The 288,358-nt window shown below is 44.2% G+C and overlaps 6 protein-coding genes across 19 annotated transcripts; 4 read left to right on the top strand and 2 right to left on the bottom strand.

Moving 5' to 3' along the window:
* The first annotated feature begins 3,162 nt into the window (after positions 1-3,162).
* On the top strand, positions 3,163-9,133 carry LOC139059196 (uncharacterized). The gene is made up of 2 exons (XM_070537269.1): positions 3,163-4,421; positions 8,559-9,133. Exon 1 carries the CDS (start codon positions 3,176-3,178, stop codon positions 4,385-4,387), a length of 1,212 nt encoding a protein of 403 aa, XP_070393370.1. The 5' UTR covers positions 3,163-3,175; the 3' UTR covers positions 4,388-4,421; positions 8,559-9,133.
* A 147-nt stretch (positions 9,134-9,280) lies between these two features.
* Positions 9,281-15,852, bottom strand: LOC135919968 (uncharacterized). The gene is made up of 3 exons (XM_065453989.1): positions 15,709-15,852; positions 12,899-13,072; positions 9,281-9,632 (listed from the first exon to the last, which is right to left on the bottom strand). Exons 2-3 carry the CDS (start codon positions 13,038-13,040, stop codon positions 9,439-9,441), a joined length of 336 nt encoding a protein of 111 aa, XP_065310061.1. The 5' UTR covers positions 13,041-13,072; positions 15,709-15,852; the 3' UTR covers positions 9,281-9,438.
* Positions 15,853-33,626: 17,774 nt separating this feature from the next.
* On the bottom strand, positions 33,627-39,982 carry LOC135920007 (uncharacterized). 3 transcript variants are annotated; one of them, XM_065454071.1, is made up of 3 exons: positions 39,825-39,982; positions 36,385-36,548; positions 33,627-34,520 (listed from the first exon to the last, which is right to left on the bottom strand). In XM_065454071.1, exons 2-3 carry the CDS (start codon positions 36,536-36,538, stop codon positions 34,333-34,335), a joined length of 342 nt encoding a protein of 113 aa, XP_065310143.1. In that variant the 5' UTR covers positions 36,539-36,548; positions 39,825-39,982; the 3' UTR covers positions 33,627-34,332. The 3 variants fall into 3 exon arrangements, with proteins under 3 accessions (XP_065310143.1, XP_065310144.1, XP_065310146.1); XM_065454072.1 differs by having other exon boundaries at positions 36,385-36,583; positions 39,825-39,980; XM_065454074.1 differs by having other exon boundaries at positions 36,385-36,580; positions 39,825-39,932.
* A 15,987-nt stretch (positions 39,983-55,969) lies between these two features.
* row (relative of woc) lies at positions 55,970-137,318 on the top strand. Of its 6 annotated transcripts, none has more exons than XM_065454035.1 (20): positions 55,970-56,089; positions 58,820-59,222; positions 62,178-62,369; positions 63,403-63,603; positions 68,493-68,567; positions 69,628-69,724; positions 74,946-75,058; positions 89,158-89,311; positions 89,425-89,593; positions 103,209-103,524; positions 107,512-107,857; positions 111,321-111,515; positions 114,317-114,459; positions 120,625-120,795; positions 123,099-123,275; positions 124,832-125,063; positions 127,814-128,033; positions 129,560-129,747; positions 135,128-135,382; positions 136,767-137,318. In XM_065454035.1, exons 2-20 carry the CDS (start codon positions 58,881-58,883, stop codon positions 137,246-137,248), a joined length of 4,068 nt encoding a protein of 1,355 aa, XP_065310107.1. In that variant the 5' UTR covers positions 55,970-56,089; positions 58,820-58,880; the 3' UTR covers positions 137,249-137,318. The 6 variants fall into 6 exon arrangements, with proteins under 6 accessions (XP_065310107.1, XP_065310112.1, XP_065310106.1 ...); XM_065454040.1 differs by lacking the exon at positions 55,970-56,089 and adding an exon at positions 57,648-57,806 and having other exon boundaries at positions 107,512-107,845; XM_065454034.1 differs by lacking the exon at positions 55,970-56,089 and adding an exon at positions 57,648-57,806.
* Positions 137,319-143,554: 6,236 nt separating this feature from the next.
* Sin3A (SIN3 transcription regulator family member A) lies at positions 143,555-203,629 on the top strand. 5 transcript variants are annotated; one of them, XM_065454064.1, is made up of 20 exons: positions 143,555-143,709; positions 151,785-152,112; positions 161,799-161,895; positions 163,695-163,849; positions 164,511-164,811; positions 166,474-166,677; positions 167,286-167,372; positions 167,508-167,648; positions 169,638-169,826; positions 171,714-171,800; positions 171,930-172,048; positions 174,757-174,887; positions 177,855-177,952; positions 178,041-178,157; positions 178,829-179,119; positions 180,571-181,311; positions 189,764-190,111; positions 192,345-192,520; positions 200,625-200,949; positions 202,981-203,629. In XM_065454064.1, the coding sequence occupies exons 2-20, from the start codon at positions 151,811-151,813 to the stop codon at positions 203,200-203,202; spliced, it is 4,131 nt and encodes a 1,376-aa protein (XP_065310136.1). In that variant the 5' UTR covers positions 143,555-143,709; positions 151,785-151,810; the 3' UTR covers positions 203,203-203,629. The 5 variants fall into 5 exon arrangements, with proteins under 5 accessions (XP_065310136.1, XP_065310137.1, XP_065310138.1 ...); XM_065454065.1 differs by lacking the exon at positions 143,555-143,709 and adding an exon at positions 144,625-145,040; XM_065454066.1 differs by lacking the exons at positions 143,555-143,709; positions 202,981-203,629 and adding exons at positions 145,377-145,601; positions 192,828-192,847 and having other exon boundaries at positions 200,625-200,797.
* Positions 203,630-204,025: 396 nt separating this feature from the next.
* Positions 204,026-278,970, top strand: LOC135920005 (PC4 and SFRS1-interacting protein-like). Of its 3 annotated transcripts, XM_065454068.1 has the most exons (19): positions 204,032-204,444; positions 205,904-205,980; positions 210,074-210,212; positions 213,939-214,058; positions 215,227-215,277; positions 217,065-217,115; positions 217,355-217,619; positions 223,485-223,706; positions 235,460-235,547; positions 249,909-249,969; positions 251,966-252,040; positions 252,952-253,143; positions 256,377-256,426; positions 273,315-273,397; positions 273,475-273,545; positions 274,763-274,864; positions 275,835-275,936; positions 276,390-276,453; positions 278,593-278,970. In XM_065454068.1, the coding sequence occupies exons 1-19, from the start codon at positions 204,367-204,369 to the stop codon at positions 278,718-278,720; spliced, it is 2,019 nt and encodes a 672-aa protein (XP_065310140.1). In that variant the 5' UTR covers positions 204,032-204,366; the 3' UTR covers positions 278,721-278,970. The 3 variants fall into 3 exon arrangements, with proteins under 3 accessions (XP_065310141.1, XP_065310140.1, XP_065310142.1); XM_065454069.1 differs by lacking the exon at positions 213,939-214,058 and having other exon boundaries at positions 204,026-204,444; XM_065454070.1 differs by lacking the exons at positions 273,315-273,397; positions 273,475-273,545; positions 274,763-274,864; ... (1 more) ...; positions 276,390-276,453; positions 278,593-278,970 and adding exons at positions 265,826-265,881; positions 271,543-272,901 and having other exon boundaries at positions 204,040-204,444.
* Positions 278,971-288,358: the final 9,388 nt, after the last annotated feature.

Below are 288,358 nucleotides of genomic sequence, written 5' to 3'. Positions count from 1 at the left end.
CGCACTTGCAAACGTGTTTCTGCTCCGCCTTAGCATATTCAACCTTTTAACCGAAGGCTTTGTTGACCTTTTTACGTGACAGTGATCTATTATAAAGGCTATAATGACCCGATTCCGTCCCTTTTCATAATTTTTTCTCGCGCTTTTATTTTTGTCACGCTCTTCTTTCCGTCTTTACTTCCCCGTTCCCTTCCCCTAGTGCAGGGTAGCAAACCGGAGGTTTTAACTCTGGTTAACCTCCCTGCCTTTCTCTCATTTGCGTCTCTCTCTCTCTCTCTCTCTCTCTCTCTCTCTCTCTCTCTCTTCAACGCTTTCCACGCCAAGGAACGGCGGCCGCCATTTTAATGCTGGAATCGAGGTGTTTTTGACGTTCGCACACCTCAAGTAAGCAAGCAGACCTGGAAAACTCCTAAGTGTTTGTCGCTTCCACTTCGTACTAACGATTGCAAGGAAGATTTAGGGCCTCTGGAGACCTATATCGTGTAGGTGCTGGCTCGACAAGAACGCTTTGCCGCTGGCGCTTCTGTGATTTCCATTATACAACGCGCCAACAATAACTCGTCGCATGCAGGCTACCAAAAGCATGCTTCACTTTTTTTCCAACAAATATTGCGCTTCACTTAGTCTGTTCATCTGCCTTTGCTTATCGGCAACTCAGCATGACAAATGAATTGAGAGTATTATACATGACAAATTAACAAATGAACTGCTGATATTGCAATAACGAAAGCTGTTGACAATGCATAAGTGAGTAAAACTTGAAAAATTTTGGCGCATATTTTAAAAAAAAGTGTTGGGTCGGAAAGGGTTAAACCAATATTTGGCACCACATGAAGGACGCCTGAAGGACACCCTCACGTAGAAGCGGCACCTTTGCTAGGTGATGCAAAAATCGAAGTCATAAGCGCTAGTTGAGTCTATTACTTTTTGTACACGAGGGTATATCGTATATTAGCTGGCCAACTCTGTTAGGCATCGCTAGAAGGCCCAGCCTTGCACAAAGAGCCACGCGGTCTGTCCTAAATTGCTGCGCAAGTACAATGCAGTACAAGTTGATACAAGGCTCAACTAATCTCGTGCCCAGCAGTCACCTTCCCGGATACTCTTGGGAGTGCGTTGACGTAAGTCACGACTCTTGTGTTGACCATTTTGCGCTGCCCGAAAGGCTAATGACGCAGCTCCACCACGTTAAGACAACCACGACTCTGCATGGACGAGGCGTTGACATGGGGAATTGTGCAGTTCCCACTGCCAGGCATGGTATAAGCCGCCTTTGATGTGATGAACTTTGTTGGTACGACAAGAACAATCCTGTCACAGAATTCTTCTGGGTGCTTAAAAGGTTACCTCTGTGGTTCGATTGTAACCACGGCAGCCCATGATTGATGTTCAGCAAGTATCGCTGCAAAGTTAATTTCCATCCAGGCTTCGTTCAATTTGTTTGTACGGAATCAGTATTGCGGCGCTCAGTTCTTTCTATTGCTTTTAAATATTCTTGTTGCCACATTGTGATGGCTGTAAGCGACGTATCTTTCCCCGCGTCGTCGAACAACTGATGAATAAATAGAAGATGCGCCGCAGTAAAGAGCAGCCCTCGCAAATTTGTGTGTGCTTAGCGGCTAACTCGTCCTCAAACGGTTGAGTTTAAAACGTCGGATACACATATGCTCGTGCCATCTTGTTTTCATTGGCGATCGTTACGAAAAAGCTCGTGCCATAACGATGCTAAAGCACCCTTTTCGTTCTGGCAAAACGAACCGCTCGTGGCTTGCCCTCAAATAATTAACGGGTGAAGGGCGAACTCGTTCAGAACTTTGGGATCATCAGCAGCGAATGATTAATTGCTCGCGTGAGCCCACCGTCGGCATGCACGCTCAGCCGTTGTGGGGGGCGGGGGGGGGGGGGGGGCGGGGGGGTGAGGACTCACGCCCGTCGGTGAAAATGAACAGCTCTTCATGAAGCTCGTTCGAGGCCATCCCAAGCTTTAGAAATGTTGTTGCGATGTATGTCGGGGGTTGATGCTGCGCTTCAAATATGCTATACACTCTCCATAATGCTGTGACGGAAACGAGAGGCGTTTTTATGCTCCGACTTCGCAGAAATGTTTACTAGCATCAAAGAAGCCGCGTTTTCCTTGACGAGTACCAGAAAGCTTCACTCTGCCAGCTTGCTTTCTGGTTAGCCCAGTAACCTTGTGATCGTAATGATACGCCAGCGCAATTAACTCAACGCAAGACTTCACCCACATATCTGCGACTGATAAGTACGCGACTAACATTTCGTGGAACTGCCGTCGTCTACACTATCCCGTCGCCTCGTTGACGTGTTGATTTCTTCAATCTCGTACTCTCTCTCACCGCTGTTGAAAGGGGATATTTTCCTTGTTGACCCCTTTCTAGCTTTTAAAATGAAACCGATCCCTTAAGTGCTTCGTGATAAATGCCACCTGGTGATTCTGGCTAGCATTCATTAGAAACTCGTTTTCATGCTTGCAGATCGGGATCTACATACGTGCCGGGACTGTCTAACGATTTCGGAAATTGGGCGGCGACAAACAAATGCTAATTTGGAGAGAACTCAATGTCTTGTTTTATTCATTAAGCACCGCCTCATTTCGAAATGCGCTAAACATGCCGGCCGGCTAAGAACCTACCACATCGCTAACCATGCACCGTGCCTCGTACAGAAGGCGAAAGTCTCGAGATTTGCATTCCGAGTAAAACGGCGCCTAAAAAAAATGGCTGTGGCTTAGCTAAGGTTAAGCCCAGGATGCGAAGCATACTAGCCTTTATTTTAGTTGTTGAACCACTGTTTAGCCTGGTGAACTGCTGTTGCTTGGCTATATTTGGTTCGGCTAGACGAAGAAACAACTCATGCGTTACTCTGCTTCGCCTTCAAGAGTGGAACGCGACAGCGTTCCCATCGACCCGCCAAGGGGTGTACGACAATGGGCTACGGCGCAGCGACTACGCGCCCCGCATTGGACGCGGTGAGCGTCGAGCAACGCAGCGTTCGGCGCGGCAACGAAATGTGCGCCTGAGCAAGAGACGCACACCTGAGAAACAGCTCGTTTCTAAGGCAACACCGCATTCACTAGAGGTGCTTTTGTACCGCTTTGAAGCATCGTACTCGTGGCTCGACTCCGCGTTCGGCATTCGAGGAGGAAGGACGCGTGATGGCTCGCTCCATGCGAGGTTCTTTGGCGGCCGCCGTTGGCCGCGGTGACAGGTTTTCTTCGGCACCCTCGGATTATAGGATGTTGCTGCCTACATTGCCTTCAGGCGAGAGCATGCAGCAGTGCGTTTTTTTGCACGGGGACCTGGCAAGAAGGCCATATCGGCTGGAAGATTTTCGCGAGCCATTGGAGGAAGCTGGTATCATCAAGAACATCACGGGTATTGGAGCCTACCAGATGAATCACGTCTGGCTAGTCAAGTTGCGCAGCAAGGTGGACAAGGATGTTCTCGTGAAAAAGGGTGGACTTCAAGTCAAGGGCGGCTTCTGCGCTGTCATTGACCCCGTCCAACAAGACGTCACCGTGAAAGTGCACTGGGTCGACTTTGCTGTCCAAAGTGAGAGCTTTCGGCAAGCGTTGAGTAGCTTTGGTGACGTGCTAGACGTGTCGAATGACAACTGGTCCGTCACCGGTTTTGAACATGCGACGTCCACGACGAGAGTCGTGCGAATGAGACTTAAGGAAGGTGTTGAGCTTGATGACCTGCCTCATCTGTTCAAGTTAGGAAGTGGCACTGTACTTCTTGTGGCGCCGGGCCGGTCCCCGCTATGTTTGAGGTGCCGCAGGCAAGGACACATTCGACGGGACTGCCAGACGCCACGTTGTGGTGTGTGCCGGGCGTTCGGACACGAAGCCAATGATTGTGCAAGGAGCTACGCTAGAGTAACCAAAACGGTTCTCCCTACAGAACAAGACCAAGAGAATGTAATGGACGCGGAGGAGACCGAAGAGTCTGCCCCGAACAGCAACACCAAGGAACGCGAAGACAAGGCCCGGGAGACGGACGCCGAGAAAGCCGAAGGGACGACACCTGAGAGCCGCGATTTGAGGAACGCAACTGAGGAACGTGCCGAAATAGGCGACACGCAAGAGCCACTGCCCTTAAGTCAAGCAAGTGAAGAGGAAGACATGAGCGACAGCACCGAGATCACTACGGCCGAAGACCAAGCAGACGCTACGGGGGCGACCGCGGCACGCGGGAAGCGTCCCAGAACAGGAATCCCGAAGTTGACGGAGGACAGCACCGAACGCAAGGTTAAACGCCTGGAGCGTCAGTGGCATCGCGTTGCTGGCGCCAAGGGTAAAAAATATGTCCCCGAAGTCCGGTCGGCGTCTTCGTCGCCGGTTCGGGGTCAGGAACGCGAGAAGTAATACCCCGGTATTCCCACTGCAGGGTAGAACCACGGTAAGCGTTGTACTGGTGGTTCGCGCTTACAATCACCATGATTAGTATACCTGCACCATTACGCATCGGTACGCTCAATGTACGGGGTCTAGGGGCCAGTCGCAAGCAATATCAGGTCAAACGCATAATGCAAGAAAGAGACCTGGATTTGCTTGCGGTCCAGGAGACTAAGGTTAGCACAGAGGAAGCGACCGAACGCTTGGTAGCAAAATTTTCTTTTAGGTACAATGTATGCGTGAGCCATGCGGTGGGAACATCAGCCGGGTGTGTATTGTTTGTTAAAAATTCAATTGGCATTGTCGTTGAAACGGTTACAAGTTGCTTGCAAGGACGTTTTGTTTTGTGCGATCTTTCTTACGGGGAAGCGAAATTTAGATTTATTTGTGTCTATGCACCTACAAAGCCGCATGAGAGATGTCTGTTCTTTCGCGAATTGAGTATGTATTTTGATTGTGAGAGGTGCTTAATCGTGTTGGGTGACTACAATTGTGTCCTTAATCAGGAAGACCGTTCAACCACTGCTCGTGTAAATGATGAAAGTGCTGTGTATCTTAAAGAATGCGTGAGCAAATTCTCTTTAAATGATGTGGCACAGTTTGCAAGAGGTGGAAGTCGCCAGCACTTTACACACTTTCAAGGCACCAGCCATGCACGACTAGATCGAGTGTATGTGTGTTCGGAGATTTCACCTTTTTGTCAGAACTACGAGGTTGATACCGTTTCTTTCAGTGACCATTGTTTAGTGACCTTCGAGATCGGCCAAAAGCAAAAAAGGAAACTTGAATGGGAAAGGTGGAAATTGAACGCCAAGCTTATCAAGGATGACGTGTTCATAGATAAAACAAAAAAAGAAATAGAGCAGTTTTTTAATGACACACTACGCAGTGCCGCAGAGAAATGGGAGTTATTTAAACAAAGGGTAAAATTGAACGCTATAGAAAGAGGTGGGCATATAAAATATCAAGCTCAAAAACAGGAACAAGGTCTGCGGCAGGAGCTAGAGGACTTAGTGCGAATCAAAACAGCTAATCCGGGTTTGCTGACGCAAGAACTGCAAGACATTAAAAGAAAACTAGAAAGCTTAGAGGAGGATAAATACAGAGGTGCAGTTATACGTGCACGTGCTGAAAAATATCTCGCGGGGGAAGTACCAACAAAGCGAGCTTTATCAGATGAAAAGGCGTACGCTCGAGGAAATGAAATATTGGAAATAGAATATAATGATAATATATCCAAAGAACAGAAAGTTATCATGATGGCATTTGAAAGTTACTATAGAGAATTGTTCGCTTGTCATGAGCCAAAGGTGCCGGGCTACGAGGATGACTTCTTGGCAGAAATGCCGAAGCTAGGCAAAGAGGAAACGAATTTATTAGAAATGAATATTAGTATAGAAGAGATTGAGAGGGCTATTGAGGAACTAGGCTCGGGCAAATCTCCCGATCCGGATGGGATTAGTGCGACATTTTACAAGGCGTTCAAGACGGATATGGCAATAGCATTGCATGAAGTATTTTCAGAGGCACTCGAGCGGGGGTCTTTACCTCCATCGTTCAATCGTGCGCACACGGTACTAATCCCAAAAGGCAAAGATAGAAATACGTTACTGAAAATAACAGGATACAGGCCAATCACGTTGACAAATGTAGACTACAAGGTTTTCATGAAAGTTCTTGCAGCAAGGCTGCAGGGAGTTATACGGAAGTTAGTTGGACCGCATCAGACATGCGGCATCAGGGGCAGGAAAATATTTACAAATATTCATACAGCCAGAAGCATTTTAGAATATTGCGATAGCGCTCTCCTCAAGGTAGCGATACTGCAAATAGATCTAGCTAAGGCTTTTGACATGGTACCGCATAGTGTTCTCTTTTTATTAATTAATCATGTAGGACTTGGTTCCGTCATATGTAAAGGCATCAAAATGGCATATCAAAGTTCATGTACCAATTTAATTGTTAATGGTGAACTCTCACAACGCATACAAGTACTCTCTTCCGTTCGACAGGGTTGTCCGTTAAGTCCTTTACTTTTTGCTTTATTTTTGGAGCCGCTCTGTAGAAAAATAGTTAATAGTACAGAAATCAGGGGTTTTAAGATACAGTCCTGTGAAGTACGTGTTCTTGCTTATGCGGATGACGTTGCCCTATTTGCTGTAGATAGGGAGAGTGTTAGCGCATTATTAAGAATTACTGAAAGGTTTTGCGAGAAAAGCGGTAGTGAAATCAATAAGCAAAAGTGCATTGGTCTCTGGCATGGACACTGGAGTGCCACGCCCGGTGTTTTTGAAAATATCCGGTGGCTCGCGACACCTAGCTCTTACCTGGGGGTGCCTTTGGATGGGTATCGTGAAAGCGAGTCACTCTGGCTCGAAAAAACGGATGAAATGCGTGCGATGGCCGATGCATGGGGTGGCCGCGAATTGTCGATTTTTGCACGTGCCACTATTTGTAATGTTTTTCTCGCTGCGAAAATTATGTATCTTCTGCAGGCACTGTATTGTACACGTAAGCACATTCAAAAATTTCACCGAATCTTTGCCACGTTTATCTGGTGTTCTACGTGGGAGCGAACATCAAGGACAAATTTGTTTCGTCGAGTAAAGAAAGGTGGTCTGTCGGTGTGCCACTTGTTTCTTCAGCAAGTTGTATCACGTTTCATATTGATAAGGGACGAAAGAGACCCGTTTTTGTGCAGTTTTTTTTCAAACTATGTTAGCAGTTTCTATGCCTGATTTTTTTGTTTCTTCAGCCATTGGCCCTCATTACACAATTTCAAGGTTCTTGCGTGAAGTTGTAACGTCCTATCGTTTCCTTAGGGCGCGATTCTCTCTTGAGTACCTCTCTAATGTAAAAAGAAAGCGTCTTATGAAGGATCTCTCTGAAAGTGTGTTCCCTGTTCCAATGTATCGGCTAATGTTTCAAGAAGGGCCTGGGCAAGACGTACTTAAAAGGGTTAAAAATATGTGGATACCGGCAAACGTTAAAACATTCTTCTTCAAGCTTCACACGGGAACCTTGCCTGTTAAAACGTGGTTGGAGGAAAGAGGAATTTATGTGCCATGGGGAAGCAGATGCTTTCTGTGCAACAAAGCTGAAACGATCGAACATGTTTTCATTGATTGTAATAATGCCATATTCTTTTGGGATATATTACATAGAACGTTAAAGATAGACCTACCCCTCAATCCACATGGCATTCGTTTTTTACCACCTGAACACGATTTTGATCAGATGGATGTCATCTTTTTACTTGGAATGCACGCAGTCTGGCGTAGTCTGTTGGCATATAGACATTGTGATGTTAAAGGCCGATCTGTGTATGAATATTTTGTGGAAATGGTTGTGAAGGTACGTGACGTGTACAAGACGAAGGACTGTGATGAAGCTGTGGTGTCAATGCTTGACACTTTGACACATATAAAACGAGTGTGATCTAGGATCACAATCTCTTTTGAAGCTTGTAGCCAAGCTGGAAATAAAGAAAAAAAAAGTACTCGTGGCTCAGTGGTAGCGTCTCCGTCCCACACTCCGGAGACCCTGGTTCGATTCCCACCCAGCCCGTCTTGCAAGAGTTGAGCCAAAGCCACTTCTCCTCTGTCGTGACGTCACGGTGTCACGTGGTATTGAAGGCGACACCGCCGCGCCTGAGGAGCTGGGTTGAGCTCTCGTAATATGCTTCGCATAAAAGGGCTTTTTGCCTCTTCACCACGATCCTATAGAGTGCATGCATGTAGTCTTACACTGGACGTCATTATTTCTTGTTATGTTCAAAATGAGAGAATTCTCTCGTAGAACAGATTCGTTCAATAGTTCTTTTTTTTTTCCTAGGTTTATAGAAGAATGGAATACACTGCCTAAAGAAGTCACATATATTACGTTGAACAAGCTATTTGCGTAAATACTGTGTTGTTCTCGTGTTTTGCGAGTGTTTACTGCTTGTCACAACTGCTTCGATGTTTTCGTAGTGCTTGTGTTAATGAATCATGTCTTCCCTCCCGCTGATGTGTCACTTTATGACGCTGTGGGTAGAATAATTAATTAATTTTGACAGCCGCTTTACAGCGTATCACTCTGAGCAATGCCTGTTGAAAGATGTTGCCGCTCTCAAAATGTAACGGAGCTGTTCCTTGCCCAGTTTATACGAGAGAGAGAGAGCAAGAACAAGAAAGGCAGCGAGCTCAACCAGACCAGCATCCGGTTTGCTACCCTACACTGGGGGTGTCTGCTATAGGACTTTTTCGGATAGGAACGGACTCATAACACTGCGGCAGCATGGCTTGGTGCTCCCTGCTACTGTGATGTCTCGGCAGGACAAATGTCGGGGAACTGCGGTCAGGCCGTAGCCTTCAAGCCACGATTACAACCACCGTCACATCTATTAGGTCGCCATGCAGAAAAGAAAACCACATGGAGCTTGGAAAGTTCGTTGGTGTCTGCTCACGAAGTCACGATTGTACACTGTGTTTCTTTCTTTTAATATCATTCTAAGGTCATAATGATTCCCACTCGTGAATAACATTATAAGGGCTTTGATGTCTACTGTGTGAGAGTGGGTGGAGGCTAGTATAATCATGCTACTCGTGAGTTATGCGCAGATGCAGTATATGAGCTTTTTCAGTTTCTGTGTTTGTAATACTTTGTTTTTTCTTGTTGCACAGTTATTCTGTTAGCAACACTTTTTTTAGCAGTGTACCGTGTCTGGCTATTTGTTCTCTCCATCAGCCTCCTCTTATCTAGAAGCTTGAACCTTTAGTTGTTACGTCAAAATGGCAGGCTTTTTCCTATCGAAATTTTTTTCATTTTGTCGTATCTCATAAGTAACCACAACCGCCGCAGCTCGCACGAAGTAAACTGAACGTCGTTTAACGGTGGTTTAATTATTTGTTCTGTGGAATTGTCGTAGTCACCGGGCACCCGTAAAGACGGGGCCTCGAAATCGAGCGTGCGTATTTTCGGCGCGCGTCGGTCTCTCGTGAACGGTTCGGAAGATGATGTACGGAGCTCCCGCCGCGCATCTAGGAGGAGGTGGACGAAGGCGGCTGGACGTCCTCCTTACGCAAGGGCTTGAACAGCTGCCTCGTGAACTGGAAGGAGTCGCTGGCCGACTTGCCCACGGTGCTGCCAGCGCCTTCGGCCCACGTCTGCAGGCGGGACGCCGCGTTGTTGAAGCTCAGCGGGAACCCGTCGGCCACGCGCTGGAACTGGCTACCTGCAACGGACAGTGTTCTCCTTGAGCAAATAACTGAAGCAGCGTCTCGACACAACTTCTCGTAGAGCTTTATCACATCACATGGGAGTGCAATACGAATGAAGAATTCCGCAAAATAGAAAAATCCGAGTGCGGAGCAGTGGGAGAGCGTGCTCTCCAGCGACGACCCTATAGCCTCCAACGGAAGCTGGTGGATCATGCCCGACGAGCAGCCACGCTCAGTGGTGCCCTGGAATAGGGGCGCCAACCATGCAGGCCGCAGATCGTCATCAACCAATAGAAGATCAAGACATCCGGCCCGACCGCTGAATTAATCTTTCTAGAGTAATAAAGTTTACTTCCTCCTCCTCCTCCTCCTCTCGTAGAGCGGTTTGCCTTTTCGCAGACACCTATACTTCGGACCGCATGTAAAATTCATACGGTGTATAAACAAAAGTCAACAAGTATGTTTGGTCTATCGTGTCCCATAAACTTGCAATGGGGATTTGTTTGCAGAGAGTCTGTAAAAAAGATCGGTCGACAAGAAATTCGAGGCCGTAATTCCGCTCTTACCTATAGACAATCGGTAAGAGATGCGCACGGTCGTAACCGAGGCTGCCATATTGTTGTACAGCCAGCATGGTGAAAAAGCATACGAGTTGGGAAACAATATGGCGCGTGCGGGCATCTCTCGAATAGTCGTTAAAGTTTTCTCAGGAAGTGGCCTGTAATTCCTGTTATATATTGTTTAGATTAATATTTGTGAGGCCAGTGACAATTCGGTTACAATTAGGAATCGGATGGGCTTATACGGCTATGAATTGCTGCGGCGCTAACATATACAAAGAAAAAATGAGCCTCCATTACTTTCTATGCTCAAAAGCGTGCTTACAAAATTTTGTACTCTAACTAGTGTTGAATAAAACGGTTATATTCAATCCAGCTCCTGCAACGTCTCTACGTGGACGCATACTCACGTGTTACATTGCCGCTGTCAACGTTTACGCGATCGTGAAATCAGACGAGCCTGGTTCTTCTGCTAGCGCGTCTGTCTATCAATTATTCCACGTTGAGGCAATACCAGCGTACTGAGACATTCAATTTTAATACATCGTACCCATAGCTCATGGGCTGTAAGCGGAATGTTGAGTGAGAGGGAGGTGACAGTACTTTTCGAAGGGTGCAGTTCATTGTCATGGAATTGTTAGCACTGTAGTACAAACAATAAGAACCATGATAGCAAGCAAGTACAAATATGCAAAAAACGCACACAAATCTATACTAATATACACAATAAGCAACATACAACACTATACAATATGTTATAAATTACTTCTCCTTATGGCACTTGAGTGACGCCTATCGTTCTTGTTGCTGTTAAGCCGCTAGGTTGTCAGTGTGCAGCTTGTGGATATATATATATATATATATATATATATATATATATATATATATATATATATATATATATATATATATATATATATATATATATATATATATATATATATATATATATATATATATATATATATATGTGTGCTTTTAATGCAACTAGACACACAGTGTGTCTTTGATACCGATACTGAAATCAACAATGCTCAGGAGTGAGCGTGCTTAGGCGACACGAAAAGGTTGTGCTACTCTTGCTAGACACTCGAAAAATTAGCTGTGCATGGGTGACGGTCACTGCAGCTATAGTGAAAATAAGTGTGAGGAGGCTTGTGGACGCGGATGAGCCGCAAGCCCGTTCATAGCCGTGGCCAGTGCTGCGGGCGAAGGCCTTAAGACCAGCCCTGTAGTGCCCGAAAAGCAATGTGGTGCACCCGACACTCAGAAAAAAAAAAGAAAAAGAAGCGAGAAGTGGTAGCACTCCCTAGTGATATCCTCACACGAGCCGCTTGAAAGGTAAGGCTCGGCACTGTGTACGTTATTTAATCGAGAGTGACCCGCCGTGGTTGCTCAGTGGCTATGGTGTTGGGCTGCTGAGCACGAGGTCGCGGGATCGAATCCCGGCCACGGCGGCCGCATTTCGATGGGGGCGAAATGCGAAAACACCCGTGTGCTTAGATTTAGGTGCACGTTAAAGAACCCCAGGTGGTCAAAATTTCCGGAGTCCTCCACTACGGCGTGCCTCATAATCAGAAAGTGGTTTTGGCACGTAAAACCCCAAATATTATTAATATTAATCGAGAGTGGAAATACGCGCGGATACCAAGGTAGGGAGATTTGATAAGTCCATTTCGATCGCAAGGAATAAATTGACTTCTGTGAGGCAGAGCCAGTCTGAGGTAAATGCGATGTGCCTTTGCAAGCTAATGGAAAATATCTCCGTCGATGATAACGAAGGCGCAGGAATGGGTGCTAAATTAGCAGTCTCGTTCGTATAAGACCAACAAACAAAGGAATACAATGCACGAAAGAGGATACACAGGAGCATATACAGGGTTTTTCTTTTTTTCTTAGGTGATAAAATTTTTTGTAAAGAAAGCTATATGCGCAGAGACTGCGCCGTTCTTGCAGAGGAGTTCCTAAGCGAGGCATACATACCTTGCCGCTATAGCGTGAGTTTCAGAACACTATCAAAATTGAATTACTTTTTTTTGTGCGTTGGGAGCAATTGTTTAAATGTTAAATTTGAAGGCACTCACGTTTTAATGCACCCTATTTGTTTTTTCTGTTGAAAAACGCCCAATTCGACATAATCATCATTGAATTTTAGCTGTAAATACAGGAAATATTAATGGGAGCCGTGCTCGTCGGGAGCGCAGGAAAGGCAGCCCCGCTATATCATATCAGACGGAAACGTCCCGTGATGAAAAGCTAGTTTGAGTTTGAAACAGGACGTCTCGGCCAGTCGTAGCAGGTGCTGATACGCACGCTCTGTCTGGTAAGTATATGTGCGGCTGTGCGCCATGTCTGCATTTTTCGCGACCTGCCGTCATTCAAACTTCGTCACACACTTCTTCACGAGGTGTTCCCGTCTGACGTAGCGGCGGGAGTCGCTGGGGCCAACGTTTCGATCACCGTTGATCACTTCAAGTTGGCGCCTACACGTGAACCTCCGTCTTGTCCAGCATCATATTCTCAGAGTGATATGCCAATACGGTAGTGATAAGCCAATACGGTAGTGATACGCCAATCAGAGTGATACGCCAATACAGACTCGGCTTGCCTTCGCAGGCCGAGTCCCACGATCGACCGTCGAGACGCCGACTGTGGTTTCAATGTTGTTTCAATGCGTTCAATGTTTCAGTGCGCTTCAATACGATGAGCCGACAGCTTACCGACTGATCTGAAGGCATCCAGGAGTCCGCCGGTAGGAGCTGAAGAAGGGTCGACCTCTGGCTCTGGTTCCTTGGCAGGCGCCGCCGAGACAGCTGCTACCAGCAGAGTCATGCCAACCAGCGCGAGAGCGTAGCGACTCATGGTGTAGATGTTCAGAAGAACGCTAGAAGGTTCTGCGGATAATTGCAAGAATAGTCATTCCTTCATAAGATCCTACTTCTTTCGATGTGCTGCGATGCGCTTGCTATGCAATGACGCATGCGGTTCTAAACAGACAGACGCATCTAATAAGAAGACTGTGTGTGTGTGTGTGTGTGTGTGTGTGTGTGTGTGTGTGTGTGTGTGTGTGTGTGTGTGTGTGTGTGTGTGTGTGTGTGTGTGTGTGTGTGTGTGTGTGTGTGTGTGTGTGTGTGTGTGTGTGCGTGTGCGCACGTGTGTGTGTGTGTGTGTGTGTGTGTGTGTGTGTGTGTGTGTTTGTGTGTGTGTTTAGAGAGAGAGATACGGTCCTTTAGGTGCAAGATGGCGCGTATGGTTAAGTTACGTTGCAAAGCAGATAAAAAAACTTGTAGTCGTTAACCTTAATTACCTCACTGAGCAGCTGCCCAGAAGGTAAAGGTAATCAGAGTAGTGAAGGCCACATAACAACACTGTCCTAGTGCATCTACTTCCAATAATGACGTCAGGACCAGCTCCGCTGCAACCTTGGCCCGAATGGTCGCGAATTTGCAGTGTCTTGCGTCACGTCTATGGGCGGAACTTCTAGATGCTTATCATCAAGCTTGCATACGAGAACCGATATTCATCAGCTCCGGTTCGCTGCCTCCATCGGCAGGACAATTAGACCTTCATATCTTTATTCATTTCATATCGGTAACCTTCAATTTTCTAGTGACCAACAAGTGTTTCGTCAACCGTTTCATCAAGCCTTAAGCGACATCATTGACACGCACAGCTTCATCACGACAGCATAAATAGAGCATGAAGCTGCGCCTATGTCAAAGTGGTATAGATGGGTGGGAGCCTCACAACATAAATGCATAAGAAGACCAGATAAATTTATATGCGTTGTTTCAATCTCGAGTCACACACCTCAATGACAGGCTATAGGTTTACGAGATGGAAAATGAGGGACATTTACTAGTACTATTAATATGAATGAGCCTAGTGTGCCTATTAGTCCAGTTAATGAAAATTACAGCAAGAAATTCTCGAAAGAATAGAATAAACTCTCTACATTCCTCGACAAAACAATAGCAATGAGGTTACAAAAGTATACCGATGTATGTGTCCTGAAATGCGATAAGATCATCTAATACATTACACATTATACTGCCCAGCCACGCCGCGACAGCGTATCACCCCGACAACTGGAAGAAAACAAGGCGCTAATTAGCACCCGGTACACGACGCTCTCCCGATTTGACTCTACGGTGACCTTGCTCTTCACAACGTGACTCTTTTCAGCACGTGTCTCTCATCAAGCCTTCTGGGTGGCCGGGGAACGAGTGCGCAAATTTCCAAGCAATCACGTGGGCTTTCTGAAGCTGTAAGCATAGCAAACCAGTTTTTCGTTTTTTTGTTTTTTTATTTTTTTTATTGCTACAGTCGTAGTACAACAAGGAAAGAAGATGGATACAACGCGCCAGCTGTGGTGTCTGTTTCCTTCTTGTCATCAGCGTCACCAGCCATATGACAAGCTTTCGTGTTGTTGCGTTTGAGGAAGCAGCACGCGATGAAGCACTCATAAGCCTCGGGAAACAGTTAACCGCCCAGCAACGTTAGCGTTCCTCCTATGTGCAGTGGCGGCGTTGATGAACGTGAGGTCAACTTCATTGCAAGGACTCTGAAACCTTTTCTCGTTTCCTTAAGGTCTCCTGGACTAGCCGCCATTACTTCTTTCCTTCTTGGCCCATGCTCCTGGACACAAATTAAGCATGAGGAGTCTGGAGTTTGCCCGTGCGTCCCTCTGGGCGTTACCTGTTCTGTTACTATAGTTCAACGCATTTACCTTACGTAGTTCGCGTATTATCTGTTCACTTATTACAGCACACAACCTTTAGCTGACGAAAACGCACCAAACAACACAACAAGTGTTGGACACCCGGTAAACTATGTGCATGCAGGCGACAATCAGCGTTAAAATAATGCTACTCTGCGGTTTTCACTTTCGATCGAGTTTATCTTGTGGTAGAATCTCCGCGGCCATACGTCTGAAATTATGCTTCCTTCGAGTCTTCATCGCAGTTACTCGTCTAGGAGTTGAACATAGAAGAGTAAAAAAAAAATATTTGTCTGTGTTTTACGTTGCACCTTTCAGACCTGTAAATACCGCTATACCCTCTAACCTTCACTATTGGGACTCGTGGTGGGAGGCCTCCAAATAAGTACATCGCTAAAGTGCAAGCCCTGAGCTAGTTGGCGATTAATTATCCGCAAAAGGGCGGCGCACGCGAAAAACACAACACGAAAGATAGCATTGAGGCGGTATACGATGTGCTTTGATCTGGCGCTCATTGCTCTTTGTCTATCATAAAATAAGTTGACTATACAACTTTTAACTCTCGATAAAACCCTGTAGCTTCACTCCGCGCTCCGTTAGCAAATTAACTCTCGCGCATAGCGGTGCATCCTCTCACATCAAATATCTAAGCAAACAAACACCCAAACAAAATAACGTTATGCTTCTTTCTGGAACCATTATTAGCCCTCTAACCACAGCGAAGACTGTTACAACGCATTCTTGCGGGGGAAGAAAAAATCAAAACTTCGCGACGCGACCGCTACAATGCTTAGAAAAGAGAGGACTCACTTGAAGCCGAGATAGAGCGGTGTCACCGATGCCTGCCTGCTACAAAGTGCGCGTCTTGTCTTCGGACCGCCGCTGCCGTCTCTACCATTCTCACTTTTTTTTTATTCGTTGCATTTATTTTTTTCTCCAAGGCCTCTCGAGAGTGAGGAAAGCGGTGGAGCAGCTAACCTGCTCCGCCACTCTTCCCCCTTCGCTCCTCTTCCCATTTGTGACGTCAGCCGGAGCCCCGCCGGAGAAGCCGTACAAGCGGCGTGACGCGTAACGACACCTATTCCCGGAAAGGCGTCAGCGCGTTCGACTCATCTGTACGCCCTATCTCGTGCTCACGTATACGATTTCGATTGGTCATGCAGCCTGGTACCCCGTTTGTTTTTCGCGGGTCTATTAACATGAGAAGAAGTCTCAAGGGCAAATTACGTAAGCGCGGGCTCCGTTGACAACTCCCTCGAGGAAAACCGCGCCCGAATGAGTGTTACGTATAGCCGCTGCGGGAGCATGCTCAGCTAAGATTAGCCGAGCGACCCACGTGGCTTCGCGCGGACTTAGCACAAACTTTATCATGCAGACCACGAGAACCGTCGAGTACTGAGTTATTTTCCACCTTCGAAGGCGAGTTCTTGAAGAAGCGAAAAAAAACTTGCGCTGGCCGAGTACTCCGTGAGTCGTGCATTTAGCCAGGCGCGCCGTTTTCGTTAGATGGGCCTTGATTGGGTATTTGTATGTACGCGTCGATATGATGCGGTGCTTGACAGCTTTGCAACACCTGTCATCGTTCCTTGCTCTCTTTTTTTGCTGTATTTCTTTTATGAACATACTCGCATTGCTTTGCTCCATGACAGGCTTTACCCTTCAGCCTCGTTGAAGTAAGGGCTAGTGTGAAATTGACGTCCGTTGAACGTACTGAAGCTGACTCAATCCTCGTACTTTTATTACGTCATCAGGATTAGCTGTCCATGTGTTGACACGATTTTACTATATATCCTAAAGCATTACGTTTCAGCCCCTTTTGCTGGACTTCGACAGCCGAACAGGGTAGAAGTTTGTGAAGATGGCAATACAGTCTCATAGCGTAAAGACAAGGCTAACTGGTTACTTGCTCGAATGTATGTTGGCAATTCGGAGCTTCTGCCTACTCCGCTTCAATCGTGCTTGCAGACGGAAACTCGACACATAGCTGCATTGCGAACAAGGTATAGAACTGATTAGCGACAATGCTGTAAATCTAAAATAATTGAAAAGGGAAAATAGGAAAAATACAAGAATGAAAAAGATCAAATATGAAATCACGTTCAGGACACTAGGCTAACAGCAACGAAAAAGAAACATAATAACCCGGATCAACAACTTCTAAGCTCGGACGTCATGTCAGTTTCGATCGCTTGTCAGGTGCGACTGCCATTGCTTCGTGCACTTCATCTGTTTGTCTCTGTCTTTCCATTGGGGGCGGAAAATGAGTTTCAGCAAACTGCTCAACCTGCCTTTTGTCTTTCAAGTCAGCTTTCTTTGAAGCCGTGGACAGCCCCGTGCCATGGACAATAAAAATGGTATCCCACTGCATTTAAGAACGCGTTCACGCTGGCGCGCTTCGACAGAGAGTTTCAGGTTTTTTTTACAAGAAATGAATTTGGCCGCGCTTCGAGAATAGTTTCAAAATAAAAAAAAAACATCCTGCGATCTCTATGTAATTCAAGCACGCGTCAAATGGATAACGCTACAAAATGTGAGACATATCCTGGCACGCTAGCTGTTTCACCACGAGCTCGTGAAAATTTCTCGCATCCAGCTTGCTCAAAAGGCATCTTGAAAACACATCTTCCCAGCTGAATTTGGTGACTAGGTGATTTCACGAATGATAATTTCGGACACAGTCTGAATCACGGACGTCCTCAATGCTCAATATAAATACTCAAAGTTGAACTCGAACCGCGGCTTTGAGGATTGATATTGCCCCTACTAACTTGAAGCATATAGGTAATGACGTGTGCGTAGAAATCTCTCACAATAACTATACCATACTTAAGGAATGAAAAGTTGTCATCGTAAGAAAGTGGGAGAGGAAAACATTACATTTCTTTTGATATATGGTTCCGTATCACCGTTTGGTGACCACGATGACACCGATGGTGAGGTGCGTTGCTTGCACCCTTCAGTGCAGAGGACGTGGGTGAGGGGTGATATGAATGATTCGGTTGTGGGTGAGTGTTGTCGGCGTGTCCTGTGGATTTATGACGCAGCTCTCCCAATTAGCGGGTGGAAGGAGCAGTAGAAAGGGAAAGAACGCACGTCGAGGGCATGTCAAGTTGTTGAGTAAAGCAACCGAGTGGCACTGTTCAAGTGGTCGCTGGTCGCCATCGCTTTAAACATCGCTTTGAATGGTGTCGTGGCCGTCCGTCCTGCTATGTGCGTGGGCACAACCCCGATGCCCTTCACGAGTGACTTGCCCTTGATCACGCACCTCTGTTGCGAACTAATTTTCCTGTTCATTCTTTTTTTACACAGACAGCCATTCTTCCAACCTTAACCGACTGCTCCAGCCGCTCGGTACAGAGGAAAAAACGCAGTCGGTCTTGAAAGCGGCAAACAGCCCTGAAAGCAAAGCAACCCTTCGCGACAAACTCCTTTCCGTGCCGCGGAGCAGATCTTTATATCCAAGCACTGTTGTACGCCCAACGAAGGCCGGACGGCTTACGACCTTCGGGTCAGCGTATATCTCGCGCCTGCTTTGCACGGACTCACATCATCATCTATTTTTAGTTTTGGTTTTGTTTTTGTTTTTCTGTCTTGGTCGTCGTGTGTACTCGTACTGGTGTGAACGTCGTCGCAAAGTGAGAGAAAATGGTGCGGTAGAGAAACATATTGTTACGGTGAAGTGAAGGAAGACGTTGAATTGGACTAGAGAAAGACGAAGTCTGGCGGTTGCCTGAACGCCATATCCATCATTTGTAAATATAAGCTATTTTACACTCGTGGGCCTGCTTTCTTCCCGCAACATTTTGGTGGAGGTGCGGGGTACCACCACGGAACTTCGCAGCGGACGTCATCTACCTGCTGCCACAATGGCAAATCAACCGACACAAGCGACAACGCCTCGGCAGCCCGTGCCCACGGTCATCCTCACTCACCCACGGGACCCGGGAACATTTTGTGGCACGGACAACGTCGACGTCGAGGACTGGCTTACGATGTACGAGCGAGTGTGCGACAACAACAGGTGGGATCCTACAATGATGCTTGCAAACGTAATATTTTATCTGAAGGGAACTGCGAAGCAATGGTATGACACACATGAAGCTGACCTAACGAGCTGGGATGTTTGCAAAGAAAAAATGCGAGACCTGTTCGGCAGACCTGTCGGTCGTCAGCTGGCAGCTAAAAAAGAACTTGCGTGCCGCGCTCAGACGTCCACAGAATCCTATGTCGTGTACATACAGGATGTGCTGGCCCTCTGTCGCAAGGCTGATGACAACATGACCGAGGCAGACAAGATTGGCCATATATTGAAAGGTATTGCAGACGATGCCTTCAATCTCTTGATGTGTAAGGATTGTGCCACTGTGGATGCAATTATTAAGGAGTGCCGGCGCTTCGAACAAGCGAAGGGCCGCCGCGTCACTCAAACTTTCGACCGGTTGCCCAATACCGCCGCGACATCTTCTTGCGAAGACCCGCCGCGGTTCGTTCAGCCCGCAGGACCGGAAGAAATAACGCGCATCGTTCGCCGTGAGCTTGAGGCCATGGCCCCGGCTCCCGTTCGTTCAGACTGTCGGGAAAGCGTACCCGCTATCTCCCTTATACAAGCGGTCGTTCGGGAGGAAATAGCAAGTTTGGGCATTCCATCTCTCTGCTCAGTCCGCCATACCAACACCTACCAAATTTCTCCGACCGCTCGCTCCCGGACGCAAAGCTTTCCACCACTCCGTCGCAACCCAGCTGAATGGCGCACAGCGGATGATAAACCCATCTGTTTTAATTGTTCCGGTATTGGACACATCGCCCGTCATTGCCGCAACCACTGGTCGTCGCCTCCTCGGTGGTCGTCTCCGAGTCACTACAGCCAAGTACCCGACAATCGCACTTTCTCGCCCTATACGCCGACTAGGAACATCAACGCCGACAGTGCTCCACCAAGATCCAGCCGATCCCCGTCTCCGCAAGGTCGTAGGTCCCGTTCGCCTCTCGTTCACCGCTCTTCGTCCCCTTCTGCAACCGGTCGCTTCGCTTCGGGAAACTAGGCGGTGCAGCTCCCGGAGGTGAAGCTGCAACTCCGACCCGGCCCACAAATCCTCTATTGACCCTGCCTACATGTGGAAACCTGCTGGACATTGAAGTCGATGGCGTTCCTGTTAGATCTCTCGTTGATACAGGAGCGCAGCTTTCAGTTATGAGCGCTGCTCTCCGCCGCCGGCTCAAAAAGGTTCTGACCCCCGCCGTACCGTGCACCGTGCGAGTCGCCGATGGGAGTACGTCACCTGTCCTTGGAATGTGCACAGCACGTGTGACCATTGGGGGCCATTATACCGTTGTTCTATTTATCGTCCTTGAACACTGCCCACACGACCTAATTCTCGGCCTCGACTTCCTTTCGAAACACTCTGCCCAAATTGACTGCTCCGCAGGTGTTGTACAGTTGGACCTGCCGCTTCCTGCCGACGCAACCACTTGTGCTCCACACCGCTTATGTGCTGCTGAATTTGCAAGGCTGTCTCCACAGGCTGCTACAAATGTCCTGCTGACGCCCTGTCCTCCCGTACCTGATGGCGAGTACGTCCTGTCGCCGCTTACTGACGTGGTTTTGTCGCGTAATATTGCCCTACCGAGCACCTTAATTCGGATCCGCGAAAACTGCGCTCGCGTGCCTATCCTCAACTTTGGGTTCTCGTCACATGTTTTGCCACACGGTATCGCCATAGCGCATATCACTCCTTTGGAAGAATTTCAGATTTCTTTTTTGACCTCTGAATCCTTCCTCAGTACGAACGGACCTTTGTCATCCACTCCTTCGTACTCGACGCCTACGGACGATGTTTCTAAGATGATCGCCCCCGACCTTCCTTCCGAGCAAACAATAGCTCTTCGTCATCTCCTGTCATCTTATCGGGACATCTTTGATTTGGACGACCGTCCACTTGGCCAGACATCTGTTGTCACGCATCGCATCAACACCGGTGACGCCAGCCCCATTCATAGGCGGCCATATCGTGTCTCGGCAACAGAAAGGGCCATCATACAGAAAGAAGTAGACAGGATGATGGACAAGGACATCATTGAACCCTCCAGTAGCCCGTGGGCATCACCGGTTGTCTTAGTAAAGAAAAAAGATAACTCGTGGCGCTTCTGCGTTGACTACCGTCACCTCAACCGGATAACAAAGAAGGATGTTTATCCCTTGCCTCGCATTGATGACGCTCTTGACTGCCTTCACGGATCCCAATACTTTTCATCAATTGACCTCCGCTCCGGCTATTGGCAGATTAGCGTCGATGAGATGGACCGCGAGAAAACCGCCTTTGTCACACCGGACGGTCTGTACCAATTTAAAGTCATGCCCTTTGGATTATGCAATGCGCCAGCTACATTCGAGCGCATGATGGACTCTCTCTTGCGCGGCTTGAAGTGGTCTACATGCCTGTGTTACCTCGACGATGTGATTGTGTTTTCGCCGAACTTTGAGAGCCACCTGCGGCGCCTCACAACCATACTCTCCGTGTTTCGCAGGGCTGGCCTTCAACTAAACTCCTCCAAGTGCCATTTCGGTCGCCGTGAAATTAACATGCTTGGTCATCTCGTCAACGCCGCCGGAATCCAACCTGATCCACAGAAAGTTCACGCCGTGCGAAATTTTCCTGTACCTTGTTCAACGAACGATGTCCGTAGTTTTCTGGGCTTATGCTCTTATTTTCGGAGATTTGTGAAAAATTTTGCGGACATCGCTCACCCTCTCACTGACCTTCTTAAGAAAGACGCCTCTTTCTCTTGGGGACCGCTACAGGAGAAAGCCTTCTCTACCCTGATTGAGCGGCTTACCACTTCCCCGATTCTCTCCCACTTTGACCCTTCTGCGCCCACTGAAGTACGAACTGACGCGAGTGGTCATGGCATCGGCGCTGTCCTCGCTCAGCGTCAACAGGGCCAAGACCGTGTCATCGCTTACGCTAGCCGCCGCCTTTCCACGCCCGAGCGAAATTACTCCATTACTGAGAGAGAATGTCTCGCGCTCGTATGGGCGGTCGCGAAATTTCGCCCGTACCTTTTCGGTCGGAGCTTCTGCGTTGTCACCGACCATCACGCCCTCTGCTGGCTCTCCTCTTTGAAGGACCCAACTGGACGACTTGCACGTTGGGCATTGCGCCTACAAGAATATACATTTTCTATTATATATAAGTCAGGACGCCTGCATAAAGACGCTGACTGCCTGTCCCGCAATCCCGTGGATCAACCGGACGATACCGATGCAGACTCGGACATCAGTATTCTGTCCCTCTCCGGCTTCCTCCACATTGGCGACGAGCAGCGCAAGGATCCTGTTCTTCGAACACTTATGGAACGCCTCAGCTCCTCGCCCAATGACCCGTCCCTTCGGATGTTCACCTTGCGCGATGGAACTTTATACCGTCGTAGCGTTCGTCCTGACGGCCCGGAGCTCCTCCTAGTCGTCCCCAAGCACCTTCGACTCACCGTGCTCCAGCAACTTCATGACGCTCCTACTGCTGGACATCTGGGCGTCACTCGTACTTACGACCACCTGCGGCGCCGCTTCTTCTGGCCTGGCATTTATCGCTCTGTGCGCCGTTATGTCGCTTCTTGCGACCTGTGTCAGCGCCGGAAGACGCCTGCTATGCCTCCCGCTGGTTTGCTTCAACCCATTGATATACCTTCAGAGCCCTTCTTCCGTGTGGGCCTCGACCTCCTTGGTCCGTTTCCAATTTCCATCAAAGGAAACAAATGGATTGCTGTAGCAACCAATTATGCCACTAGATATGCCATCGCACGAGCCCTGCCAACCAGCTGCGCTACAGATGTCGCCGACTTCTTACTAAAAGACGTCATCCTGCACCACGGCGCCCCTCGCCAGTTGCTGACGGATCGCGGCCGCTACTTTCTATCGAAGGTCGTTGATGATCTGCTCCGCTCCTGTTCTACAGAACATCGGATTGCTACCGCGTACCACCCTCAAACGAACGGCCTCACCGAGCGACTCAACCGCACACTCACTGAAATGCTCGCCATGTACGTTTCCAACGATCACCGCGACTGGGACGTCGCTTTACCATACGTCACTTTCGCATACAACTCGTCCCGTCACGACACGGCCGGATTTTCACCATTTTTCCTTTTGTACGGCCGCGACCCCACCTTGCCTTTTGACACGTTGCTACCTTCCGCAGTACAGTCACCCAGCACTGCTTACGCTCGCGATGCTATTGACTTAGCCGCCCAGGCCCGAGATGTCGCCCGTCATCGCCTCACAGTCTCGCAAGCTTCTCAAAAGCGACGCTACGACCTTCGGCACCGAGACCACCATTTTTCACCTGGTTCCCTTGTCCTTCTCTGGACGCCTTCACGTCGTGTCGGCTTGTCGGAAAAATTACTGTCCCGTTTTTCTGGTCCGTACCAGATCTTACGCCAACTGTCCGACGTGACCTACGAGATCGCCCCACTCGGTCAGCCTTCCGTGCCTCCCAACTTAACCAGTGATGTTGTTCACGTCACCAGGCTCAAGCCCTATGTCCCCCCAATAAGTGAGGCTGTTTAACTTGCACCGGGACGGAGCTCCCCCACCGGGAGGGTGATGTTACGGTGAAGTGAAGGAAGACGTTGAATTGGACTAGAGAAAGACGAAGTCTGGCGGTTGCCTGAACGCCATATCCATCATTTGTAACATCCCGCAACAATATAATCAAGCTTTCTGGAGATCGTTCTTGGTGAGAGAAAGAGAGGTAGAGAGATTGTTATTTACTTACTTATGGCTGTGTCTTTAATGAATTTACTGATTTTACTGAAAGAACATCTACTATAGAACGAGAAATCGTCATTTACTGACTTATGGTAGTGACGGCAGGCATGCTGCTTGCGTCTAAAAGGCACGCGCACGAAGTTTGTAGTGCACAGCACAAGTCGAGACAAGTAGAAAGAACATGGCACACCCACACGTGCGCAGAGGAAGTGCGTGCGTGCGTGCGTGCGAGAGAGAGAGAGAAAAAAAGAGGACATAATCCAAATAACAACAAAAAAATACCAAATCAGCAGCATGAAATCCTCACTGTCGGAATCTGCGCGCAGGGAACGAAGCTTTCATTAACGATGCGGGCGCGCTGTATAGTTGATGCTGATGTCTTATTCGAAACTGGAACACAGGTGATCAGTAGCATAGATAGATATAAAGGGGATCTTATCCAAACCTCGTTCATTTTTTACGTTTAGTGTATTGCTCGGCTTTGGGATAAAGTGACCCGGCAAGCGTCTGTTGACAAAGCTAGAGAACATCTCATTCCGCCTTCGCTCATCGAGGCTGTAAATTTCAGCCCTTATTGGTTATCTAGAAACTGGAACTTTAAGCAATATGCCAATTTTTTTTCTTTACGCGCTTATCAGGCCTATTTATCATATAAGCACGAGCTATAGGTCTAGAAACATTTTAGTGGCACCTTTATCGTGCCTATAAATTCCTATATGAATGCTGGTGCCTATATTGAATTTTCGTACCTAAAAACGCGTTTTCTATGTTTTTCTCTAGCCTCATCTTGTTTATAATGATATCACGCCCGCTAGCAAACTTGGCTGAAGGCAGCGCATTATTAAACAAACACTTTACCGCGGAGTAAGGTCTGCTAATAACGGCTTTACAGCACACGATAGTGTCGCATTCGAGAAGGGCTCAGACTGCTCTACGCAACGATACACTTGAAGGTGATCTAGCGTGCATACTAGTGCGCTAACTTCACGTTTTTAGCCTACGTCACCGGGAAAGTTGAATGCGCAACTCTGATCTGTAATGTCGGGCTCATTTGGCACGCTCAGGAAAGGTTCGCCGCAGTCCGAATTGTACCTGTTGCTGAGAGTTGGTTCGAAAGTCTCAAACCGTGTCGGACAAAAATCAGGGGCTTTGGCTACTGAAAGAAGTGTCATGGGTTCTGGCTGGCAGAGCGCATTGGGACATTGAAGGTTCGGCAGTACGACTGTGTGCCGCTAACTTAGGTGGATGTTGACCGTGTACGTTTTCTTCACGCAAACTGATATACTAATTGAAAAGAAAGGCATAACATCAAGCCGGATTTTTTTTTTTACATGATGGTTCTTTGTCACTGCTTTCGTGTCCTTTCTCGTGGTGTCTAGTCGCACAAGATTTCAAATAAATCTTGTAATTACCTACGAAGCGAGCCTCATTTCGTTTTATTTAGAAAATAAAATTACTGTCACATAACCGATTAGCAAAACGTGAACAAGGTGAATGCAGGAGCCAACGTTTCGACAAGTGGACTTGTCTTCTTCAGGGCCTTGTCTTCAAGTCCACTTGTCGAAACATTGGCTCCTGCATTCACCTTGTTCACGTTTTGCTCATCGTCTTGAATTTCCATCTCCCGCATTCCCCGTCTTTTCCCTGGATATCACATAACCGGAGTTTCGTGGGCTGTGTTTAGAAAATCATAGTTTATCCTCAGATTTATCCTCAGTTTATCCTCAGCGGAAGTTCTTACTAATTCACCCTATACATGGGGCCTAAAAGACAGTTTTCGGCCTCTATATATACCTTAAATGACAGTTTTAGTGCCTGTTATAGGCGCCTAAACCAAATTTTTCATTTCCTAAACATCCTGTCTTTATGAGCTTATTGGCGCTGATCTGAACATGGTCCTCTTATTATACATGGTCCTTTTATTATACGAAGGCGCTCCTGCTCTTGCTCAGGCACCTTGATGGGTCACGGAAATTAACTTCTGTTTTGTATGCTTGCGTATGATGCACGTAAGCGTGTTATCTACAATTCTATCCATGCGCCGTTTAATTCATAATGAGTATATCAGTTGGAGTAGTCATGCCAGGCGTACGGCGAGGCAAGCCTTTCAATGTGTGGTAAAGAATCGCTTTCTCTCACTTCTCTCTCTCCTTCCGTGTCATATTTATTTTCCGGTATTCGCAGCTTTTGTTTTTGAGTAGAACAAAGGAGAAAGAGAGGGGAGTAAAAGTGTGGGACGAGTGCTTTAATGGCTCACCTTCGTGTTCCGTAGTTGTTTTATTTTTATTTATTTGTTTGTTTTTATTCTTAATTTAGGTCAAATTTTCCTTCCTATATTCGAGGCGGTAGGTATCAGTGAACTATTGCTGCAAGGCTACATATGTTTACGGAGAAGGCCCATCACTGTACCGAAGACGACGGTGAGAACAGTGTATTGTTGTGCCATTACCACAAGCCCGGATCCCGAATCTGCAAGATGCAGAATCTATCCTGCGAGCGCCATAATTCTCCCTTCACAAGTCAAGATGCTGCGCCTTCGTGCGGGAGAAGCCTCGGCGGAGCAGCGTGTTTTGACGTGTCCGCGTGTGCCCGACGGCCCGGCGCCGCACCTCCCTTGCCTGGAGGTCACCGCGCGCGCGAACTTTGAACCGGGTGGCCAGCGCGGTCGCTGGTTGGACCCTTCGGACGACCGTCGTGTGCTGACTTTGTATTGGGCCGTTTGAGTGACAATGGGCCTCGGGGATTATAAAAGCAGCGACACGCCGCTCGAAAACAGGATCCGCCGACCCCACCTGGAGAGAGGGTCGCTCCCGACTGGGGTGAGATGTGTCACGCGTTTTCGCTGGACGCCGTCGTGCGAGAACAGTCGCGTTTGTGTGAGCTCTCGGCCCCACTGCCGATCCGTTTATGTCCTGTATGATAACCTGTATATAATGTATAAAGTACCTTTTGTTATTCTCATCGACGCCAGGCTCGGAGTCTTCGCTACCAACGCTCTGTCACGAAACGGGTGAAGAGCGCTACGGGACCACAAAGCCGTAATCGTGGTGCAGCGGTGCAAGTTCATAACACTGGTGGCACCGGTTGGGATTCCATAACACTGGATAGCAGCTACGGGATTGACCGGCATCAGCTACCTCGGCGCGGTGAGTGCCTGAAGTTTACCTCAAACACCAGACTTTCTCTGACACAGGTTATAGTAGCTCAGGGATTGACTTGGTGTTGCATTGTGTTTAACCTTGTGTGTTTCAAGCCTAGTAAGAGTGTTTTGAAAACCAGGGGATGCTGAGAGGGTAAACAGGGCAGTGTGTGAAATACTTGCATATGTCTTACTAGTAGTGTTATAGTAGCGTACGGCAGGTATATTCAAAAAGGGTAAACAGCAGGAGGACAGTGTGAACGATGGAGAAGTACAAGGTGAAGGAACTTCTCGAAATTTGTGAGGAGTTGGGCATTGAGTTGGGCTCAACCAAAAGAAAGAATGCGATCCTTGAGGTCATGAGGACTGGGGACGTAACGGCTGAGGAAGCCGCTGAGGCCTTGGCGGGTATCAATGAACGTCGGGAAAGGGAGGAGAAGGAACGTTGCGAGCAGGAAAGGAGAGAACAGCAACGTCGCGAGGAGGAAAAGGAGGAAAGGAGAGAACAGCAACGTCGCGAGGAGGAAAAGGAGGAAAGGAGAGAGATTCGTGAGCACGAGCTTAAAATGAAAGAGTTGGAGACCCGAAATAGCTCGCCAGCGCCTAGTCTCACTTCTAACGTTCCAAGAATACGCGATCAACTTCCACCCTTTGTCGTCGGAGAGGATATGGCCAAATACCTCGTGAAATTTGAGCACGTGTGCGAACGGAATAGCATTGAGCGATCCCTCTGGGCACAGAATCTGTTAGCGTTGCTTCCTGGGGAGGCATCAGACGTAATAACTTGCTTATCGAAAGAGGCGTTTGAGAGCTACAGTGATGTGAAGGAAGCGCTACTGCGGAAGTACAAATTGTCGCCCGAAGCTTTCCGGCAGAGGTTCCGGTATGCAAAAAAGGGTAAGGAGTCGAATGTTGACTTCGCGTTTCGTCTAAAAGCCGACTTGGTGGAATGGCTGAAGGGCGAAGAGGTTTTCGACGACCGCGACAAAATTGTCGAATGCATCGCGTTGGAGCAGTTCTACCGTTGCATTGATGAGGATGTCCGGCTCTGGCTGCAAGATAGGCTAAAGGAGGTTAAGCTAAACAAGGCAGCAGAGTTAGCGGAAGAGTATTACACCCGCCGCAGCTTGCACAGCAAGGCAGTGCGCATAGAAAAAGCAGATAGAAGAGATGGGTTTTACGGGAAGCCCGACGAACGGAAGGAAATCACGCGTCGCGAGTTTCGGGACGACGAGTCCCTTCCCAAAGAAACTGTAAGGGATGGACAGAATGCATCTCAGAATGATGACGATGGTCCGAAACAGCGAAACGAAATGACGCGTTCTTTTGAAAAACGGAGACCGTTAACCTGCTACAATTGCAAAAAGCAAGGGCACATCGCTGCAAGCTGCCCAGAGAGAATTGCTTTTGCAACGATACAGGAAACTCACAAAAACATACGTCTATTGGAGCCCTATGTGCAGGAAATTAAGGTAAACGGCAAGAAGTGCCGAGCACTGCGGGACTCTGCAGCAACTATGGACGTTGTTCACCCGTCTTTCGTCTCCTCGAGTGATTTTACGGGAGAGTGCGTTAGGATACGGAAAGTGGCCGAGAAGGAGAGTGTCTGTTTACCGATCGCAACGGTTATCATTGAAGGAGAGTTTGGAAAACTTAACACCGAAGCCGCTGTGTCAGCCGCCCTCCCGGAGCAATTTTCCTACCTCTTCTCAAATAGCTCGGAGCAGCTGCTGAGGGATCAGAGCAAATCATTCTTTGCCGACGTGGCGTACATGGCCCCCACGCGATCCAAAGCGCGCCCGCTGTCGAGGGAACTTGACTTAGCGTCGGTGAGCGAAAGGCGGTGCGGCACACGGACCGATCACGGTAACTTGAGTGGCGAGCAGTCACGGGAGAGGCAGAGCTCGGAGGCTGGCCTAGACGAGCGGGTCCTGGAAGTGAGTGGGAGTGACGCGTGCAGTGCTAGCCGCGATATAGACTCGACGCCGCAATTAGGCGACGCGGGCTCCACACTCGCTCCGGTTTCCGCCAGCCGGCAGGAGCAGGCTGCAGTTGAAAGAAAAAGTCTGATTCGCGAGCAACAGGAAGGCGGTTCATTAGCCGATCTGAGGAAGAGCGTCAAACGGGGAGTGGAAAAAAAGGGGGTTTCATTTGGCAAGGAACCTGGCTTATTGTACCGCCGCTACACGGATAAGCAGGGTCGCAAATATAAGCAGCTTCAGATTCCGCGAAAATATCGCCGGGAAAAATGAATGACCTCATTTGCTTCCTCAGTAGTATGTTTTCGGTCCAAAGCGATTTCAAGAGGACCATTCTATTTGTCATTATTATTGCTGATTATTAATTGTTTCTATTTTGTTATGTTGATGATTTGAAAACTGATTGTTTAAGCCTTGTGTGCTAGATCGTACACCTGCCTCTTGTTGCAGCGGGAGAAAAAAGGGGAAAACAATTTAGTTAGGTTGATTTGAATTATGGCCTTGTCTGGTGTTTGACGGGAGACAGAGGGCACTTGTTCGTGTTGGGTGTTGCCTTTTGCCGGTCGGTTTTGCAAGCTGCAGAACGACCAAGCGGGACCAGTGGCGAGAAGCAAGGTCTTAGGAACGACCCGAGCGGAGCTGGTCAAGGTGCCTTGGCGACGACGTGGTGAGCAGAGCTCCTGTCCTGGCGAGTCGGACCTGGGCACGTGAGGTTACCTGGCGTCCCGACACTGGACGTGAACTTGGACGAGCCTGACGAACGTGCGCGCCTGGCATCCGAGCCACGTGGAGGCAGCTCGTCTTCCCGGCGCCTTATCTGAGGGCGGGGATGCTGTTGTGCCATTACCACAAGCCCGGATCCCGAATCTGCAAGATGCAGAATCTATCCTGCGAGCGCCATAATTCTCCCTTCACAAGTCAAGATGCTGCGCCTTCGTGCGGGAGAAGCCTCGGCGGAGCAGCGTGTTTTGACGTGTCCGCGTGTGCCCGACGGCCCGGCGCCGCACCTCCCTTGCCTGGAGGTCACCGCGCGCGCGAACTTTGAACCGGGTGGCCAGCGCGGTCGCTGGTTGGACCCTTCGGACGACCGTCGTGTGCTGACTTTGTATTGGGCCGTTTGAGTGACAATGGGCCTCGGGGATTATAAAAGCAGCGACACGCCGCTCGAAAACAGGATCCGCCGACCCCACCTGGAGAGAGGGTCGCTCCCGACTGGGGTGAGATGTGTCACGCGTTTTCGCTGGACGCCGTCGTGCGAGAACAGTCGCGTTTGTGTGAGCTCTCGGCCCCACTGCCGATCCGTTTATGTCCTGTATGATAACCTGTATATAATGTATAAAGTCCCTTTTGTTATTCTCATCGACGCCAGGCTCGGAGTCTTCGCTACCAACGCTCTGTCACGAAACGGGTGAAGAGCGCTACGGGACCACAAAGCCGTAATCGTGGTGCAGCGGTGCAAGTTCGTAACAGTATTCCAACGCGCGAGTAGTCCGCCATTTTGTTCAGCCGCTCCTACCCCCGGCGCGACCTCAGCGATGAACTCCGGAACCTGTCGCGCTGCGTGACACCGGACAATTAACGGCGAAGGTTAGACTTAGAACAGCTCCGCTGTTAAGAGCCGGGCCCGTATTCACAAAAATTTTCTATCATAAGTTCTTTTTACAATTGGTCGTCCGCCTTTGCTAATGGTATGCTCAGCAACAGGATTGGCTAGAATTTTCTCTTCAAAACAATTCTAGCGTAAGAAGTATTTTGAAATATGGGTCCAGGTTTCCTGGCGCCCACTCGTCTTTTGCGCACCGTAAACTTCTGTAGAAGAAAAAGAAGACATTCATAAGGTAGGAACATGTTTGTAGAGCAATTTGGCGCGCGCCGAATTCGGTGTGTTGGCTAAAACTCGGAGATTTGAATTTACACTTGAAGGCGGTTGCTCCCGTAAATAACCGGGCAGCCGAATCATTGCTGCTGTAGCCTTGTGATTTTGTACGTATGTTTACGGCTTTCGAGTGCTGCGCTTGACTGTTTGGCGCTGACGCGCATCCGCACAAGCAGGATGCTGACAGCGGAAAATAAGATAAAGAAAAGGGCACAGTGAATGCTTCAAAGGTATCATTTATTCCTCGTTGTGATACTTGCGTGCGAGCTGCTGCCTTCTTTCGTTAGCATTTTTTCTCTCTCTAGTATAAGTACGATACTAGGGATACAGAAACCGAAGCACACAGCAGAAAGAATGTAAATCAACCGCCACAATTCAAAATCAGGCATTTTAAAGAGCGGTATTACAAAATTGTATACGCAAGGCCATATATTACTGATGAAGCAACTTCACGTTACGATCGCAGCCCTAAAACACCTTGCTCAATGTTAAACGTGATATCGCAATGCCCTCTCGTTGCGTAGATGCATATCACCCGCGCTGTTGCATCAATAAGAGCACAGCTGCGACCTTCTCATCGTTCGTGTCCCTCGAGCAGCATGAAAGAGGGTGCCTCGAAGGCAACTAGATATTGTAACCGCAGATCGACTTGATACGTCTCGAAGAAGTTAACCACAAAGATGGCCAAGAGATATAAAACGCACAGCGTTCTGGCAAGAGGTATGCTTATTCCTGTTCGTTGTCAGACAGTTCCCTCTCTGCCCCTGAAACTGTGTGAAGGTCAAGAAAAAGAGGCTGATTTATCTGGCATCGAAATGTATATACGTGCTTCGTTTCTGCATTTCGCCTTGTGTTTTTTTTTTTTTCAGAGCAACTGTACAGTGATCTACGCTATCAACGCTTATGTTAAGCAGTCCAAACTCGATATCTTTGTAGTCTTCAATAGTTGAACAGTCTTCAAGATGTGGGTATTTATATTTGTGAACCGTCATCATAACCGAGTGAGGAATGAAAGTATAACAATAATTTTGCCGCGAGCGCCAATTTTCTGAAGGAGGTCCTCAGGCTCCAATACCGCGATCAGCCTTCGTTATGTGTAACTGAAGCGCAATTAGAGCTTGTTTTGGTCGTAATCTGGCTACTTGGATTTAGAGGTGGCCAATAAGCTACCCGCAATAAGCGTTGTGAGTATTATTGCTTCATTAGTTATTTCAGAACGCCAAAAGAAGGAACATATTTCATTTGAAGGTTGCGGAATCGTTACCGGAATTTCGAAAAGCCCTCGGTTGAGGCGGAGAGAGGTAAGAAGAAGGGCGGGGGGGGGGGGTCAAATAACTGTGTAGAGGCTTATGTGCAGCTCAAGAAAATCATTCCCGAAGAGAAAAAGCAAACCGAAAATATTAGAGTAGAAAAGTCAAGGTCATCACAGAGATCCGAACCTTGTAGGAAAGTTTCACATTGCTACCGGGCATCGTTATTCAATTACTCCCAAGACTGTTTTTTAGCATGTGTGACAGTTGTTGCATATAGCTTGCTTGCAAGGTCTCGTTGCAAGTGCGCAGATGTCAGCTTTAAACTCAGCCTGCTAACTTTTTCGCTACTGTATTGCTCACCGGTGCAATGATACCCCAATGATCGTTTGCATAAAGTGCACAATGCGCTTTGATCTTATACTTTTAAACGCTTCTATCCCAAAAATAGCGTGTTCTTGCATAAGTCCTAAGTTAGTAACGCATACTTAAACCATGCAACTACACCCAGCCTTCATGCCTTTAGCTTGTCAGATTTGGCTAACATAAATGAGGTTCTGATACGTGAATAGGGCAGATAGGGCAGAATAGGGCTACAACAATTGGAGATTCATTCGGCCCCGCTAAGCTCCGGTCTGGCATTCTAAAGCACCCGAAAGCGGTTTGTTCTGTACGCCTCTTACTTTCCTTCCTCCGTCACTTAGTCTTAACGGGTCGACCCGTAAAGACTCGTCTCAGCAGCATGTCATGCTCGCCCAGAGGAAAGAATGATTGTTTTGCTAAGGCAAGCCTTGTGAACTGGGCCGTTCTGACCATTTCCCGCGTTGACAGATGAGCGGCTCACCAGGTTTCTATCAAAATTCGTAAGTTCGCGAATCGGTTGAATGCAAGTCAGCAGGCATAAGACAACTCGCGTCACTGTCACTAAGCCCCTCAGAGAACGCTACCTGTTTGACGTGCAGTTGAGGAAGACATCTCCTCGGAGGGCAGTCAAGTGGGGAGGGTCGAATTTCTTCACACTGCACTGTTACAACTAACGCACAGACAGACAACGCCAAAGTCAGAGAACGTTGCACTGCGGTTTCCGTTGCTTGTCATTGTGTGCTTTTGCTTTATTCGCAACAACAAAGCTGAGGCAGAGTGTTTTGCAGTGCCAGACTGTAAGCACAGTATTCAATATCGGTGACCTCATCGCGCGAGGGGCAAAACGGATAAGCAGGGCATCTCTTCTTAAATACCCAAAATACCTTGACCACACAAGGCTTACGTGGAAGCATGCAGAGCAATTAAAAAAGTATATAAGTCACATTGTTGATGTTGTAACCTGCAAGTATCGTTACACGTTAGGCGCAGCATGTACACATCAGACATCGGCGTCCTTGAGCCAATCGATACGATGTTACTTTCTTCTACTGATACAAATAATATCTTCTGATGCTAAATATCGGCCCTTTCACTTTTACGCTGCATCGCACAACCAAACGAGCCATGAGGTGCTTTCCAGTGAGCACTATATTGATATCAGTCTCGTTCCCTATTTTCAAAAGTAAGGCAACTGTTTCTGCTTAAGCTTGGAACGTGCTCTACGGCACACCAACCGTGTGTTGGAAAGTACACAACAAAATGCCTGCACGTACTACTGCTTTCGTACCTACCTGTGCTTACCTGGAGATAGGCATAAAGTGACAGTGCCCAATAACTGAGAGACGAAGGCTGCAGCTGAGCTCGAAAGCATTGTTTTATTTATATCTTCGAACATGCATGGTACAAATACAAAAGGGCTGGTACATCAAACTAACACAGGCTTAAAATTAAACAATGGAATGACGGCTGTTCTGTAAATCGTACATCGCACAAAATGCCCTGACAAAGACGCTTAGTGTCTTGGCTGTATCTCAACGGAAACAGTGTTGTTATATAATCTGCAAAAGGATCAGTCTTCCCCCGTTTGTGTACACGAATAACCCTCTGAACTTGTCCAAATGTCTTCTGAAGCCAACACCGAATTATAGACGGTAAATTGCGAACGAGTGGTTCCGTGCCACGGGTACTGTATCCACCTTCACGTGAGCCAAGCTTTACATGAAGTAGTGTCGATATCAGTGCTAGAGCAATCCTCACCCACCAGGTTTCAATCCTCGCCCACCAGTCACCACGGGCGTTTCACGTCTCTGCAGTCTTGTTCAAGCGAAGGCAAGACGCGGCAAGTTGCTGTACACAGACACGCTACTCGCACTCGCGTAGTAATGGTCGTTTTATTGCAGCGTGCACTACAGGGCATGCGAGTATACGACTCAACTCCCGCGCTTTTGAGCGATATTTTCCTGCGGGGCCGCAAGGCCTGCATCGGTTTCCCTGCCTCTTCCTGAATATTCGCGTCCGAAAGGTGAGCGATGGTGACTGGGGAAGGCGTGGTCTGCCGGCCTTCAAGCCTTAGGGCTATTCTTTGCTATCTCGGCCTCGAGGGGCTTGAAGATGGTGCGCGCGAAGTTGAAGGCGTCGACGGCCGATTTGGAGATGCTGTCTTTGTTTTCCTGGGCCCAGCTCTGGAACCGCGTGGCAGCCATGTTGTAGCTCACGGGAAACCTGTCCGACGCGTACTGGACTTGTCCGCCTGGGGTTGGAAAAGAAGCGAGAATATGCATTTCGTTGACATGACGTAACTTCAGCTCCCCTCAATCTTTCCTGAGACGGAGGAAAGTAACGGCCTCCGTATACTATTCGTAGCTGTTTGCGTGGTGCGCTTTCTACCACACGTCGTATGCGTTTGTACACGCATGTTTACGAGTTGTTAGCGTGCCAGCAATGGTGAGTCAACTGTCTCTTCCATTCGTCAAGCCAGTTGATTCGTTACATGATTTCCTGTGATTGGTGAGATCATTGGCACGATATGGAAGAGGACGCTGGCAGAAAGTTACAAATCAAAGCGCATGACTAGTTGGTACAGCATACTAGCATTTCGAAACTATCACCATTTACAGAACAGGGACAAAGGAAGAGGGAAAATTTGTAGTGTTGCTAAAATCTAGAGATTTTATGAATATATCTGCATAATTCTTGTGAAATACACAAATCTACAAAGGGCTCTGAGAAATCTTTAGATTTCCGCGTTTCAAAGCGCAACTCGTGATTATCTTTTATTTGTGAGTAGTGATAGCCTAAGACCAACAGTGTACATCAGGTGCTAACAAAACATGGTGCCCTTCTCGAGCTTCTTCGAACGTTTGAAACAGGAGTAGTTTATCTGCATGCAAAGATCTCGTGGCAGCGATCCTATATACGTTAAAGCAATTATTTGTTAGCGTGATTTCAACCTGTCGCTTTCTCTGAAAGCGCTCAATCTTCTTATTCGTCGTGATAATCACGCGCTCTTAAATTCACGCGCTCTTAGAAGAACGGGCATGCACTTGCCTTCAGACTGATGCTTCCTTTCTAAGACGCCACATGAAAAGGGGAAGAAATAGCACCTTTCTTTTACCCATGTGCGAAATACAGTTCCAGTGCTCGAGCACCGCACACGCAGACTTTGCACGTTCCAGTGCCTCCATCGCATGTGAAGCTTGTATGGCCATGACAATCTTTGCTGATCGATTTGCAAGCAAAAATTACAGGCGCACTCGTCTTCTAGAAGCCATGCTAAGGTGTTTCTAATGGATCCTATGTTTTGAAAGTGTCTGCGTTGAAATCTGACACCGTGATCGAGCTTCTTGTGTGCTGCAGGTGTTCTTTCTTTTTATTTTTCTTTAAGGAGTTGCTCCCTTAGGGACGCGACGCATATAATGCTGAATTATCATCATTATCACATCTTCAGCCGAATCATGTTCACTGCAAGACGTTGCTTCTGCCGAAACGTTTCTCTGCGGTTTTGCCATTTTCTGTGTCAAGTGAACCGACACTAAGCCCTCCAACCTCCAAGTAAAATCACTCAGTTTAATCTACTGCCACCTTTGACTGTGGTCCCTTTGCTTGGCACCTGCCAGTTATTCAAAGACACCGCAGATGATGCCTTCCCGCTTCGTGTAATCTATATAACACCGCTCCTTCATCTTTATCACAACTACATACATTTAATGGCGACCTACCAATTCAGTACAAGCTCTGCCCACAAAATAGGAGGGCATGTGCGCTCTGTGCCTCCGCACTACAAAAACATAGTTTTCGAAAGAAGTTCGAATCCATCGAGACATCATGGAAATGAGCGAACATTATTGGCTGTCAAATCGACAGAAAGGTTCGCTGAGCTGGACAGCGGTGCATGTGCTACTGCATTCTCAGGTTGTCGCTGACTCTAGAACGTCATCTACCCGTGTTCGATTTCAGATAGAACGAATGTCGTCCACCTATCTGGTAACGATACGTCTATCTTTTTTTTTTCATATTGCTCGTCGCGCGATCCTTGGCTTCTTTTCAATTGCGTTGCCGAAAATGCATGCCAATGCCGAAAATATCGATACAGCGCTTCCTGTGTTTTCACTCACTGGCGCTCTTGAGGGCGTCGAAGAGGCCGGTCGACTCCTGCTGCGGCAGGGAAGACCTGGACGAGCCCCCCTTGGCCGGGGGCGCCGCACTCACCACCGCGCACGCGACCAACAGCACCACGAGCAGGGCAGCCAGGCTCCACGAACGAACCATCGCTTCCGCACTGAGAAGAGTTGCGACGCCAAGTGGAATGCGCTGCTGAAATTTCAAAACACGCGACTGTTCTGTTAACTTCTGTTCTGCTACGTACGGGTTGCTATGGGCAGATTTAGGCTGGGAATAACTCGGCTACTCAGCTCCTATACGGTTACAGCACAAAAAAGTATAGAATATATGACAATGAAATGTATACAGAAATGAAAAAAATGACAATTAAACAAATAAAGATAACACCGCGACGGCGAATTCACTTGACGTCTGTCCGTGCGCGGCTACCCGAATGTCGTCACACTTTGTAGTTCTCACCTGTTGGTGCAAGAGTCCTTCACGTATCAATGGATGGTGGGTCGAAACGCACCACTCAGTTAAAGTTGCGTTCAAAACACAGATCGTAAGTGAGTCACCTCGTACATAACTGCAAGGGACTACTTATCACAAACGTTGATCTACCTCTGCGTCCACTAAAGAGTGTTTCAAGGCCGTGGTCAGCAAGTCATCAGCAGCAAAAGGCTAACATATATACTTAACACACGCCGCTGTCGCAGCGGTTGCCCACAAACGAAGCAGTAAAATATAGTGATGAGGATGAGTGTCTTGATTTATTTTAAAATTTACGCAGTTTCTGCTCCCACTTTTGACTAGAGCCATCCAAGAGCGGGAGGTCTAGGTGTCGCGTTTAGGTGGATACGGATGCACGCATTATATGATATCCTGAAGTCCTATAAGCTGCCTGGTCGCTGCAGTCCGGCATGGTGACCTTCACTTTGTCCGGCGGTCGCTCATGGTGGCACCACTCGTCGATGTTGTGAAGTCCGCAAAGACGTTGGTGACAACATAAGAATACAGCGACAAACGCATTGCTCTCCAGTTCAAGGATAGTGTCTGCAGGTTTGCCAGCCAATGATGTTCCCTCATTTCCGTGGCGTCACAGCGGAGGCGAGGTTCTTTCAAGTGAAACAACGTGTGAGACCGGGCTAGTAGCTCTTGTCCTTGTCGCATTACTAGTGTCCCGTGTCCACTCTTGCGATGGTTATATCAGTTCTTTCAACATTGACATCTCTTGGGGATTATGGGCCGCATACAAACAAAGCTTTTTTGTTTGCAAATAATCTATGACATTGATTGGTCGTCTTTGCTAATGATATGTGCAGCATCAGGATTGGCTGAATTTGCCCTTGCGAACACTTATAGCGTAAGAGCGTTCCGTGAATACAAGCTTATATGTTTTGTAGTGCTGAGGCGCTGGGGGCAAGTGCAGTGCGGTTTTTTGAGCGGAGTTTATACTGAACTCTTAGACTCGCCGAGCACAGATCGCCGAGGCAATGTTTCTTTGATCATATGCCTGAAACGTGACTGTCGCGTGCTGGAGTACACCTTTTGTGCCGATAATTACTCGCTGAAATGTCTAGCATCTACCGGAAACACGGCTTTGATGCCAGTGAGCGGAAGCTGTCTCTGTCGCATCAAAGCTGTTTTTTTTTTTTTGTTAGTTGGGACAGTGCAGAAAATGCGCCCGCTTCAAGCGTCCCTAAAGAGGAACAGTAGATCAGTTTAGTGTAATAAATTATTCTTTTAAAACTCTACCTTCGTTAATCTCGCGGCAATCAGTTGACCATTAGAAGAAAAACATCAAGGTAGACGTTTCTTTATCTGCGTTTCGCTCCGAATTCCCAGCTCCCGTACGACAATGCTACGTGACGGTATTCATTTTTCTTTTCGTATTTGTCCACTGTGGTTTTGTAACAGATGGTGAAACTTTATAACTTCCGTCCTTGAGTGTTCTTAAATAGAATGCAATGCTTTGAAATACTGCAGCTTTTCCGATTACATTTATGTAGGCGTGCGCAGGCGCAGTCAAAATACGTGACGTCACGACAACCTGATGCGAGTACATCGAAGTCGCGTTGCCGCCCATCTTTCCTCTTTTCGCCTTTTCTGATTTACCATGCTTTCTCTCAAAGTAAGAGTGGCTTTGTTTAGTAGAGTAGTAAGGTAGTTTACTGACGCTGCTGAAATACTTTTTTTCCTCTTTAGTGTCTTTTTGTAGCCATCTATCCCAAAGCCATACGTGAAAAAAAGAACGAAGCTGTGAGCCAGGAGAGAAACAGAAAGTGGAAATCAAAAACAAAAGGGGGTGCACTTTGCGCTGGCTATTGAAATACAACATCCAACAAAACAAACTACTAAGATAATAAAAAAACAAAGAATAGTGTTATAGGACAAAAACGTACGCTTCACACACGGTTCTTAAGAGACTTTTGCGCGCACGAAGACAGGACGTCGAACGAATAAGGGACACACAAAATGCGCATACATATTGCAATATGCGCATATTGCGTGTCCCTTCTTAATTCGTTCGACGTGCTGTCTTTGTGCGCGCAAAAGTCTCTTAAGAACTATGTACAACCCACTTGCTCAAAACGTAACGCTTTTGAGCTTCCCACACGTGTACGTGTGATTTGACGGTGAACAATGTATGCACGCGGTAAGCGAACGAAAGCACTCTCCACTAATGTGCATAACGCAAACCTGGCACACGAAATCGCGAGACACAGTCAACGCAGAGAAGTCAGGGTGGCCTTGCAAATAACTAGGCAGTCGGCCTAAAGGTGCAATCTATTCGTGGAGTTGCGATGGCCTCGATAAAAAATATTGCGATGCCGCGCGACGTCGATGCGGACATCGAATACCGATCGCTTCAGCGGTCAATAACGCGCGCAGTAAAACGCAAATCCATTCGCGTAATTAAATAGGCGCGTAAGCGACGTACCAAGTGCCTAGAACTCTCGTGTGGCTCGAACCTTCTCTCGGACTGGTTTCTCGAAGTTAACCGATTGATAAATATTTTCGTGCCCAAGTTCCGAAGAAAACGCTCCTAAACCAAGACACCAATCTCTGCCAGCACCTAACCACCTAAATTTGGCCCTTCTGCCAACTGCATTTTGGCGCAAGTGCTTTGCGAAGTGCATGGTTAAAGGGCTGATGCAACACCAGTTACAGATACTCTTACCAAATAGTGCATCTCTCGTGCACCTCTCGAGTAAGTAGCACGCAAATAAGACAGTCGACGACTTTTATGGCGAAGGAACCAAACAGAAGCAGTACAAATAACTGCTGATAGCCAGTCTGGCCGAGCATCACGTAGTTGATTCAGCACTCACAAGAACATAAGATTTAAATGAAAAAAAAGAGAGGAACGAAAATTTTTCATTGCAAGTGCGAACCGCCTGGGACTCAGCCACGAGAGTTCGAAGAACAAACAGTGGGCACGCGAACGTACCTTTTGGGCGCGACTGTCCAAAACGAAAGACGCTTCGTTCAACGCTGGATGTGCGTGGCACCACAACAGACTCCTCTTAGCTGCCTCCACGGTTACATACTGCGAGGCGTGGGTTTTGTGCCGTCACCGCTCTCTCCTGCGTCCCTGTGACGTAACAGTCGCAAGAGCGTCGAGCGCCCTCTCCAGACGCCTGCATATGGGCCAGTTCACCCTGAACCACGTGAATCCGTTTCGTGCTTTCGTAAATACCGAAAAGTCTCGCAATAAAAAAAATTTAATGCGAGAGGCATTTCTAACGGAACACTAGAGAAGTCCCTAAATATCTCGTGTCCTCGGTTTTTTACGTTTTAGACCAAAGGTATGACGTGCCAAAAGGGTATGGAAAGGGCAACGTCCTCTATAGATAGGATAATGTGTATACTGTTGGCAGCTTGTAGCAAACTTGATCGCAATTTTCTTATTTATTTTCTTTTTCTTTGTTTGCACCTTCGTCACCACATTGTGCAACTCGACAACCTTATTGATATGGCAGTTTAGGTCACATCATGGTACTTAGTCTTCAAATATATTGAGCTCTTGTCTACCAAAGACTAAAATAAAAACTATAACATGCTTCCCGTATCGTAGTGGCGAGGTGTAATGTCAGTTATTTCTTCAGGAGTGCGTTATGGCAGCGGATTATCTTTCCTCCTCTATATGTGTTGTTCATCATCACGTCATTTATTGATTTTGCTCCCTCTTTACTACCGTTTTCCTTTTCTTGCTTTTTTTAGAAGAAGGAGTGCAACAGCCGAGAAAAACGTGTACTAGAACAATTGCCTTACTGTTTATTGGAGCAGGGTGAATTGAATTGAATTCTGGCGTTTTACGTGCCAAAACCACGATTTGATTATGAGGCACGCCGTAGTGGGGGAATCCGGATTAATTTTCACCACGAGGAGATCTTCAACGTGCCCCTTATGCACGAGACACGGGCGTTCTTCTTATATTTCGCCCCCATTGAGATGCTGGCGCCGCCACCGGTATTTCATCCCGCGACCTCGTGCTTAGCAGCAACACCGTAGCCGCTAAGCCACCATGGCAGATACGGAGCAGAGTGTTGAAACTGAAGTTCTGGACCTCTTTTTCTTTTGCTTTTTTTTTCTTTATATCAAGGGGAAATCGCTACGCATAAACAATGATACGGATCGACGTGAACACGTGGTGCTTGTTAGGACTGGCTCTCTGTATAAATTGGGTATAGGCTGCGCCCTTGTGACTTACTTGGTGTGCGTGCATCAGCACTGATTTGCATGCACGTGCAAGCTATTCCCAACTCATTTCGCGTTACTTTTGTGCGTGAATTGTCCACATGCTTTGCTATCTTCGCGGACCGTGGACAGCAAGAGCCTCGCACATGACGACACAAGCGCCATTCTGGGTCCCCCTTTCCAGCTTCCACAGCTAAAGCTAATCCGTAGATAAACCGATCAGCTAAAGGAGCGGCTATTGACCATGCTAGTGGTCTTCCATCAGCGTAACGCTACTACATCACTGCAATGCACCCGTCCTTTACAATAGGAATAAGCTTGAAAAGCCGCGATGTTCCTGAACATGTAAACACGTCGTTTTTTTACAATACCTGCCCAGTCCTCACAGGCTAAACTATGGTAAGCCAAGCGCTGTCACTACGAAAATGCTGCATAAACAACGCAAACATTATTAAGCGTGGCTTGCAGATCGTCCGCGGCACCTCGCCTGTGCGCTAACGTCCTCTTCTCTGTGGCTGTTTATCACTAGGCCAATATAATATAGCAGCAGTCGATATGATAATCTAAAGAACACTTTCACGAGGCGCGGGCATCATCATTATGGAACGCTTTGTCTTAAGAACAGCATCCGGCGCGTCTGCAACTGCAAATGTGTCTGCATAATCTGGAAACAGCGCGTTCTTCTACTGGGCACGGAATTAAATAGGAACGAAAAAAAGAAAAAGGGAAGCCTTAGCACCTCTTACGCGTGATTACTTGTAAGTGCCCTGCGAGATCGTTGCGTAACTGGCACCCAAGCAAGCACCATCCCCCCAAGCTGGACGTCCGTGAATGTATCACACCGTGCAGCGTCATACGCCGTGGTAAGCGTGAAAATGGAAATCGACGCGGTATTTTTTTTTTTCTGTGGCTTGTTCCCGTTTGTCGCGTTTGCGCAGCGATATCACGCAGCATTACGAGGAAACGTTCACATTAACAGCTGGGCAATTCGAAGTTATACAGCGCCCGTCAAATTCAATCAGAATAGCCTGACGCGTTCATCTTCCCCTACAGCGGCGGCTCACGAGGGCCAACGGCGCGTGGTATATAGACCTAGCATCGGGGCCTTCTCCTTGTCCTGCAAGGCAAACTCCTTCGGACTCATCGAGTCGAGGCCGTCCACGGGGAAGGACGCAGATAGTGCATCAGCGTTATATCGTAGGAGCGCGCACAAGATCGAAAGATCGCAATCGGGCCTGGTCAAGTACGTTGCTGCGATCGGTTCAAAAGACAACGCGACGTTCGGTTATTTTATGATGAGCATAGTATTTCGCGTCGTTGTTTTGTTTTCTTACTTTTCTTTGCTACTGTAACTGCCATTAACGCTGCAGTACTGCTTTTCTCCGGTTTCTTCTTCTTCTTCTTCTTTCTTTATCTTTTCTTTCTTTTTTTCGGTAGGAAAATAACATGGTCTAGCGGCGCCACGCATACACAGTACTAACTTTGAGCGCTCTTCAGTTCCTGCATTACTTAAGGTCAAATAATCAGCGCTGAAATCAAGCTTGAAATGTTACAATCGGTAAGTTCTGATGCTCCTATCTGAGGAACATCTACAGTAGTTCAGGGTTCGCTCTATGTATCTCTTAACGTTTTCTTACCTCCGTACCACCTTCTCTCTCTCTCTAGTTATCCTCCACCTCAGGAAAGCCCGTGATATTTCCGTGTACTGCGCTATGCAGGAAGAACCGGATTCACTATTGTCACGCTTAAACATCTGCGTCTTATGTTGTAGTGTTACTGTGAAAACGCTGCGTGACAAGTCCTGGTGCTTATGTGAAAGGTTATTCGATATGTAATCTTGAACCCTGTATGTTGTAAGATAGAACCATTCAAGAGCTACAAGAGCTAAAGAGTAGCCGGCGCCCATACATATAAATATATATATATATATATATATATCTGCGTGCTCGTAGTAGTATATTGGCAAGCGTTTTGATCACTGGAATTTATTTCCCTTTTATAAAGCCGCCATAGAATGTCCCGAAATTCTATCGTAAACCTGACGTCTCGTAGCCACGACAAGTTTTCCGTCGTCACGACAAACAAACTGTACCTCTGATTTTCCGGATTTGTGCATAGTCTACTATAGGTAGCTACTTACGAGATCCTGCACCACGGCATGAATCGTGTATCACGTGAGCAAGCTTCTGTGACAGATTCCGGATTCTTGCGACATTCGCAAATCGAAAAAGCGTGACATAAAGCCGTATGTCGAAATTCGGCTAATCGAATTTACACAGCGCACTGGGCATACACCTGCGAAGTGTGCTTAGGCTTGGGCGAGGCAAACTTGCTGCACATCTTAAAACAGCGAACCAGTTTGGTCGACTTCATCATCTCTTCGTCTCAACGCTATTCATCAAGTTAACGCTCCATGTCGACATCGAAATAGTTGAGCGCGAACGAAAGTGAAATTTATTTCATGCAAACAAATGAAGTAATAGGCATGCAGTGGAAGACCAAAGGTTGAAAAGGGGATAAGCAGAGAGAGAGAGAGAGAGGAAGTAACTAAAGAAGAGTGCTGGAATCCTAATCGAGTTGAGTGCGCGTGTTGCGTAACACTCTGATCTGCTTTCAACCCGACCGAGAAAGACAGAGCGCGTCGGAAAGTCATCAAACTATTCTCTGACTCAGCGTCCATAAAAAAATCAATAAAACTACTCTTCGACTGCTCGACACAGCTTCCGTCGAAAATATCGCTTCAGGTAGTTCCGGGGAGTCGAGGATAAATTGAAGAGATCTAAGACCGGGAATCGCTGGCGCGACAAGATCGACTATGTTGTGACGACAGCATGTCATCCTCGAAAAGTTTATGTAACTGAGACATAACTATTTTATACGACAGCTCCGCGTCTAAACATGTGGCCAAATTTTCCGTCATTGTTGTAAACGAGACTGACGGCAGATGAACGGACTTTTTACTTGAGCTATAGTGAAGCTTGTAGCTCAGGCTACATCTTGTTCCAGGACAAAAAACGCCCGTCCTAAAACAGGTCTTAAAATTTACTCTCCTTCGTAGACTCCCCGCCATGCCCCCCTATATGTATACATGTTGGACAAGATAGTTCACTTTGACATAAGTAAAGCCGAGCGAAAATTGAGACAAATACGAAGCAATTTCCATTAATTTATTGGTTTCTTTTATGTTCATTTATTAAGCACAAGTAATTTCCCCTATGTTGTCCTTGGTGTCAGTGTTTGTTGACTTCTTATGATATGATTAAAAGGATTGAGGCAGACAGGTAGTTTCTCTGAAAACTTTCAGTAATCTTTAAAAATTTCTGTGGCAGATAGTGCAATTATAATCTTTGCGCCGAATTGCTCAAGCACACAGAGATTACTGGGCGAGAAATCGAAATGCCTAATTAAGTAGTTCCGAAACTTTTACTAATTATGTTTTAACTAATTAATTTGCTGCACACATTGCAATTTATAAATTGTAGCCTTGGAGTTCGCTAGGTAGATCCAATCGGAACGAATTCTCGGGATGACGCCAGTTTCAAGATATTAATTTTCGAACTTTGCGAAAAAATACATTGGAATTCCAGTGACCTTTCTGCTTCAATGTATAAAATGACGCTTTGTTAAAAAAAAGTAAGTGGAACGACAGTGCATTTTACAGCAAGTTTAGTAAATTATAAATGGCTTTGTTTCCCGTATAACGAATTCGATGGTGGAGTTCTGGGTAAAAAGTTGCGTGCTGGCAACTTGACCAGCCCAAAAAGCCGTGAAAGGCCACAGGAGGCCATGGGCGCTCACAAGTGATCACACAGGTAGGTAGGCGTCAACTTACAAAGATGTATATGTACGATCGGGAAGTAATACATTTTAAGAATTACGAAAACAGGTAGTGTGTGTGCGCAAGGAAAATATTAAATTTAAAAATGACCATGACAGATTAGTTTAAAGCAATTTTTAGGGAAAGAAAGAAAAGAAAAAAACTGAACATAGCACAATGTTCAGTACAGTGCATATATATATTCAGAAAAAGGAAAGCGATAGGTCATATACTCCATAGCGTATGCACAAACGCTATAAACAATAACAAAAATTAGTCTGACTGAAAGTAGCTTTGCAAGCTCCATAAGGACAGAACGTCTATATATATATATATATATATATATATATATATATATATATATATATATATATATATATATATATATATATATATATATATATATATATATATAAATTCGGCCACCGTGGCCGGGATTCGATCGCGCAACCTCGTGCTTAGCAGCCCAACACCATAGCCACTAAGGGACCGCTGTGGGTCATCTATTTTTCGTAAGGCGAGGTTGCTTAGTAAAGTCGGGAGTGTATGTCGAAGCATTTGCTGACCATAATTAGTTCTTGAATGCAGAATGTTCCATTGTTCAGGTGCCCTCGTGTCATAGGCTGCAACTTGTTAATGTAGACGTTTATGCAGCCCACTCCTCCTCTAAGCCTTTAATTAAAGTGGATCCTGTCTCACTGAAAACCACCATAACTTTTCACTTCCCTGTTTACTTCCACAACTTCGAAATCTTTCTCTCGGCTCACTCTCGATATAGCTTTATTAGCGGCCGCAACCGCTCTTTGTACGTTGCTGTCACATAACGGTACCTCCGGCACCATGCACACCCCAATCTGCGCCCGATGAGACATTTCGCCTAAGTAGTCTAGCCCATTCGCCAAACGCTGGGCTAGCCCTGCCCCTTTTCTGTTTAGCAAATCATTTAGCCCACCCACTCACAAGGTTGTGACTCTGTGCATTATCCGCGAGCCTTTCTCTAGCTCGCTCCATAACAAAGCCCAATGTCGGCCCTGAAAATTTCGTCCCTACCGCCACTCTTTTGTAGCCTTTCACCCCCTCCACAATCGCCTCTGAGCACCTCTTCAGATTTGAGTTTGAAGTTTATTATTACAATTTTGACAATACAAGATTGTCATGGCGCCGGAGCAAAAGGCGAGACTATACACGCCTGACTAGGCCCCTGGCGCCACGAGCACAGCAGACAACAGTGCAAAAAAAATATATACATATATACACATAATACACACATAATACACACATATACATACTTATGTATACGAATGTTACAATTATACATACAAGAAATCATTGCAACACAATAAGTATAAATAATGAAAATGAAGAAATAAAGTGCGTACAGAAAGATACAGGAAGGCAAAAAGGCCACATGGGAACAAAAAGTCTTGCAACGCATGAAACTGCATATCAGTCGAAAAAACAGGAAATAAATTACAAAAAACAGGTGTCATTTGTTGGAAAAATACAGTTTTGATTTCTTTCTGAATATTGAAATGGTTGAGGAATCTTGCATGATATCAAATAAAGCATTCTCATCATTAAATAAATTAGGAATCTGCCACTGTAAAAGCTGATTGCCGTAGTTTGTTCTAGTTTTTACCTTAGTAAAGTTCCTAGCTCTTAAGGTGTAGTTAGTTGTGGTATTAGTATATATAGAAAAAAAGTTCTCACGATTGCCTATGAATTCTAAAAAAGCTTTTTCGGATAACTTTTGTTTATACAGACTAGCGACACTCAAAATACTGTCCTGGTGAAAGTACTCAGAGGTATGTTCGTACATCGATAGGTTATTAATAATACGAACACACTTCTTCTGCATTCGGAATAGAGTTTCCAAGTTAGCCTTAGAAGTGACGCCCCAGATAAGTAGACAATAGTGGAGTCTAGAATGGATAGTAGAAAAGTATAACTGACGTTTAAGTTTTAAAGGTAACAGCGTGCGATGCTTATTGAGCATACCAATTAATTGTGCTATGCTACGTTTAATATAACTTACGTGATGCGTCCACCGTAGATTTTCATGGAAGAGTACACCCAAGAACTTGTACTGGGAAACCCTTTCAAGTGGTTGCGATTGAAATATTAAAGAAGATGCGAACTTAACTGGTTTGTTAATAGGAGTAAAAACAATATACTTTGTTTTTTTAACATTTAGGCTCAACTGATTAGCCGATAGCCACACTGAAAGGGAATTTAACCAGTTGTTAATAAGAGGAATTAGAGTAGAGATGTTATCAGAGGAGAAAAAAAACGTTTGTATCGTCGGCATATAATACAATATCGGGTGTTCCTGGTATTGCCACGATATCATTGATATAAAGAAGGAAAAGCGTAGGACCTATAATAGAACCCTGCGGGACGCCGTACCTAATGTCTGCTAAATCTGATTTGATGCTGTTGATTTCCACAAATTGGGAGCGGTGCGATAGATAGCTACGCAGTAAGTCTAAAGCAATGCCTCTAATTCCATAAAAGGGTAATTTAGAAAAAAGTATGTCATGTTTAATTGAATCAAATGCTTTATTGAAGTCTAAAAATAAGCCTATCGTGTATTGTTGGTTTTCTATATTGGTAACAATTTTATCACGTATTTCAAGTAACGCAGATTCAGTGGATTTACCCCTTTGAAAGCCATACTGATTCGGGGATATAAGGTTATGCTTCTGCATGTGTCCAGTTATTCTAGAATTTAAGGCTTTTTCAATAATTTTTGAAAAAACTGGAAGTATTGATATCGGCCGGTAATTACTGATGCAATCAGTTGCGCCACCTTTATGCAAGACGACGATCCTAGCAATTTTCATGTTATCCGGAAATGTGCCTGTAGAAAACACAATATTTGTTATGTCACAAAGAACACTGCATAATAAATCCGCGACTGCTTTAATTGGTGCTATTTTAATACCGTCATAACCACAAGAAGAGCTGTTCTTTAAATTGCTAATAATGTGTGCTATTTCTGTAGGTGTAACAGGACGAAGATACATAGTATTTAGCAAACTGGTGTTAATATAGTCCTTAAAGTTGTTGCTAACTTCTGAGTCAAAGGAGCCAAAGCACAAGAACTGCTGATTGAATACTTCCGCGAGGGATTTACCACTTAGCACTCTATCGCCGTACGTAAGTTCCTGGGGAATGCTATTTTTTGTGTGCCGTAATAGGTCCTTTAGAGTTCGCCAAGTTTTCTTAGGATCATAAAGAATGTCCGTAAATTTGTTAGCGTAGTAATCAACACGTGACTTTTTTATGTCGGCATTAAGCCTGTTCCTGACCTTCTTATATTGCTTAAAAATTTTTGCGTCCTTATATTTCAGAAAGTTGCTGAAGAGCTTATCTCGTGCTTTCATTCTCTTGACTAAGTCGTAGGTAACCCAGGGTTTCCTTGCTTTCTTAAACTTTCTAACAGTTACCAAAGGAAAAGAATGTTCGTAAATTTCAATAATTTTCTCGAGAAAACTGTTGTATAAATGGTTTGAATCAGATTTATTTTTATCTAGAATTTCATTCCAGTTTACAGATGCAATATTTTGACGGAAGTTATCTATCGCGCGATTAGTTATCATCCGCGTAGTTTTTGTCGAGTTTTCTATGGTAACCTGTGGAAAGGTGCGCTTAGGAATGAAGCAGAACAAAGGTAAATGATCACTGATTGCACTTACAAGCACTCCCGCTTTCACGTCACTTTCATCATGATTAGTCAGACACAAATCAATCAAGGTTTCACTGGATGCAGAGATGCGAGTAGGCAGAGCAATATTGTTTGAAAAGCCATACATTGACAACAGGTCGACAAAATCTGTCACTGATGTGTTAGCAGGTTGTAACAAATCAATGTTAAAGTCACCCAAAATTACAACAGGCATTTTCAGTGACGACAGAGAATCAAGCAATGTTTCAAACCGACGGAAAAATTCAACCAGAGACCCAGCGGGAGGCCTATAAACAACCCCAATTATGAAAGTTCTACATCTGACAAAAAGAAGTTCGTAGTTGGACAACATAGCACAGTGTTCAGCCATTACTTCGTAATGAATAGCGTTTTTTTATGTATAAAGCAACCCCACCCCCTTTTTTACTACACCTGCTCAAGCATTCAGGTTTGTAGCCATTGATTTCGATTGCATCTTCAGCGGTATTGTACCAAGTTTCCGTAAAGGCCAAAATATCGAACTCAAAGCCTAAGGACATTAGGAATGTGTTTAATTGGTCCTCTTTGTTCCGTAAACTCTGCGCGTTTAAATGATAAAAGGAAAAGAACTTCGAATGCTTACTCTCCTCAGAAGCAAAATCGCGAAAAGAAACGAGATCGAGATAAGACTTAGAACATGAAACCGCCATGGGAAAGAATAAAGTTTATCAAACATTGCCGGAAGCGTTAACATTAAACCATGTTCGCGAGGTCACTTTCTTGGCAAATTCGAATGACACTGTCTCCGCTATTCTTTCGTGCAAAAACATGACCATTCTTTTGCCACACGAAGCAGTACTTCATTTCTTTTCCCTTCATTTGCGCTAGCCACAAAAGCCTTTTGTTCATCGCAGTTAGATTATCAAAAATTCGCAAATCTGGTGCTTTCTCCCGAAGACGTGAGCGACTTTGCATCCACCGTTCCTTCAACATGACAGATCGGAAGCGAGCTATCACTACAGGTTTTTTACCAGCACGTGGATGCAGCCGATGAAGGGAATCAAGGTCAGAGTCTGATAGCTCGGGAAGCTCGAGCGTACGTGCCAGACAGTTCATCTTATCAAGAAGGTTTTCATTCTCTTCTTTTTGCATACCGTGAATCTCGATGTTTTGTCGGCGACTGTACTGCTCCAATTCATTTAACTGAGCTTTCACTTCGAGGGCATTTGGAGAAGTTTCAGACTCCAAATGTTCAACACGCTTCCTCAAGGCCGCAATTTCAGTACCCTGACTGTCAGTCTTCTTAGGTATTTCGTCATACTTGTCAGAAAGCATTTGGATAGATGCCTCAATGCCACTGATGCCTTTGACAGCCTCGGACAAGGCGTCCACTTTGGCGACAAGTGGAAGAAGCGATAATACATTTGCATTGAGTTGGTTAAGCTTACATTCAAGTCGTTGACTTTCAGACATATTGGATGAGGCACCGCCCCTTTTTTCATTTGTTTGACATGTTGCGCACTTCCAAGAATTTTTCAAGGAATCGCCTTTACTGCGAAAAGCAGACCCAGTAATCCCAGAACATTTACCAACATGGTATGAATATTTACAAACTGTACACACAAGGGGTATTTCATCGGGCCGAATGTCTCCATTACACGCCAAACATTCAGTCATAATAACAGTGGACAATGATTAACTATAGGCAATGATTAACTATAGGCACAGCAGCAGCAGGGAACGTCAGGAGGTTAAGAGCGAGTTCGAAGCAAAATAACACCAACCTGCAACAGTGGCAAAGCAAGTACGTGAGAAGCGATGCTGCGTGCCGTCCACTGCCACTGCTGTGCCCGAAAAGCGAAGAATCCAGGATCCGCCTGTCCTTTTTATGTCCGCCGTCCTCAGGTCCGTCACGTGGCAGCAGCTGAAATCGGGGCGGTGGTCCAAATTATCGCCACGATGACGTAACAGCTGGATTGACGGCCGCACGTTGTATTTCTGCAACAGTGGCAAAGCAAGTACGTGAGAAGCGATGCTGCGTGCCGTCCACTGCCACTGTTGTGCCCGAAAAGCGAAGAATCCAGGATCCGCCTGTCCTTTTTAAGTCCGCCGTCCTCAGGTCCGTCACGTGGCAGCAGCTGAAATCGGGGCGGTGGTCCAAATTATCGCCACGATGACGTAACAGCTGGATTGACGGCCGCACGTTGTATTTCTGCAACAGTGGCAAAGCAAGTACGTGAGAAGCGATGCTGCGTGCCGTCCACTGCCACTGCTGTGCCCGAAAAGTCAGCGGCGATTGTCACCTTTTCACTCTCTCCTACTGCCGAGACCACTTCCTGCCTCCCTTTGCCATCCTTTTCCACGTGAGTCATATTTGACACGGGGCATTGATGCCATTTTTCCTCCTTTCCCTTCGTGGTCGCTTCAAGGTAGGTAAGCCTCTTTTCCGGGTGGATGGATGGATGGATGGATGCTGTCATCGTCCCCTTTGAAATGGGGCGTTCGTTTGCGCCACAAAGCTCTTGTTATTATATTGCCTAATGCCCTGCCTATATTTTAAAAAATAATAAATAAAAGGAAAAAAAGCCAACGATGAATTCCCATAACCAACGTTTCTGAACCCCAATTGGGAATTTTGTTTTTGTTCACCTCCGTTGTTTGTCGTTTCCCTACTTTTCTTCCACCAATTTTTCAATCGCCTCTTACTAATCTCTATTGCGGACATGTTTACTTTTCCCCCGCTGTCGCTGGACCCAAGGGCTTGAAGGAGGCCAGTGGTGCTTAAATGGACCGCTGGGCAGATGTCTTCACATTCTCATAAAACATGCTCCATCGTCTCCCTAGCTTTACCGCAGCAAGCACATGCTTCTTCGTTCTTATATCTCGCTTTATAGATGCGTGTTCTAAGCCATCCTGATCTCGCTTTGAAATGTAATGAGCTTCCCTTTGAGTTATCATAAGTTGTTTCTTTCCTGATTTCGTTTTTTCTCTTAAGTAGTTACTCATGGCCGGTTTCTTTTCCATTGCCGCCACCCATGACTTATTTTGTTGTAGCGCAAGCTGAACAAGGACAACAAAAAGGCACATCTGACACACACAGCGCTGTGTGTGTCAGATGTGCCTTGTTCAGGTTGCGCTTCAACAAAAAAGATATGCCGTACCAACAAGCTCCTATAGCTATCCTCAGCCACCCATGAGATTATTTCAGCTTCTCTGGCTTCCCGCTCGACGTTCTTTGTTGCTGTGTTTCCCACCCTACAGGCCGCATACTTGCTGGTAAGCTTCCTAGTTCTTTTCCTCCGCTGTGAATTAATGTTTTTCCTGTACAGATACCTCAACACTCTCCCAGTCCATTTACTTTCTTCCATATTCCTCAGTCGTTCTTCATAATTAATTTTTCTGCGAGCTTCCCTCACTTCAAAACTAGTCCAGCCCATATCACCCTGCACAGCTTCATTCGTCGTCTTCCCGTGAGCGCCCAATGCGAGGCGTCCCACTGACCTTTGGTTCACATCGAGTGCTGATTGTACCCATGATGTTACAATCGGCAAGTTCAGATGCGCCTATCTGAGGAACATCTTATCAACAACCGCCTTCGGTTGCGCCCTCGGTTGCGCGCTCCGCGGTGCGGAGAAGCCGGCCACGCCCATCACTGAACTTAACGCTCTCTCCGTGCGAATGGGGCGGCCGGAGCAAAACATGCCGGCGCGCGCAACCTCGGAGACCAGCATGGCCATTCGTGATTGTGTTTTCTGGCCGCAGCCAGATGACGGCACCCTTCCATGCGCGTTTGGTTTTTTGCTCAACTGATGAAGCTGCACGCTGCCACCATGCGTGAGTGCATTTCGTATCGGAATACTGCAGCTCGTGCTTACGACTGTCATTCATTGTCGTGACGCATCTTATTTTTCGATATATTGCAGCGAACCACCAGAACAGAGCTTCCGATCACATCGTAAGGTATCCAGTTCCTACCTTTCAAAAATATCATCACTAATACACCATATGATTTGTTCATGTTGCTGCGCCTTTATTCATTGTTCATGATCGACAGACCCGCTGAGTCCCCTCGCTGGACAAGATGTGTATTTTAAGAAAAAAACCGCTCAAGTGTGTAGAGTGGTCGAAACCGTTGATTCCGTTCCTGAATGGGTTTTGATTCGGGATGCTTGGTGTTAGATTACTTGATTTTTGTTATCATATTCGATAGCGAATATGATAAGGCAGGTTTAATCAGCTAGCACAAGATAGAGGTAAATGGAGATCGCAGCGAAAGGCTTCCTGCAGTGGACATTAAGGGATGATGATGATGATGATGATGATGATGATGATGATGATGAAGAAGAAATGTAAGTAAAGTTTGCTCTACGTTACGGGCATTATTTTCACTCAGTAAAGAGAACGATTGCGATTGTCGCCAAAGGGGCAGAGCATCGAGCTGCTATAGGTTAAGATATCCACGTTCCAATACCACCGCTGACTCATGAGTGGCTGCATTTGCTGCCTGTTTCGCTTCCCGTATTCGTCTGCTTCACACATCGCCATGAAATTTGTTATGCCGTACACATATGCTCCTAGTACTTAAAATTTGCTCCCGGGATTTAGCAACTGTTCAGCTTCTGTGGGACCTACTGTGCTCTCCATTTCTGCGATGGCAAGCTGGGCGAAATATGGCTTGCTATTGCGCGGAGAAACACCGCATTTTCTCTTACAGCGTATAATACCTTAAAAAGCAAAACAAAAAATTCACTCAGAAACTCCTCTGCTAGTGGTCTAGGTAAGCATAAGCATAGTGCCTCTTGCTCATCTCCACGCAGCCTGGTGTAATTATCAGTGTTATGGAACTTGATCCGACCAGTATAAGCCCTTGCAAGCCCTCCTCGGTCGTTATCACCCTTATCGAACATTCGCTTATCATCTTCGATAGCGAACATGATAAGGCAGCTTTAATCAAGACAGAGTTCATTATGGCACTCGAACCCACGACCATAGGTGATAATTAAGGTGAGGCTAATAATTAGTCATAGCTAATTAGGATATATTTAATTAAGGCACTCGAACTCTCGACCTTTGGCGGGAGTCGAACCTATACCCTTTGGTGTTAATTAAGGTGAATTAACGTTAATTAAGCGAAGCTGTTGCAAAACCACCACTACACTTGCTGAAAGGGCGTACGGAATGATTTATTGATGGTCCGGATGTTTGTTTTGAGCTTGTTATTTGTTCAAACCTATGCTCTTCTGTGTGTTGTAAAGGTGATATCAATGAATGTATGCACTGTTCACTTTGCTGAGCTCTTGTAGCCTGTGCCTTACGTGGGTATTAGCCATTGCAGTTTCAGCTTGCTTACGGGGGTATGAGCCATTCATTGTCTTACGTGACGGACAAATTTCTCGTTGGGTAGGCCACCGGATTAGGATACATGCCGTCTGCTAGGCGGAGGGAGGCTGCGTCCGCCCCCGTGATTGCTGGCATCAATAAATGTTGACTCTCTCCAGCTCTCTCTCACTCACTCTCTTTCTCGTTCGGTAGGCATAGAACTGCTTACGCGCAAACAAATCCCTTACAATATTAACGGATTCTAAGGAAGCATGCCGTAACTACATCAATGGCAGAATTGGCCAAAAGGCGCTCCAAATCTTCCTCCGCGCTGGCCAACACGAAAGACGAGTTAGACACAACATTTTCTGGATAGCGGGACACACTGAAATTGAGGGCAACCAGAGGGCCGATAGGACCGCTCGCTCGATCAACAAGAGGCAGTTTGCTGGCGGCAGCTGCAAACAGGAACCTTCCCAAATCTACACATACTAAGCAAAATGTTCGCAAACCAATATACGGACATATATGCCCATGGTGTGGCGGAAAACCCACCCTTTATCATATCACGTGGGAATGCAGCAAAAACAAAACATTCCACAATATAGAAAATCCGAATGCGGAGCAGTGGGAGAGTGCTCTCCAGCGGCAACCCGTGCCTCCAAAGGGGACTAGTACACCATGCCCGACGAGCAGCCACGCTCAGTGGTGCCCTGGAATAGGGGCGCCAATCCTGCAAGACGGGAGTCACCATCGACAAGAAGATGGAAGCACTCGGTCTGACCGCTGAATGACTCTGTAAATTACAGCAATAAAGTGTATCCTATCCTTACGCATTTCTATGCCTACCGCACTTACGTAAAACTCCTACATGAATTCCGTGGCAGTGCGACGAAAAAAGAAGCACGCGCTGACGCTGAAGCAGACGCTTTGGCAAGTGATCCAACTTTACAAATCATCCGGGTGCTGACAGCACGCCCGTTTCCGTTTTGTGAACGGCGCAACAACGAGAAAGATACACCACATTTCCCTGACGCGCGTGCGCATGCGAGAGTTGCGATAGAAAAATGTGGGGTCTGCGGCGCTGAGGTATGCTATGATGGTATGTCCTCGCTATCCTCGCTATGGCGGTGGGCAAAGTTCCGTTTTATGGTTAAGAGAAGCTGAGCTGGTGGAAAGACAGCCGTGCGTTAGAACCCTTCCATGACATTTGCCGCAGGCGAATCCTAATCTATAAACGTTGGGCGAATCGCCCTTGTCGCCGGCGATTGAAGGCATCGTGGAAGTCCGAAAGGTGAGTCGTCTTTGGGATCGATCAAGAGCGGAAGGCGTTGTAGAGTGTGAGGGCAATAAAGCATGGAGGAACAATGGGTTAAAGTATCTTGATCGACGTCAAGGGACTTTATCCTGACCTAGCCTGTTGTCGCGACACCTTTGCGCCAGCTGCAACGGAACCCGCTTCCTCTCTCAGTATGTTCCGCCACGTCGACGTTAATGGCTCGCGCTCGTGGCGCCCCTACGCGGCCTTCCTCCACCACGGCTTCGCGAGCGCCGGTCGTGAAACCAGCACTTCCTCTCTACAAACGCTCTCTCTCTCTCTCTCTCATTTCGGAAGCCCCAGCTGCTCATCAGAGATCGCTCTCAGCGGACCGTCCTGGTGATAGCTCAGGGCGTACCGCAAACTGGCTATCGTCAGTAATATGCGAAGGCTGGACGACTTCGTTTTCGTCGAAATCCTCAGCTAGGAGTGAGAAGGAGAACTGATCGTATGCTGGCCTCTGGTTCAGTTTGCGCCACCCCTCGTTCGATTAAAGGGACACTAAAGGCAAATACGAAGTCGACGTGGACTGTTAGAACACTATTCTATAAACGTCGCAGCGCTTGTTTCAGCCAAGAAAAAATTACTTAGTTTTTGAGAAAAATGCGTCTAAAACGTCCGCATAGCTTCAGCGCCATTGAAATCGTCCGCCCTCGAACGGGGAGTGGTGACGTTGCATACGCCATCACCGCCCTTTACCGCCATGGGTGAGTAAAACGGCGCCCGACAGGCGGCGCTATGGTTTTCTGCGCAAAACGCGAACGCCCGGCCATGGAGAAACCGAGCCAAGACAGAGCGTTGGATTTGCCGCTACAGCATGGACAAGTGGCGTGGACCGTCCGGGAAATCCACGACATCACATGGAATTGGCATTCTCCGCTACTCGCAGTTTGTGTAAGTTTCACGAGCCAGCAGAACCAGCGCAGCACTACAGGATAACGAAACTACTGAAACCGAAAGAGCGGGCGGCGCAGAGTGGAGAAAACGAAACCTTTCGACTGCCCGCGTCGTTGTCAAGTGAAGCGTCAGTCAGTTCTTTTTTCTAAAAAAAAAAATCAAATAGAACTTGATAAGTACCATTTTCTTTCGCCTTATAATATAATACAATGTTCTTTTTACTAAGAGTGGTTGAGTACTAATGACAGAATTATAATGAAGAGTGCCTATCGTCATCTGGCTAGTACTTGAATACTTGAATGCCCTGGGGGAGTCTCTAATCTTGACCTGAATTTACGTCAATTTCTCGATTACTAAAGCTCGGTTCGCGATAATACTGACTCCTTAGACATTTCGAGCACTAAACAATATTTGCCTTTATTGTCCCTTTAACCGGCCTCCAAGAGGAATCGCGAAGTTTGGTTCATATTTTTTTATCTAATCAGAATGACCTGAACGGAACAATGCTGGCGATTACAGGGAGCTCACGTTGTGCGAACACGACTTCACGTGCACAATGGCGCGTTTGAAGCATCAACGGAAGCTGTGCAAGCTAGCAAATAACACATATGTACCGTACAAGAGGCATGTAGTTATCTCAATGGGAATTTCATGCGTTCTGAGCAAGGAGGATACATAAAATTTTTATGTATCCTCCTTGGTTCTGAGTAAACACTCGAGAAGCTGGGGGCATTACTTTGTGAAACGTTTCATTGTGAGCTCACGGAGGCACACCATAGATAGCACAAATTATGCTTAGTTGGAGCTGCTACATCATGCTTCGCTCCCAGATGGGCCAATTACTTAGGCTGCCTGAGTGATATTGGCTGAGGCATGTACAGGAGGTACTTACAAAATAACCTCTATGCGAAGTGAAGCTGAACGCAGAGCGGTGATTCATTCGCTCATTCCAGATTCATTAACGAATCATGCCCGTCGCTGCAGAATTGGGCGGAGAACATTGATCCATGCAATCGAATTTCAACACGGAACTTGGGCCTATAATCACCTTCCTCAAGCACGTTTCAGCTTCTTAGTGCTTGTCACCTTAATTCGTACTCTTTTCGCGGGAAAAAGGCGGCTGACGAATGACACCATGATCCATAGTAAGCATTTTCCATAAAATATATTTCGCGCTGCGTTTGTGACCTCGTGTTTTCACGCGTTCTCTCCTTACAAAATCTAAAAGCGCGGTATGGCGTAAGTCTCTCGTCCCTCACAAACATTAAAAAAGTTGACTAACAGGTTCTGCGCACGTACGAAGGTGCAAAGGGTAATATATATATATACATACATATATATATATAGAAAGCGAGTTGAGTTGTAGCAAAGATGACAAGACGACATACATGAGACGCGCAAACACACTCAGTAAGGAAAAGTTAGGCTACGAAGAAAACAACGCGGGAAACACCTTCAAGTGGAATTTTTCGGTACCACGCTATCTGATAAGTGACTATCGCAGTGTTAAGGTGAATGCGCTGGGGTGCTATCATTTGGGTGCTATGGCAACCCGAAAAGACCACAGTTGGCAACTATGTGATCGCGAGTGGACGCTTTCTTCGGTATCTGTGACCGATGGCTTCGAGAGAAGTGTTCGGGTTGTTCAGTGGTTGACCACATTTCCCTTAATCTGACTGTCTTGACCGAAGCTAGCTTTGTGATATTTGGTGAGGTATGGCACGCCTCTGACTATTGTTTAGACGGCATTTCCCCTTTTCAGCATTTGCGGAAACGCAGAGGTGTAACGACGCCATTTTTTTACGGAGGATCTCGTTGAGCTACTGTACACCCCGTGACCGACCCTCGTGACTGACTGTACCAACTGAAATCAAGAAAACAAGCAAACCCTTAATTGAGGTTACTGGCATGTATTACTGCTCCGCAGTCAGTTTATCGCTGCGGAGCGCCAAGCTGAAATATCGTCGAACATGTGTTACAACACGGAAAGTGATTGCCCCACATTGTACGTGAAGAATATGACGAAATCTGAGGGGGCTTTGTTGTTTGAAGTCTCTTATCACGCGCAGTAGCAACTACCGAAAGCAAGTGAGGTGGCGCAGTTCGAATGACTACCGTCTACGAGTATTGAGTGCGCTGAACACCCACTTGTAGCGTGCATGCATTAGAGTTGTTTATTTTAGTAGTTAAAAAAAAATAATTGCTACGTTAAACACAGTTGGCTTGTGCCCCGTTTCGTTGTCCTGGATTATCAAAGCTAAGGGCGAGCAAACATGCCCTACTATGCTTGGCTGATATTTGTAAAGGCAAGCGTTTTCCTTTTGTTATTTTTACGCTGTCGCCTGCTCCCCAGCAAAAGAAGTCGGCCCCGCTGTGACTGCTTCGTGCCGTAATCTTGTCTCCTGTGTTGAAACATAGAACTCGTGAAGCTTTGATAACCAGGCTTCAGCTTTCGCTCGAATATACAGTTTGTAACTCCTGCACATAATAAATTTCGTGCTCTTGATGTGTTGCCTGCTGCTGATCATACCGCATGACCTGCCGATAATAGAAAAATTCATGCAGACCTTTGTTAATGAACTACGGCGCTCTCCTTTTATATAAAAAAATGGACCTTGAAATTAAGCAGTTGAAAAGGCGTGAGCAATCTGTTTTGTTGCCTGCAGCCATTGCTACCACAGGTAATGCAGCATTTTTCTCATACTGCTGTGCATTGCTACTTTGCAGGAATGCCACATGTTTGTGCTGTGGAGTGGCCTAGCGCCACAGTGAAGTGTTCCTCCTGATAATGCCGACCTGTTCCGTGCCCGGATGTGATGGCAGCACTGCCAGCTCGTACCACCCGTTTCCTGAGAAAGGGGAGGACGAGCTGCGTGCCAGGTGGTTCACAGCCATTGGCCTAGCAGAAGACGACGTTGGGGATGACGACGAATTGCATGTCTGCTCTCGCCACTTCAGGCCATTTGACTTCATTGAGAGGGGCGTCGTGCGCAAAGGTGCAGTGCCTTCCATGCGCCTTACACTGAAGGTGTCCTCAAGTCCCAGTCAAACAAGTCCAGCCAAGCGGAGGAAGAAAAGTACCAGCAGAGAGTTGGACCACTTGGAGGCATCCAACGTCATCCTTGATGAGGTAGGCTGCGGCACCAAGCTTGATAACTTCTCACCAATGTTTTCCCTTATATGCAGACTTCTGTAGGGTTTCCTGCAGTCTGCTTTTTTTCCAGCTATTGTAATTGTGTACTGCTGCCTATTGTCTCCATTGAAGCTTGCCTTGTCACAGTGTTGATGACTGGGTTCTTTAGTATGAGCTGCATCATATTCAAGCACCTAACAGCTAGCTGATGCCCACGTCTTTCCATTTGTAGCAGTAAAGATACCTTACAGCTGAATACGCACTGTGCAGAGCTCAGTTACAATATCAATCTACGTATTAAGGCCACATGTCACGAAAGTAGTGATTAGTGATAAAATGCACACAATGCCAAGGGTGCGTGTTGACATTGGCATTAAACTCTTTCAATTTGCCTGGCTGTAAAAGGTATTCTTTCTTCCCTGTAAAATTTCGCTGTGTTGATGAATGGTAGAAGCGCAACAATACCCACTGTACTTTCATACTACTACCCTGTGAAGACTGCATTGTTTTACTTTGTTGTGTGTTTCTGTAAAAATTGTTAACCACTGATAAACTGATCACGTGTTTCGTAATTTGTGTTCAACCTACATTTGCACATTCCTTCTTATCTGACACTTTTCAATGTGTGTTTTCCGACAGAGGTTCTAAGTAAGTCCTGAAAGTTAACAGCTGGCAAAGGTGCGTTGGTTCTATATACAAAATATCACAGATCAAGTTTGTTTTTGTTTGCTAGCATTAGCCAGTGAGGAAATCGATTCTTTCTTTTTTCCTTTTCGCTTTCTTTCTCGTTTTCTGAGAAAATAAATTATTACCTATGCACTGCACTGCAGATTCTGCTGCACTGAGCAACACTGGATCACTTGAGAAACAAAGTGCTTGCTCTTGAAGTTGCCAGACTTCGAAAAACAATGTGAAAACACATTTCGAGCACATTTGTGCAGAATGACCGCAATTTATGAAATCAGGAGCAATGGGCCTGTTTTCTAACTGAAATTGGGCATTTGAGAGAGGCAAGAGTATATGCAGTGCTGAAATCAAGACACATTGCTAGACTTCTTCCTCCTCTATATGTTTGACTTAGCTGTCTGGCTTGTGATACCTAATGTGTTCTTCTTTGTGCAATGAACCTTCATTCATAAATTTTATGTGCTATATATTTACTTCTGAAGTTTCACTTTATAAGCCGACTTGTAAAAAACGTGGTGCAGGACATTAAAATATAAATGGGTACAAGTTATGAAACATTTGTTTTTCTTTTTGTTATTATGCCTCCAGAATAGCCATATATATATATATATATATATATATATAAGCTTGCACCTGTAATTGATCTGATCGTGTTGCCCAATACTCATAACACCTGTAATTTTTGCTGGAGCAGATGTTTCACAAGAATAATATCATCATCATCAGCCTATCTTTATGTCCACTGCAGGACAAAGGCATTTATAGGATTTCCCTACGATCTCCTATTACCCCTGTCTGCCGCTAGCTGATTCCAACTCGCGCATGCAATTTTTCTAATTTCATCACCCTAGCTAGTTTTCTTACATCCTCAATTGCATTTCCCTCCTCTTGACACCCATTATGTAACTCCAATAGTTGACCGGTTATCCACCATATGCATTACATGGCCTGCCCAGCTCCATTTCTTTATCTTAATGTCAAGTAGAATATCAGCTATCCACATTTACTCTCTTATTCACACCACTGTCTTCCTGTCTCAACAATTTTCGTTCACTAGCTCTTTGCATAATCGTTAACTTGTTCTCGAACTTCTTTGTTAGCCAAGTTTCTTCCCCGTATGTTAGTACCAGTAGAATGCAAGGATTGTACACTTTTATTTTCAATGACAGTGGTAAGCTCCCAGTCAGGATTTGATAATGCCTGCCGCACTCCAGCCCATTTTTATTCTTCTGTAATTGTCATTCTCATGATCAGGGCCCCCTGTGAGCAATTGACCTAGATAAACACACCCCTGTACAGACTGTGGAGGCTGAGTGGTAATCCTGAATTCTTGTTCCCTTGCCAGGCTTATTGAACATTATTTTTGTCTTTTGCATATTTATCTTTAACCTTACTTTCTTGGTTAAGGTCCTCAACCATTTGTTGTAATTTGTCCTCAATGTTGCTGAACAGGACAATGTCATCTGCAAACCTGATTGCCGAGATATTCACCGTTGATCCTCACTCCTAAGCCTTCCCTGTCTAATAGCTTGTATACTTCTTCCAAGCATGCAGTGAATAGCATTGGAGAGATTGTATCTCCTTGCCTGACAGCTTCCTTGATACGTAAACTTATGATAGGTAGGAATAATATACATAATCTCAAACAAATGACTACGGGCAAATGATCATTTATGCTGTCTCTACATCGATATGCTATGTTGATTTTTCAATTCTGTACATAACTAAATTTGACGGTATTCCACAAGCAGTGTTCTTTACTTGTTGTTGACCTATTCTATATCCATTTCTGCTACAAAGTCAGCAGGTGCATAGTACTTCATATTTCCTGTTCAAGTATAATAAAGCGTCAAGCATCTGCACTATAGGGTCTTGTCAGCATGCCATGATGATATCACATGATTTGATAAAATTTATAGAAATGTTCACTTGCATGTTTTTAGTGTTCCCCAATAGTCTGCTAGGGATGTTTGGTTAAAGACAGCAGTTACTGTTTGCACTTGCTAGTCCTCTCTCTCTCTCTCTCTCTCTCCCTCTCTCTCTCTCTCTCTCTCTCTCTCTCTCTCTCTCTCTCTCTCTCTCTTCGGTGTCATCAAAGTTAGAGGTGATGGGTTTGACCTGTCGTCGCTTCAACTTGTGCTCATGCAAATGTGATGCTTGTGCACTTTAATTGAAGTTCTTCTAACTGCCTACTAAAGTAAAAGAAAAAAAAGCATTTAAGGTGTGACTGCGGAAGCCTGTGTCACAGTCTGAGAACTTTTGCAGCCCAACAGTCGCCCCTCTCGTAAAGCTGCTCGTGTAGCTGCCTTGAAGATCTCGGACACGGTGCGAAAGTACAACCTGGCTGCAGCCTCTGTTGGAGAAGATGCAGACTCGGATGAGGACTTCGACCTGGATGCTGAGGTCCGCGCTGAAGCAGGCTCCTTTGCCAAGCTGCCTGTGTCGCCCACAAACATGGTAAGCTGTGCACCATGTTGCAGCATTGCAGATTTAGTTTGGTGGCTGTGTTGCGTTTAATACTTGTCTGAATAATTTGAAAGTTATTTCTTGGTCTCACATTTCATATTGAATGCTCTGGTGAACTTATGTTTAAGTCGGTCTAAGTGTTATAACTAGGCTTTAAATTGACCTTCAGCAATATTGTAGAGTGTGCAAACATATAGTTCAACATAAAGGCCACTAAACATTGAAGTTAAGCATGCAGGCTGATCTGCATGGTGCATTTGAAATTTTCCTACAAATGCTTACTCACTGTGATATTTTATGAAAACGCCACTTAGACCTTTAACTGCCATAATAAATTCAGAAAAAAAGCTTTAGAAGTGCAAATCACATTGGCAAAAGTCATTGTGTATTATTTTCTTCAAAATTTCAAGAAACTGAACACATACACATGTGTAAAAATCACCAAAAATTCATGAGTTAGCTCGTGATCGGCACCAGAGGACGCTCATAATGCAAGTTACCTTGTCATTGACAGTTAAGGGGTCAAGCACCTTCTTGCTTCTACAGAGGGTGCTGGAGATTTCTAATTGGGGTACCTTTTAAGGAATGTGATGCTTTGTCCTTGCAGTTTTTGTTTCATAAGGTTAGGCCGCAGTAGATGTCATTATTGCTTCTGGTTAAGTACTGTGGCAGCTCTATAATACTGTGGTTTCTATAGTATTTTGACAACATTTTGAAGTGTAATTGTGCTAGGAAAAAATAACACCCGTTGCTTTAAATTGGCATGTCTCAAGATTAGTGAAATCGTCCATTCTATAAGATTTGCATAGTCATTTTATTTCAGACCTGGCAGCAATGTTCAAAGCGTAGGTCATCCCAGACAGTGTTGCAGATTATCTGCTGGCCAGTGCAAATGTTCACTCATAGCTTGAATCTCACTGCATGGATAGTGCTCTAGTTATCGCTCCCAGTGCCTCATACAGGTGGTAAAAACGGCAAGCTTGTACCTGGCTCACAAAGATATGTGTGTTGTTCACGGCTGCAGGTGCCGAAGCCGGCTGCAGCGGCAGCACCAGTCAGGCACCCCACGAAGACAGTGGTGCGCTGCATTGTGGACAACTCAGTGAGTACGTTGCCCCTCGTACTGGAGTGTGAGGACGAACCTCTGACGCAAGTTCAGCGCGAGGCCCACATGCGTGCCCAGAATGCCTACAACCGCAGCATGCGTCGCATCAACGATGCTCGGGTGAGTCTCGCTTGCTAACTGCCCAGTCTCTGCTGACAAGAGTCTCGGTGCTGTTCGTTCTTGCTTGGTGGTTTCAAAGTGTACTGCGGGTTGCAGCGGGTACAGTAAAACCTCAGTAATTCGACCCTTGTTAATTCGTAAAATTGCATAATTCAGACTCGTTCTCTGGTCGTCCCGGCAGGCGCATGTATTATTCAATGCAATCAAACTCTCATTTATTCGGACATATTTGGCTGCACATAGATTAAATTGGGCAACTTTTAGAGCTCGGTGAGCGAGGAGCGGAGCGAATTTGTGACGCAAAAGAGCAAGAATAGTTCTAGCATCCAAACGAAACGAAGCAGTGAAGTCCGCATCGCCATAGTCAGTGGAAATCGTACGTGAGTGACAGCAGCGCCGGAACACTTCGAGCCTATTTGTACCTTTAACGCCTTTATTCTTGCGTTTACTGCCGTGCATAACACCGCATTGGCCACTTGCTTTCATAATTGTGTAATCGCTATCCATGACCGCATCGACAGCAGCCGCAGTTTCTTCCAGAGGGGTTGTGGAAAACAATAGTTTCATTTTGACTCTCTAAGCACGTCGGCTGCGTACCTACAGAAACTGCGTAGTCGCCATCCATGATCACGTCAATAGGAACCTTGATTTCATATGCAGTTGTTGCAGCAAATGGTAGTTTCGTTCTGACTTGGTGCATGCACCGCCAACCGTGTACCTCCAGCACCACAAGGTCGCCGTTAATAATCGCGTCAGTAGCGGCCACGGTTTTTCCCGCAGAGGTTGCGGAAAACAGTAGTATCGTTATGACGCAGTGCAGAGCTGTTGAGGATGAAGAGCACAGGCTACATCATGATGAGCGGATAATGGATGGATGGAAGCAACTTTATTATAAATCCGGCAAAGTCTAATCTGTTGGCAGGACAAACGGTTGGTGATCAGCTCACTGGTGAGAAAATAATGAGGATGAGCATGCGGTAGTGCAAGCGTGTCACAAATCAAGGGGCATGCTGCGGCCATGCTGCGAAGGAAGTCGTGAGGCCTCGATTGCCACTGCAAGAGCTATTGAGTCATGACATGATGAGAATTGCAGCTTATACACTGCTTTTGTGCAAAATAGGAACAGGATTTGCTCATTTATTCACAAAATAAAAGCGTGTTGATGTAGTAAGCATCTGCTTATTGTTTTCTGAATACCCTCAATAATTCGGCATTCGGTTAATTCGGATATTTTTTCCGGTCCGGTGAAATCAGAATTAAGGAGGTTTTACTGTACTTGAAAACAAACTCCTTAGTGAAGAAAAAATGTCACTGATCAGTTAGAAAAATCAGTGTATTTGAATCAGATTTGATACAAAGGTCGCTAGCTCCCTTTTACTAAATCTCATTCAATGAATCCGCCATTAGCTTCAATCATGGCTTCAGTTTGGCTCATTAAGTGTCTACAGACTTTAAAAGGATCCTCACCAAGTCACAAAACAAATTTTTGTTATATGCTGGAAGTTATGTGCCTTCTAGGGAGAATTCTACCGCAAGAATTTTTCGTATTGCTTCATTAACAGCCAAGATATAAATATTTCAATGCCACGAACTCATGATTTCAGAGGGCGAGCGTCGCTGCCAACATAATGCTCTCCCTACTTGCCCCCATCTAGCTAGCCTCCGCAAGCGAAATTCCTGCCCTACGTTCTCCCATACCGGAGCTGGAGGTTCACATGACGCATGTGTCACAGGCCCCGCCTTCTCCCCCCCTCCCTCGCTTTTTTTGCTGTGCGGTGCACTTCTGCTGACGGTCTCTAGTGCGAGCTGTTGCGTTTGTCTCGTTTCGCATAGCGCATGATTTTGCACACTGTGCACAAGAACACTGGCGCAAGCGGATCAATGACTCAAGCGCATCACAGAACATGATCGCACACTAGAACAAAGTAGAAAGTGAGTTTCGCTCTCCACGTGAGCAACTGCGCGACATGGGAATAAGCAGACGAAACGGAAGTACATCTCTTTTGTTATGGTACGAAGTAAAACAAACACATGGAGACATTCAGTTTGTAGGTTTTACTATTTCTCTAAACTTTAATTGGTCTGTTGAGGCAGCAGATTAAACAAATAACTGCTGTTGCCTTGAATAATTCTCGGTCATGTGCCACTACGAGTGACGTCACAGCCCTGCCAGTATGTAGGTGCACTTGTGTGATTTACTTAGACTCTCTGGCTGGGAGTGCGGCACTTGTGAGGAGCAGGGCAAAAGGTGTTTGGTTTGAAATTTAAGCTTTTCCACAGCACACAGGGATGTAATACTTAGCAGACACGATTTTTAGCACGCATTGTATGCACTGCACTTGTCAGCTCAAAATGGCCTGACCTGGTGAGGGGCCCTTTAACAGGGAGTTTTCAATTAATGGAAGCCAATTGCATTGATAATGGCTGCCTTCAACGAATCTTTGGCACTGTGAAGTGCTGCTTGTTGGACTCCCTTTCAACCACACTCCATACATAATAGAGTTCATGTTTAGGGAATCGGGGGGGGGGGGGGGGGGGGGGGGGGGGGGGGCAGGCACATGTTCGGAGTGATGTGGTTGTGAGAATTATCAAACGGCTACTCTTGTGTGATTGAAGTGGTGTGGGCTAGTGCAGAGTGTTCTTGGAATATATATGGTCGTCCCTGGGTGACTTGCTCAATCCAAGGCGCCTTATCACCATTTCCAGCACTCCAACATATGCAGCGTCTTTCACTTGGAGACCTTGAGGGAAAAGAATTGCGTGGCATGATCTGAGCATCTCTACCGACGATCTCCAGGACCATGACAGACGATGTAGACTTGGGTGTTCATGGCAGGAGGAACATCCATAGGGCTGCTGCAAAGCCGCCTTGCCACATTTATAAACACTACGATCTCGAAATCACTGCAGTCGGTGATATGTGCATCTATCACAGCATGCTGTTTAGGCTGGAGCAGTGGGCCTCATCTCAGGGCAGGCCTTCCTTTCTGAGTCTACCTAAGCACTGCTGCCGCATCGGCATGTGGACTCCATTATATATGGTTCAACATGTTATCTTTAATCTCGAAGACCACCATGCTTGAGATGGACTTGCAAAACACATAGACAAGAAATTTTTTGTTTTCCACGCCATTCTGCATAGAGCTCGTGCTCTAGGCACTATACGCCTTAAAGGGACACTAAAGGTTAATATTAAGTCAACGTGGACTGTTCAGATACCATCCCCGAAACCTCGAAATGCTTGCTTCGTGCGAAGAAGAGACTTGTTTTAAGAGAAAATGCATTCTGAAGCGTCCGCGTACCTCTAGCGCAGTTCAAATCGCCCGCCCTCTGATCGAGGAGTGGTGACGTCATGGTCTCATAGTGACGTGGCGCCGTCGGGGAGTAAAACGGCACCCACAGACGACGCTACGGCTTTTCTGTGCAAAACGCAAATGTGTGGCCAGAAACAGAGCCAAGACAGAGCCGACAGCAGCGCGAGTCGAGCGAAAACGAAACCTTTCGATCACCCATACTATTCAAGAATAACGCCAAAATGTTAATTTTTTCTTAGAATCGAATAGAAGTAGACAAGTAGCATTTTCTTCCCTCTTATAATCTAATGAAATGATCTTTTTAATATGAGTAGTTGGGTACCAGTGACATAAATTATGATGAGGAGTGCCTTCGTCATCGGGTTAGTACCGGAATGTCGCTTGGAAGTCTCCAATTGTGTCATGCATTTACCGCAATTTTAACCATGTCATGCATTTACCGCAAAGTTTAACCAAAGAGGACAAAGAGCTATTATTGCCATAACTAACCATATTCTACTTATTAGCTGGTGTAAATAAGCAGCAGCAACACAACACGATAGAGCCTTTCTTTCTGTCTGCTCTTTCCTTTTCTGAATTTTTGTGCTAAAAAAAATTGTGTTACAGTAAGCACCAACTTGCCCAAGAAGACGCTATCTTACAATCAACATCATGCAGTCTCTTTTGTTTTCTATTGCTTCAACAAGAACAGGGCCGTACCCAAGAATTCTTTTTGAAAAGGGTTTTTTTGGTGGACAGCAATAGGCATTTTGAAATATTTGCTTATTTTTGTGCATGAATCAAATTTATCGCTGACATATCATAGTATAAACATATTACTTATCTTGGCGTAATCATATACAGAGAACTCTCTTAAACGGAACCTCAAGAAACCAGGGAAATTGGTTCCATTTAATCAGGAGTTCCATTTGCTGAGAAACAAAGCTGAATACAATTGCATGAATACAAAACCAACCAACCATGATAATGGTGTTTCGTTTAAGAGGCAGTTCCGTTGAAGTGATTTGCGTTTATCGAGGTTTCACTGTAATGGCATATATGTAACTACTACGAAGCATTATCTCACTGCAGCAATAATTTTGCGGGGTGTCAGAACCCTCTAATCCTCCCCATGTTTAAGGCCCTAGATGCAAACACTCATGTAACACAAAATCATTTTACGCCTTGTTAGACAAAGCATCGCAAGATGTCACTTGTTAATAACAGTCGGCATTGTTACTGCCATCCACATTTACCTGGTAACCTGGTATTTCCGTAAAGAGTAACACGTATGCGAACAAGCTAAAACTCTAGATTACCATGCCTGCATTAGTACAAACATCTGCAGCAGTGCTAGACATTTCATTGTGCTCCATGTTTATGCATGTTCTATCAGCTGGATGTAACTGATAAAGGGACGCCACTACTTGTGAGTGAATTATGAAAATTATGCACCAGCATTTTAGCCTTCAGAATATAATCTGTGTGAAAGAAAGGTCATTGTATGGTAACTACAATGAAAGATTGACTTGTTGAAATGCAATGTGTTGCTGCTAAGCAGCTGAAACTGGGGTATTTCTTATTCTGTTTACTTAGACGAGAGGTGCCAAGCTCATATACTGCTGTCCAAAGGATTCCTACAACACTAGCAGTGTGCCAACACCAATGAAGGTAGGTAATTTCGGAATCATCAAAAGCTGTGCTTGCATTTGCTCCAGAATACATATTTTCTTAAGCAGGGAGTGTAGGTTTGTCAGTTCTGTCACATGTAGCGTTCCCCAAGAAAGAGCAAATGATTCCTAGGTTTTAGCGCAAAAGGTGATGCGGTTGATAAAGTTGCTCAAAATTAGCCCAGCTTATTGAAAGAGCAGTTGCATGCAACTGTATGAAGTAATCCCTACTTTTTCATTATCCCTGTTATGTTCCGAAAATGCAGTCCTGCTAAAATAGTTTTGCGACAGCAGAATGGACTGTGATGCATTCCCTAATGACAAACCGTTATCCCTTACCGTTCCTTCGTGTTACATCGTGGTGCGAGGGCAAGAATACTGAAGAGTGGAGACAGGTAAAAATAAAATTGCAACATAGAGGCACTAGTGCAATTGCTAATGCATGGAGAACGTTGTGTGAAGTGCAAGGGGATGCAGCGTATCCACCATGGTTGTTATCGTAAGCATGGCTGACCTTGTTGCTCTGCCATCTTTCATAACTAAGCATCCTTTGCAGCATCATGCTCTCCCTTTTCAGGCACCTGTGAACAGCAGATATGGCATGTAGCAGTCACCTTTTGCTGTTATTTAAAAGGGCCTGAGCATTAATGCAGCAAGTGATCCTGACTATTGAGCTGTGCAGGAAAGCCAAACTAATGATGACAGCAGTCCTGAGCCGATGGATAGTGAGAGTGCCGCTCGGCACTCTTTGGAGCAACCTGATTAACTGCAGTGATGCGCATCCGTGTAGCCTCTTTCTACAATCAATCAGTCAAGAGCATCAGACTCCTGCAGGCACATTTTAGTGTAGAGCGATGGGCATTCTACCAATTAATGCACAAATAGGATTTCCCATCATTTAGTACTAAGCCCTTGTATACCATTGTGGTGTACATTTGTATTCCACATTATAAACATAGCATTATGTTTTAATCCTATTCCTGCATCATATTGGTAGTGAACAGTGTTTTCAATCTCTTTGCTTGTATTAATCTTGTTTCTGTTCTTTTTCTCCCCTGCAGATAGCACCAACCCCTACCTTACTAAATCTGGTGTACGATCCTCGCACTGGCATGCTACTTGCACCTGGACACACACAAGTCCTCATTAGTACAGCAGGTATGGAGCAGTAGCTGCTTAGACATATAGTTAGCTAGAGATGAAGTGTAGAGGTGCACTAGAATGAAATGCAGTCGACTTCTGTTACCGTAAATACTCGCATAATGATCGCACTTTTTTGTCAGAAAAAATTGACCCAAATTCAGGGATGCGATCATTACGCGGGTGAAATTTCCCGCGGTAAATATTTTTTTTTTTTTTCGTCCCGCGTTTGCTGCGGGATGCGGGTGCGGGACACCAAAACAAAAATGGCGACTGGCGGAGCAAGCCGAGCGCGCCGAACGCGATCTTTTTTTTTCTTCTCGTGAGTACATTACGTGCATTGAAACAGTTTATTCCGTGTCAGTGATGAATAATATCATTAATATCGGCAAGTTTGCGGCCATAACGTAGCCATGTCCACTTTGAGGGGACAGAAACAGATGGGCCCGCTTAGGTGCCAGTGACAGAAACCCATGGCCGGCGTGCTGCAGAAACTGCGGCACCTGTTTTCACTACTATCCTAACACGGCACGTTTCCGCTAAGGGTGGGCGAATATCTTAGCTGTGTTACAAGCGTTTGCGTATGAACAGGGTACACTTTTAACGTATCAGTGTAAACATGGCTACTATCATTGCCGCGCGCGATTTGTTGCGTGCTCACGAGTGCAGATGAAAAGAATCGAAAGGCGCCTTTATTGTTTTTGTTGACTACAACCATTATAAAGCCTACTCATAATATAGGCCAGTTTGGTTGTGCGGAAAGTGATGAAAGTAATGAAATGAGGCATCTACTTAAGCATGTTTGGTGCGTGCAGACGAGTCGTTCGCGTAGCATTCGACAGATGGTAAGCGCGATCATTATTAGCTAGACTTGACACACGACATATCGCTGCGGCAAGTTCAGGGTGCGATCATTATACGGGAAATAAAAAAAATCGAATTTTGACGACAAAATTCAGGGGTGCGATCATTACGCGAGTGCGATCATTATGCGAGTAAATACGGTAATTTGACCCTGATGGAACTGACAAAATTGATCTGATTATCCGGCAATTCCAATTAAACAAGATGCAGAAGAACATCAAAACACACCGCTGATTCATTTGTCAGTACTTGCCAGGTTCTAACGGCCCTGTATCAAATGTGTGCTCGCTTTTTTTGTATCCAAAGTAGAAAACTTGTGTAGAAACTACATTAAAGCTCCTAAACAAAATCTAAATTTTAAGGTGCACCCAATTTTTTTTTTAACCTGAAAATTGGTCAACAGTCAAATATGTGTTGCACAGTGGCAGCAAATTTTCCAGTCAGCTTTGCCACACGTTTATAAAATATAATGTATCATGCGCTGAAGCATACAAACGCTGTAAACACAGGTCTTGGTTCAGTTTTCTTGGGGGGAAAACGGCACGCGTTAGAATCAAGGAAATACCATAACCGGACATTGTGAGCTACCGTTTGTGCTTGAAAATCTTCCCAGGGTAGGCCGAAAATAGGCCTTTTCAAGTGGAAATTTGCATTCAGCGCATTCATTGTCCTCTAAGCGCCGCTGAGACATGCTGCCACTAAAGGGGTCGCTGTTAGGATCACCATAAAGTGTCAAGCACATGCACGCTCACTGGTCTCATTCGAATTGTCTGGCAAAGGCCAATTTTTAGGATCAAAATAAACAGATAACGAAAATTGGGGCCTATGGACGCTGGCTGGGTGATATGTTCGGTTGTGATCGAATAAACGGGTGTCTACTGCATTTAAAGTGCAAATTGTGTCTGATATTTTTCTGGCAGATAGTTTAACAGAATAACTATAGCAACAAATTTTCACTTAAGTGTAGTTACAAAGAAGCAGTAATATATGTAGTTAACATACAATTTTTGGGACTTCCTAGGGGCTGCGGAAATGTCTGAAAATATTCAAACAATAAAAGAAAATGAATTAATGCATACCTTTTACTGCCCCCAAGGGCTCAAATCGCCACAGGCACATCCAAAATAGCTCTGAAGGCCTGTCAGTGCATTTATTAGGCATATGGGTGCACATACTGTGACAGGAGATGGTGGGTGCACGAGTGCATAATTAAGGAATATGTACTTTGACCTGTGATAATTGCCCCTTCCCACTCTTGGTATGCTACACCACAATACTTTGCGTATGGTACACTGCACGACATATGCTGTATTGAGGCAAAGCTGACTTTCGGGAACCGACTTAATGAATGCGTCGTGCATTCTGAGCTTTGAAGCCATTGGCGAAGATTACAAGGGCGTAGTCAGCGCCATGGCTGACAAGGCGGTAGTCTTTCAATTAAAAGCATGGCATCGAACAGCAAGAAGCGGGTTAGTGAACGTCTAAGCGTAGGCCTGCATGCGAGAACACCTGTTCGAGGCGGTGAGATAATCAAAATGGCAGCGATAGTAGCTTCGATACACAGTTTCAGACCTGTGGTCATGGGAAGAAGTCCAGAAAATTGGACTGCAAAGGGTGTTTGCATCCGAAATTTCAGACCTTCTTATACATTGACACTGTGGGGTTACGTGGCAGTGCTGCGAAGGCGTTCAAATGATTGGGTATGTCCAAATTTTATGGAGACATTTTCGAAACAGCAAAAATTTAAAAGTAAGATGGTAATGAGTTGAAACATCCATAACTTATTTTTGCAGTAAAAATACATGTATACCATTTGCAAACTGTAACTTCATGCTGCATCAGAACCTGCCATTCAGGTCGCTGGGCGCTTCATCCACATCGTGGTTCCGCCATAGAATAAAGAACCAACGCATCAGCCAGTCAGTGTGGCCTAGGCCAATCGCGTGTGGCGAAACTGAACATGCGCTCCAAACAGCGATAACCGATTTCGCCCCAGCTTGTCCTCACAGCCACTTCTGGCCGTCTGCTGTTATCGCAAGCATCACGTTGAAGCACGTACCTGTTTTGACAAGCACGCTGTGTGCGTCTCTCTCCTCGACCGTCCTGCTCATTGACATGTCAAAGCTGATCGGTGTCTGGTCAGTTTTTTCGTTTTGTGAACATATAAACTTTATGTCCTGCAGCAGGCATATAACTCGACTTAAGGCCCATCACACACATCAAAACCCAAGGCGTGCAGAATAATCGAGCCACAGACACACGAATTCGACACTACACCTGACTATGACCACTATGCCAATCAAGTGCCGGCCGTCACTTCTTCACTTTGACTCTCCCATGCAACCTCTCCTATTATGTCAATGTAAAGTACATAAACTGTGTAGGTTGCAGAGAGCCATTTGTCTATTTTTTTCTCTCTGAAACCTGAGAGGTGCCTTTGCGACGGCACTGGCAGAAAGTATGCGTTAAGCATTAACTGTGCTTGCTTTAAACAAATATTCAAGAGTCAAAGATATTCCATTGAAAAAACTACAGCATGTCCATTCAATCGTGGGACTGCACAGTAGCCAAGTTGAGTGTGCATTCATTATGTGAGTAAATACAGTATTCACATTCCTCTAACTGTGCTTCTGCAAGCTACGACATTTATGCTATATGTATGTTTTTTACTACCCCACAAATCCCACAATGTGCGCACACAATGAAGGTTGCACACACATAGCTTGGGCACAAAAAGTCAGCATCAGGGGCAATGCACTCCCGCCCCCACTCCGAACCTTCTGACATGCTAATAGGCATCATAGACACCTGTGATCACCTGTGTCTCTGAAGGATAGGTAATTTAGACCAGCACTTGGTTATTGTTTGTGTCCAGTAATGAAACAGTGCTCCTGTACCTTTATATCCGGTAAAATATTCTTGAATTGCACCTTTTGAGACCCATGTGAACCTTGCATCTAGTTAGTGCGAAGCTAACATTAGCCTATGAAGGCATTAGAGGCCAACTGCAACTACATTTCACTTCAGCTAATTTGACTATAAATGTCTAGCGTATACTCTCAAAGTAACCTTGGCAAAGCCTCAGGGCTGCTAATTGCCTAATTTTGTTATTAGCAGCTATTAAATGGTGCCTTTGTAGACGCGTGCACCTGGCGGCAAAGTGGTAGCAGTGCAGATATGGCGAATATTGAAGAACTATACGCAACTATTGATCTCCGAGTTGCGCCATGTTGCGCCTAGGTGGCCAGGTGCATTCTCGCTCATCATTTGCGAGTTCACAGGCGTCTGTCTCAGCTTGTGTTCTCCCTCTTGCGCTTGTGATTTGAGCTGTTGCAAGAATGCTAATGTGTTGCGTGGCCATCAGCTGCTCGAATACGTACTCGAGCACAAGCAATGGCTGTGCAGTATGCAACGCTGAGTAGAGGAAGGCTGAACGCATCTTCCTTGTCCCAGCTTTCAGAATGAAAGCATGCATCACGGTGCAGCAGGCAAGTGCAACGTGGACCAGCCAACACGCACAAAGCATGTAACCTGCAGTTGACGAAGTTGCACAAGTTATATTTCAACGGCACAGTCACCTACCCATCAAGATTTGCTTGGCAAACGCTTTCTTGGGGTGACTATAAGTACTATATGCTGCAATGGTGCACAATAACCAAAGGCAACATTCAGAGGTAAATTGGATGCAAGGGTGATACTCTCAAGCGATCATTTCTGGTACTGCATCATATTCAAGGTAGTTTGTGCATCTCAGCATCTGATGTGTAGACGAACAAAATCCTTTGTGACACAGTGCCAGAAACAAGCAGGAACCGCATGCTGCATTTGTCACGAAGGACAGTGTGATGTGATGGCCATAATGTAGATGCGGTAGCAAGCCATGCAATGCAATGCTGCCAGAGCGAAATGGCCAAAGCTTTATCATGGCCGCAGTCCAGCCTGTCTGGCCGTGAGTTTACGCACACTTAGCACTGAGCCCCGAGATGATGTATGAGGTTTTATGGCGCAAGGGCCAGATGTGGCCAAAGAGGGCCATACGCATGGATTGCTATGCAACATGAGCAAATTTAGCATCGTGTCATGACATCGACAGTTTCACTGACGCCAGGTCTGGCATTTTAAGACCAACTGTAGTACCCAATTTAAATATCTCATGTTTTCCTGCATTCACACTTGATAAGTGTCATCCGTTACGTGCAAAAATCGTGTGGTAGAGTTTGTACAACATTCAAAATATGTGTCAGGCTTCCCTTGTCGCTGCACATGCCCGAGTGTTACACACTAGCGTCATGTTTTCGTTGTTTGTCGATTTAGCCTGCCTAGGCTCCAGTGCGTCTGTTCCCGTGCTAAATCTCATCCCTTTCTTTTTTTGCAGCTAAGAATATTCCTGCCACTGTGGCAGCTGCACCAAGGTCCCCTCCAGTGATAGCCAACATTGCTGCGGCGGCAGCACCATTACAAGTCACTCAACCACCTCAAGCCAAACCGGTGAGCCTTCTTTTTACCTTTCACATTACACATAGTTCTGAAATGTCATTGGTAAAATATTTGTTTTCCCAAATGAACTTGCTATAAGCTTGTCAAAGTTCCAAGTCCCACATTCACATGTAAGCGCCATCTATAATTATCCATGGCTACAATGACCTTCTTATTATCACTCGTGTCGCTTTCACAGTATGTGGGAACAGGGGATTGCGACGCTTTGACACTCGTTACGGCTCTGTCAGTTGCCTTGTGTGCTGTTATAACGAAAGCTCGTTGCTACGAACACCAGATTAACAAACTTCAGATCAATAAACTTTTCAGAAATCCCCTGCTGAGTTCTTATAATTTCATTGTGAAAATATTTCAGTACTACAAACTTCAGAATACCGAACTTTTCAGAATAACAATCTTTATTCAGTTTCCCTGTGATGTTAATAATGCTTCAGTACTACAAACTAATATTCCAAACTTAGAACTGAGGTGAAACAGCACGAAAAAGACGAGGACACAAAGAAAACAAATACCACAGACAAGCGCTGCTGTGGTATCTGTTTTCTTTGTGTCCTCGTCTTTTTCGTGCTGTTTCATCTCAGTTCCAAGTATGAACCAACTAGCCCTCATCAAGATCTTACTAATATTCCAAATTTGGGGATTCACAGATTTCTGCATATCCTTTGCGGCAGCCGAAACAGTAGGCTAGCAGACGACAAGGCGCAGAGAGCAGATGTGGTACATGGGTTCGGAACACGACCTACTGAACTCCAGACCTGCACAGATCTCCCTGCTCCAGCACGCCTGGTCTAGTTTGCCCTTTTTGCCGCTAGGGACAGAACATACGAGCAGAGTGGCACTAGTTATAACCTGTTCGCTGTCGTCTGCTTCTGTGATCTGTTCAGCGCTCGTCTTGCCATTTCGGCAGGCACAAAGCTATATCTGTGCTGGTCTTAGTTCCAGTAGGTCGTGCTTAGGAAAACCTGAGACGGTGCCCGAGAAAAAAAGAATGCGGGCAAGTGGAGATGACGATGCATCAGGTTTTGCGAGTGCATGCTCCGCCCAGAAAACTGCCACCTAGAAATGAAGGCGCGCGCGCCTCTTGCTTCTTTCAACCTTCTTTCTGCGTATGCCTCATTCTTTCGTGCTTCTTTCTGCAGTCATACTAGTAACTTGCATGGGGAAACGTAACCTCCGTACTCGTGGGGATGCCAGATGGTCGCATTTTGCACTTTCCAGATGGTGTTGTTTACGCACGCTTGCACATTGACATAGTTCAGGTGTCTGCGGTGTCCACGGCAATAAATGTGAAAAACAAACAAAAAGCAAGAAACATTGCGCTTTAGAGGCGACATGGAGCTACCTTTTTGTCGAAACTTTTTTCAGCATCGTCTGTTTTGCGCACATTGCTTCGTTGATGCATGGTGGCAGAATCTATGGAAAATAGCAACAGTGCCTGGCGAGAGCCAACAGCGATGTTTTTGTGGATAGCTCATATGGTGAAAATTTGTTAACTGGTAGGTTGATGGATGGAGTGGTTAATTTTGGGACTTTCACTATAATGATCTTTCAGAATAACATACAATTTACCGTAGCCCCTGAAGATCCTTATATCGAGACTGTACTGTACATATTGTGAGAGCCGATGTAACAGCATAACGGACCACTGAGCGATACATCCTAATGTACTACTCCCGGCAATGTGACCACATACTTTGTCTTGATGTTACGACACAGTATCCTCCTGGGAAACTGGCTGTACTAAATTAATTAAATTATAGGGTTCTACGTGCCAAAACCACAACCTGATTATCAGGCACGCAATAGTGGGGGGACTCCAGAAATTTGGACCACCTGGACCAATTTGGACCATCTAAGTACACTGATATTTTCGCATTTTGCTGAAACTGGCTGCAGAAAAGCTCTTATATTATTTGCAGTTCTCTGAGGCTTGTCATGTTTTCTATTCTAGGCTTTAGAGCTCTAGGACCTTCATTTAATGCAAAAAAATAATATTCAAAAACGTTATTTCAGTTTATACTCTGTAAACTGCACATAATAACATTTAAAGCAGACAAAGTTGATGCAGACAGCTAACATTAATTCGACCCTGATGAATTTGATAGAATATTCGGTGGGTCGAATTAAACAAGGCGCAGAAAGAATGCTAAAGCACGCTGATTCATTTGGCAGTATTTGCTTGATTCTAACTTGCTCCTGAATCAAACGCCCGTTTCCTTTCTGTCTCCAACGTAGAAAAATTAATGTGTAAATTACTATAGAGCTCCTAAACAAAGTAGAAATATAACGTGCACCTGATTTTTTAGCATGAAAAATGGGCTAAGATTTAATGTGTTGCGCAATAGCGGCCAGTTTCCTAAAGTCGGCTTTGTCGCAACATATCCATACTATGCGGTAAAGCATGCAGACGTCGTGAACATGGTTATGGTTTCGTTTTCGATTGAACCTCGCAGGCAATTTTCAGAAGAAAAAAAAAATGAGGTGCTACAGAGGTCAAACACATACATGCCAACTGGTCAAGTTGGAATTACTTTGCGAAGGCCTGTTTTAGCTATTATAAATAATGAAAGTTCGAGACCTTAGAAGTGCATGAGCGGTGGCTGGGGCCTTCGGTTTGTCAGGATTGAATTAACTTAAAAATTGAATTAACCGAAGTTCAATTAGTGGAAGTCTAGTAGTGGAAGTCTGCTGTATATTATACACTGCTGTGAAATGTACCCCTAACAAGTTAGTAGGACTTTAGTGAAACCCTTGTAAACACTAACAAATTCATATACATGTAAGCTCTAAATACATATATCTGATTTGTCCACTTTAGATGCCCTAATAGATGCAGCTTATAGAACTGCAGTAGCTTTTTTTGGTGTTGAGTTATGGATTTGAAAACTTCATGCTTTCTTTTTCCCTTTTTTTAACCTACTGAATTTCAACAATTTCTTTCTTTAATACCAGGCCCTAAATCAGAATTCTGCTTCCTGCAGTCTCTGGAATTTAACTTTCACTCACAAGTGCAACAAATTTCATTCAAATCAATCAGTTGTCTCATAAGAGCATTTCTGCGTTTTACATATATTTGAATAAGTTTAATCAGAGTTGGTCCCGAACTGAAGCTTCCTCTTAACTCAGTTTCGAAAATGCTATCGCCCGTTGACACGTCAGTTGCTAATCACAAAAGTATCTATGAAATGATCGTCCGAGAATGCGAACCAAGTTTGCAATGCGTATGTGGGCAGCAATGTGTTGCTGCGCACATAGGCTTGCCCTTGGCTTAGACCAGGGTACTCCTAACTGGCTTGCAGCCAGTGTAGGTCCCGCTCATGATGGCTGGCCTGCAGGCGGGCTGCTTTCTTCCCCGCAAAGCCTCCACTGCACCTCTACCTGTAAGTAGGGCTTCTTCACAAAACCTTGTGCTAGTGAGCTTTTCCAATGGGAGTGAGCTTCACTGCAACTATGAGATCACGCCATTATGCCACCTCACCCATGGCAGTGACAATTGACCAGGGCTGTCGTGCGAACATCGCATTAGGAGCATGATTGAGTGGTTCCAGCCATCGCTTCAGAAGTTGCACCAAAACTTTTGTGACTTCGCCCAGGCATGCTGGGCCCAGAGAGATTTCGCCCGCGAAACTAGAGCATGTAAATAGCTGTAAATAAGGTTAAGCTCGTTTCTTCAGTCTACAGTATATGCCATGCTTCAGTCCACTACATGTGCGGTACAGTAACATGGGAGGACATCTTTAAAGAATTAAATGAAATTGTGTGTGCGTGCAGCTTGGATTGGGTCAAACTGAAATCTGTAAAAATTGACAGGAGAAACATGTCTGGAGAAGAAAAAGGACACATAGGGCATATAATAAAAGTTGCTGAACTTGGCGGTTTCTCAAAGCTGATACTTTTGCACTGCACAAGTCACAAGCACACCCACTGTGGGAAATATGTAAGCAGTTCCTGTGTCCTGAAACCTGTTGTTTCAGCTGCTGATGTAATGTGGTCACATGGACTGAATGCTGCCAGTTCCATAAACTTCTAAAGGTGATGGTATTGGTGTTTGTGGACGGGACGTACCGCACAGGATTTCGATAGTTTTTTGTTGTTTCTGTGACCTTGGGGGGAAAAATAAAGGGTTCTTCGCGCAGAAGGATCGCTCCGACCCACTACTAGCCAGTTGCGAGTAGTTCTGAATTGCCCCTTTGCATTGACTTAACAGACCCAATGAATTATCTGAATGTAAAGCTTCCTCGTTGATGACCTGGGGCCGTATTCTGAAACGTTCATTTCCCAAGATAGTTTCGCCACTGCGGTAGTTACGTTCAGTAAATCAAGCGACTGCTTACCCGTGACGTCAGCAATGAGAGAGCGCCCTGTGTGAATGCAGAGCAGCTTGGGTGTGCTGTTTTCAAGTGTAGTGGCCACAGTACGGGTTCTGCGCACTGACTATGGTTGGCTACGGCCACTTTAGGTAAAATAAATTGAAAAAGAAAGTGTCAGATGTTTTATTTTAAATGAATCAACAAATATTGCCCGGAATTAGTGGCTGTAAGACACCACCAAAAAGACTACTATAAACTACCACCTCTCGTATCTCTGCTACACTCCACCACCAACCGAATGCCAAAAGACCTGTTCATTTATTCAATATATGTCAAGAGCACCCATCAACACCATGACATTAAAGTGACGTAGGCCGGAACTACTAGATGGCGCTGTTTATTTTTGGTTTTGCTAAAACATCCAGTCGGCGCGCCGTTAGCGAAGGCGTGGGCAAGGCAATAGTTTCATGTAAGGCGAACGTTTCAGTATAAGGGTCCTGTTCATGGACATAGAATGCTTCAAGGCAAAACTGCAGTCTTTTGAGAAACAAGTGCAAAATTGCAAGTGGGAGCATTTGCACTGCTGTTCGAGGGCTAGTGTGAAGACCAATACGGAATTTCCTTTCCTATTTGCGACAAGAATCCTCAGCGATCTGCATGCACAATTGAGCGTGAAACTCTCTGACCTTGATACCACGAAGGAGGAACTAGAAATGTTCGAAAATTCATTTAGCTCCAATTTGGATGTACTACCAGGTTCCTTACAATTAGAAGTAATTGAACTGCAGTCAAACAACGTCTTGAAGTACAAGTACAAAGAAGAACATCTAAGTAATTTCTGTAAATTACTAGGCTCTGAACAGTTGCCAAACTCAAATCAATTTGCCTGCAGGAACATATCACTTTTTAGCATACCTACTTTTGTTAGCAAACTCTTCAGAATAAAAAATAATAAGCCGAGATACAGAGCTAATTTATCTGGCGAACACCCCGAGTTCCTTGTTTATTGACTCATCAAGCTTGCCACCACAGTTTACTAAAATAATGAAGTCAAAGCATTGAGTCAGTCACTCCCATTAGCCTCATCCTATGTCTTGGCAACAGGACACAATTCCCATGCTTTAAGATATACTACATGCTGCTTCATGCCCTGTGCAGCATATTGCTGTCATCACGTGCTTCTTCATTTGTACGTATGTTAACAATGCAAATATGTAACTATGCTAATGTAAATTTGTAAATTTTCATCCGGCCTTTCTCTTTTTTCTGAAAGTCCTGCTTCAGATTTATTCATTGGCATGATTATTACCTTTCGTATTCTTGTTAATCATCCACTTTTGCTTTAATATGTTGCTACTAGTATGCGTTCCAATAGGTGCCATTCCGAATGTACAGTGTGTTATACACTGTATCTGGTAGTCAATGGGTACTATCGTTCTTAGCCAAAAATGTAAAGCCATGGCAATTATGTCGACTCTTATTTTCCAACCCCTGGAATATTGTGCTTCTTGCCTTGCATCAATGCTGTCGCATGTTGTCATTGCTCTATGTGCCATTTTAACTCATCCGTTCTCTCTAAATATTGTGAGGTACCTACATGCTCTAGAAGGCCTGTAAGCTCAATGTGGTCTGTGTCACTCAGTGTGGTTATTATGTAAATGGGAAATTACAACTTAAATCACTTGTCACCACCTGCTTCAAATGGCTTTTGTAACCACTTTCTAAAACCTGCGATAAAAGGCTTACTCTTTAGGGTTTCACGATTTGGTTCAATATCTATCAAGTAATTTATTAATGGCTGAGTAGTGGTATTTTTTAACCATGTTAATTGGTTTGACCGTGCAAGAAATTAGCTTAGGGTGCTGTCTGAACATGCTTCTGTGCACCAGAAGATAGTTCTTGAAGTACCGTAAAAACCGGACTATAGGTCGGACCGGAATATAGGTCGATCCCCCAACTAACGAATTCTAAAAATGAAAAAAATCTTTTTCAGTGGCAAAAGTACCGAGAGACATGACACCCTTACCTATAAACAAATGCGACTCAGTGGGTTGCACAATGGTGACAGTATTTATTTAAATGCTGCTCGCATGTGCACCTGGCCATGTTTTTAGCGGTATCGCACGACCATCGATCCGCGTACTTGTCAACACCGTATTAACGGCGCTGAGCAGCGAAACAAACGAGATACGCGCATGTGTACACATGCCCTTACTTTCGCTATTTTGCCTCTCCGTGCCGTGATGATAAAAGGTGCCGACAAACACGCGGGTCGACGGTCGCGCGATACTGTTAAAAAATTCGTCGGGTGTACAGTACACAGAAGGGCATGAAGTCCGCAAGTGCTACTCCGAATCAGAGCAACACGTTTGAACAGAGTCGGATGACGAGTGCTTCTCGTTGTTCAGTCCACAGGCACCTGCGATCTCTACTGCTTTCAAACGAATGCATTCGACAACAGGCAGCGATCTTACACGCAGCTCTCGGACGGACTCCGCAACCTTGCCTTCCAGTTCTGCAGTCTGCTGCGATCCGGCCACGAAATGACATTTTCTTTTGGTTGCTGCAAGTTGTAATACGTTGCTTTTACCTCCACCACTACTGAATGCTATTTTCGGATACTCCAAGTTCGCGCTGTGCCGCCAGGTTGCCATGGGCTTCCGCGTACTCAATCGCCTTTTTCTTGAAGGCGACGATGAATTGACGTCGGCTTCCGCTCATTTTGAAACAAAATGAAAATGCAGCTTTTAATTAATATAAGTTTGCGACAGCGGAAACGCAAAATGCCGGTGCCACAATGTCGCCACGCCATAGAATAAAGAACCAGCGCCGCGCTGCTGATGATGGCGATGGCGAAGGCGGCTGTTTACTTCATCCGCCCATTGTTGCAAGACTTCCGTAGTTTTTCCGCCAATGTCCGGTATATAAGTCGAGGGTCGACTTTTTGCGATGGCTTTTTGAAAAAAAGTTCGACCTATATTCCGGTTTTTACGGTAACCGTCTTCTTAAAGAATGAGGTATTCAGTTCAACAGAGAATATGGTTCGTAAATAGCATACCACAAAATATAGCAATTAAGACTACATGATTGCTATCACAGAAAACAGAAAGCAAGAAAACTGGGTCAGCTCTTCAAATGCGTGCTGACGTAGCATTTCTAAGTTTGATTTTATTAAAATAAGACTATACTCCAACTTACACAATAATTTTTTTCTGGCAGCTCTTAAATGGAGATTTTCAAAGATAAAATGGCGCAACACACAAGAAAGCGAAACAACACACTCACTCTCTGACCTGTGTATTTTGCTATTCTTGACAATGCCACACCTACTGCCTTACACTTCTACACTACTGAAACTTAAACACTATGCACAAAGGTCAGTACGGATTTGCCGAAATACCAGAGTTGTTGTAATGACCCACCAGGAAAACAAAGGGCCCTCTGTAAAGCTTAGCGACTCATCCCAGACCAGCTTAAAATCCTGTAGGTATCTGCTTGGTGCAGGTAGAATGACTGTGAACAAAGAAAAAAAGAAAAGGTGCTTGCTACCTGGAAGAGTTAAAAAGCTTGTTTGCCACCACATACGTATAATAATGCTTCAGATCTACAGGGTGTTTGAACTTGAACCAAGGATCTTTAAAAAAGTGGTTAACCCTAGCTGGGTGAAACCAATGACATATGGTTTGCCATCATGGGGTGCTCCTCAAAAGATTTTTAAAATTCCAGTTAATTAGTTAAATGAGCTCAATTATTAAAAAAATGTTAATGTTCACTTTCGGGCCAAGTGTGTTTCGTGACATTGCAGAGGGAGTTCAGAAACGACCGATCCAATTATTTTTTTGTGTGGTAACGTACATGCTGCATGGTGATATTTTTCCGAGTTTAAAGAAAGCCAGTGAAATAAGAAATAAAATTACATGACTGTGCTCATGCACTGTGGTATTGTAGCACACTCAACCGTGCTTCGAGCTTCTCTCTAACCAGGGCAATGCATGCCACCTTTTCTTTTCACATGCCGCCGTCAAAGATGCTGCTGCACTGTGAAGACGATTCCTAGAGCCGTGGCCGCTCACTTCACCACAGTCCACATGCACGATTCTTTTGCGTGAAGTGCGATTGAGATCGCTGCAATACGATAGCGCATGAGCGCAGTCACTTGGTTTTGTTTCATATTTTGTGGGCTTTTTTTAAGCGTTGTGGGGAGCACACGCACTGATCTTCTCCCGCGCCGTCGCGTCGAGAGCCGGCATGGACAGGAGAGAGGCGCACTATGCCCTCTCCCGATTCTCCCTTGCTCTCGCGACGTGCATGCGCCCTTCCTCCCCGACTCACAGGCAGGTAGCTGATGGGCGAGGAGGACATTCCCCACGCCCAGGTAAAAAGGTACAAAACAGTGCGACCGAGGGAGACCCTCTCTCTCTGAGGCCGGACCCTTAACCTGCCGGACTGGAGTACCTGCCGCAACTCGTGAGTGACCACGTTTGCCTGACTATCCCGGGCAACGAGGCCAGCCTATTTATTACTATTACAGAGAGGACGTCCCTCTGCCAGTGTTCTTTATTGCCGGTAACAATAAACGTTCTTACAGTTGACGCTGCTGGTTGCCTTATTCGTTCGAACCTGACGTAGCCGCGATTCCCGCGCTACGGGTTGGGGAGTAACACAAAGCGACTGCGTGGGGCTAGATCCGGAGCTCGCCTTCAGCCCTAGCCACACACAGAGTGGAACCCCCGCATTTGGCGCTACCAACGTGGATCGAATTCGGCAACACGGCGAGTCTTCTGGTGTGTGTTGGCGCTAGGACTACCCACGTTTCAGCGAACAATGGCGGCTGGCTTGTCTGACCTCTCAGATTTGTTCATGTTGTCAAATGTAGCGACGCAAAGTCAGCAGCCTATTGCTAACGCGGCAGCAGCTACTGAACAAACCAGCAGCTTTGGTTTTGAGTGTTTCACGCGGAACAGTCAGGCTGGCGCAAATGCCACGTGGGCAGAGGTTAACCCTAATAAGAGGCGTACCACGTCGAGCCCCTCGCCGCATCGCAACGCGGACACAGAGGCACACATGCCACTAAATAATTCGACCCGGACGGCGGAGGCATCCGGCCCTTTGGGCGAGAGTTTGCCGTCGAGCGAGGCAATGCTGCAAAATGCGTTGCATTCATGCAGAGCTTAGCCAGCACCCTGCAAGGCACAGTGCAGGCCTCGTCGCAGAGCGAGCGACCACGGATTAAGGTAGACATGCCTACCTACAGTGGGTACCACGATCGCACGAGTGCAAGTGAGTACCTCGAACGTCTGCTGTATTACCAGCAGGCAACCGGGCTTTCAGACACCGAACTAGTCGCACGCGTGATCCCGGTTTCACTGACCGACCAGGCGGCTCGATGGTTCTGACTGACCGGACACTGATGCCGCACAGTAGAAGAGTTCCGCGCGAACTTCCGCGAAGAATTTCTTCCGGCCAATTACGAGTGGCGTTTGAGGAGAGAGCTGGAGCTTTGTACCCAGCATCCGGACGAGTCCCTGCTGGAATATGTTCGAGCGATGGACGAACTTTATCGTCTCGCGAACCCTCTCGCCACCAATGAAGAGAAAGTTGAGCGCGTCACACGGCAGGCGCACCCCACTTTCGCGGCCTATTTCAGAGGGCGTAGGTTTAGAGACCTAGACGAACTCGCCGCCGAGGCGAGGCGCATCCAGGGAGACATTCTCGCGGCGCGAGCATACCGTCCGCCTCCACCCGCGGCGCTGTCACTCGAGCCTCGCTGCGCATGGAACGGCGGCGCGATCACTTCCCACTCGTCTAGAGTTGACGCGTCGGCATCGTTCACGGAGCAGCAGGTCCAGCGTAGTTGGGAATTATCAGACCGTGCTTTGGACCCGTACACCTATGCGCTGAGAACAAGAAAGAAATGCGCTGAAACAAGAAAAAAAAAACACGCACTGAAATCGGACGCAATGGCAAACCGACGGCACACCATATACAACCACAAAGCCCTGCTGTCGTCAAAACCGCACACGGAAAAAATATCTTCTTACTAGTAATATCACCATGCAATGACGCTTATTCAAGCACATGCGTTCTCTGCATTCTGTTTAGAGACTATATAAAAAATCGCAATGTAAACTACGCAGGGGCTATTCAATTAAAAAAGAAAAAAGTGCGCACGTACCTGACGGCGTGTCTGCCATGTTGGTTGTTGTCATTTCTTCTTCCTCGTTCGACACGGCTCCGCAGAGTCACGTGACTAACCATGGCGATGGCACTATCAGACCGTGCTTTGGACCCGTACGCCTATGCGCTGAGAACAGCACCGACTAATGCCGCACTCAGCGCACCGCGACAGGAACGAAAGGCCGATGCGAGACTGGAGGAGCGGCACACGCCGAACGCAGTTCAAGGAAGCTACGGCGGGCCGGAGTGGAGCAACGGCCGCCCAGGCCACAGAGGCTTCAGCGGCCGCTGCTACCAATGCGGCCGGCCAGGGCACATCGCCCGTGACTGTGGCCGCATGCCGGGCCGAGCGCGTGGCTCGGGAAACGGGCGAGGCCGCCGGTGATCCACCTTGGGTCCCGTGCGGCGATGTCAAACATAGCCGGTGGTATCGAGTTACTTGAGCGTTCGGCTTGTCGTGTAGGAGGTGTTGCGAACTCGCAGGCGCCGTTCATCGAGCTAACGATAGCCCGAAGGAAATTCGCTGCATTATTGGATACCGGCGCAAGCGCTTCATTATTTGGTGACGAGGTGTTGCATCATCTCCACGAGAACAATATCCGCTTGAGAGATAATGACACCACCTTCCGACTTGCTTCCGGCACAGCACAATCGAGCGGTGCAGCTAGGTTAGTGATCCGTTTGGGAGAAACGCATCAGGCGACAACGCCTTGTACATCTCCCAGGTTTAACAGTGCCTGTTATTTTAGGTCGAGACTTTCTCGTCAAGTCAGGCATTGTAATAGACATCGGCAATGGAGGTTACTGAGAGAACGAAACGGGTGCTTTAAAGCTTTTCGCAAAAGCGCCCGTGGCAGCGGAGACACGCCAACCTCCGGGCACGGCGCAAGTGGGCCACACCCGGCCACAGCCAAGCGAGCGAACCGTAATCGACGCAGGCGAGGAGAGAGACACGGTGGCACAACAGTGCGCCACTGTTCTGCGAGGAGTAACGCACCCGCTTTTGTCAGAGGTCAATATGCCGGAGAGAGAAAGGGCACGACTGTCGTCGCTGTTGTACGAATATGACACGATTTTCACTGACCGTCCAGGCCGCACTACGCTAGTCAGGCACAGGATATACACGGGTGACGCTGCGCCATGGAAATGTAATCCGCCGCCGATTAGCTTGACTAAGCGGAAAGCACTTGATAGCGCCTTAGACAAACTCATCGACACAGGCGTGGTGGAAAGGTCAAACAGCCCATGGGGCTTCCCGGTAATTCTAGTCCCGAAGAAGGACGATACCTATCGCCTTTGTGTAGACTACTGTAGGCTGAATGAGGTTACGAAGAAGGATGCGTACCCTCTACTCTCCATTTCCTCTTTAGTGTCTAACCTAGGCGGGGCGAAGTACTTTACGACGCTCGATGCTAGTCGTGGATACTTTCAAGTCGAAATGGACGAGCGTGACAAAGAGAAAACGGCTTTCACTTGTCACCGGGGGTTCTTTCAATTTAAGAGAATGTCTTTTGGTTTGGTCGGAGCTCCCGCTACTTATCAAAGGTTGATAGACCGAGTGCTAGGAGACGCGAAGTGGCAACATGCCCTCGCATATCTAGATGACATAGTGGTTTATTCGAAAACATTCGAGGAGCACTTGCGCCACTTGAGAGACGTCCTAGACAGGCTGAGGTAGTGGAACCCCCACAGCGTCCCCCCCCCCCAAAAAAAAAAAAAAAATCACCATGCAGCATGTACGCTGCCACAAAAAATTGGATCGGTCGTTTCTGAATCCCCTCTACAACGTAACAAAATGCACTTGGCCCAAAAGTGAGTATTAGAAATTTTGCGTAATTGATTTTAGTTAGTTGATTATTAAGGGGAATATGAAAAATACTCTAAGGAGTGTCACATGACAGCAAACCATATGTTGTTGGTTTCATCCAGCTGCAGTTGACCACTTTTTTAAGATTCTTGGTTCAAGTTATGTGAAACACCCTGGATATATCCATAGACTCGGTAGTAAAAAGCAAAATTTTAATCCTAAAATAGTTCCTTCACTTCTCTTCTGGACGTTATGCCAGAAAGTCAACACAACTACTTAAATTAGGAAATATTTAGATAAAGCACGTCTATTAAGTGGAATAAAATTTGTTGTCTGTGCCCAATGCTTACAAAATTATTTTCACTAATATTTATTTTCTGTATTGTCTGGCCCTCAACACCACCATTGATTGCCAATGTAGCCCTATGGCCAAAATGTTTGGAGACGCCTGGCCTAGACAATTCATACCTTTGTTATGCTATTCCTTTTCACGCTTTTCACACTTCATTAGCCAGTGGTGAGGGCGACACTCCATCCAGGTTAACAGGATCAGACAGCCATGAATGGTGCATGTTAAGAGGGACATAGAATCGAGCAAAAGGCATTGCTACAAAATGGTAGCCTACATCTCAACTATTGTCATGCTGTTGCTACAGAGACGAAAGTACGGTCAGTGCATCTACCGAGTCTTTGTCCGCTGGCAATTTACAGTGAACTCTGTTTAAACGGAACCTTAAGGGCCTAGAGAAATTGGTTCTGTTTATCAGGAGCTCCATTTATTGAGAGAAAGCTGAATACAATTGCATGAATACAAAATCAACCAACCATGAGGATAGTGTTCCGTTTCAGAGGCAGTTTTGCTTAAGCTATTTCCGTTTATCGATATAGCACCCAACTCGCAGAACTGAATTTGCACAACAAATTGTGCAGTTTGCAAATGCAGCATTTACAACATAGCAGCTTGGCTTGTCCTACGGTTTTGGGCGCATTTGGCGTGTACTAGATCAATTAGGCTTCCCTAATAGGTAAGAAGGGTTTAACAGGTTTCAACTGGCAAGATTGGAAGCAGTAACGCCGCCAGTTTCTTCATTTCACTTGTATACAAAGGATAAACTTGGTTTAAAATAAATTTTAAAAATAATAGTTTTGGTTTTGAGGAGGTGCTGGCAGAACCAAAATATTGCTATTTATGCTAGACTCAATGGCCGAATTATCACCTGATCGTGCAGTCCGAGTCCAAATTATGGCATGGCGTGCTGTAAAGTGTCAGAGGTTGATGAAGTGCCGAAGGTCACCCTTATAAATCTATAGGGCCACTGGTGGTGCCACAGAGCTGTCTGAATAATCAAGCATTTCAGAATTACCGGTCTGGGATTGTAAAGGCTTAGGCTCAGTGGCTAACTCCCCAGCGCTTACCCTGACTTACCAGAGCCCAAGAGGGTTGCACCACTAGTAGGAAAGCTGCCTGGCATTCTGTGTAGGAAGAAAGCAGACCGGCATCTGCTCTCCTTACTTGCTTCTGTAGCACGTGCAGGAAGGCAGGAAATATGAAATTCCATAATTCCCATGTCGGCAGCTCTTCCTGCTGCAAGTTTTGGAATATTTCTATTTTATTCAATCCAAAGTGATGTTATTTACATTCATTGGAAAATACAAAGACTGCTCGAAACAATATTTTGCTACTTGTCCAAAATGGGTAACTTGCTAGCCCACCCAGATTGGTACTTTGTGTCCCGCCAACAATTTCATCCAGAAACCTTGGCTTTGACGAGGCAATGCTCTTGTGTTTCCCCCAGGCGCAGCAGCCTGCCACTGCCCCTGTGGCACGCCAGGTGCCGCTCATCACCGGTGGCAGCACTGCAGTGACGGCAAACTCCCTGCTCATGGTGAAGGTGATGCCCAGCAAGGTGTTGCCCTCCAAGGTGCTCCAGGAAGAGATCCAGCAGTTGGGTACGACTAGCCCCCCCACTGGCCCGCCTGCAAGGGCGGGCGCTGGCGGCGGCAGCATGCCGCCACAGGCCAGCTCGGATGGCTCAAATAATGTGTACCTCTGCTTTGTGTAGAGGCCCAGTATCGCAGGGTAGTGGACGGGCAGAATCCTGTGCCCTGGTTGGCGCAGCGCGGGGTGCTCCAGACAGACTTGCCATGCAGGTTCTGTCGCGACGGCAGGGCCCTGCTCCAGCCTGACACCAGTGCGATCAACGGCTACAGCTTGCGTTGCCGCCGGGTCAGGTGGGTTCTTGCCCTGGGGGTTAATCGGTCCTTCATCCTGTGCCTTCATCTGGTCACAGCTTGCGCATTTCGTTCGCGGACCCACTTGAGTTGCAGGAAAGCGTGCACTCGGCTCTCTGTTCTGCTGGACCTCCAGCCACGTTTTGTGCAACACCATTAAACTGCCAATAAACCCAAACATGTGCTGGCAGCCTCATGTTAAATGAAGAAGGGAAGATACATGGCTTGGCAGAAATTCAAGGGTGCATGTGATGGCACAGAATGCAAGCCTTCTCTGTTGTTCTGGCAACTTTGACAGTGGAATGGCGATCAACCTGTTACCTTATTTTCCACTCACCATATGGTGCATACACGTCAATGGCACTTGGGCTGTGGTTCCCTTTGGTGTAGTGCCTCAATCACTAACACTCCGGGCATCTTATGCCTTACGTTATCCCTTATTAGCCATTACGTTGGTATGGGGGAATACTAAGTCGCTGCACCAAAAGTTCTTTCTCTGTGCACCATGAAAGGCTCAACTGGTGTATGGGAATACGCTATCCCCTCTACATATTGCTACTGTGCCAGTAATCGAAGCCTGTGTGCTCCCTGATAAGCCTGCTATCCAAAAGACCCGAGAGCCGAGTGTACTGGCCTGTGCGCACTGTACATTCAGTGCTGTCACAGGGCCCAGTTTGTAACGCACAATGTCACTACTGTCTGGGCCCCTTATGTGAACTTTTTTGACCATGGAAGGGACGCTTGAAGGAAGGCCAAGCAGGTGCACATTACCTCATGTACCTGGTAGTTTCGTTTCTTGCTGCTGGTCTCGGCCTCATTGTTCATTGTCTTGTATCACAAGGCAGAGCTGCTGTGTGATATGAATCGATGGCCTATTGTGAAACCGGTGTTTTTCAATTGTTTCACCCCAGTGGCTGGACTTGTTGTAGCAAAAGGTTTGCCTTCACTGTGATTCAAGTACCCCAGTTTCTGCTGTCCTAAAGTGGCATTTTCTAAAGTGGCATTTTTTGCCAGCATTTCGGTCTGTCTTTTCTTACCACCATTATTGGGTGTGCAACTTCTGGAAGTTCAAATTGTATGACGTTCTAATTTGAGTAAGTCATCTTTAAGAAAAAATCAACACACTCAGTGCTGGAGAACTGCAGAATAAAATATTCCTGGTGATTTTTTTTTAATACTTTTTTTGCTCTTTGCTCGTTGTGCTGTAGTAAAATGTGTGAACAGCACATGTAAATGCTAGTGCGCCTTAGAAAGGTTGTTTAGACATTCTTGCAGTATAGTACCATGCTCTGAACTACAGCAAAGCATGTGAAATACTTTTTCTGTCTCTTTATGCATACTGTGTAATTTCCCCATGGCACAATCATCTGCAATGCTTTGCATTGTATTCGTGTTCTGTATATAGTGCCCTGCTGTTGTGTGAGCATCTTTTAAAAGTAAGGAATGAAAGCTGCAGTGGTGTAACTGGTTCTTTCACACTCCGGATGAGGAACGAATGATGACAGTTCACTCTAGAGTGTGCAAGGGTTATTGTCTGCTTGTCATGAGTAAGGTCATAATCACATAGTTGGCAATGGTAGGCAGATGATTTTAAAATGTAAATGAGAATGAGTATTTCAGAAGGGGGTGGGAGCAATGCAGTGGTGTGCTGGTTATAACTGTGTATAGGTAAAGTTACTTGTTTACTCTTTGGCTGCCTTTTCAATACTGTAAATGTCTATGCTTGGGCTGTTTTTGAGATTTGTTTCTTTACATTGAAAAAGCTACCCTGAATCACTTGTGTTCATCTATATCTATCTCATCTCTGCATTGATCTGAGATCAGTTTTAGTAATGCCACTTCCATTCTAAAACTAAAAGATTTGTGTGAAGTTCTCTTTGCCAGCTGCTGAACATTGCATCTTTCACAGAAATTGCACTGCTACTTGAATTCAAAACAAGGTAACCCTAAGGCAAGGCATGTTGAATTTGTTGAACTTGTTTATCCCTCCCCCCCCCCCCCCCCTATGGCACATTGTGGGCTCGATCTCAAGCACAGTACGAGCATGAGCAAAAGGTACAGACCCCTTCTGTTTCCATACCGATGATTTCAAAGTGCTTGGCACAGTTCTCGCTCTTGTTTAAGGTGTCACTTATAAACTCCAGTACAACCAAAGCAACAAACAGTAGCATAGGGTGGTGCCTCCTTGTAACTTAGAATGCAAAGGTAGCGTCTAGTTTTTGTCAACCTGTGTCCATGTGCAGTTAAACCATGTGTGATGAATCTGCTAGCTATGTGGCATATGTTCATGACATTGAAAAGTTGTCAGTTGGCCTGATACAATATAAGCAGAAATTGTCTCAAGACGTATGCATCATTCAGGAACAGCCCTGTTCGCAGCGCTGTTCCTTGACTGCAGGGTGGGGCTATTGTAGTGGCACTTCTAGTGTCCTGAAAATTGTAGGACAGCTGTCCTTACTCTCCAAGTATTGGAAGTGCCAAAGAAGCTTGTAAAAGCCCTGCTAAGTTCAGAGTTAGGACTGACCTTATAACATCAAAATAGCCTCCCTCTGTATTTTCAACAAAGGTTGTATGGCTTTTGCCTACAGTTTCAGAGCCGGTGCATACCTTAAAACCTGACTTCACTACGCCCCTCCTCAAAACTTGCCTTGTCCCTCAGCTTGAGAGGTTGATGGGGACAGCGTTTCTCAATATGTCGAGCCTCAAAATGCCACGGGAGCTACAGGAGTACACTGCTGCTGTAGGAATGGTAATGCATGGCTCTTTACAGTATATATATATGGCTCTGTCTTTTAGAGACATAAACATTAAAGTTTATTTGTAGCAGAGACATAGGCCTATCTCAGAGAGCCCGGCTACATGAAAGTTGTGATATTGATCGTGGTAAACATGCTCGTGGTGGTTAGGGAAAGAGCCACCCTATCAATAGCCCAGTTGTTAATTTTTTGATGTTAAGGAAGCCTCTTGGTTGTGCAAACAATGTTGATTGTTTCCTGGCTTTCTGTTAACTTTATGGTCCTGGTGTTTCCCCACATTGGTGAGCAGCTATGTGCAAATGTGAAGCTGTTTGTGTGCAGTCAAAGTTGCTGTGTAGATTTGATGGTGCCTTCATTATCATTTGTGCTCTTCGTAACTTTCACTGAACTAAGCCATTTCTGTTCTGCAAGGGATTGACTTTCTTTTGGCTAGATCCCAACGCATTCATGGCTGTCTCATTCCATTTCCTTCCCATAGCTAAGACATTGCAATGTGACATTTGTATCTGGCTGCTTGCGATCAAAATGAGTGTCATAATGCAGCACAGCTAGGATGTCTTTTGTGTTTTTGTACTTTCTTCCTTGAGGATGGGGTGAACTTGCTGAAGTTTATTTGTGTTGATAATTTCTTTTATGCCTTGAGTGGTTAAAAACCACTGGTTCAATTATGATGTTACCAGACCCTTTTATTAATTTTAAAAGAAGTGATGCTTTTTTTTTTTTTAAGTTGGCTTACATGTGCAGCCTCTCACAATATCTTTTGATGGTGTGTAATGCATGTTGTGCAATTTCCTGAATGCCACAGGGGTTAAATGAGGTTGTATTGTTTTAGACCCAGTAGCCAGAATTTGTGGCTTATTCTAATTGGCACATTGAAAAGGAGTTGTTCTGTGTCACTATCACTACTCAGTGCACTTATATATGTGATAGGTGGGACAGTGGAACCGCATCAATACCTTCCTTGCTGGTGTTCTTTCGAGATTATAAGACCTCTGAGGCCTTCTCACTTTGATGTCCATGGGATGTTTGTTTAGTGCACTTTTTTGCTACTACGTTCTATTCCTGGAACCCTGGGAAAAACTTAGTAGGGACATTCTGCAGCACTATTAAAATCTGGGCTAGTGGTGGGTGCTCAGCACATATAACGAAAGTGCAGAACCACTTTTCAAAGGGAGAATTAATGACGCAGCTTCATACTGAAATTTCTAAAAGGCACAATCACTGTCTCAAGAAAGCACCAGATATGCAGCACCCATCTTCCAGTGGAATGTGTTAGGAACTCCAGCAGCTGTATCTTCGCTTGATAACTTTATTGTGAACATCGCCTTCAGTATGCTCCGATTGGCCAAGCCAGCATCGCTCAAATTTGAAAGGATGTTCAGAAGTGGTCAGTCGGGAACACAGTTGCGGCACATTAAATTTGTAGCACATTGGCTCATCTACAACACCACTGGCTGACAGGAGGGGCCGTGCCAGAATTCATACAAGCTGTGAAGTAACCCATTGCCATTTACAATTAAGGGCTCTCTTTTTGAACTTGTAAAACATTGTTTCGAATAGAGGGGCATTGCGCATGTAAAACTGTTTAGAATACAGTTGCATGCACAGATTTTCATGAACCGTCGCTATGTGACACCTTAGGTTGTGGAGTGTGGAGTAGACTTTGTGACAGCTTGGATGTCACAAAACTTCGATGATTTGCCCCATAGATATTCAGGCCATTTTTGCTGCATGTCAATAGGAGTTTTGTGTCTCCTGTGCCTAAAAAACTGACTTCAGTGTAAACAGTATACACTATTTGTGGCCACAGGTTAGAGAATGGTCTAATAGCAGCACAAGTCTAAGTGTGAATGGGATAGGCTAAGCAATTCTGTCTTCAGCGCAGAGACTCCAAGGCACAGCACAACACAACTGCTTGGAAACTTATCAGAAAAGTGCATTGTTCTCAATGCTCCGTATTTGAATAAAGAAAAATGCAATACAAAATGAATGAGGGCAGTAAAGGAGTGAATTGTGCAGCTGTGCACGTTTCTTGTGTGCTGCTGCTGCTCTCTTTTATTTTATTTATTTATTATTATTTTTTCAGGAAATTCACCATCTCGAAAAAAAGGGTCTTGCATCTGGCTCTGAATCATGCCACTGCCGGGCACACTGATAAACATGACAATGCAATTGTTTTTTTTTTTTTAGAGCTTGTTTATTCATGCTTTTGTGCCAGCAATACAGCAAACTAACATTTGCTGAATACCAAAAATGCTGACTATTTGTTAAATACAGTGAATTAATATATTTGTGAATAGGCATGGGTGGCCTATGACTTTTTGCAGCGCAAGAATGTTAAAGCATCACATGGGTGCATAATTTCCGCATTGTTTTTCATTGTACAGTATTTCTGCTTAGTCGTTGGTGGGCACATTGGTGTGTTGTGTTATAGTTATTGCTATCGGTCCAGGTTTTAAATGGTGTTGCCAGTTTTTTGCAGGCATTGCCAATTTATGTCTTGATTGACATCTGTTTACAGTTGTCAGCAATTAAGTAAAGGCATGGTGTGAAAAGTATTGAATTTTCAAAATGTATAAAATTAATCGCAATGTTGTCTTTGTGTTTAATAAATGTGTGCTTGAGGGAAATGTCAAGCACTGTTGCCTTTCTGCTTCCCTCCCACTTCCGGGGACTGACTTTACCGTGAAAGAAATGGCAACTTGTAGGTCTTCAGTTTTCGATGTTCATGACCATTTCCTCTTTGGTACATTGCCCTGTCATGTGTAACGTGTCATGTAATTAGGTTTACAAGTAATCAAAACTTGTATTCTAAGGTTACCTGTGGAGTGCACCATTATCACACGGTTACGTAGATCTTATTGCTAACACTGTTTGATGTTAAGGGCAAAGCACAGGCCTTTACTCTTCCTGCATCAATTTGCAGTGCACTGTATATACTACATCTGTTTACTTGCCAGATTTTCTGAAAGCCATTTCATGATTGCTGTGCCCTTGTGTATTCCCTGGCATGCCAGTGATGTTGTTTCATTGCAGTGAAGCAATCCTTCTTCTTGTTATTGATCTGAACCAAGAATGGCACACATCTGAATCTGCTGTTGATTTCATCCCATAAATAAGTTTTAGGTAACTCAGTTTGAAAATTATCTCATCGATGCCTGTGTTCTTGTATTGATATAAGGTTTTGAGCTGTCACATTGTTTGACGTCGTGAAAGTGAAGCGAACATTACATAGCAACGTCCTCTTTCGCTGGACGTGCTGACAGAAGAACATGTCTGATAATGTCATTTTTACTTTGATTGAGATGTCCAGGCCACAAACTGCAGTGTTATCACAGAAATATGCATTTGTTCACTCAGCCTCGTTATGATGACAACACATGCACTGAAATTTCACGACTGTAAGCTTCTGCTCAGGTGGCATATTCTAGAAAGTAAAAAAACAGAAATGAATGCTGCTTCTGGCTTGTTCCTCTTGCTTTGGCTCTTTGTTGAGGCACATACTGTAAAAACACTTCTTTCCGCTACCTTTTGCTGACGGAATAAAAGTCTGTCGTTCTTTTCACTGGCATTGAGTTTTGTGTTCATTATTGCTATGTAAAGCACAAAGCAATTTCCTTTTCAATTAGCCACCAGCAGCGAATTGGTCTTAATATGCATTTGAATGCTGTCTTCCACATCAGCATTGAACACCACTTGCTCAGCTTATAGTCGTGACATTACAGCCAATGCTTTAACAGTGTGTTCCATAGATCACATTCAGTAATGCATGTTGGTGAAAGCTTGGAAGAAGTGCCTATTATTACACCCGGGCCTTGTTTGGAAAGAAAACAGCATTGTCATTTGCATATTGGGAACAAGTGGCTGTTTTGGTTGTAGGTTTTACTGAAAGCAGTGGCAGATCAATGGCAGAGCAAGGTCACTATCTCTCCACTGAGAACACTTGCTATAAATCTACATTTGGAGCTTTTGTGCTCCAACCAGAGCAAGTAAGAGTGCTCTGGCTAAATTGAATTCAATCTGCCTTTCCATGTGCCATGCTTGCAATCTGTAATCTATGTTTTGAAACAAAAACAGTTTCTGACATGCAGCAAGCTTAGCTGCTACATATCACACCAGCTTGTGGCCATACTGTCGCAACTTGAATATTCACATGCACAGTGTAAGTTAATTTGGTAAACGAAACTTTGAATGCAAGCTTTGAGGAAGAACAGTTTAATCATTAAGCAATATCTTTATCTGAGCAATGACGAATGGCCTCCTCAGTGAGGTTCGAAACTTCAAACCTCTTCATTTGCAAAAAGAACATTATCAAAGGCACATTTGCAAGCCCTAAAAGGCCCCTAACCATGTTTGGGCATTGTAGACAGGCAAATTAAGTGCATAGATCACACGATGATGGTTGTGTCTGCGAAGTATCGAACTGCTGCATGATGCAACAAGAGTGGAAATTTCAAACAAAAGCCTGTGCCCTTCCTTTTGAAGGAGGCCCGAGGAGACTCAAAGTTGCATGCATAAATGCCGTTACATCAGACACTTTGCCTGCAATGCTGCCAATTATGGCACGGAACCTTGGTAAATTATCCAATGCAGGCCGCACAAGACCACCACTGGAAGTTCACCGTGCAGCAAAACGGAAAAGAAGGAGGGGAGGCGGGGCTTATGACGTGCACGATTCAGTCCCTCGGCTGGCGTATGGGAGAAGGCAGGGAAGGAATCTAGTCGGAGAGGTAGCGTTTGTCAACAATGTTGTTATGCTAGCATGAGGGCTCCTTTAAATTCTGAGCTGGATTCCTAACGACTAAATCCTGGAGGCTATCTTTCAAATTGTGAAGTTTCTTAAGAAGAGGGGTCAACACAAAGTCACTGATTGTGACTTTTATCCATTCCAACAATTATCCACTGCTACAAGAGGTCTAACAAAGTAAATGTCTGCTGTCCGGCATAATCTGCTGATGTCTGCATCAATTGGTGCTGAAGAAATTTCGTCGTGCAGAGTTCCTGCTTGCATCCATCAATTTATTAACGATAGTCTCAACTGCTCCACAGGGTGACCTTGTTTGAAAATCCATTCTTTGTCTGCCATTTGAACCGGATTTCTTTGAAAAGAAACAATCTAACTCGGGAAGTGTTCTGGATCACCTATTGGAATTTTGTGCATAGGTGTAAACAATCGAGAGATTGCCCAGCCTTTGGCATCAAAGGCTGCCTTGAGATTCACTGCACCAAATACTGTGAGGCCTGGCCCTTTCTCTCGCCCTCTCTTTTTGGTGTTAAGGAGATTTCCCCACAGCGAATGTTCTGTGAATTCTGTGACCTGCATGGCGGATGTGACAAATACATGTTATGCTTACTGCTGGCTTGTTTATGCCAATACTTTGCATGGGGATTAAGCTTTGTATGTTATCCTCTATAGTATGTTTGCCAGCAATGAGTGCATTACTCATAAGGCAGAAATAAAGGTGATGCCTGCAGGCCCAGCACTGAGCTTTAAACATTCTATTGTGAAGAAAAAGAGGCATCAAGAGCATTGGCACGAAGGTTCAATAGGCAAGTGGCGACACTGGAATGAACTCACCCTGTCAACTGTTAGATTGGCAGATCGTAGCAGCCTTTAAAGTAGCCCCGAAACACTTTTCTAATTTATCATAGAATAGCCTCAGTATTGGAGGATGTTGTCACACGAATGTCATCCCACAGAAATTTTCCAAATCCTTCAAGTATTGGTTGTGTTATCAGACCGAGGAGCGATTTGCTCTCTCTTTTCGTCTCCACTAGCACACTAGGAGCTCACAGGGGAGAAGCCAAGGGGGTGAAGCCCCACCCAAAATTTTAGTGTCTCTGCAGCGAAAGCGCTCATCACAGCACCTCATGGCAGCCGCAGTTGCCTATGCTACACCACTGCTATCTTGCGGGCTACACGCAGCAGGTGCAGCTTATGTGCAGTTGTCATGTGTAGACCGGCAGGAAAAGGATGAAATTATTTTTGCCTTTTTGAGAATGCACGCATATATGTTTAGTTCATTTAACTCAAAATTAGCACTAATGTATGGCTGAGAATGTTCTCGTGATTGCGAAATCAGCCACTTGCATTGGTGGGTCCAGCTGCCTGCAATTACATTGCATGACAACATTGTAGAAGTGAGAGCAAGTGATATTTTGCTGTTTTTGACACAACGTTGTAATTTCCCTGCTGCAAACAGTGCAGTAATATTTGGCTCGTATGTTCACAGCAGCCTCTACGACAGGTCTGCAGCATTTTCTATTTTCAAAAGGTTCTTCAGGGCCCCTTTAATTTCTTCCTTATGAACGAGGCAAGTACTGGTGCCAGGTTCATTATTGCATGAAATAATATAAAGTCTAATCCCTATGAAATATTGGAGTGCTAACAAGCCATTGCTGAACGCACAAAGAAAATTTAAGTTGTCAAGCCATGAATGCACAAGTCGCAGTATTTTGCACTGTAGTAGAGTAATCAATCAGAATTTATGCGATCTAAGACATGGCAATTGTAAATATTAACACATTTCTTTAGCATTGGCAAGACTACCTAAAGGAAAAGACTGCCCAACTTATACACCTCTGTGTAGTCCTTCGCTGTGTGTCTCGGGGTGATGCACGGCCATGTAGCACAAGTGCAACAAAAATCGGAACCATCTAGTTCCTTTAATAGCTTTACTCTAAGAAATCTTCTGCTTGTACAGATCATGGATGGTAATACAGCCAACAAACCTTCTTAATTGTGTCAAAATATTGTGCATTGGGCAGCATTTGCTGAAGGTTGCAGTTTGTGTGGCAGTAACAGTAGGAGAATAAAAATGCCGCTTTTGACAAGCATCTTTTAGATTCTGCACTTATGAAACCACACATCTGAGCTAGGCACTCTGTTAAGAACGGACTTAGTGCATTGAAAAGCAATGCAATGGCTGCGACAATAGCTGCGACAACAGAATCAGAGCACATAATTACGAGAAAGTAACTGTGGGCTTTCTTTGAAGGGGCCATCACACCAGATGTTGAGCTTGAGTTATAACTTGCATGTGAAAATGTACATGTCCCACAGCAAGCTGGAAAAATTTGAGCACATTCATTGTGATGTAAAATTTGCATTCAAATTTTTTCATATCGCAGTTGAGCCATACAACAGTGTAACAACACTAACAGGTGACAAAATGAAATGTGTTCTGCATGATCAGTGTGCGGGGCATGTGCATGTTCTCATTTTCACATATACATCCAGGCAGCCAGCCCAAGATAGTTTCTGCAGGCATTATCTGGGTTGGGCTGTTTTTATCATGCGAATGGAACAGTTGGGTGCCAGAGTGTACGAGCAAGGATAGGCTGGCACAGCACGCGTGTAGTTTGGGAATGTTTCAGAGCAAGCTGCCCTGCTTCTTGAAATTACACTAGCCATGCCAATTGGCAGCTGTTGTCAGTGGGTAGAGCTTGGAGGCAGTCATTGCGAATCAAAGTTTCAGGTTGAAATGTGTTCTGAAAACCCAGTTTTTGTATGTATGACCATCTTGGTCCCTTTGCTGTCAGTTGTAGTGATGAACTGAGAATAGATGACTATGGTCATGAGCTCCTTTAATGGTACACATGCAAAGCTGCATGTCCAGCAATAAAGGGGTATCCATATTGACCATATATAAAAAACTGAAATGTTAGATGGCTGTAATGCCTAGGATTATACATGGCATTTGGGTTCAGCTGACGTAGAACAGAAACTACAAGAAATGGAAGTACTGGGTACAGTTCATTTAGATCCTCCAGCTGTACAGCTGACTTTTCGGAAACCTCAGAAGGGCATGCAAAATTCATTGATATAATGTAATGCAAGATTGGATGCACTTGAGCGTTTCCAACAATGTCAGTTTAAAAGTAAGTTCGACTTAAAGACAAAATGCAACAAAATTTTGGACTGCATAAAGAAGCTTAGCTTAAGTCAGTTCAGATATATAGGAGCCTCCATGCAAAATATTATGTGGCATAATAGAAGGGGCATGAAAAGCTTCCAAATAGGGCTGCTTTTGATACTGCAACTGAAAAAAATGGTTTCCATTGCTGTCCGCTGGAAGTGATGCATGACTTAGAATGTTGCAGCTCCTCGGGATAACCTCTGATATAGGGTGGCACCTGCTGCTCACAGCACGCTGGAAAATTTCGGAGGCGGGGTGCTGGGACTTAATCATAGCAACAACCACCAGGTGCACATATTGTCAGCTTAGGTGCTGTTCAAAGGCTGCTAACAAGAAAACGAAGCAATTACCAGCCCTATGGCTTTGCAAAATTTTCTTCAGTGGTATGTACTACTCGTTTACAACAAATTTGGTCAAAAGTGAATATTCGTTGCAGTTGGCCTTTAATGAGTTTCGCTTACCCAAACAGAAGTACACCATAATTTATGAGCCTCAAGCTGCTAAGTTGAGTGTGTTATGTGCCGACAGTTGTAGACTCTCATGCAGTTTTGATGCAGCATACAGTGTGTTGCTGCCATTGGTCTTAACCCAAAAGTCGGGCATGTTGCTTGTATAACTGCCATTGTCACAAAGTGTTGGCTGCCGAGTTCATTGTTCCATCTCTGGCTGGCATTACTGCACCTTTCAGCATTGTCTTTAACCGCTCCTAGTGCAAGGTGACAGCCAATGAGAAAACTATGGATATATATATAGGGTCACATGACGAAACATTGGGCAAACTGGGATCCACTAGTCGGTGCTTTACAGCACTGGCAAGTACAGGTACCACTTACGCAAAGGAGTCACATAAACTTCTGATGGAAACAGTACCAGTTCTGAAACAACAGGATGTTACTATCATAGAAGCATTAAAAGTTGACGTACTTATCAGTTGAGAACCTTTCTCTACGTCGGTGAGTCTCTATAGCATTTCTAAATGTGATGTCGTACTGCCTTAGAAGGAGCGTGTGGCTAAAGCAATCTGCTGCTAAGCAAATAAGTAAGCAATAGAAGGAACTACACCACAGGTGTACTTTATTTTTATTTCAGTATACCCTAAAGGCCCTCTGTTGGAGGTTATTACATAGAGGGGATATGAAACATCGTCATAGGTAACATGTAAGAAGTGATAACAAGGTACAAAAGTGGCAAACAAGGTAAAAAACTTGTTTCTGATATCACCTGCAACACTCCATGTAAACTGTACAGGTATGCTAAGTAATTCGCTGAATAAAACAGCAATCTCTTAGTTGAAGGACAATTGCAAAGTATATGTACAAATGGAGTTGTAGAGAAAGTGGCTCAAGAGCTCAAGCAATTATTACAAGGTCATGTCTAACACTTTTAATGTTGTGTTCAAGATCTCTCGGGCGAACAGTTATACTCATTCCTTGCCACATGCAAGATGTCCCATTCTGGACTCGCTCAGTGCTGCGCCTAGCACATTCACATTTATGATCTGCATTAGACTAGACATGCACTCTATGCAGAAGTGATTAACGGCTAGTGAACAAGGGAGGTCTGAGGCGTGTTCATCCACATTTGATCATTTCAAGTGTCCATCTTCTTGTGAGCCCTTTGTCCTGTTTGGAAGTCTGCACAGGAGTTGTTCAAAGTAAAATTGACTGGTGGCTTGGTCTATTAGGCAAACATCTTTTTCTTGCTGAGGCAGTCTTTGTCACGCACATCTCCAGCTTTCCAGCACGGCAGATTAGCGTGGAACATACCGTGTGTGTGTGTGTGTTTGTGTGTGTGTGTGTGTGTGTGTGTGTGTGTGTGTGTGTGTGTGTTTTAAGGTGCACATTTTCTGGAGTTCAAGAACTTTTAATGAATTCTGATTCTTGTGGCAGCAGGGATGGCCATATATATGGGGTTCCCAGTGCCATCACTGATAAGGCAACAATGAGTTTTTGTCACTTAAGAGTCTTGAGGCGAGGAATCAAAAGTTTTTAATTTATAAAACCCTGCATTGTGACAGCAGGTTTTATGAATAATTAGGCTGCTGCTGATGACAGCGATAAAGCCTGATTTTCTTTGTTACTCTGAATAAACTTTACGTGCGATACACAGGGGAAAAAAAGTATGGACATGGTACCTGCTGCTACCTCCTGTTGTACAACACCATGCCTATGTCTCTATCATAAATTTGTCTATTCATTGCTATCAGGCTAGAACTCATCAGACCAGCCCAACAGACAGCTCCATGTGCTACACGAGACTGGAACGACCTTCCTGGCTATGTCACCCTCAACAGATCGTAGCCGATTTAATACAGCCATCGAGAGTCATCATCATCATCAAACTTCTGAAAAGCTTGGCAATCAGAGGCTTAACAGGCTGTGCGACTAAAACACATTTCTGTCCGTGCTTCTTTAGAAAATGTCACTTGCACTGAGCAGATTCTCACATCAGTGTACACATTTGCATGTTCTGACTAAAGCCGTTAGCATTTTCTGTTTGTGGGAATGGGGAGCTAATGGTGTTTTATGCAACCACCACACCATTTAATGTACTGTTTTCACTCATAATGCGAAGTCTGAAAGGAGCGCAGGCTACACGCATGTACTATAGGACTCGGTATTCGAGCCTGCACTTTGAGGGAGCACATTGATGCATTTCAACTGGTGCAGCTCTGCTTTCTATTATCCTGACTGCATATGTCCATGAGAATTTTCCAGCAAGTACTCCGAATTTCTTCTTTGCCCACACAGCAGTTTTGTCTAGTAATGGAAGCATTCTGCTGCATTTTAAAGAAAAACTGACAAGCACTATCTGTGTTGAATGCAAAGCGGTGATGGTTTTTTAGGCCGCAGCAGATGAGAGTAAAATGTCTTACCAGCAATATTTCTTTTGAAACATTTTTTTTACTTCCTGCTCACTTTCTGATTCTTGGGTGTGCAGGTGCCAACGTAAGAGCCTGCTGCAGCAGCCCAGCTTCTTTGCACGCTTTGGGCTACCACTCTGGAAGCTCATCTGTCTGGTTTACCACTGGGCACGCCAGTCAGACCTTGCAACCGTGCTTTCAGAGGCGGTAGTGGATAGCTTTGTGGTGCGAAATGTGTGGCGTGGCCTGCAGGAAGTGTGTGCCCGTGCCGTGGCCACGCGGCGTGCCAAGTTAGGAGGACCAGGCATCCATGTCGAGGTGGCAACTGCCCAGCTGGGCCGGTACCTCATCCTAGGTGCTCTTGACCGCTCCACTCTCGAGACAAGGCTCAAGGTGTGTTAAGATCTCCTGAAAGATTTCTTCTGTGGGCTGTGCACTGAGGTGACCAGAGCTTGAATTCTAATTTGGGGAGTCTCTTTCCGATAAGTGTAGCCTCACCAACAGAAGCAGTGGTATAGCAAAGCCTGTTCACGTACAACAAAGAGCACAGGTACGAGGGAAAATAGGCCAATGGCACCGACAGACCGACAGCTTTCTATGTAGTTGTAAGTGGTCATTTGTTAAAGCTCTCTTAAAGAACCAGAAGGAAAGTAAATTGTTGCTGGCCACACTGCAACTATCTAGCTTTGCCTGCTGACATGTCAATGGCAGCCAGCAAATTGTGGGAGAGTAACAGGACAGGACGAAATCAAAATTAAATTCTGGGGTTTTACATGCCAAAGCTACAATATGATTGTGAGGCATGCCATAGTGGGGGACTCCTGACTAATGCTAACCACCTGGGGTTCTTTAACGTGCACGGACATTTTTGCACTTCATCCCCATCGATATGCAGCCGCTGTGGCCTAGATTTGACCCTGCCCCTCTGGCTTAGCAGTGCAATGTTGAAGCCATTACGCCACCACCGCAGGTAATGAACAGGAAGAGAAAATATTAGAAAATAGAGTTAGTGTATTTTTGTTTTTCACCTTATTGTTATTGTGGCTACTAGTTTGTAACCACTTCTATGTTTCTACTGCTCCATCCCCTCCTCCTCCCTCTTTGTAATATCCTCAACTAAGGGTCTTTTAAGCTACTGTAGGTAAAAAAAAGTAAATTAGCAATAGACCTTTTTCATAATTGTAAGGTTAGCTTTCCTGCAAGGCAGTCTGCCTATATGATGGAGGCATAGTAAATTTTCGAAAGCAGCTGTACGAACACGTTTGCTTGTACTGTGACATGGAAAATGTAGATGTGCCATTATTGCTGAAACCATGCGTAAGAGAGAAGCCCCTGCAAATACAGATAGCACTTCTTCATTTGTATGTTGACTGGTGCTACCATTAGTTGGGCAAATGTGCAGTGCAGAGAAGTATACTTGTGGATTATGAAAAGGGTAAATTAATTGGAGATGCCGCAAGGTAGTGCATCTCTTTTGCAGATAGTAGCAAGCTTTCAGGATTCGTATATGGGCTGTAGGTATTGCATTTTAATGATAGCCAAGCACCCAAGTACCACTGTTGGTGGCCTGCCCATTGACCTCTTATGATCGAGTCCCATCTATGCTTGTAACATCACATAGGCTGCAAACTTTTATGATATTGTAAAATGCCTGATTTTTAAGCCTGTTTACTTCATAATATTGACACCTAACTTTACCATTCTTCATACACGTCTAGTTGGCCGCAAAACTAATTTGAAAAACACGAATATAGTCTCTGACCAATGTTCCAGAACCTGATTTTTTCAAACCCTTCAATTATTCAGGTGTACTTGCAGCAGCAACAAAAAGCAATGTACAATGGTAATTGGACTTTTGGTTCCCTTTGCTGGAATATTTGTGAATAAACTTTGTAAACATTTCTGTTTATCTGTGGATCAGATCATTGTTGCCCCAGATGTATATATAGCAGAGTGCCTGTTCATAGAACAAAGTCAGTAAATGTTTAATAAAAAATCGACATGTTGAGTATCCGAGGAATGCTTAGCATATTTCACAAAATTTTGGTACACTGCAGCTTCAAATTTCTAAAGATCCTAATGTTGGAAGGTCTGACATTGTGCAGAATGCTCTTAAGCACTAGAATGTGTGTATAAAGTTATTGTTTATCTATTTATTTCTTTATGTAAAAATACATAACAGGCCCCTACATGCATTGCATGAGGGAAGGGGATGCACAATAAATGTCAAGGCGTTATAAGATGAATCTGAGATGTATAAGGGTGTTCAGAATGTAACTACAAATTTTATGGGGGTATCATTTAAGATTGACAACACAAAGTGCTTTCTGCAGTTCATGTTGTGTTTGAATTCTTCCATGTTATTGTTTGGTACGCTAATTTCTCTCTCTCTCTCTCTCTCTCTCTCTCTCTCTCTCTCTCTCTCTCTCTCTCTCTCTCTCTCTCTCCTTTTTAACAAATTGAAGGAACTAACTCCTTCACCTTGCTTTGTTTTGCAAGCTCTACTTTGCGGAACTTTTTGTTTCCTCAAGCTGAACAACCAGCTGGCCCATCTCACAATCTCGCTGTAACCCAGCTCCCATCTTTCCCATAGAGCATTTCTGTTATACACAGTATGACCCACTATCACACTAAAGGCAAATATTAATTCACCGTGGACTGTTAAAATACCATTCCATAAGCCTCACAGCTTTTGTTTAATGCCAAGGAAAGACTTAGTTTAAGATAAAATCACGCGTGAAGGGTCTGCATACCTTCAGCGCAATTCAAATTGCCCACCGCCAGGTGGGGGAGTGGTGATTTTGCATACATCATCACCGCAATTTACTGCCATTGGTGAGTAAAACACTGTCTGACAGACGGTGCGATGATTGAAAAATGCAAATACTTAGCCATTGACGAAACTGCACCAAGACAGAATGTGTGATTCACCACTGCAGCACCTTTCGGTCAAGTGGTATGGGCCATTTGGGCATCTTGTGACATCACATGGATGTGGTATTGTCTGCTATTTGCAGTTTGTATGAGTTTTGCGAGGCAGCAAAACCAGTGCAGCACATTGCAATAATGAAGCTGCTGAAGCATAGGCACAGAAAGTACGCAAAAGCACAGGCGGAGCAGAGTCGAGCAAATATGAAATATTGCGGCCGCCCGCGTCGTTTTCGAGGGTAATGTCAGTGAGGTTTTTATTATTATTATTATTATTATTATTATTATTATTATTATTATTATTATTATTATTATTATTATTATTATTATTTCTGAACATCGCATAGAACTGGACTAGTAGCATTTCCCTTCATCTTTTAATGCAATGCAATTATTTTTATTATGAGAGTTTGAGCACTAGTGACAGAATTATAATGAGAAGTGCCTATGTCATCGATCTAATGCTTGAATGTCCCGAGTTAGTTGCAAATAATGTCCTGCATTTACCTCAGTTTCTCAATCAGTAAAACATTGTTCGTGATAATATTGATGCTTTAGACATTTTTGAGCATTAATATACCTCTTTAGCTTCACTTAATATTTGCCTTTAGTGTCCCTTTTGAGGTAACAGCAAACTAGTATTGTGGGTCTGATTACAGCTCAGTTTTGAGACAAAGGCCCTGACAACAATTTTTTGCTACTATAGGCCTACCTTATGCATCACACGAAGCAGTTTTTCTTTGTTCGTATGGAATAGATAATTTGTTCAAGTTTCTAAAAAAATTCTGAGGTTTTATGTGCCAAAACCATTTCTAATTATGAGGCATGCTGTAGTGGAGCACTCCGGATTAATCTTGGCCACCTGAACCTCCACATAAATTGAAGTAAACGACCATATCTACATTTTGTGCCCATCAAAATGCAGCCGCCACACCTTGGATTGAACATGTAGCCTCAAGCTCAGCAGCACGACACCATAGCCACTAGGCTACTGGGGCGGGTGATTTGTTTAGGTGACTTTAGTTTGATTACTAATTAGTTGTTAAGACCGGACAATATTGTACAAGGCTTTTCTGGTAGACCCAAGCACCCCCACTGCTGCAGTCAATATCTTTCCGCCCTCCACCAGAACATTTTGGTTAAACACTATACCTGGGCCCATGCACATATGCAACCCCTCATGTAATGTCCTCTTCAGGGACCTTTGAGGTGTAATAAATAAATAAATAAACCTGCTGTATAAATAATGCGGTCTCAAATTTTGCTCCCATCTATCTACCTGCAGTCCAATTCAAATAGGCTTGCTCCCCTAACAGCAATTGTTTTGATCGTCCTGGCAGCTCAGCATGAGAAAGATGTGATGGGTGAGGACTGGTGAGGGACTCATTCACGAATGTGGGATGTTGTGGTTTGTCAAAATAACTTTTTATCGTTTCTCTTGTTCTCTGGCAGGCAGTGTCAGTGGCCTTGGGCTGGAACTCACCTGTATTCCTAAAGAGCCTCGAGCTGTGGCTGCGGCCTGGCACTGTCGTCATTACTGAGGATGTCAAGTTCAACAGCTTGGCTGAGCAAGGTTTTCCTGTGCGCTGTGGCGCCCGTCCTGGGCCTGACTTGGTCCACACGTACTTGATGCGGCGGCTGACAGACGTCTTTGGACACTTTATGGTGAACCAGCTGAAGCTGGAGACTGTGCAGGGCTTTCTGGACGAGCTGCAGTGGCGAGAACGCTTTGCTAACCATGCACGGGAGGCCTTCTGGCGCATCTTGGCTGACGTGCTTGACCACAGTGGGTGGAAAGGTGCATTTGCACTTCTTTTTAGATTGCAGAAGCACCTCTTAATGGCTCTGCCTTGCTATGCTCAAAATTATGTTGCAATACAAGTGCTAGGGCTGATGGAGTCGAGTGTGGAGAAAAATGACAGCAGTGTACAAAAACTTCAGCGATAGAAAGAAAAAGAAGGACCCTCTTCTTGATCCGCAAGTGCGCTTTTCCATGTTTTGTTTTTGCCTGACTAATTGTGGACATTTTGCATGCTTGACTTTGCACATTTGCACAGCGCATCGCATGATTTGGGAGTATAGACAAGCCAGTTTGTTTGGGGCAGAAAACACAAGTACCCCATACCTGTTCGCCACCTTTGTGAGGTTGTGGCTCATTTTGTGGAAATAAGGTGCTACCTGAGCTTTTCTTTGGGGATCCTGCTTGCATCTTAAGCCCAGCTTGGGATTACTGCTGCATTTGAGCTTCTGCAGCAAGGTTTCTGCCACCGAGGTGATAACCGAACCTCGTTTGGTCATCACCTCAACACAGTGCAAACATGCAAAATCAAGCACGCAAAACGCGACATGCAAAAGTGTGCTGCTGCTGTGGTTTACCAAATACCGCTAAGTTGCAAAAAACCTTCGTCGAGCAGACCGGCTGTTGTGTGCACAACCGAATGAGGGAACATGCAAACAATTTAAAAAAGGATATGAGTGCCCATCTCTCTACGCATTGCAGATCGTGCTGCTGTAAACCACGTTTTTCTGAGCTGAGAATCCTGGGTAGGAGCAGAGATAAAATCACGCAGGAACTGCTACAGGCATATCACATTGATATCAGTAGTCAAGCATGCGTTAGTCAAACAGCTGTCGTTATATGATGCAGAAATGGAATTGCTAGGTTTGTCATAAACAAGATCACTTGTTGCTTGCTCTTTGCCGCCCCCTCGTGTCGAGAGTGCACGGTATATATGTAGCAGGCTTTGTGCCTAATGAACAGTTGTAAGCGTAGCACCGTCTTTCTTGCTGTTCTATCTCTCACTTAGAATCTTTTCCAGTGTGTTTTGCGCTACAATATCATGTCGTTCAGCAAGCACCAACTCGCGCAAGATAAAGTTATTGTGCATCATAAAAGGCGCTGTCAGCACATATGGACTGTTCAAAATGGACTGTTCTTTGAAGGGGCATTCTTTTTAATATAGGTGTTACTACCGTCACAGTTAGGGTAGCTGCAAGAAAAGCAGCCTCCCTATTGCTCTCTATACAGTTGAACCTCAATAAGAAAGTTACAGTTTAATGTGTTTTGTTTTGTTTTCTGTTTTTGTTCTTATCTTTATTGCAGACTGCTTTTCTCTGTCTTCCCTTGTGCGTTCAGTAAGCTTAACTGTTTCTACACTGCTAAGTGAGCTAATATTGCATTGCGGTTTTAGTTTAATAAATTCTGTCCAGATTGCAATCATTCCTTGACAACTTCCACGAGAAGTAGAGTAGTAAAACAAGGACTGAAATGGAAAGCAGGTATCAATGTGGGTCAGTCGTAATGTAGAAGCAGTAGACATTGCTTTACTGCCTGTTAGCCAGGAACTTCGTCAATATTTGCACTGGGTATATTCTGCTTGTATTTTCTAGAGCATTCAGATGCCAGTGGAATAAGTGTAAGTCTAAACTCTCACTAGACAGTGGTGACAGTTGAGTCTAGCAGTTTTTGAGCCAATTTGCACTGGCTTCGGAGTAATTACAGCCTGGTGGCAGTGAAAGCAAAAAAATACCAGCAGCACATTTTTGCACATAACTTATGTGCATTAGCACCAGCATGGGACAATTTTTATGTGCCAGGTTTTTGTATCATTATGTATTTGTACCTGAATCATAAAAAAATATGCAGGATGAGCGTTTCTCTAGACCAATGGGGCTTTTCATGCCCAGTGGTTTGTTTTTCTCTTCAAATCTTGCAACATTACATAATGTATGCCGTGGTTCGGTTATATAAGGCTTTTAGCCAAAAACAAACTTTCACAAATAATCAGTTGGCAATGGGAAGGTGGTGCGTGCAGTGCAAGAGCTAAGCAACTTATGCAGTTATCTGAGGTCGTTGATTGAGGCTGCTATTGCATTTTTGCCTCAGTACCAATCTCGACCCCATGGCATGCTTCATGTTGTAAGTACTTATTTCTGTGTGTTCCTTATGGCAGTTTCGCATCTCAGGTTTACCCAGTTGCTGACTTATCCTCGTGGGTCCCGAGAAAAACCCTGCGGTAGTAATAATCATTTAGAGCTCATGAATCTTGCTGGGACTTAGATAGACCATTTATTAATCAGTTTGTTTTTACTTGTTTGTAGTTCAAAAAGAAATTAATGTCCACCCATGTGGACACTGGGACTCTAAAGTAGTAGAACAAAAAATGTGAAACAAATTTTATTGCATTGAGATTGTGTTTCTTCAGGCAGTATTATATAAATATTAGTTCATACATATAAAAGTTAGTTCATACAAAACAGCTTTCAAAGCAAAACATGATAGGGCTTACGTTTTATCATTATCATCATCACTTCGAGTGAAATTGTAGAAACAGTTGCGCTCAACCTCAATGCAGAGATGCACAACACAAAATGTGCAATGCAACGGTTTTGAGTCATTTTGGAGCAGGCAGGGTTCCGGCTTCATGCAACGTTCTTGATGTAAGCTTTTTTAATCAAACGTAGTGCTTTAGACGTTCAGGCTATTGTACTTGGGAGCGGCTTTATTTTTTTAGGGGAATCTCTGGAACATCGTATTCCTTGCAGTCTGTGGGCCTCTCTAGCGGTGAAGTGAGCAGCCATTCAGCTATGTACAGCAAAATGTAGTTCAGCCATGAAAAATCAAACAATGGGCGCCAAAATCAAACTCACAGGCACTGCTTTAGACTCCCAATGTCCACCATCATGGATATAAACATTTACTCACTAGTAAAGAGAAGCACATTTGTGCCCTCTACAAAAGAAACTGTTCACATTTCCCTCAGTTCCTTAAAGGATACATCTTTAGTTGGGTTGTTAAAAGCGTGGAAAATATAATAGGGATACGAATGAATGGTGGCTGCCATGGAACATGTTCACACTCCAAGCCACCATTTTGCAATGACATGACACTGCTTACACTCTATTTGGCCCAAACTCAGCCAGGTGGTAGCACATACTCGTGAATTGCAATGGACAAGTGCTCACAGTGATTGCAAGCGTTGTTCATTGTATAAAAAAATTTCTACACAGGGTGGATGCACCAGGCCTGGCGAGGTTATAGTCCATACACAAAAACTTGACTTGACTGTCATGTGAGGCTCTTAACTTTGCTAAAAAGTACTTCCAAATACAAGTTTGATTCACCTTTCTGACAATTTTGGGGTTAATTAATGTTCCAATGAACATACCATGTCTGAATCTGTCATCATTGCTATTCAAAACTTTCTATTGAGGGACTGAACTATTTGGAGGCCATACAGTTCCACTGTTCATTCTTTCAGTATCCTTCGAGGACATGCTTGGAACTGCTTCAGATTCATCCGGCCAAAAGGTGCCTAAAGCAGAACCTGAGGTTATAGTGTGTGACAGCAGCTCAGAAGATGAAAAAGGTGATGGCGATGATGATCACATGTGTAGCAATGACAGCAAAGACTCGGATATGGCAGCTGACCAGTCCAAAGCAGCAGCTAAGTCAGGTAACTGAATGCTTTCATTGTGCGACCCGCTTCTCATTAGTTGCAGGGTTAGCTCCTTTTTGGACATTTGTCTGCCACTTTACTCATTGCGATGTGCACTCACGTTTATAAATTTAGTTATTCCAGCTTTTGATAACTGCAAAGTGCACAATTTTTGTGTCACCTGGAAGGTTGAAATGGAGGCTTTGATAAAGCATGCTGCAAGAACCTGCATGGATCAACTTGAACAGCAAATGCAAGGCATACAAATGCATGCGCTAGTCAAGTGTTGTGCTCTCCTGTCAGGAAAGAAATGAGGTGGTGCTGTAAGAAGCTGAAGTCTTGCATTAATACATTGCTCTTTATTCAGCAGCTTCATCATAATGGTGTCGAACTCATTAGCTATCCCTTAGGCTCAGAATGCAAGCCAGTCAAATCCACTACATTGCTAGGCATTGTTACGACGAACATGAAGGGGCCCTCATTTTTTAAATAAAAAGTTGGCCCTCAGAAGAGCAGTGAATCTTTTTTGAAATATAATGGACAATGGTCTCTAGACTTTCAACCTTATAAGGAGATTCAGCTTAGCAGAGTGTCTGAAAGGGTGCTTGCTGTGAGTTTTCTTTTTCCAACTGTGTCACCATAAGTGTAGCCTCGTTTGCAGCCATTATAAACTCCATTACTACAGGCCCACATAGGATCAATGCATATGTAGTTTCTGAGAGCTTTATGTATGCCACACAAATATAGCTGGCTTCTGTTAACTCAACATCACTCACTTAGATGCACCTTCTAATTAGATTGCATTAAATGTACGAGATGCCATGCACATATGTTAAACAGTTGTTTTAATTCAGACATCAGAAAGTTCACCCACATTATATTTTAAACTTCTAAAGCCCACAGATTCTTATTCGAATTTATTCAAAGTTGAAAAAGATATGTCTTGGGGAGAATTGCAAACTGCTGTGCAACTGATACACACACAAGGTAAGTTCATTTATTTGGTGTTTGAGAACATGTGCAGCAACCGGAGTATCCGACATTGTCACGCATCAACTACTCGTGCCTTCGGAATGATCTTTCAGCGCCTGTTTGTTAGCACATTGCTCTTTGCCTCAGAAGCCAAAAAGCTTGAATTAACCGAAGGCCATTTGAATTGAGTGGCTTCAGAATGCATTGAAAACAACAAATCAACTAAATTTCTCACCCTAATCTGAAATCAGCAGGCTATTGACCTATGCTAGTTTGAGTTATCTCAAGTTGGCTGTAATTCTAACCATTGCTTTGGGTCTCGTCAAGCTAAAATCAATATAGGTTGACTACTCTGTGTGGTCTATGAAGCAAAAAAAAGAAGAAAGAAAGAAAAAGTGGTTGGTGCTGGTTTGTGCTGGATTTGTGAAGATAATTTTTCTTTTGGAGTGTATTCTCTTCCTTTTCTTCCTTTTTTTACAGCTCACCTCCTTTATTGTGTTCTCATGTCTGGTTCACTAAGTAATGTTTGCTTGTTTTCACTAATCCTAATGTTTAGGTACTTGTGTTGAGCTGAACTTCTGCTGAACCAAACAGATTTCTGAAGTTCAATTGTGTTCTTCTTAAGGGAGTCTGCTTTCAGTGTTTCGTGTATGCAGTGTGATGGCACTGACTAAACACCATTGTCTGCACTTCATTTATAGTCACAGTAATATGTGATTGTTACAATCAAACAAGAAACATGTCTTTTAAAATTATTTAGTGGGAAAAAGAAAAGATCAGCTATAGCGTGAATGGTTTGCAAAGCAAACCAGTTAGCTTTGATGTGAATAAAATAGAGTTGTTTAATCAAAACCGTATTATAGCCAGTCCTGCACCATAGGCAGTTATGCTATAAGCAGTCTGAACTGTACTAATTTAGTAACATGCATCTCCACTCTAGTCTTCTTTGCTTTGTTGGGTAGGGAGTCAGTGCTGCATGTCAAAACTGAAGTGGTGCCCATTCTGATCATGAAGTTTTCCTATTTAATCATCTGTGCCCATAACCTACCTGCACAAATAACCACATTCAGAAACACTAAAATCTCTACTGACAAGATAGACCCAACCTATTTTCAGCATGAAGCAAAGCTCCATAAAAAATTTTTATTTGTAGTAGCAGCAACTTGATTAGGGTGAGTTGTTGCCTATGTTCATTCAACGCCACTATTGCAGCCTACCCTCGGGTGAAGTGTGGTGGGGCTTGACAGAAATGCGTTAAGGATTGCCTTGAGGTCACTTTGTGTTTTGTCTGAGAGCTTCACAGCAATGCAGAGCTCACTATCTCGCCTGCACTGCAAAGAAAATTTCGCATATATGTGGCACACCACAATGTCATGGAGATAGACGCCTACTGTTGCATACCGCTGCTGACATGTCGCCAACCACTTCCGAAAAGTTCACAGTATTTTCCTAGTGTTCCTAAGCCTGTTAAAAAGCTGCCTTACCAGCAGTTTATTGCGGCCACTGATCAAAGTGACTTGAGCAGAAAGTGCTGCAGGTGACATTTTCTTCCCTTACACCTTCATGCTAATGATGCCATAGTGTTCGTCTTTACAAAATGAAAGACTGCTGTCACCAACAGACCTGCTTTTTAATTGTAACCTGAATGGCTAGTGTAATTAATACATGCAAAAAATGATGATTCCTTGTTGCTAAACCTGTCATGTGATGTGCAGTGGCATGAAAACATCCAAATACAGGCATTCTGTGAAGATCTGGCCACAATGAGTGACAATCAAAATAAACCATTAACCCTGGAAAGACGGGACATGCTCTATGCTGAAGTGATTGTGATTTGTGTTCTGCAGAACCTGGGGAGGAGACTGTCAACAAGGGCGAGAAGACGGGTGCTCAAAACTGTGTCATTTTGGATGAGTACTATTATGCGAGGAAGAAGCCTTGCCCCGCAGAGAACCAGCTTGTAGAAACAAGAGGCGACTTTTGTTTCAAGGTTTGTAAGGCCCATTGCAGCAAGCCAAATGGCTGTACTCTGCCAGGCATGAGTGGAGGATGGGATATGAATGTCGTGATGACTTAGTTCATATGCAGAAATGATACACATTCCAAGAGAAACTAATGTTGCAGGCTCAGTCCATTTAGATATGAAAGGTTCTCTTTTCAACATTCTAGCCCGATAACAATAATAATAATACAGTAGACTTCCTTTGAGATGAATGAGAAAGGACATTGAAAATCTGCTTCATCCACCAGAAGTTCAGCTCAGCAGATCTATGGGACACTCAAAAAGGCAATGGTGCTTGAACTGTTGGTAGTATCAGAGGATTCATTAAGAGGATAAGTGCACCTTAAAGGCAGTCTACTGTAAAGTAGCATCTGAAGCTTGAGGCTCCCATTTGACTAGTTTGCTTTATACGAGGCATATGTCACCAATGGGTTATATTTGTTATTCACCGTTAAGGGAAAGCATTAGCCCTTATAAGAAGGCTCACACAAAAGTTTTGTGTGTTGGTTTTTCTGCTTTCACAGGTATCTGCTGGCTGCCATTATGGTATGAGACCTCAGTTGTTCGAACATGCAACAAGTCATGACTTTACGCTTGAAGCAGGCCTCCCTGTTATGTCACAGAAATCGGAAGTGGTGGTCACGTAGTGTTACAAACCACTGGCATGCATGCTAGTTGGCCAAGTGCAGTGGTAGTAAGCCATGCCATAACCACATAGCTAAAGGCTTGGGCATATGCTGTCACATCAGCCGTTCTGTCCTTCATTCTTTTTACATAACAAAAAATACACAATGAAGTATACCTCCGTTAATTTGACTCTGGTTAATTTGATATTTCGGTTAATTCAACTTCGACGAAAGGATCAGGCCAATGCCCACACATCTTTATAGGCCGAAACTACAGTTATTTTGATCTCAAAATTGGCCTTAACCGAATAATTCGAACTTAATGTTCAGCTTCAACGCAATACAATAGTGTTATGCGGTGAAGCATATCAAAACTGGAAAGGGGCCCTTGTTGCGGAATCTAGTACACATTTCTTAATTATAGAGGCACGCACGCGCCGTCTCCTAAATGCGCCACCTAAGTGTGGCCCAATCACCCAATCTCATACTGCTCACCATTGAAAACAGCGTGCATCCTCATATCTTGATCCACTGAAGCCTTCGTTTTAGCAAGCTTCACATACTTCACTTCGCATCCAGTTGGCTTTTTTCTTTTTGCAAACAGAAGACAAGTAGCCGAGACAGTGCAAAAATATTGACGTCACGCCATCCGGCAACAAAACAGGCTATTTCATTTTGTCTAGAAGGAATTCACCCCCCAGTTCATTGTAGTACTACCTTTTCTGTGTCGCGCCCCGAGAAGTGCTTCTCACAAACAAAGTGGCGATATGTTAGCTCTCTATCTTTCCTCGACATTACGAGAGCCCACATTTGCAGCTATACTAAGTCACTAGGAACGTTTTCCTTGCGGGATGTGTAGCCACTGCTGCAGTTCAGCAGGGCACATTTCCGCCCCTTCCTCATATGGCGCGGATGGACAGTGCTCACCTTCGTAGCAATGTAAAAGGCACGCGCGCTTGTCTCGGAAGCTGGAGCCACTGGTGCAGTGCATATGCCAGCGAGAACAAAAGAGCGAGGAAGCTTGCAAATAGTTTGGAAAACAATGGCAGTTTGCTCGTTGGAGCACATTGTGCCACAAATAATCTGAGCTTTGCTTCCCAGGGTCATCTATGCACACATGCACGCACACCACATGTGAGTGACTGAATTTGCAGGGCTGACCGACATCATCTGCTCAGTGATACTGTTGGTAGCTCATTTCGGGGGCAGCTCAACATGTAATTTGAGTAGTGCTAAGCAATACTGCTGTAAATATGTCCGGCGCTTGTGTTTCTTAGCATTAGAGATTGAAATATGAGAAAATTTTTTAAACATGAGACAATATCGCAATTTTTGTGCTTCACACCTATAGAAAGCATGTAAATGATGGAAACACACCTGCCGCGTTGCCTGCCATGCTGCGACAACAACTGCATTTTCTCCTCACCAAACAGTGACGCTGTCACACTGCTCATGTACACTGTCGCAGTTGAGCAGATTCCCCTCCTAAAATACTTCTTCATGCTCTTGACCACTGCACCAGACTGACTGATTCATGTATCATTCATTGGTTTATTTATGTGCCACATGACCACCAGCTCCGGTTTCTAATGTGTACACCTGCTTCAAACCCGAAGCCATCCGGCATGTATTCAGTATTTAAATTTATCACCATGAAATATAATGCAATTATTTGCTAAAGAAGGAGGCTTTGTGCCATAACTAATGAGTTGACAGCTATCCATTTAAAAAAAGAAAAATACAAGACAAACGTGTTGTGTCAGTGTTGCATTACTTTCACTACTCAGGAGACTTTATAAACGCAGAAATGCTCTCATTTGGCCACTGATGAAGTAGTCTGATTTAAATTTGTGGCATCCACCCCTCTGTATTGGTAAAAACAGCATAGTCTGTGGATAGCATACGCTGCTGTGAACTTATCAGCCAAGTTTTACAGTTGTGCGTGGTGTGTGGAGTTCACAAGCAAAGAGCAGTCACCTTTCTCTCAAACACTTTATTTTCAACAGAAACCTCCTCCTCACTCTTTTCTGGACGCTTTATTTCGTAATATAGCAGATTCCCGTGCGCAGCTGCTATTGGCCTGTAGCTGACATCAATCAAGAAGATTGATGTCAAAAAGCGTACTGTTTGGATCAGTACGCTTTTTCCTACCGTTGCTGGGTGTATTTACTGACGAAGTTTAATGAACAGGCTAAAATAAGTGAAAATCTGCTTTCAACTTTCGATAATAATTACGTACTTCTAGAAGAAGCAGACTATCGTCTGCTCACATTTAGCCCCGGCCGCCCGCATAGGAATTAAACTTTAGCTACCCTGCGTATTGGTGTCGTAGCCATTGGGTCTTGCTAATTTCGACCAGTTTTGAACACTCAACTAGCCTCAAACCTCGCAAAAGTTAAGGTTAGAACACGCATGTTTGCTAGCACGCGCTCACTGCTGGCCGCTCCTGGTTAGACACCTTGGCAGACTTCGCTTCGTATTGAGCTATTGATAGCGCTTGAAAATGTGCAAGTTGAATGTGGCTACTATCCGTCGGTCAAGCTGGTGCACGACAAGGCCAACCCGCACGATGTGGCATGGCCAGACTGGAGCATATGAGCACTGACATGCACTAAAGCCTTGTCATGCACAAAACAAACGCCGCGCATAAGCACTACAGTTGCATGTATTTGCAGTCTGCTAGGTAGCATAGCTACTGCAGCCGCTGGAGGGTGCCACGACAGGTCCGCAGGCTGAGTATACTGCAACTCGCTGATGACAGCCATGTTTGGCTTACGTTTGGCGCGTCGTGGCCAACAACATCGGAAGTAGTGGTGTGTATGTGAGCATCCAAAATCAAGCTTGAACTGGGAGCCATGGTGACATTCAGTAGACAGAGCATTGTGGGCATGCGCTGTGAAGGGGGTGTTTTATTGCCAATAACTCCACTGTAGAACGCATTGAAGTACTTTTGTGGCAAAGCATTTCTGAAGTAGCCTAACTTAACTTCAAATGCACTTCTCCACTTTGATAGAAAGTCGTTCAGGGCCCCTCTGAAAGAATAAGCTATATTCTAGAGGCTGTTGGGAGCATATTTCTCATTTAGGCCTTCAAAAAATGTTTAAAATATGACAGCAACAGAAATTTCAATGTTGCATCAAGTGTAAAGCTTTGCAACTCTGCAATAAGAATATATGCATGGATCGATTAACTTCATCTAATCAATTGTCTGGAGCAGATAGAATTGAGAGGATGTGTAACTGTGAGATATGCCTAATATTTGCTCATAAAACTTGCAATACTCAAATAACCAAGTGGAAGTGAATAATTCACATGAACTAGTGCATCAGCTTTGTACTCGTTAGACATAGCAGCACAGTGCAACGAAGTACAAGTGTGCACAATTGTATTCTATAGAACATGCAGCCGACTATAACTGCTGAAAAATGTAGCAACAGAACGCTAGTTGATAGGAGTGCTGATATGATATTTTTGACTGTTCATTTTTTGTGTTAAATGAAGGTCCAGGACTTCAAAACCCTAGTAAATATACTAGCAGGCATCCGAGCATCCTAAATAATTTAATAGGTTTTCTACAGCCAGCTTCAATTTCGTTTCACTGACGGTGATTGTGTTGTGACACAACGACACAGAAGGTGGTCACGTGGGAGCAAAACATTGTCACATTCTGGCACTCGCTCTGACTCACCTAGTCACTTTTTATTCTGCTAATTGTTGCGACATCTGACGTAGCAGCATAGCATACAACCTAGCTAGCCAGAGTCAATGTCAAACTGTAGTCATGTCTTGCTCCCACACGAGCAGCTTCTGCTTCATGGTGTCTACATGCAGTCAACCCGTAAGAAACAAAACTGAAACTGGCCCTTTAAGGCATGCCAGCATTTTTGCTAGGGTTTAGAAGTCTAGGACCAAGTCTAGGACCTCCATTTAATGCAAGAAAATTTGAAGTTAAAGATATAATAACAGTTCTTCTTGAAGGAAATGCAAGTCAGTAATAATACACAGTCAACAGATTTTTCGCACACCGGATTTGTAGAACATGCCAGAATCGGATGCCTTTGTGGTGCAACCACATACCTCATAGAGCCAATGCTAAAGGACGTCTGAAATTGCGTCCAGTTTTCCAGACTTTTTGCCATGACCACAGGTCCAAAACAGCTTTGTAATGAAAGCCACTGCAGCCATTTTGATTACCTCGCAGTCGCAAACCAGTGCTCTTGCACACCGATCCACTTGCAGCACAGCCACTGCAGCAATGCTAGGCCTTGCTGCTCCGACATTTTGTACCAAGCTTGCTGCTGTACTGTACCGGACTATTTAATGAATGAATTTGCCACTGTCAGCAATGGCGCCAACTCTGCCTTTGTCATCCTCTCTGATGGCGTCAAAGGGCAGAAAGCACAGTAAAAGTCAAGTATTGCATAATTACACCGCATTACACTTGTTGCTGCATTACACTTACAATTTCTGCATTACACCGAAGTTACGCGGTCAAGTATATGTGAGGTACTGTGGTGAAGCATATCAAGAGTGGAAAGAAACCACCTTCACGGGACACAGTATGTATTCCTTAATTGTACACAGATGCACCAATACGTGTGAGCACCAATACGCTTAATAAATGTATTGGCAGACCTTTAGAGTGCTCCCAGATGCTCCTGTGGTGGGTTGAGCCATTAGGGGCAGTAAAAGACATGTATTTATTTCTTCAAACAGCCTTTTTTTGTTATTACAGCCTCTAGGAAGTGCGAAAAATTTGACGTTGACTGTAACTGATGGTACTACCTTAAGGAAGTGTTTGCAGATTTTTGTATCTTTTTTGTGTACGTGTATGTGTTATGGAGAACATTGTACATTAATTCGCATCTCAGGCATTGCTCACAGCTTGCAGTCATACTGGACACCAAGGAAAAATTAGAATTTGGGCTCTCTTTCGTGCTGCAGTCAGTAAACTTGAACTTCACAAATGTTTTGTCAGCGTAAAATAGTATGAATTTTCTTGTGCAGTTTATAAAACTGTAGTGTGCAGTCATTTATATACGTTAAACATACTTGCTGATGTCGTGTTTTTACATTCTACTGTTTTTGTTTTGTGCCAGCGACAAACATGATGAAGCGTGGTTGTGTATTTTTGCATTTAATCAGGAAGATGGAGTTCCTTTTTAGCTCACAAAACAGATACAAGAAATAGATTTGACATTACAAGTGTGACACTTGTTTTACCCATGTCCATTTTTGTGCACATCATTTTCTTGCGCTGTAGAAGTACACCATGAATGTTGAATAATATGTGCATCCTATTGTGTGGACTTTCAGTACCCACGCATCCTAAAGCTGTCTTGGAGCGGTTATTACAGGAACGGTTGTCACTCTGGGATTAAATGGAAATTGTTTGGGAGCTGTGCTTTTTGCATAAAATGCCATTTTGTTGTTCCAAGCTTTGCTTCTGATGCCTGATTTCCAGCCCATTTTGCAGGCTTGCATATCATACCTTGAGTCTAACGTGTTGCTTGTAACCTCTTGGCAGTGCCCGATCTGCAAGAAGTTAATCACCAATAACATTAAGACTGTAAAGCACATCACCAACCACATTGAAGGGAGCCGCCAGAGGAACCCTGACCTCACTGATCTCACCATTTGTAAATACTGCTTCAAAGAATTCGAAACCCCTTACAGCATGCAATGCCACACAGAAGCGGTGAGTATTTTCAGCCATACCTTCTGCTCTGTCGTCTGCGTCATTAAATACGTCATCTGCATCATTAAGGCTTGCTTTAAAAACACGGTACTGTACAAGTCTTTTTGTCTTATCGAAGCTTCTAGTGCAAACATAAAGGGACCATCGAAGACTGTCTTAACAGAAGTTCAACTTGGTAAGCTGAACTTCTTAGATAATGCGTAAAAATATGCTGCCATAAAAATAGGCAGCTATGTTGGTTTTGTTACTTGTTGCTGCTCTACAGACCAAGAGTGTGCTACCAATTGAAGCATCAAATTTGTTCAAAGCATGAGCATGGAGGTTAATATTCACTGCCTAGCCTTAAACAATGCATGCAGAGGTGGCACTTCGTTGGCATGCATGGTCAACAGTGTGCTGAGCGCATAAGCATTGCATTCATGCCATTTTCTCAAACAAGACTGCATGAAAGTGCACACAAAGGAAGAACATAATAGGACAAGTGCAAGCTACCAGCTCTATTTCAGAAGGCCATCAAATTGTGACAGCTTAAATGTGCTGCCTTGTGCAATGTATTCAGGAGGTTGAATCACAGTACTGACTGGTTTTCTTCAAGTTACTGTGGGGTCCTTCATTGCAAGCCAGTACTTCCCCCCAAAAAAGTATTGACAGTACCCTAGCCTGGTGTGTACTCTGTGCTGAATACACTGAGAGAAAAAAAAAAAGCATGTTCAAACTAGCACCTAATGGAGCCTTGGCTAAACACTAATTATTAATGTGCTAATATATATATATGTGACCATATAAAGCCAACAGACAATAAAGCCAAGGAAAGCATCAGAGAAACTAGCAGTGGTTAAATTTAAAATGCAGAAAATAACAAGGGAAGGGGAAACGAAAGTGAACGAAAAGATCACTTGCCACCAGTGAGAACTGAACCCGGAACCTCCGCCTCATGCCTGCATTTCACTGCCAATTATGCAAGTCTAACCACAGCTGATTTCCCCGGTGTTGTCCTTGGCTTAACTATCTGTTGGCTTTATTAAGTCATGATTAACAAAAATGGAGCCCCTCTGTTTTCCTTTTCTTTCTCATATATATATAGTTCTTTACAGGTGACTTTTGGTAGTAGTTTCAATCACATGATATATCTAACTACTTTTAGCACATAGGGAGGGGGGGGGTGCACAGCAGGTGGGGACATGTTCGTAATAACCTTAACTGTAGTAGCATTAAGTGCTGAGAAGCCATATTGGTTCATTGTTTATTGCTAGTAGATGGTTGTGAGTAGTTGCAAGTTTTCATAATCACCCATTTTGCATTGTTGTACAGGTCGTGTGTGACTGCAGCGCATGTGTGTGTTGCCTATTCATCTCGTCCTCGTCAGTTCACACTGTTATTCTTTCAACGTGAACTGCAAATTATTGCACTTTATTGCCTCAGTGGTTGTGAAATCGTACTGCCAAGCATGGCATATGGTTTTTATTTCAGATTTAGGCAGTAGAACTTCAGTGGGGTGGGATGCAAGACACTTTTGTACTTATGCATAGGCGTATGACTAGTTGCTAAAGAGGCCCAAGTATTTGCAATCTGTTTAAAGCCATTTAATTAATGTGGCAGTTCTTGTAGCTCATTGTCCAGCTTTGAAATGTTGCCTCCCATCAATTTCAAAGTTTTTTCAGTCATTGTTTAACTCTTCCTGCTTCAATGATTCCTGTAGGAATCAGTGTTTTGCAAGAAATATCCAGCATCGAGAAAAACAAACAGTAAAACACTTTTTAAAGATATGTCAGTGGCAGCAATGCGAATTACATAATTTGTCAGCTTTGTACTGTAGATAAACATGGGTCTAACCAGAAATGACAAACGTCCCTGCGTCACCCCACGTTGAGATAAGGCCTCTGTGATCTATCTTTGCAGCCCCTGCTGCCTAATGCATATAGCCTGCTTTGCGTGGTTAAGAAATTGTTTTAGAATAATATATGGCCGTATTTCACACCATTATGACGGTGAATGGAACTGTGGCACCACATGCTGCCTACAATTGGTTTAGTTTCTTGTTGTTGTTTTTTTTTGGGGGGGGGGGGGGCAGTTCATGAGATAAAACTTTGATTCAGTGCCAGAAAATTTCTTTCTTTATTTTTTCCCTGACTTTTGTCATTCAGTTGCACGTAACATGAAATTTTCACTTCATTAAAAAAATTAAAGCCAAAAAGTGCTGTCTGTTTTTGCACACAGCTGTGCAACCATGTGTGATGTGTGTAGAACTGGACGTCACCAAACCATCATTGACTATGCTATGCCCTGTTCCCTTCCTTTTGCAGGCTCATTTAAAGCCAGACGGCATAGTGTGTAAGATTTGTAGCCAGGAATTTGACTTGGTGTCTAGTCTCATTGACCACATGAAGATCTATCACAATCCATCAGAAATGCCCTATTCATGTCAGCTATGTGGCTTTCGTTCATCATTTCACAATGACGTCGTCAGCCATTTTCACGAGGTCAGTATGAAATGATTACTGCATCATAAAATGTTTACCTCTGGACATGTGCTCACAATGCTTGTGAAAACGCATTCTGGAATGTGCATAAATCAGCAGTTGTTGTCATTATGTGAATTTTCTTTTGTTTAAGTATGATGAATATTAAGTTACTGGCAGGTTACACTCCTGAAGCGCCATACAATTCAGTCTTACCTTGAGCAGATAACTTGTAAGCCGGAAACAATCCAAAAAAGAAAGATGAGTGGCAATGCCATCTTGAATATCTTGCTGCAGCTCCTTGCAACATCATTGATATTGGCAGTATCTGCATCAAGGTGGTTAATATTAAGTAGAATATTAATTTATGTTAATAGTTCATAATAATAATTAATTAATACCACAAGCTTACATCTTTTGCAAGCTATTTCTGCATGAAGTTGGCTGAAGTATGCAGAACTACAGAGAAATTCTTGAGATCTCACTCACTTTATTGGCATTGCAGTTGGAGCATGAAATCTATAATGGAAAGTTAGGCTTCTTTTTTTACATTAAGAATTAATATTTTTGCACCAAAAGTATAGAAATAGAGTTTTGAAAGAATACCAGAATTAAAGACGTGTAGGTGAACTCGTGAGATTAGAAAATTCACTTGCATTTCATTTCATTTTATTACCTTAAAGACCCCTAATTAAAGGTGTATTGCATAATGTAAGTTACCCGTATACATAAAATATACACCAGCGATATAGTATAATCAAATTGAATTGTGAACAAAAGTAATGTAAAATGCAAGCAGGATATTCATGTATATATAACAATGAAACAAATGTTCAAGGACACATCAAGAAATGTTGAGAAGCTGATAGTAGCAATGTGCTTGGAAAGGTATAGTATGAGTCTGGCTGACATAGAACAGGAGTGATTAAAGAAATCTGGGAGACTCCTACGTCTCGCAGTGTGTTTTAGATAAGCTGGTCATTGCATAACCACCAACTTTCACGATTTTATTGTAGGTGCGTAGTGTTTAAAGCTCCTTTACAACTTTTGTAGCAGCACCAATAAATATGACATTTTTAAAAATTTACATCCAGTCTAAAGCAAAGCCAATTTTATAAGAATGTATATTTAGTCGCAAACTGATATTTGAAAGGCCTGATATTTTAAGACCTGCTAGTATGTTTGGACCTACCCACACCACTGTCACCCACTCAATAGAACCAGTGCATAACCAATTTATAGCCAATGTGCAACGAACGTATAATATTTTAAAGACAGTTAAAATCTTGGTTAATAAAACAATCTTTTATACTGTTCTTGTCTATTTTAGTATATTTTGGCTTCAGTTGCATTATCTTTAAGATTTGAAATTTGGTAGGTCCGTAAGTGTAGTGGTGGCAACCTTGTTAGCATAAATTAATTTACTGTTTCTCTTTAATGACCCTTTAACTTTCATGGTAGTGTTTTGCCAAGACCGTGTAGTGAGCGACATGTCTTTTAACATACAGCCCGTGTATACTTTAAGCCTCCTTTCAGCATCACTGCCTGTGCTAATTATTGCGCTGCTGTTTTTGCAGAATCACGTAGGAACCAATGCTCTTCTGTGCCGCTTCTGCCTTCGCGTGTACATAGTGAAGTTCTCGAACAACTGTGCCAGCATAGGGGTGCAGAACTTTTACTGCCACCTATTCAAGCACCTAGCGCGTACATCTGCCCGCCGTTGCCCCATCTGCTGTCTGGTCTTCCTCAGCCACCTCGACATGAAGGCCCACCGCGAGAAGGAGCATGTGTCCATGCTTAACGAAACAGGTGAGCACCACTCCCAAGTGTGCTGATGTTGCTGCTTGTCTAGATAAAGGTGAGGCCTTTTAACACCCTGACTAAAAAAATAAAGAACTATAAATGAAGCTGCAACATGCATTTGCAACACTCCGTGCTAAATACTTGCTGCAGTTGTTCTTTCTTGCTTGAGTCCACACTATTTTTCAAGCTTGTTTCTCCTGATTCCTGGCTGGTAACTTTGCCCTCATAACTACAGTATCGTACTTACCCGATGGTAACGCGACTGCAATTATAACGTGAGGGTCGGCTTTCCGGTCACACAAAATAAAAACGTAAATGAAGCCATAAATGTGACGCAAGATGAATGAAAAAAAAAAGAAACGGTACATTTATTCAAGGAATCGCAATTCAGAAACGAGTTCTCTTCACTCACAATCTTCGTCTGAGGAGGAGACAGAGCTTTCCTTGGGCAGTGTTCTCGGGTGATCACTTTCACAAAATTTCATGTGGCTCGACACTAAAAGTGTCCCTGACAGGTGTTTCTAGAGCTGTCCTAAGCTCGCTGTCAGTGCCAAGGGAGCTGTAGCCATATACTTTGAGGAGTTCAGTGCCAGGATGAGCCGAGTCTCATAAAAGTGAAACTGTCTCCGAAAGTGATTGCCTGAAAATCAAGTCATTTTTCATGCTGCTGAGCTCGTTTGAGATTAAGTACTTCTTAAAACACCACACAAGCATTTCGTTTGATGGCAGTACCAGGCCACTTCAAGTTCTGACTGGCCTCGCATTTACAGAGGGCCTCCCGGTGGTCCTGCCATCCGTAAATAGTTGACTCATTGATAAGGGTGTGTGAATAGTGACTTTTGAACTAAATCTAATATGAATCGAATAGTGCTAGATGTGAATCGAAACCAATTGAATATCGAATAATTTTCTAATAGTTTTCGAATAATGCACAGCCGTTATCACAAATGATACAGTAAGAACATTTTGCTAGCTCGAAATGGCCAAGGGTGTACACACCTGACTGTCAAGGTGGACCCTGAAATCGCACTCCAGAATGGCTGTGCCCCTGGTCATGACCAAATGTAAGATTAAATTAGGTCTCCAGTTGAATGCAAGTTACCTAATTCCTTATATGTTTACAACGTGGCAGTTTTGTTTAGTCTTATAGCTATGTGGAGCATTGTTTGTTACTCATTTGCAGAAGCTCCACCCTTATTGCTTTCCCTTCAGTACCATAAGAAAATTGTCACCAGATGTAGGCTATTACTTTTATTACATAGAATGGGTTACTGGACCGCTAATGGGTAGCTGTAACGGTTCAAGAGCTGTTTTCATGGTAAGTAATTACGCTGCATTTTCATTGCAAAATGAAACACTTGCATTAGAAAACAAGCTAGAGGGCCTTTTTTTTTTCTACTGTTGCCAGTAACTGTGACCCTGATATGATTCGCTCACAGACACTTAGTTTTAGGGCTAAGGTGCCTTTATCATCCAGTCATGCCATGATATCACATTTTAATGTCAAGTAATTTAGTTAAGAGGTGTACCACTAAATTTTTTTCTCTATTCCATTGTGGCATGATACTAGTACCAAGAGTTGTATAACTATAAGAGCACCAGATATACATGACTCTTTCAGTTTAACCGCTGATGAGGTAGCATTTCGCAATGAGTTCTGTTTAATGTGATGCTAACATGCCTTACTTGCCTGTCTCATTTGCAATTAATCTGAAGTGTGCATTGTCTGCGGTGCGGCGCTACTCGAAAAATGTCATTTCACTGCAGCATAATGGTGGTTCCATCCGCGTACCTGCCAACTTGTACGATGTTATCGTAAAATGCTGTATTTTCAGCACTCCTTTACGATTGCCGTATTGACAAATATTTCACGATATGTCATTTGCGTATAGTTTAGGGCAGAACCAACTTCGAAAAAGATACAGTCGCTGAGGGACTGTCTATGGCCCAATCTTTCAGACCCATCAATTATATAGAAATAAACCCACATGGCACCAGCATTGGCTGATAGAACCAGTATATTGCAGCAAGCAAATTTTCTACAGCCGTTACATGAATGTGTTATTAATAAACTTCACAAACATTCTAGCTTGTCTGTGGTGCAGATAATTGTTTCTGTGACTATAATAGCAGAGTGTGTGTTCACAACATCCATAGAGAACAAAGTTGCAAATCTTTAATAAACAGTTAACATATTCAATAACCAATCAATTTTATTATTTTTCATAGAATTTTAGTATTTTTGGGCTTTTACTGTCATGTTTTTCGAACACTGAAGGTTGGCAGGTATGCATACGTAACTGCTACGGCAAAACATGGTGCATGCAGCATTGGGGGGCATGTTTCACCATAATAGGGACAGATGGTGCTACTGTTTCGTTGCAGCGAAATCACTTTTTTTTTCGTTCAGCACACACATTAGAATGTTAGGCGCATGGCCTTTCACAATAGGGGTGACAGGTAGCGCCATCATTCTGTTGCAGCGCTATTATTTTCTTGTGTGTGTGGAATCGCTGCAGACAATGTGCACTTTATTTGTTGTGAACAGAATGGGGGAGGGGGTTTAAAGGCATGCAGACATGCTATATACGAAACCCACGGCTGCCTCCGCAAAATTTAAGCTCGGATGAGTCAGCGGTATAGCTAGAAGAGTCATGTATACCTGGCACTTCTATTTACGAAACTCGGTACGTGTCGCAGCACCTGAATTTTCGTGTGCCTTTTCTAAGTGAGTCTGTGTGTTATCTCCGACACAGGGGTGGAGGCAGTGAAGACTACAGACGCTAGTCCTATACTAGTACCTGAACCCCACATGAAGCCCCGCAGGACTGCTCTGAACAATATTGTCCCCATGGCCAACAACCTGAACAGCTCCTGTCGGCCTCGCTTCTCGGTGCCCGCCGTGCATTTGGAGCCACAGACATTGCACTGCACCTGTCTCGAGTGCCGCAAGCCCATAGATGAGGACCACTTCATGTGTGTGGCTTTTTCTTTTTTTTCCTAATACATGAAATTTCATACAAGCTTACCAGATGGAAAAATGGTGCTGGGATCATTTAGCCTCAATACAGATAACCGGCAGTTTGGGCTATGGATCAGAACGTAATAATATGAACCATGTGGTATGGGTTCTAGTGTTTTGTATTTGTAGGTATTAGTTTTCTTTTGCTTTGACTTTGTGTTTCCTCGTAGCATTGCAGTTTCACAGTGCCACCACAGTGAGACGCAGGATTTTACGTGTCTCTCTGTCCTGTGCGACCTTTGACTCTCAAGTGATATGGGGGCATTGCGATCGCTAGAAAACATTATTGGGGTACCAAACGACTTGTGTGAAGCTGTCTTAACCATAAATTCACTTCATAATTGATAGAGTGTTGTAGCACTGTATTGCGACAATTTTAATGCTGGAAAAAAAATTATGCATAATTTGCTGCTTTGCATTCAGGACCATCAGCTGAACATTGTCAAGGCATTTTTCATCATTGCTGTGCTAACCACAGGGACACTGGTGCCAGCCTTCCCTATACGCAAGGTTGCTTGAAAATTAGGGCTTTATTGCTTACTGTTTTAGAGGCACAGAGATCACCAAATGTTTCATGACCTCTTTTTTGCTTAGCATGTGTTTACAATAAGCATTGAAGGCACTTACTACATGGATCATCAAAAATAAGTCTGTACAAGATACATGCAGCAATGGTATTTTATTCTATGTTCTCTCCCTTCTCTTCCTCCTCCTTATTGGAAACTGCATGCATGAAAAGGGAACAATTAATATTTTGAGTGCAGTTTCTGTACATGCGTGTGCATGGGTACATTCATGCATTTTCTTTACCTTGTTAAGAGATTTTTACCATTGCTGCTGTTAATTGCACACACTTATTTTCCAATGCTCACTGTTAAGAAAGGTTTTGATTACATGATGAGGCAGTACAGTGGTGCTATATTTCACCAACTTTTGACAATTTGGTTGCATTGTTGTGCAACAGATTCAGCTACTTTTGCATCCAATTTCTTTTAGATTCTCTTGCATGTGAACTACAATAAAGCAATTTTTTTTAATTTGTTATTTTTATTTCAGTACCTTGGAAGAAAAAAATTGGGGGGAAAAAGAGTTTCAGTGTTTGTGTGTGTTAAACAGACCAACCTCGTATACTGATGTATGATATGTTAGCTTCAGTGCAGCTTATATATAGGCACAGAGAATGACGAAGCCATGAATTTGCTATTTTTATTGCTGGCCATCTGTGTCTGTGTTTTGCTGGAGCTAACACGTCCTAGATAAAGGTCAGTGTTCACATTTGTAAATTTGTCTGAACTCGCGCTATAATGCACAACGTGTTAGCTTCAGTGCACCTAGAACAAAGATGTATATAGACAGTGACAAACCAACACGCCTCCTTCATCACTGTCTCTTTATGTCTTTATGTTGCACTGAAGCTAACATTTAGTGTGCATTTAGCAAGTACTACTTGCTCATTAATGCCTAATTTCTTGCCATGCAGTCGTTCTGTGAGCTGTGGGGAGTGCAAATACACGACCAACTGCACCAAGGCCTTTGCTGATCACATGATCTGTCGACACTCCTCTGCAGTCAAGAGCCGAACACCACTCTTCCGTCTCGCTCCCCTTACCCTCAGGAGGCCTGGCACATGTCCATGCGGTTTCCAGACTTGTGATGGCAATAGTCTCAGTAAGCTGGAGATGTTCCTGTATTACAAGTCATATTTTAATCGAACAATGGAATTTAATTCCTCAAAGCAACACTTACCCTTGTAGAGATGCTGTAATTTCACCGTGATTTCATGTTGGATTAACAGCATGCCCAGACTGCACATCTGGCCAGGTATGTCCTTATTTACAGACTCTTCAAAGTTAAACTAACAGTAATGTTAATGAATTCGCAATGCTAGCTGCACAGTCATGAAATGCATAATATACAAGAACTTAATTACCTGATTTGCTATCACGATTATGGTACAGTTGAATTACATTAATTCGGCCAGGACAGGACTGATGAAATTGGTTTATTTATCCAGTTGGTTAGATTAAACAAGAGGCAGAAAGAATGCCGAAACACTCCACTGACTCATTTAGCAGCATTTTCCCGGTTCTAACACGCCTCCGAATCAAATGTGCACCCACTATTTATGCATTAAAAGTAAAGAACTAATGTGAAAATCACATTACAGCTACAAAACAACTTAGAAATTTGACATGCGCCCAGTTTTTTCGCCAGAAGAGCTTTTCATGCCTCTGATTCTGGCAGCAGTAAAGAGGAAACCAACAAACATTACTTTCACGGAATAGATTTATTTATTCCTATAGTTCACCATGATAACTATCAGGCAGTACTTTATTGCCCTCTATGACCCACTATGCATGCTGTAAACAGTTCATTACACGTTTGACATTCTGCATTTCTTGAACGACTCGCGCAACAACTGCAAACTGGATGGTAATGCACCCCTATACACATGCTGACTGATAAATAAGGCTCGACAGGGACCGCCAAAAGGTCCAAATAACGATCAGTCAGAAATACCGGATTTGCCCCAAAAATAAGTGACTTTATTCCTCAAGTGGCCAAGAAAGGTGTGCCATATTCTCGGATCATCACAAGGCTTGGCTAGTTTCAGCTTTGAGTAGGTGCCAGCAGCATAGCCAACAACCGTGCCGGCAACGTATCAAAATGAAAATATAGTTATTTCTTCTCAATTCGGTGGCCAAATTAGCACATGATCATGCAGTCAGAGTCCGAATTATCACACGACAGACTAAAGTGTTTAGAATTTCGGTTATCTTTATAGATTAACGGGGCCCTAAACCACTTTTTATCAAAGTGGAGAAAGGCAATTAGTAGACTATTTCAGAAATACTTTGCTGCAAAAAGCACTTCAATGCATTCAGCAAAAGTGGAGTTATTTGCAATCAAACACAGCCCCTGCTGTGCTCCCATTCTGTCTTCAATGTCTTGCACTGCGAAGGCTACGGCGCAATGGGGCGTGCCCACAATGCTCCGCCTTCTAAATGTCACCGTGGCGCACAGTTCAAATTTCATTGTGGATCTTAACGTAGATGCCGTGACTTTCGCCTTTGGTGCCTACAATGTGCCAAACGTGGTTGTCCTCAGCGACCCACAGTGTGCTTATCCAGTGGACTCGTGGTGGCACCTCGCGGCGGCCATGGTATCTATACCACGTACCCAATCGCAGCCTGATGTCAGCTATCGGCCAATAGCAGCCGTCTAAGGGAATGATGAAATAGTGCGTCCGAAGACGAAACAGTGCATCTAGAAAAGAGTGAGGAAAGGGCCTTCTGTTGAAAAGAGGGCGTTTGAGAGAAAGGCGACTTGGCGATCTGCTTGCTAGCTCCACGCATGGTGTATGACAGCAAAGCTTGGCTGAGATGTTCCACAGCAGTGTATGCTACGCATGGACTATGTTATTTCACCAAGCCCTAGGGGTGGTTCAGGGCCCCTTTAAGTCTATTGGACTAATGACAGTATTTGCATAGCTGTCCATATAATCAAGAATGTCCAAATTATTGGTTGGCGGCTGTACTAACCACTTTGCTAGCTTGTCCTGTGACACACGCAATTCTCCGGAACGCCAAAAATGCGCTGCCACTAGCTTAGCATGTAAAACAACTTATTTTTTTAATTAGGTTTCGTGATCGATGGAAAGCTCACTGTGTCGACTACTCAGCTCAAGCGCATCGCCACCAGCAGTGAGCTGGTCTGCTGACTCCCCGCCGTTGTGCCAGTGATTAATCTTGCCATTGTGCAAGTGTACACCGGGTGATCATTTTTAAGATTTACAGAATTTTTAAACATCACCTGTGGCAGATAGCATAATTGTAGTCCTCGAGCTGGATTATTCAAAGAGGTGGACATTGCTTGAACGAGAAATCAAAACACATATTCAACTAATTGATATAAATTTAGTAATTAATTTCTTAATCAATTACTTTACTGCACATATTGCAATTTACTTATTGTAGCTGGTGAGTTTCCAAGGCTTATCCACTTCGAACAAATTTTTAGGGTGGCATGGGTTTCGAGACACCGTATTTACTCGAATCTAGGCCGGCCCTGATTCCAAGCCGACCCCCGAATGTCCGAAGCCAGAAAAAACGAAGGAAACTTACCTTGAATGTAGGCCGAACAAAAAAGTGAGGACAGCGTTCACAAAATGAAAACAGCATTTACTTAATATGAGCATGCCGAGCTCACTCTACATCATCATCGCTGCTAGCCTCGTACGCTTGCGGATGCACGCAAGCTCGCGTTCACGTGCCCACGCATGCGCAGACAATGTGGCAAGGCTCGTACTGTAGCCTCCTATTAAACTCTATTAAACTCCTATTAAACTCCTATAAACTCTGTGCCTGCCGAATGATCGCGAAATGGCTGTCGTCTATGGAGGCACCACTTATGTAGGGTGAGAGTCAGCATATTGAGGGTAGCAACAACCCTCACCAGGCACTAGGCGGCTGTGGTATGGCATTGCCGCCGAGTAGTGGCAGCAGACAACAAAAGCTGTTTGCACTCTTCACATAATAAATGTTTCGAGCGGCAGTTGCGGGCGGTCTAAATAGCACACCAGAAACCCCAACGTATGTGGCACCCCTAGCAGAAGTTCCAAGAGCAGTCGCTTTTTATTGCTTCACTAGTCATTCGGCAAACAGAAGTGTGCTGCTGCTCTTTTATTTATGCACACACCCCCCACTTCTTGAACCACTTTTGTTCTTGATGTACATTAATGACATCCAGTTATCCATTACAAACACAATTCAGATGTGCCTGTTTGCTGATGACTGTGTCATGTACACAGTCGTACACAACTCAGATGACCAGCTAGAACTGCACAATTCAATGCAAACAATTTACTCTTGGTGCAACACTTGGGACATGAAACTGAACGCATCAAAAACACATTACATTTCTTTCACAAATAAGAAACTCCCGCTTAACTTTACATATTCGATCGAAAACTCAATAATCAACAAAACCGACCAGGTAAAATACCTAGGTATTAAACTCACGCCTAACCTTAACTGGGAGCCTCGTATCTCGACCATGTGTCAAAAAACCGTCGACAAACTGTCCTTTTTAAAAAGGAAACTGTGCACAGCACCACCACATCTCAAACTAAATGCGTACAAAACACTAATAAGACCATGCCTAGAATAGGCTGATTTAATCTGGAGCCCTCATCAAAAATGCCTTATAAATAAGAATGCACACAAAAACTTGCAATTAAGTTTGTATATTCGGATTACAAAAGGCAGTCCAGTATCTCAGGTCTGCTCGCAAGGGCAAACCTAAAATCCCTCTCGCAGAGAAGAGAAATTTCACGACTAAAATTTGTCTATCAATTATACCACGGTCATTTCCAGATAACATGTTCTCATTACCTGCAAGATCCTCCAAAATGCTCAGCCAGACTAAATCATTCCAAAACAATCTTATCTTCCCTCAAGTCGTGTTAATGTTCACAAACATTCCCTTTTTTCGTCGGCTGTTTCTCGGTGGAATCGGTTAACTAATGATGTTGTGTGTTGCAATAACATCAACTCTTTCATTAACCGCATTCAGTGTATTGACTTTTCACCATGATTTTTTTTTATCATAACATTTCTGTACCACTCCTGCACAGGCCGTGAAGGGCCTGCAGTATATTCAAACAAAAAACAAATTTCTTACATCAACAGAATCAAAAAGTAAACAGCTGCAGACTTGGATAATAATTTTCAGTTCTTTAGTGATATCCGTCAAGTTTACAGAATCTGGACTCCCATGCAGAAACTTGCTACAGGAACTTCAAAAGAGTGGAATTTTGGGCCAGTTGGTGATGCATATTTGAGTACAGGGAACTGCAAAAGACTAGATAATGTGAGGCGAGACAGGCAGGACAAGCTCTACTGACAAACTGCCAGTAGTGCCTGTCCTGTCTGTCTCGCTTTGCATTGTCACATCTTTTGCACTTCATCATACTCAAATCTCTACAGGAACATCAGATATGAGAACTTCAACTATTTCTTGTCTAGCAGGCTTTTTAAAATGGACCTATCCAGCCACTTCAAAGTGGTGCCTGATGCAACACATTGTGCAAAACAATGGAAGACGTGAACTCACTGCATAAAATGACATACTCACACCAAGCAAGAATATCGAACCATCTATGTTCCCAGTCGTTTTACTGAAACATTTTGCACATTTTATTCAAGCTTGCAGTACAATTCCAATCAGAAGTGTTTCAAGAAGTGTGTAACACATTATAAATATTGTTACTTTCATCAATGCTTTTTCTGTTGATGCACAATCTTGCATACATAGTTGTGTACACAGTGCCTTAAAGGTGTATAACAGACATTTCTGTTGTATTACTGTCTGTCGTAGCGAGCATTGACTGTACTTGCTGACTGTCAAGTGTTTGTGGCAATGAAGGGAAAGCTTCAGGGTCGGAGATTCTGCACATGTGTTATTATGCCACGTAGTCCAGCATATGGTGACAGTTCTTTCAGTTTCTTGGAACAGACACTGAATAAATCTAGCTTCTAAGTGCAGTTGTTTTGCATTTGCCCATGCGTGGAAGAGGAAAACTAAAAAAATATGGAAAACTTGACACTGACTCATGTGTTTTATGTTTTATAAGCTAGTATAAGCGCTGTAGTAAATAAGATGGATTTTTTGTTTTTTTTTTTTTTTTTGTTCTCCAGCCATAACTAATGTGAATGAGACTTTTGCACTACTTTCACTAGTGTTGTTACCTGTATAACACTTTTCCTTCATAGCTTTCCAGTCATTGCCACAGAAACTTTTCCTAGTTCCATTTATGGATTGGATTTGGCAGTTTCTGGGTTTTACCGAAATAAAATCATTTGTATCGGATGGCTGGTACAATGCAAACAATTGTAGAAGAGGCCAGACTTCATTACATGCTTAGCACATTCATGCATCGTTGAGAGCAATAGTACTTATTTGTTTATTTATTTATTTGTTTATAGATACTGCGATCTGATTAATTGTACCCTTCCTCTTTTTTATCCCTTCCCTTCATCCTGCACAGTTTCTCACCTCGTGTCGTGCAACCAAACGACGGCAGCTGTCACTGCATGTGGTCCAACCACACGGACAATGCGGCTGAAATGCTTGACAGGCAACTCGGCAAACTACTTCCCGCCCCTGATCAACTTAGATGACGAGGACACCAACTTGAATGAACCATTTTCTGAGGTATTCTCGTCAAGTGTCTCCAGTGAGCTGCCGGCAACGACACACTCACTCCCAGTCGAAACATCTACCTCTTCAGTCCATGAGAAAGGTTGGTTCCTTCTACTGCACCTGTCAACCAACCTTCGTCAATATTATTACAGTAGATGAGGATAGCAATAGGGGCTTGTTGGTACGGCATATCTTATTTTGTTATACCGCAAGCTTGACAAGGACAACAGAAGGCACATCTGACACACACAGCGCTGTGTGTGTCAGATGTGCCTTCTGTTGTCCTTGTCAAGCTTGCGCTATAACAAAATAAGTTATTACAGTACATTTCTGTTAATTTGACTCCGGTTAATTCGATCCCGACTGAAGGTCCTGGCTGGTACCCATGCATTGCTGTGAACCCAAACGTTCATTATGGCATTCGTAGGATAATTTGAACTTTACCAGTCCACACGCATGCACCTGACCCATATGGTGACCCAATAACGACCCCTTTAGTGGCAACGTCTGTCTCGGCGGAGCTTAGGGGACAGGGAATGTGTTCACCACATGTCATCTCCCATCAAAAACGCCTATTTTCAGCTCGTCCTAGAAAGATTTTCAAGTAATAACAGTAGTTCACAATGTCTGATTACGGTATTTACCAAAATCTAACGGGGGTGCCTTTTGTTTTCCAAGTAAGTTGGGCCAAAATTGCCTGCACGGTGAACCTGTGTACAAAACCTAAAGCCACCTTCATAGCATTTGTAAGCTTCACCACATGGCTGAATTGCGGCGAAGCTGACTTTAGGAAACCTGTCGTCAGTAAAAAAATGAGGTGCACGTTAGATTTCTACTTTGGCTAGAAGTTTCAAGTCATTTCTGCATTAGTTTTCTACTTCACACACAGAAAGTTGGCATGCAATTGACTCAGAGGCGTGTAAAACTCAAGCAAATACTGCCAAATAAATCAGCGGTGTGTTTTGGCTTTTTTCTGCATCATGTTTAATTCGACCCGCCGGATAATTCGATCAATTACGTTGGTCCTGTCAGAGTCGAATTGACGGAAGTCGATTGTATTATTATTTAAAGATGGTCTGTAGCCTTGCTTTGTAGCTTAATGGGAAAAAAATGTCTTACGATGAGAGAAAGGCATTATTCTATTACTACCTGCAGTGAGTTCTCATGACGCCTTTTCATTGTATTTGTATGCTCAAATGTGTGCGTTTTAGTGTGCACGCATATGTGTGTGTTTTTGTTGTAAGCAGTCCTGAGGCCATGTTGCATAGCGATTCATTCCATTTTCCTTTTTTTTTTTTCTTACCCTTCATCATTAGTTCAGTCCCTGTCGCAACATTGTTACTGCTGGGATTGGCCACTCAGCTCGGTGTATAAGGAAAGAATGGGAAATGAAATGGATTGTTACAAAAATACGGGCCCCGATAGAGTCTCCATCGCCATGCTCACTCACACGATGTGTCTTCTTTTTCTCCATATCTTTAAAGACGCTGACGAAAGCCAGAGCCCAAACCTCCTGAATCTCCTGGGGCTGATGCGCAAACCCTCGCACTTTTCATTTAAGGACACTGAGTCAGACGATGGTACTGTGAAGGTGACGCCAGCAGCGGGTAGCCCAGAGCGATGCCTCGTGGGTCCCAGAAGTGCCAAGAGACGGTGGGCTGCCATGGGTATGATCCTGGATGAAGGGTCCGACTCTGAGCCACCAGTTTTGGAGCCACAAAATCGCACTGAACGCTCTGCAACACGTGTAGCCCGCCGCTGCCTTGATGAGGCCCCAAGTTTAGAACCCCAGGTCGAGCTAGCAGGCGAGGAGGAAGAGAGCAAGCTTCCTGCGAGTGAGGACTGCCTTGCTGATGCTGCCCTTGATGAGTGCAACATGGAAACAAAGCCAGCAGGCAGCAATGGCTCGGAGGACAGTTTGTGGCCTGCCTTGGACTCTTGCATTGTGCTGGACAGCAGTGTTTAAGTGTGTTGTTCTTTTTATATACGAGAGAGATAAAATAAAAATGACCTTCTACATTCTATTTTGTTTTAAAGTGGGGTGTTCTGTTTTTCTTTTTGATAATGTTACTTTGTGTGTGCATTGGCACTTAATTCCACAGCATGGACGTCAAATCCTGCAGATCAAAGCATATGACTATCAAGAACGTTGATATGCTGGTCAGAATTTCTTAGGAGCCAACATAGTGACCAAGAATACTTGTTCAAGCTAGTTTCAAAGGGGAATGACAAAGTACTAAAGCACAGCAAAGAAGCATGCCTGTGTTGCTGCCTCACTTTGATTCATAATGAGTTTTCTTAGTCAAGCCATGCAACAGGTCAGCATGATAGCCAAGGCTCCATTTGGAGTTGGTTTTCAGCATGCTTGTGGTACATTTAACCTTGTGAAGCAGCTCTCGTATGGATTATAATATGTCAGTCTTGTTTCATACAGCTTTGTATGCTAGAGGATGTTGGTGCACACAACAGACTGTAATAATGCGAAAACTAATAGCTGCAATTCAAAAAATCTTCCACATGCACCGACATACAACATTTGTTAGCAGGACGACACCAGATGGACATGCAGGCCCTGCAGCAAATCCGTGACTTGTGCACTATTCATTCTCTAAAAATAACATATTCGGGAAAACAGAGCTTCGCAATTGTAGTGCCAACTTTTATCATGTTTTCACACAGCCACTTCAAATTGCTAAAGTTTAAAATGTCTCCTATGACTTAACAACAAACCTAAAATCTCATGTAGCATACTTGTGGTGCACTTGCAGTGCTTTCCACAGGTTCCTACCATGCTACAATGTGGTTTGGAGTGATGCAGAACCTTCTCAAGTTTAGAGCCAGGGAAGTTTAGGCCAGGGCATAACTAGAATTAGCTCGGATCTTTATCATATTTCCATCTCAAAGCTGAGAGTATCTCCAAACAGAAATTTTTGGGGAAGTTGGGGGTGGGGTGGGGGGGAATGCACCCACTCGACTCGTGAGTGGAAAGGAGGGGTTCTGGGCAGGCCGCATGTTAGCATAAAACTTTCAGGGGCACATTGTGCCACTGTCTCTGCCGGGCATTCCAAATCGGAGCACGACACTGAATGACCTAGGTGAGTTTGTTCCAAGTGGTCAAATGGTGAAACATACTATTAGCGAGCATTTCAGGTGGTCAGACATAAAAAATTTTTCTGTGACCATCCTGCCTACGGCTGCCATGCATAAATTGTGCATTATATAGGTGTCACACGAGACACTTTCGATCGCGATCACGCCCGATCGGGATCGAATTTCTCCATCGCGATCGAAAGTGCCCCGTATGACACCGGTATTAGAATACACCATGTGCATTCATTAGTGTACCAGTACTCACGTACGGGGCACAAACCTGGAGGCTTACGAAAAGGGTTCTACTTAAATTGAGGACGATGCAACGAGCTATGGAAAGAAGAATGATGGGTGTAATGTTAAGGGATAAGAAAAGAGCAGATTGGGTGAGGGAACAAATGCGAGTAATGACATCTTAGTTGAGAGAGAGAGAGAGAGTAAAACTTTATTCAATGTAAATAAAATAAGGCACGATGGTTGGAGCCCCTATTCCAGGGCCCCACTGGCACGAGCGGCTCGCTGGGCTTGGTCCGGAAGAGCCAACTGGCTCTCCCGACCCTCGTCCGCAAGCCATGCCTCCCACTGCCTATTCCTCATTAGTGGATGTTGGTGTAATATGGGACTGTGTATGTCTATATGGGCTCTCCCATGTGATGTGTTTTAGTGTAGGTGTGTCTGTGCACCACGGGCACTCATCAGAGAACCTCGTTGGGTGTATTCTGTGTAGGTGGTGCAGGTTGGAGTATGTATTTGTCTGAATGCGACGCCAGTCTCTCTCCTGTTGGCTGTTTAAATCGGAGTGAGAATGTCCAAAACGTCTCCGCTCCTGCCTTTGCTGTAGGAGGATGTGACGAGAATTCGGTGGAAGGTCGTCGCTAGGCCATGCCGTTGCTTGGACGTTCAAACCTCGAGCAATACAGTCTGCCCTAGCATTTCCTGCCAGTCGCTCGTGTGCCGGACACCATACGATGGTGTGGTGCCCCTCTAGTTGAGTGCCTAAAATTTTGATTATTGATTTGGGTGCCATTCCTTGTAAAAACAGGTGGCAAGCCGCTTGTGAGTCGAATAATATGACAGCCGAATTGGTTTGGCGCTCGGCGTCCTGAATGGCCAAGGCGATGGCTGCAGCCTCTGCCACGCATGTCGAGGCGGTTTTGAAGGATGCCGTTGTTATGTTGTTGTTGCATGTAGAAACTATGGTGAAAGTGTCTGAGCTGGCTCGACTGGCATCCGTATAATACACCCCTGGTCACATGCCAAAACGTTTGTGAAGGGTCTTTGCCCTTGCTCTGCATCGTCCGGAATGGTACTTGGGGTGCATGTTTTTGGGAATTGGGGCCACCGCGATGTGCCATCGAACATTGCGGCCTATCTGTGCCGTTTCCTCTTCGCAATACTGGGATCTCAGGGGAAAGCCTAACCTCGCCAATACCTCCCTGCCCTGAGTTGAAGAACAAAGTCATTCTTTCTGAGCATATAACGTCGCGACTGCGTACTCGTCAAAAGTATTGTGCAGGCCCAGTCCCTCGAATCTCTCTGTGCTAGCGCATTCGGGAAGACCAAGGGCGGCCTTGAAGGCTTTTCTTATTATTGCGTTTGCCTGTTTAATCTCTTGGTTTGTCAAGGCCTGATACAGAAGGGTGTATGTGACTCGGCTAATTATGAATGTGTGAACCAGGCTGATGGTCTCTCCCTCAGTTAGGCCATCTCTGCTTCTTGCCACTCTGCGTATCATTCTGGCCACGTTTCCTGTGACCGCCTTTAGTTTTTGTAGGGTGTGAGATGTTCCAGCGTTCTGCTGTATCCACATCCCCAATATTCTGAGTGTCTCCACTTCACGAATTGGCGCGCCGTCGAGAGTCAGAGTGAGCGGCACCCAGTCCTTCTTTCTTGCGTATTTTGCACGCACCCGAATGAATTCCGATTTAACGGGTGCGCATGCCATGTCCGCCGCCCTCACATATTCCACGACTGCGTCTATGCCCTTTTGAAGGGTTTCTTGCTTGTCCCCGTAAGACCCCTGGTGAGCCCAGAGCGTGATGTCATCGGCATATATCGCACAACCGAGATTCGAGTGTTTATCTAGCTCCAGGGCTAGCTTTCTCATCCCTACATTGAAATTAAGTTGAAATTAAGAAAAAGAAATGGGGGGGGCAGGACATGTAATGAGGAGGGAAGATAACCGATGGTCATTAAGGGTTACCAACTGGATTCCAAGGGAAGGGAAGTGTAGCAGGGGGCGGCAGAAAGTTAGGTGGGCGGATGAGATTAAGGAGTTTGCAGGGACGACATGGCCACAATTAGTACATGACCAGGGTAGTTGGTGAAGTATGGGAGGGGCCTTTGCCCTGCAGTGGTCGTAACCAGGCTGATGATGATGATGATTCATTAGTGCACTGTTGTTACAGGCCATGACACCTTGTGTACCCTCCTTGCTCAGTTGTTAGTGGCAGTAAGCACAAACATTGCTCACAGATATGATGCAATCAGTGCTAGCGTAGCTAGGTCATCTGGCACCCAGGGCCCTTAGCTTTTCTGTACTCCCCCCCCCCCCCCCCCCCGGGTGTAGTCGAGGAAGGCGAGGATATCGACAATTTTCGGGTGTCTTCAGACGTATATGTCACCACCCCATTGCTACGCCACTGGATGCAATGCCCACTTGCCTCAAAGGGGAGGGAAGATGAAAAGTATGGAAAGAAGCACAAAAGAATGGAAACTGGGAAAAGATTCGAAGACATCTAAGCAATTCTTATGAGTTGTGAATGCGAAAGCATTAATGTCCAATTGAACACCGCTGAGCGGCCCTTCGAGTTATATGAACAGCTCGTGGGCAAACCAGCGCCTTGAGACGCATGGCGCCTTACCGAGGCGCAGTTATTAGCATGCAGGCGAGAGCTTGCGCCGATAAGGAACGCGCTGGTAATTATAACAGGCTTGCGAGGGCTATGGTGGCGTGGCATCGCGGCGATGCCCTCTTTCCTCATGCAACACCTGGAGCGCTACTGAAGCAGCAGATGTTCGCTTTCTCCCGCTCTACTCCGTCGAAGCACACTCGTGCCATGGTAGCCAATTGGCACTCCGTTGAGGCGCGTTCGTGACGTGGCGTCGTAGCTAGTGGGAATTTAGGTGTTGTTTCGCTGCTACAGACGCCGGCTTTTTCACTCAATGAGCCATTTTACGCTTTCGCATCAATAAAGGAGGTGCTGTCAAATATGCGCAGGAGACTGCTTAAAATCCAGCTGCAGGCATACAATTACTTATGTGTGACATAGCATTCTCGACAGGAAAGTAGCGAGCACAGAGTTTTCCCGAAAGGAAACGCAAGCAAGGCAGATGATTATCGTTGTGGGACAAGCCCCAAAAGGTGCAAACCTTTTTTAAGAGAGTATATGTTTTAGTTTGCACGTGCCTGGTGTCCCACCCGCTGCACGCTCTAAAAGGTGCAAACTTTTTTTTAAGAGAGTATATGTTTTAGTTTGCACGTTCCCGGTGTCCCACCTGCTGCACGCTCTAAAAGGTGCAAACCTTTTATGCATTGCATATTGCAATCACTCAGTTCAGCCCTTGGGCGCGGCCGGGCAGCCACCAACCACGTGACTTGACGTCACTACAGCCGAAGGAAAAGCTGGGCCCCAACTCGCGCGGTTGCGCGCGGCCGCAGCCACCACCTGACTCCCGCTCCTCCCGCTAGGGGCGCTGCACCGGCGCGTGACGTCACGGAGGAAAAGCTGGGCCCCAACTCGCGCGGTCGCGCGCGGCCGCAGCCACCACCTGACTCCCGCTCCTCCCGCTAGGGGCGCTGCGCCGGCGCGTGACGCGAAAATCGAGTGCCGCCGAGCAATACCTCGCTCTCAAAAAAAAAAAAAAGACCGCGCAATATGCAACGCATTCTTGGCTTAACCAAGCTAAGCCTGGTCATTTTTTTAAGAGAGTATATGTTTTAGTTTGCACGTACCCAGTGTCCCACCCGCTGCACGCTCTAAAAGGTGCAAACTTTTTCTAAGAGAGTGTATGTTTTAGTTTGCACGTGCCCGGTGTCCCACCCGCTGCACGCTCTAAAAGGTGCAAACTTGTTTAAGGGAGTATATGTTTTAGTTTGCACGTGCCCCGTGTCCCACCCGCTGCACGCTCTAAAAGGTGCAAAACTTTTTAAAGAGAGTATATGTTTTAGTTTGCACGTGCCCGGTGTCCCACCCGCTGCACGCTCTAAAAGGTGCAAACTTTTTTAAGAGAGTATATGTTTTACTTTGCACGTGCCCGGTGTCCCACCCGCTGCACGCTCTAAAAGGTGCAAAACTTTTTTAAAGAGAGTATATGTTTTAGTTTGCACGTGCCCGGTGTCCCACCCGCTGCATGCTATAAAAGGTGTAAACTTTTTTAAAAAGAGTACATGTTTTAGTTTGCACGTGCCCGGTGTCCCACCCGCTGCACGCTCTAAAAGGTACAAACTTTTTTTAAGAGAGTATATGTTTTAGTTTGCACGTGCCCAGTGTCCCACCCGCTGCACGCTCTAAAAGGAGCAAACCTTTTTTAAGAGAGTATATGTTTTAATTTGCACGTGCCCGGTGTCCCACCCGCTGCACGCTCTAAAAGGTACAAACTTTTTTTAAGAGAGTATATGTTTTAGTTTGCACGTGCCCGGTGTCCCACCCGTTGCACGCTCTGAAAGGTGCAAACTTTTTTAAAGAAAGTATACGTTTTAGTTTGCACGTGCAATGTGTCCCACCTGCTGCACGCTCTCTTATTCATTTAGCGTAGAAATTCAATGGACTCGTAGCTGACGAAGGAGATCCCCTGAGGCACCATTAGCTTCGATTAATCCACAGAACACGTAGTACAACCATTAAACCACTCCTGCGTGGTGAAACAAATAGAAAAGTTGCGTGAGTTAATGTACACACATTGAATCACGGATGCGAAAATTTTGAGTTAGTATGGCCTGCCTAGCGCACCGCCGATAAATATTTCTGGCAATGCACCATTGCAGACTGCGGCCTAGAATAAGGAACCAACTGCGGCTGCACAGAACCCGCAATGAATCTTGAAACTGTAGTCAACATAGCCACCAGCATAACGAAACAAAAACTAGCTCAATTTTTAGAGCATGCAAGGTGACACCAGCCAATCCGTAGCCCCGTTTTCAGGTTCCCGCGCAAATATTTCTTTTTGCGCGCCTGCGTATTTCTGTGTTTTTTTGGGCGCCTAGGGCATTCTGATTGGCCGGAGGCAACCCAAACACGAGTGACGTACTTATTCAGGAAAGGATTTCATGGCGGTGGTTTTCAGTTGTTCGTTCTCGCGTCATTTAAATTCGGATTCATCGTTACCACGAGAAAGGTAAATACACTTGTACTTATTACTTTTATGCTACAAGGTGTTTAACTTTGTAGCTGTGCACGTATTTTTAGTCTGGGTTGTACTTCTCCATCTTGAAGCTACGTATTTTGATGGACCAGAAATTCTACAAACATCGAAGTTAATTGCTGCGATTTTCTTGCTGACAGGAAAATAAGCATGCTAAAGCCAGTAGATTTTATACAGGTTTCATCCATAGTCATCGTTTCAACATTTGATGGATATTTCAGCACTTTTCGGGGGTCGCAACGTACCGCTTTAGGACGTTAACTTTTCGAACTAAACTGTGCGTCGTTGAAGGAGTAGGTCGGAACTACGACCTCTAAGGCAAACAGTACACCCGCATAGACTTCACTACGTTTGCTACTCAGTGCAAACGTGCAGTATTCTGTCGTCGTTGCTAACTATAGGGCGCCAGTTGTGCAGAGCGCCTAGTTGCATTTTGTTGTCTAGATAATCGCGCGAACACTTGGCACCGTTATTACGTGTTTCGCTTTCTGTGTTCCGATTGTGGGGATCGCTCTGTGCATTAGAGAAAAAACGGCGAAGTAGCGATCTTGTTCACACTCTTCGTTTCTCAACGGCGGGTGCCTTGAACGGATTGGTGCGAACACTTCCACGGATCTGCCGTTGCGTTGGAAGTTTCGCGTCCGTTTCGTTGGAAAAGCCAGGCTAAGCAATCGGAAATTATGCTTTGGCCAACACGGCGGTAGAAAAAAAGGCTTGTTTTGGTTTATATTGAGTTGGCCCGATGTAAGAAAGCGCTGGCCTGTTCTCTCGGGAGCGATACGCCTGTCATACGTTCGTTCGGCCCAGGTGACTCTCCCAAGCGTCGTGGGCGAGTCTACTCAGCAGGGTAGGTGGGGAGAGGGCGGAGCTCCCTGTTATGATCCACTGCTGCATGGAGCGCGTTCCTATCTCGCAAACTGCTTACAACAGCAGCCACATCAGAAAACACCACTTGCAGTCGCACAGACGGACTGCGATGTCGCAGAAAGGCCGTTCTTTTTCTCGCTGTGAAAGCTCTTGAGGACGCAGTCATGACGAACGGGACGCACGACGAGGCGCACGCACGGCTTCGCAGCAGCGATCTGCGTGCTTCGGCGAGAGCGCCGCGGCTCCCTCGCTCGGCGGCGCTCTTGGACTTTCCCCGTCGTGTGTGCGTGCGTTGTATTGCCGAAGAGCGTTGTGTTGTGTGTGTTGGTAGTGTGGCGCGGCCATATTTGCTTCGCGCGAGGATGCAGTGCGCTCTGCTGGTAAACTGTCACGGATTCCGCAGCATGTTGTCGTCGCGGGCAACTATATTGGAAATGGTAAGCGAGGCAAATCTCAGCTGTTTGCTGGAGTATGGACAGCGGTATAAATCACGGTGGCTGCGTTCAATCGCACCCCGTCTCGCTGGGCGGGCGGCCAGGAGCTCTCTTTCGGGGCGAGACTTTGAAAACGGCCGCGCTTTTTTTTTTCTTCTTGCACTCGGCGTGGCATGGACGTGCTGTGAGCAGACCGTGCTGCGTGCGACCCTAGAAATATAGTGGCTGTGAAAGTGCGTTCCTTTGAATCCGTGCATGGGCACGAGCTCGATCGGTGGGCGCGGGTATGACCTTTCCGCTGGCTGCGTTTCGCGTCGCGGTTGCCATTGAGTAGCACACCAGCTGAGCTCCCCCCGCATGTGCCGCCGCCGTGCCGCCAGCTTCTTCCTCCCTCCTCGTTGCGGTCGCGTCTAGCCCGCGTCGAAATTCCGGCCCAGCAGGGTGTGATGATGCCCCGGACGCGTTCGCCCTCGTCCCCGCGGCTCGGACAGCCGACGGACCCCTTGTTTCGAGTGCTGAAGGAAGGGGAAGGGATGCCCTGTGGCGCGCCAAGGAAGTCGTTTGGTGCGTGCAGATTCGGGCGCCGCTTTGTTGTCTCGCGATGGAAAGTCGCCGGGCGAGGACGTCTGATCGCGTAGGGACCTGAAGCAGGCCAGTTCGTCTGGTCCGGAATAAAAGTGGAACGGCGTGCGCGCGGAGCTTTTCTGTCGAACGGAACGGGCAGCGTTCCTTGTTGCCGACGCGTTCTTACATACGGAAGCCAGAACGCCTATGAGAAAACTCCAGTATTCGTAACCTTGCATAAATCGCTGTGCCGATACGAGCTCGCTTTCAAGCATTTCAAGTCCTTGGTTCAGGTCCTACTGGCGTTTGAGAAAGAAACCTGCCTGTGTCGGCCTTGCCGTTGTGACTCGCTCAGATTTCACGGCTTATTATTTGTTCTTCCTGCGCTTTTCGTTGAAGGCTGCTCCGGATACGATTATAAGTGTTCCATCTGGATATTGGCTTTGCTTGAAACCGCGCAATCTATATTGGTGATCTAGTTACTTGGTGTGTCTTGAGTACGTTCGGACGTGCGGTACTATCCAGATTGGATCATGGTGTCCTGTGCTGTTGCTTCTGCATTGCTGGAATCTGTGTTTAAGGCAGATCTGTGTGCACCATTGATCGATCACCAATGTTCTAAATACAGGTGTTGGAAAGTTCTCATATTCACAGTTATGAAGTGTGTGCTGCAAGCATTAGCTTGCCTGCTTGCAATGCCTATTCGCTTTTAATTTTGGAGGAATTGGAAAAATGTTACATTTTCATTTAAGCTTAGGTTTACGCCGTAAATCAGATATTAAAACACGGAACAAACACTGTTTCCATCACAGCTTTTACTAGTGTGTGTATGTTACAGGTTCTTCGTACATCATTTTATTACAAAGATAAAAAAGACTCACCAGAACACATTTGTCATTCCAGTTTTTTTATGTGTTGCATCACAAGTAAAAAAATATGTCAGAATTTGGCAGTGGCAATACCCTGCCTCCTCATTGCAGCCGCAGCTAGCCTGTCTCTCATAGCATGATATGAAAAAGGTGTGTCTTTCAGTTGGAGCACATAAAAACTTTCATAGTGGCTAAAACAGTCCCAAGCATGATGTGAAACAGGCGTGTGGTTCAGTTGCAGCATGTAAAAACTATATTGGCCAAGACAATCACTGTAAAGGGAGTAAGCATTACCAAGGTTGCGGCTGTGGCTGAATCATTCTCTCTGTTTAAGCAGGCAAGAGGTGTTTTGGCAGACCAGAAGTGACTGGCCCTCAGAGGGAAGAGCAGTTGAACTGTTGCCTTGCAGTCATTGAGTATGCAGCTGCAATAGCACATTTACAGACACAACAGGCTGACAAAATGCATCCGCACAGCATTGTTGTGGACCCCAGCGGCTTGTTTGAAACTGCTGTGCAATTTATAGACTCATTTTATGTTTGTGCATGCTGAGGTCCCAAAAGATATCCTGTTTCATTGCTTAAACCACCCTGCTAAGTTTAGCTGGTAATGAAGAGAATAACAAGTTGTGATAGCCTGCAAAGATGTTAACTCTGGCACCAAATTTGCTATGCTGTTAAAATGTACATTGATAAATTTTTGCTCCAAAATGCACAAGAAACCTACATACATGAGCTCGACGTGCGAGGCAAGTTTTTTAATAATTGAACACATTAAGGACCTGTACGTACAGTCGACTATGAATAATTTTGTTTTCTTCGTAAACTTGGGGGCTGAAAACATGCAACTGAAAGTTTTCTCTGCTCATACACAGGCTGCAGCCAGAGCATAGAGAAAAAGGTCTACATTTGAGCCCTGACACAACAAACACATTTGCTGTACAAAATATGTTTGCTATATCAAAAGTTTGTTTGATTGAGCTTTCACCCGAGGCTACCGACAAAGAACTGAACAAGATGCAGAAGCAACACCCTTTATTGCCAAAAATTATACGCATGGTGCTTACTGGCAGAAATTGGTTAAATTTTCAATGGGGGTAAACTAAAAAAAATATCCTTGCATTGAGTGCACATTAAAAAGCCCCAGGTGGTCAACGTTATTCTGGAGCCCCTGGCATGCTTCGTTATCATATCGTGGTTTTGGCATTTGAAACCCTGAAATTCTTCAAAAATTGTGAGTTAAGTAGGTCTAAGTAGTGTAAACCAGATAGTCACACTCTCTAAGTTTGTAAAGCTGTTGGCGTGATGGTAAATGAAGCACCTAACCATTGGGGGGCACAGTTGGAGGCCTCCTTTACCAGTTGTCGCACCTCTCCAGCGATTGCTTCATCAGAGGGGCTCTCTGAGATATCTACATAATGATCAGCAGCACCATGAGTCGCTGTAATAGTAGCTGTAAATCGAGTTGAGTTCCCCTGGAAAAAAAGAAAAAGGATTTCTTCATGCTGTTCAGAAGTGTTGACCGTGCAGGAGCAATAAAACTAAAATAAAAGTAAAAAGGTGACATGTCTTGCAGCGATAATTGCAAATGCAGTCTTCCTTGCACTGGTTTATCTAGACATTGCTCCGTGGTTCATTCTGTTTGTTGAAACCGAACGAAACAGTCCTGCAGGTTGTTATAGGTGGACATCTCTCTCGTAGGTTCCTAGCAAAACTCTTCGGGTGTGGATAATCTGCTTGGAGTAGTTGAAAGTTCACTCTAAATGGGATTGTTATAAGTGGGCTTGGCTGCATATTGTCTCAAAAATTCTTCCATTTAGAACGGATTTCAACTTTAGGCTTGTGCACCCTGTGCGTTGGTGTTTTGTACATAATGTATTTGTTGTATACATCACCATAGCACATGTACACCTACTCACAACACCTTTTATATTGTGTAAACCTGTGACAGCTCAAATGCTTCTTGGCTTAAGCATATAGACGAGAAAACCATGGCCAGGCGGCGCTACTGCGCCTCCTGACAGCGCCCCAATGTGGAAACGCCAAGCAGTGCGGTCACGTCGTGGCTGGCGCAGTCTCCGCTTTGTTTACATTATGTCTGCGCTTTTCTTCGCTGCTCGTTCTCACGGTGCTCCGTTTTCGACAGCGGCAGATCGCCTGCCTGTGCAACAGCAATGCGAAGATTGCCTGCTGTTTCAAGAAGGTTGCCGAAGCCGACAGCTTATTTTCGTGGCAGCAACCTCATGATAGGGGAGTGTCTACTTCCGAACGTGTACGCCCGCCGTTGAACAAATTGTGGACGGTGATGTGAGAGTGAAAGCTAAGTGCGTGTCACAGGTGTCTGACAAGATCGTAAACGACGTTGAGTTAGAGGTACGCACCATGTTCAGAAATTTAGCAACTTTTATTTCAATTGCAACATAAGTCACACTGGCAGCAGGAACTTCTGTTGTCATACTGCTCGATGACTGCAGATCCATTAGGCTGCTTCTTGACGGTTCCGTCACTTCACAAAGGCATGTTCTGAAGTCTGTTTCACACGTGTCTTGCTGCTGCTCAAGAGCTGCGTCACTGCAGTAGGAAAGCACATGTCCCGGGGGTGCTGACTGCTGAGAAGACTGTTGTGATTGCCATTGGTCTGTTTGGCGCCGCTTCCATCTGCATCGCATATGAATGAAACAGTATGTGTGCCTATTTGTTGTGCGGATTAAATTACTCCCAATAATATGTTTGCAAAGGTAACGTTCCTGTGATTGTGTGCATATATTATTCTACAAGAGTGGTACCACTACAAGTTATGATACTTGCACACTTAGATACTTATGCTATCTTCGGCTGGTCGCTTCCATCCCCCGAAGCAGAGTCGGGCAGATCCGGTGTTCCCCGAGCTCAGAGGTAGAGGACGAGCGCGCAAGCCAAACGTGCGACACGCTCTCGGAGGAGGCAATGGCAGATGCTAAACCACGTGACTACTACCAACGTCCGATGTTTCGCTTATCGAAAGCTCCCGGCGCTGCCGGGAAAACCGGCGGGACGAGCGTTCGTCGTAGTGGCCTAGGTTGCCTAGGTTACGGTGGGCCATCGCCAACAGCAGCAACGCGGCTCTGCGATGACGTTTCAATTTCGACGACTGCTCCGACGACAGGGCTCGGAGCGCCTCAGAGCGCTCGAAGGTGGAGGAGAGCAATCGAGAAGAACCTGCCGAACGCAGGGTGAGCACCCTCTTTCAACCAGCCGAAGACAACGCCGCTCGCGAGAGCGCTCCAGAGCGCTCAGAAACGACCAGTCGAAGATGGCATTAGAAAGCATGGGCAAACAACAAACATAATGCCCACGTCTCGAGCGGCTGCTTTCCGATTTGCCGCTTCTCGATGCACGCGACGACCGCGGCTTGCATTAAATACGGTCTGCTACCACACAAAAGTAGCGCACGGCCCCTTTCGTTACCTGCACAACTAGTAATTTAAGTTGCAGCGTTTGGAAAAGGGAAATAGTTTTCTTGAGCTCGTCCATGCCGATCGCGAGGGAAGGCACAGTGCAATCAAATAAATTCGGGGGTTCTAAGTGCCAAAACCATGCCAAAACCACGAAATCATTATGTGGCCCGCTGTAATGGGGAGTCTCAGGAATAATTTTAACCTCTGGGGGTTCTTTAACGTGCACAAAATTCAAAGCACACGGTAACAAAGGTGTTCTTGCATTTTGCCCCTATCGAAATGCGGCCGCCGTAGCTGGGAATCGAGCACGCGTTGTAGAGCTTAGCGGCGCAACACGCATGCATTTACCGCTAACAAACAGCGGATGCCACCACAATTCAACAACGCGACACGACTAAACAAACGGCCGTGCACTAAAACCAGGCAAATGACTATTCCGCTTTCAAGATATTACATGCGAATGCGAAAGTATGAGACTTACTTGACTCAGTGCACTGCAGTTATCTATGCTTGTCGTCAGTCCTTCTCGTACCACTTCCCCGGAAATCTGTAGAACTTCACGGGCGGCGTACAACCTTTCGTGTTTTCGGGGCTGCTGTGGCAATCAACAACACATCAGTATTGCGTGCCACCTTTCCTGGCTGATGAGGTCACACTCGGCATCGCAAAAACCATGCGCACGCGCGCTCCCGCCGTACAGAACACGGGCGCGCGCTAGCGCAGCGACGACCCTCTAAACTTCCATCGGTCCGCTAGGGGAGCATTCGGCGCTGGTGCCGCGCGGGCAAACTTTAGGTTGCCTTGTCTATAGCTTAGGCCACAAAGAGGCTCAATTGTGGGCTGCGTGCTTCACGTTTGATATTATGCTGCAGCTTTTGCATTCTGAAAATATTTTGTACCACTGTTCTATCAGTACAAAAAGTTTATAGGATGTGGTTTTCACGAAGAAAAGGAAAAGCAATTTCCTTGCAAATTTTGCATGCAGCGCGTCAAGTGTGAGTGGAGCACTGTGGTGTTCACACATACTAATGGAAGTTGCAACTCTGTATTACAGGCTCTGTGTTCAGGCTTTGCTTAGAATTCGCTGTCTTTTCTTTTTCATTCTTCTTTGATCTTGTACCAGTAGTTATATAGCTCTGTCTACTTCTGTAAATCTTGTCTCTCTTTTTACTGGTCCCATCATGCCCCTGGTTTCACGAGCAGACAAAGAAAGGGAAAAAAAATATTTTCTCGCAGTCCTCTCCTTTGTTCACTGATAGACCTCCCATGTTATACTGCACCAAAAAAAGAGAGAAGTTTACACGCTACACCCTCTGAGGTGTATCTTTTCCTCCCAAAATAATCTTGTGTATCGCTTGTTTGCTTTCTTGAAAATTCTGCGCTCGCTACTTTCCTGTCAAGAATCCTATGTCACTCTGATAATGCGGCTGCTGTTTGTGGCCTGGAGGTACCAGACGTACAGAGTTTGAGAAAGAAAAAAGTGTGCAAGATGATGATGATTATTTAAGGACAAGATAAGCTTCAAAGGGCGCAAACTTTCCTTAGAGTGTAGCGCTTCGGCTGTAGTTCTTGTTCTCCTCATTTTCTGTGCTAGCAAGCTGAAATGTGCTACTAGTGGTGTGCTGCTCAAAAGGATGGTGAACTGGATGAGCTATGTTGGTGTCTGTGTTATAGTATGAGGCAATACAAGGGTTGGCTAGGTGCTTTGTTGATGTTCTTTTGTAGTTTTTCCTCATTTCTATTGTACACTTGGTAGACTGTGCTTGTGCCGTAAGGTTTTCGTGTCTCTTTTTTTACATTTCATTCCCTCATATCTTGCCTTTCGTTTTGATCTATTTGTGTGCTGCACAGATATGAATGATGTTTATCGTGATGCAGCTGTGCACTGTGGAGAGGATGAGAGGATGAGTCGCCGTCTGGAGGAGCACCACCCTGGACTGAACTCATCGGCTGGTGCAGTGTTTCCAGGCCGAAACCATGCGTCGTCGGGTGGCTTCCACAGGCCCACACTTGGGGGGGTGGCCCCTGGTGGGGGCGGCATAGTGGGCGGCAGTGCCGTGGGGTCGCGTGCCAAGCCTCCCTCACAGCGGCAACCCTTGGCCCTGCTACAGGACTCCACTCACAGTGGTGCCCCTACCGTTGCTGACAATCGTGAAAACATGCAGGGTGCTGGCGTCCAGTTCACCGTGCAGTCGTCTGGCTTCCAGTGAGTCCATCGTTGTAGTTTCTGTTGGTGGGAAAGGCATTTTTTTATGTGTGCTTTCAGGGTGGCTTGCATGTGGCTTTGTGGGCGCAATATTAGAGCACTATTCACAGCTTCCACAGTGCTGCTGGAAATTAAGCGGGGCTGATATAATGTAACGATTCCCTTTGCTAAATTCTGTTCTTTATCTACTGCTCTCAACTGGTTGAACCTAGTTAAAATGTAGGCGGAGTGGTGCTGTGCGAATTCATGGTGAAGCACGATAAGGAAGAGAACTGAAATAGAATGGTTATATTATCCTGGCTCTGATTGGTTCGCAGTCCAACTTTCCATTGTACTTGTGTTCCTTCAGCATGGCAGCTATGATGCCAATGCAAACCTTCAGTTGCAAAATTTAAACTGTTTACCATATCTTAGCATGTACAGTGGAACCCTGTTCGTATTTATTTCACAAACAAGTTGAGTACTAAAATGTTGAGAACGAGTAAATGAAAGCGTGAATTCTATATGTATATTTTATGTGGCAGGAACCCTGGCACAGCATATAACCAAAGGCGACAAACTAGAGTGCAGCGAAGGGCAGTGGTGTTGAGGTATTTCTGCACAGCAGAAATATGCAGCTATGGAACAATTCTTGGGCTGAAACTGAAGCCATGAGCATTTACTGTTGAAATGTGATAGCAGATGGTGATAGTTTCATCGGGGGTGTCTTGGGACAGCTTTTATGGGGTGACTACTCATCCCAGTATGTGCACATTCTGTCCACATTACTGCAGTGCCTATTCGCATTCAAACTTTGGTGTAACCTCCTGAGACTACCTGTGCAATATATTTATTGCCCATTGCCTTAAATTCGTAAGCTAAAGATAATTTGTAAACATTTGGATAAAATTTACATCCCGGACATAAAGTCTGGTGTCTGCAGAACTGTATGGAAGTGGCCTAGCCATATTGTTGTCATCATTCGTGAAAATTGACTTTAATGGAATCTATACAGCTGTGTCGCCGCAGTCTACGGAAAGTGGCTGTGAGGTCACTTCTGAATGCCACGTAATGGCAGGAAAATACAGGGTGCAGCATCATCAGGGCAACCAACTGCAGAATGGAGGGGTGGGAATGCTGCGCTAGTCTGCGCTCACTGCAATTTGTTGCTCCATACTGCTCCAAAAGGTAGGGGTGTGTGAATAGTGATTTTTGTGAGTGAATTGAATATTGAGTACATTTCAAATAATTTTAGAATAATGGCTGTTATCATAGTTAATATAAAACTATGTCCACATCCCAGTATTCTCCCACTACATAGTATATTATGAAGCACTGTTTATTAAAAGCACAAATAAAGCATTAGGAGCAAACAAGTAGTTCCTTTGCCTGCACAGGGCTCTTCAGGAAGCGCAAATGATCACTGTGCAGCCTGTAAAATATGGCTACCTAAGTGACGTAGCCTGCTGCACTATGCAAGTTTTGTTTTATGTCTACACCAGAACACAAAAAAATAGAAAAAATAGAGTGGCGACATTTTCAAAGTGCGGCGGCGCCATCGGCTCTAACGGCTCCGAGCTGCCAAGTGAGGCGACCGCAGGTAGTTGCAGTGCTTGCGCTTTGCAATTTCTTTGAAGTTCTCGCGAAGGATGGGATAGTGAATTTTAGCTAGCGAATTTGGTTAGTGAACTTCATCTTCTCGGCAAGATTTTGCTGCAAATCGGAATAGCTGTGGCAGGCGGAGCAGATTGTTCGGGTAAGTCCGTGTTACCTTTGCATGCGGAAACATTGGTTTTGCGGCCATTACACTTTGATTTGCACTTTTGACAATACGTCACGAACTAGTAAAAGCCTTGCAGTATGCGATATACTTTACCTCCACGTTGTAGTGCTGGGAAAAATCTCTCGGCCTGCACCTTGAAAACAGGCTGCATGCCGTAGGTTCGTGTAAGCGTAGCGCACGTGCGCGGATGCCAAGATGTGTCCGTTCTTTTGTCTCGGGATAGTGGAAGAATGAATGAACATTAGTTCAGCCGTGTCGGATCTGTGCAATGTATGCACACTTTATTAACAAACGTCGCCGCTCTTGCCCTCTGGCCAATAGTAACGATAAGCAACACAAACCAGCTTTCACATGTAAAGGTTTCGAATAGTTGCTGATAGGTATTGCGAAATTTCGTGGCCACTAACGCCAGTGCATGGAATTCAATCTGTGACGCATGAGTTTGGTTGTCACGAGCGTCAGAACTTTGTAGCAGTGCAAACACTTCGCGGCATTTACTTGTGAATCAGGTGCAGAGTTCTGTGGCGAGAGCCGCTGTATGAAGCCCACCTCAGGCCTTTGTGTCATCGAGGCCCGTAGACACGCATACACATATGCAGAGAAAAAAGGACATGCACAGGTGAATATGCCACAGCGGCACAGCTCTCGACGTACATCGTGTTCGTTGTAAACGGCGCTCTGCAATCTGCTTCGGTTTCGCTGGTTATTTGCACATCCATATATGATGCAGTCACGCCCCGATGATGTTCTGTACTTGGATGTTGCGGGCACAGGCATATTTACACATTGAACACCCCGTAATGCACACACGCTACATGTGCACGAACGCATCTTGGCAGCTCAGGGAAGATGGCGGCTGGTCGCTGGGTTCTGGAGTATGCGCTGAGCCCATCTGGTTCAAGACTATCGTGTTCTGGTCTTTGACTGCAAGGTTGAAAATTTAGCATTTCGCTCCTAATTTGTTTATTTGGCTGTAATTGACATTTTGGTATTTGAAGAATACTCGCATTTACCAATAGTGACTATATGATTGGAACACTAAATCGAATAGGACAGTGTTCCATTTGTTATTCGAAAGTTTCGAATATTCGCACACCCCTACTGCATTCATTGGCCACATTCGTTCACGACGTTAAAGCCAGTTAGACTGCCATTGTGACAGCTGATAGAATCAAATTGATTCCTATTTTTACACGGCAACCACGTGGCATTCGTGAGGCTACAGTGAGTTGGATGACCATGCTGCCTTTGCGACTGTGTGATCAACGTAGTAGTTTTACACATAGAGTGCTGATACATGATGGTGCTCTGCAGATAAAAAGGTACTGAGCATCCACCCTACTTATTCCTGTTGCTTGCTTGCAACTTTATTCATTGCACCGTATTGCAATTTAGTTCAAGAGAACTTGAGGTTGTTGAATCTAGCATTGGGCATTATAACCGCACGCACAGTGATCAGGTCCTAGACTGCACAGAAGCGAAAAAGGGGCGCGTTGGTATGGAAGCATGGCGAATTCGGAGCATGAACTTCTAGCACAAAGGCAAAGGCATGAGAAGAGACAAGACACAGTGGTGACTGGCAACTGAAAGGTTTATTCAAAAGGTTAGAAACATTAAAGATGTGATATGCCATATGTTGTCAAAAAAAAGCAGGTAAAAACAGAAATGTTTCAAAAGACCTGTCACGTGTTAGGTTGCATTTAGAAAAGCTACTTCAGTATCATGAAGCACTATGGGCATAGCTGACACACCCCTACCTCCTTTTCTTTATCTCGTGGGCTTCTACAACCTCTCTTGTCGTTTGATCTTTGTGCTTACATAAGGCTGTTTTTTCAAACTGGGGTGTACACTTACTATGCATTTTGCAGCCTCTTATATGTATTTGCGAGAGGTGTGTGCATCATCCCTTTTGTGGAATTCAAATGCTCCTTCAGCATGGTGTTAAGACACCTTCCGGTTTGGCCATCATATGTATAGCCACACGAGAAAAGCACAGAATACACTACTGAAGTTGAGCAAGAAATGAATTTGTTTATATGGTGAGCACTACAGCTGGACCAGTAAAATAAAAGCAGAATGTATTTAATAGTAAGTGCTCAATAAATAAATAAAATATCGCACCTATGAGACTGTCCTTCTTTAAAAAGACACAAAAAAGGAAAATAATTTCAGCTGCGCGATTATATTATGTTTATATGTGAATAACAAAAGAGAACCCTCTTACTGTGAAAAGAGGCTTGGTAAGCCAGAAAAGACAAAAATTAAAGATGGATGGCAACCTCGCCTTGGAGTTCTTGCCCTAGCTTGCCATGACATCATAGATTTTTATGGCGACTGCTCGGACCTAGATAACTGTTCATCCTAGAAGAGTGAAGACTGCACTTAGCAAATTTGAAGAACTTATACCTGTCCACACTGGCCCAAATACGAAAAAGTGCTTTGAAATCTGCAACATCATGCAAGGTGCTGGTGCTTCGGTGCAAAATTTAATAAGGGGAACAGTGACCTTTCTTTGCACTTCTAATAATGTGCTTATTACATCAGAATAGAAAAAAATGTTCTCAAAGAATATTTCATGATTATAAACTGATTGCACAGAACCACCAATAGCATGTCATTGTTAGTGTAGGCTCGCTGCTGCTGTGGTGGCATGCTGTGGTGTCACCTATTTTGCTCCTAGTTATACACCAAACTATATTTCGTTTTATGTGTGTGCTTTTGTGGAAACCTTGTGCCTGCTCCAAAATGTCAAAGTGCATTCCCACCACTGACAATGTTACATCTTGATCTTTGTGTTTAGTCTAAGAAAAGTGGTTTTTACTACGACAAACATAAGGAGGTGGTGACTTTGTCTATGTACATAGAGATAACTTTCAGCAACTAACAATGCCATTTAAACAAAAACTGTTTTTCACGTTTGTAACGTACCAATCGGAAATAAGAACTCGCTTGGAAAGCGCCCCTTCGGCTACGTTTGCGTCTCAGGTGGACAAACAAAAAAGACTTATCTGAATTTATGATTGAGAAAGCTGTTTATTTTATTTTGAAGGATTCCTCTGTGTACAAGGAAAGCTTATTTAGATTAGTTGTGAGTTGGTTGCCATTTGTTGCAGTAGTTGTTTTGCTGTATTGTGGAATTGGCCATGTTGTTTAGGTGCAAAATGTGCCTACATTGTTGTCTTGTAGCCGATGTCTTGCTCAATTTAAATTTATTGCCAGTAAAACCTCGTTAATCTGACCCTCATTAATTAGGGAAATCTGATAATTTGAACTCATCCTTTGGTCTTGGGAGGCGTATGCATTATTTAATGCAATGAAACTTGTTAGTTCGGACATATTTGGCCACATATTGGTTAATTTGGACAACTCTCGGAGCTCAGTGAGCGTGGAGCACCACAAAAGTGCGACACAATAGAGCAGAAATGGTGTTAGTGTCCACCGAAATGAAGCGGTGGAGTTTGCATCACCTAAGTCATCATTATATATTTTGTGTGATTGAAAGCAATGCCAGAACGCTTTGTGCCTATTTGTGCCTTCAAAGCCTTTATTCTTACGTTCACCACCGCGTTGGTCACGTGCTCGCGGGATCGAATCCCGGCCACGGCGGCCGCATATCGATGGGGGCGAAATGCGAAAACACTCGTGTGCTTAGATTTAGGTGCACGTTAAAGAACCCCAGGTGGTCAAAATTTCCGGAGTCCTCCACTACGGCGTGCCTCATAATCAGAAAGTGGTTTTGGCACGTAAAACCCCAAATATTATTATTATTATTGGTCACGTGCCTTCGTGACTGCATAGTCGCCATCCACGGTTGTGTCGATAGCAGCCATGGTTTCGTCCGCAGCAGTTGTGGCAAGCAGTAGTTTCGTTTTTACTCAGTGCAAGGTGGTCGAGGATGAAAAAGTAATCGGGATGTGCAGCACGGTAGTGAAAAGCGTGTCTCAGATGAAGACGCACACTGCGGCCACACTGTGAAGGAAGTCATGAGGCCTTCACTGCTATGAGCGCTAATCAGTCATGAGATGACGAGAATTGCAGCTTCTGCACTGCTTCTGTGCAAGATATAAATGGTATTTTCCTATTCATTCAGTAAATAAAAGCGTGTTGACATAGAAGCATTTGTTTACTGTTTTCTCACAGGGTTCATGTTGGTTCTTGAAACCCTTGAAAACCCTTGAATTTGAAAAGATCGTTTTCAAGGCCTTGAAAGACCTGGAATATTTGCAGATGCTCGAATTTCCTAAATTTTTTAATAACCCTCCAGTGATAGTATTTGAGAAAATTTCAACCCTCCTGAATTTCCGCTGTGATTTTGTTAAATATATGGTGTAAGTTTCGTACAGTCAAGTCAGCATGGGCCTAGCGAACGCTCGTGAATGTCTGGCCACAATGACATTGTCTTGTCCACCATTTCCTCTCGCCCATTTCCTGTGCTACTTTCCAGACGAGTAGAGAAATGGCCGCTATTTTGTGTGTGGTTTGCGCGGTTGAATCGTGACATTTTGTGCGTGTTTAGCGCTTGCGTGTGCGGTTTTATCGTTACGTTTTGCGCACATGTAGTGCTTATGCGTGCATATATAGCGCTCGTGTGTATGTGAGGTTGTATCGCGACATTAAGTGCACATGTAGTATCTGTGTGTTTGTGTACGGTGATATCGTGGTGCGTGCCAGTAAACGTGTGTGCCAACAATGCCTGGAAAATGCAAATTTCAGCGGTCATAGCTGAACAACGACAACTACCGAGAGTGGCTTGCACCCAAAATGTCATATCCGCACAAGGCAAAATGCAAAATTTGCTGCAAGGGTTTTGACATCACTGGGGTAGTCTGCATTAAAAAGCCACCTAAAAAGTGGAAAGCATAGAGAGCACATGCAAGCCGCTGGGAGTAGCTGCATAAGGAGCTTCCTGGCGATCTCTGAATGTCAAGCAAATTAACCACAGCCAGCGCCGTCACAGTCGTCAAACTTGATGGATGCATGCAAGAAACGTGAACTAGACGCAGAAATTCTGTAGTCATTGAAGGTCATAACATCGCACTATTCATATAATTAGTAATCACAGGCGAACAAATTGTTTAAAAGTATGTTTCCAGACAGTGAGATGGCACATGCTTTCAAATGTGGAGAGCAGAAGTGCTCGTATATTGTGTGCCATGGTTTGAAGCCATTCTTTCTATCCTCTCCATGGCAGGAGATAGAGAACAGCCACTACTATGTTGTCTTGTTGGATGAGTCTCTGAATGAAAATTTCCAGCAAAAGCAAATGGACGTTCATCTAAGGTACTGGGATGCATCACAGTTGGTCACCTTATGCTACTTCACATCTGTGTTTATGGGCCATGCCAGGGCTGAAGACCTGCAAGAAAAACTACTTGATGCCTTAGAACCACTTCCGTTCTCAAGGCATTCAAAGGCCTGCAGGAGGAACTATCAGGTGACGTGCTTAGACTTCAGCTGCTGTAGCTCACACACTGTGCATAATGCCTACAAGGCAGGTCTTACAGGAAGTGGATGGAGCTTTGACATTTTGCTCTCAAGTGTGAGCAGTTTGTTTCTTGATGCATCTGCCCGGAGAGAAGGCTTTGTAGCTATCACCAGACAAACTCTCGTTTCCTCTTGCGTTCTGTGCACATCGATGGATTGAAAATGTCCCGGTGACCGAGCGGGTTCTGCTTCTTTGGCCTGACGTCAAAGAGTATGTGGAAGTGGCAAGAAGCAAGGAAGTGAACCTTCCCAAGTGTGCTTCTTTTCAGAACCTTCGCGACTTTTGCTGTAACATACTAGTGGTAGGAAAGCTCAAGCTTGCACTTGCAGTGACCTTCCAGCCATTTTTGACACACTTGCAGACAGACAAGGTAGTTATGTTTTTGGCAAAGGACTTTGAAAATATTGTCAGAAAACTGCTAACAAAGTTTCTCAAGTCCTCTGTTCTCTGTTCATCAGTTGGAATCACTGGCCTCCTGAAGGTTGACTTTGAAGATTTAAACAACCGTGTACTACTTCAGAAGATAGATTTTGTTCACATAGCCGAGCAGCTTCTTAAAGCCACAAAGTGTGAAAGCTGCATTTGCATTTCGCATGCAGTGCAAGCAGTTGCCCCAGGTAGATGTCATCGAAGCCGTATGAATGTCTGGAAGGCTTGAAGGAAGTTCTGGATCTAGTTGCATTACTCATTGCAGCAGATAGAATACATGAGCATTCAAGGGATACTGTGCTTGCACAGTTCTACAGGAGTGCAAACATGAGTTGCAGCTATTTGAAAAGAGCTTGTATACACCTGACAAGTTTTTCTATGAATTTCTAAAGGTTGGCTCAGCATATGCTGAGCTTTGGAGGGTTGTAAAACTGCTGCTTGCACTTAGTCACGGCCAAGCAAGCATAGAGAGAGGATTCAGCGGGAATTGCCATGTTTCAGTAGAAAACATGAAAGAAGGGTCTCGCATTTCACAGTGCATTATCTGTGATACTGTACACATGGCAGGTGGCATTTTCAATGTGCCCATCACAAAGGAATTGAGAGCATCTGTGGCTTCTATGAGGAACCAATAATTGTGCCTTTTTGGAAACACCGAAAAAGCAGGAGCGTGAAGACCCGAAACAGAGGAAGAAACATTGCATTGATGAAGAGGTTGAAACTCTCAGAAGTAAGAAAAAGAAACTACAAGCTGCTGTTGCAGAATTGACAGCTTCAGCAGACTTGTATGCAGAAAAAGCTCAGGCAACCAGTGACCTGACTTGCATCATGATGTCAAACAGCCTAAGGAAGTCTGCCAAGAGCAAGTAGCAGGAGATCTTGGACATTGATGTAAAAATTTAGGAGAAGCACCACGAGGTTACCTAAGAACTGAGTGAGTGTTTGTTACTTGGTTGATCTTCTTTAGCGAATGAATGTTTGCATCTTATAACACACTGCAAGTGGTCATCCGTGTAACTCTAACAAACAATGATGAAAAATGGAAATATCGCTGGAGCCATCGTTTTGTCTGAAGACATGTTCTCTTGTTGAAACGTTGGCTCCAGCGACAGTCTCCTCTTTCAGCGAATTCTCATCATTTCAAGCCTCTGTCTACCCCTGAACATTGTCTGTCTTACTTGGATTGTCTGTCTTACTTGAACATTGTCTGTCTCACACTGTCTTACTTGGATTTCTAACAGACAGTGTGGTCCTTGAAAGGCCTTAACAACCCTTGAATTCTTCTCATATACATCAGCATAAACCCTGTCTTTACACCTTCGATAATTCGACATTCTGTTAATTTGGACATTTTTTTCAATCCTGTGAAATTCGAATTAACAAGGTTTTACTGTAATAGTATCATTTTTTACACACTCTGTTAATGGCTGTTTTTGATTAGACAGGTAGCAAAGTAACTTGACCTGGAGGTTGAAGGTACTGCACGTGCAATTGTTGTCTTGTGCATGTGTTTCAATCTACCGTTGGCTGACCACAACAAAAATTGCGTAGTCTTGCATCTGTGCTTTAGAACTAGCTAAAAGGTTCTGCAATGCGAAGTTACTGTTATCTTGGGCTTCTTGCAACACATGACTGGTTGAATGTAGTGTGTGCACTCAGCACTTTAATGCGAGTTTCTGCAACAGTGTTGTTTCATGGTATTGGTATGTTGTATTTTGGGGTGAAAGCTTGGTGGAGTTGGGGCAATACCTAGTTTCACAATAATCTGGCACTGGAGTAGACTGGCTGGTGCAAGTTTATTGCAACTATTGTAAGAATGCGCTGTGTGTATGATGGACACTGTAGCTGCATTTATACGGATATGGTTCCCGATTTTTGGTTATGGATCCACCCGTCGTCAAAGGCGGGAAAGAGCCCGAAATAGCCTACAGCCGTAGCACTGTATTTAGAATAAAGGACATTATTCAGTGCACATGTTAGTGCATTTATTGTACCTTGCATGCAATGCAGGCCACGTTTGGGAGCTGGAAGCCTCTCGCAGCTGGGTCACAACCACAGCCCATCATCAGTGCATCACCCCTTGGGCGGTCAATCCCATGCAACTCAGGTGAGGCTTGTGTGTCTGCAGAATAAAAAAACGTTCAAGAACATTTAGCCTAACCATGAATGCCAGGTTACTAATACTTTTGAAGAGTACATTGCCACATGTATATTGTTTTACTTTTTGTCGGTTTTTCACTAGAGTTTCACTGTTGTGATGAAGTTGTGTTAATCTTATGCCAAAGATCTGAAGAAGTTGTGTGAAGATGCCAAATATCTGTCTAAAATCGATGGTACACTTGTATGCATGAAACATGCATACGACGACAATGATTTCTCTGTAAATATGCTGTCAGAAAGCTATTGGATAACAGTAGCCCACTGTTGGAAGAAGTGAAGTTGCATTTGATATTAGACGATGCACACTCTTGAGCATGTGCTGATGTTTGGGGCATCATTAAAGTAGCTTAGCCATCGTAGATTAAAATTATACAACCTGCTGTCATTTAAAAATTATTTAGCCGAGTAAACCAAAGCGCACTTTTTGCATTGTTCGATTTCAAAAGGGCGAAAGGCACTGGAGGCCAGTTTCTGTGATACCTACCGTCAAACTTTACTTTTTTGAGACTCCCTAATGTGCCAAAAATTTCCAAATCTGGCAACAAGGTAGAGAGCAGTCTCCATATGGTGCATGCTGTAGCTTGTAGAATAGGTATGACTGCAATATTAGACAATGTGTCAAAAAGCTGGTCGAAAAGTTTACTTTTTGGGAATTCGTACAGAACTATTTTATCTAGGTTCAGAAGTGTTTCCTTAAAGCTTTCTTAGCAGCATTAAATTTCTTCTGCTGGTGTGCTTCTCCCTTCTGCTTCTTCTGGCTGAACCCCCTCCCCATGTCCCTGTTTGATTGCTTACATTTAAATTTCTGATTAAGTACCTTTCTGAAGGGTCCTGTGCAAAGTGGTTGAAAGGCAAGCTAGAGATTCTGCCTAATTTTTTGCCTGGTAAAGGAGATTTTAGGGACAGTGATTTAATTTTGCATGGAATTATGGCAAGAGCAGCGCATGTGAAGTGAAAGAAGATGAAGTGACATGTTCCAAGCTGGCAGCAGCTGATTGGTGGTGCCTGTTGGGGCAGTGGCACATGTAGAAGAGACACTTGCTAAGATCATACTCTCTTTCGGTGCATCAGTTATAGGGCTCAGCCACAGGGACGTATTTGATGCCGTTTGCAGTTCCATACAATCAACAAAACGAATAACTTGGAGTTCTGTCTTGTAATTTGTTTGTTTTTGTATGTTTCCTTATCTCTCTTTCTTGATTTTTTTTTTTAATCGGATAAGTAGCCCTTCAAAAGAATAGGTAATTGTTTCAGCATGCAATTCTTGGCCAATCCCCCAGTGTGGGTATGAGCCATAACATGAGGCCATCATCATCATCATCAGCTGGCAGCCCCTTCTGGTTGGTTGACTTTCTGAGTTAGGCCTTGTGTAGAAGATGAAGTGAAGTGACATAGCAGCCTGCAGTTCCTTGGCAAGAGGCCAGAGAGTTAGGCTTTGTTCCTGAATGGTGAAAGGCACTGCTGCCCTGACAGCTTTGGTCCCTTCATCTGAAGCGAACAAGCATGGTTCAGGACAGATCTTCCGAGGCAAATATATGTCTATCTTATTTTTCTATTCGTTTCTAGTACTGTTTTGTGGACATAGGTGCCCTTGTGATGTGCTAATTTGCCATTTGCAGAAGTGCGCTCATCCACTTTAAAAATTATTTGTGTGCTTTAGCCCTAGTTCCCTGGCATTATGTGGGAAGCATCTGCATGGTGAATTGTGGCTGCGGCCACTCCCTGACACACACTTTGACCCTGCAGGCGCACACACCTCAGCTGCATGGTCAGCAGCAGTTCCAGAGGTTGAAAGTGGAAGATGCCCTGTCATACCTTGACCAAGTGAAGTTGAGGTTTGGCAACCAGCCTCAAGTATACAATGATTTCCTGGACATCATGAAAGAATTCAAGTCGCAAAGGCAAGTTTGACTTGGCATTATTTTATGCCTGAATATTTTGCATGCTTATTTATGCATTAGTGAAAGAGGGCGCCCCGAATATTTCCTTCAAGGGACATTAAAGAGAAAAGTGATTTGCCTTCTATTAGTAGATTAGCCTTTTGCAATATCAAAAATGCACCTCTTTGAAAATGCGTGGCAAGACAGAAAAGGTGCAAATGCAAAAGACTAGTGGTGCTGCCACCTTTAAGCTCCCACACTAGCTCGCCGTGGTGTCATGGGTTTTGACAGTGCTTGTTAGGACCCAGGTCATTAACAGAGTTTTCAAAACATAGTTTATCAGGCTAAACGGATTTAGTGTTCCTCTATACTGTCCCTTCAAAGCAGAAGCAAAAGTAAAATGCACAGAAGCAACTGTTAATAAACTTCATAAACCTTCCTGCTTGTCTGTGGCACAGATCATTGTTGCTGTGACTATATAAAGCAAAGTCCCTGTGCACAGCATTCCTACAGTACATCAGCGAATCTTTAATAAACAGTGAACGCCTTGATACAGCATTTATGTTTAGTATTTTTAAAAAACTTACGCATTTTTTACCTTCCACTGTAGCCGGAATCTAAGGTTGGCAGGCATACTTATGTGTTTGGTATTGACTGACCTGCATTCTCTTGCTTTTGACAGCATTGACACCCCCGGTGTGATCCAACGGGTATCGAACCTTTTCAAGGGTCATCCAGAGCTCATAGTTGGCTTCAACACCTTCCTGCCACCTGGCTACCGGATTGAGGTACAGGCTAACGAGCAAGTGAACGTGAGCATGCCGGGCTCTATGTCGACAACCCTGACGGCAGGGGGAGTCCCCGTGGGGCCCCCGCAGCCAGCAGCTCCCCAGGCCCCGCCCGCAGCAACTCCTGCGGGCGGCGCTGCACCTGGCATCGTTGCACCTGCCTCGGCGGCGGCGTCGCCACCCACGGGCATTAAGGCGAGTGGCCTGCCTACATTGCTGTTCTCATGTGTGGCTCAGCTTTGTATGCTGGTGCATTGGGGAGGAACAAGCTTTGTGGTAACATGCTAGTTGTGGGCATTCGTCCGCAGTACTATAGGTGCACAATGCACCAGGGAGGGAAGCCCGCTCTGCCCTCGGCATGTCTGCCAAAGCACAGCGCTACGGGCAACTGGAAATTTTGTTCACTTTTTTCTTGGTTGCGCCTTTCGTATCTTTATTATATTTTGCATAAAACAAAATACAGTAAGAACAAGTATATTGTAAAAAATGTACTTTTTGGGGGGATATTTTGTTCTTTCCTTTCTTGGTTGTATCTTTATCGTTGCTGTATATTTCTTGAGAAATTCAAGTCTGATGTCCTGTAAATAGTAAATTTATTATTATTTTCTTAAGTGTATTCAAATAATGTACTATTGTGAAACTTTTATCTTTAGTAGATTATGTATTGTTTTTGGCTCTTGTTTTGTTGCTCTCCCAACTGCCTTGTAAAGAGTTCATCAGCCCAGTCAAGCTGTCCATAACATCTTTTAGCTGATGAACCACTCCAGAAACTGTTCTTTCTGGGAAGTAAAATGATTTGGTTTGACTGAAAGCCCAGTCATGCTTGTCAACAGAGGCATGATTTATCCACTTCTTGTTTGTAGTCGCAAACTTTACACAGTGCTGATGAGCTTGTAAGACACAGCAGATAAGTGTGAACAATGTTTGGCTCGAGCCAGAGGAAATATATGAAAAAATTATCAGCGTGCCCAGGCCACTGGTTGCCTCGGCCTACATGGAAGTATTTTCTTCATATGAATTGATGCTGAATCCTTGTGGTTTCGCCGCTGGTGTAGCGCGCACATGCAATGAATGGCAAAACTCAACCCTGCCGTGGCATGTGTCTTTTTGGATTGGTGAATTCAGATGTGTAGTACTTGCTGTAGAAAACTGATTGGCAGTCAATAATGTAATAATGAGTCAATAATAATAAATATAGGACATAGCTATATTTCTCCTTTTGCTCAGCTCACTGATGTGCAGTCGTGCAGGCTGTAGACAGAAAATTTATGCAGCAGATATTCATGTGGCACTTAGCTTACATAATGTGACATTCAGGTCAAATGGTGGTTGGGGCTGTCGCAGTGTCTGCTGCTATTTCTATTCAGCTCTCAAAATGCGTTAAGGGCTCCCTTAAGTTAAATCTACTGTACTTCTTTGTGTGGGGAGCTGTAGCAACAATTGCAGCACATATGGCTGAAGTAGTACATGTATTTATAATCTTGAGACATAAGAAACTTGTGATTTTTATGTTCCTTGTAGCTACAGGTGGTCATTAGTTATATGCAAGTGTTACTAGAAGAAAATGTGCCTGCATCAGCAGAAGCCAACCTGTGTGGTAAGCGTGTGGCATAACTGTTGTTAAGGTTGATGAAGACTTTGACCGTCGTAAAGGTGGCTTTCATTATAGCTACAGCTACCATTATTGTCTGATGCGCCACATCCCGAGTGCATTGCAGAAGAGGGATACTCTTACTGTCCAAAAGACTTCTGGCTATATCTTATCTTTTATAGATGAAGGTCCTAGTTGTATTTGCAGTCTACTGTTAGTCTTTTTGTACTGCTGTGTGTGGACTTACCTTTCAGTGCCCCTTGCAGAGTGGCCACCTGCCGATCAGTGGGCCCCCTCCTAGTGGCCTGGGTGGAGGGCAGCCCCCTCACAGCAGCCCGCCCTCACATGCCCCCATAACCCCGCAGCCGCCTGCGGTGGCTGCCAGCGGACAGACTGCCACGGCCCCCGCCTCGCAGGCAAGCCAGCCAGTCGAGTTCAACCATGCCATCAACTATGTAAACAAAATTAAGGTGGGAGCACTCGTCAATCCAACTGCCTTTTTAAGCACACTCATTTATTGATGGCTCTGTTGTCACAACTGCAGAGTTATCGTTGTTTGTTCAAGCCCCTTAAGCATCAGCATTTGCATGAAGAAAGCAAAGGCCTGAAAAGACAGCCAATTAAGAGTATCAGGGCACTTAGTAACTTGGATTAGAAAGCAAGCATCCTACCTTGACACTGTGGACAACATTAAAGGAACTTCAGTAAATAGGATAAGGTTGATTGGCTTTCTCGTGGCACAATGAGAAAGGTGCTGCTCGAAGTTTTAACATCTGCTTGATTTATAGGATTCAAAGTGCTGGAAATGCCCTTGGAATGAGAACTCTGCAGTGGTAGTGCCCTTTTCATTGCCTGCAGACTGCTGTGTGTTGAGTGCACTTCAAATGGAATTCATAAGTCAGTCTCTATTGCCTCGCCCCATAAGGCCACCAGTGCATCCTCCTCAGTATCCTTAATTACATCCCCAAAAATTCCATTGTAATGTGCTATGTGTAGTATGCATGCAAGCAGTTACTGTGGGCTAGAAATGTCAGGCAAACATTACTTTTTCCTTTCTCTTGTCCTTGTTTTTGAACAGAATCGTTTCCAAGGCCAGCCAGACATATACAAGCAGTTCCTGGAGATACTGCATACTTACCAGAAGGAGCAGCGAAACCTGAAAGAGGTCAGTTTTGTTCGCATGGAAGCTTAGTTGACCTGTACACATGGCATGTTACATTTGCATTCTGATGATGATAATAGTGATAATAATGTTGATGTGTGCTACTGTTGAAGCTTATTGCTGCATTTCTTCTTTCAGGGTGTGCAGACTGGTGCCAAGCCATTAACAGAGTCAGAAGTGTATGCCCAAGTGGCCAAACTTTTCCAAAACCAAGAAGACTTGCTCCAAGAGTTTGGCCAGTTCCTGCCAGATGCAAACGGGGCCTCTACACACTCCCTGGTGAGTTGAATGTTTGCACGCCAGCAGGCAGTGCTAGAAAATGACTTTGCCCCTCAGATTTGCCCTGTCCACCTTGATGGCTCAGTGGCTATGTCATTTTGCTGCGCACAAGTTCACAGGTTTGATCCCTGGTGCTCTCGGCCGCACTCTTGATGAAGACAAAATGCAGAAATGCCTGTTCATCATGCTTTGGGGGCACGTTGAAGAATCCCAAGTATTCGAAATTAGTTCGCAGTTCTCTACTTCGGCGACCCTCATAATCCACTAAGCAACTTTGGAACGTTTAACCCCAGAACTAAATTTTTTGAATTCACTCAATGTCCCGGTAGGCTTGCATTTAAACTCAATGCATTAGAAATCTGAGTTACTGTATTTACTTGCATAATGATTGCACTCGCATAATGATCGCACCCTTGAATTTTGTCGATTCTTTTTCTTTCTTACGTAATGATCGCACCCCGAACTTGCTGCAGCAATATATCGTGCGCCAAGTCTCACTAATGATGATCGCACTTACCATCTGTCGAATGCTACGCGAACGACTCTTCAAGACGTACGAAACAATCTGCGCGCACTAAACAGATTCTTAAGCAGATGCCGCATTTCGTTCCTTTCATCACTTTCTGCACTTCCATGAAAGAAAATATTCTATAAACAAACTTGCCTTGGCGGTTTTATAATAATGGTTGTGGTCCACAGCAACAACAAAAAAGGCGCCTTTCAATTCCTCTCGTCTACACTTGTGGGCACACGACCCATCGCGAGCGGCAACGATAGTAGCCACATTTATATTGATATGTTAGAAGTGTACCCTATTTATACGCCGACGCTTGTAGCACAGCTAAGACATTAACCCACTTTTAGTAGAAACGTGCCGTATTAGGATAGTAGTGAAGACAAATGCTGCAGTTTTCGCAGCATGCCCGCCATGTTTTTCCATGTCACTGGCACCTAAGCGCGCCCACCTCTGCTTCTGTCCCCTCAATGAACATGGCTACGTTATCGCCGAAATTTGCCGATATGAACGATATTATTCATGACTGATATGGAACAAACTGTTGCAATGCACGTAATGTACTCACGAGAAGAAGAAAAAACACACGCTTTGGCGCTTTCGGCTTGCTGCACCGGCCGTCATTTTTGTTTTGGTGTCCTGCACTGTTACAGTGGCAGCTGCCTCTTTGCTGACCTGTTGTCATCCTGCAGCAAATGCGGGATGAAAAAAATGTTTTCTTTTCGCGGAAAATTTAACCTGTGTAGTGATCACACCTCTGAATTTTCTTCAATTTTTTTGACAAAGAAAGTGCAATCATTATGCAAGTAAATACAGTACTTGAAGTGTAATGAGAGATGTGTCTAACACTTAGGATGGGTATGCTGGTGAATGCTGATAGTGCTGTATTTGTATGAAAATATATTATTTGACGGTATGACACACTTACAGTAGCACTTTCCATTTTTATTGTGTGTCCTAAATTGTACTTTTAAAGAGCTTAGTATCACTGCAAAATTGGAAGGGTGGATGTAATGTTGAACGTAAGGAGCCTTTCTCTGCAAGCAGGTAGCGTGCTTGCTGTCTTAGGTAAGAGAGGATTAGGCAAAGGGTTTCCTTCATGTTGTCTTTAGTTTTGATGCATTAGTGCTGTCCTCTTGGGCTGTAAGGCAAACATTTTACATATTTAATTATAGTACTTTCAAGTGGACATGCTTTTGGAACAGTTGCATCAGTTTGACGATTTTGTTTGCCAATTGGTCTTGACACCACATTTTTTTTTGTTGCAAGGTACCCAGTTTAATTAATGACCTATAATGGCACAATGGCAGCCTTTCCTTGAAATCGCTTACACGCACTGAGGTGGAAAACTTAGATAATTCCTGAACCTAATATCAGATACAAGGATGTGTACAATGCCTTTCCAGATTTTGCAAAGCATTGTGGTTTCTGTCACCCTTGTAAATTATGTGTTTTCACTTGTCATTGGGGCTTAGGTGTCGCACGGTCTAGACTTTGGCTTCCAACCAGTGAAGGCAGTCAACAACGACCACACTGCCGCAGCAAAAAAGCCAAGCACAGGCCTCAACAAGCCAAGTCTTGTTTCCAGCTTGAGCACTTCACTCAAGCAAGCAGGCCCACCGCTGAAGAGGCCATTGTCGCACTTGTCAGGATCTGTTGCCAAGGTATGATGTTTGCAGAAATGAACAAATGAGTCTGTGATTGATTTGACGCATTTTTACTGAAGCGCAAGTGATACTATATTTGCATGGCTATAGCATGGTGAAATAATTAGTTCAAATGAGCAATACCGTGCTTTGAACAACACTTTTTTTCTACACTATGTTGCTCGTTTTGAATTGTCATACTACCCCACATGGCAACTCAGCTTTGTGGGAAAGCCAGCTTCCGGAAACCATGGTTTCCTTCGTAAAGTACTACAGAACTTTAGTAGTATGGCATATACTTTACCTAGCAATAGTTTGTGTTCCAATTGTAACATGTTTGTCCCTTTTCTCGGTCATCAAAAGAACCTTTCATTTAGCATCTTTATACATACAGTGCAGCATTCCAACCGATTTGTGAACATCAAGTTTTACCCCCATATTCCACTCTTGAAAAAATGGAATATGGAGAGTAAAACTTGATGTTTTGCACGCTTTTTCTGTGTTTTGAGTTGGGTCTGTGGCATTCATCCATTGGCATATGCAGCCTGTTACAGTGAAATGCACTAAGCGAGCCATGCATTGTGGTAGCAGATTACTCAGACCATTGTGTTATGCAGCAACATTTTAACAGAATCGTAATGAGCTGGTATCTGTGTTTGCATAAGGCTGTACAAGCACACAATCGGATGCTGCACCAAGCCTTTGCACCTGAAGTCTTTAGGTACACTACTAGATAAACGCACTGTAGTAGCTGCTCTGCTTTGTGAGTTTGCCCTCTTTTGAGCAGTGTTGAACCAATCAGAACACACACTTCACATGCACCTATCTCCTCCTTCCCCTTGGTGTGCTTTGCATATCTGTTTGTTTATGCACTAGGACACTAAAAACAACTTTTTTACAGTAGAGCTGTTAAGCTTTTCGTAACTCTGTTTCGTGCCGACAGAAAACTCTGCCCAGCTCTGTCGCTGAGCCACGCAACCTCCTCGCATCACACACAGGCGTAGGGCGTAGTGTCGCCGCGGCATGCGTGCGCTTCCCCTTCCCTCTCGCCAGCCGAGGAGAAGCAAGTGTTCGCTTAGCCGGGACGTCACTGCTATGCTAGAAAACTCTGAGGAGCCGGCGTGCCGATAGACCTGTCACCTCTCTCGTCTAGTGAACACGCGTGCGCAGCTACCGTGAGGCGACCGAAGAAAGGCAAGACTCCCGAGGAAGAAGCCGCCTCCAAGGAAGCTAGGCGCGCGGCTCAGCGGGACTACAATCTATTAAGGAGAGCCGATTCTGCCTATCGTGCCGAGGCCGCCACTGACAAACGCCGCCGCCAAGCCGAGGATCTTGAGTTTCGGGCCAGAGACAACAAACATTGCCGACTAAATGCTCAGAAGCAGAAACTAGCTCTGCTGTGACCCAGTGTTGCACCGCTAGTGCAATCTGGCCACATTTTTTTGCAAAGCTAACTGGCAGCCTGGTGGTTCAGCGCACCACTTTTTCAAACATATTTGTATTGGGCGATGGAATATTTTGAAAGTGGGATTTCGCATATAAATTTATATGCTTTCTGAAGTTGGAAATTAAGAAGAAATGTGGAAATTAAGAAGAAATGTGTCACATTTTAGCAGATTACCTGGTAAATTTATTTGTATGGTGCACAGTGCAAATTGAAAAGTGCGTAAAAAGAAAATGAACTCATCTTGCACATGATTATGCAACGCTGTGGTGAGGCACTGTGGGTATAGCTGATTACTGAAAATGTTGTTAGGATAAAAAATTTCTATGTAAGTTACATCACTTTAATGTGCATGTGCATCTCTATGCAAACATATGATGACATTTGACCGTACTCATTTCACCCTCACAAAGCAGTTTATTGATCATTTACCTTTTTCTGTTTGTGTTTTTTTCTCTCAGAAACAAAAGATGACCAGTCTGAAGGATGTAAGCCTTGCTGAGGCTGGCAAGCATGGCACTCTCAATGAGTTCGCCTTCTTTGACAAGGTATGACTGCATTCATTGCATCTATGGTGCTTTGTCATTTTGTAGTAGTGTAACTGAGAGTGTGGTTCATGAAAGTCACGGCAGGTCTGCGGTGCTGTTTTTCAACATGTGTAACTTCCTTTTCAACAGGTTCGCCGCGCTCTGCGTGGACAGGAGGTCTACGAGAATTTCCTTCGTTGTTTGATCCTTTACAACCAGGAAATTGTGTCCCGGTCAGAGTTGGTCCACCTCGTGACTCCGTTCCTTGGGTATGTCATACAGCCTGTTAGAAATGTGCAAAAGTATGTAGCTGTAACTGCAGCACTGTGTTGAACGATCGTGTGGCTTGACAGTAATATGTTCTGCATTATAGTAAAGCTTTCACTTGAACGCAAAGCTCATTGCAACTGTGCCACAGGGCAAAAATTGTCTATAATATACACGATAGCTGTAATCTTTTAATACAATGAAGCCTCATTATAATGAAGCAGAGTGTAATCAAATTGAATAGTGGATGTAATGAGGTGAAACTCTCCTTGAAATCCTCATAAAAGATTCATATTGCTGTACCAATGACATAAAGAATGTAACAAGTAATTATGGTTCCCCCTTCAACTTCGTTATATGGAGGTTTTACTTCAGTTCTGTATGCAGAATATTTATGAAAATATTGTTGCTTAGCATTTTGCTCTCTGACGTTATGAAGTGTTATGGATAGGATTGGGCAAATGTTTGATATTTTCAAACATTCAGTCGAATATTATGCTATTTGGTATTCACTTTGGATAGAATTCTCAAAGAATTCAGAACGAACTAATATAAATTTGCGAACATTTGCAGTCAACGGTTTTGGTGAGCAAGTCACAATGTCATTGACATAGCTCATAGCCAAGATAAGCCAAAAATGAATTTGTTTACAGCCGCCAACCATGGTGTTACGAATTTTTCGAATTCTGACATCCATCTGAACATCTACTCAGTGCCATCATCTGCTCCATAAACCTTTGTATAAGATTCGGATGCCATATTGCTTGATTGCTTGATTTTTCTAACAATCACAACAATAAGCAAAGGCCTGTAAATAAACAATGTTGAGCTTGCATTTTTGCACGAAGATACAGTTGAACCCACCTATATCAATATTCAAGTGCCACAAAAATTGCATTGTTATAATGGGGTTGCATGTAAAAAGTCAAAATATTGCGATGGCAGAGCTGATGTGAGAAAACTGTAATAGCGGGGAGGCCAGTGCCCCTCCCCACTACCTTTTTCCATCCGGCTGCTGATTGTGCTAACTTGTTTAACTGCTTCCTGGGCACTCCGATCACGTGTAACAAGCTGTAGCTGTCGGCATTATGGAATACACTGCTATAAAAACTGCAAAGGGGGGTCACGGGCGGCAAGCGATAGGCAAGTTCCGTCGAGGCATAGCATTGGTGGGACCAAGGAGGTCTTTTAAGAAATGCGAGAAGGTTGCTGCGGCGGCCTGTCAGCTTGAGAAATCCAGAAGAAATGTCGAGGCAAAATGGCCACAACCATCTCGCCATGTACTTCTCACTGGCTTGCCTATATCCTTCTTCAAGACATCAAGGTGCTCCACGTAGTGCAATGGAAGTTTCCTCATGAAACGAAGCTCCTGAGGGACTGAATCATCTGCCAAACCTCCTGTAAGGTCAACATCAGGGCAGCTTGCCCTACCGTGTTGTCGCTTCCGTCGCTATCCAATGCAAGCGCATTCGTGACAATCGCCTTGTAGGTTAGAAGCACTTAGTTTCCAAATCTATAGCACTGCGCTTTTTTTTTTACCGACGTCTCGCATTGCCAATGATCAGCGGGCAGATCAGCCATCTTCCGTTTCGCCGGCGAGTCAAACATGGCTGAGAAACCACGTGGCCAAGAATGATTTCGACGCAACCAACAGAGACAAATACGAACGATTAAGCTGTTTGCACGACTGCGCTCTGAATGAGGAGCCAACAAGCAATCTGAGAGCAGCGCAGTTAGTGCGGTCCATTTGTGTTTTGGAGGGCATCGCGGCATAGAGTTATGAGCACAGCCCACTTGTGTTCAGAGGGGTGGAAGGGCGATGGGAGAGAAGCGCAGGGAGAAGGCATGGCGGCTGTTAGGGCAGTGGGCCCATTGTGCAGTGGCTCGAATTTCTGGTTTTCTTTTTTCTTTTCGAGGATTTTGCATTTCACTACTTTTCGGCATGGACACCCAGCAGCCAGACTTCATCATTATAAGGGAAAATGCAGCATCGGGGCATTGTAGTAACCGGGTTATTTCACCATGGGAAAACATACAAAAGTTGACGATACAGCAGCTTCTCATTGTTATGACCGATTTCTTAGTAAAACAGGTATCATAAGTGGGTTCGACTGTATGTGGTAGTCAATGGCTACTATCGTTCTTAGCTGAAAATGTAAAACCTTGGCAATTATGTCAACTCTTATTTCCCAACCCCTGGAATATTATGCTTCGTGCCTTGCGTCAATGCTGTCGCACGTTGTCATTGCTCTATGTGCCATTTTAATTCATCTGTTCTTTCTAAACATTGTGAGGTACCTACATGCTCTAGAAGGCCTGTAAGCTCAATATGATCTGCGTCACTCAATGTGGTTATTATGTGAATAGGAAACTACAACTTAAATCTCTTGTCACCACCTGCTTCAAATGGCTTTTGTAACCACTTTTTAAAACCTGCGATAAAAAGCTTAAAGGCTTACTTTTTTAGGGTTCCACGATTTGGTTCATTATTTATCAGTTTATTAATGGCTGAGTAGCAGTATTTTTTCACCAGGTTAGTTGGTTTGGTCACGCGAGAAATTGCCTTGGGGAGCTGTCTGAACATGCTTCTGCGCACCAGAAGTTAGTTCTTGAAGTAACTCGTCTTTATAAGGAATAAGGTATTCAGTTCTACGGACAATCTACTCCAAATCTCTACTCCAAAAAGCTGCACTTCTGTGACATTTTACAGGAAGTTTCCAGAGCTGTTCAAGTGGTTCAAAGACTTCATTGGGTACAAGGATCTTGGTGGACAGATAGAGCCCATTCCCAACAAAGTTGTCCAGCAAGAACGCATCTCAGGCGATCCATCCATGGAAATTGGTATGCTTTTGTTCAGCTGCATCAAATTTGCAGTGCATGTATTCCCAGACCCTTGTCTTTGTTTGTATTTAGATGAATAACACGTACTTTGTCACCGTTATATAAACTCGCATTTGTAGCCATAATTACTGGTCATGCTTATATATTTAATAACTTCCATACTTTCCTTTACCAGTTTCTAGACTTTGGAGGTAATTGCTGTGGCTGCCAAACAACTCTTTTGAGGGTACACAGTTTTTCTAGAGTCCAAAAAGCACGCCCTTCTCTCTTTCTGTCCCCTCAATGTGGACATGGCTACATTATAATTACTGTCGCAAGCTTACCGATATTAATGGTATTATTCATTACTGATATGGAAGAAACTGTTTTAATGTGCATAATGTACTCATGAAAAGGAAAAAATAATCGCGTTCGGTGCGTTTCGCTTGCTTCGTTGGCTGCCATTTTTGTTTTCGTGTCCCGCACTAACAGCGGCAGCTGCCTGCTTGTTGAGCCGTTGTCATCCCATGTTGAATGCGGGATGAAGAAAGAAAATGTTTCTTTTCGTGGGATATTTAACCCGCGTAATGATGGCACCCATAAATTTCCGTAAATTTATTTGACACAAAAGTGCGATCATTATGTGAGTAAATACGGTATATTGCTATGCTGCAGCCAGAAAGTTTGCAGCACATTCACAAATAAGCTGAAGGAAAACAAGCGCTAGCTTCAATTCCTGCTACTGAGAGAAAGTCAGGCCTTTTGGATCACATTGACAATGCTGCTGCCGGAGCAAATGAGCTGGCTACGAGCTTCATAATTGCTAGTTTAGACTCTTTGAATCCGTTGCTGACATGTGTGAAGTGCAAGGGCTATTCTGGTAGCATTACAGCGTGAATAGGTGAACAGGATTATGGTCTTGCTGTAAAGTTGGTTGGTAAGTGCATGGACTGCGGCTATGCTGTGGAGATGGTGGAGCTCACCATGTGTAAGTAGTGACCAAAAGGTCAAACCATTTGTCATGAACATCCTTGCTGCGACAGCACTGCAAAGCACTGGCAGTCGCCAAACCATAGAAATATTTTTGCTGCGATGAATCCCTTGTACTGAGGCAGGTGCAGAAAAACGTGGCAGTGGCATATCTAAAAAACGAAACACACTCGCATGACAGCTGAAGCTGCGGAAAAGTTGAGTGTGCGCGAACAGTCTGTGATTTATATGATCAATAGAAGATAAGCACAGATAAAATTGGCGTGTGGTACAACTGCTCCTGGATGACATGCGGCCACTTCTCTCATGTCACCGTGGTGATAGAGCTGGTCGCAGGATTTGTCCTCGATTTCGTGGTACTCAGCATTTTTTTTTTTTTTCATGGTGCAAACAGGCACCAAAACATAACAACCCGACTTACCAGGCTTGGAAGAAGGATCACGTTTGTCAGATAAAGGCCCGTAAGAAAGCTGCTGAGATGGCAGTCAAAGCTGCACTGATCCTGGAAATGCAGTAGGATGTAATACATGACTACTCTCGGGGGGTGAAAGCCGCACCTTCCTTACCCTGCAAAAAGCCAGGGTATATGGATACATAGCTGTAGAAAAAGAAGGTGGTGTGTATCACGTTCACAAGAGAATGGGCACTTCACTGCGCACCCTTATTTCAAAGCAGAAGTGTGGCAGCCTTGGAGGCAAGAGTAAGCTAACTGGCGACCTGGTTACTAATCTGAGTAATTGCTGCGGTTGGGCCTCGAAATCCCACAAAAGTGATGCAAAGGCCATGCATAGGGCTGTCGTGGCCACGTATCACCACATTACTTCTAATTATGTGATGCCAAATAACTCTGCCCAGAAGGCCGAGAGTCAGGTGAGCCTGCTCCGAAGCACCGCTGCAATCTGCCACCTTGTGCATGTGAGGCTCTTCTTCCAGTGCGTAAGCACTTGTCTGATGAAGCACTTCTTGAGCAATGCCAGCGAGGAAAGACAAAACACTGAAATTCTCCTTTCTAAGGATTAGCATCATGTGTCACTGTTCACTGTGCAGGCAGCTGTGGCTGAAGCTGTAATGGAGTTTAATGCGGGGGGGGGGGACATAGTAGCCATACTAAGAAGAAACTGTGGCAGAGTCCTGGCCACCAGATGATCAAGCTCATGGTGGAAAAAGACCAAAGCCGCACTGCAGCATGTGCGTGCAAGCGTGCCTCTGCAGACAACTTGCAGCGGGTACTCGGAAAGCATCAGCTGAATTACTGTAGCCAGACTACATCCCTAGAGGTTGCAGATGCAATGGCTGTTGTAATTGTTCTAATACATTTTGGGGTTCTGTATTAAAAATAAGGCCTCGTTTTTTCATGTTCTCTCAAAATCTTTTTTTTTTTGCTTTTGTTACTTGCAAAAGTGATATCTTGGCCTTCAGAACACATGAAGCCCTTATTTTTGTAGTACTATCATGCATCCACATGTGTGTAGCACAAAAGGCTTAAGGGCATATTTTTTAAAATTCTGGCTTTGTAAATTATTAATTTGCCCACTAATTACATCACATGATGGCCATTTCTGAACATTGAGCATAAAATTGCTATAAAATTAACACCTTCCATATAAAGATTACTTCTACATTTGTGTATCTTACACTGTCGTATCCAGCCGTATGTCTATATACATTTCTGGTTGTTAGTGTTCCTGCTGTTCATATAAACAATACTTAATTATAATTATCCCTTCCACTATTTGGCCTATGCAAAATTTCATTGCATTTTTTAAATCGGAATGAGAAACTTAGTGAGTGTTATAATCTTAATTGCCTAAAAATGATTTTTTAAAAATCAGAAACCCATGTTCCCCTTTAATCTGGACAGAAGCTTTGCACTTCATATTTTAATTGAATGCGTCCACATTTTTTGTTCAGTATATATATATATTCTTCACATCTCTTTCGTTCAATTTTTTCTTGATAAAAAATGATTGGGTGCTTTGCTGTTTGCGTGTTCTTCAGATTACTCATCCTGCAAACGCTATGGTGCCAGCTACAGAGCACTGCCAAAAAATGTTGTACAGCCAAAGTGCAGTGGCCGGACACCGCTCTGCAAAGAGGCAAGCAGTTTTGGTCCTAGTATCAAATTTTGGCTTTGTTCAATAGGCGCTGCTCTTGTTTGACATCAATTTCTTAATCAACCCTCAGGTTTTGAATGACACCTGGGTCTCATTTCCGTCGTGGTCTGAGGATTCCACGTTTGTTAGCTCACGCAAGACCCAGTATGAAGAGTACATTTACCGGTGTGAAGATGAGCGCTTTGAGGTGAGTCGAGAGTCTGCATTGTTTCTATGACATCGGTGCAAATAGCACTACCGAGGCTGCGTTTACAGGTCGCTTTACAGAAGAATATAGCTGCAACTTGGGTCAGCGTGTGCATGGAAAAAAATGTGACAGTCACATGCAGAGGGACTTTGATTACTAGCAACAAGTGGCAGGAGTGCAGTTGTTATTTGAATGACTGCATGGGCATTTTGAATTTCACTGCAAGATGTTCAACAGTGCAAGCCTTGTTACATTGCATGGTTTGACATGTGGTCTGTGTATCAAAACTCATTGAAAAAACTTATAATGGTCACTTTGCATTCTGCATAAACTGAGCTTTCTTAAGCATGAAGAATGTATGGAAGAAAGTGACCCATGAGCATGTATCATTGTTTAATTTGTCTGATTTCACGAGTGGCCTTCGTATTTAGATGTGTGCGGTGTACAGTGACTCAGTTTTTGTGCACCTTAGCATCGCAGCTTATTACCTGTGAGGTAAAATGCAATATGTTGGGATGTAGCAAAGGCTGACAAACAGGGAATGGAGTGTGACACAGCTCTGTTTTATGGTAAGGGAATATTTTTTTTGAAGTGCATTATATCCTCGTAACAGCCAAAGTCTGTATACGGGAGCCATTTGATGAAAAAATAATGTTAAATTTTATGCGCAGCTGGATGTGGTTGTCGAGACCAACCTGTCTACGATCCGTATTCTGGAGGCAATACAGAAGAAGCTTCAGCGAATGAGCGCGGAGGAAAAGCAGCGCTTCCAGCTAGGTGACAACCTTGGAGGCTCATCAAATGTGCTGCAGCAGCAGGCCATACGGCGTATCTACGGCGACAAGGCTGCCGACATCATTGAGGGCCTAAAGCGCAACCCTGTCGTCGCTGTTCCCCTTGTACTGCGCAGGCTCAAAGCCAAAGAGGAAGAGTGGCGCGAGGCACAGAAGAGCTTCAACAAGGTCAGGCCGTGTTTTGTTGCAGCTGTGAGAGGGAAGGTTACATACACTAGGCTGTAGTGTGAAGCTACAAAGAAAATTTTGAGGGGAATTCCTCCTTATTCAGGGATCAAACCCAGTACCACCACCATCTTTCAGGAAGAGCTGCTGCACCGACCAAACTAACTTAGTAGTTGGCAGTCCGGAGGCAAATTACTGTATTTACCAATTCCAACATGCACCTTTCTCTTAAAGAAAATAGGTCCGAAAATTGCCTCCAAAATGGCAATTGGATACGAAACTGCATTCATAGTTTTGGTGACGGTTTACCATCAGAGCCATTGGCATCACAAGATGGGGACAGAACACTGACGACGATGCGCCACTTTAATTCATTACGAAAGCTCATTCAAATTATTGAATGCATGCTGCGCCAGCAGCAACAGAGTGGTGTCATGTGTTTCTGGCATTCTGGAAACCGATGTACATCGCAGGGCAAACTAGTAAAGTGGGCAGTCTAGGCATGAGTCCCCGTCCCAGTGCTCTCGTGTGTTGCCTTGTTTTTCTTTTCCTCCCTTTTTGCGCTGCAAGGCATTCACTGATTGCTGGGGTGTTCAAGAAATGTAGTATATCAAACACTGGGCCACATTCAGTTTATTGCTGTTATGTGTGAATAAATTGTGGGTTTCGTCTTTTTCCGATTGCCCAAATCGAAGGCATGCTACTTTTGTTGAATTCTCAAGTAGCTAGCTTGTTAGATTTGGGTGCACAATGTTTTCTCATTTGAAACTATAAAAACAAGGCGTGTTTGACTTGGGAGAGTGTTATAATCGGGTAAGTATGGCGTTTGACAACTAGGTATAGAGGAACATTTATTGACCAAATACAGTCAACAAAAATTTCTAAAACGAAAGGTGTTTGTGAAAGGGTAACTTGCTAGACACAAGACTGTATGTAGCATGAAGCAGCCAAGGAAGTCTGTATTGGATTCTTTGTATTTGCATGCTATTGACTGGTGGTTGCCATTGGGCACTTTCTCGAGCCTTCCTCTACATTACAAGTATTTGCACAATTCGTTTTGGCCTCCATATTTTTAATTACACCATGAACCTCACAGGCCATTGGTAGAAGCACATTTTGTTACAGTTAATAGTGCTGTTTCTACCATCAATTTTCTGCCTTATCCTAGTAAGATCAGGCAAATAATTGGATCTGACATGACTCATTTTTTATTGAGGCTATAAGGCAGCTAAAGTTTCTTTGGTTCAGGAGAAATATTTCTGAAGGCATGAAAGCTAGTGTTCTGGAGAGTCAAGGTGGCAATCAGGGCGAGTTGGCTATTTGTAGCTTTTTGTCAAAAAATAGATGCCTGTGCGTGGAGGATATACTTGTCTTCAACAGTGTAAATGACGCATGAATATGGTTAACTTGTTGATTGCTTCAAATCTGGTGTTCGGTTTGTACTTGCCCAACAGGTCTGGCGAGAGCAGAATGAGAAGTACTACCTCAAGTCGCTGGATCATCAGGGCATCACGTTCAAGCAGAATGATGTCAAGTTCTTGCGTTCCAAGAGCCTTCTGAACGAGATTGAAGCCATATATGAAGAGCGCCGGGAGCAAATGGAAGAAGGCACTGGGGAAGTGCCTACGGGGCCCCACATGAGCCTGGCCTACCTTGACCGGTCCATTCTGGATGATGCAGCTAATCTGATTATCCATCATGTGAAGCGGCAAACGAGTATCAACAAGGAAGACAAGCAGAAGATAAAGCAGCTGTTGCGTCAGTTCATCCCAGACCTGTTCTGTCTGCCACGCGGTGAACTCTCCGACGACGAAGTTGACAAAGAGGATGATATAATGACTGAGGATGGTGAGAGCCAGCCTTTTCCCTCAACGCCCAATCATCGGCCAGATGATGCCTTCCCCAAGGATAGTGACAAAGGTGCACTTCGGACTGCCTCAGAGGATTGCACCGGCAGTGCAGACGGCTCGCAGCTGAGTGCGCCGCCGATGCAGAACCTCTACTCGGACGACTCGTATGCGCTCTTCTTTGTCAACGACCACTGGTATCTGTTCTTTCGGCTGCACCATCTGCTGTGTGAGCGTCTCACGAAAATCTACAAGCAGTCGACAAACTTGGCTGCGGATGAGGCAAAGGAGCGCAAGGACCGAAAGGAATCCACAGCTGTAGCACTGCGGCTGAAGCCTCGGAGCGAGGTTTGTTTACTTGACTGCTGTGCATGGTAGTGCAATGCATTGGTGTGGGTGTGAGCATTTGCATGGGTCGGGCTGCGCTGAAGTTCTGTTGGGTGCCATGTAGCCTGAACCAATGAACCAGATAGTCTGAAACCATGATTGCAACTGCCAACAAAAGTGTAGGCTAGAGTTACATGCATACAGTCTGCAAGTTGACTGTGTGCAACACCATCCAGATTCGTAATGCAGGAAATCCACATCAATTGTTGGCGTAATGAAAAATTCCAGAAAGATGCTCAGCTGTGGCAGTACAAGAATCTTGCTTTCACGTGCCGTTTTATGGCACTGAAATGGCCCTCAGATGAAGCTCTAAAGTGCATTGCTGTGAAACCACACTTGAAGGCAACATTCACTATAACATGCATCCCTCTCTTGAACTTCTTAAATTTTTGGTGTATAAGCACAAAATTTCGCCTTATGTAAAGGTCAGTGGTTAGGCTTCAATATGGATAATGCTTAGCTTGATTTTTCTCTTGTGAACTTGCAACGTCCTTCATCAAGCAGTTTTATAAATGATTCAGTAATTTGTAGCACAACAAGTGCTGCTCTTTGATGTTTGTTTTACTGCCATACTTTTATGTACATTCACCTAATCACTTTACCATTTTGACTCTGCCATCAGCCAGTAGAATGTGATTGATAAACTACAGGTTAACCACTTCTGTGCCTTGGACGAGCTGGGTTTGTCCACCTGTTCCTGGTATGAATGGCCAAGGACAAGCTCAGCTCATCATCAATATTTTGAATTTTCCAGTAATGCTGTCAACGAGCTTAATTTTGTCTTGGTGCTTAGCCGTGCTTTTGGTACATGGCAGCTTACAATTGAAGGGACAGTGCAGGCACTAGCAAACTTATTCTTTTTGAGGAGGTAAAACTTGTTGGCAACTAAGGACCTTAAAAATAATTTGGCTATTTTTGGTGGCAAATTGGGATCATTGTGTGGCATGGAAGGGGTTAATATGACTTTTTACTTACCGTGAATTCATTCATAAATGTTACTATATACAGTGTAGACTGCTTATAACATAAGTTGTGCGAGTCGTGAATATGTGCACTATAAGTGGTATAAAAAAGAGCAAGACAATTTGGACCAAGCAGTTGCTCTTATGGGGAAACCGAAGCATACAACTGGGATGTTTGCATCAGTTTAAATTCGCCAAGTTGAAATGTTAACGTCCTTGTACCTACGGTTATCGCATAAAGCAGAAAAAAGAGCAGTGACCGAAATTTCATACACCGTACTGTCTCTCCCTTGAATTTTCGTATTGACCCATGTGTGCTATTCAAAAACATGAGGCCTGTGCGATTTGTGGCTAATATTGCCAGCTCCACCAGAACCAGTTCATAGGAGGCTGCACCCTGCCATTTGTTTCAGTGGTGCTGCAAGGGCTCCCTCTCAACCACGCATTTGTTTCAAAAGGTGCAGGGAGGTTCACGATTTTGCTCCACACTGTACTGTCTGTGCCGACTTAGTGTGGACGTACAGGTGTCAAGCAGCAACTGATGCTGCACATGGGCGCAAGTGCTATTGAAAGCATGCATAAGTGCGTCTTCGATGTCTACATGTGTTTACACCTTGGAAGCCGATCATACTTGCAGTCCGGGACCCGTATTTACAAATGCTAGTAGTTACAGCGGGGCATGGCGCTTGCGTAGACGCCAGACATGTGCGCGCATGTGCAAGTAAAAGCGGGTGTGAGAGAGGAACTGTGGGGACTTGTGATCCTTGAATGTACGACTCTGCCTAGGCACTACGGAAGAGTTTCTTAGCGCATGCAGCCACTCCCAGCTGTTATCGGCTCGTTGCTGCTGTCAAAACGGCCACATTGGCTGTATTTCGTGGTGCTCCTTAAGGCGCAAGGCAACAAAGTGTAGACTTAGTGCGCTGCGAGTAAACTAGAACCTTTCTCAACTGTTTTTCCTTAATGTTTAGGGCTTTATATCTTGTTACCACTGTGGCCTTCTTGCTTTTGTGCCATTGGCATGAATAGAAACTCATACTGTAGAACGCCTTTTATGTGTCATTACAGTCAGCAACTGATTTTTTTGGACATGCCCCACAATTCAGACGCCTTCGCAGAACCGCCACATACCCCATAGAGTAAATTTATAAGAACGTCTGGAACTTCAGACCCAAAACTTTTCGCCGGCTTATTTTCCCAATTTTTTTTGCCTTGACTGCACGTCCGTAACAGCATTAATCAAAGCCACTGCCATTTCGATTATGTCACAGCCTCGAACCGACGCTCACGCAGAATTAGCTGGCAGCCACCACTGCGGGAACGCTTAGTCTAGCTGCTTCAGATGTTTGCTGCCAAGCTTCTCGCTGTTCGATGGCGTTAGCTTTATTGAAAGAATTTGCCGCTGTCAGCAATGACGCTGACTCCACCTTTGTAATCCTGACCGATGGCTTCGAAGTGCGAAAGCATAATGCCGATTCCCGAAAGTCAGCTTTGTCGCAATAAAATACTGCGACGTGGTCAAGCATATTCAATGCATTGCGGGGAAGCATACCAAGAGTGTTAAAGGGCAATTGTCTCGGGATATGATATGTATTCCTTAGTTAAACACGTAGACAATAGAGATGCAAAATTTCATGAAATATTGAGGGGCGTGAAAATACACAGGTTTTTTTTTTTTTTGTAAAGAAATGAATTTAAAAAAGCTGATGTGCACAGAGCTATGAAAAACCCGACACATTTGTTTCTCTAAAACTGAAATTCTTACACTATTGCATCACAAAAGTCCCAGCAGAGTTTCCGGGTTCAAAATCTAGACATGATTTCATCTCAATGCATTGATTTCACATCAAAGTGTCAAGACTGACATTTGTATCAATATGTGTCAGATTAATTTCTGCATGACACGTCAACGCTAAGGTTGGTAATATCAAACGATTAATCGATTAAAAGTATCCCGCAAAGCTATCGATCGTCAGTGATGTCCACCTTTCATTTAATAGACTTAATCGATGAGACATGGTTGATTGTCTTCTAGAGTTTGACAGGAGTGGCATGAAAATGAAAGGGAGTCTAAAATATTGGATGTTGGCTGGTAGCTAGTTTCTGAGCATGGAGTAGTGTCACGTGTACGTTTCAAAGTCTGAATTAAGCCACTGTTACAAATGTTCTCAGTTTCACCCAAACTGGAAACGAAATAATGCATTGAAGTAGTCTCTAAATGGTTTGCGTTCAAATTTATACTGATGGTGCCTTTATGTGATTTCCTGTGTAGAGTGAAACCACCTCATCAACCCATACCTGGAACGAGAATCGTAAAGTATGTGACTATACGAGTATGGTAGCTAAACAAATTCGGGCTAACTAGAACGCATTCTTTCCTATCTTGTTTTCGCCAATATGTAATGTCGGTATAATTTTCGCTTCAAGCTAAGCCCTATGCTACCTTTGTCAACCGGATAACTAGCGGCGTGAGATCATACTAGCGAGTTATTAGTTAAGAAAGGTGTTCTACTTCACGATTTTATTCGCGTTTCATTTATGACGCTACATCTGCTTACATACGAAGGTGTAGCAGTAATTACATTGTGGAAAAGAAGTGCCGGCCAAAGCTTTGATTTTGGGGAATGTGAAAGAACCCTGCATTGGGGAGGCGCACGCTGAAGCAGGTTCAACGGGTGGACGTTGCTGTCCCCGGGGTCAGTATAACGTAACTATTCCAATCTCTTTTAATGCCCAAATGGGAGAGGCCCGAGCCATTTTGACCTATCGCGAAGAGCCAATTGAGAATTTGGAATAAAAACAGATTGGAATAGTTTTACGTTATACTGGCCCAAGGTCGCTTGCGGCTCTCTGGGTGACGTATGGTGATCCAGAAATTGTTACTGCATCGACTGGACTGCATAATTTAAGAACATTTTGTGCTATCATCATGAGCGTCGGAGCGGGAATGTTAGTTTGATCGTAAAGCCACTGATGTTTTTGGCTTTACAGAAAAGCATGCGCCATGCTGCCACTCGACTCACTCTTCTACATTCTAGTATGCTATAGCTACAAAGTGTGCTTTCTACCGCCCCACGTTCTGATTGGTTTGCGGCAAGGTGAACTATTTTTCTTACGTAAAAATGGCTTTCAGTAAACCACAGTAGTCCATATCTCTGGCTTCTCTGTACGGTCTGTTGGTGAAGCACGTTCCCAGACACTTCACCCACATTGCCGAAACATTTAAAAAAATGTATTTATAAGAAATGTCTGGTGTTACTTCTGGAAATTTTCGACTTGCTATTGCAGAGGGCATGTTTTTCTGATAGCTATCGCTAATTAAAAATAAAAAGGGACTATTACCAAAATTTCCATGCGCTAGACTTCTTCAGTATCAAGGTAATCTGCTTCAAAATTCAGCTTAAGATGCAGTACAATGCTTATGTTGATTTATTCTGTGTTCCGTTGTGGTTTGGAAGTGCGCTATTCGGTTATTCCACCAAAATTCTGATTGGCCTGCTACAAGCTGCTCTAAAACACAACTTGCTCCAAAAATTCTTCCAAAATGACTTTGGGTAGTCCCACCCCTGCTTTAGCAGCCGCATTATAGCTGGTGTTTCTTCTTGCACAGCTGCACTATAAGCAGTGGGCATTACATGGAGTTCTATGTGATGGCAAACAGTCTTCGCAAAACATTGTTATAGCAGGTTCTGCACTATAGATGGTTACGTTATAAGTGACCTGAACTGTGTTCTCGTATAAAAATTTATAGGTGCAGCCTATACTTGAGCAAAAAGTAAATCAATTTGTATCTGCTCTGAAAAACCAAGATGCTTGCTGCAGTGTGCAATGACCATAGGAAGCCTTTATTTTAGCTTTGTTCGCTGCATAATATGTAGTCGATGGCACATAGCCAAAATGCTTCTGTATTGCGCTCGTGAAAGCTTCATCAGTCCTCAGGCGCCAACTTGAATGTATGCTCAAAGAGCGTAAAGCCTTACATGCATGGTTTACAAATGCCTGTGCTGGCAGAAATAGCAAAGATGTAAAACAGAGGACGCTGTTACGCAAATTTTGTGATGCTACAACGCTAAAGTTGATAACATTCCTGCCAAAAGATTATCAACTGTGATTACCAACTGAAAAAGAGATCCACACGCGTTGGTGTACTGCATCTGTAGTGCGTGACTGTGACTGACGAAATGCATTCATGCATTATTGTTTTAGATATTTAAGCTAAAATATAGGGGTGCGATATTTAAAGTAAAATTTAGGGGTGTTGCCCTTGCACGAAAGCATACAGCTAATTGAGCACCATGTTTTATTCTGATATGTGCGAACTGCAGTACCAACCTTTGTAGCCATGGTAGAGGTCTCTAACTTGGAATGTATATTGAAGTCTTTATTTTATATAAATGGGAAAGTGTGCAGCTTTATCTTTTTAATTCCTTTATCGGTAGCATCCACCCCCGACCTGATTTAGTTGTCCGACATACCAAATGGTATTGGCAATGCCACCCAATAAGTTTGAGAGCTTTAAATTACAATAACTTATTCCTTGTCCTGTAAGATAACCAATAGAGCAGTGGTAGTGACTGGTGTTTATTGAAAATGTGAGCCCTAACAAACTGAATATGTGAGGTCTTTAAGTGACCTATCTTTTCATACCTATCGCAGTGGCCTATTTTGTTTATAACTATATTGTTTTAAAAAAATGTACGTAGTGCCAGTACATTTGCTCAAGAATGTGTCCTGTACTCAAAAGTACAAGTATGACTGAATTCTTGTGGCCATTCATCGTTACTTTATTCACTTGCATATTGAACTTGATTGGACTTGTGAGAGTGTTATGCTATTTGTACTTTGAGGTAGGTGTAGTTTGATAAGCACCCAAACCAGAGGCTGTTCTAACCCACCTCGAAACGCCCTCTAACATCGCATGATAGAGGGCTGTCTTATGCCCGTGTCACACAGGCACCCACAAATTCCTTTAGTATAAGTAATCGTATAGTAATCATATAGTATAGTATAGTAATCGCAACCTCCCTTTAGTATAAGGGAGTGCGAGACTCCCTAAGGAGTTTGACTTCAAGGAAGTTGTGGTCGTATCACACGGCCAATAACGAGATTTTAAATGTAGCCACCTGAGGCGTGCGCATACAGCAGTTTTCATTTTTTGTACAAGCGCAAGACAGTAACTTCTAATTACACTTGTAGCTATTCAAATTAACGCTCCTCCCATAAGAATATTATTCAAAATATTTGATGTCAGACATATACCTCATTAAGAATCAGTGTGCTCGCTAAACATAGTAGTGCTGACAGCAACGCTAGCCACCGTAGCGTGGCGAGTAGGCTCTGCATTCTGCTACCCGGACTGCTGCAAACCACACTAAAACGCAACATTTCGTGCATGGTGAACTCATGGGCTTTCCTTGTATTTTGTCTACTGTGCCAGTGTCATTCATGAGTGACCACACCAGCCACTGCACGACTAGCTTGACAAAGGCCAGGTTTACATGAACCCCACGTGAGTGGCTCGAGTCAGAAATCGGGCTGACTGATTCTGATGTGACTGCGTTTACATTAACTCGCTTCTGACAAGTCTGGACAACGATGCCACACGGCGTAGAGCTGAGACATCAATGCGTTCGTAGTGGGCCTCTGGTTCCCGCTGACATCTGCAACAGCTCTATTTCGGGGGTCTTATCGCTTTGATGAGGTTACACTGCACAGTTTCTTGCCTTGGCCTTGTCTTGATACTATCCCCGCTGCCAGTGCATAAATCCTAACCTCCTATTGTTCCCGTGCAAGTCTCGGCGCTGGCGGGCCCTACCAATGCGCATCTACATGCACACTGCAAACGGGTCAGGCTGGGTCAGCCTACCTCATGCAGTCGGCCCGACTCAGCCCAACTCGGCGCCGTATTGGTTAACTTGCGGGTTAATTGGCATGGGCTGAGCAGTTCTTGCAGCAGTCCTTGAAACTCTTCAGAACTTTGAATATCAAAATGCCATTTTTAAATGGTCCCTCACCAGGCCACATATCAAATCTTGGTGATACACTGGGAGTTGTTACGTGCCCTCTGAGGAGCGTGCTCCTGCGAGAATTTTTCAAATTGATTCATTATTAGCAGGAATATAAATATTTGAAGTGTCGCAAACCCATGATTTGAGGAGGCAAGCTACACTGCGATGCTCTCGCCTCTTGTCCCATCCAGCCTACGCGGGCAAAATTCCTTCCCTGCGTTGTCATTCTCCCATACTGGAGCTGGAGGATTGCGTCACGTACATCTCACAGTACCTGCCCTCCTCTTCTTGCTTTTTTCCCTCGCATTTTTGTTGCACGGCACGTTTCCAGTGACGGTTGTGTGCGCGAGCTGTTGTGCTTTAGTCTTGCTGCGTGCACGATCCTGGTGAGCTGTGCACGACAACACTCGAGTTGTCTGGCTGCTTCTGTGAACTGGGTCCCTCAGTGCGCGTACTTCAGCGAGGCTAGCTCGCTCATGGATCCCTACCACAATGTGCCATGTTGTTGTACCGCTGGCACCAGACTAGCGGGATAAGTCAGTACCACATAAACACTGAGGTGGACGCGAGCAGATCGAGCAAGATCGCGCACTGGAACACAGTAGAAAATGACATAGTTCTCTGCGTCTCTCTAGCTATGGTACAACGTAAAACACACACAGACATTCGGTTTGCATGTTTTTTTATTTCTCTAAACTTTAATTTGTCTACTGAAGCAACAGATCAAAACATAGGACTGCTGTTGCCTTGAATAATTCTCAGTCGCGTGTCACTATCAGTGACGTCACAGCACTGCATACTACGTAGGCACACTTGTGCGAATGATGTCGACTGGCCGGCTGGGAGCACAGCACCCACGAGGAGGACGCAGGGCATTTGATATGAAATTCAAATTGTTTTCCTGTCGCGCAGCGGTGTAATACTTTGAAGACATGATCGTTAGCGTGCACTGTATGCACTGCACTTGTCGGCTCAAAATGGCCATACCTGGTAAGGTGCCCCTTTAAGGCCTTGAAGGCCCTTCAATTTCACCTAGTGCTTCAGTATATGTGTGAATTTTTCGTTTGCCTAACCTTCAGTGGATCTTTCTTGAATATTTGGCCGTAAGATTCATGCAGTTTACTGTCAGTCCAATTCAATCCACTTGGCAGCGTTTGGTAGGGAGCCATTTTGTTTGTAGTCATTTGTAAGAATAAGACTTGGCAAGTTCTTTTTTTCATTTTCCCCCTTGTTTCACATCCTAGAAGATAAATGTTCGACCGTCATTGAATCAAGTGTTTTGTTTTCAAGCTGTTTAAACTATAATGGTGCTTTAATTTAAAATTTGTTGGTGCCTTGGAAGTCCTTGTGCGTTGCTGTGTTGAACCTTGTGCACTGCAGCGTCCTGTAACCTGGTACAGTACGCAAAGCAGGGCTGTGTTTAAGAAGCAGAAATGTGTGCAGGTGGAAGTGGAGGACTACTACCCAGTGTTCCTGGACATGGTCAAGAGCCTGCTGGACGGCAACATGGACGGCACGCAGTATGAGGACACCCTGCGGGAGATGTTTGGCATCCATGCCTACACGGTGTTCACGCTGGACAAGGTGGTGCAGAATGCGGTGCGGCAGCTGCAGCACATCGTGTGCGACGAGGCGTGCCTGCGCTGCACCGAGCTCTTCGTGGAGGAGCAGCGGGCCGGAGGCGCAGGAGGCACATGTGCCACCGCCGCACACCGTGCGCACCTCGAGTCCAGCTACCAGAAGAAAGCCGAGCAGGCCTTGGTCAACGACAACTGCTTCAAGCTTGTGCTGGTTGGTGCCTCCTGTGTCTGTAGGCTGCAGAGCCTGAAGCCAAGCTTGCTCTCCTCTGTACTCTGTTTCATACTTAAGATTGTCGTAGAAGTCTCACTCGATGCATTTCTCGGCAGTTGTTTTGAATCTGCTACGCTTTCTGCTGAATACCTATACTTCATATCACAACAGTGTATCACCACTGAATCACAAATGTATAACAAATGTATGAAACAGAGTATAAGATGGCCATATAAGGCCAGTATAATTGTCAGTACTGGATTGAGTATCTGCAGGATGCGCTACCATCATGCATATTCAACAGCACACTTAGTTGGGAACCTGATGGCTAAGATCCTAAATGTAAGCTGCAATGAAATTTTGGGCCTTGTAGAAAGTCTGGTTTCATATTGACAATGTAGTATAGATATAGAGCATTGTTTGTGCAAAATGTGTTAGAAATATGTGGGGATGCATTACAAAAGAACTTGCAAAAAATATAATTTTTTTTTTTAATGGCAAAACTGGAAAGAAATGATGAAGAACTTGAAACATTGAGAACCAGCTAGCTCTTTGGCACACTATTTGAGATCATGTAGCTTCCAGGGTGCACTGAAACTCTTGGATGCCACGCTCTGGGATTTGCATCGTGCCTAATCACCAGACGCGCATTATCTGCTGAGGTGCTATTTAAATACTAGTAAAGAAAGACACTTAAAGACATATAAAAAAATAATTATTGGTGTATTTTGATCAAACTTGCATTATTTATGTATTTTCATGTGCTGATTTCAAATATGCAATTGATTTTCCATTTTAGCGAGTAGTTTTTAGTACTCTATTTACTCAAATTTAAAGCACACTTTTTTTTTTTTTCAATAAAATGGGTTCAGAAATTGCATGCGCATTAGAATTGAGTTGGACCCTAAATCTGCCATCAGCATTCAAAATTGCCACCTCGTATGCACTTCGAGCATAGCTGCCATAGCTTCTTCCATGTGTGTGTAGTATGTGTGCTCAGGGTGGTACAGCAGTACAATCAAGCAAAAATAAATGCCATGCACGAACCTGATGCGAAGGAATATGAAAAGATATTTGGTCCAATTTTGGCTACAAAGAGCAGTGTCCTCAGAGGCAGTTACCAACTCTGCAGCTTTGCCAAGATTGCCTTAATAGTATGTACAGTCGAACCCACTTATAACAATCCCAGGTATAACAATATATTGTTTATAATGACCATATTTCAGTGGATTTACGATTATCTGACGTTGCCTGTTGAAACTGCTTCCAGATATAATGACTGTTTTTGAAATCACCATGTTAAACTGAAAGCTTCGAACGCGGTCACGGTTAAAATAGGGCACACGAAAAGTTCCAAAGCACAGAAGCATGATCAAACTAGGTACATGGTAGCGCGCCCCCTGCCCCAGTCCAACTGCAATGATTATACGGCCTTCAAGATGAGCGAGTGACTGCCGCGTGCATAGGTCACACATTTTCACGGTGCACTTCCGGTGCTATATTAGATGCCACGATGGTGTCACTCTTGTTCTTGCAGCACAATTGTCCTATCTGCATTACGCCTGTTTCAACGATTTGGAACTGACCATCTATGATTTGTCGACCATCTAAACGCTTCACTCTCTTGTGCAGACTTAAGTCATGTCCCGCTATAGTAAAGTATTTCACAAGCTCTTGAATAAAAAATGGCGGCTGTGCTTGCATTTCAACATGACAGGTGATCAGAAATGGGCACCATTTCGAGAGTTATACGACACCACATTTTTTCCTTTAGATGGAAGTTTCTCATGGAAATTTGCAGCTAGGTGCAGGAATGCACCAGGAACAAAAATGACTGAAAATCTTGTTTTTGGACCAAAGTACTGCCGAATTGTAGCTGCTGACACGAGCTTCAGTGCAATTTCTTTAGTGTATTTAAGGGCAAGTCCGTATGTAACAAACTTCTGTTATAACGTCCGCTTTTTATAGAACTCGAGTTCATTATAAACGGGTTTGATGGTACTACAAATTTATAGTCAATCTAGGCAAAGTTAAATATTGTTGCATTTGGTCTTCAAGTACTTTTTGCAACCTCTTAGTCGATGTGCTACTAATACGCAAGGTGTCAATCAGTGGTGCTGCTGATTGCATGAAGTTTTTCGTGGTCATCTGCTTTTTCTGCCCTGTTCTTTCTTTCATTCTCAAGAATTTTCGTGGTCATCTCTTGATCATATGTTTTCTGTTTGCATTGCAGTACCAGAAGGAGACCAAGCTTACAATAGAGCTGATTGATACAGAAAGCGACATGTCTGAAGATCCTGTGGAGATAGAGAAATGGTCAGAGTACGTTGACAAATACGTGGCCGGTGAAGATTCCATCTCGGACGAACTGAGAGACCAGCTGGCAAAAAAACCCGTCTTTCTTCCTCGGTAAGAAGCGAATGGTGTGCACCTGTAATGGTACATTTGATGTGACAAAGTCGAACCTGCTTATATAGAATTTGGATAACAGTAGCCATTTCCCTGTGAACTTCATATCTGCCAGCACTCTCTATACGCTTTCTTTACGTCAGCCTAGCACCATAGATAGAGAATTCGACCATGTTATATAATATCCACTGAAGGTTCGTGTAGGTTATTTTGAGATGGGTGGCCTTTTGAAATATATCAAACTACGCTTGCATTTGCTCGGAATATCAACTTGAATAGTTCAGCTGTTTTCGTGTTTCTATTTCAGGTGTGGTGCAGTTGAGACAAGTAAGTGTATGAACAGGAGTGAAAAGCTAGTAGTTATGGCTGGGGAGTTCACTGAGAAAGAGGTGAAAAAGGGGGAGCCAGAGGGCCCTTTCATTCATGCAATGGGCACATCCCAATTGCTGTAGAATTGGGCAGCTCAAAGTCCTGAAGCTACATTTTGTAACGATTTTGATAAGTTGCCAGCCTGAAAAAGAAGAAAAAAACCATGTAGTGCCTTGCACATGTAAGGGTGGTCAATGAATCAATGGCCAAAGGCATGCTATTGGTAATCCTGAGAATAGCAAGCTTACGTGGCTTCATGGGCCAGGTGACGTATGTTCTATTAGTGTGACATGCTGGTGTGGTTTGTTGACACCATTAACTTCAGCAGTTAGTGATGTCAACCTGAAGTCTTTAACCAAATCTGGCACTTCCTTAAGGGGGGACGCGGCAATTGAAGTGGTCAAAATTGTCAAAATTTTCGATTTTCCGATTTATTTTTTTTCGCAATCCTCGGACCTTCTTTTACGTCGTGGAGAAATATTATAACAATATACGCGGTAGAAATCGAGAAAACCGCATTTTCCTAGAGCGCCGTCATCGAAAATTGCGAAAAAATCGGGCCTCGGAAGGTGCCGTCGCACCGCGGATAGCTCGGCTATCTGATGACGCAGCGCCGCCATCTTGGCATCATCGTAAAGAGGAGAGATCGGAGCTCAAGATAGCCGCAGCGCCGTATTTCTCCCCTGAAAAATAACGCCAGCAAACGCGAGCGAAAAAGAGGTAAAAGCGGCATCGTGATTGGGCGCAGTAGTCACGTGGGGAACATGGAGCGCTCCTATTGGCTGTTGTTCATTTGAATTGCCCGCGAAACACACTCGCGCGCATTGGCGCAGTAGCGCCTTGCGCGTTCCGTTCATTGTGTTTGCCCATCGTGGCAGCCAAACTACCCTAACGTGCGTGTACCGTGATGAGCCCCAAAGGAGCCAAGTTCCGAACGGCCCACGCGTACGGAAAACGACGAAAGGCGTGGAACAGAAGGCGAAAACTACCCGCAGAAGCGGATGCCGCTGCCCGCGTCGACTAGGTGCGACCGGCGCACGCGGGTGATCGGGAAAGCGCGTCTGCGTGCAGTGCTGACGACGCGACCGCGTGCCGTGACCGTGGGCTGTGTTGACGACGCGACCGGGTGCGGTGGCGATAACGCGACCGTGGGCTGTGGTGACGACGCGCCCGCGTGCGATGGTGAACGCGCACCCGCGCGTGGTCGTGACGGCAATGTGACATCGGCGAGAGCAGACGTCGCGTCAAATATTCAGCTGCGGATTTCAGCTCCAGTTCTCACGAATGAAGAGATTGCGAAACGAGCGGTGACAAGAGCGGATGTTTTGAATGCGCTGTCATCTACCTCTGCAACAAAGAGGAAATTTCAGCTTTTGAAAGAATGAGAGTGTGCCGACGACGTGGTTCCCGAGTCATCATTTGCGGCGGGCTGCTAAAAAGGATGCACGACGTATCAAAAAGGCAACGAAGGCACATGAAACTGCTGTAAAGAAGCGAAAAATTATCTCAAAATGTAAAGGAAATGTGTCCTCACTGTCAAAGGACTACATTCCAGGCGGGTTTTAGGTGCCCAAAGTAAATATTTTTATGTTTTCAGCAAATAAAACTTTGGGCCCCATTTTCTCAGCTTTCACTTTTTGTGCAGTTGCTTTCAGTAATCCCAGTGCAATTTCACAACGAATAAAGACAGAATCATTTTGTTTTTTGCACTTAGATCGTGAAACATTGACGAGTGCAATAAAGCTGTCCAATTTCATCTGCACCTCATTAAAAAATTTATAATAAGTTTTTTGCAATGGTCATTAGTAAGACAACATGCAGAGAAAAGTTCAAAAGAAGATTTCGTGCTTATTTCGGCATTTAAAAAATAAACCAATAGCTTTACTGCACATAATGGGCTTTTTTGAACATGCTGGTATGAAAATCTTGACAAACTTATGTGTAATTAATTAATTAATTTGGGGCATGACCATTAGAGGATGTCAAGTGTTCTAACTCAGGAACTATAGTAGATAGCTCAAAACTGATTTCAGTTATGATATCAGCATAACAAATCATACCTACATGCCAAATTTCGTCAATTTATTGCCATAAATAAAAAACTTTTTTTTTATTGCCACGTCCCCCCTTAATTAGCTTGCGTGCCAAACACCATGCCATGCATGCATCACATGTTACAAAATAAGATCGCGAAAATTTTGTCCTCAGGGTGGCCGTTAGATCTGCTGTGTGCACTCTAACCTCGTTATTAAGTAATAGGATGAACAGTAAAACCTCATTATAATGAGTTTGGAGGGGGAGCTACAATTACTTTGTAATATCCATTACTTAGTTATATCCATTTTCATAGGTACTGCACAATGAATCTCTACGGGAATTTCGAGGGGAATTTAACTTGCTGTGCTACATCCATTATTACATACATGAGGTTCAACTCTATTAGTACCAGATACAGTCGAATCTCGATAATTCAAATGTGTAAGGGCGTGAAAATTTGTTTGAATTAAAAGAAGTCGAATGAAGAGTGTTCTTGAAGTATTCGTGCACCATAGCACGTAGCACGAACGGTGAGGGTTGGCAAATATCGCGGCACGCAAGCGCACAGTGAGTGAGAACTGTCAAACTGCCCACACCGGCCAATGCTCGCTTCCTGATAATGGCAGAAAATGAAACTTCTAGGAGCAAGCTGGTGCCGGCACAGAGGCGTGTGAAGGCCGTCAAAGGTGAGGGAGTTATGAGGGAGTTGAGAGGATGGTGAGGCGAGCGTAGTTGCGAAGAAGGGCAAGAGGAAAGCAGATTTGATTTCCTGCCAGCTTGATGGATGGCACTAATTACCTCTACCACCTAAGACTGCCACTGAAGCAGTGGAGTTGCCGAGGCTGGACTGGGCCTCCACCACTGCTTCCCTCTGCGTGCTTGCGTGGTTTGTCCTCTGTCTGCTGACAAATTCGCACTGTGTTTGTTCTTCATCATGCGTTCTTAATGCAAGTAAGGACTTATCAAGATGACGAAGTCGTTTCGACCGATCATAATTATGTTGGTGCACTCCCTTTTACTGCTCCGTCGCCGCGTTCAACAGACAAGGAGAATGAGATACTGGGTGTCGCCTTTGCGTCCTTGCATCAGGATCTGTTTTATCATACAGAATTGTATATGGCACACTGTCTCCAACAACCTTTTCCTCGGGATGTCTCGGTTTAGACTCGCTATTGTACAAAAAAGTGCAGACGAGACCAAAACAAGCGCGAGCGAGAGCAGATGATAGTGGGGAACAAGCGGCCCGGCTGCTTCAGATTCGAATACGAATAGAGCAGTCGGGCGGGTCCGCATAGCACCAGTTTCCCGCGTGTACATCACTGTAGGCGCCACTCTTATTGGTTTCCTCCGCTCGAGGTGCGCGTTTTGCCGCTAGTGCGGCTGGGGCATTACGGCGCGATGCAGAAACGGCGACCTTGCCATTTGAGGGAGGATGAAATTTCCGCTAAGCTTTTTTGTTCCTTCATGCGCTGCGTTGAGGGATCCCTTCTAAGCTTTTCCTCTGTGGCAGGGCAAGTGCAATGCTGGTCGGAGGCACTGTCGCGAGATTTGACACGCTGTTGCAAACATTATCGGGGCACGGTATGTTTGAATTGGCCATTGCAAAAGCTTGCGCTTTCAAATTACCAGGCATTTTCGCCCATTGGAACACATAACTTTGACGAGCCCACAGTGTCAGTTCAAATAAATTGGAAGTTCAAATTAAGCGTGTTCGATTTAATGAGATTCGGCGATAATGGATATAATAATGGAAGAACAGTTAAACCTCGATATAGCAAACTTTGATACTGTAGAATCTCGTTAATTTTAACCCCAAGGGGGATTCAAAACTCATTCGAACTAAGGACACTCGCTCCAAAGGGGTCCTGAACCACCCTTCAGGCTTGGTAAAAAGCATAGTCGCTGCTGTTAACATCTCGGCCAAGTTTTCCAGTCGGGTGCAGTTCATGGAGCTTTCAAGGAGAGAACAAAGTCACCTTTCTCGCAAACGCTCTCTTTTTGATGGAAGCCTGCTCCTCCCTCTTTTCTGGACACATTATTTTGTAATATATAGTAGTGGATTTCCATACGCGGCTGCTATTGGCCAATACCTGACATCAGTCAAGAAGGGTGTTTGGATGAGTGTGCTTCTACCTACTGTTACTATGTGTATTTATTGACGAAGTTTAATAAACAGGCTGACGTAAGTGAAAACTGCTTTCGAATTTCAGTAATAATTACGTACTTCCAGAATAAGCCGACTACCGCCTGTTCATGCTCGGCTGCGGCCGCCTGCGTGGGAATTAAAACTCTGGTCACCTTGCTTATCAGTCTCATAGCCGTCGGGTCTCGCCAATTTCGACTAGTTTTGAACGCTCAACAAGCCTCGAACCATGCAATACTTAAGGTCAGACCATACGCACATTTACCTACACGCACAGACTCCCAGGCCACTCCTGGTTAGATGCTTTGGCAGGCCTGTTAGATAGCGCTTCAGAATGCGCAAGTTGGATGTGGGGAGCGCAAGCACGCACTTGAGCCCTGTCGTGTACAAAGTAAATGCTGCGCTTGGCAGTTGTATGTAGCTGCGGTCTGCTTCGTAGCGTAGATACTGCGGCCACCGCAGGGGCTGCTGTGGCAAGACCACTAGCTGAGCGCACTGCCGCTTGCCGAGGGCAGCTGCGTTTGGCTTGCATTTGTTGCATCATAGGTGCCAAACTCGGTAGTACTGGTGTCTACGTTAACATTCAAAATTAAATTTGAACTGTGCGCCATGGTGACATTCAGTAGGCAGTGGTTCAGTAGGTTGTGGGCATGCCCCGCTAGCCTTCGCAGTGCAAGGCATTAAAGAAGAAGCGGAAGCATCGAGTGTTTGATTGCCAATAATTCTGTTTATGCTGAACGCATTGAAGCACTTCTTGCGGTGAGGTATTACTGAAATAGCCTGTTTTACTTTAAATGCATTTCTCCACTTTGATGAAAGGTAATTCAGGGCTCCTTTAAATATAGTTCCTGATCAGTGTTGCGGTAGAGCGCACAAAACCAAAAGCGTTACTGGGCTTGCATTGAAAGTCTTAATTTCCCTTCATCAGCACGCAAGCGACGACATGTGCTGGAAGACGCTTAGGTTCCTTGTGCGCAGTTTGCTGTGAGTGCGGGGGAAAACATGTGAGGCTGAGCCAAGAAGGATGGTGGCTTGATGGTCCTCCCATATGGCCAATGTTGGATATGACTTGATTTAATGCACGGCAATGTGATAAAGTGCGCGCTAGCGCTAGGAAGAGAGGTGGGATGGGGGCGGCAATGCTCTCCTGCTCTTGATTGGATCCCCATTACGTTGATAGGTAACGTTAAGGTCTTCTTCCTGCTTTTTTAAAGCTAGATTGGAAAGGAGGCTGAGCGCTCTTTGTCATTTTACGGCACATTACCGTAGCTAGCAATGCATCGAAGCTTTGCCTTTGGATCGGGCTCGTCTGAAAAGTGCTCCATGTGATCGAGAAATTTTGTTTTAAATAATATTTGCATGGTTTTCGGAGTTTGAATTAGCGGGAGTTTTTCTGTATTCAAATACATAAAAATTTGTCAGTACCAATACAGCAGTTTGAATTGAGAAATATTGAATTATTGGAATTTCACTGTATAACATAAATCTATATGTTAAAGTATTTCACTCATAACTTCTCGTTTATAGAACACCATGTATTTGGAACCTCTATGCTAAAATGAAGTGTGTTTATACACAGTTTCAATAAACGGAATTTCACTGCCCTGCGAGGGGAAGAGGGGGGGTGAGCATGGTAATGCAATCAAATGTGCAGGTGAGTGGGGAGGAGAGGGTGTGGGGGTCAGGCTAGTGCACATCTCCTTTCCCAGCAGGGCTATGGCTGTCAGCTGACACCGCTGAACCCATAGGCAACCCGTACACCCCGTTTTAGAGGTAATCTGTTGCATGTGCAAAGAGTAGGCATGGCGAGATGTTGCATCTTGTGCACTGTCTTCCCGCGCATCGAGTACTGAAGGTCATGTAATCTTGGAGCTGCCACCACTTTTCATGATAGTGTCGTTGCACTGTGGGTGACGCTTATAGACTTGGACGCAAAAGCATGGCTGGCTTTACTTCATGTCGCCGATGTGAAGATATCATCGAACCTGCATAAAAGTATCTTTCATCGCCAACTCTCAAACTCAACAAATTTGTTTCTCACTCAAATTTGTGTTTTCAATTTTTCCGATAATTCGGGTAAACCTTGCAGTTCCTTCCGTGCAAGAAAAATCCATTCGGTGACTGCACTTATTTGCATAAAAGGTCAAATTGAAATTTCGGTATACCAGAGCATATTGACAATTTTACAGACTTTGTTATATCGAGGTTTAATTATATTCAGTTCCCTTTGAAATCTCCACAGAGATCTATGTATTTAAGACCTAAGTTTAATAAGCCAAATTGTCCTGCCAATGAATATAAACTAGATCTGTCTCCAAATCCAGAAAAATGCTCCGCGTACGTAGTAAAACCTCGCTCATTTAAATTGCACAGAACCGGGAAAAAATGAGTTAATCGAACGTTGCATACTGAGGGTATCGAGAGAAGAATAAACAAATCCTTACTACACGAGCACGCTTTTATTTGCTAAATGAATCGGCAAGTCCTCTTCCTGTTTTGCACAAAAGCAGTGTGGAAGCTGTGATTTTCATCACCTTGTGACTGAATAGCGTGTGCAGCGACAAAGGCCTCACGACTTCCTTCGCAGTGCAATTGTGGTACAAGACCTGCGACTTCATCTGAGGCATGCTTTTCACTACTGCACAGGCATCCTGATTATTTTTCTGCCAGTGAGCTGCAACAGATCGCACAGGTTGGCATCAGAATGCCCGTTCGTTGTGATGTAGCCAGGGGTGTTTAATACCAGTGTGTGGGCCATGGTAGGATCGCTCTCATTCCCAACAAGTTCCCCTGTGTTTGTGACCTCGCGCCCGCATAGCATAAAAACAAACAAACAAAAAATTACTGCTCCTTGCAACTTCTGCAAACAAAACCGCAGTTGCTATCGACGCAATTGCGGATGATGACTATGGGGTTAGAAGAGTAAAATGAAACTACTGCTCACCGCAACTGTTGCAGGCGAAACCAGCGGTGAGAGCATGGATGGTGACTATGCAGTTGTGCGTGACTGTAAGCGTAAGAATAAGGGCCATAAAGGCACAAATAGGCGCAAAGTGTTTGGACGCTAGTGCCTCTCTTGGTCTTTTGCGTCACACATTTGCAGCAATTTATTGACAGTAGTTTTATCACTAGTAGTAGATATATCAACAGCAGTCTGTCATCAATGATGATTGCTTTATATTCTCTGCAACAAGAAAATATACTTGGGAGTTTTCACTTGGACATTGCATCAGCTCTAGTAGGACACTAAATATTTCCTTTGCCCCACTACCGAAGGTAGTAGTGTGGCCTTTTTTAAGTTCAACATATGCAGGTTCATCTGTGCTGTGTCAGGGTCATTTGCTTGCTCTTCGAAGGGTACTATTCTAGCCTAATCGCAATTTTGAGCTGCATCTGCAATATCACTTGCTTTTGTAGCCTTCTGTTACACTCTTGCTCTCCTCATTGCTTGGTTCTGAAAGTTGGTGTCCATATTAACTTTAACTGCTTGGCTTGACATAGCACACACATGGTGTTAAGCTACGCATTTTCTTTCTCTCTGCCCTTTTTCTTCAGCAATGTACGAGCCCGCCGGCAGCAAGTGAAAAAACAAGAGAGTGAAGCCAAGAAGTTGGCTTCTAGCACTAATGGCAACAGCAACAATAATGGCACCTGCAATAAGAGTCCTTGCACCAACGATGAGAGCACCAATGATGAGGTGCCCTTCGCTGCGGCTGTAGGTGGTGCTGCATTGGGGTCATCAGTGTCTGCTGGTGCAGGCAAAACAGACTTGGTGGAGGACAGTCAGTGCAAGTTTAACCTCAATTCGTACAAGATGGTGTTTGTTGTCAACAGCTCAAGTTACATCTACAACCGGCGGGCATTGCGTCGGGCACAGCAGGTAAGGAGTGCAGACTTGGAAATAAATGACTAGATGAATCCTGTAGACTAACAATTCTGTGATTTGCATATAGCCTCTAGTCTTTTTATGGTGTTTATGAGGTCACCTGCCTCTTGAGAGGTATCTAGCTCTGCCAAAGATTAATTATTAGGACTGTTCAAATGTTCATTTTGAGGCCAAATTAACTCTTTGTTGACTAGTGTTGCCTCCAAGCAACATATAAAAAAAAAATTTTGTTTGCTGGACTTCAGTATTGGGTATGAAGTTTCTGGCTAAATGTCTTTGGCCAACACTGAATAACGGGTAGCAAGCGTCATCTCGATTTAGAGCAGGAGCACGTGATGAAGTGTTTGACAAGTGGCTCGCTTTCTTTTGATAGCCGGGTCAGAGATGAAATGATGGAAGATCCCTGGCTGCAATGGTGCCTCGCGCGTGATGTAAAGCAAATGAAATGTACTCCTATGGTTCACATAGGGCAAAAGCTATCTGTACAAATTCTAAACGAAGCCATAGGTGGCTTTGGGGGAAGCCCACTTAGTTTTATGCCTGAGAAAGCTTCCACAAAATAGTTTTTCTTGTTGATCATGCTTGTTCTCAGCGCTTTACCAGAAAACATTGTTTTATGGTATTTATATGTACTGTCATCAAAGGGTTAATAGTACTAGAAGTGAGTTAAATTGACTTTTCAAGCAGTTTCTAATTAATCATTCTAGCGTTCACAGGATTAGCAAACTGCACATTATGAAGCATGATCTATTCAATGCACAAATGGAGCATTAGGGACATGGAGACATGAGAGCATGCAAAAGCGGGAAGCCTTAGCCTGGAGCTACCTTTTCAACGAGAGGGCTTGCCTTTGTCAGGGCAACAGCAATGTTTCTATAAATGGAGCAGAACAAATTATGAATGTGTTGCCTTACTGAGGACGGCACAATATGTATGATCAGAATGTAGTTTATAAATAAGGAGGCTGCCCGGGTGGACCACTTGGCTTCTGTATGTGCCGTCGAGACTAAATTGGCAGTGCGCTTTGTCTGCATCAACAGCAAAACGAAAAAACACTGGGTTGAAGTGGTCACAGTATCTAGTGCTGCTGTATGTTAGGTGCAAAATTTATTGTGCAGTTTTGGCGATGTCTGCCACTAGCTTTCTGGTACCTAAAAGCGTTGAAGCTCAGTGCTTGTTCCTTGTCTCTCACCTCCCCTGAGTTATTCCCAATGTGCATTCTGAACAGGTGCACAGATTAGCCTGCTGCATTGTGTTAATAGCATAGATTTGGATGCCATGGCTATTTTCAGATATTTTGGACCCTGTATTGTAATTGAACTGAGAGGACATGGATGTATTCCCTACCACTTCTATGGAAGCCCCACATGCATTGTGATAGTCGTGTCAGCTGAGAATCTTTGCAAAATGTTTTTTTCTCTGGTGCATCCTTATTCTGGCGGTGTTGAAGCAACAAGAAGTGTAACGCCAAAAAAAATTGGAACAGCATGCTTGCTGTTACATTTTCCTGATGTCATAGTAGCCCTAGGGAAAGCACTCCTGTGAAGTCACTAAGTGAAAAGGAGGAGTGTAATTTTTAAATCGCCTTGAATGCACTTACTGTGGAAAAGGTTTGGATAAATTGTAGATATAAGTGAGTGACGAAGTTTGGAGAAAGAGCTACTGAGCATCCATCTTCATTGATGTGCACCCAACGACAACTGTTCAGAGAACATGAAATTTGCTTCAAAAGCTTCCTTGCTCCTTTACAATACAACGCCTTTCAGTTACTAAATTATAAGCCACATATTAGGTGCTAAATTACAGTAAAATTCACCTTATCTCTTAAAGGCAGTTGCATTGGCTGCAATGATAATTCGTCCACAAAACTGGTGCTTCTAAAACTAGCAACACAGGAAGGGGTTAAAGAAAATAATTCCAGGGCCTGTGGTGAAAACCACAGGGCTCTGGTTCTCGCACATAAGCCTACTACGGCACGTCCTAAACCAGGCATCATTGATGAGCCTTTGTGCTTTGCTTCTGCAGTCTCATCGGAAAGTGTCTCAGCGGATGCATCACAGCTTCAGCAAGTGGCACCAGGGCTGGCTGGACAAGAATGTGGACAGCGAGCAGGACAGGTTATGTGAGGACTGGCTGCTGGGTCTCGGCTATGAATGTACAACAAACTGCATTCAACTTCCGGACTGCTCAAGGCCGCCCTACCGCCCGTTCCGACGCTTCCGGACTTCATCTTCAGTCCGCTCGTGAAGGCTGCCCGGTGCAGAAAGTGTACAGTGGGTGGGGATTGGGGATTTGATGCAGCGACCTTGGGGTGTGTGTGTACAGAAGCTGTAAAACGCCAGCAAGAAACCATCCTGAAGAAGCTGTGTATTATCATGCTTGCGCACTAAGCAAGCCACCTTGCAGGTGGAAGGGGAGGGTGGCCATTTTCTTTATGCCGCTTCGGCTTTCTCTTGCAAGCTGGCTTGCAATGTTCATCACACCAACGGTGCTCACATGCTGTTGGATGTTTGTAAATTTCTCATTGGATCCTCAAGACAATTGAAATGTTTCTTTGCAGTGTTGAAATAAACAAGCCATAGAAAGTGACTGTTTAATACGGATGGTGTACAAAGTATTTATATTGTCACTTTCAATTTGAAAGAAGCTATAAATATAACATTTCATCACGTCAGCTGTGTCTTGTTCTTCACTGAAAAGCGATGCGCATAAACGCACGGTAGAAAAGCCATAAATTCCTTCGAGTTCGGACGACCCTCGGCGCAGCTTGTCCCGCGGTAAGCTTTGCGCTGTATGCAATTTGCAAAACGCGACACGTGCATGAACGCGAAGCCGCGCGCACTAAGCACTGTCCGGCCAAACATTACGTTCGCTTTGTGTACATGTGCCGGCAAAATATATTCATACGTGCGATAAAAGAATAAGCAGGTGCAATTGGATGTATTTGCGAAGCTACGTCATGGGAAACTGTAATGGCGCGCGCACGCCGTGCGCGGCGCGTTCTTCCTCGGCGCACTCGAGCGCCGCATAAAAACAACCGGAAAAGTTGACTTCAAAAAAGAAAAAAAGAACGAAAAAGCGACAAATTTTGTTTGCGGCGTGCCAGTCAAGGTTGTATTTTCGAATTTAAATTATGTGCCACCGGCTTTTTGTCGCCTCCCCCCCTCCCCTTTCAAGCAATTGTCAGTTGCACGGTTGCTCGCCAGTTTTTAGCGGGCTTAGGCCTACGAGTCGTCGCTGTTGCCGAAAGCCGCGCACTACGCGCACTCTCGGTTCTGGTAGTGCCGCGCTGTGTAGTTACATACTTGTGCGAAGCACGAGCCCTGAGTAGCGACTAGTCTTTACGCAAGATTGTTATTGATCGTTCTTGAGGACACGCTCGTCGAGGCGGTGAGACGTTCCTTTGCCGCAATGTCTGCGAAACAGTCGTTCAACGTTGGAGATCGCGTGTTTGCCAAGGTGCGCGGGTACCCGCCGTGGCCTGCTAGGGTAAGTGGGTTTGTGATTTCTCGACAGTAAATCTGCGCAAATAGTTGTCATTTTTATTACACTCTTGCGTATCGGGCAAGCGAGGTTTCCGAGTGGAGCGCGGCCACAATGGTTGAAGAGCCAATTTTACCGGTTCGATTTCGCACGCGATTGCTCCGCGTTTGTTGGTTGCAGGAAATTGCCAATGAATACGTTCGCTACAACAGTACCGGCCTCACAGTAAGGGCTTAACAGAGCCCACACCAGATCGTAACCTGGCTTCAAATGGCATTTGCAATCGCGAAAGTTGTGATCGTGTCGTTGCTGCACGTTGCATTATTTGTTCGTGCAATACACTTCGTATGGCCGCGTAGGGCCGTAAACTTTCTCTCGAAAGACGGCAGCCACTTTGAAACGACTCATCTTGGTTCATACCTCAGTGCTCGCCTTCGCCATGCGATTTCGAAGCTAAAAGCAATCCCAACTGAATGATTTACCCGAGTCCCTTGGGAGCCTCTATCAGTGTTCGAAAATGTTGCTGGCTGTCTAGTGTATTATTGTGATATTCTACATCCAAAGTACGCATTTTAAGAGGCCTTGTGTTCACTTTTGTTGCATACGAATGCATTCAACTGATAAAACCATTTGTGACCTGCATGCTGTAGTATGGGACGGCCAAGACGCGTTGGATTTAGATATTGCTTCAACAATGCATTATTAGAGTAAGCCTTCATGCTTGACGTGCCCTCATTTAATGCTTGAAAGTGCACTGTGTTGCTTCTGCCACTCTACAATATCCCCTGCCTGGTTTTCCAATGGGGTGACATAAATGCTTCTTGTGATCAAATGCAATGCCTCGGAGCTTATAAATGCGAGCTCAGTTATGTTGCCAGCTTTCAGCAAGTGTGCAACATTTTGCTTTGTATTCATTCCCATTGCTTGATGATAAAGTATTGCCAGGCTAAGCAAGACAGCTCTCTTCCTTTTGTGGATCTCGTCTCTGGCATCCAGCCATTTCTGCATCAGAGAAGTTTTGCATCTTGTTTTAATAAGGGACGAGCCCCAGTAGTTCATTTCAAGTTTCTGTTTTGTCGTCCTTTTGCCACCTTCCTTTACTGGTTGCAGAATAGTACCTAGATAAGAAGGGGAAAATAAACGCAGGCATGAACAGCATAACTGGGTGAACGAAGTGTTGGAATGATAGGCTATAAAAATATAAGGACAGAAATAAATGAGCATAAACCATTCGTCTTGTTGCCCCAGTGCTGTGTTCCCCAGTATTTGCTGACTAGACCAATTGTCCATGCTACTGCAACAGAATAACATGTAAGGAAAGGTTTTTGAGTGTTGTTCTCGCAATCAAAAGGCAGTATTATTGTTCCACTTGCCTCTGACCACTCTAGTGTCTAAAATAAAGTAGGAGAAAATTCTGTCACTTAATGAAAGCATGATTGTAATTCCTTTCTATTATTTTGCTTAGGTTGAAGATTGTATCGGAGATAAATCAAAGCCCAAGAGCCAGAAGTACTCGGTACTCTTCTATGGCACATATGAAACGTAAGTTTTTATGCTGAACGTTTGGTTGCGACTTACGAGAGCCGGGCCCCTCTGTTCTTTTACAAGTTTTGACACTGTCGCACATTGGTATGCCCTGAATGCGTGGAATTTATGCACTCATGTGCAAAACTGGACATTTTGCAAAATTACATTTACTGCCTTCAAAAATTAGCTTGGCACTTCAAATTATCTGATAGGTTCAATATGCAAGGAGCTCGTGTAATTTTTCATAAATTGAGTGAGTGTATCTGTTAGGCTTAAGTTGCAGTTGCGAATTTTTAAGGTCATGTCACATTTATTTCAAAATGACACGAAACCTTCAAAAAGCGCAACCGGCCATTAACATGGTGAGTAAAACAAGAAATTCAACAACCACTACCCACAGCACTACTGCCCCAAGCTCTGAAGAAGATTCACTATATGACAGGGAAACTGCAGAGGTATGTGCTGCAAGAAAAGTATGCTCTTGCACTATGTCACTCAGGCAGCTCAAAGACCAGATGTCGTAGTGTTGCAGGAAACATGAATCCCTTTAACACATTGCCCGGATATACTGCCTATTGTAACAGTAGCATACTGTGTGCAGTTCACCCATCTTCAAAAAGACCACCTGCCCCTCCAGGTATGGCAGTGACAGTCATCACAAATACCCACATGGTCATGCAAGAAGATATGAGTCATATTAATAATCAAGGCGAGGGGAGCGTTCTCCTGTGCTGTCATTTCCAGAAGACTTATGATATCGCTTTCATTGACACCTGCCACACTATAAGAGCAAGGTCTAGCGGCCAACAGGGGAAGCAACTTTTAACCTCCATTCGCAAACAAGGCGCTATCTGGTATCTGGCTATAGTAATGGCGCTCTGGATAGTAGAGCTCCTGCAATTAGCCCATGAAGCACACCTTTCCCTGCCAATTGACACGACAGTGTGGGCATGCATAGAGTATCGGAGGGAATGTGACACCAATCGGGACCTTGTTTTGGACGGCACATGAAGAGAAGGGATGTGGTGCAACACAGGTGAAACACTCAGAAATTACTGTTACATATAGGTCATGGTTCTCATCCCCCATCCTAGTACAAAGGCTCATTGCACCCCAACTTACTTCACGAACTTGTATGAATTTAGACAAATACTTGTAGACATTGACATCAACTCTCTGCAATAATGGAAACTAATCTTCAAGCAAACACATAAAGAAACCATGAAGGTGTTGCAATGAGCAGAAGTCCACCCACAGGGGGATCGACATCTCATCGCTCTTTGGGATAGGTGCCACAAACTAGTCCGATCCAGGAAAGGGAACAAGAAAGCGAGCGTTTCAAAGAAAGGTTGGGCAACGCTACTAAAGAGGCACTGGAATATGCTCACTGTCTCGCTGCGAATAATTGGATGCAGATTTGTGAGACTGGGAGGAACAGCATGCATACAAGCAGAGCGTGGGCACTCTTTTGCAGCCTCCTAGGTCAGCCAAGAATGAGGGATCACCTCGAAGCACTCCAAGTAAAAAACGACATCTCAGCGAGTAATCTTGCTGAACGCATTGCAGATCACTTCTTGGCTACAACCACATGTCAACCACCGCACCAGCAGCTCCCTGAGCTGGATACCCAATCATTCATGGAAGTGGACCAACCGTCCACCACGGGCGAGTTAAAAGCCGCCCTCAGTAAAAGTAATACTGCTCCCAGGGGGGGATGGCATAAGAAATAAGATGTTATGCAATCTGCCAGACGAATACCAATATTTATCGGTCGTTATAAACGAAGCACGGCAGCATGGCATGATCCCCTCGGTGTGGAAGGAGGAGGAAGTAAAACTAGTACTGAAGCCTGGGAAGCCCTCAATTTCCACCTCGAAATTATGTCCCATTTCCCTCACCTCATGCCCGGCAAAACCATGGAAAAGATGGCTCTTGAGAGGTTACACTGGGTCCAAGAGTCCAACGCTGAGGTGGACGCCAGAGTGATCAGTTTTCACAAACTTATGTCAGCTCAGGACACCATGCTGGACCTTACTGACAATTATACACACAAAAGCAGTAGTCAGCTACGAGTCATAGTTGGGCTCGAGATTAAGGGTGCCTTCTATATTTCTTGCAAGGCCGTAATGTAACGTCTTCCCAACATCTAACCAGGACAACTCCTCTATCACTACATCAGGGACTTCCTAACTAATCGTACGGTCCAACAAAGTCTCAACACAGACCCAATATATTAGTGCAGGGGTACCGCAAAGTTCCATCCTGTCCCCCACCCTATTTTCACTCTCACTGAATTATTTATGCTAATTTAACCATAACTTTCTTCCAATAAAAAAAGAACAATAATACAACATGTTTTTCATAACATTATTCCGCAATTCTCGGAAAACAATTTGGCTGACCTTGAATGAGACTGCGAGGGTCCTTTTTTTTAAATATATATATAGACATTTTGCAAATCTTGATATATTGAGTAAAAAACATTATTATTTTAAAAATTTGTAGAAAAATAAAAATGCACAAATTCGTTATCCACCTGAAGGCCCATAGCTGCTGTAAATCCCAACAAGCTGGTATGTACAGAAAAGTAGGAACAGAGTGGCAAAGATGAGCATGCTTGTTTAAAAAATGTAGCGCTTTCGAGAATGCCTTTAAAAATTTTGCTTCGTTTGCAAATCCAGAAAATACTGTGAGTTACTTACTTTTTGCTTCTATTTGCACTGGAAATAAAGATATTTGTTATATTACGCTCGCGTGGCATTGTGAATTAACAAAAAGCGCATTTTGTAAAATAGTTGCGATCCAGCCTACCACCTTTGACTATTGTTCTCCCTTTTACAAATAGCTTTCTTTAAAAACAAGTAGCAGTTTAGGACAATTCAGCCACTTGTGGGTAATGTGCAAGATTATCAGAAAAATAAAAAATGTAAAATCTATCACCTGTTTCGATCTCTCATGGAAATTAGACCACCCAACAATCACCCTACAAAACCTATGAGAACCTTTCGCCAAAATGGGCCAAGCATAAGATACTTGAAAACCCAACATGTCCTATTGATGTTCCAGTGCATAAGTCTCTTGCCAAATTCAAGGGGAGGGAAGATTAGCCTTAATAAGCTCTTGTAATCTTTTTCTGTGAATTGAATGAAAATAGACCTTGAAAAATACCCTAACATGATTTAGCATTGCTCTATAGTGTCCTTTTAATGTAGACACACCTACAGAGGCATTATGGGCAGCCTGTTTTAACAAGCTGAATTTAAAATGGGCACCATCTCATGCCTAAAGTAACAAGAGGCAGCCGACCGAGCCAGTGATAAGGATCACGGTTGGGATGCGATAGCTTCTGACAATTGTTGACGTTTACTGGGCTCATACATGGCAACAAATGTCCTCAAAGCATTCACTGAGCCCTCTTCCCTGTATAAGCATGCCATGTGGCCACATACATCTTGCTTCACGTGCTTGTTCATGTGCTTTGTCAACAGAAAGTTCTGGGAAACCACCATTGAAACTATGCATGCCGAAAGTTGTACTGTAACACACTGCCGTGCTAGCACAGAAAGCAATTACTCGGCAATATATTCTATGGTTCAGTGGGGCTGCCATCACCCATCACCTTACTTACTGCAGGAACACATTGGCCCTTTTGAAGGCACAGTTCGAGTAGCAATATATAGTTACAAGCACATGAAGCCTAAGCTATGAATAGGAGGTATTTAAGTATCGTGTGTACTTAACTACAGGCTAGCCCTATATGTGATGGCAGCTTGTAATATTGTACACATTGGCTAAATCATTTAAAATGAACATCTGGTGCTCATGTGTATTGCATTATGAGTGCATAGATTCCCTTCAAAGTTTACTACATGGAATGACAAGTGTATCAACTGGAATTTCATATTTTGGTTATACTTCGGTGCTTGAACAAGTGAATTTACCCTTAATTGAGGTGAAACTGTTTTTGTCATTCCTATTCTTGCATTGTCTGAAAGCTGCAAGATGTTATGCAAGTGGTAATGGCTTCTATGATAAGGTGCTCCTTCCTTCAGTTTTTTGCGTGACTTTACATTGGTTACTCACTTGATCATATTTGGTAATGTCCTAGGGCAACTCTGGCACCGAAAGACTTGTTTTCCTACAAGGATTTCAAGGACAAGTACGGCCAACAACAGAAAAGGAAGTTTTTCAATGAGGGCCTCTGGGAAATAGAGAACAATCCCAATGTTACACCACCTGGATTAGGGGTAAGTGTCAGTCAAACTGTTCTGATAATCCTTGTTTTATTTTATGTAGACCAAACCTGTCATTATAGTAATGTTAAGACAGCAATACAGTTGTTACTTATTGTTATTACAGCTGTGTTAAGGCATTGTTGAGCGTGACACTCAAGCTTATGCTTTGTACCTAATAGTGCATTATATCAGAATTTGAAAAATATTACATGTGGAATATATCATATTTGCTCTGAAAAAAAAAAAGCTTTCCCTCAGCCACCGAGCAAAAAACATTTAGGAGTGGAAACTCCGCTGTTTGCGGCGACCAGAAAAGGTCACAAGCCCGCGGAGCTGTTATCGTGCTGGCGGCCTGGAAAGAAATTACCGCCGTTGAGAGCGCGTCGGAGCTATCCGGAGCCGCCTGCCCGGGTGCTGCTTTTTTTTTTTTTTTTTCTCCCCTCCGCTGCGGATTCAACGACGTGCCGCATGGCGCCGCCGCTGTATACGGCCCCGTCGGCGCATACAACAATTGTGACTTCATCTGGTCGCTCGCGCTGACGGGAGTTTCACCTCCTAAATGTCTTACTCCGTGCCCTCAACACACGTGTTAGTTTGAGGGTAAGTATCTGAACATATGATTATGAAATGAACTAAAAGCATTGAAGAGTATGTTCAAGTGCTGAAACTCAAATGCATGAAACAAACTGAGTTAGTGAGTCCATCTCATCTCTGACAGGCAAAGCAGAAGCTTGTGGGGGTCTGGTGTCTCACAGGAGTACCGACTGCCGCTTTTTCGAGCTTAGTGAGCCACAGGGCCATGTCAGCAATCGCCTCGCGTACCTAGCGTGCTGCTGCGTGCGCACTCAGGCTGCAAAAGGGGGCTGCCGAGTGCTACACAGGCTAGAGAATACAGTATTGCCATGAGTTAGCGAGAACCGTTTATTGTCTCTGGCAGCACCTAACACACTGTACAAACGCCTGGTGTCGAGCTAGTGCAGGAATTAAAGGGAACCCATGCCAAGGGCGAAAATACAAATAGGGGTGCCACTATCACGTTGCTTCGAGAGCTATGGCTCCCCGTGACATGCCGCTAGGAAAAGTCCCCACAGCTATACTGCTTGCTATCGCGATAACCATTGGGCCCACTCACGGGAGCTCCTACAATCTCGTTCAGCTTGGGCCTCCAATAAGTGTGGCTCTGCACAGTACGACATGCACAATCACTAGTCACTGCTCTTCGGCTTAGCATCCAGAAAGGATCAACACAAGGTACGGGCTCGTCATATGGGCAAAGGTACAATATGCGAGCTCAAATCCGAGGCACAAAGGGGCAGGCGGACGAGAGGAAAGCGTGTAGATACCCAGCTCAGCGGACAGCTGCCGCCGCCGCAAGCGCCCCATCGCAAACCACTGTGAGTGGAAAGGAGAGGCGTAGGGATGACAGAACAGGTGAATGCCTGCACAAAGGCACCGGGGCATACTTCAATCCCCACAGGCTGTGACCCGGACAAGTACGATTTGGACTTGTTATTCATTCAAGGGTTAAGCACACATATATGCATATATGCAGTTAGTTGCCTAATTTGTGTATTATATTAAAGGTATAGAGTTATGGAAAGCAAGTGACTAGGCAGCTCACATCTGCTATAGCTACATTGGCCTAGAGGTCCTTGCTGGGTTGGTATGTTCTCATGTGTAAAGTGAGTAGCATCCACTGAGATTGGGTTCTCTATTTCTGAAAGCATCATTTTAGGGATTAGTGTGCCATCTTGATTTCCAGGATTGATCTGCTTTTAGGGGAAACGCATGCGACTGCTGAATGAACTGCTTGCACAAGTGCATTGGAAACCAGAGGCGGAGCCTACCACGTGTTGTCTGCCGCGGTGCCGGCACACGTGAAACATGTTGGAATCATAAATTTGCTTGCTAACGGTGCAGATTGCTCGGTGGAAAATCTTTCTTATCAACGTACGTAAAGCACTTGCTCTCATCGGCCATCACAGAACAAAGTGCTCAGAAGAGTAAAGGAAGTGCTCGCAGATTGCCTACTTTTAGAGTGCAGCTCTTGGGTGCCCGTTCCTATGTTGAGCGTCAGCATGCCTCGACATCCCTCGTAACTGAGTGAATGCGGAGTGCCGTGGGAGGATCAAAGAGGGCAAGAGTGAAGAGAGCAAAAGGAGAGAGTATGGCAAAAGAGTGAGGAGAAAAGTGGAGTTCTACACGAGGCATGCTCAATGGCGGTGACCAGGCATGCGGCGAGTGCTATGGAAATAAAGCGTTGGCGTAGCCTTCGGACCCACTGTATATGCACGACTTCACCTGCGCCGCACCGCTGGAGAATGCACTCCATATGCGCCATGTGTTCCCATGTTCATGGTTTCTTTCTGAACAATGAGCGACGCAACCGGTGGAAAGGTTTCTCCACTGCTGCTGCTAAATTAGCTGCCGAGCAGAGGCTCCGCGCTGCCGCCGAGAGGGCCCTGTTGTTCACAATCAAATTCTTTGCCACAATATATATTGAATCAAAACAACTAAACAGCTGCTCTCAAAATTCGCATTAGGGAGTATCGTAATTGTCGGTGAATTTTTTTACGTGTTGTGTGTTTATGAGGGACTTCATGGTATTTTTCGTGGCCACGTTTACGGCTCTTCGTAAGTCGGAGAAGCTGAGACACTTATTACAGCATGCACCTTTCGTGCAACGTTTTTGTTGCTCCTTTTGCTTGCATGTCTGGTCTCTCTCACTATCTTCCTTGCCTTAGTATACGCTATGTTCTCAGCCAATTAATTTATTGTAACTCACAAAAAATAAACGCGCTATAATTCACTGCCATAGCAATACAGCTGCCCCGTCCTAACGAACGAAAAACTAAGTTGCGTTCAGCATTAAACCGACCTAACGTTAAAATGCAAGTAAGTGTTAAAACGCAATACATGTGGCACTGACTAGCCTCAGAAATATCTTTGTTGGTTGCATCGTTTTTTCTTATTCGACATGTAGCACTACTGATAAAAAAGTTGGATTGAGCAGTGCTGATATTTTTTATGCGTTCATTAGGTAAACTGTGATGAGTAGCACATAGGACACCATCCATAAGGCATGCCTTCGGATATTGAAACAAATACCACTTCTGCAAGAAACAATTATTCTTGGACTAGTTGTTTACCACTCGAAGCAGTTTGTCGTGCCGTGTGCCATAAAACACTCAGCACTTTACGAAGGTTGATGCAGGCAAAAGTATGATGCCGCGATCAGACGAGGCTTTCGCACACCGGCAGAGTAGCAGACGACACGTCGTAGGCACTACCTCTAACTCTCAGAGCACCTGTGCAAGTATAGTTCTCCTGGCAGCAGCGGCCCGTAGCACATCACGGAGCGCAGTCGCACGCTTACATGTTTTCCCACAGGGGACAATCCTGTACAGTTTCTGCTAAACAAACAGCTAAATCAAGTCTTAGCTGCATTTGCCAATAGTGGCCTTGCAGAGCCAAGCATTGTTTCCACAGAAGAGGGATCTCTGAAAAAAAAAAAAAAAACTGTGCTTTGTTACAAATCCCACGTGCACAAGCTCACCTTTCGGGTAATTACAACTGGTGTTATGCATGAAATTTGCTTGACCCTGCTCGAAAGTAATAAGGGTAAGTCATGATGATGTTGTTTGTTAATTACAAGATGGCAAGGAGTCATGATGAGTTACGAAATAGTGCACTCGCCGTCAATGCATTGTCCATGCCCATCTGTACACCCGCCATCAGGGCTCTGGCAGCAAAGCTTCTGGGAAAAAGGAGGCCAAGGAGGCATCACCACCGCAAAGTGAGGAGGAAGAAGAGAAGGAGGAGTCTGAATTGGTCATTGACGAAAAGCCATCAAAAAATGTGAGGCACAATCAGCTGCTGCCTGCTATGCATGCTGATTGATTCACACCCCCCTCCTCTCCCTACCTTCCCTGGTACACCTTTCATAATGGCTGCTCTTCGTTTCTTATCAATGTGTGCCTACATTGTCGTCTCCACGGCGTGGGAGAACACTGCTGAGCCTTGCAGGTTCATGCCTACTGAGATGCCAGGCATCACTCGGCATCGCTGTATGCGTGCTAGTGCATACAAGGAACACTCTGATGCGATCCAACCTATCACTTTCTTACATTATTGTTTTTGTGATATACAGACATCCTGCAATGAAAAAGTTGCATTGTTCCTATCCATCTTGCATCTGTGAAGGCATCATACCACCATGAATTTTAGCACCATGTTAGCCTTATATGCATGTGCTAATCACATTACATTGCCCACAAGGGTTATTGCTGATACTGTTTCCCTATTGGATGTCTGTATTACAAGCACAACTACTAATACTGATTCCAGTTTCATCACTTTGGATATAAGCGATCACATCCCAATTTTCTGCTTTATTTCTCTGACGTCTAACAACATAGAACAATATTGTTACACGCACCTTTCGAGATGTCAACGATTCTGAGCTTTCTCAATTTTAAACATTAGTATAAAACCTCCACTGAGACAGTATATATGACTCATCTGACATAAATGTGGCCTACTCAAAGTTTTTAGAAAGCTTTTGTGAATGTTACAATGCCACTTTTCCGGTGAATAGATTTAAAAGCCATAGCAGAAAAATTAGAAAGCCTTGGATCGTATTAGCAAGAACGTATTGACAGACATCCAAAAGAACACATCTTCTGCACATGCTGCGGAGTTTTTCCGACATTTGGGAAGTTTGTACAAAGTGTAAGGCATGCAAACGTAACCTCCTAAACTGGTAATACAGTATCTCGTGCCCTTATATAATTTTGCAATTTGTAAGAATCTCGACAAATTCAACCGTAATGTTTGTCTCTTGCACACTGCACGTTTTCTTCCTACTAGAAAGGCTGACATATGCATTCTCTGCAATGAACACGACCTTCCTTGGTTCCTTTTTTTTTTCTTTCTTTATGTCTGTGTGTGTGTGTGTGTGTGCATGCTTGAACATTGTGTTATAAGGACTGTTTCTATGTCTCAACATTTTTTTTTTTTCTTGAAGAAGCCTGAGCCACAGCCTGTAAAGAAAAGGGGAACCAAAAGAGCATCAAAGGTAGGATGTTCTCTACTTTCTGGTTCTTGGGGCAGGCAGAAGCTATATTTGTTCTGCCTTCTTTAACAGTGAGCTAGAAATAAGTTGAGTCTGTGGCCAACTGCACACCTGTGAATGTGCTTGATGGTGGTAATGCTCAGGTTCTAATGTTTTAATATCTAACTACCTTGTTCTTGCTCAGGTGAAACTTGCAATCAATATAAGTAGTCCCTGATGCAGTGAAGTTGAAGTGAACAAACTTCAGGGGACCTGAAGGAATGCATGTGTAAAAAAGAACTGAGCAGTACATATAGATAATGTAGAAGGGTGAATGCCCAACTGCTGACTTGCAACTAAAGCTTTAGCTTGAAAAGTAAAGACAGAGCATTCCACACTGCATGACAGTACTCCTCATTCGTGTCCCATATCCTTCCTTATTGCATGTAGTTGCTAGGAATCAGCAGAGGCACAGTGCAGTCAGAATCTTAGGTTCACATGCTCTTGTTATGTAAACTTTAGTATAACAAGTGCTGAGGCATGAACAAAGACAGTTTTATTGTACAGAGAAAGCTTCCTTTGCATTTGAATGGGCTTCGGACAAGCCTGTTGTTATAATACAGGCTTGCAATGCAATCTCTGGTTTTGGTTGGAAACATATGTAAGCTCCTTGCTGTTGTGGCGATAATATTTTAGAGTGCTGCTCTTAGGCACCCGTTCCTGCGGAGAGCGTAGGTGTGTCTCGACGTCATAGCTCGGCATAACCGATTGAACAAGCACAATGAAAGATGAAAGTGAACGAGGAGCGCATCGAGGGATGAAAGATGCAAGGAGGAAAGCGTAGAGGAGGGGGCAGCAGAACCGTGAGGCAGAAAGTGGAGGAGGGTATGGTGAAAGCGTGAGAAGCGTAGTGCAGCGACAATTGCTACGAGATGGCGTCAGAGCAGCGCACATCAGAGGCCTGTCGTAATTACATAGGTGATTGCACCAGCCAACATGTTGCAAAATGAAAACATGTATAGAGCTGTGCTTAAGTATTCCACTAGGCTACGTTCACACTTGGGAAGCGGTGAGCGGGCAGAAAATCTTTCCTGCGCATGTCCAAGATGCTCACATTTGTTTCACTACTGCAGCGGAAACCACTGCCGCTTTCACCCACATCTATCTAGTCTGTGTGTGTTTGTCCATATAGTGGCTCGTGTCATCTTTTACTTTCATCTACCATGGAAGAGAAAGAAGACATAGTTTTGATACTTTTAGCTAATTGTTTTTTGTAAAAATGGACAGTGAACAACGGAAGATGTTAAATTTTACGACTGGATGTTTGCATGCTAGTACAGCCTTCGGCGAAACGGAATGGCTTTCCGCTTTGCCGTGGTGAAAAAGATTGGTCCGAGACTGATTGGGCAAGCTGCCTGGTTTTTCGCCCGTTTCGCCATCTAGGTGCGCAGATTTTCTCAAGTTTTTGCCCCTTTTACCTGCTCTGAGACCAAGTATGAATGTAGCCTTGAGGAGTATCATAATCTTCGGTGAATTTTTTTAGCTTCACTAAAATACAGAATCGTGACTCTTTGGGACAGGAAGCTGGTATGATGTTGGCAGGCCTGCTTTGGTTAGACATCCTAATATTTGCATGACTAAAGAAAAATATTGTACACAGTACAATTATGGAAGCCAGCAGAATAAATTTCATCTTTCCCACTGAACAGGTTTCATAACCGTAGTGTACCTTGATTAACTGTGGAAACTCTCAGCATAACCTGAGAGTTTCATCACGGTTAACTTCTTTTGGGTTTGTTGCTTTCTTGTAGGATTCCACAGACGACCAGAACGCTGGAGAAGAAGAAACACCCAAGAGACGGGTGAGATATTCTGCGATCCTTCATAAGCATGCCCCTTTGAGGTGCTCTGCAACATGTTTCTTAGGGAATAGTTGTTAAGGACTCATTACGCACATTCTTCTAGTTGTCCATTTTCGCAATTTTCGAGTTGAATGGCAGTGATGGTATGATGGCACACTCGTAGCCATGATTATATGGCATTTCTAAGCACTTAGTTCTGCAGACTATGTCTCTCATGTAGTGATCATTCTCTCTGCCAGGCCTCTCGGTCTAAGGATTCTGCAGCCAAGGCTACCCCAAGCCGCAGTCGCAGTGGCCGCAAGATAAAGCGCAAGAAATTCAGCTCTGAAAGTGAAGGGGAGGAGGGTGCTGAGCCCACTGATGCCATGGAAGAGGACAACCACAAGGAGGCCAGTGAAGAGGAAACCCCACTGCCGCCTGAAGAGGGTGATGAAGAGCCACCAGCTCCAGCATCACCATCACCCCCACCGCCAGCCAAGGAAGAGGCCCCTGCTCCCAAAGAGAGTAAGTGTACCAGCTAGGCTTATAAAATAGATAGAAAAAGTATGCAGATATAATGCACATGTTGAAGTCTTGTGAAGCTAAGCTTCAGGGAAGCGTGCAAATAATCGCTATACAACCAGTAGTGATGCGCATAATTGTGTCAACTTTCACGCTATGCAGCATGTAATCTCATGCAGTGGTTATGTTTACGCCTTGCAGTGGTCACAACTTCTGTGTCCCTGGTGCCACAGCGGCACATACTAAATGGCTGAATCAGAAAATAAAGGCTGCCGCTGTATTTTATGTGCTCTTCCATTAGGAGGTTTTGTGTGCCTTGTAAATGCCTATGAGCTGACAATACGCATTCAGCTTTTTTGTTGGAATCTTTATTATTATTATTATTATTATTATTATTATTATTATTATTATTATTATTATTATTATTATTATTATTCAGAACAGAGGTTCACTTATAACAGGGCTTATATGAGCCATTTTGCTGGTATGCTTGCATTCAGAGCACATAATGTATATGCTTCGTATATGCAGTAGAACCTCATTGATGTGATCCTGTTTTGAACGAAAAAATTCAGTGGCGATTTAGCTGTAAATACTAGAGAAATGCGTTAGCATTGCATCACACCTTATTGAGCTGCTGGATCCATGAGTTTTGGTGCCCTATGGCCATACTACCTGGCCCTTGCACCACTAAACACTATACATCATCACCCATGATTTAAGGAAACACCTGGGCCTCAAGAAAAATCTTTATTGCTGTTGCTACTACAGGAATGAAATTTACAGGTAATAGGTAATTTAATGTGCTAGGTGCAATTGTGCAGCTAGTTTGTCTCTATATAATAAAAATATTTTAGATAATTTTTTCTATTCTAAATTTTTGTGATTACTTGCAAGAATTTTTTTTTTGTGTGTGTGTTAAGCGAGCTAAATATTACGTGAATGTATTCCTATATACTCAAGGAGCTCAATATGCATTGTTTCATGTGTTTACCTCTATTCTATCCAAAGCTATAGATGTACGAAAGTGTAACTGGCATAAAAATTCTTTTCTTTCTTTCAAAATTTCAAAATGTTTCGTGGTGAAGTAACATTGTACTATAGCCTTACTGCACTCCTTGAAAGACTAGTTATCAGGTGAAAAGAAAGTTATGCTCTAATGAATAGAAGAATAACTACACCTCTCAGAAAATTGCTGATGACCATAAAGAGTTATTTTAGAAAAATGGAAAAAACAAATTACTATATGATAAAGGCATTTTATTTTACTGAATATGCAAAATTTGGCAGGAAAGCAAGCCAGGAAGGATGCTCTGTCAAATAGGACCAATATGGCCTGGCAATATGGCCTGGATAAGCGATTTTGGATTGGGGAATGGCAAAATTGGTTAATTTCAGCTCTTTCACGGGCCAAACTGAACATTTTGCAGGATAAAAACACAATTTTTTCCTCAATGACATGTCATTGTAAGTTTTATTTATTTATTTATTTATATGTTTTCCCAGCAGGTGTATCACGTTGTTAAGATTTGAAAAATAACAGTAATTATAATTTTATTTTTTTATCAATATTGTCTTCAAAAGCCAGGTCAAATCTGGGAGACAAAACGCTTGCTTTCCTGCCAAATTTTGCATATCCAGCAGAATAAAATGCTTTTATGACATGGTACAGTCGAACCTCAATATATTGAACAGCGCAGTGATCGCGAAATAGTTCAATATAGCCAGAATTCAACATATAAAATCATGTAAAGGACACAGGAAAAAATTCTGCAAATCAATAAATGAACCAAGGGTGTGATCAGGGATCGTTGTTTGGAACGCGCGTTCGGTTGCACCGTGCACAATTGGCCTAGGCCGCGCTGACTTGTTCAGCCGGGTGAGAGCAGTCGATTGCGTCACACGCAATTCGCGCAGGCCGCGCTGACTTCGTTGGCCGCGCGAAGTCGGCGCGGTCTAAGCCAATTGGGAAACAGGGGCACACCGCAAGGGGCCGTACTTTCGCCCATGTTATTTAATCTAGCAATGACCAGAGTCGCGAGGAAACTAGAGAGTATAGAAGGTATACACATTGCAATATATGCCGATGACATAACCATATGGAGCACCAACAGTAACGTAGGCCAAACGGAGACCAGACTGCATGAGAGCATACACGCCGTGGAAAGCAAGCTAGGCGTGATGGGACTCAACTGTTCGGTGGCAAAGTCGGAGCTTTTGGTCCTAAAACATCGGCGCAGGGGTCGAAGACCCAGGGGCTACGTCCCCGGGGAGGAACCCCGAGGACGTACAGACACAGAGGCCTAGGTGAGGACAGCGCTCTAAGGCTAGTGCACGCCTTCATTCTCTGTCACTTCACCTACGTGGCAGGTCTATTTAAATGGTCGCAGGCCAAGCTGAACAAGCTAAACACTATGATCAGAAAGTTAGTGAAGGCTGCCCTAGGTATACCCATCAGCACCTCGAACCTGAAGCTCATGAACCTAGGCATGCACAAGACGATAGAAGAGATGGCGGAAGCGCAACAGATTGCGCAGCAGGAAAGACTGACGAAAACGCGAGCGGGCAGGCTTATACTCAAAGCGATAGGGACAGACCCCAATAGATCGATGAACCCGAAGGAATCCGAGGTAGAATTGAGCGTGAACCTTAGAGACACGATCAGAACCACCCCCCTCCTGGGGAATATGCACCCGGAACGCAATGTTAGCAGGAGAAAAGAGAGAGTGAAAGCTTGTTAAAAGAAATTGAACAGCTAGGACAACAGGCGGCCCTTGTAGACGCTGCCTTGGTCAAAGGCAAAGAGGCCTACACCGCCGTGGTGGTCGACAGCCGAGGCGAGGTACGGGATGCCGTCACGATCTTCACTAAGGATTCCACGGTGGCGCGGAGCAAGCCGTGATTGCTCTAGCCATCAGGAACCGTAATGGTCTTTCATCTATAGCGATTCCAAAGCAGCAATTAAGAGCTTTGACAAAGGCTATGTAGCTGGGACTGCGGATAGAATTATCGACAAGGTCAAAGCTATCAAAACTGAAATCCGATGGTTTCCTGCACATATGGGACAAGTGGACGAGACTCGGCTTAACCTCAACGAGGTTAACGACCTGGCACAAGGACTTGCTTGCCGTGCCGGTCAGAACCGAACCGACGCCCACTACTATTCTGGGGAGCATAAAGATCACTTACTAACTTACAACGACATCACTAAATATTACTACTTGGGGCGTAGGCAATTCCCACTGCCACACGTACGATTGAACAGGGCTCAGGCCGTCACGCTACGTTTACTGCAAACCGGGACGTACCCCACTCCGTATTTCATAAATAAAATGCACCCCGAAAGAGAAATGCGGAAGGAATGTAACATGTGCAATGGCATCATTGACATCAGACACATGCTGGCGGGCTGTCCCGCGACTCGCCGACCCCGAAGAAAAATCACTTTACTGGCACAAGGTGATATCAAGCTCTTCTTATCAAGATCAACTACGGGCTGTCCAGAGGGTCCACGATGACGCCATAAGGCTCGGCCTGGTGGTGCCGACGTGGACGCGGCCCGCCTTGGTCTGAAAAGACTGTGCTTCAGGACACAAATAAAGTTTTGTGAATGAATGAAGCCAATTGTGCACGGCGCAACCGAATGTGCACTCCAAGCAATGATCCCCGATCGCGCCCCAATCGTGGTGCGGTATATACAGTGAAAGCTCGTTAATTCGAACTTCAATAATTCAAATTTATGGATAATTCGAACTGTACGATTTGGTCCGGCCAAGCTCCACAGAAGTGTATGTATAAAAAAGTCCGTTAATTCGAACGCGAGAAGGTTCCCTCACGGATAATTCGAACTACGCTCGCTTGGCACACGGCCAGACAAACGCGCCTACTGCCTACACACAAGGCTGTATTGCCTCCGAAACGGAGAGAACGGCGAGAGAAGGAAAAATCGGAAAAAAATTTAACCGACGCGGGGTCAGCCAGAAGGCAGCGGCGGCTGCCGCCTCTCCGTGCTACGTAACCTCCAGGACTTCATGCCCGTTGCGAATCTCGGAGGCTTAGCAAATCTTGTGCAGCTGCTAATGTTGTGCGGAGATGGCACGGCAAGCGCCATCTCCGAAACACAGCGAATCAAGTACGTCGCAGCTGCGCTTGCAATCAAGAACCAACGAATCAAGGCCTTCGCCACCTTCACATGTGAGTCTTTGTCTCGGCAGTCTTCATCGGTTGTGTACGTCTGTTTTCAGCTTAGGAGGTATCGGCCATCGCGATTCATTGTGATGGTGTTAAGCCTCGGCTAACGTTCGTTTCGGTGGACATCGGTAGTGTGGCACAGTCGGACCCAGAGCTTCGACTTCAAGATGGCGTGTGCCCGCGGCACACGCCATCACTTTCTGACATGCCCTACTGCTTCCAAATCGCAGTGTACTGTTGCTCTCCTTCACTATCGTTAGTTCGAACTTTCGTTAATTCGAACTGAAGCAGCTTCCCCTTGCGGTTCGAAATAACGAGCTTTTACTGTACTGACTTGAAGCTTCACACAGAGTATTTATTTGGCTGAAAGTACTGCAGCAGTATAGCCTGCTTCTTATTGGCATCCGTGTGCTTAAACACGGAGTCCTAAAGGTAGTCTAAACAATCCGCTAGCAATAGGCCGGTGCCCTCTATTGCACCGCAGTAGTGGCGTAGAAGGGCCAAAGCAGCTACAGCTTCAGTTGAAGTCGGGAGCAGGGCAGCATCAGGGCAGCATCGGGGCTTGCGGGATCAACCGCGGCAGCAGCTCCCTTTGGCCGCTACTTCTGCTGCGATCTGCATGTCTGTTAATCGAAGCATTTTGAAACACTGTCATTAACAAGGTAGTGTCCGCCAAGGCGTCTGAGTGAGCCCAGCGTGCGTGCACGTATTTGCGGATGTAAACCGTCGGTTCTCTTGAGGCGCGGCAGGTGTAGAGTGCGGCAAATGCAATGCGTCGTTGATGTCAAACTAGCCAAGCCACCACGTGTCTACGCCGCTAAGTTCAAATGGTGCCCTTGGGGCGATCGATATGCGCAACTATAGTGCGCAACAGTCGGGAATGCCCATCGCGCCACCGCTATCTTCAAGGGTGTTGCGGGAAAGTTCACCACCCGTAAACAAAGAGTATGTGGTCTGGGGTGGTGGAGTTTGATATATCCATTTTACATCTGAGTCCGTTGGAAACAAAGAAAAAAATATGCATGAGATTTTCCAGGTTATATAGAAAGTGTTCGATATATGCAATCATTCAATGTACCCCGTGTTTGATATATCGAGGTTTGACTGTAATTTCGTTTTTTCCATTTTTCTATTATAACTCTTTATGGTCATCAGCAATTTTCTAAGAGGTATAGTTATTCTAGTCATCCGAGTGTAGTTAGTGCATCATCAGCAAACACATCGCTGGAAGCAAGGATATATAAAATGTGTCACCTACATCTTGAAACACTTCTGACTGGAATTGAGCTGCAAATTTGAGCAATGTGTACAAATGTTTTAGTAAAACGAGGGGGAAGGTAGGTGGTGGTGGGTTGCACTTCGCAGTCTTCTGCCACACGAAGACTGAACGCACCTGATGATGGTGTGTGCAGTGGCAATGGTTTTGTAACCCTCATGTTGAGACTGCTGATTATGTATTGCTGTGCTTTAGTAAAGACAATTTTAATTTCGGCGTTCGTCCTGTGCATCTTGCTTGGTCCCATGTAAATTTGTGCCATAACATTATGTTCCATACTTCTTTTAACCATCTAACACATCTTATTTGCTCGATTATAATCCTCGTTTCCAGAAAATTTGCTGTGTACCTGTGGCTCACCTAAGTAGCCTAGCCTGATTATTATTTTTGTATTTGCGTAGCCTCGCACCGTGGGAAAAAAGGGAGACACCACCACAAGGAGAAAAACGAGGAGCCCACTGCCGAAGTGGCAGCGCCGCCCGAACCTGAGCCACAGGAGGAGAAGATGGACGAAGTTGAAGACCAGTTCGTTGAAGCTCCCAGTACAAAGCCACCGAAGAAGTCTAGCCGGCGACGGGACAAACACGCAAGCAATGAATTAGCTGCCACCAAAGAAAACACTGGTAGGTCAGCCGTTTGAGCAGGGGGGAGCTTTTTCTACACTGTTTTGTCTCTACAAGTTTTTTGTCTTCCGGTGTCTGGGTATGAGTATCCATGTAATCATCGAATCAAAAGGCAACTCCTTTGTAGCTCTGCAGGTGTGGTTGCTTGTCATAGGAGCATGAGTAGGTAGACGAAGCATTGTGTGTGGGAGGCAGTGGTTTCAAAAGCACCTGCAGCTTCTGAATCCCAGAGCTCTTGTTCTTGGGCAATGGCAAATGCCTCCATTTTTGTGTCCCCCACCTTCTTTCATACTTTTAAGATGTGAGAACTGTGCATAAAGAGTACAAGGTGTGGCATCCTTTTATTTTTCAATATGTGGATGTGTTCTTCTATGCTTTCCTAACTTTTATTTTACCAGACAAAATTGTCATTCTCAAAGAATTGTGCACTATTTTTTTAGGGAGGACACTGAATAAAGAAGGCATTTTAAAGGCATTGGATGTGACTCAGTGTTCATTTGCATTCCCTAATAGTAGTTTGCTGCAAGATCCACTGTTTTGAACATGCAGAGCTTTGGCCCATTCTCAGTCATTCACCTGCGGAGGTAGTGCTTTCATGTGACATAATACAGACCACATTGCCTCGCCGTATCAACAAGCATTTGCAAATCTTGCAAATGCTTGCAAATGCAAAAACTGCCCATCTTGCAGTTATGTTTGACAGTTATGCTGCACCTTTGTTTTCTGCATGCCAAGGGCCTGGAAAAAAAGTTAAAGATCTTCATGAACTGCTCCAGATATCACTTATTGCCTATCGAAAAATCGACGGAAATGTATTTTTGTGTCAGTTGTGATGACTCCCTGTCTGTGCGAAATCTCATGAACTTTGAAAACATAACATGGCATGAAGTGGGTTGGAATTTTTACAGTGCAGCAAGCGTTCCAACTGTCAACCAAAGGACCAGGCAAAATTCCGCAAAGGCTACTCAACAATAGACCATATTCGCACTGTCAATCTGGTGATAGAGAAATGTATGGAATATAACCAAGCCTTACATGTAGCTTTCATTGATTACGAGAAAGCGTTTGATTCAGTTGAAACCTCAGCAGTCATGGAGGCATTACGGAATCAGGGTGTCGACGAGCCGTATGTAAAAATATTGGAAGATATCTGTAGCGGCTCCACAGCCACTGTAGTCCTCCATAAAGAAAGCAACAAAATCTTAATAAAGAAGGGCGTCAGGCAGGGAGATACTATCTCTCCAGCGCTATTCACAGCGTGTTTACAGGAGCTATTCAGAGGCTGCTGAGCACGAGGTCGCGGGACCGAATACAATTTTTGAACATTGTAAGCTAGTGTAAGCACCACCAACAGGCTGTGGTAGCTTCCAATGATTGTATAATACACTAGTGCAGCAGTTCCCATACTTTCTGACTTTTGAGAACTCCACCGCCCTTCCCAGATATCACATCAGTTGCACAAACAAAATTTCAAAGCTGAATGCCATGTGCGAGACAAAAATAAACAAAACAATGCCACCATAACATGAGCTTGGGGCATTCAATGTTTATGGTTTAGCATGTTATCTTTAATCTCGAAGGGTATTGCTTTTTATTGAGGAACTCATGATAGTACATAAACAACCAAATTCTTCCCCTTTTTTGTTTTTTCCCCTCTCCGCATTGTAATGCAGCAATGCAGTAGCTGCAATACAGCTACCACTCTAGTTCACATACCATAAACAGAGTCCTGACATTAACAAAGTGTGTGGTGCACAAAAGTTTGCTTATTTATTTTTCTTTCTGCACTCAAATATCAAAAGTCGTTCATGCTGTGGAATGGTTATCAATATACCGACCGCAGCACTAACCCTAAAAGCCCACTCCTTCTGACCACATGAGCCAGCTATGTGCGTTGTGCAAGTTGTTGATATCCTGCTTAGTGATATCTAAAGAACACATGATTTGCAAATCTTTGCAGAAGATAATTAGGGAAAACTTGCATAAAATTTGAACTGAAGGAGGTAAATGAAAGTGGACCTTATGTTCGAAATAAGCACATAATTTTACATATATGTACAAGTTTCCAGCACTACACCTTGATTTAAAGACATTTTTGGTCCTAAGACCCACTTTCATGCTGCCAAGATGGACGAGCCACTAGGGGAGTCACCAACTTTGGTCACGTTTTGATTAGCAGAGTTCGAATTATCCAGTGAAGGCTACTTTCAGGATCGAAATAACGAAAGTCTTTTAGCATTGAAATGTATGGGCACTGGCTGGGACGTTCGGTTGGGATCCAATTATCCGGAGTAAAATTAGCAGATGTCTACTGTATATGAAAACTGCCCCGTGTCAACATCAGTGTGCCTTTACAGCAAGCAGCATGTGAATGCGCCCCCGCGCATTTTTTACAATACACCAGTTAAACGGCCAGTCATCATATCTTGAAGAGTCAACAGGTCGTTAGATTTGAAAATGGCCCTGAGCATGCAGGACATATGAGCGCTTTGCAGACCCACGGTGTCCAGCATGGACGCCAGTGGTTTGTACAGTGTTTTTTTTTAATCAATGTACAGTGGTTTTCTTGAATCCAAACTGTAATGTAAAAATTTTCTGAAGGAGGGATGGGGACAGATTCTTTTCGGCCTGTCACAGAGTGCCAAATTGCCATTTACAAAGCCCACTTTCGAAACCACTGCGCTAGTGTACAGGCAAGCTAACTGCAATTAACCTGAATCTCGGTTATTACCCGCAGCAGTTGTGCTCGTCTATATGGAAAGTCCATGCACAATTTTAATCTTAATTTTAATGCACAATTAATCTGTTAAACATAGTGGGTGTAGTTGTAAATATGGTTAGGTTTAATTTGTAACGGAGCACGACCGCAATAGGTTCGGGAGGGCTGATTTTTGGCCTAGTTGGTTCGTTGCATCAAATAAAGTCAGAGCGCTGGATTGACAGGGACATGAAAGAAGACGGGACTAGTGCATGTCCCGTCTTTCATGTCCCTGTCAATCCAGCACTATGACTTCATTTGGTGCAATTGGTTGGTGCAGAAGTTCAGTTTAGCCTTGTAGTGCCCAACGTGTGATACATGCTACGCTAAGTTTAATGCTGCAAAATATGCTCATTTAGGTGTGGGGAACTTTATGCAAAGCCCATAGTTACGTTTTTGATATGCTGGAGCAAAGTTTCAGCGGTGGATAGTTCAACGAATGAATTATTAACTATTACAATTATAATACAGTTATAATTCATATTTCATTGTCCTTAAGTACAAATGTGCTCTCCATGGGCAGAAATAACAGTGAGCAAGTTGTTCTAGGTGTCCTTGAAATGGAACTCTGTTTGGGCATTACAAGGTTAAAGGGACACTATAAAGAGAAACATTAGGCAGAACTAGACTGTTAGATTGCACATGTGGAATACTAATTACTCTATAGACTCGCGTAAGGGCCGCACCCCCAATTTGGCAGCCCTAAATTTGGAAAGAAAGATTGCCAACGGAGAAGCAATTGCTTTTGGTGCCCTGATACCACGCAAGCGCAACGGCAGATTTTCGTGCACTAGGTACTTCCACCCGTCACTACTATATAGTGAGAACTCTGCATTCACCTCTAATGCACTGGTATGTGCGGGGATTCTGAGCGTGCATAAGTCGCTGGCTGTGCCGGCACCAGTTTGAGCAAGAGGGTTGGTACCGTGCAAAGGCGGCACCTTGTCAAAATCGGGAAAGAAAAGTGCAGCCCTTAAAGTGCAGTCTGTAAGGTGTCTCAGTTTAATTGTGAATGAAGGCTTGGTGGGACACAGATCGCAAAAGTGAAATGTAGGTGGCACGCAAAAGTGAAATGTAGGTGGCAGCACCACTTGCCTTTTCTTCGCCAGCTCATCGCGGCATTGCGAATTTTACCATGTCTATTATGATTGTAGTGTTTATGGGTTAATGATTATATTGTATTCCAAATGTAAACATACACTGCTTAGAAGCCTTCTTCGCAAGTCAATTTTTGCTCAGAAACGGAGCAGTTATGCATAAATAATGTGCAGTACTTCAGCAAGGAAACGCCAAATGAAGTCTGGAAAGAGTACTGTACCAATCTAAAATGATTTAGTATTTCTCTTGAGTGTCCCTTCGATTAACATGACCATGTAGCTGACAGGTAAGGTAGTATCTATCACACATCCATAGTTGTGTTTTCGCTCTCAGGAACAGATATGAGTATACTGACAAAAAAATTTTACCCAACCACCTTACTTCTTTTTTTTTTAATATCTGTTTACTCTGTATTTAAATAACGAATCCACTGGAACAAATTCCACGAATGTTCAAAACCTGCACGAGGTTCAATGCAACTTCGTGATGTAGGGTCCGTTGAGCACGGCTCCTCCATGCATCACAAAAAACTAACGTAGTGGTCACGGGGCAGCATAAACTGCTGATCCTAAACTGTTGATAAGCATGTCAGTCAGCTGGGTGCAATGGTCACAAGCCACAGAATAACTGCTGCCAAAAGCCAGGCCATACACCACACGAGCTCCTCTTACCTTCATCCTGCACTTTTCCACATTCAACTTGGTCTCGTGCTGTCATTTCTTTCAGAACGTGGAAAGTATTTTTCGCCTTCTCTGACCTAGTTACCACATTTACTTATGTAAGGCCCACACCTCCTGTTTGCAGTGCAAAAATTTGGAAAAGTTTCACTAATGGCACATTCGACTTCTTTTAAAGTGCTCTGACAGTGCTTCGAAGTTAGTAGAAAACGGTTTTAAAGCTGCATTACGAGAATTAAACAATCTGTTGGGGATAACCAGGCTTCATTATCGTCATTTGAGGTTTTTTTCTGCTAGTGGTAAAGCTTGGTTGCTATTTTATACAACTATTGGAGCACTGCCAGAGCACTCGGACACGACCAGCCAAATGTGCCATAGGTTTCACGCTCGCACCGGCATACTGATTTCTTTCTGCTAGCAGCTACTATCTGGCACTAGTTGTCCTGCTAATGACGGCATTATCATCTCCGTATTCTGCACTCAGCACCAAACCGTCAAATCACAGCTTTGGTCACCAACTCCTACAAAGCGGCGTGGTGGTGCTGGTTAGGCCTAGGCAGCATGTGCGGCAGGTGGTAAGCCATTGCAGGAAGTCAGGCATAAGTCACATGCACACGTTGGACTGATGACCGTGGTGAAGTGTGGGCTGCGGGTGACGAGCAGGCAGCTACTGCGAACGTTGGTATACCAAGTTTGTGTGTGTGCTTACTGGAGGGAATTATGCAATCTCGCGTGTGAGCATTAAGCCAATAAAGCTCCAAACTGATTTTTCAGAGCACAGTCTAAACTAAGAGTGTCTCGGAGTACAAGGCCACGTGTGCATTATCTGCATTTCACGACGACCAGTGACACATAGTGGGCTGCGCGCTGGGTGAATGCAAAATGCACCCGTGGCCTTGGCCATCAAGAAATTTAAAGTAAACTTTATTTTAATGGAGTAAATCACTCGGAAGAAGGCTGTAAATGAATTTCTTGTGTTGCTAGTCCTTTAAAAAGCAGCGGAGTTGAGTACGGTCACAATTCCTCTATTTCATAGTGCCCAATTATTCTGACATATTTTTGGCATTGTCCGTGTTGAGAAAATTAGTCCGCAACTTAAGCATGTTTATTATCGGTCAGCAGTGGTTGTGTGATTTTGCATAGCAGACCGAGCACAGTTGGGGGCTTTAGTGGGTAGTTATATGCTTCATGTAAGGCCACACCCAATAAAATATCCGGAAAGTGGGCCTTGCACAATGGTAAATGTGATAAATGCTCTTGGCAAGACAGTCACGGTATGGCTTGCAACCATTGCATCAGTCTGACCAACCCCCTTGTCAGTGATGTCACGTGACCACCACCTTAGATATTCAGGACGTATAGAGCCATCTTGCTCTACATGCCTAAAGACACACTCCGCTTGGCACACGTTTCGAATTGGTCACAATACTTATATATACTTATACTGTAATTATCCCCATTTTTGTTTCTGAATAATTCTGAATAAGAGGTGGCATAATTTGTTATTTGCCGTGCCCTCATGGAATTCGAGCCTCATACCATGATTTAAAAGTCAGTAGCTGCCTAATAAAGCAAGAAGATAGGAAAATTTTGTGCCAGCACTCGTTCATGGCCACATACATTTTCTGCTCACTGAGTGGCTGTATTCTTGCTCTTAGCCTCAGAATTTGTTGTTCAGCTGCTGTAGTGTTGTGTACAACTGCAAAGATAAATTGCAAGTGCTATTAATGAGTTAATTGTCACCAGGACTGGGTAACATAATGATTATACTCAAGTTCTTTTCCTATTTGCACTTTGTTTACATTATCATCAGGATCGGTCAGTTGTGAGCGGCAGATAAGACGAATTAAATTGAGTGAAAGGAATGACTACATTATTGCAGCCCAGGTAGCCGTGTAATTTTTATTTGTTCAAGCAGATGTGCAGCTCGTACTATTTGTTGAGTGGTGAGAGCCATTAAAGGCAGATTTGATTGTCAGTTCGGTGAGTCTTGGGAGTATAAAACTGTCGTCTATTGCTCATCCTTTGCAACAGTCCATATATGCGCTACTGGAAAGGCACTTCTGCAACTGCAGGGAACTATTGTAGAGTTGAAAACATTCTACAATTCTATAAGCATAGGGAATGGATGGGATTCATACTTTCATTTGTCTTCCGCTGCCAACACTTGATGCTATGCCTACAAGCTTCTTTATTGCTATCATCTTGCTGGTGTCTCATATATATATGTAAAATATTCAAGCTGGTGAAGGTGAAAATATAGTCTGATATTGCACTCGTATACACAGTTGTTATACATCGCACAATTATAAGCACGTACTGCCAGAACTGCTTTGGAGAAGAAGGGCTTCATTGCACCTATTAAGTAGGGCGTTGTATTCCTTGATATTTGGTGAGTGAAACAATCAATCAGTTTGAAGCCTTTGTTTCTTCTTCTTGCACTTATACTTAAGCCAGGTGGGCACTTTGTTAATGGCTGTAAGGTCACTGAATGGTCTTTGAGGTCCTCAGCACCCTTGTCAACTGCAGCAGAGTTGGCTGCCACATAAAGTCGATGGCTGTTGATGCATTTTGTTAATTTTGACATGGTGTTCATGTGCAGCTGTAAGTGTGCACAGTTCTGTTAACTTTTGAGCCTTTTTGGTTTCACTAGAGTTCTGTCTGATTCTGTTGGTTTGATAGTCTGTTCACTCGAGATCCTTTGAAGCTGCCTGTGTAGCCGCATCCTCGGATCACAGGGAGAATTTGTCGACTGAAAAACAATGTCAGATGAATGCACTGCATGTTGAGCACATTAGCATTTTTTGTGTTCATTGCTGTGGTGTTGTTATGCACCAGTACTCAGTATTGATGGTGGCAGCTAAGTATTGAGCGGAATTTTGTTTTTTTTTTTAGTTTAAATTGTTTTGGCCAGATCAGCTTCCAGATGCCATTGGTGAAGTGCTTTGCCACTTAACTTTTTTTTGTGTGTGTGTGATTGCCACAAGTTGAAAAAATGTACAGTATAGAAGCAGATGACGAAGACATTAAGCAGGATGTGTAAGACAGCATTTTGGGTGTTGTGTATAAAGGAGGCAGTGTATATGCCCCCCCCCCCCATTTGCAACAAGTCTTCTTAACTATCAAAATCAATTAACTTTGTTAATTAGATAATTGTGCATTTTGATTTGTTGCTCAAGTAATGTACCTCTTCAAAAAAAAAGAACAGCTCTCATAACAGCATTGCTGTACTTGCTGCATTCAGTTCTTCAAAAATTGGTAAAGCTTTAAGGAAACTTCTGGTGCATATGTATTTCTTATGTACTACAAATGGTGAAGTGCACCTGTACATTGCATTATATTGATACCTAGCTGAACTAGCTCATTTGTTTTTTAAATCTGTAGTTGTGTGGACACTAGGGCATATTGCTCACATGAAACTGTTTGCTTTCTCATTAGTGTGTGTATTTTTTCGTGTCATTATGCATTGATAAGAGGGGCAATTTTTTTCTGGGGTGGCAATGTTTAGATATAAGTGGCCGCATGAAAGAGTAAGCATTGTTATGTTTCACTCAGCATAATTATGATACTAGTATTTAAAGTAGAAATATAGATTGTGTACATCATGCTATATTTTCCTGGTCCTTGGGCCTGAAATTCCTTGGGATGTAACATAGACCAGCGTTATCACTCCGGGCTAATCTGTGCTGATTACTAGACTGATGTCTGACTTATAATGGGGTACTTGTGCCTCTGTGATAGTCATCAGCAATGTCATGCTGACTACACCAATTCACGCCAGTCCACCGAAGCTGAGCATCGTTGGACGCAATGCTTCATTTGAATCGAGACAACCTGAGAACGCCACTCCTTTCCTGCTGCGAAGCAGTTTGTGTTTGCATTGAGCAAGACCGTTGCGATGTCGGCAACGAGAGTCAGCACATGCTGTTAGTTGTGGTAGTTTGGTGGTTACAGCATTCTGGTTGCACACAAAGTCGCAGGTTCATTTGGCTGCCACTACTGCTGTGTTCCAGTGGTGATGAAATGCAAGAATTTTTTTTGTTCTCAGCACTGAGCTTTGTGCGCATGTTAAAGAGCACAGGGTAGTAAGAATGAATCTGTAGCCTCCCCTTGTGGCATCTCTCATAGCCCCTGCATTGTTTGAGGACATTAAATCTATCAATCAGTCATTTTGTACTGTTCAGCGAAGGTCATGCATCTGCGGTGCCCTCTATATGCTTGTGCTACCATTATTACTGCATTACATTTGAGTGATATCTTTCTGTAATCGCAGCACATGTGTGAATGTGTTCAATTCTTGGTGCCTAGAAACTTTTTTTTTTTTTTAACATGGCAAAGAGCCCCCCATGCATGTTGGATATTGCATTCATGAAAGTCACTGCTTTGCAAGTCTTGCTTAAAAATTCACTTGCTTTATTTAACTTGTTCATTTTCAAATGCCTTGGCCATGTCATTTTAAATTCACTGGTTTTGTCAGACTACTGAAGCTAACCAGCCTTGCATTAGCTTGGTCTTGAGTGGGACTCAAACTGGGAACATGAAATACTGATTGTTACACTTCTGGCACGGTGTTCATATTGAGCTTGACTGTATGTATGGCCAGAAACTTTCCTCTGTGTTTAAAGCTGTGCATAGTGACTTTCGTCACTACCCCATGGGCTGAAGATTGTGTGATCTTGCTGCAGTTTAAGGCAAGCACCTTTTCTTGTAGGAGTGACAGCAGGAGCAGCTACATTTTGTTATTGAGAACTCTGCTCATGCAAATTTTTCTAGAAAGATTATTGTGGTAGAATATTCGTGGGACAGTATCCTTTAATGCTTAAGGCACTTTGCTTTTCTTTAAAGAGGCTTCAGGACACTAACAATTTTTGAACGCAGAAAATTACTGCTGCCCTTTCTCTCTATCTCTCTCTCGGATATTGCAACTTTGTTCTGTTTTCTGTGAAAAAGCAAACGGGCAATTAAAAAAAAAAGTTTGATTTATGGCCATGATTGCATAACTGCACTTTCCTGCATGTAAAACATATTTTTTAATGCTCAACCATATATTAATGATGCAGTTCTGCAAAAACATCTTGTGCACAATCTACAGACATTCAAATCCAGCTGTTTCAAGTAGTGCGTTTTGAACTTTATAAGCCTTGAGTGTGGTTGCCATGAATTTCATAGGACCATGCTTTGCGTTGTGATGTAGGACATCACCGTGTGTGCTCCCTTCTTTGTTTGCTTTCATCTTCTTGCACCCGAAGCATAGCTGAAAAAAAAAATTACATGCAATTTACTGCTCGCTAATCTTCTTTCTTCAATAAATGGAGTGGTTCCTCCATTTCTTATAACTGTATACATGTATTTTATATAGATAAGTAGCGTGCCTATTGGCCCCTCTGGGAGATTTTATTTTTATGAAAATTGCTGGAACAGTAATTGTCGTCCGTCAAGCTGTCTAGGCAGAAATATGGTTTAAGTGTGGCCCTTTTTCAGATCAAAACATTGTCGTAAATACACCATCTTGTGCTTTTATTTATATGCTCTATTTGTTAAAGAGTGAAACGCTGTCATTTACTTTGCAAAAAAGCTGGAAAAGGGAAATTTTTGCTAAAGAAATCCTGTTAGAGGAAGGCAGAATTTCTTTCTATAAGAAAATGCTTCTTCTTGCTAAAGCAGAAACTTTTTGTGACTTTTGTATGTTCAGTCATTCATTGCACCATTTGTCACATTTCACTATGCACCTTGGGTGTGGATACGATGTGGTTATGGCTGTTTATGTGTATGGTCTTACTGGTTTGTCTTGCAGTTAATAAAACTGTTGTCTGACTGGGAACTTGTAGTTGTGGGGTGGCTGCCACCGACTTGTGTACTTCTGTTTTGTCTTCACCTGCTGGGCTATCGTGCAGTCCCTGCTAGCACTAACTCTCGTGAATTCCTGTATGTATGTGTACATAATGTAATTTTCATTGGCAGCCTTTGTTAAAATAGATGTAGCCACTGTGTGCAGACTGTAGCTTACTGTGGGACACTCTATCCGTCTCCCATCGCATCTGTACTCCTTAAAGTCTTTGTGTGGTACGACAAAGCCAGGGCTTAGCAACGCTCGTGCTTCCAGTGGCTCTGCTTCATTTGATAAAGACCGCAACCGTTCCCACTTTTCACATTGCTTGACTTGCAATTTCAAGCACTTGTGCACGGTTACAAACATTTGTCGCCACAAAATGGCTCTAAGGTTACTAGTTCATATTGTGCTAGTAATAATTGCAACCTGCAAAAGACGGGAGGACCAAGGTAGAGACAACAGGACATATTTATGCATTGCTTTGTCTGAATCAAGTGAAGCTTTCTCAGGTCAAGAAATATATAAAAGTAGATGTGAGACATTAAAAAAAAAATTAATTTAGAAGGAGCATTTATCCTGTTTATACCTCAGTCTTCATCTTTGTTTTGTGCTCATTAATTTTTATCGGTAGAATAAGATGGCTCCAGACTTGTTTACTCTTTATTTTACTATTTCACTCCTGACGATGTAAAGTTCCTTAGATTACAAGAACTGCTCTTTGACTAGACTGTTCTACATATTTGTATCTTACCTCAAGGCACATATCTTGTGCATTTATACGACTCTTGCATAATAGGAGCCACATGAGAAAATGCATAAGTCTGTCCAGTACAGTTTTGTGGAATTTGCACACATTACCAAGCCAGATTACCGCTAGCAGGACTCTGCCCTCCCTGCGGCCTCCGTGTAACTTATGCTGCCTGTTGCCCTGTTCATGACCCACCGCAATAGCTCAGTGGCTATGGCAGGTTCAATACCTGCTGCAGCAGCCACATTCTGATGGGCGGCGGAAAGCAAAAGCTCTTGTGTACCGTGCACTGGGTGCACATTAAACAACCCCAGTAGGACAAAATTAATCCTGAGATCCCCCCTATGGCGGCCTCTTAATCAGATTGTAATTTCGGCATGTAAAACCCCAAAATTTAATTTATTTTACCCAGTGAATGCTCTACAGATCAAAGTATGGTGTTGAAGGAGTTGGAGAATGAATTGCATTGTTGGCTGCTTGGTTTATACATTCAACACAGTTTTAATCTAGTGGCCATCCATGCAATGCGACACCCAACAGTGTAGATTTCGTGTACTATTGTATCTTTCACTTCACTGCTTCAAAGTTTTGCCTGAAGCTGTAATTGAAGTAATAGTGGTGTTATTCTCTAACTCTCTTCAGACCAAACTAAAGAAAACGACATTACTGCTGAGCCTTCGGTTCCCACAGAAGCCAATGAAGTTGAGAAGGAAGAGGAAGACGAAGCTCCGTAAGTGATAATTTTCTATTTTATTTCGGTTTCATGAAAACTGCCTCATTCACAGATTTTGCTCATCAATATGTTTCCGTGCGTTGTATTTCTCAGTTCTCAGAGTTATGGGAGTGACACTGCACTGAAAAATGTTTCGTCTATTCCCACATCAAAACATACCAAACTTGCTAAGCAACTTTTGTAATTTATTATACTGATGAGAGTAAAGAAACGGTTTAAAATGAATTCACATTTCTAATTTACAAAAGATGGTGCCATGAAGATGCCGAGGTAAAAACTAACTCATTAATTTTAATTGTGCATGGTTTTAGTGACAGCATGCCTGAAATGCCAGTCTCTGCACTAAAGTAGTGATATTTTTCTTGTTCGTTTTGTTTATTGTAGGCCAGTAAATTTTTGTTTAAAAATTGAAGACTCATCCCTCCTGGGATGATACATAAATTTGTTCCCAATGGTTGCAAGCTCGACCTTGCCGTCATCGTTGATGTAACCAACTCTCTTGAGAACACCTTCTTTCACTGCAGTTTGCACCACGCGATACGGTCCCATGTACACCTGCTTCATACCCGGATGACCTTTTCTGACGAGTACTAAATCGTTCAGCTGTATACGAGGTATTCGCATGTTGTGGCAGCGGTCGAACTGCCTTTTCATATCTTCGTGGTATCGCTGGTAGGCTTGCGCAGTTTTCCGCTTCTCGCACAATTGCAGGCGGTCAGCAGTACCAAGCTGTTGATCAGCGGGCAGCACCGGTGTCTTTGCAAATGCCACAAGATAGGGACTACAGACAATACTCGCACTGTGCGACCGATTGTGATGAGCTACAGCGGCCTCCAGGCAGCACTTCCATCTGCTTTTGAAACTGGTGTTGAATTCCAATGGTAGATCGCGAGCGCTCGGCCAGATCACGAACGGAGCACGTCGCTCCGACCGAGATCGCTCTCATCTGCTCGCACCATATCTGCGAAGGGAATGCGTGTGCTCCCGCGGGGGCACTTAGTAGAGGAAAATCAAGTGAGAGGGCGCTAGAATAGAGAGAGGAACAAGCGCTTGGAAGCGCAACCCACCACCCCACTTCAATGTCCGTGTCAGAAGAATCATCACTCGACTTGGAAATCGTACTGTCCGAGTCGGAGCTGTCTTGGAGCGCGAACAAAATCGCATGGCGCGACACGGCGTCCACGTTTCCCATGTCATCCATAGCTGCCCGTGACTGGAAACAGGCGACCGTGACAGGAAGCAGAGGCGGGTGAAGGAAATACGTCACGAGGACCTCCGGTCAAATCTGCCGATTTCAGTGGAGCAAATATTTTTGCTCCACGGAGCAATCCGGGATCAGCGGCTGGTCCCAATCTGCCATTGGAACACACAGCTCACGCTCCCATTCTGCCATTAGAATAGGATTGCTCCATACAGAGCAGAAAAACTTGATCTGGATCTGCCATTGGAATTCAACATGGGATACATGGAAATAAACTGTTTCAAGTCTCGTATGATTCTTTCAGCCATGCCATTTCCTGCAGGATGGTAGGGCGCACAGCGTCGCAAAACAACTCCTCGTCCTTTCGCCCATTCTTGCAGATGCTTGCTTACAAATGCTGGTCCATTGTCTGATATTGCTACTTTGGTATTCTTAAATATCTCTCGGCTCAAAAGGGCAATCACACTATTTGGGTCTTCCCTACCCGGTCGTGCGGCCACTATTCTAGTGCATTGGTCTATTGCCACTAGGAAAGACTGTGTTTTAACCCGATAGTGTTAAGAAGCACGTGTCTAAGAAAAGCCGGTGTCGGCGACAGTGGTGGAAGTGAGCGAAAAATGGCAGAAGACAATTCATAAATAAAAACGACTTTCAAGACGGGCTGGGTGGGAATCGAACCAGGGTCTCCGGAGTGTGAGACGGAGACGCTACCACTCAGCCATGAGTTCGATGCTTCAAAGCAGGACAAAAGCGGCTCTAGTGAATGTGGTGTTGCCTTTGAAATGTGCCGTAGAAAGTTATACTGCTGTGTATATTGGTAATTATGAGCATGTAAATTACAGAAGTCGCAGTTAAACGCGTATCAAAGTATGTTTCCACTAAATTTCTTCTGCGCTTGGCACGCACGCAGAGCCATCTTGCGGCAAACACAGAAGACCCCCTCCTTGCAATGTACGGCACTGCCCCGACAGGTGGTGTGCCACTTGCCCGCACGACGCGGCTACTCTTTCCGCTCACAGCGGGGTCCCTAGGTGCAATGTCCGATGCGGGACCCCTCTGATGTGATCGCTGCGCCATAGTGCGTCTGGTGGGAAAACGTCCCCTGCGATGTGTGCCGGGCTGCTGGTGAGGAGTCGTGCGTCTGCGTGGTGCTCCCAAGCAAGATAGAGGACGATCCCATCGAGGCGTCAGCCCCATGATTGCGTTTGCCTTCATGGTGCGTCGCGGCCTGGCTGTCCGTGCCGATCACGACATTTGGCTCACGTAGATCGTTTCTCCCTCCGAGGCACCGAGTTCCTTGCTTCGTTCCGCTTGCTCAGGCGCACGTTTCATCTTTGTGTGACTCAAGAGCATGCCGAGCGAATGAGTGGGCGGTGCGAAAGGGGTGCGATAACGCTATCGCATTCCACTCTTGAAGGCGAAGCTTAAGCGTCCTCCAATTTTTTGATATCGCTCTTGCCGAAGATATGACCCTGGCTTGTGGTTTGACTTCATGGCGGCTGATATTGGCTACACAGTCTCAGAAGGTGGCATATGACGGCGCTGAGTAGCACACTACTGGTTTCTATGCTTGCAAGTCAGCAATCCCCTTGTCAGCTATTGCATCCGAACAACTATTGCCGTCTCGTGTGCACGCGCTACGCTACACACGCACAACATTGCGCCCTGCGCACGTGGGTAGTTGCGGACGCCCAACCAAAAGTGCTTATTGATCTCCCACCACGACGTCCCTTATAATCATATTGTCATGTAGTAGAGACAGCGCAGAAGGCAGCCAAACTGTGAATGGCTAAACTAGCGCTTCATTGGGCGAACCTGTTCCCTGAAAATAGGCTACAAGCAAAGAACAACGATAGCGGCAAATACAGTCAGCGATCGTCGAAAATCTTATCTGCCGGTCAAGTGCACCGGCTTTTATACACTAGTCATCGCAGCTTCCAGAGTAATCTCTGGTGCCCGCGTGTCTTCCACAAAGTACTACATAATCTGTTTCGGGTATGCAAGAAGATTACACAAGCTTCCGCAACAATAGACAACATATATATATTTATAGCACCATCGATAAAATTCCAGTAGGTTCTTATCATACAAGGCGCGTCTTGCACTGAGCGATAACGTTAGGTTTTTAGGTGGTAAAATGCAGTCCCCGAGAAAAGGATGAATAAGTACACACGTCCATATAGTTCTTTTGGAATATAAAACACAGGAATTTAATATTCCTTTAAACTTTCCTATTTCTCACTCCTGTAGCCTTTTTCTTAAACTCTGCAAAATCCACCTGGTTAACTACAAACGGTATGTCGGAATGTCGATGTAGGACGATCTCGTCTGTTCTCTGAAGGTACTTTACTTTATGGCCTTGACATTCATGGCAAGACTGGACGTACCGCTGGACGTCATCTTTCAGGTGTTTCCACTGGAAACGCTGAAGAGTCTTGCGACAAGTTCGCCAGAACCCGTCACGCCTGCCAGAGTCCGGGGAGTCATGATAATGTTCCAAGATTCAAGGCACCATTGTTTCCGGGACTACGAACTTACCATCGTGGAACTTCAGATCTTCAGTTCCCTCCCACAGCAGAGTTGCGCTGACAGTCTCCTGATCTGGGGTTACCGCAAGTGTGGAAGAGTGCGTCTGCATCCTTCAGGCGTTCTCCAGGTCCGTGATGGACCACGAACATAAACTGCTGGAGTTCACTCACTCACCGCACAATTTTTCCTCTAGGCTCTGAGAGGTTAAGGATATACCTTCGCACACTGCGAGTATTGGCTGTAGTCCCTATTTCACAGCATTTACAAAGACACCGGTGCTCCCTGCTGTCAACAGCTTGGTATTGCTGACCGCCTGCAATTGTGCAAGAAGCGGAAAACTGCGAAAGCCTACCAGCGATACCGCGAAGATATGAAGAGACAGTTAGACCGCTTCCATAACACACGGATACCTCGTATACAGCTGAACGATTTAGTACTCATCAGAAAAGGTCTTCCGGGTACGAAGCAGGTGTACATGGGGCCGTATCACGTGGTGCAAACTGCAGTGCAAAATGGTGTTCTCAAGAGAGTTGGTTACATCAACGATGACGGCGTGCTCGAGTTTGCAACCATTGGGAACGTATTTATGTATCATCCCAGAAGGGATGAGTCTTCAAAGAGGGGGAGTGTACGTAGACATTGTGAAGAAGTTACAGGGTGTCTTAACGATGACGACGAAGGGACAAGGGCGGAGAATAAAGATGGCTGACACCATAGCCTAGCCCTACTGTGTATTATTACAACGTTAAGGCTTGGTGATTGGTAAAGAGCGTGAAGCTCCTGCCATCCAGGTAAGGTCTAAAAAAGCGTACAGCCATTAGGACTGCCAAAGCTTCTTTCTACGTACAGTGAAACCTCGTTAAACCGTAGTTGGCCGGAGCTCGGAAAAAGTATGTACTAAACGGTAGTACTTTTTAACCGAATAGCATGAGATTGCCCACTTACCTGTTGAAAACGGAACTCAGAGAGAGTGAGATGAAAGGGGAAAAGAACATGCAGTATTTATTCACTTCATGCGACAAAAGTGTTATTTTCGTTTGATGCCGCCTAGCACGACGACGACAGCGGCCTCAATCTTACTCAAGCTGCGTGCCAGCTTTTCAGCCAGCCCCCTCTTCTCGCAAAACACTCCCATGGCAGATTCCTCGTTGGCGTTACGTATTCTCGGTGCACGTGCGCAGTAGTGCTGCAGAAGTCCCGGGTGTGCCTTTTTCATTCCCGGGTGCCGGAGTTTGGAATACTTTTCATTTGGAATAGAGTTACGTTATCGCGCCCCTGTTCTCATCGCGACGACTGCACTCATGAGGCTGACGTAACGCGCAGCTTATGCCACTGTCGGGCCTGAATCGCCCGTTCTGTCGCTTTCCGTGTCGTCCTCATCACTGTCGCTAGTCGACACTTCGGCAACAACACAGGCAACGATGGCGAAAAGTCGAACCCCATAGCCGACATGTCTTCGCGGTCGCAGCAGCTCTGCCGAGCAACTTCTTCACATTCCAAATGCCACACACTGTAGTCAACAGCAGATCCCTCTTTCGTGCCAGCGCCGACTTCTTCGTGTCACGTTCGATAGCACTGACGGTGTCTAATTTTTCTTCTATGCCGAGCACTCGGCGTCTTTTTTATCCGAGCTTCGGAACGATGCAAGTCCTCGCTTGCACGACGCCGTAACGCTCTCTGGCACGGTGTCTAAATGATGTTGATGTTGATGTGGCTTCACGCATAAATACACAAGGCGCTTGGAGGCCGTTCTGATCTCTGAGGCTTGTTCTGCCGGGCCGCCCGATGGACTTGGCGCACCGCCGTGGTTGCGCGATGAAAAGTTGAAACGCTACGTTTTAACCAATGCGTATGCAATAAGCTGGTACGGTTTATGCGGATACAAAACACATTATGTTCAATGGCTGCTGAGTTGGGCGATTTGACTTTACTACTTTTAAAACGAAACTACTGTTTAAGCGGGCACGGTTTAACGAGGTTTTACTGTAGTCGTGTAATGCAGTTGTGCTTTTGGGAATGTATACGAATAATATCCCACGACCTTTTGTTGCCAGCTCCATGAAGCTTTTGAATCCCTCTGGCAAAGCACTGCACCTGTGCCGTAATGAGAAGCGTCGGTGTTCAGCACAAAGGGCAGCGTGAAGTCTGGAAGCATCAGAATTGGGTTAGACGAAATGATGCTCACAAGGTTTTGGTAAACGGAACCACACTCTGCTGTCCACTGAGATGGCACATTCTTCTTGGTATTTCTGTAAGGCACTTTGTTGTCATGGCATAATCTCTAATGAAAGCCCGAAAATGCCCCGCAAAGCCGAGAAATGCCCGCAAAAAGTGCAGGTCATGCGGTTTCTGCATTTTTGAGATTAGTTCGACTGATTCCTGCTTTGTTGTCTTGGTTTGGCCATCAGATACTCTACCTAGAAACACTTTTCTTTGGAAAAACTCACTTGTGATTAATCTTGAGCTCCGCATCACTCAGTGCTTGAGGTACACTACCAAGATGCTCTGAGTGCTCCTCATTGCAAGAGTAAATTATTATATCATCGATGTGCACGTTACAAAACTTCCCAAGAAATGGTTGCAAAACGTCATTCATCATCTTCTGGAACCAAGAGGGTGAGTTCTTTCATCCAAACGGGAGTCGAATATACTCATAGATGTCAAAAGACGTTATGAAGGCAGAGTATTTCTTGTATTCTTCAGAAAGTGGAACTTGCCAAAATCATTTACATAAATCAATATGCGAAAACACTCTGCAGCCACCCGTCTCGTCTATGATAGTCTATTCGTGGCATAGTTCAAGGAAAAAGCTCTGTCTGCTTATGAATTTGCCTGTAATACGTGCAGAGTCTGAGGCTTCCATCTTCCTTAGGTGCAGTAGTGATGGGCGACGCAAATGTAGACATGGATGGACGAACTATCTGTGCATCTAACATATTTTGGAAGCTCGTTCTTCAGCCACATTCTCTTCTCCCATGTTAATTATGTGGCTTTTTTCTCACCACTGTAGTATCACTTAACTTAAATGGTACCTCAAACTTTGTAGTTGCCTTGGGATATCGCTTCAAGCATAGAAATTTCGGATAAAGCCTCTTAACATCTTCACCTAAAGATGGCTGCTGTAGGCTCCTCGAAGAAGTGGAAGAAACGCTGAGATTGTGCCGCTTTTTATCCATAGTTACTTCTCCAGTCCAGTAGATGTTAAGGCGAAGTGCACTGATGGCTGGACGTGATAGGAGTAATTCATAGGGTACTCCGTCGAGTACTAGTGCCTGCATAGCAACACTGTTGCCGAGACAGGATATGGATATGTCCATTTATCATGAATATCTCGCCTTCCGTCGTATCTACTTACTTCCATAGCCCGTCCCTGTTGTACTTTCTCAGTCTCAACAATACGGGCATTTATAATTGTGATGCTTGCTCCACTGTTAACTAACGCGCTCCTTTCCTTTCCATCAACAAAAACAGATATATGCAAGAGGTTTGCATGCGACAAATAAACAGCTTCTCTTGGTGTCTTCAGGCGGAAGCTGAAGCCCTCTTTATTTAGTTTTTTGTCGCAGCATCTGACTCTTCGTGTTGACTTGAGCCTCCTTGGTCAGTCAGAAAGGACACAGGAGAAGTGGTAGACTTCCAGTTTGCAAGCGGGTGTCTTTCATCAGCTCGTGTGGCAGGTGGGCACCTTGCACCAGGCATCTAGGGCCACCGCTGGGGCCCTGAGTCTTGTAGGTAGACGTTTCACATTCCCTGCAAAAATTCTTCAACTGTTTTTGGCCCTCTCACTCGTATTTGCTTCTGAAGGTCCGGACTCAAACCATTAGTGATAAGCGAAACCACAAACCTCTCGGGCAAGGCCTAGTCAGCCAGCTGGAGTAGCCTCCTTTTCTGATAAAAATAGCTGAGTGCAAACCCAGACCTGTACTTGAATGCGATAGCTTTATCCCATACTAGTACCTTGTTCTCTCCAAAAGAGCTGAGAAAATTATGCTTCCAGTCCATCGATGGCTTGTTGCTGTGACCGTTGACATGGAATTCGTACCAACTCTTAGCTATTCCTGATAGGAATAGTCGCATGTTTTTCACTTTATCTTCATCACTGTGCCAGTAGTTTTCAATGCATGCATATTCATAAAATGTTAGCCAGGACTCGGGACTACTGGAATCTCCATCAAACATGTCTTGCTTCACGTATTCGAGACTCGGCCTGTTCATTCTTCTTTCAGTCACGTTTACAAGCAAACGCATTAATTCATTTTGCTGTCTGTTCTGTTCCTGTTGCACTTTAAGAAACTTAGTGAGCAGGTTGATGCCACTGTCAGACGAAGCAACAGTAGCAGGCTTCGCACAGTTCAGAATTGGAGTCAGCACAAACTTCTCATAATCTTAGAAGTTTCATATTCAGTTTCACTTTTTTTTCGCAACTAAATCATCGCAAGTGAGCTTCGTTCTAGTGCTTATATAGGATACAAATGCGTCGGTGCTCACTGCTTCCGGAAGAGCTTGTTCCTCTTCATCTTGAGGCGTTGCAGCCAAGATTCTGATGCCACCGCGCTGATTTGCTCCAATGATGAAGTCCACCCACATCTCGACTTGAATGTCCACACAGAAAATATGCAGCTGTGCCAATTTGTAATAATACACAGTAGAGCTGGGCCATGGTGTCAGCCATCTTCTTTATTCTCCGCCCTCATCCCTTCGTCGTCTTCGTTAAGACACCCTGTAACTTCTTCACAACGTCTGCCTACAAAAATCTCTCATGCATACTAATGTACAGGTCAATAAATGACAAATGTTTACAGCATAGGCAAAAGAGCTTTGTTGCAATGCACATACATACCTTCCATAATAATTTATTGAGAATGAGCAAATGAATATGGGATAGTCACTGTACAAACTATAAAAGCTGAGAAAGTAGTGTGGTATTCCCAAATTCAAATTATATGACAACACATTCTAAAAGTTTCAGTTTCTACTGCATTATTCAGGCCAATTCTTCTGTGTGAGAAAACAAAGTCCGGGGCTTCAATAAAACAAAAGGATATCTTCAAAAATTATATTAAATATTTACCACATGTCATTTCAGTTTTTGCTAGCAAAGTTAGTATGAATGTTTCTAGCCTCCTTTAAACATTCTTTATATGCATCATTATAGAATGGCACCCAAAACGCTCTGGTGAGAAGTTGTGGCAGTCAGTTAGCTGGAGAGTCTCCAAGTAAGCTAGCAGAGAACGCTCCAGAAAAAAATTTGATTCTATACATAATTTTGGCAAACTGTTCTCCTAGATTTTCATTACTCTTGCTTTGCTGATTGTGAAACGGTGTACATAGGAGAAATTGGTATACCCTGAGCCAATTGCTTAACCTTAAGTTACTAAAGGATTTTCACGAATGCAACACAACCATGAATATATTGAGGGTGAACACTTTGATCACTGAGAAAATAAATCAATTGTGTGATTGTGATGTGAACTAAAGCTCCATTATGCAAGTTTTAATGACTGTATTTATTCGAATCTAGGCTGATAGTTTTTTTTTTTTTTCAAATAATCATATTCCAAACTCTAGGGTCGGCTTGGTTCAAGGATTTTAAAAAACGCGTCAGTTTTTCATTGAAACTGCTAAATATGGCACATAGCTACAAGCCTTACGCGATTTGTTGCAGCACGAAATACATGTTGTTTTTACGTCTTCAGCAAGCGTACATTTTCACTCCTTGAATTCTGCCTGGGTCAGCAGCTTCTTTGAGCAGGCAATGTTGGCGGGAAGTTTTGACGTGCACACACAGCACGAATCATTCCAGCACGGAACGCCAACATGCATCCAGCTTGTGAAGCCCAAGCGATCCAAGATGCTTGTTGTAATTTTCCTATTGCGATGTGTTTTAAGATGGTGACAGGAAATCGCAATGAAATCAAACTGTGAGGTGACACCAGAATACAGTGGCTACGATGTTGCCAGAGTAAAACATGGCACTCACTTTGCGCTGCGCACAGCAGGGAACATAGGTGCATTTGGGTTATCACCTGTTAAAAGCTTGCAGTAGGCTTCCAAAGGCACTATGCACCATGTGCTGCAATACAACTTTCGAGATGCTTATTGCAGTAGAGTTGGCAACAATAGTTATCAGTGTGGCATGGGAAGACCCGTGAGGAGATTTGGTGGTACCAAAATAGGAAGCGGTGCACCCCACATTTTCACGCAAGATGGGCGCTCGAGTATTGCAGGGAAGCTGCTGCGGGGAGCAGTTACTGTTTGCGATTGCACGCGCCTCAAGCCTTTTCGTGTTTGCATGTGATCTAGCATCATAGTTTAGCTATGATTTAGCATCATAGTTTGTGATATTTTGACACCAACATGTGCTGAATGTTGGTGTCAAAATATCACATTTCCCGGGAACGTATGAACTGTTTAAAAAGTGCAACTGTATTGAGTCGAACAACATGATACTGTAGTGGAAAAAAAAAAATAAGAAAGATTCTATGTGACAGACAGAAGAGCAAGAAAGACGACGCCACTCTTTCTATGGCATTAATTGCTATTTTGTCTGCCACTTAGTCTTTCTTTTTCTGTGTTTTTTATGCTACAATATCATGTCATTAAGCAAACACCAACTCGCCTAAGATAAATTTATTGTGCAGTATACTGAGTCATTTTTTGTGTTCTCGATCGCAAACATCACCGAAAAATCATACGTAACAAACGGGATTGTATCAGCGAGGTTCTACTGTATACAGTGGCAGGGAAGTTTAACCAGGGGTATTTGTAATTATCTACCCTGCACATAAGATACAAGCAAGGAGATAGAAAACAAGGACAGGAGCATGAACAAAGTAAAGTGTGTAGATTAATAACTCAGTGGTAGCAGACAGCATTTCTACAGTCTAATATGTAGGCCCGTAGACCTCAGAAACTTGGAACAGCTCAGATATAGCCACCTATGTATAGTTGCCGTATTAATTCGCTTCCACTAATATAAGGCGGTATAGAGTAGCCAAGGGATTATTCAGACTTGACGGGGGATTGCCTGAAATACTGAATTACCAACACAGCCAAAACACAAAATGGCGGCAATGAAAAATTGAGTTACGTATCTTTACATAATTTCAGTGCAAAAGCAAACTGACTGCTCTAATTAATTGGTTACGTCCATGATATGTGACGTCATACATTGTCGCATGTCCACAGCTCTACCTTAATCCACTTTAGTTCACCTTCATTCACTTTACTTCCCCTTAAGTAACCTTACTTTAACTTGTTTTAACTTCACTCTAATTAACATTATGTCATTTATTGCCTTCTGTGTTACTACTGATGTCATACAAGACAGTGACAATTTCACATTGATTTTTGGTACCACTCGTTGAGGACAGTGCTGGCTTTTCTGTTTTATGGGACATATAATGCTTTCACATTAATAATAAGAAAGGAGTATGGGTTATCTGCGAATTTTGCCTTTAGTTATGGCTTCACGAAAGCGCAAGTGTCGCCTTATACTGTGGTTTCACGGCATCACGGCACGTGCTGCGGTAAAGCCACACTGCAAGGAGATATTCGTGCTGCCATGAAGCTACATCCACAGGCACATTTATTAGGTGACTGGGTGGGGGTGGGGGTAGATTTCTAGACTAAAGATTCTTATATTTTAATAAATACGGTGCTTTGGGAGTGTTTGACTATAAATTTTTCTAGTAGTGTGCGATTGTCTAGTCTACCAAGCATAGCCCAAATCACGTGCCTCTCAGTGCTAGACATAGAATTTCTGTGAAGGCTTTATCACAGCTACATGTGTTGCAGGTAAGGCTGCCTGCTGTTCAGATGAGGAAGGCATGGGAGTTCTTAATACCGAGGCACAAACATTGCAAGATATGCCGGGTGCATGTTGTAACCCAGGTGGTGGACGTAGATCGGGAGTCAACGAGCATAGACGAGAGATAAACGAAGTCCGTGTATGCATTTATGAGCCATCGAACATAGCCCAACTAGATTGTCACCATGTGGTCGAAATTAATTCCGGTTTCCCCATTACGTAATCTGCAATTTTTTTTTTTTAAGTATCTAAGTTTTAAAAAAATTTTCCCTGAGAGTTTATTATTATTTTTTTCATTTGATTACCATTCTTTGGCATGCTGCTGTCTGCCATCTTGCCCCTAGAACGTCGCTTTTGTTTTCGAAACAAAAAACGAAATTATACGTCCAACTGATGAAAATGAGAATGCGTGTCTTTCTATATGACCATGGACAAAGGTATTACGCCTGAAATAGATGCCTATGCAATCGCACCGTAGTTCATTTGAAGTCAGATATACCGAACCTCAATCTTACAGTGCCAGTGGACAAAACTAGCTGCAATTTGGAGGCCACGTTATGAAGCTTTGTTTGTGGTGTCCAGAGGTGTGGATGCTGTGGCCTATGATGGTGCTGTGGCACATGGGTGTATGAAAATGCATGAAAAGTTAAGGAAAGATAGGCATAAGGCTAGACTGTGAAAAGTGAAGCAAAACATGATTAGATAAAACCAGCACTGCGCCGTTTCAAATAAAGATCATCATCGTAATACGATTCGCATTCTTAGCCTGCTTTTCCCACTACGGATTGTAAATAATACGAATTGTCTTCCGTAATAGTGTGTTGCTACATTACTTCATTGCTAATCACATTAAGAGGAGGCTTTAACTCGGGGGCTCCTATCTAAATACATGGAAAAGGATAAACCGTTTCTCTTGGCAACCACTACATCAAATGTGATGAGGTTTGCTGCATTTAAAAGCAAGAGTTAAAATCAAGCGACTGTCTGCTGCAAATTTTAATTTAAGTCATCAGTCTTTTAATAAAAATTGACAAAGATAGCAAATTTTTAGAAAGATTAAACGATCAAGCTTACAACCCTAACTCGGCAATGAAAAACAATATAATAATTCTGTCAATTGCACCTAACAGTACATCTAAAGCGGACAAGATTGATGTATTATACATGGCTCTCAAATAAACCACTAATATGCGAGTAGAACTTTTACAAATCCATTGTAAACAATGTAAGAATTTAATGTAAGCTGTAAATTGACATATCACATTTGTCCGCTTTGGATGCTCTAACAGGTGCAGTTTACAGGCATGCAATATCTGTTCTTGGTGCAGAGCTGCGGATTTGTAAACATTGCGCTTTTATTTTTTCAGGCTCTAAATCGAAATTCTGCTTCCAACAGTCACCACAACTTGTGTTTCTCTCTCAAATGCAACAAATTTCATTAAAGGAAGCCCAGTGGTTATCTCAGAAAAGCATTTCTGCATTTTAGATGTACTTGATTAGGTGGCATCAGAGTGGGGCTCGAGCTAAAGCTTCCTCTTAACGTCGACAGTCGTCATGAGGTGGGATCTGTCTGAATGTTTTTCCTGGTAAACTTGTGGCAATATTTTTTTTTATGGATATTTTGTTATGTTGAGCTTACCTATTCTGTTGAACATCTAGTTCACCAATTTTGTTGGCGCTATTGAGCAGCATCTCAATTGCATATGCTGCTCTTAGTCACTGTAGTTGCATCCAATATACCCAGAATAAAAATTTCAAGAAAGCAGTCTAGCAGGGCTCAAAGTTATACTGTGCCTGCTACTATGTTACTATGCAGAAATTAGGAATGAATGCATTTGATATTCGAACACAAATAATACTATACGTTACTTGGAATGTTACATTTGTTTATTTATTTATATGCATGAACTAATGGCATTTTCAACTCAAACCGTGTACAACTGAAAATACAGTTGAACCACATTGTTGTGTATTTTAGGGGGCCTCAAATAATGCATCACCCGAGAAAACATAACATCTGGTAATGCTACTTCATGCAACACTTTATTTGAAGCTGAATAGAAAGCCACCAAAGTACTGAGAATTTGCTAAATAAAGGTCGTTGTTGCTGCCTGGTGGTTAGATTGAATGTTAAACATCTCTCTCTCTTTTTTTTTTAATGTTCGTAGCCATGAATCACACAATGAAGCTTGTGACTTCGTCTGACAACTGTGACCGAATGTTCGATAATAACAGCTTCTTTAGACTGTACGCAGCTGTGTATATCGAAGTGAGCATGCAAGGTATTGAAGGTAATGACAGCATCTGGGAATGTGACTTTGGGGCGACTGCTTGCGCCTTCGTCCACCTCTTCAGTTTCGATGGAGCGAGCCGTGTTGAGATTGGCGACAGTGTCACTGCACGTACCGCTCGCTGCTTACGTGTTGTGGTGGTGCACTGTCACATTTTTTTAGTTGTAGCAACTGGGAAGGGAAACATAACAGACTGGAAGCTAATACACATGGCTTGATGGGACTGGACCTACACAGCATAAGTGCCGGGGAAACATTAACAAACAGATGAGGTTTTCTGTACCTCCCCGATACAAAGAAGATTGCTGAGCTCTTTTTGCTAGAAACTTTCTTTGTTAACTAGCTACCATGCGACACAGCACAGTCCTGGTTTCTGACCGCGAGTAACCTTTGTTCGAAAGAATTTATAGTAGCTGTCCAACATTGGGACGATTACTTTTACTTACGGTAAAATAACATGGTTATGCATGATCAATTGTTTCCTGAAACTGACCATCTGCTGCCTGGTTCTTAACATTGCTTTCCAGGGCAGTAGCTCCAGCAGAGCCACCCAGTAGCCCATCTCCAAAGAAGAGATACCGATCAAAGGTCAGTAAGCTTCTGTGTAACTGTTCATGTTGATACGGGGCCTTCTATATACCAGTGGTTTCACAATATGTATTGAAATGCTTTAACCCTTTGAGGGCTAAAGACGTAAACATACAGTGCTGCAAACAATTCTCAAGTGGTCGACGCAATATATTTACGACGTCATCTGCAAATTTGGAAAACTTTATTTTCTTCTTCTTCTTCTCCCTCTCCTCGTTTATGTCATAGTCTTTTGTTTTTCATTTCACTGGTTGTTTACGGTGGCATGTCGGGGGACGCGCAGCAGTTTTGGTTTCGTCTCGTGGGTTGCTTCCATTTGTCGCGCCCGCAAAAAGTGATGTCTATGGTTCCTAATCTCTGAAAGGGTTACCGTTAGGTGCTTGCTCTTTTATTGCTCTCAGGGGTTTGATTACATCTTTTCACAGGCTGGCGCTGCTATTACAAACAATGCCGCCATATACGAACAATGTTACCATGCCTGGGTTTCTAGAGACTTGTGGAAACTTATTGCCCCTTGTTGGCGATGGGACTAAGGATTACTACAAGTTTCTGACTCGTTACTCATTTGTTTTTTCTCACAGATGCACAACCATAAAGCTTTCTTGTGTGCGCTCACGTGCACGGTTAAATTATGCTGGTTGCTCTTCTGCAAATGAGTCGAATGGCAATTCCTTCGATACGGACTGCTGCCCAAGTACCGAATCAGAATATATCTATTCCACCGTATCTACGTTTTAAAGCGAAAACTTTACTGGCCGCGAACTTCTGATTTCGCCCTGGCCGTGCTTCGAGGAGGCACATGACATCACACCGCGTTCCTCGTCACACTGCATTCCTCTTCGTTGCGTTTGCCTCCGCTCGGTTCACCAGCTGCGTCGCATGCCTGATAACACGTCGGAGGATTGAAAAGGAGAGCTTACGTGCGCCGCAACCACATTTGAGGCGGCAGTATGGACGGCGACAATTCTGATAAGCAGGAGGAGGCCTGGAATCGACATCGGAACGAGATGAAGAGGAAACGAATAGCCCAGGAAACAGACGAACAGCGCCGAATGAATGGCTAAACGCCGCAACATAGCTAGACAACCAAACTAACCTGGACTTATTAACCAAGGCTTAAGATTAACCAAGGCTAATCATGCTATGCCTTAGCTTTCGCTACGCATATCCTGGCATAGCCGAGCTAAGCCACTGCCAATTTGTTATTCTTACTATAAATATTTACACAAGCATCTCTGTATCGTGAAAATACAATGCATGTTTACCTATGGAAAATATTTTTTGTCACTTTATGTTATCTTAAAAAAAATTCTGAAAATTTTTTTTTTAAATCGGTCACCTGATGATTTTGAATCTGCAATAAAAAAAGTCCCTCAAAGGGTTAAAAATGTGAACAGTAGGATAAAGTTATGATGTCCTCTTAATTGCTTTTACATAGTCACACATTTGAAAATGACTTGATTAAGTAATTAATAAAGTAATTATGCAAATTGGCCAAACCTTTTGAGAAATAGAGCCATGCTATTAATACCAATTAAAGTCTTGATGCGTGCATTTGAAGAGCTCAGCACTGTTTCCAGAAATACACAAAGTTAACGCAACTAATTTTTACTGGATAATAAATTCCGGCCAATTTCATGCAGAAAAGCAGAGTTAAACAGCTGAAGACTGCAACTGACGTGCCTTTTGTAGACGTCCGTGAGTGATGGGGCTGCGCCTCACTGTCCATCGAGCATGAAGCAACCTAGATCACGGCTTGATTGCAATGCTCTCTTGATGCTCTCCCGCCTGTGACTGTGAGATGCAAACAAACATGTTACTCACGGGTGTCTACAAAAGGCGTGCCATTTGTGCTCTTCAGCTGTTCAGTTTTCACAGACTGCCAAAAGTAGGCCCATGCCTAGCCAGGCCACAAAACGGTGGCCTGTGCACATCTCTACTTCCTCATGCAAGCTAAGTGATTCAACTATATGTTATGTGCGCTTCCTTTCTCTAGTCATGGTGGGAATCGAGAACCAAGAGGAGGCGAAGAGACTCTGATACAAAAAGCAGCTCAGATTCTGAGACTGAGGTGAATATTTGTTCTCTTATTCCTTTTGTTCAGTGCAGTGTACACTCATACCATTTCTGTGTGCATGTAGATGTAATAGGTTTGATCGCAATTCACACAGCCGCTCTTCACATAGCCAGTCAACAGCACAGTCTTCTCCAACAACATATTCTGTTGGAGAAGACATGTCGTGTGTGGCTTCAGTTTCAGTGGCTTTAGTTTTGTTCACTTCAAGCTGTCACTGTGAGCCTCATATGAAGCCAGCATCATATGATACCATAGTGTCATACTAAAGCATGTAGGATCAACCATAGGAGTGGTTGGAAATACTGAACTTGAATTTCTGAGTATGAAAATTCTAAATCTGTAGTTCTGTAAGGAATAAAACTGCCAGATATACGGATTGTAGAAGTTAAGGTTACAAATGCTTACATAACCATAATTTCTTGTTGCTTTAATGGGCAGTCATGGTATTAGCAGCAGGATGTTCACAAGTGGCTTTTCATATTTTTGCAACCTTTGCCAATGGTTCTCTCTTGTTTTCGAGCATGTGTTGTGTGTGCCTTGTCCAAGGTAATTTTTGTTTTCTTGCATGCATTTTTGCATGCCTTGTCAAAGTTAATTTTTATACTTGTGTTTTCAACAACTAATGCTCAACTTATGCCATACAATTTTTGTTTCTGTTACTCATGCTGTTGTTTCAATTTGTTTAGCTATTACTACCTGAACAGGCTATCTCTTTTGTTAAATAGTGCTGTTTCACTGCTTTTCAAGCATTCTTCTGGCTTACCATTGGTCTTGCTCCTTTTTACATTGAGCAGCACTTCTGTCAGTCATGGTGTGTGTTTTAAGCATGCTTTGCAAGGTCCACAAACTGAACATTTCGAGGAGTCAAGTTTGAGTGGCGACATCTTCTTTTCAATTTTGTCTAGGACGGCTCTGCAGCTCCTGTGCGACTGTCTCCGCCAAAGAAGCGCCGTGGCACTAAGGGTTCAGCAGAGAAGCACCCGCAGCAGGTCCCCATAGTGGTGCTTCGTGATGTATCTGAGATGATGGGCACAAGTCGAGGAACTTCCTTCACTGTGGAACAAAGCAATGGAGTGGTGACGTCTGTCACACAGCAGGTTAGTTATGCAAGGACATTCTTTTCAGTTTATTCTTCTCATATTGTTTCGTCAGATTTACAACATTTTTGTTTGTGTTAGCAACACTGAAAGAAAAAAGTTCAAGACGGCTTTAGCTCGAGGCCAACTCCAATTTTTCCGTTCAAATACAGTAGAACCTTGTTGATACAATCTCTTTACGTGTGATTTCCCTGCGCCAACATTCGTGATTGAGAACAAACAAAAAAAATGGCTCAATTGAGTTACAGTTATTTTTATCGATTCATAGGTACCCGGAAAACACAATCTTTTGGCACCAATGTTCAGTACACAGGACTTTCTGTGCAAAATTGGCAAGTGGATACAAAATTCGCAGGGAGTTCAGAAATTAAGTGATATACAGCCAAACAGGAAGGAAAAGCAAAAGTTAACAAATTTATCCATTGTTTATAAGGATACTTATGGATCAACATCTTTTTATTTAAAAAGGAAGTAGAGAAATTGCCACTGGAAGTGGAGAACCATTCCATGTGTTTTGAATGATGATTCTACAGTTACCAGTCGAGCCACCTGACGTAGCCACTTCTCTTCTGTGCTTGTGTAGGTGCTTTTCTAACCTTCCGTGGTGGGTGCAGTACGTCTAGAACCGCAGCGTCCTGCGCTCTACGCGGTTGTACGGGACTGGCGGCCACATATCGTTATGCAACTTCTCAAATAACAATACGAGTTGGTTTTGTCACTTAGCTTGGTAGAGCACTAAACAAGAGATCCAAAAGAACTGTGATTGTTTCTTAAATATATATTTCTCTATAATTATTCCAGAGCTAATTCAAAAAACGTTATTATAGTCAGGTACAGCTTAAGTCTTCAGTGAAGCCCCACCCACACCCTCATAACCAACAGCCACTGTTCCTTCGTGAGGCTACAAATCATTCGTACTTCAAACTTTTCCTGTTACCCAAGTGAGGCAGTAACCACAAAAATGAAATTATTAGCGCATAATCTTATGCGTTTTCTCTCGCCTATTATAGTGGAATGGCAAAAGCCTAATTCTTTATTGAATTGAAATAAAATCTTGCTAAAAGGCAGGCAAGTTTCATGAGTAAAACAGGCGCAGCAGGGAGATGAACTGTACTGCAGACTTTTGAAGATTTAATTAATTATGGACTTCTACGTGCCAAAACCAGGATCTAATTATGAAGCACGCCATAGTGGGGGACTCAGGTAATTTGTACCACCTGGAGTTCTTTGACGTGCACCTAAATCTAAGTGCACTGGTGTTTTCGCATTTCGCCCCCCATCAAAAGTGCGGCCACCGTGGCGGCTATTGGAGCCGGGGACCTCGTGCTTAGCAGCCCAACACCATAGCCACTAAGCAACCACGGCAGGTAGACTTTTGAAGAGTGAAATGCTCAGACTCCATACACTTTGTCTATATCTGTTGTACACCTCATTGCTTCCATCTATGAAAAGACTTCAAGAACAAGAGACGCTCCGGAGGAATCAAGTACGACTACATTTTGAAAAGGCCCCATGACAACAATTTTGTTTGCTTGTGTGATTGGCTAACGGAGTAATATAACCCCGCGTGGTCCGTGTGTCTTGGTTGCCAACTGCTGTATTTTTAAGTTGTTTGCTACCATAGAAATCTTTATTTTACACTTTCACTTGTTTACTTGTTCTTGGCAGTGTCCTTCCTGCACTTCTTTCCTGCGCGAGTCCATTTTATGTGGTTCCTTGTTCACCAATTAAAGGAGAGGTGCATCTGTGAGATGCACCTTGTTTCATTTCTCTTTTGCGGATTTACGCTTCTGTATGGCGAATGGCGGGCATTATTCACATTTGTACTAGTAAAGATACCGCCTCCCCCCACTAAAAGAAATCCTGGGTACGTGCCTGAGTGTGGGCGATTGTCACAGGACACAGTATGTATTCCTTACTTATACACGCATGCAGCCCCATCTGCTGTCACAGTACGAACACCGATATGCCTAATAAGTATACTGGCAGGCCTTGAGAGCTTTCTCGGACGTGCCTGTGGCAATTCGAGCCCTTAGGTACAGTTAAAGACATGCATTTATGTTCTTCAGACTGCCTGATTTTTCGGACGTTTTCGCAACCCCTAGGGAGTCCGAAAAATCGGACGTTGACCGTACAGCTGACCAAGAGGGTGCTCCAAATGGTCCGTGGGGCGCATACGTGGCGGTAGGAGGACGAGAACAGAAAGGACTGATGCATTGAGGAATGAACAAAAAAGAAAGTGTGCCGCCGGCTCTTTGAGGGAGCTTGAGCTCAAAAAATGTGTTGGCTCACATCGAGATGCAGGTGTCACTCATCCAAACTAGATAAACTCTTTAAAGCAGTGAAACCTAACACTGATATGTTGTGTACGGGCTGTGAGTATGTCAGGACAGTTGAGGTTGACTTTCCAGCTGCTGAGAGAGAATCTTAGTCGTGGCAAAGTTCAGGCCTCATACCGATGAGCTTGCTATCAGTTGATAGAAATAGCTGATATTTGAAAATGTTCAACTCAATTTGGAATGGGTTTTTAATTATTTTCGAATATATATTATTCGCTGTGCATTTTACTAGCACCTTCCTTTTGTTTTCTTTTTGAATAAAATAGATATTACTCCTTACTATTAAAACTGGGTAGTCAATTTTATTTCAACATGCTTACTAGAGAGTCACACCATCGAGCGACATGGTGTCAACCAGTCTTGGTAAAAAAACAAAGTTCTGTCTCATTCGGGGAATTTCGCAAAGGTGCTCAGGGAAAACTTGTAAAACTCGGGGAATTTGGAAATGTCAGCTTAGTAGACACCTTGTGATTGTACATTGTACATACGACGCGAATTGTGTAGTACTTTCTTTAAGACATGCAGGCACTAGCGATTACGGTGGAACCTTCGACAACACGTGAACTTTCGCCTACGCGCTTCACTTGCTGATCAAATTTATGACGATCGCCGACTTTGCTCACCGCTATCAATGTTTACAAGGGTTACTTGTATTTCTGGGCACAGGTTCTCCCAATAAAGAGTTAGCTATGCAATCCGCAGTTGTCGCTACAATGTGACCATATCACCCCCTGACCTTTCTGAATGGCCACTTTTTCCTGGTCATGTCATTTCTATGGGAGATTTTAAAACACAAATTGCACTCGATGTCGCACACTGCGTGAGAGTTGTCCTCTATGTGTTGTGATCTACATTACCTTACAGTTACTTATTCGTTTATTTTTTGCTCTGCAGGATGGTCTCAAGGAAGCAACTACAGCTTTTGAAAAGTTGCAGAAGAAAATGTAAGTTGCGTTGCTTGTGTCCGATATAAAACCACGAGTGCAGTGGCCCTGTGCTTAGGTAAATCAGGAGAGTGGGTAAATGTACAGCAGTTATCAGAACCTTTATTTCAAAGAATTCTAAGGACAATTTCATGCACATGCTAGCAGAAATGGAATGTTTTGTCACCTTAGCCTGCATTGTTTTTCTTGATGACTGTGACAGGGTTGTCGTGGCTAACGTACTGTCGGCCATATAATCTCAGGCCCAAGCAGTCTGTCAGACCAAGCATGCAGCACTGCAAGAATACTTTAGCCGTTGACTGGTGTTGGAGTACAGTCACTGATCAATTTCCGTAGCATAGAGCGGGCTGTAAAAAAAAATATATCAAAATAATTGTACAGTCCAAAAAAGCATTTAGACGATAAATTAAGTTTAGCTGTTTTTTAAAGCCCCAGCACGGCACCATATTGACTTGCAGAATCTAGCTCTATGTTATGGTGCATTTAAATAATGTCTACTTCAAATTTTGTGATGATCAAGACCGGGGTGTGTTTGTATTCATCTTTTCCTCAGTCTGGCAGGTATCGCGTGTCCTCATGAAGCACATGCGAGCCCTTGATTCATCAACACTATCAGTTTAAGTTGTGTTGCTCAAATTCAGTTTGTAGATTCATGCCCACATGCAAGCTTAAGCCATTCCATCCATTATGTGCACATACAAGCTTGGTTAATGTTTGGATTAGTTGCCGGGTGATTACTCACTGACTTGAAGTCTACTTCACATGTGGTCATCAGTCAAACCCGTCTACGCGATTTCACACCTGATCTTCAATGTAATCTATGGGTACTAAATTTACTAACAACTGTGATGGCTTCCCACATGCCCTACCCACAGGCTAGGCCTCATCGGGAGCCGATGACTCAATGAAACACTCTTTCGCAACGTCTGTATGGCACTCGGAAACCCATGAATCACATTTACAATGAAAGTGAGGGATCACGTGGCAGCTTGAATGGCAGCAACTTTGTTCACAACCGCCATGTTTGCGGCATCATGAGCACGAATAATTCCAAGAAAGTGCGGTCACCCTCAAGTGGTCACCAAAAAATTTGGTTGCCATTGTACATTGGTTCCACTGACTAGGTGCTGGTAGGCTGCGTTGAAGTCCAAATAAATGAGTAGGTATGAATAATCAGGCTTTCAAAAAATTTATCAGCGACTGTATAGAGATGTCCAGGCTTTAAGTTTATCTAAATGCAAAATATAAAGCAGTGCCAGCAAATGCAGTGGTACCACATGGCTTTATGCTCAGTTCAGTTTGCAAGCATATTGGCCTGTTAACTTTTGGGACAATTAGCACTCAAAAGGCACTGTGCAGAACCATTATGACAGGATACGGCTTGGTAATACCCAGGAGCCATAATTGTCCTTCCTTTGGAACCAGATTTGTAACTGTCCTACACAGCTTTTTGTTCAAACACGCGGACTAGGCTTGTGTGAATTCACCATGGCTCAGATTTCAGCATTAGATGTTGTCAAAGTATTCAAGACGAATTAATATACATATTTTTCTGCGTATAAGCCGCACCCCCGAGTGCAACACCCTGGAAAGAAAAACCCGCGCATATATCCTGCGGAAATAACTGCATCCAGTGCCTAAATCTTTGTAAGAAACCTTTGTAAGTCTCCATTCGTGGATGCACGAATTTCCTACGTCATATCTTGTTCCAGTGGCTCTGTTATACCCGTGTCACACGGGCGTTTGGAAGGCCTTCCAACCGATAGTCAGTTGACTCAAAGGTCAAATTCGAGCTGCCACACGAGCCGTTTCGAAGGCCGTCGAGTCAATAGTCTATCGAGTCAACGGACCACGTTACAACTCTATCGAAATCTCGATCGCCTTTGAGCAACGGAAGCGGAAACAGCGCGTACATGCCGTCTCGTTCACAGTGTGCTCGTACTCATGGTTAGAAAAAAAACATCAAACCAAAATGCTCTAAAAATACTATATATGATGTTATTAATTATTCAATAAAGTATTTTTGCCACTTGACATGTGCGAACACACACCAAAACGGCGGCCGCATGAGCGGCGAAAGTGTTGCCGCAGTTTCGCTACTCAACAACTTGAAAGCTAAACATATATGTATGGCGATGTATAAACAAATGTTTGTGTATAAACAAACAAAAGAAATTATAGGGCTTTTAAGAGGTTTTAATGTTGTTTAACTTTTCGTGACATGAAAACGAAAATAAAGATCCGCAGCGCCACACAATTTTGCGAGAAACGCCTGAACCGCTCAACGGCCTTTCAAAAGTGCCGTGTAGCAGCGCGACAACTCCTTTGAGTCGATGGAGTTGTGGCGTTTCGAAGGCCGTCGACTGGAAGGCCTTCCAAATGTGCCCGTGTGACACAGGTATTAGCCATCTCTTCAGCGACGCTGTGGTTGGAGAACAAAGGTGGTTTTTTGGTGCAAAAAGATGTAACTTTGGTGGCCGACATCCGGAAAAACAGCGCTGGTTAGGCCTAACAGACAAGGTATGCACGGTGGTAGGCGGCAAACCATCTCTGGAAGTTTGCCGCTTGTCAGTGATCGGGCTTCAGATAATGCGCATGGGCAAGACTGGAAACCGCAAAAATAGCAAGAATGTCCACCAAGTTCTGTGCATTTGCAGAAGCTGAATTTGCGCAACATAGCATAAACTGCCGGCATTGCGCAGTCGAGGTTGCACTTATAGCGTTGCGACAATGCACAATGGGCAAACGCGAAAGGCTCCCGCAGCCTCTACCACCATAGAATTTTAAGTGGACTTAAGCAAAACAGTGAGCAAGAGCCTGTAAACAAATTTTCTGTGCTGCTGTAGTTATAAGAAATATTGCATTGTTGCATTAACTACTGAATAATGCTACTTCGAAAATAAATTGACTCCAGAGGTGAACCTGTTTCTGCAAGTGAAGAAACTAGCTTTCTTTAGATTTCTCAACATCTGGCACTTGTGTCAAGATTTTTTAGCAAATCCCACAACTTTTCTATTTGCTTCAAAATTATTCGGCACTAATTACTATTTGCTTCGACTTAGCTTCGAACCAAAAAATTTATATTTGCACAAGCCTCATGTGGACTCATGTTTGTGGCATGATCGTTGATTGAATGCAAATGCCTAGTTGAATGCCCAGTAGATTGGTTTCACCAGTGCCATGCCACTGTGGTTTGCCAAACACAGGTGTCTGGTAATCGCGGTTTTTCAGTGGCCAAATGGAAGTGACGGTTGGAAATTTTTGACCTCTTAACTCTTTCGTTATCACAGCTATAGAAATCAATTTGGTTGATGGTTCTTCTCCACATTGTTATACATTTCCATTGGTATTATTCTGCTAGCAACACCATGCACCGTCTGAAATGACGACAAGCAGTGATGGTTGGAAATTTTTGGCCTCTTAACTCTTTCGTTATCACAGCTATAGAAATCAATTTGGTTGATGGCTCTTCTCCACATTGTTATACATTTCCATTGATATTCTTCTGCTGGCAACACCATGCACCGTCTGAAATGACGCAAGCAGTGATGGTTGGAAATTTTTGGCCTCTTAACTCTTTCGTTATCACAGCTATAGAAATCAATTTGGTAGATGACTCTTCTCCACATTGTGAAACATTTTCATTGGTATTCTTCTGCTGGCAACATCATGCACCGTCCGAAATAATGACTGAACTATTTGTCGAATTTGACAATTTCTAGCAGATGGGGAAGTATGGAAAACTAAAACTTCAACTGGAGCTGTCATCAAACCTAGCCTCCAGTACTCCTGCACTTCTTTAATAAAACCACACAAAATTTTTGCTTCGTCAACTCGGCAATATAATTTTTAGCAGTAGAGAACACATGGAAATTTCTCTCAAATGTCAATTTTCCACTCCGATGTTAGGCTAACATCAAGTGCAAATTTATTTTGCCCACCATGGGCAGCGTTTATCCATCAGTGGTTCGACAGCAAATGTACAAATTATTACAGGCAATCCTTTCTATCGTGTGGGGTTTTCACTTGCACAAAAGTGTGCAGTCAATTTCCAGTTGACCTTCGATGGAAGCTTCATTAGCTGTCTAATCTCTTACATTTTGGACATCACCTAAACGGTGCCCTTTTTTCATTACTGAACAACACTGTGTAACACTGTACAGCACTATACAGGATCTGAACAAATTATATAGATCACCTAGACGACTTTGCTTACACAGTAAAATGGATCAAATGCAATAATCAAGTAGGAGGAGGCTTCTGCATGCTCCACGACCTGATATCTATTGCTTCGCGAGTTTAAAAAATACCATAAAAGATAAGGGTGTACAAATACTCCATTATCACGAAACCAAATTCAATAGTGAATGTTCGAATAATTTCATTCACGGATCGAATATCTGCTATTCAATTTTTCTAGTATTCGTATATTCGGTGTAGAAACCTGTGCAGTGCTGCATGCCATCCACAGCTCGTGCTCAATGACACACAGGCGAGCGCCTCACTTCATTGTTTTCGGTGCAAAAGAAGCGCCAAGTGTGCCAAACCAGCCATGGCCACAGCTGAATGCGGTCACAGATTTAGTCTGTGCAAGCACTTCTGCCCTGCCGCATGTGCCCCCTGACAACAGCCTGATGCGGGGATTGCATAGTGCCGCATCAGCCAGGGCTTCCTCAGTTAGTACAACGTTCATCCAGGCTGATGGAATCGATCGAAGCTATAATGCGACGTGGACAGAGGCAACGGCAATAAAATTGGCGCATATTTCAGAAAGTGCAGAAGCATGTGCACAGATAAGGCCAATCAGCTGCCGATAGGCATGCAGATGGATAGGCAGCAACGAACTTCACGCCGCTTCTACAGTGGGCCTCTTTGATTTTTGGAGTTCTGGCAGCCAGCTAGTTCCGATCCTAATAGGAAGTCACGTGGGCTGGGATCACAAGACATTCCAAAGCCGGCCAAAGTTTGCAAAATCGAACGCCGGGACAGCTGGCCACTTGATAAACGTAAACATGCTACCAGCATGGCAGCGGCCGGCAAGACCAGCATGCGCTCGGCATAGACGGTCCGTTTATGTGTTGCCGGCTTGAAAATATATAGTTGCATTCGGGAATACAATCACCTTCGCGAGATTTCACGTGACTCGGCACACAATGTGCACTGGGCACCTCACTTTGCACCGCGCAACCAATGACCTCGAATGCATCCAATGCCATGACACAAAATTGCGCGTAAATGATCACATCCCCAAAAGCAATCCCTCTCACTGAAGGACGCCTGCTGGCAGCCGTTATGTCAGCCACCGGCGACATTGATGAGTTGGCGTTTTGTCATTTGACAAGACACAAAAGAGCAGGATACCGGGTATATCTGATACGCACAAAATTTCGTGCCAATCTGCTTGGGCTTCGATTTCTGAAAGTTTGTTTTGGCTGATGGTGCTTCTTTTCTGCCTCTGTGCTGATGGAGCCAAAAATGCAGCTGGCACATAAAAATGCACGCTGCCTGTAGCCAGTAAAATGTTTCACCCAAAAAGGAATATTGGTCACAATCATGGGAGCAATAAGTACATGTGGCCATTACTCAACTGGTGCATTCCTTTAACATCAACGGCCTATCGTTAAATCACATAGGTTTCAAGCTGCCACTCAAGCATACGACTGAGAGACCAAGTGAACATGTGCCTGGTGCAACACCTTCGCTAGCTGCGGAAAAAGGAGATATCATTACATATACATGAGAGATGTAAAAAGGGATACCACCAGAGAAAGATGAACTGAAAAGGCACTGCAATGTGTGATGCAGGTGCAGAGCAACTAAACTTCGCAGAGTACAACTTGCGCGGAACACGATGCAGATAGCACGCATGCATGAGAGCGTGGCACACTGTTCACAGCCGGGAACAAGCTTTCATGGGACACACACACAATAGAAATATTCATATAATTCTCCGCTGCTCCTATCGCACCGCCTCTCAAGGCGGAACAGTATGTTAGAACCTTAGAAGCTAACGCTAGAAGTAACGCAGTCCAAAGGTGACCATAGCCAGTTGGCTGAGCGAGTTAAAAGGCCCCTAGGGCCCGCGTTGCAATCCGTCAAGTCCCAAGAAAGAAGGCCGCGAGCGCTCATCGCCTATTTTTGTCATCTACTAGGCAGAAAACTTCCTGAGAGCCGCCAGACCAAAATTGTCCTGGCTGGTTCTGGCAGCCCACAGGTAGCCAGAACACCCAGCCCTAGTAAAACGAACATGCAGCAGAAGTGCATCGTGCGGTGGGTGAAGCAACCCGAGAAAAACGAAGTTGCTCTGACTGGTTATAGCAGCCCACTGGTAGCCAGAAATGGAAAATATAAGAGGCTCAGTCGTCAATCTAACCCGCAGACACAATCTTGGTACCAGTCACTGATGTGCCACCTATACGAACGTATTAGCAGCAATCATTCCGCGACAGCTTGTGGTCCATTGCGACATCGGCCAGTAATGAATTTTCGTCACGTCCCCACTGCCTCAGCCATCCTTGACAAGTGGAAAGAATGGTTGACAAGTGGCAAATCACACTACACGTGATGCTGAAACGGCACCTACACTTCAGCATTGGTTCTCAGCGATCGACCTGCGCAGCGCCAACTATCACTACACATGAAGTGGTGACCGGCTAATGTGCTTCATAGTCTGAGCTTTTGCCTGTCACATCGATTGGCCTTCAATAACCCACCTGCCGGGAAGATTGGAAAACCCTTCTGCATTTTTGTGGGAAAGTGAGAAGTTTTGCATAGAAAGTTTTGCTTTCTATGCAATAAGGTTGCCGTGCAGCACAGATCCGCTATTAAATCGAGAACCTCATTGGTATTCAGTACATTATAACGTCGCTGTTCTTTACCTCCAGAGGAAACGAAGCAGTTGATTCTGTTATGCAGACATTCTATCGATGAAGAAATATTTTTCAGACCTTCATATACTAGAACTGGACTGTCATAAGTGCTGGCATGTTCCCTTTAATAAGGGTTGATCGTACTGTATGTCTTGATTTCTGGGTGCCTAAGACAGCTTGTTACATTCTTCTTACGCAATGCTAGGAGACTTAGCATGTGCAGTGCCAAGTTTTCTTTCCCAAAATTTGTAAGCATTAGGTTTTGTGAAAATTTTTGTGATATTCGATATGTGATTCAATATTCTTTTACACCTTTTCTTTTCTTTCTTCTTGATTCGATTCAACATTCAGTTTGAGATGTGCTATTCGGTATTCGCGCACCCTTATTAAAAGACGAACCAGTTGTCTGCTGCAGTAATTAAAAACAAATACTTGTACAATAGAAACTTGCCTGTCTTCGCAGTTATGAAACTACTGCTTTCCCTCATAGCATCGGCATCACGAAGACTTTTATTGACGTTAACAAATCTTCATAATTATCTTTCCTCGTGATCTGACTTGGGAAAGTTGGGAACTAGGAACCAGGTGCATATTTTTGTACATCTTAGATCTTTTCTACTTTAATGACTTGAGCTGAAAATAACAAATTTCTTTCAAGTTCTGCTTTAAAGTTTCACTTAAATATTATAAAAAATTGGCTGAGCAATTATTTATGCTATGCATCCTTTGAAAAAAACTAGTGGTCAGAAAAAAAAACTGTGATCAGGTTATAATGTTATGTATCGCAGTATACATTGCGACTGCTACGTCATGAAATAAAATGTTAGAGCATAAAATCACTGAAAATAAGCACACTGCTAACGGTAACAATAGAGTTAAACATATTCTTCTTTCATTTCATTTTGCGCATTTACATGCAACAAAAGAATTGGCCAGCCTGAAATGGGACTGTAGCCAATAATAAGCTAGGGTGGAAACAGCAACAACACCAGCATTGGCATTTGGCCTAAGGTTGCCTCCAGTGTTGAGGCAACAGCAACTTTGAGCATCAGTGAGCTGGAACAAACTGTACTGATATGCTGGAGATGTTGGTGAGGTCAGACTAATGAATACCCTGCCTTATTGGCTTAGGCTGTACACAGAGCCACGTCAACCAGTTACTCGGTGTTAGAAAGATTCATGATCTGTTTAAAAAATGTCATCTATTGCTAAAGAGCTATTTACAAGAGTCCACTATGGCAAAGTTTAACGCTAGCAGTATAAATGCAGGCCTAAAGTTTTATTTGTGAATGTATTAAGCAGGTTTCTCGGTTAGCTAAATCTATGGGGCACATCTGTACACGTGTGTTTTTGTTTTTTGAGGGCATGCTTGCAGTGTAAAAAGTGTTTTGGTAGTCTTTAAGGATCATTGCCACAGAGCAGGCTGCTTTACTATGTGCTTCAATCATGTCCTTCTGGGCAGAGACATTTCATCTCCAATGGCTGGGTTCGCTATTACATGAAGTGCGTATTTATTGCAGTCAGTTTGGTAACACATTTTTCTCTTTTCACACTCTATGAGGCTGCACTGCATATTTATCTTTTTTTTTAGTTATTATTATTACTACAATGAATCTGAACGCACATGTTCAGTGTTTTAATGTTCTTAGCTGGGTCAATCACAAATGTGACAAAGCTCGCATGTGTCACCTGCATGTATTTATGGGTCTGTGAAAGCTTGAAGTGCATAACGTCCATATATGAGGCTTTGGTTTACACAGAACATTCTGCATACATTGTTCTGGTCATTCGTTTCCAAAAATGTTGTTCGCCTGGGTTTATAATTAACTGTTGTGCATTTGATAACACTGTGCCTTTTTATACCCTCTGCAGCAGTACTTTGAAAAGTAAGGATTCATTGTGGAAGTTTTTTGGGACAGAGAATGTGTGTTACGAGTTGATCCTGATTATTGACTTATTTATTTATTTTACTTTTTTTCCCATTCTCTCTTATGCAGTTACCTAGAAGCTTTGTGTGTTCATTTTCATCTTGTTCCAAGTTAATTGAAGCGCATAAATTTTTTTGTAGGGTGGTATGTAGTCTTATGTAATGTGGTTAACAAAAAATGACACTACATGTTGATGTGCTCTGTTCGAACTGCTTGAATGCAGTTGTATGCTTTCGTTCATTTGCCATTCAGTCCTGTAAATATTCTTGTTAATGTTATTTCATAAGTGTGGCTTGTATACAAGCATCTTGGCTTCACTGCAAATGTAAATTTTGTACCTCTCACCATATTCATTTACTGGGTCTCAGTGCTCTTGTTCCTAATGGCAAAACACTGTTTTGTAATGCTAGCATGTAACGTTGGCAAGTAGTAAGCGATGTGTTCCTGCTCTCCGCCAAGCAATGTTGTTGTGCCTTCAGTGGAAGGTGCTTGGCACTTCTGTCACTGCTCTCGTTTTCAGTGGTTTTCTTTGTCTTCTGCTTTGCTCAAATCCGGGTCGCGGCAGTTCGTTTCCACCAAAACAGGGTCATTTTTGTTTGCAGAAGTAGCAACCCGTTAGAACATTATGAGCGAAAGTTGAGGCGCTATGAAGAAAATGGTGAGTGCTGCCATTTCCACAAATTTTTAACCCTCCCCTCATCTTTTTCCCCTTACATGTGTGTATATTTGTGTGTGTATGTTTGTGTGTTCATTGCATGTCCCTGTAAAGATATGACAGGTATGTGCCTGTTTAGGCTCTGTGTTCTGTGCATGCCTGATTTGCTAGTTGCACGCTCGTCTAATCACTCTGGCACAGGGACTGTGTTTGTGCATGTGATTATCTTTATTGCTGCTCTATCCCTCATGGGGGTCCAATCACTTTTATTAATTTTTGCCTGTGTGAACTGAAACACTGGAGAGAAAGAGATAAATATAAGAACATTCTCGATGTAAATTATAACACAGCCATCAGTGCTTAGCTTGCCTCTAGGCGTGTTATATGCCCCTTGTGTCTGAATCACGACAGTGTCATGTACACTGGTAAATTATGGAAATACAGAGTACACATTCTACTTTTTTATTCATCGTTTTATCCTGGCATTACAGTATGTTAGGCTAACTGAAAAGATTAGACAGTCTTGGCGCGGCTGATTTTTGTAAGGAGATGGAGATCAATACTGCTAGCAAGACATTTGATTCTTCAGTCCCACATAATGACTTTCATGGGAGGGAAAATTATGTACTGGACATGTAGGCAGTTCCATTAGTATTGCTTGAGACTGTATTGGGTGTAGACCATAGCAGTATACAAAAGCAACTGCCATGTCATGTGCCTCATTCCTGTGATTCAGAGGCACCTGGCATTGTGTTTGGCCACAAACACAGGAAGTTTGAAAAATGAAGGAAACAGCTGCATAAATTTGGGGCGGTGCTTGTGGTTTAAAATTAACGATCTTGCCAGTTTTTCTTTTTCTTTTCTCTCTCTCTCACACAGCTGAATATGTAATTAATTACAATAGGAGCACTGGCACACATACTTTGTGCTGCTCACTGCAACTATGCTTGTATGATAAGAAAGCATAATTACGCAAGCTTGATTCATGATACTAATTAATATATATAATTACACGTGGAGCCATTTCTTGCCTGCTTGCCTAAGGAAAGCTTTTCAAGTGGAGAAAGTGTGAGGCATTATTTTCTTAGCTTTTTTTACTGCTGGTATTGGCCATCAGAAAAATCAAGAGATGAGCAAGTTTTGACTGAATTGTTCAGGCTCAGTTAAATATTGCTTTTTAAGTTTGAAGAATGTTTGCTGCAAATGGGAGGAGAGTCTGTCGAACTACATTTGGAACAAGATTGTGCTACAAGGCATTGTGCTGTGATGAATTTCATTGAAGATACAGGAGTGCCTAAAGGCATGTGGGCTTTTAGCTTCTCTGGGGACACTGTGTGACCAGAAGAGCAGCTAAAGCTCATTTACGTCTCCCTGTTTGCCCTGTGGAACTGACAACTTGAAAAATGTAGGTACATGCTTTGAAGAATATCTCAAGAACTAGCAATAATTTGTTGCTTTAGCATAGAGCAACATGCAGTTGGCTCCTATAGGATATACATGTTCATACTGTTGCTACGAGGTAAGCACATGTTCCTTGTCAGAGTAGATTGCAGTAGTGGAATGAATAATGAGTATTGTTAAGAAACGCTGATGGAGAGCATTGACACTACTATCACCGTGAAATCATTGCTGTGCCACGGCATTAGTACAAGCTTTAGTGTGTGGCAGTCAGCATTAACCCTTAAGTGCCGGCAGATATAAAAAAGTTTTTAGAATGTGACATTGTTTTCTATTGCACATCAGGATAACAATTTTTTTTGCAGATTTGAAATGCACACATTATGGAAGCAGTTGATTTGCATCTTGTGTCTGAAAATATGAAATAACATGAGCCGTGTACAATTAGTAGAAATTTCATAGTTGATTGAAATTCAGTTCCATTGCAACCACCCTATGCGACAGTTACATTTTAGAGCAAACCTTTGTTAAGAATGGGTTGCAAATGCGAAAAATTGAAGTTCTTGGATAGTGGCTATGGAGGATTAGGGCATTGCTTTCATATGATAGGTCTTCAAACACGGTACGAAGCAAACTCCCACACTACACTCCTTACACCACAAGTGTTTTTTACTGACTTCATTGGGGCCAGTGTTGCTTTGACTTTTGCAACAGACAATGCACCACCTTATTGGATATTCTTTGCCTGCTGTAGATGAAAATAAGTCTACAAAGTGCTGTGCCGTTAGACAAGTAAGGCCTGTATCTGAATAGCATGTATGCCTGAGGGGGCAGCAACATGCAAATTGCAGCTGCCACATTTAAAGTCTTTGCCAAACGATTGGAGTCCATAGGGCCTCTAGAAACCAAAAATAAAACTTTCCGGAACAATTAAGGGGATTGGACGAGACCAGCCTGTTACCAGCACTTACAAAGAGCACCCAAACACACACGGACTAGATAGACTCATCCTGAGTATTATTGCAAGATAAATTATAGCAAAGTAAAACTCGTCCACAGCACTTAAAGGGCTAAAACCACCAAACCTACTCCAACCTTTAGCCTTGTTGCTTGCCATACGAGTGCGTGGCTGCATTTCTGTCCAGGCTCCAGGCACTGTTCTTCCTCCCCCCCCCCGCTGCGTTATTGCTTAAAATTTGCAACTCTTGCTTGCATCAAGAATCTGCCAAAGTTTTTGTACAAGTGCAACCAGCCACTTTCTTTCTGTTAATGGGTCTTGCTGTTTACAACATTGGCCCTTTATCTGTATAGTGTGCTCCTCTGTACTCGCATTCCCGTGAACATGCTTTCTTGCACATCTGTGTCGTGGTAGCCCTCTGCACTTGATCACACATGCATTTCTATTCTGGTGTGTTCAGTGGCAGTGAACACTGTGGCCTTTTTCTGCAGTTTATGTTATGGCTTTTGCTCCGATCAGGAACTTGAGTTACAGCTTTCTTGTGTGTGTTTGTGCGCATGCCTGGAATGCAAGAGATCATGCAGTTTTATCAGAAATGCAGCCATATTTGAAAAACAGAGTTTCTAGAACATGCATTAGTCATCAAAATAATGGCAAAATGAAAGTTGAGCCCGTGGCCACACAAAATATATAGTACAGCATGGAAAGCCAAGACAGTACGAAGGTGACCTATAGATAGAATCAATGCAAGCCCAGTTTTATGAGGATGAACCAGGGTAAGGTCAGGACCTGGGCCAGCTTGGGACACATTACAACACTGTGCATTACCACAGTGCACTGTGGTAAGGTGGTAATGTGGAAAAATAGGCAAAAGAAAATGAGATTTAAAAAAAAGAACTATAGTTTTGTGTATTTATCATCTTCTTTTGCCGAATCGTTGACCGTGCTGCAGTGTAGCACATGCTACAGAGGTCTTTCTATCTTGTATGGATAGCTAACTCAAATCTTTTGTGAACTGCTGTGATCTATGTTGCTTGATTTGGGGCATGCCTTTACTATCACTCGGTTAATGTGCAAAGATCGCACTAGAGGATGGAGACCTTGCGGCTGCTAGACCTAGTGCTTATAATTCTACTATGATCCTATTGATAAGCTTGCTGCCATTTCTTCCAGCTTGCTCGTTGCATAAAAAGTGCATGTCAGGCTTGTGCTTGCGTGCTTTCACAGATCTTGTGCACTTCAAGTTCCCTTTAAATGTCTTACGAGGAAGCTTGAACTTGGGGTCAACTCATATTTACTTATTCAAGTGCATGTAAAATGCAGAAATGCCGTCATGATAAAAATGCTATGCTATGCCGATATGAGTGAAATTGGTTGCTTTTGAGAAGGTTAAATGATAGTGACTCTAGAAAGCACAATTTTCATTTAAGACCTTGAATTGTTGGCTTGAATTCCCCAAAAGTAGTTAGCCTAAGAAAAGAATTCAAAATGAATGTTTCCAAATTCGTAGCTCTGCGCCAAAAATAAATGTGACAGTTCTGTAAAATGTGGACAAATTTGATATGGGAATTTACAGCTTACATGAAATTGTTACGATGTTTATGAGGGTTTTGCAGAAGCCCTACTCGCAAATTAGTGGTATATTTCATAATGGTGTATTACACATCAATAATTGCTTTTTCGTGTATTATTAGGAGCATTTTACAAAACTGTCATATTGTTTTCATAGCGATAGCAATTATATAGATGCTCCAGATGAATTTTTGCTGCCGCCATCGGCGTCACCGTGAGGTTCCGTGTAAAGGAAAAGCAGGCCAGGGGGAGCCGAGAAAGATTGTGGTTCTCACACGCGCAAGGGAGGAAGGCAGGGAGCGCACACGTGACTTTTCACGTGTAGGGGGGGGGGGGTAGAATAGCACGCGTCTCTGCTTCTTCTCTGGCCGCGGCCGGATGGGTGCTATCTTGGAGGCAATCTGCGCTGGGTTCGATGGCTAGCCGGCCCGAGATAGCTGTTGACTTCATGTACACTGTGTTCTGACGCACCTAATTCACATTGAAGTGAGAGACAGCACAAAGGGAATTTTTCTCACTGCTGCTGCCACTCTTCACACCAGCGTTCTGACAGCAAGTGTCCGCAGTCATCGAGTGAGATGTGTTCATGCTTGCCTGTGCATGCACACATGACACTGTGCTTGTTAATTTTGTTAGTAAGCGAATGTTTACAGCAGTTTATCCAGCTGGTAAAACTACTAATCCTACTGCGTGTAGCTGTCTAATCATTTGTTTTTGCTATCAATCTTCGCCTTTCGAGCGAAACTGCAGCATTTTATTGCTGCGCTACTAAGTTGTAAATTTTATATTCAAGTTTCTTTTCTTAATTTTGAAAGTTTTCGCATTTTTCTTTTTTTCTTCTTTTTTTAGTTGACAGCATAAAATGAAAATCTGCTTGCCACAGTCACTAGATTTTCAACTTTTCTTGTAAATGCAACAAACCTCACCAAATTCTGCGCAGCTGTTGCAGAGAAAAAAAGTTTTTTTTTTTCCCACGTAGTTATATAGGAGGCCTCTGAAGCGTAGTCTGAACCTTTTGTTTCAACCCTGATCACTTTACCATGTTCAGAGGACTGTCTGTTCTGTTTCATGACCTGTGGCAAGCAGCTTTCTCTTTGCATACCTTGTTTTTAGCATGATTTGTCCACTGCTCAATACATATTTCAGTGGGAATGCTCTGCACAGTTGTAGGATCATTGACATTGATAAGTGGATTTCTCGTTTGTGAGTTTTTCACTACCCTGTTTGGGTCTGCACAAGTTTTATGTATTATTCACCTTCACTGCTGAAGCTGGAAATATTATGGAGAAGACGAATTTTCTCGTTATGAAGCAATGCAAAACATGATTTGTGGGTTTATATGGCTGTACAGTACAGATCACTGTGTGCAATGTACTTGCGCAGAATTAATTTTGCATGTTGTCTCAAAATGCTCTTGCAGCTTGTGCTTCCTCGCATTTAAAGTCTGCATATTATCAAACTTGCAGCTATTTGTTGGAATGTTCGTTGCTGTATTGTCGCATTGCTCATGGGGATGTTTTCCCTAGCCCTTTGGTTGCACTAGTTACACAAAGACCTCGAAAAAAGTTTTTCCATTTTTTGGCAAAGTTTAACACTTAAAAATAAATAATTTTAGTAAGAAATGGAAAATAACTCTTTAAAAAAAAGCTGCCTTGGTGCTTACAATAGGCCAACGAACACATGCACGTGTTAACTGTCCAGATGCGTGCCATGCTTAGCCAAGGTTTTGATTTCAGGGATTCGGACTTCAAAGAAGAGTGAAGAGTTCAACAGGTTCCTAAAAGTCCTCAACGAGTACATCCAAGAGCACCAGAAACGAGATGAGCAACTCATGGCAATCATTACGCGCGTCTGCAACCTGTTCAAGATCTGAAAACCGGTGTTTCCATTCGTCACCTTTCTCACCATCTCGCCATCTCCTCACCTACTTTCACCACACGCTTGTTCTTTTTTCTCTCTACTTCACCAGACAGACCTCTATTTTGTTCCCCTTTCAGACATTACATTTCTCACAGTATTGAACCGCTTACAGTTTGATCAACAATAGAATAAGTGTATTCGACTTTATGGCATCCGATGTGTTATGCTAAGGCAGGTCCTAGATGGCTCCTTCCGCATACATTCCCATCATTTTCTCAGTGTTTGCTGTTTTGTCGTTCTCCCTTTATAGCTGCAAAGCTACCTTGGCTTGTTTTCGTCCTATTCTTTGTGTTCTTTTCACTGAAATCTTTTGTCATCTTAGGCACTGCAATGTAGCTGCGAATACTCATTTATTCTTGGCCTTGTGCCTGTTCTTGGATCAGCTGATCTTTCTGTTTGATTTTGCTGCCACATCTCACATTTTTCTTGGGCAAGGAAAAAGAACTGCTGTTTTCATATTCACATCACAGTGTTGCCCATTATCTTTTTTTTGTGTGTGGGGGGTAATACCTGCATGCTAGTAGTGTTGCATTTGCTTTCTCACGCCCTCACTTTTATGCCATATGAAATGCAGCTCGTGCCCACTCAATTCATTTCTTCTCATTTTAATCAACAAATCAAATTACTTGGTGCCATAGCAGCTGAGTTCATTTGCAGTTCTATTGTGAATAGTTCGCTTTTCATCATTTTAATACAGTTCCATTGAGGCATTAGCATCATTACTGTTTCGTTTTCAGTTGTGTGTTTTGTTAGTAAGCTAACTATCATGTTGCAGAAAGCACCTTTCGCGTGAAATTCTTATCACTTGAGTGGACCTATTCAAGTTTGAACTGTAAAAGCTTGTTGCTTTGCGTTTTTTAAATATGTGTGAACTCGGATTTAAACGACATTTGCCAGAGATATGGCTTGTGGAATTGTTTGAGAATCCTTGCTTAGTGTACTTTGTGGAATTTTGTATTTTATAAATCCTGTTCTAGTTACAGAAAGTGAGGCTTGCTTTTGAGGTGCAGGTGCATAAATCTCTTCCCTCTTCCCAGAGCATGGCGTCGAGAAAACTGGCAAAACAGATGTCTTGTATTTATGTTGCCCTGCACAATTCTCACAATTTCAGCGCTTCCTTCTTTGTATCAACAATGTATGTTCTCTGAAATAAAATGGTTCATGATAAGAAGGCACCTTTGTCATGTGTCTGTTTATGCTTTACTCAGAAGGTGAATATTTTACCATACAGCATTTACGCTTCTCATGTTTTGTACACCTGCCACCTATGTTTGACGTCTGAAAAGTATTTCAAGAAGCTGGATAGAGAATGGACGTCTGCTAGGCCCAAAAGCTGAAAGAAATAGTCAGTGTAGCACCATTTTGCAGCAAAGGTACAACAAATATTTCAACTTTTTTATTGTTTAATAGAGGAACCACGAGCTCACTAAAATAGCACAGTAATTAGCTGCCATTTTATGGACATCTAGTTGGTTACACAGCCACATGATTGAAGCACTTAGAAGTACAGCAGCCTGTTCAATGGTCGGTGCAAATATGTGTCGTGCTGCATGGGGCTTGTGTTACGATTACTTTTCTTCCACTCCAGAGCTGAAAAAGAAGAAGAAAAAGAAAGAATGAAGAAAGAGAAACTGGAGAGGAAACGCAAAGAGAAAATAGAAAAAATGAAACGTAAGCAAAATCTTTTTTTTTTTCTTTTTCATTTTTCTGAAAGCCTTTATCATGTTGAGAATTTGCTTATCATACAGAAACGCAAGTGGAAAAGCGGATTTGTGAGTTGGATAGGGATATCAAGAACAGCCTGGGCATCAGTGTCAAGGTAAGAGCTCTTTATTACTGCTTCTGAAAAGGATGCCAGCAAAAATGAGTACTTTTACACTATTTTTAAACTGTTGCACCTTTGTGGGTACAAGTGTATCCCAGAACAATGTTAATCCATTTTATAGAGTATTCAAAGGCAAAATGCACTTTACATCATCTTTAATATGTTGTGGCTATATTTTGCCTAATTTGTTTAACTAGGGTGAATTATGCAAAATTTTTAATATTCACTTTAGGGTCAAGTGAGTTTTGTTTCATTGTAGAGGGAATTCAGAAATGACTCGTTAAATTTTTTGTGGCAACATACAACTGCTGCATGGCTTTTTGCATTTAAAGAAAACTTGCGAAATATGAAATAAAACCACGTGACTACGCTCATGCGCTATCGTATTGCTGCGCTCTCAACCGTGCGTCGAGCCTATCGCTTATAAGGGATGACGGCGCTTCCTTTCCGTGTGCCACGGCCAAACATGCCAACGCACTACCTAGAGCTGCGGCCACTCACTTCGCCACGGTCTGTGCTCACGGTCCTTTTGCGTGAAGCGCAGTTGAGAGCGCTGCAATGCGATAGAGCATGAGTGCAGTTACGTGGTTTTATTTCATATGTCTTAGGCTTTCTTTAAATGCCAAAAAAGAAAATCGCCACGCAGCGTGTACATTGCAACAAAAAAATTGGATTGGGCGTTCCCGAATGCCCTCTACGACGCAAAAAAAAAATGTACTTGGCCCTAAAGTGAATATTAAAATGCTTGCCTAAATCATCTTAGTTAATTAAGTAATTAAGCAGAATATAAAAATAATGAGTGCCACGTGATGGCTAACCACTTATTTTTCTTTTAGCCTTGGTTTAAATTACATGAAACACCCGGTATATCCTATTACAATAATAATACTTTCTATGGGTATTTTCTTTCTCTAGCACTGTGCATAACTTTCTAGAAAGTGCATGGATGCAGCTTCACATCATTGCAATTTGAATATGCCCTCTCTGTAATGTTATAGTGGGCTGCAACATTTTTTTTAATGAATTGAACATGGTTGATTGGTCTCAATGCCTCAAGCGTGTAATGCAGAGTTATCAACCTATGCTGTACAGTGCACTGGGGCACCACCTATATTGAGTTACTCCCTGCATAAAGACTGAAAATTTCATTGCTACTGCTAGAACAGAAAGGTTCTGGTTTAGTGGTTCTCTGAGTAATCACTTTTTTACAGAATGTGGATGCCGCCCTTCAGGCCTTCAGTGAACTTGACAAGCTGCCTCTGACACATTCATTACTTTTGAAAGAGCAAGACATCATTCACACTGTGAAAAAGGTGAGAATGTTTGTGCCATCACAGAGGAATTGGTTTTTTTGTGTGGTGGTAACTATCCGGTCGATGAATCACTGATCAGACAGTACGTAATAACCATCATGTGGCAAATGAATGCAAAGTGTACAAGCCTTTGTTATTGTTTTTTATGTTTTAATGCATTTGCCTATACAGTTCGGCACACTTATAAGAATTAAGTTGTTGGCAATAATATTTCTTTTCAACATGTTATAATAAATGTTCTTAATTCAATACAGGTACAACAGTATTTGGCTCATAATTATGGCACTATAGTCTTCCGTGAGTATGGTTATTAGTGGTCCGATCGTTACAAGTGAATTTTCACTTTTATGCTTCGTAGGCTTCCGAGCATATGGAAGTACAGTTTACCGATTATTTAACAATACTGCGCAAAGGGACGAAATCAACAAGATCTTGCTGATTGCATACGTACAACCATCTTCATGCGTACATTGTTGCCTGTTGCTTTAATTTCTTTTCTTTTCACCGTGCCTAGAATTTCTCTGTGGTTTATTAAACGTGCGCATCACGCTGCCTACGTTATTTGCTGATGATGCTGTAGTCATGCTTGCAGGCTTACTTTTGTGGAGGAGTTTGAGTGTTGCCATTTTGGGCAGTTATTGCTGCTATTTTCTGTCTCTAACAACCAAATTCCAGCTATTGAATGAAGATGGTTGTATGTATGCGGTCAGAGTTTCATGGCCATGTTAATTTGACGTCGCTTCACGCAAGGCCAGTGTGAACGTGTAACGGCCCAAGATGGTGGCCTTCATGGATTGAAAATGAGATTGTTTATAGTTTTGTGGTGTAGTCATCATCGTCTGCTTAATTATGACTCACAGCACTTCCAATTACCATTGTTGCCCACCTTACAGTCATGACATGCCAATTTAGTGCTTTCAGAAATTTTTTAAAATTAACCTCCACTTGTGTGTATTTTTCTTTCTTCCAGTGCACTAAATTCACTGGGGACGAGAGAATTAAGAAAAAGGCTGAATACCTCCTAAATAAGTTCAAAAACATGCTTATTGTGCCAACTGCAGAAGCCGAGGCGGTAAGGCACTGCTTTGTTCCTTTCCCATGTTTCCATTCACTCCGACATTTGCAATTTGTGCATTTCAGTGACAAGTTCTGCTTCTGTGATCGCTTTTGCTACATTTCAGCAACCTGGCGTCCCTGACATAAATTCAGAGATAACAGACCAAACTTTTCATTCATCTTCAAATTATTTCTAGAGCGTTTCCTAATGCTACCAGAAATGGGCAGAAACCTGTGACAAACACATGTTAACCTTTTTCTTCAGACAAACTTGGTTGCAATCTTTTTTAGCTCTTGGCAGCCTAATGGAATGTTTGATAGCTCTGTATTCTCACCAGTTCACTTATATTGTCAGTTATCTACTCATCAGAGTTCTACAATTAGTGCACTGGTGTGGTCTATATAATCAAAATTTATGAGCCAGCCAGTTTAACCTTTCCATCTGCTAAAGTTGATTGATTATTTCCAGATGAAAGAGCCAAGGCGGCATTCAGAGCACAAGGAACACAAGAAGACAGAAGTAACTAAGGACCGTAAGTATCTATGCAATGATTAGAATTACTACTGGGTAATTAGAATACTGTAGAGTGCTGTTATGTTAATAAAATATGTTGATTATCAAGTTCGTCACGTAGAGCTACGTAATACCACAGAAACTTGTCTTTATTGTGGTCATAACCTTGTCTTTATTGTGGGCATAACTTTGCAATGCCAGGATGTTGAGACAGTCAGTGGCAATGCCACCTTTATAGACCTGCACCAGCTCACTATTTTACCAACTGGTGAGTATGACAGTGCGTTTTAAATAAGGCTTGACTCAGCCTGGCAGACATTGCAATAGGGATCTGCAGTTGAACAATTTACCTTCTGATCAGTTTAAGTATGATTACATTTTTTCTGTCATGATTAATCAGTCGTGATCACGAGTAAAGTCAAACAAACGTCAAACAGCTAGGAAATGATCAATAGATGAAGCTCCAAAGTTTTAACTAAAACAGCATCAGTGGGTCTCTGAACAGAAGGCATGAACATGCACTGCTCTTCAAGACTGGAGTGAAAAAACCAGTGCTATGCAGCTGCAGTTGGTATAACTCTCTGATAGGCAAGAAAATATGCGAGGGTGCATACAGGCATAAGACGGGGTCAGCTGACACAAGACAAATAAATAACACTAGAAGAGGTTTATATATACATATCAATGATAATGATATCAGATGTTTATTTGTCACCATTGAAAACTGAGCGCTGTTTTGATTTTTGCTTCACTAAACTTGAGATGTATGAATCTTGCAAGGCAGCATAAGGTAGCCTCCTGCTATTAGCACCTGGCTGTATGTAATACAGGTTTAGATGCTCAGAGCAAGCATTGATGCACTCATTTGTTTCAACTGTTAATAGCTTCTGCACAGTTATCAGCCTCTAAAGATGTTATGAAGTGAATGTTAATATGTCGACGTCTAAATCGTGACACACTGTATTTTTATATCCTATTTTCCACAGCAGCATTGTTGTTGTCTCTGGCTACCACTAGTCCTAGACGAGCATTATCTTTGACACTATATTGGTGCCATTCAATTTCGTGGTTTATTGTGTTCTTGTCTATGGCTTGCAAACCTGTTGTAATATGTAATTAAATTTCAATACTGATCATTACATTATTCTTTTAATTTGAGCACATATTGATGGCATATATAATTAAATTTCAATACTGATTATTACATTATTCCTTTAATTTAAGCACACATTGATGGCAAAATTTCTCGCATCTTAATTTTTGCTTCATCATTGAAAATAATATGTAACGTCAGTCTCTTCGAAAGGTACTGTTGGTAAGAAAAGTTGCCGACTTCTTGAAATCTGTGTTGTCTACACAATTGCCAAAACACACCTCTTGTAAGCTGCTATTTCTTTTGTCATCATGATGGTGCATTTTGTTGATTAATAGGGCTATTTCTTTACGTACTGTTCATGCAGGCTTGTGCAGACGAGTGTAGTGCAGGGCTGAGGCTATGAAGTTGTACGCTGTGCTTGGCTGGCTAGGTTCTAGCCAGTCAGAGCAGACTTCGAGTCGTCTTCTGCATTAGCCGAAGAAAAGTGCCTGACTATGCACTTCCGATTTCCCACTCGCTAGCAGCATACGTGCCCTTGTGGCCTTGCCTGAACAATAAAAGTTTATTTACTAGTTTCCTTTTAGCAACAAATCTGCACAAACTGCACCTAAATAGATTGCTAATTCACAGCGCACGAAGTCAACTTTGCTATGCATACTGTATAACATAGCGCAGGGTCTGAAACAGTCTATCCATACACGCACCACCCGTGAGTAAAAAAAAATTATCTTCCTAAATGATAAATGCAGCTTCTGTGACACATGGTCGCTCGCAGCAGCACCTCACTGCCATCCCCGCATCGAACCTTCACTGTCGTCACAATAAACGAAATGTATGTGTACTGACAGAACCTACAGACGCAGACAAAATGGCACCACACATTTTCAACACTCCCTCTTTGTCTGTCGCAAGTTTATCAGCTACTCGCTCCAACCCTTCCTCATCTGTAAGTACACGAATTGTGCTAGAACCTTTATTAATGCAGCCTTTGCGGGTCACTTCAACGCCTGCTGTTGTAATTGCATGTAATTCATTTTCTCTTTCTCTCTTTGATTCGTGAAGCCTCCAAGCCTGTAACTGAAGAAGAACATGGTGAGAAGCAGGAAACCACAGCAAAGGCCGAGAGTGCTCAGATCGATGATGACAAGCCAGCTAAGGAGTTGCGTGAAGAAGTATCAACGTCGCCATAGGTCTTCCTGGCTTTCCAAGTTGCCCCGTGCACTTTGTTTTTTATTCCTCACCTTCTCCCTTAAGCTTTTGTTTGGCATGAAAGGGACTTGTTGGACAAGGACATGTTGTACAGTTTGGATGAATGGGAATTATCTGCCTTGCAGAAGAGCGTGAATGACCTTTATTTGTGTAGCATTGTTGTATGGTGTAGCACTGTATTGATGTGTTGTTGCAAAGCCCATCTCTCAATAAACTGTTCCCATCATTTAATACTGTAGAACTTTAGTGAACACACATTGCTGCTTAAAGGACTGCCCTGGAATTCATTAGTTCCTTGCTGGATGCTGTGGGAAGTCATGCTCGTTCGTTAAAACCATGAATATGTATGACGAATGCTTTCCGGCTCTCGAGCTGTCAGCTGAACTGGCCAGCGCTGCAGCTACACCTTGTAAGTATACTTTCTAAATAGTCTCCAGTCTCAATCCTTCGTTCGCATAACAATGTTAAATGATCTCCTGTGGCATATATTGATATTCTGCCACATCAGCTGGATGACTTCAAAAGGCGAACATTATTTTCCAGACATAATTAAGATTATTTGAGCCAATTAACCTAATTTTACAAGTTATATCACCTTATAACAAATGTTCCAATTGTGGAACTGAAGCTGAGCATTAATGAAGTAATATCCATTTAGCACATCCTGTACTTGGCACCAGTTTTGAGAAATATGTCTTAATATCTTGAGGAATGCTGTTGGAAGATTCCAGAACATAATTGTCCAAATATTCTCGCTTCATTTTAATTGAGAGTAGGGGTGCCTATATGGTCATACGGACACAAATAAAGGGGGCTCTCGGGGCAGATTTTAACCTAAATTTTCAATTTGAAATCTCCGCGTCTAAACTCCCACCAAAAGTGACCACAACATTGGCATCATTTGTATGACAGCAACAAGTGCGCGACCACCATTACATAGTCTGCTCTAAAACATTTTGAAACCATGTATGTGCCATGTTGGACTCTCCTTGCTCTGCAGGATCTGTCACCGCGTGGAACAGCAGGGGTGTCGCCGTTGCATTGTCACATCTTTCATGTAATAAAAACACAGTCGAAAGACTAACTGCCTAGATGCACAAATGAAACCATACGTATGCTGTGCACATTTGACCACACACATTGTCACCTGCCAGTGTTCCAGGCTGCCGTATCGTTGAACTGCAATACAAAATGAAGAACCAACCCTGGTTGCTATAAAGAATGTGTTCAACTTGCTTTAGGAGTTAGATATTTGTGGTACTATGTGTTACGCCTAGTGCTCCACCATGCCTTACCAGTATGTAGGAGCCAGCTAGTACTTCGAGTGCCGCATCCACAAGGGCCAGTTCAGACCCCCGTGCAGTGTCTGCGGCCATAGGAGCAGTGTCTCAACAACGGTGTCTGAAAACCCGAGCTGTCACGAGGGAACGATGCAAGAACTCTACCCTTACTACCATATTACTGTGCTATTTTTGCCGATTTTTAGACCGCTATTTATTTAGTACTTATTTATAAATTTATTCATCCCTACTGGGCTATAGCAGGATTGGGCAAAAAGTAAACATGCACACATTGACTAGTAAATACCAGCCTCATAGTGTACAAGAATAAAAAAAAAATATATGCAAATCCAGAAAAACAGTTGGTGTGAACGCCATAGCGATAACATGTCTAATTATACAATTATGGTAGGGCTTTCAGGAATTCTGATAATGACGGAATAGTGCCAGGTAATGAATTCCAATGATCAGTAGTGTGTGGAAAAAAACTATTTAATATGTCTGTGCACAAGTAGAAAGGTGCGAGGTTTAAAGCATAGTGACTTCAAGTAAACTATGGGTTGGCAATAGTTAAGACCTGTATTGGAGAGGTAGTATAATGAATTGAAAAAGCAGTACAGTAACTTTAATGGCTCATTCTTCTGCCACACTGAAAGCGATTGGAGGTTAGACACTGAATAGGTGATTAAGGTGAGAAGAAAAGGTACCTTCAAGATCGGCCCACGAAAATAGTGTAACAGTCTCAAGAAAACGCAGTTCGTTTCTAGAATATGCTCAATGCATGAAAATCTGAAATACAAATTTTATACCACACTAAATATGCTCAAATAAATTTTTTCAGCTTGCCATGTAAGGGAAGGTACGGTTTACCGTGCAATGTGTAAGCTGAAAATTTTGATGTCCCTTCAACACTAAATAGGACTGATCGTTGATAAGTTTTAATAAAGTGAATAATTACGAAGTGAAAGTTTGTTCATTTGTCTTGCAGTAGTGTTCACCCCTAAGTAATCCAGCTGATGTGACAGTTGCAATATCTGCCACAGAATGTTTCCATAAAGATATAAGACCTGGTGTGTGTGTGTGTGTGTGTGTGTGTGTGTGTGTGTGTGTGTGTGTGTGTGTGTGTGTGTGTGTGTGTGAGAGAGAGAGAGAGGCGAAAACACCGTTCTAGGAGGACCGCTGCTTCACCACCTAAGAGAAAGCAAGCTACCGAGTGTCCAGAGTTATCCACACCTCATCGGGTGGCACTGGAATCGGAATGAACTATATCTTCTAGAGGTTTTTAGGAAGAGGAGGGATTAAGGAGACAGACAAAATGTAGACGTAAAATATGCCCACTTACCGTGGGAATGAAGTTATGCGAATCATTTTGCAGGTTGCTGACTGTGGCGTCGACCCTGCGGCAGTGTGCCTCAACCGGCTCTTTGACTGTGTCTGACTTCGAGCCAGCGCTCATTGTGAAGCTCGGACATGCTGAGAGTCTGAGAGAATGTGCACTCTCCTAGCTGCTTGATCATTTAGAATGCGTTCCCCTCTCTCTGCGCCAAGTAGTACCCCAGTAGTATGCCATCCTCGAGCTGCTCAAAACCTCTGAGTATGAGTAACGCTGTGTTCGAGTTGATGCATTTCGCAACAAAACTGCGGCCTTCCTAGAGCTTCTTTGTCAGCGTCAGAGGCTGGTTGGCATGCTCGGGGTGGGAAAATAGCTTTTGAATCGCTCCTCGTACGGGGGTAACCACCACCCGGTGTTGCAACCAACATGCCCAGATCATTTTTACGCACGCCAGCTGTCTCAGCACGCACGAGAACCAGGCAAGAGTTGAATGACGACGATGCTGCAATCATGCTGGCAAAGCAGCTCAAGTTGGGAGGTACCAGCCCCTCTGACGTAGAGGGCCATAGATATAAGCCACACAAAACGCGTGCAGTTTGCAAAGAATGATTTGCATTGAAATTTCACTGACTATTTAACAGTAAATGCGAGGAAAATGCGTTAATATTATGTTGCACCTCTTTGAGGTCCTGTATCCATGATTTAAACTGCGTTCTCCACATTCCACAACGTTATTCAGCAGCTGGCACGCAACTTCCCTTGCGAGTGCGAGGAGACACTGCCGCATCAAGCCGCTATCCCTCTTGGCTAACCCTCGCAAGCTTTCGCTCACAGGTACCATATTGGGGGCGAGGAGTTACGGAGTCACCATCTGTCGGAAGCGCCTCCCTTGCGTAGTATGAGGGATCACGCGGCGCGCTTTACGTAGGTTTCGCTTGCGGCGCTCAATAAGAACACCATGCGGTAGCCCTCCTGAACATTTATGTAGGTACTCAAAACGAGGGAAGTTTTTGACTGTCGATATAATAATCTTGGGCAAACTTAAAGCACAATCGTTTACAGACGCTATCTCTATCGAATATGTACATTGAACGCCACTACGCATAGTCCCCGCGAAGGAGTCTCCCGAATTGGCTTCTTGCATGAAAGGTAGGCAAACGCTGAAAGTAAACTGTGAAATATGTTCTTATAGTAGGCTGTCTGTATAAACAAATGGGGCATAACCGAATGAAGCCTCAATGCGGCAATCGCACGGGTTCGCAGCGACCGACTGTGTGTCTGCATGTCCGTGCACAATGTTTTGCTTTTGCTGTGAGCACATTTTTGCACCTTGCCGTGAGCTTTAGGCCGCAGCATATGAGCATTTGACAGTACACTAGCAACCATCGTTGCGTGGACGCTATCAGAACTGTCCAAAAACAATTTCGTTATAGAGACTTCGACGCCTACGGCTACTTGCGTCGTCACGACGATTAAATCTTTTTCTGTCTTCTAAATTCTTTGACATTTCAATATTATTTCTCAAGTTGCGTTGCACTGTATGTTTATCGGCCTTCTCAGCATGCAATTTCCCTCTGCTTCTCTTTCGTAATCCAGTGCATTAATTCTTAACACAAACTTAACCATATGGCGTGCCTTTCTTTAATGTGCGTCTTACCGCCCCCTTTCCGTTCCAGTGAACTTGCCAGTATCTAGCATCAACACATTCATAGACCAAACCGTCCTGCCTTTAGCAGGGCAGCGGACGCGGGCGAGCGTCTCGGTGCGCGTTTTCTGCTACTCGCCGAACATCGCGCAGTCCCGGCGCTGTAGCAGAAATCTTCCTCTTGTGTGTGCTTGCAGCATACCTGAGTTGTAGCAGATGGCTGTCTGCCGGTTCTAAATTTCGCCAGCCAAGCTTCACGCAGCTTCTTGCCCTGCGGCTACGTGTGAATAAGGCTGACACCGCGCTCCGTTGCGTACATCCAGCACTGCGGCACCAAGCAGTAGCCTACCATGCTGCACGCCTCCAAAGGCAGCCATAGTTTCAGATGTCAAGTTGACACCCAAGGCGGTAAAGCCTCACCACTTAATCAGAACTGTGGCGCAGGTGGGACTTTAAACTTTCGTTTTCAGCTCGCTTCGGCGCTTCCTAAGCAGCCGACACGGCCGCTGTGTCCACGTGATCCCTCATGCCACGTCACGCCGACGGTGGCGTCAGGTTTTCCAGTGGTGGAGCTTGCTGCCAATATGGAGCGCGGCTGCGATGTTGCCGCACTCAGACTTTATACGGAACATCACGGCGGCGACGACTGTCAATTCGCCTGAGGGCGAGCGGTGAGGGAAGGCGCGTGCGTCGAGAAAGAGAGGCCAGCTAGGAGAGAAGGAATGCCGCTACCGTATTGGCCTCGAGCTCCACCACTGGAAAAGCTGGCGCCACCGTCGGCGTGACGTGCTAGGAGGGATCACGTGGACATAGCGGCCGCGTCGGCTGCTTCGGGCGCGCCGAAGCGAGCTGAAAACGAGCTTAAATTCCCTCGTACGCTGCGGTTTTCATTTAGTGGCGAAATTTTCACGCTTCGAGTGTCTCATTTACAACTATTGAAAGCACTACAATAGGTAGTGGCTGCCTTTGAAGGCGCGCAATATGGTAGGCTACTGCTCGGTGCCGCAGGGCCGGACGCACGTAACGGAGGCCGGTGTCAGCCTTTTCGCACGTAGCCGCAGGACAAGAAGCTGCGTGAATCTTGGCTCGCGAAACATAAAACCGGCAAACAGTCATCGGCTACAACTCAGGTATGCAGCAAGCACAGACGCAAGGAAGATTTCTGCTACGGCGCCCGGTCTGCGATGTTCTGGAAACGCGCACTGAGACGCTCGCCCGAGTCCGCTGCCCGACTAATGTCATGACGGTTTAGTCTATGAACTTGTCGATACTATAGATACTGGCAAGTTCAGTGGAGTGGAAAGGCAGCGGTAAGAAGCACATTTAAAGAAAGCATGGCATATGGTCATGTTTGTGTTATGAATTAATGCACTGGATTACAAAAAAGGAGCAGCGGGAAATTGCACGCTGAAAACGCCGATAAACATACAGTGCGACGCAACTCGAGAAATAGTATTGAAAGGTCAAAGAATTTAGAAGAAAAAAAGGTTAAATCGTCGCGACGGCACATCACAGACCCGTAGGCGTCGAATTCTCTACAATGAAATTATTTTTGAACAGCTGTGATAGCCCCCACGCAACAATGGTTGCTTGTATACTGTCAAATGCTCATATTCTGCGGCCTTAAGCTCATGGCACGGTGCGAAAACGCGCGCGCGCAGAAGGCGAAACAGTGCGCGGACAAGCATGCAGACGCGCAGTCGGTCGCTCTGAATCTGCGCGATCGCTGCATTGAGGCTTCAGTCTATTACGCTCCATTTAGTTATACAAACACTATAAGAACATATTTCACATAGTTTGCTCTCAGCGTTTACCTACCTTTCACGCAAGAAGCCGGTTCGGGAGACTCCATCACGGCAATCGCGCGCAGTGGCGTTCACTGTACGTATTCGGTAAAGAGATAGCGGCTGTAAACGATTGTGTGCTTTCAGTTTGCCCAAGATTATAATTTAGACAGTAAGAAACTTCTCTCGTTTCGAAAGTACTTACAGAAATGTCCGGGAGACCTCGCGCGTGGTGTTTTCAGTGAGCGCTGACAGCAAAACCTATGAGGAGCGCGCCACGTGATCCCTCATACTACGCCAGTGAGGCGCTTCCGATAGAGGGCGACTCCGTAACTCCTCGCCGCCAATATTCATGAGGCTTAAGCCCGCACCACACGTGCGCTTGCGGACGCACGCAAGCTAGCGTCCACGCCCCCACGCATGTGCAGACAGTGCGGCATGGCTCGTACGCGTCGAAACGCGGCGCGATCTCGGTGAACAAATTCATGCCCTGTTATAGCGCGCTTGGGCTGCCTGGCGTCGGCGCGCCTGGCTAAGCCGCCGTACATTCAACTGTCACTTGTTTTTGAACACATATATACAATTAACAGGAATGGGAAAGCGAGGAGCAAGCTGGCAACTGCCACCGGAAGGGGCACAACGCCTGCCTAATCAACAGTTCTAAAAATATAACAATTACGTTTATAGATATCTAAGCATTTTGAAACACTAAATAACAGTACGAAGTAGCGTCTTCCAAGGCGTCTACGAGTGAACCCATGAACGTGTGCTGTTGCGCGCACGAAAACGCGTCTTTGTGGATGCACACCATTGCTCGCGAGCCGCGTATACGCGAGCTTGCATGTATACGTGTTGTCTGGGCTCTAGTCGCAAAAGTAGCTGAGCGCCGCCGAGAGTGCTTACCTGTTCGCCGCTGGTAACACGCGGGCACAGCATATGGAGGGAATGGGTGCGCAGGCGATGTTGCCGTGAGTGAACATGCACCCTTTGACGGTCCTGTCTAAGCGGAGCAGCTTATCGGTATGCTTCGGGTAATCTGGTTTTAAAATATGGTCGTTTGGGTCCGGTCTGGGCGAAAGTTCGAATAAAGCGGTAATTCGAGTGAAACGGTTTCGCATAAGGGTTGTATATATATACTAAGCTCTCGCCCCGCTCTACCACGTGACTGACTTCACACGCGCACACACTTTTTCCCCACTTTGATAGTAATGCTTCCGCATAGGTATCTGTAGAGTAGTAGATTGACTCAAGCAGGCTGGGTGACTGCTTGTCGTCACCCCTTTTCGAAGGAGATGTCCATAAATCGTCACCGCGCCCGCTCGTTGTAGCTGCGTTAGGGTGGCTCACCCTAGCTGCATGACTACGACGCTGACTCCTATAGTCAGCGAGTGTGTCATGCGGGGAAGCCGAACGTCAGAAGATTCGATTGAGTCCTGCTTTATCGGAGTTTCAAATTTATTAGCGATATCGTGTGCGAAGGATGTAGTGGCATGAAAGCGACGCCACTAGCGGATCGCGGCGGGAACATGCAGTTTAGCTAGAGATGAGTGTGACTCCGAATCTAAATCCACAGGTCGAAGATAAAGGTGGGGAGGGAGCGCCAGAAGGGCAATTTGGTTGCGGAGAGAGATTAAATTTTATTGTGCCCTTGATGGGGTCCAGGGGTGGTGGGGGTTGGGAGACTAAGCCCCAGTCCCTACCTTCCTCAGACGGCGGCCAGTCCTTGCTTTCTGGCGGCGTCTTCGGCCATCCGGACGGCTCGCAGCTGCCCTTCTGGGAGAGGTGGAGGGGCTGTGCTGGACCTAGCACAACGAGCCTGCCATTTTCTCTGACACTATAGGTGTTCTGTGGAGCGACGACAGCCAGGCAACAGCAAGCAGCGCTTGTGAGCTGAGCTCGGCCTTGACTGAGGCGGAGAATCCGTGAAGCCTGTGGTGCGTCGTCGCATACTTGCCAATCCTCCCGAATTTTCCTAAAGCCTAAGAATTCGGGCTCGTACGATTTTACGAATGTTTTATGAATGAAGCTTTACGATAAAATAAATCACGTTCGCTGATCGAGAAAATCAGAGGTGTTTCTGACATATTCCTGAAATAGGCGAAATCGGCAACAACACGTATACAGTCGCCGAAGAAGTCGCTATGATCTATAAACAGTAGCCCCTTGACAGTTGGTAGTTTTTGCAAGTTAGCCGCTGTTTATACGCTGCTTCTAAAGAATCATTATCGTTAATAACGTGCGTGTGTATTCTACAAAATGTGCGCGCTCGCGGTTGAAGCTTTAAAAAAATGCAACCCCAGGGATTATGACCGCAGGATTTTTACAATTTTTTATTAATGTTCACAGGTTGGCAGGTTACAGGTATAGGATTGCGACACAAGTGGGAACCACATGGAACATATTGCAGACATTTATCGCGATAGCGTTAACAGCCTCGTGTCGCAGAAAATAGGGCGTCGGCGGAGTTGTCCGTGAGCGGAAATGTCCGTATATATTTGAATTCATATATATGGCGCACCTTGCTATATGCCATGCGGTATATGCTGGTTATATTGCTACACCATTCTATCTCTTACGTTGCTCATACCTTGTCTTACACTCTTGACAAAATTATTCCTCAGAATTTTGAGAATGACAGCCCAGAAACAATTGTCACGAAACAAAACACTTACAGCGCATGCCTTTTATGTTAAATCTTCTCATACTTCGATATTCGAAGTGCAAAACAACAGAAACCTGAAACTGGTGTAATTTTTGGGGCGCTGCTGTGCACTACCTCCGGGATCGACCCACGCAAGAGTCGCGTTTCTACCAGAAAGCTCACCGTCGTGCACAGCGTTCACCACCAGCGTTTCCCAGTAAACATTACGGTTACGTCAGATGCAGTTTCTGGAGCACATGCCTCGCAGCCCTTGTGCTGAAGGGCTCTGCAGAGGCACTGGTGCTGCTACGTCTTAGCATCCAATCCTTCACAACGTACTTTTAAAACCATAGGACTCACTTTTTATTGACATTATTTTAATAGATGCGTATTTTACAGCGAATATTTTAGGCCAATATACAGCCACTCGATTTCCACTATATTCAACTATACTCATTGCCATTCATCACCAAGCGTCATGGCGCTCTTCGACAATTTCTGGCCCTTGCGCCAAGAAACAATATCCATCATCAGATGCAGTTTCTGGGAAGCGCGAGAAGCAGCCAGGCATCTTTGAATGCTATCGCGTTCCACTCTTAAAGGCGAAGCTTAACGTCCTGGAATTTTTTTTTTTTTCGGTATGCGCCACGGTGATATCAATTATGAAATACGTTTGATGCGACGACACGACAAACGATGGGACTACAGCACAGTCATCACGAATGGATTCGCTGACGCTGGATGCAAGTTAAAAAAGGACGTTGAAGAGAAATGTTGACCTTACCGGTAAATTACACTTGTAGGTTGCCAGTTGCGTAAGTCTTGCCGTGAGCACAGTCTTGATAAGCCAGAAAAAGCACGAAAACGAAAGACCAGCTTGAAATTCCCGCGATATCGTGACGTCATATTTAGGTGCCCTCTGTTCGGGACTAGTTA

The sequence above is a fragment of the Dermacentor albipictus genome, chromosome 4, assembly GCF_038994185.2.
Source record: "Dermacentor albipictus isolate Rhodes 1998 colony chromosome 4, USDA_Dalb.pri_finalv2, whole genome shotgun sequence".
NCBI lineage: Eukaryota > Metazoa > Arthropoda > Arachnida > Ixodida > Ixodidae > Dermacentor > Dermacentor albipictus.
Note: the sequence above shows the minus strand (reverse complement) of the source record. Positions and strands in the feature narration are given on the sequence as shown.

Excerpts from the sequence above, each read along its gene's own strand:
- LOC139059196 (XM_070537269.1), top strand. The coding sequence starts at position 3,176 with ATGGCTCGCTCCATGCGAGGTTCTTTGGCGGCCGCCGTTGGCCGCGGT.
- row (XM_065454035.1), top strand. The coding sequence starts at position 58,881 with ATGCCGACCTGTTCCGTGCCCGGATGTGATGGCAGCACTGCCAGCTCG. Across the intron at positions 123,276-124,831 it reads TCGTCAGCCATTTTCACGAG|AATCACGTAGGAACCAATGC; the intron begins GTCAGTATGAAA and ends CTGTTTTTGCAG. Across the intron at positions 129,748-135,127 it reads TTGTGATGGCAATAGTCTCA|TTTCTCACCTCGTGTCGTGC; the intron begins GTAAGCTGGAGA and ends CATCCTGCACAG.
- Sin3A (XM_065454063.1), top strand. The coding sequence starts at position 145,484 with ATGATGCCCCGGACGCGTTCGCCCTCGTCCCCGCGGCTCGGACAGCCG. Across the intron at positions 163,850-164,510 it reads AAAGAATTCAAGTCGCAAAG|CATTGACACCCCCGGTGTGA; the intron begins GCAAGTTTGACT and ends TGCTTTTGACAG. Across the intron at positions 178,158-178,828 it reads GTGAAGATGAGCGCTTTGAG|CTGGATGTGGTTGTCGAGAC; the intron begins GTGAGTCGAGAG and ends TTTTATGCGCAG.
- LOC135920007 (XM_065454071.1), bottom strand. The coding sequence starts at position 36,538 with ATGGTTCGTTCGTGGAGCCTGGCTGCCCTGCTCGTGGTGCTGTTGGTC. Across the intron at positions 34,521-36,384 it reads CGACGCCCTCAAGAGCGCCA|GCGGACAAGTCCAGTACGCG; the intron begins GTGAGTGAAAAC and ends TTCCAACCCCAG.
- LOC135919968 (XM_065453989.1), bottom strand. The coding sequence starts at position 13,040 with ATGAGTCGCTACGCTCTCGCGCTGGTTGGCATGACTCTGCTGGTAGCA. Across the intron at positions 9,633-12,898 it reads GGATGCCTTCAGATCAGTCG|GTAGCCAGTTCCAGCGCGTG; the intron begins GTAAGCTGTCGG and ends TGTCCGTTGCAG.
- LOC135920005 (XM_065454068.1), top strand. The coding sequence starts at position 204,367 with ATGTCTGCGAAACAGTCGTTCAACGTTGGAGATCGCGTGTTTGCCAAG. Across the intron at positions 210,213-213,938 it reads TTACACCACCTGGATTAGGG|GGCTCTGGCAGCAAAGCTTC; the intron begins GTAAGTGTCAGT and ends ACCCGCCATCAG. Across the intron at positions 274,865-275,834 it reads TCATTCACACTGTGAAAAAG|TGCACTAAATTCACTGGGGA; the intron begins GTGAGAATGTTT and ends TCTTTCTTCCAG.